Here is a 288,358-nt window from a genome sequence, read left to right as displayed (position 1 = left end):
ATAAACTGGACCCAGCCACATTCAGGATTAAGCCATCCTTCCACTTACCCTAACTGGGGAGGGGGGAGAAATGAAATCAGACATCTGTGTCCACAAGGACCAGCAGCTTACTATGGGGTCACCTGGGGATTGGGGTGGAGGACTAACCAATACAGCTTCTTTCTCTCCTTCACTTCCTCTTCCTTGTGTTTCTTGAACAGGTTTTAAGTGTCCTTGACCACTGTGCAGCCTGGAAATGTGGAGGACTTCTGCTGATGGCCTCTCCCCTGTCCCTGCCAGGTGTGGGACTCCTGCTGATGGCCTCTCTCCTGTCCCTGCCAGGTGTGCCTCCTCAGCACATCCTTCTGGCTGTCCCCTGTCCCCTGACCTCCAGGACACCTGTGCCAGCTTTTTTTTTTTTGAGGGGGTGCATTGTTTATTATTGTCAGTGTTGTTTTACAATTTTCTTTTATTTTCTGGAATGAATGGTGTCAGAAACATCAAAGTCAAAATCTCAACCAGCTACTTGATTTGCTGTTGTAATAATCCTAAATCAAGGATAGAGTTTACTGTAAAGAAATACAATCTCTTTGACTAGAAGTAATTTGATGCTTAAAGGGAAACAATGAGGAAAGATTAGTTTAGCCAACCTCTCTGGAGAAACAGCCAGGGCAACTTCACAGAGACAGTTCCTAAATTTCTGCAAGTTGCAGGATGTGGTTTTTTTCAGATTTGATATGCCACAGAAAACGCAGTGATAGCAGTTGTGTTTCTGCATTTTACTACAGCAGCCCTCTTCTTTGACAACTCCCAAAGACTCCCTGCCCTTGAGGTCCTGACTGCACGCTCTGCACCTGCTTCCTCATACCAACACCCCTGAGCTTCTCTTGAGGTTGCACACGCACTTGCATGTGTGCACACACACACACCCCTCCACTCACTAGTGCCCTTGGGAGGCTCTGGGTAATTTTGCCTTGAATCCAGTGGTAACAATGGGATCTTGTGTCATATCTCATAACTCACAGGTTGTGGACTGTCCCACTTCAGATGCTAGTCACAAGTCCCTAGTTGTTTCACCTGTGCTTCTGACAAACTTATTATAAATTGGGGTTCCCATAGCCTCTTCTTTGGCTTTGATAAATTTGCATGAGTAGCTCATCTCACAGAACTCAGGGAAACACTTATGCTTACTGGTTTATTGTAAAGTATATTATAAAGGTTACAGATGAAGAGTTATACAGGCTGAGCTATGGGGGAAGAGGGGTTATGGGGCTTCCTTGCTGTCTCTGGGTGTACCACCCTGCAAGAGTTTCCAGCTCTGGAAACTCTCTGAACCCTGACCTTTTGGGTTTTTATGGCAACTTCACTGCTTAGGCACAATTGCTAGTGGACTGGGTGGGAAAATGCAGTGATGTTCATCTGTTTAGATTCTCCTTGGCCTCTCTGTGTGGCATTCCTTCCTCCAGGATATGGGACAGGATCCCTCTGGAACAAGGTGGGGGTGTCTTATGACCTACTATTGGACAAAGGTAGGTTATAGAAAATTTTTTTTCAGTACTGGGGTTTGAACTCAAAGCCTACACCTTGAGCCACTCCACCAGTGATGGTTTTTTTTTTTTTTAGAAAGGGTCTCAAGAGCTATTTGCATGGGCTGGCTTTGAACCTCGATCCTCCTGATTTCCGCCTCCTGAGTAGCTAGGATTACAGGAGTGAACCACGTGCGCCTGGCAAGTTATAGAAATTTTTATGGCCAGTTCCAAGACAGAAAGGCAGAGGAAGATTAGAATTTCTATGACTCACTTTGGGGAAGAGAAATTCTAGTTTCTATGTCTTGCCATGAGGAGGGAGCCAAGGCTCATGGCTCATATATATAATTTTATTGCACAGCCTGAATGCCAAGGATCACTAAATGTTTCAGGAAAATATCTGTAGCAGTAAGAATATTTTAAGTTGCAGTAATAAAATAAATATCAAAAACAAAAATAAAATAATCAAAAACAGGCATGTTGTTGCATATGCCTGTAATCCTAGCTACTCAGGAGGCAGAGGTAGAAGAACCATGGTCTGAGGCTGGCCCAGCCAAAGTACGACACCCAATCTGAAAAACTAACTAAAAAGAAAAAGAATTGAAGGCATGGCTCAAGTGGTAGAGTGTAGCAGGAGGCCTTGAGTTCAACACCATATACTGAAAAAAAAAAAGGAAAGTAAAAAAATAAATCAGATGGTTATAGCTGTGTAAGGTTTATTTTTGGGTCCTCTATTCTATGTCATTGGTCCACATATGTGTTTTTGTGCCAGTAGTACTATGTGTTTTTGTCAGCATGACTCTGTAGTATGATTTGAAGTTAGGTATTGTGACCCTCCAGTGTTGATCTTTTTGCTTTTTGTATTAGGCATCTTTTGTGCTTCCATATGAATTTCAGAATTCTTTTTCTATTCCCATGAAGAATGTCATTGGAATTAATCTCTTCGACAAATGGTGTTGGTAAAACTGTATATCCATATGTAGAAGATTATCTTTCACTTTGTACAAAAAAGAATTCAAACTGGATCAATGACCTTAATATAAGACCTGAAACTTTGAAATTCCTGGAAGAAAACACTTGACAATCTAGGTATAGGCATGGACTTTCTCAATAGGACTCCAGCAGCTCAGGAAATAATAGGAAAAATTGACAAGTGTGATTGCATCAAATTAAAAAGCTTCTGCACAGCAAAGGAAATAGCAGAGTGAAGACGCAGCCTACTGAATGAGAGAATCTTTGCCTGGTATTCATCTGACAAAGCATCAATATCCAGAATATATAAAGAGATCAAAAATTAAATACCACCAGCGCAAACAGTTCAATGAATAAATTGGTAGATGAATTGAACAGACAGTTCTCAAAGGAAGAAACACAAATGGCCAGCACACAGAGAGACTTCTAGCACCCTTGGACATAGAGTAAAGGCAAATGAAAGCTACACTGAGAGTCGGGATGGGGCTCAGTGGTAGAGTGCTTGCTTAGTATGTGGGAGGCTCTGGGTTCAATTACAGAAAAGACAAAAAGCAAGAAACAAACAAAAAACTCCGAGATGCAGTCTCTCCCCAGTCAGAATGGCTGTCATCAAGAAGACAACAGATGTTGGTGAGGATGTGGTGATAGAGCAAAGGGACCCTAAGCACTGCTTGTGGGAACATAAGTTAGTGCAGGTGGAAGCCAGAAATTGTAGGAGGTTCCTTAAAAACCTGAAAAATAAAACTACTGTGTGACCCTGCTATACTACTCCTAGGCACACACCCAAAGGAATGCAAGTCAGCATACAAAGAGACACCTGTGCACCCATGCTGACAGCAGCACTGTTAACAATAGCCAACACTGGCCTAGGTTTCTAGGAACCGATGAGTGAATAATGAAAATGTAGTATATATGTGTAATGGAATATTATTCAGTTATAATGAAGAATGAAATTATGTTATTGCAGGAGAATTGATGGACTTGGAGATATTTGTGTCAAGTGAAATAAGCCAAATGCAAATTAGACTTCTCTCAAATGTATAATCTAGACCTAAAAAAAAAAAAGAGACATGAACTGTTTGGTGGGAGATATGAGGGGGAGAAAAGGAAAGGATGGTGGGAGTGAGTATGATAGAAGTACTTTATATTATGTGTGAAAATAGATGGAAACCCATTAAAATTGCAAGTAGGAAAGGAAGAAGGGGGATAAGAAAGAGTAATAGAGGGGTGACTGTGATCAAAGCCCATTAAATGGACGTGTGGAAATACCACAGAGAAGCCCCTCCATACAATTGACACGTACTAATAGATAAAAGAAAAAGAGCTCATGCTAAACTAGTTTAAACAATAAAGAGTTATTAGTTCATATAATGAAACTCCACAGCCCCAGCAGGCTTTAGGGTTAGTTTGATTTAATGTTTTCAAAGTTACAAAACTTTCAAAGTTTCTTCCTGTCTGCTCTGCCTTACAGTGTGTCAGCCTCATCCTGAAGCTGGCTTCCATCATGGCAGTGTTTCTAGATCCAGGGCTGGGCTTCTTACCCCTTGACAGCTCGTGCTTACCTGGAAGACAAGAGTTGGTGGGAAGCCATAAGGCTTAATTACAGGCTGGCATCTTAAGAGGATGGAGAGGGTACGGTCTGCAAAGCTCTAGATAGGTAACTTCAGGGTACAAAGGGCTTTCATCGAGAGGGAAAGGAGGAGCACGGATGGTGGGCACGGGGGTCTTCATTATCCAGGGAGTGTGCCTGCTTTTTAAAAAATGGTTTTCTTTCTTTTTGTCTGCTGGAACATCACAATTCAGCTCAACCTCCTGGGGTTAGTTCCTGTATTTTCTTTAAAAAGACATATTCTTCAAGGTAAACCTCATGATTATATACTTTATGTTAATTGATGCTCAGGATTAAAGAACTAGGAAGAGTGCTGCACATTCTGATGTTATCTGAAGGTCACCGGATGTGCTGGGTTCTGTAGATGTAAAGATTATTTAGCAGTTAGTATCTTAATCATTGCAGTGTAGCTTTTCTTTAGAATTTACAATGCTGGACAAAATGGAAGGGGCATAATCCTTGCAAAATGCAAAAAGAGGATGCGGGGAGGTGGAGTGAAGGCACCTTTGCAAAGGACAACTCCCAAAGGAGCATCCACTGTTAGAGTAGCAAATGGCTTCACGCTTGTGCTCTAGACTTCACATCTGAATCCCGTGCTATCTAGAAAGCGAGTGTTTCAGCATTCCAGGGCTAAGGGTCCAGGGATTACCCAGGTTAGCCTACATATATTACATGACCACTCTTGAATCAATGGCTATGTCCAGAAATTGTGAAATTCCAGAACATTAGAGATAAAGAAAATATTTGAAAAGTCTTATTGGCATAAAAAGTGGTTACAAAAAAAAATAATAAACAGGCGCCAGTAGCTCATGCCTGTAATCCTAGCTACTCAGTGGCAGAGATCAGGAGGATTGAGGTTTGAAGCCAGCCTGGGCAAATAGTTTGGGAGACCCTATCTTGAAAAAACCCATCACATAAAAGGGCTGGCAGAATGACTCAAGTGATAGAGCACCTGCCTAGCAAGTGTGAGGCCTAAGTTTAAACCTCAGTACTGCCAAAAAAAAAAAAGCTTACAATCTAGTGAAAGGGGTAGCTATGGAGGCATCAGATTAGATATTCTCCTTAAGCTCTGCTATAAGTAGAGTCTGTCCCCTGAGTAGGAGATGGGTGGAAGGAGGGAGCCCCTACCTCTGAGCTGCACTCATTGGGAACTTAGCCTCAGGACTGGGGGCTGGAAGCAGAATAGAAATGCTGCAGCAAAGTTAATCAGCCCTGTGATGGGTGTGAAGGGGAGCAGAGAGAGAATAGCCCTGTAGCTTACCTTCAGGAGTCTAAAATGGAGTTTCCATCTCACTGATCTGGGAGAGGAGAGGCAGGGAGAAGATCTTGGCTCAAATACCCTAAACTCTCAGTTTTTTCATTAGTTTTAGATCTTCTTGAATAAATTTTTGTATTTCCTTAGTACCATTTCTAGAGAATTTAAATGATCACTTTAAAAAATAATTTTCACCAATTTCACTGGGGAACAAGTCCACAGAACTCATGCTGACATTTTTCACTTCCTCCCACTTTCTCCAGTCCCTCTTGTGTTTTCTGGCTCCTCCTACATTTTTTATTCCTTGCACACAAAAGCACTCATTTGATTTCTTTCTCTGTATTGTAGAGAACTATGGCCCATTGAAAGCTGGTTGATTTTTATTAGCAAGGTTCAAAGTTTAACAAACTGTGTACTGAACAAGAGGAAAACTGGATAGGAAGAACTGAGTGCTCTTTCACTTCCTCCTCTTCTCAAGTTACTGTAGAAATGTCAGGAAAGGAATCTGAAGGACCTCCCCCAAATCCCCATGAAAAGAGCTAGGAAAGACCTAGAATGAATGAGAGATTTCAACAAATGTTAGAAGGTGGAAAGCAGATGGAGAGACATGACTGGTGACATTGGAGAGAGGAAGATGCAGAGCAGAAAAGGGGAGGATCAGCTTGTCTTTGGGGAGGAGTGGATGTTTCCTTCAGATTCTTAGCTATGGTTGCGAATTCCAGATAAAGATAAAATGAAAAGGAATTAGGAAGTAGAGGTAAACATGTATGTTTAGCTTCATTCAAATTGGTTTACTTCTCTTTCCACTCACAGACTGCCCAGCAGCTGGATGTTTACTTCATAGCCCAAAATTCCCAAAGGGTTCCTCTCTACAATACAAATGAACAAATGGTCTGAAAAACACCTGAGAAAGTGTGGTGCTGCTGCTCCATAATAAAGCTCTCTGTATTAAGGCGTACCTATTTTATGCAGACAATGCTAATTGCTCTCGAACATACATTGTCCTTTTTAAGTGGGAACACAGCTACATGGAAAACACCAAGTGCTGGGGAGTGACTGTGTCAAGAAGACAGAACCCTTAGGCACTACTGGTGAGGACATAAATTGTATAAACACTTAAAAAACCATTTGCCAATATTTATAGGAATGAACATACCCTATAACTCAACAATTTCACTCCTGGCTGTGTGTACAACAAATATATATATATACATATATATATAAAGAGACACATAAGAATGTTCATAGCAGCACTATTCATAAAAAACATCAAACTGCTCAAATGCCAACCAGTGATATTTGTATATTAGTAGATTAGTTGTGAAATATTTGCATAAAAGGATAGCAGTAATAAGAATGCAGTAATTAGACTGAAAGAACTGTAGCAGGGAGGAGAATCAGAAAACAAACAGTAGGTGTAAACCTAACAAAAGATGTGAACGACCTCTACAAGGAAAACTATAAACTTCTGAAGAAAGAGATTGAGGAAGACTATAGAAAGTGGAGAGATCTACCATGCTCATGGATTGGTAGGATCAACATAGTAAAAATGTCTATGCTCCCAAAAGTAATCTACATGTTTAATGCAATTCCCATCAAAATTCCAATGACATTCATTAAAGAGATTGAAAAATCTACTGTTAAATTTATATAGAAACACAAGAGGCCACGAATAGCCGAAGCAATACTCAGTCAAAAGAACAATGCTGGAGGTATCACGATACCTGACTTCAAACTAAATTGCAAAGCAATAACAATAAAAACAGCATGGTACTGGCATAAAAACAGACATGAAGACCAGTGGAACAGAATAGAGGACCCAGATATGAAGCCACACAGCTATAACCAACTTGTCTTTGACAAAGGAGCTAAAAATATATGATGGAGAAATAGCAGCCTCTTCATCAAAAACTGCTGGGAAAACTGGTTGGCAGTCTGCAAAAAACTGAAACTAGATCCATGTATATCACCCTATACCAATATTAACTCAAAATGGATCAAGGATCTTACTATCAGACCACAAACTCTAAAGTTGATACAGGAAAGAGTAGGAAATACTCTGGAGTTAGTAGGCATAGGTAAGAACTTTCTCAACGAAACCCCAGCAGCACAGCAACTAAGAGATAGCATAGATAAATGGGACTTCATAAAACTAAAAAGCTTCTGCTCATCAAAAAAAATGGTCTGTAAACTGAAGAGAACACCCACAGAGTGGGAGAAAATATTTGCCAGCTACACATCAGACAAAGGACTGATAACCAGAATATGTAGGGAACTTAAAAAACTAAATTCTCCCAAAACTAATGCACCAATAAAGAAATGGGCAAGTGAACTAAACAGAACTTTCTCAAAAGAAGAAATTCAAATAGCCAAAAAACACATGAAAAAATGCTCACCATCCCTAGCAATAAAGGAAATGCAAATTAAAACTACACTAAGATTCCACCTCACCCCTGTTAGAATAGCCATCATTAGCAACACCACTAACAACAGGTGTTGGCGAGGATGTGGGGAAAAAGGAACCCTCTTACACTGTTGGTGGGAATGTAAACTAGTACAACCACTCTGGAAAAAAATTTGGAGGCTACTTAAAAAGCTAAACATTGATCTACCATTTGATCCAGCAATACCACTCTTGGGGATATACCCAAAAGAATGTGACACAGGTTACTCCAGAGGCACCTGCACACCCATGTTTATTGCGGCACTATTCACAATAGCCAAATTATGGAAACAGCCAAGATGCCCCACTACTGATGAATGGATCAAGAAAATGTGGTATCTATACACAATGGAATTTTATGCAGCCATGAAGAAGAATGAAATGTTATCATTCACTGGTAAATGGATGTAATTGGAGAACATCATTCTGAGTGAGGTTAGCCTGGTCCAAATGACCAAAAATCATATGTTCTCCCTTATATGCGGACATTAGATCAAGGGCAAACACAACAAGGGGATTGGACTTTGATCACATGATAAAGTGAGTGCACACAAGGGAGATATGAGGATAGGTAAGACACTTAAAAAACTAGATAGCATTTGTTGCCCTCAATGCAGAGAAACTAAAGCAGATACCTTAAAAGCAACTGAGGCCAATAGGAGAAGGGGACCAGGAACTAGAGAAAAGGTTAGATAAAAAAGAATTAACCTAGAACGTAACACACACGCACAGGAAATTAATGTGAGTCAACTCCCTGGATAGCTATCCTTATCTCAACTAGCAAAAACCCTTGTTCCTCCTATTATTGCTTATACTCTCTCTTCAACAAAATTAGAGATAAGGGCAAAATAGTTTCTGCTGGGTATTGAGGGGGTGGGGGGAAGAGGGAGGGTGTTAGGTGGGTGGTAAGGGAGGGGGTGGGGGGAGGGGGGAGAAATGACCCAAGCATTGTATGCACATATGAATAATAAAAAAAAAGATTAAAAAAAAAAAGAAAACAAACAGGCCCGAGTTCTGATAAGGTAGCAGTGGGGAAGGGATAGCATAGTAGAGAGATAAAACCTGAGGAATTCAAAGGTGAAGAAGGTCACATAGCATTAGTGGTAAAGGGGCACTAAAATCACTAGGGTGAAGTAGCTTATAGAGTTGCATGTAACCATATATGGGTTAAACTTTGTTGTGTTTTAAATTTTATTGCTTCTGCAACCTATTTGCAAGGGTATATAAGGTGAGACCCCTTTGTTCTCGGGGCTCAGCCTTTGGACATGAGTGAGTCCTCTGGGTCTGTGCTGGCACAATAAACATTGCTTCTTGCTAAATTGCATCAGTATCTCGAATCTCAGCTAAAAGCCTCCAGCAACAGAACAAGAAGTAAACAGCAATAGGGTGAATTTCACAAAAACAGTGCTAAACGACAGAAACCTAATTCCAAAGAGTACACATGCTATCATTTATGTAAAGCACAAAAACAGGCAAAACTAATCTAGTGGTCTATTCGTCAGATGGTGGTTTCCCTTCAGAGGATGGTGGTGACTGGAAGTTGTTATGAGCGAGACTTCGGTGGTGCTGGTTCTTTTCTTTCTTTTGGGTATTTATTACATGGGTTTTTACTTTGAGAAAGCCATCAAGTTATATACTAGTAATAGTCTACTTTTGTATATGCAAATTATACTTCAAGAAATTAAAAATAAAGGAGAATTTTCCATCTTTAGAGTAAAAGGGTTGATTGGTACCTGTATTAGTCTGCTCTGTTACTATAATGAACTATCTTGGACTGGGTACTTTATAAAGAAAAGAGGTTTATTTAGTTAGCTCACAGTTCCTGGAGGTTTAAGGGCATGATGGCTGATCAGTTCAGCACTTGTGAGGATCTCACAGTAGGTGACTGCAGAATGATGAGGGTGTTTGTGAGAGGAGGAGATCACAGGATCACACAGGAAGCTGGAGAGAGGGGAGGGCCAGTAACCATCTCTCAGTAGGCCTCCTATCTTCCCCAGACTGCCACATTGAGGACCAAGCCTCCAACACATGAGCCTCTGGGAGACACACCATATCCAGACTTTGGTGGTGTCCAATGCAGTTGTTGATGCTGCCAATGACTCTGATCAGAAGATTTTGACCCTAGGCCTCTGGCCAGGAAGGATCCAAGCAGCACACATGGATGTAGTGGGGGAAATAATGGCGTTTTTTACAGGAAAGGGGGAAGAAGATTACAGGTGTGGTCTCTGCCAGGTGGAATGGAGGCTCCATGTATGGGGAAAAAGGGGAAGAATTTTATTTTTAGGTAATTTTTATATCATCCTTAACTTGGAGGTGGGGAGAAAATCTGTATCACTTCCCAACTCCAATGGCCTTTGGGCCAGGGAGAGGATCTGGGCAGACTCCAGCACACACCTATGCTAGTTCTCAGGTACCCTAAGTCCATGTGGTGGGAAATTTCCACTCTAACTTAACAAAGGATTTGCAATTGAAATGGAGCTCCCTGGGCTCAGAGGGAGTGGGTAAGGGAGGGGTGACCGAGGTGCTCCAAATCAGGATGTACAGTTTTTAAAAGTCCTGAACTTTCCCTAAGGTCTAATCTGCCTCAACTTCCCCCTGAGAGACAATATTCCAAAATAATTCATTTTGGGTGTTGCTAAGGGTTATCTTCTTCATAGCTGACTAGGGGCTACAGACCCTACCCAGCTGAAATATTGCCTGTCCTATCCCTGTCCCTTGGGACTTAGTCATCAGACGACATCTGTTGTTTGAATCTTTGTCCAGCCTGATCAAGATTGTTCATGGGAATCTTGCTGGCCCCAGAGATTGACAACTCTGTTGCATCATGATTTGGTTCTAAAGGTTTTCATCCTGGAAGAGATAATCAGATTAACAGGTTTAAAAGGCATGACTTGAACATGAACAGCGCTAGGAGCACTGGAGGGGCCCTGCCACCTGTAATAACCAGGATGTACTATTTTAAGTTGTAAAGCATGTAAACAACACCCATGCCCCATCCTTTTTTTTTTTTTGAAAAAAAGTCGTTTTAGCTGTCAGAGTATCAAATTTTTTGTTTTGAGAAGTGACAACCATCTGAGAGTCTATTGGTTATTAGCTTTTTTATAGATGTTTATACCTGCAGTAATTTCTAACTCAGTTAGGAGGAGGATGAGTTGATTGACCCTCTTTCTCTGGACTGCCACTGTAGTGGGGGCAGTTAAGGCCTGACTGGGACAATATCTGCATTAGGAGTCAGGTGTAGCAAGGGCAGGTGCGAGTTATAGGATAAGCATCAATAAGAGTCTGCAAATAGGGATATTTTGACAGTTTCTTTACCTATTTGTATTCCTTTTATTCCTTCTTCTTGCCTAATTTCTCTGGCTAGGAATTCCAGTACTATGTTGAATAGGAGTGGAGATAGTGGGCATCCTTGTCTAGTTCCTGATTTTAGAGGGAATGGTTTCAGTTTTTCTCCATTAAGTATAATGCTGGCTGTGGGTTTGTCATATACAGCTTTTATAATGTTGAGGTACTTTCCTTCTATTTCTAGTTTTCTTAAAGCTCTTATCACGAAATGGTGTTGGATCTTAAAGGCGTTTTCTGCATCTATTGAGATGATCAAGTGGTTTTTGTCTTTGATTATAGTAATGTGCTGTATTAAATTTATAAATTTGTGTATGTTGAACCATCCCTGCATCCTGGGATGAAACCGACTTGGTCATGGTGAATGACTTTCTGATATGTTGTGGGATTTGGTTTGCCATTATTTTATTGAGGATTTTTGCATCAATGTTCATTAAGGAGATTGGCCTATAGTTCTCCTTTTTGGAGGTGTCCTTGTCTGGTTTTGGGTTGAGTGTAATACTGGCTTCATAAAATGAGTTAGGCAGTGTTCCTTCCCTTTGTATTTAATGGAAAAGTTTAAGGACTGTTGGTATTAGTTCTTCTTTAAACTTCTGATAGAATTCAGTAGAAAATCCATCAGGTCCTGCAACTTTTCTTTTTTGGGAGACTCTTTATTGCTGCTTTAATTTCATTTTGTGTTAAAGATCTATTCAGGTGATTAGATCTATAACCAAGTTTGATCCTCTTGGTTCAATTTTGGATGGTCATAAGTATCTAGAATTTTTCCATTTCTACAAGATTTTCAAAGTTATTAGAATACAGGTTCTCAAAGTAGTTCCTGATGATTTCCTGGATTTCTGTGGTGTTTGTTGTTATCTCTCCTTTTGCATTCCTGATTTTTTTGATATGAGTTTTTTTCTCTTCTCATGTTAGTCAGGTTTGTCAGGGGTCTGTCAATCTTGTTTATTTTTTCAAAGAACCAGTTTTTTGTTTCATTGATTCTTGGTATTTTTTTTTGTTTCTATTTCACTAATTTCGGTCCTGATTTTTATTATTCTCTCCTTCTGCTTGATTTGGGATTTGCTTGTTCTTGTTTTTCTAGGAGTTTGAGATGTAGCATTAGGTCATTGATTTGAGATCTTTCTGTCCTTTTATTATATGCACTCATGGCTATAAATTTTCCTCTCAGGACTGCCTTTGCTGTGTCCCATAGGTTCTGGTAGGTTGTGTTTTCATTTTCATTAACTTCCAGGAACCTTTTAATTTCCTCTTTTATTTCATTAATGACCCATTGATCATTGAGCAATGTGCTGTTCAGCTTCCAATTGTTTGCATGTTTTTTACAGTTGTTTTTGTTGTTGAGTTCTAGTTTTAATGCATTACGGTCAGATAGAATGCATGGGATTATTTCTACTTTCTTATATTTGCTGAGACTTGCTTTGTGCCCTAAGATATGATCAATTTTGGAGAAGGTTCCATGGGCTGCTGAGAAGAATGTATATTGTGTGGAAGTTGGATGAAATATTCTGTAGACATCAGCTAGGTCCATTTGATCTATGGTGTGATTTAGTTCTAGAATTTCTTTATTGATTTTTTGTTTGGATGACCTATCTATTGGTGATGGGGGGCATTAAAGTCTTCCGCTACCACTAATTGGAGTCTATATATGTTTTCAGGTCCTTCAGAGTATGTTTGATGAAATTGTGTGCATTGACATTGAAATTGTGTGCATATAGGTTGATAATTGTTATTTCCTTTTGGTGTATTTCTCCTTTTATTAGTATGTAGTGTTCTTCTTTATCTCATTTGATCCATGTAAGTTTGCAGACTACTTTGTCTGAGATAGGTATTGCTACTCCTGCCTGTTTTGGGGGGCCATTGGCTTGGTAAATTTTCTTCCAGCCTATCACCCTAAGCCAGTGTTTGTTTCTGTCAATGAGATGGATCTCCTGTAAGCAACAGATTGTTGGATCTTCCTTTTTAATCCAGTTTGCCAAATGGTGCCTTTTGATGGGTGAATTAAGTCCATTAACATTAAGTGTCAGTACTGATAGGTATGTGGTGATTCCTGTCATTTAGTTGTCTTAGTTGTTTGAAGGTTTGATTGTGTGTACCTAAGTTGAGGTTACTCTCTACTTTCTTGGTTTTTCTTTTCCTGTGGTTTGGTGCTGCCTGTTTTTTCATGGTTATGCTGGGTTTCACTTTCTGTGTGCAGAATCCCTTGAAGAATCTTTTGTAATGGTGGCTTTGTGGTCACCTATTGTTTTAGTTTCTGCTTATCATGGAAGACTTTTATTGCTCCATCTATTTTGAATGATAATTTTGCTGGGTAGAGTATCCTGGGATTGAAGTTATTTTCATTCAGTGCCCAGAAGATCTCTCCCCAAGCTCTTCTTGCTTTTAATGTTTCTGTTGAGAAGTCTGCTGTGATGTTGATGGGTTTACCTTTGTATGTTATTTGTTTTTTCTCTCTTACAGCCTTCAATATTCTTTCTCTAGTTTCTGAAATTGTTGTTTTAATGTGATATGCTGTGGGGTAGTTCTATTTTGATCTGGTCTGTTTGGTGTTCTGGTGGCCTCTTGCATCTGTAAGGGAATAGCTTTCTCTAGATTTGGGGAATTTTCTGTTATTTTGTTGAATATATTTCACATTCTCTTTGCTTGCACCTCTTCTTCTTTTTCAATGCCCATGAATCTCATATTTGGTCTTTTGGTAGAGTTGGTGAGCTCTTGCATTTTCTTTTCACAGGTCTTGAGTTGTTTAACTAATAGTTCTTTGATTTTTCCTTTAATTACCATTTCATTTTCGAGTTCTGAGATTCTGTCTTCTGTATGTTCTATTCTGCTGGATTGGCCTTCCATTTTGTTTTGCAATTCTCTTTCGTTCTTTTTTTTGAGGTTTTCCCTATCTTGGGTCATTTTCTCTTTAATGTTGTCTATTTTTGTCCTGAGTTCATTTATCTCTTTATTAATCATGTTCTTTGTTTCACTTTGGTGTTTATACAGTGCTTCTATGGTTTCCTTTATTTCTTCTTTTGCTTTTTCAAATTCTCTATTTTTGTTGTCTTGGATTTTCTTGAGTGTCTCCTGTACATTTTGGTTGACCATATCCAGTATCATCTCTATAAAATTCTCATTGATTACTTGGAGGATTTCATCTTTCAGATTATTCTTGTGGGCTTCATTGGGTTCTTTGGCATAGTTTATCTTCATTTTGTTGGAGTCTGGATCTGAGTATCTGTTTTCTTCATTTCCCTCTGGTTCCTGTACTAATTTTTTGCTGTGGGGAAACTGGTTTCCCTGTTTTTTCTGTCTTCCTGTCATTGTCCTTGGTGTTGTTACTGTCCCTGTACTGTGTGCAATTAAGTATTTTCTAGCTTGTAATAATAGCACTGGTGATATTTAGAATGGAAGGGTGAGAGGAGATGGAAAGCAAACAAGTTAAAGGAAAAGGGAAAAACAAATAAGTAGAAAAAACAAAACAAAGAAACAAACAAAAAAGTTTCAAAGCTATCAACAGGGAGAGATAGTGTACTAATCAACTGTAAGCTGAACAGGCATTAGAGAGAAAGAGAGAGGATTGAAAATAAAAAATTAAAAAAAAATGAAAAAAATGCATATATAAAAATTTTTAAAAATCTCCAAGTTCAAATGCAATAAAGTTTCAGTCTTAATAATTTTGGTGTTCATCCCTCAGCCTCCAATCCTAGAGATGGTGCCTCAGAAGTAGTTCTGTGGTTGTCTCATCAAAGGGGAAAAAGACTGGAAAAACTAAAATAAAACAAAACCTCACAAAACAAAACCAAAAACCCCCACAAAGTGTCCCAAGTTCAAATGCAATACAGTTTTGGTAAGTTTTTCAGCATGCAGGTGTAGTTCAGTTGTTGTCTCATCAAAGGTAGGGAGGGAGAAAAAAAAGAGTCTGGAGACAGTTCTGTGAATGGCTATCTGTGGCTGTGGCTTGCCTGCCTGCTGCTGTCAGCCTGCTGTTGCTGAGAGGCTTTATTTATGCAGATCTCGGGAGTGAGCTTAACACTCACCTGGCCCCACAGGCTTTGTTTACTCAGAGTTCTGCAGTGCTGAGCCTCTGCTACAAGCTTTCCACTTTCCAAGCACACTGGGGGAGGTGACATTGCACCCGCTTTCTCAGGCTGGCGTGTTTATTTACAGTTCACGTGGGAAGTGGGTCTTCTCCCCTCTCCGGTAGAGTTTTTCCCTGGGTTGGGGTCAGTCTGTCTAGGGGACTACACTGATCTTGCCCAGGGTTGTCTGTGGGATTTACCGCATGCCTCTTAGCTCACCTTGTGGTCTGCATCTTCCCAAGCCATCTGGGCACTGCCATCTGGCGGTGCAGGAGCCCTCCTGGTTTCTCCATTTAACATGAAGTGGAGATGCTCTGCGCAGGCTGGAGGTGTGAAGTCAAAGTTTTGCCTCTTCTCAGTGGTTTTTCCTGTAAGGTGTATCTCCAGTGTCTCTCCAAGATTTTACTTTAGGAAGCACACTTTCTGCTTCCTCCCTCTAGCTGCCATCTTGGAATCGCCCAGTTTCCACTTGAAGGGCTCTGCTTCCCCAATATATCCGTGTCTGTTGATCCTGAAGCTGAACATGAGTGAGCATGTTCTGAAGGAGGGACTGTCAGGGCTTGGGGAAGCAAGGAAACTGTTACAGGACACAGTTGAATGGGAGGAGGCCCAACACTAAAGGGGTTAATCCTTTGGGCAAAATAGAATATTAACATTCTAATTAGAAAGTCAATCTGGGGGCCAGGTATGTTGGTTCAGGTTTGTAATCCCAGCTATTTGCAAGACAGAAGGATTGAGGTTTGAGGCCAGCCTGGGCAAAAAAAAAGGTTAGCAAGACTCTACCTTAAAAATAAGCCTGGAGTAATGGAACAGGTCTGTAATACCAGGTACTCCAGAGGTGGAGGTAGGAGGAGCACAGTTTGAAGCCAGTCTGGGAAAAGCCAGTGTGAGATTCTATCTAAAATCAAACATAAATAAAAAAGTGAAATGGTTGAGGGTGTGACTCAAGTGAGTACTTGTCTAGCAAGTATGAGACCCTGAGTTCAATCTTTAGTTAGTACTGAAAAAAAAATCTCTGCCTCATTTTTTAACGGGGATTGTGCAGTTTAACAAAAAGATATGTTGGGCATAGCTTCTTGGGAACCTAAGAAACTTTGGAAAGGGCTTAGAAAGGGAGAACTCACATGGTAAATCATCTAACCCCACTACTGAGGGGTCATGGTGTGGAACTGTGAGGGGTGAAGGGTGGAGTATGTAGTTTCAGTGTCTATCAGAAAGGTGGCAGGGTGCCTGTTGACTAGGATTATTATTTTATCCATTGTGTTCCAAGATATCTGAAAGCACACCAGAACAGATTCTTCAGAGGAATCTGAGGCTCTGACACTCTTTTCTTTCTGGATCACCTTTAACCCTTTTCCTTGAAATATTTTTAGGAGACCCAGTCTACCCAAGACTGGGTAGCTGAAGTAAGTCCAAGGCCTTGGAATGATTTCCCTTGAATGGTTCCATTTGGGGAGCCATGAACTTGCATTTAGATTTACCAGCATTGTGGTGCTGTGCAAAATCATGGATCTCAGGGAGAGGGGCATTTTGCTAATTAATATGATGTTTTTGAATAGCTTCTTTCAGTTCAGTATGGAGCCCATTAACAAAGATGGTAACTAAAGTTGATGCCGTCTAATCATTTAGAGTTAAACCTGGGTAATCCTTCCAGGTGTTTTCTAAGTGATGCTTGCAGTTACAGACTAATTCAGCTCTTTGTTGACCAAACTCCTGAATCTTTGATAGGTGAGTCAATTTTGAATGAGAAGGCCATTATAATAGGATAGTCTCTCTATTTCTGTGATAGGCCCTAAGTATATTTTGGTTTAACTGTAGGTTTTCATTAATGTTGGTCTTCACAAAACAGAGAGAGGTATCTCTGAGTTCTACAAGAAAGTGAATCAATTAGTAAAGATCTGGAAGCCATGGAGAAGATGTACCTGAGATGAGCCTAAATTGTGTAGAAAATTCTTGCCTTCCTTATAATTTCACTCTCAGGCATGCTCCTTCAAAAGGCCACAACACAGCTGGATACAGTGATTCTTACCTGTAATCCTAGTGACCCAGGAGGTGGAGACTGGGAAGATTGTGGTTTGAGGCCAGTCTGGGTAAAAAGTTCACAAGATTCCACCTCAACAACAGCAAAAATTGGATGTGGTGGGACACATCTGTAATCCCAGCTATGCAGTAGGCATAAGTAGGAGAATCATGGTCTGATCCATCCTGGGCCAAAAATGTGAGGCCTTACCTGAAAAATAACAAGCTAAAGGACTGGAGGCATGGATCAAGTGATAAAGAGTGCCTGCCTATTCTGTTTGAGGCCCTGAGTTCAAAACACCAGCACTGCCAAAAAATAACAAAAAGGGCCATGACATGATAGCTATTATAATTGATAATCACAAAGTGATCCATTCTTTGCTCAATACTGAGCCCCTTTGCTTCAGTCCAAGCTCTACTTTCTCTTTAAGTCTTGAGTTGTCCTTGTATGTGATGGTGATAGCTGTCATTTGTTGAATGATTATTAAATGTTAAAAGCAACCTAAAAAGGGTGTATGACATACAGATTATTTTTATTTTATAGATGAGGCCATAGAGACTCAGTGATATGTCATGGGTCACACAACAAGTTAAGGGTAGGGACAGTACTGGAATTCAAGCCTAGCTCAAAAGCTTGTCCTTAGCCACTATTCGTCTTCCTCCACTATCTTGTACTCTAAGGTTCTTCCCCTGCAGGGGCCTTAAATTCTTAGGTCCAACTCAGAGTGAACAGTCTAGTAGGAATGTGATTTAATCTTGTTTTGATTTGGAGGGTTTTCCTAATGCCTAAACGTTTTGCAGTGGTGAAGATGGAATGGGAATTCCTGAAGTCACGTGAACAATGCTAATACTAATTTTTTGATTCACATTTTCTAATTTGAGATAATGGATACAGGAAATTGGTAGTTTTTCTTCCTAGAGAGGAAAGTTGCTATGGGCTTAGTACCATGGTGATCTCTTGGCAGCTGTGCCCATGTACTTAAAATATAGAGAAAAAAATATACAGATGGATATACATATAGGTATAGAAAAACTCTCTTCAATTCTGTATCTCTAGATAGATACATAGATATCCACATCTAGATTTGTATCTCTATATATTTTATCCATCTTCTCTATTATTCCATCTCTGAGAGGAGCTAGTAATTTCATACATTATTTAGCATATGAATCAACATCGGAAACCTAGTGGCCAGAACTATGTCATGTGGGGCTTGAGTTTCTTAGCAGCAAGCCTGAAAGACCCATGCATCTCTGCCAAACTCACGTTATTGCCTTGACTTTAGGGCATAAACAAGGAATGAAGTTCCATCCTTAAGCTTTGCCATCTCCTGTTCATAGCCTGGGTTCCCACAATATTGGTGGAAATGTGTTACAATGAAATAGTTCACTGCTATTTTTGATAATCTCTACAGGATGCATGTGAAATAGGATGTGGCAGAACGGTGACTTTCTAGGAGAGAGCTTCCTAATATCAGTTGTTCCTTCCAGATATTGTTTTCAGTTGTAGGATTCTCCATTTTTTTCAATTCACACATCAACTTTACTGTTATAAACCAGGTGCTTCAGGTGATTTGGGTGCCTCCAGAAAGACTAATTTTCTTGATCTCAAGTCATTGACTATAATAAAAAAGAATTTGTAACAACAGTTACAATACTTACAAAGGGGACATTTCTTTTGCTCCATGAATGTGAGAGAGATTCCTTTAAATCCAGGGTGGCCCAGGTGTGGTGGTGCACACCTGTGATTCCAGTTACTTGGGAGGCAGAGGCAGGAGAATCTTGAGTTTAGGACAATACAAGCAAAGTTAGTGAGACCCTATCTCAAAAACAAAATACAAACCAAAGGGTATCAATAAAATGGTAGAGCACTTGCCTAGCAAGTACCAGGCTCTGGATTTAATCCACAGAACTGGAAAAAATCCAGGGGTTCCAAGAAATAATCTTATAAAGACAGATGACATCTATGACAAAAAATAAGTGTTCTGGATAAGTCTGACTTTTTTGTCCACCTGTATGTACTCTGCTCCCCTTCCTTGGGATGGTGATCTTGTGGGTTATGTTAATGGGCTCTCATAACCTCTGGTTTCTTTTTTTTCTGTTATTTATATGTGTATACAATGTTTGGGTCATTTCTCCTCCCTTCCCCCGGCCCATCCCTTAACCCCCCGCACCTCCCATTTACCCCTACCCCAAAACTACCAGGCAGAATCTATTTTGCCCTTATCTCTAATTTTGTTGAAGAGAGAGTATAAGCAATAACAGGAAGGACCAAGGGTTTTTGTTAGTTGAGATAAGGATAGCTATACAGGGAGTTGACTTGCATTGCTTTCCTGTGCATGTGTGTTACCTTCTAAGTTAATTCTTCTTGATCTAATCATTTCTCTAGTTCCTGGTTCCCTTCTCCTATTGCCCTCTGTTACTTTAAAGTATCTGCATTAGTTTCTCTGCATTGAGGGCAACAAATGTTATCTAGTTTTTTGGGAGTCTTATCTATCCTCATACCTCACAAGTGTGCTCTTGCTTTATCATGTGATCAGAGTCCAATTCCCTTGTTGTGTTTGCCCTTGTTCTAATGTCCGCATATGAGGAAGAACATACGATTTTTGGTCTTCTGGGCCAGGCTAACCTACTCAGAATTATGTTCTCCAGTTCCATCCATTTACCTGTGAATGATAACATTTCATTCTTCTTCATGGCTGCATAAAATTCCATAGTGTATAAATACAACGTTTTCTTAATCCATTCATCAGTGGTGGGGCATCTTGGCTGTTTCTATAACTTGGCTATTGTGAATAGTGCTGCAATAAACATGGGTATGCAGGTGCCTCTGAAGTAACCTGTGTCACATTCTTTTGGGTATATCCCCAAGAGTGGTATTGCTGGATCAAATGGTAGATCTATGTTTAGCTTTTTAAGTAGCCTCCAATTTTTTTTCCAGAGTGGTTGTACTAGTTTACATTCCCACCAGAAGTGTAAGAGGGTTCCTTTTTCCCCACATCCTTGCCAACACCTGTTGGTGGTGGTGTTGCTAATGATGGCTATTCTAACAGGGGTGAGGTGGAATCTTAGTGTGGTTTTAATTTGCATTTCCTTTATTGCTAGAGATGGTGAGCTTTTTTCATGTGTTTTTTAGCCACTTGAATTTCTTCTTTTGAGAAAGTTCTGTTTAGTTCACTTGCCCATTTCTTTATTGGTTCATTAATTTTGGGAGAATTTAGTTTTTTGAGTTCCCTATATATTCTGGTTATCAGTCCTTTGTCTGATGTGTAGCTGGCAAATATTTTCTCCCACTCTGTGGGTGTTTTCTTCAGTTTAGAGATCATTTCTTTTGATGAGCAGAAGCTTTTTAGTTTTATGAAGTCCCATTTATCTATGCTATCTCTCAGTTGCTGAGCTGCTGGGTTCCATTGAGAAAGTCTTTGCCTATACCTATTAGTTCCAAAGTATTTCCTACTCTTTCCTGTACCAACTTTAGAGTTTGTGGTCTGATATTAAGATCCTTGATCCATTATGAGTTAGTATTGGTAGAGGGTGATAAACATAGATCTAGTTGCAGTTTTTGTAGAATGCTAACCAGTTTTCCCAGCAGTTTTTGTTGAAGAGGCTGTCTTTTCTCTATTGTATATTTTTAGCGCCTTTGTCAAAGACAAGTTGGTTATACTTGTGTGGCTTCATATCCGGGTTTTCTATTCTGTTCCACTGGCCTTCATGTCTGTTTTTGTGCCAGTACCATGCTGTTTTTATTGCTATTGCTTTGTAATATAGTTTGAAGTAAGTTATTGTGATACCTCCAGCATTGTTCTTTTTACTGAGTATTGCCTCAGCTATTCATGGCTTCTTGTGTTTCCATATAAATTTAACAGTAGATTTTTCAGTCTCTTTGATGAATGTCGTTGGAGCTTGATGGGAATTGCATTGAACATGTAGATTGCTTTTGGGAGTATAGACATTTTAACTATGTTGATTCTACCAATCCATGAGCATGGGAGATCTCTCCACTTTCTATAGTCTTCCTCAATCTCTTTCTTCAAAAGTTTATAGTTTTCCTTGTAGAGGTCGTTCACATCTTTTGTTAGGTTTACACCTACATATTTGATTTTTTTAAGGCTATTGTAAATGGAATTGTTTTCATATATTCTTTCTCAGTTTGTTCATTATTAGTGTATAGAAATGCTAGTGATTTTTCTATGTTGATTTTATATCCTGCTACCTTGCTATAGCTATTGATGGTGTCTAGAAGCTTCTGAGTAGAGTTTTTTGGGTCTTTAAGGTATAGGATCATGTCGTCTGCAAATAGGGACATTTTGACAGTTTCTTTACCTATTTGTATTCCTTTTATTCTTTCTTCTTGCCTGATTGCTCTGGCTAGGAATTCCAGTACTATGTTGAATAGGAGTGGAGATAGTGGGCATCCTTGTCTACTTCCTGATTTTAGAGGGAATGGTTTCAGTTTTTCACCATTAAGTATAATACTAGCTGTAGGTTTGTCATATATAGCTTTTATAATGTTAAGGTACTTTCCTTCTATTCCTAGTTTTCTTAGAGCTCTTATCAAGAAATGGTGTTGGATATTATAAAGGCTTTTTCTGCATCTATTAAGATGATCAAGTGGTTTTTGTCTTTGCTTCTGTTAATGTGGTTTATTACATTTTTCATATGTTGAACCACCCCTGCATTCCTGGGATAAAGCCTACTTGGTTGTGGTGAATGATCTTTTTGATGTGTTGTTGAATTCGGTTTGCCATTATTTTATTGAGGATTTTTGCGTCAATGTTCATTAAGGAGTTTGGCCTATTGTTCTCCCTTTTGGAGGTGTCTTTGTCTGGTTTTTGGATGAGTGTAATACTGGCTTCATAAAATGATTTAGGCAGTTTTGCTTCCCTTTCTATTTCACGGAACAGTGTTAGGAGGGTTGGTATTAGTTCTTCTTTAAAGGTCTGATAGAATTCAGCAGAGAATCCATCCAGTCCTGGACTTTTCTTTTTAGGGAGACGATTGCTGCTTCAATTTCATTTTGTGTTGTAGATCTATTCAGGTGTTTCATGTCCTTTTGGTTCAGTTTTGGATGATCATAAGTATCTAGAAATCTGTCCATTTCTTCATGACTTTCAAATTTATTTGAATATAGGTTCTCAAAGTAGTCTCTGATGATTTCCTGGACTTCCATGGTGTTTGTTGTTATCTCCCCTTTTGCATTCCTGATTTTACTAATTTGGGTTTTTTCTCTCCTCATTTTAGTCAGGTTTGCCAGGGGTCTATCAATCTTGTTTATTTTTTCAAAGAACCAACTTTTTGTTTCATTAACTCTTTGTATGGTTTTTTGGTTTCTATTTCATTGATTTCAGCTCTTATTTTTATTATTTCTCTCCCTCTATTTTTTGGGGGGGATTTATTTGTTCTTGTTTTTGTAGGAGTTTGAGATGTATCATTAGGTCATTGATTTGAGATATGCACTCATGGCTATAAACTTTCCTCTCAGGATTGCCTTTGCTGTGTCCCGTAGGTTCTGGTAGGTTGTGTTTTCATTTTCATTGACTTCCAGGAACCTTTTAATTTCCTCTTTTATTTCATCAGTGACCCATTGTTCATTAAGCAATGAGTTATTCAGTTTCCAGCTTTTTGCATGGTTTTTATCTTTATTTTTGTTGTTGAGTTCTAGTTTTATTGCATTGTGATCAGATAGAATGCATAGTATAATATCTACTTTCTTATATTTGCTGAGGCTTGCTTTGTGCCCTAGGATATGATCTCTATTTTGGAGAAGGTTCTATGAGCTGCTCAGAAGAATGTGTATTGTGTAAAGTTGGATGAAATGATCTGTAGACATCAACTAGGTCCATTTGATCTATGTTATGTTTTAGATCTTGGATTTCTTTATTGATTTTTTGATTGGATGACCTATTTACTGATGATAGTGGGGTGTTAAAGTCTTCCATGACCACTGTGTTGGAGTTAATATATGCTTTTAGGTCCTTCAGGGTATGTTTGATGAAATTGGGTGTGTTGATATTGGGTGCATATAGGTTGATAATTGTTATTTCCTTTTGGAAATAACAATTGCCTGTATTGGGGGCCCATTGGCTTGGTAAATCTTCTTCCAGCCTTTCATCCTAAGCCTATGCTTATTTGTATCAATGAGATGGGTCTCCTATAAGCAGCAAATTGTTGGATCTTCCTTTTTAATCCAGTTTTCAAATGGTGCCTTTTGATGGGGGAATTAAGTCTGTTAACATTAAGTGTTAGTACTGATAGGTATGTGGTGATTCCTGTCATTTAGTTGTCTTAGTTGTTTGAAGGTTTGATTGTGTGTACCTAAGTTGAGGTTACTCTCTACTTTCTTGGTTTTTCTTTTCCTGTGGTTTGGTGCTGCCTGTCTTTTCACGGTTAAGTTGGGTTTCACTTTCTGTGTGCAGAATCCCTTGAAGAATCTTTTGTAGTGTTGGCTTTGTGGTCATATATTGTTTTAGTTTCTGCTTATCATGGAAGACTTTTATTGCTCCATCTATTTTGAATGATAGTTTTGCTGGGTAGAGTACCCTAGGTTGGAAGTTATTTTCATTCAGTGCCTGGAAGACCTCACCCCAAGCTCTTCTTGCTTTTAATGTTTCTGTTGAGAAGTCTGCTGTGATTTTGTATTTTACCTTTGTATACTATTTGTTTTTTCTCTCTTACAGCCTTCAATGTTCTTTCTCTAGTTTCTGTACTTGTTGTTTTAATGATGATATGTCGTGGGGTAGTTCTGTTTTGGGCAGGTCTGTTTGGTGTTCTGGAGGTCTTGTGCACCTGTAAGGGCATAGATTTCTCTAGATTTGGGAAATTTTCTGTTATTATTTTGTTGAATATATTATGCATTCCTTTTGCTTGCACCTCTTCTTTTTCAATGCCCATTATTCTCAGGTTTGGTCTCTTGATGGAGTCAGTAAGTTCTTGCATTTTCTTTTCACAGGTCTTGAGGTGCTTAGTTATAGTTCTTTGGTTTTTCATTTAATTACCATTTCATCTTCGAGTTCTGAGATTCTGTCTTCTGCTTGTTCTATTCTGCTGGATTGGCCTTCCATTTTGTTTTGCATTTCTGTTTCATTCTTTTTTCTGAGGTTTTTATATCCTGAGTCACTTCCTCTTTGATATTGTCTGTTTCATTCTGAGTTCATTTATCTCTTTATTAATCAAGTTCTTTGTTTCACTTTGGTGTTTATACAGTGCTTCTATACTTTCTTTTATTTGTTCTTGTGCTTTCTCAAATTCTCTATTTTTGTTGTCTTGGAATTTCTTGAGTGTCTCCTGTATATTTTGGTTAACAATATCCAGTATCATCTCCATAAAATTCTCATTGATATTGCAGGATTTCTTCTTTCAGAGTGTTCTTGTGGGCTTCATTGGATTCTTTGGCATAGATTATCTTCGTTTTGCTGGAGTCTGAATCTGGGTATCTGTTTTCTTCATTTCCCTTTGGTTCCTGTACTGATTTATTATTGGGAGGATAGTGGTTTCCCTCTTTTTTCCATCTTCCCATCAATGCCCTTGCTATTATTACTGTCCCTGTACTGTGTGTAATTCTGTATTGTCTATCTTGTAATAATAACAATGGTGATTTCTAGAGTGGAAGAGTGAGAAGAGGGAAAGCAAAGAAGGTAAGAAAAAGGGAAAAAGCCCAACACACACACACACACACACACACACACACACAGAGAGAGAGAGAGAGAGAGAGAGAGAGAGAGAGAGAGAAAATAGAGCCAATGAAATAAACAGGAAGAGGTAGTGTACTAATCAATGGTGAACTATACAGGCATTAGAGAGACAGACAGAGGATAGTAAAACAGAAAAAAAAAAGAAGAAAATCCCTAAGTTCAAATGCAATAAGGTTTCAGTCTTAATAATTTTGGCGTTATTCCATCATCCAGTCCTGGTGTTGGTGTCTGGGAAGAAGTTCTGCCATTGTCTCATCAAATGGGGAAAACCAAAACAAACAAACAACAACCCCCCCCAAAACCAAAGCACATCAAAACAAATAAATCCCAAATTTAAATGCAATACAGTTTCAGTTAGTCCTTCAGAATCCAGTCCTGGTTCTGTCATTGTCTCATCAAAGGATGAAAAGAACAAAAAAAAAAAAGAAAGAAAGAAAGAAAGAAAATGTCTGGAGACAGCTTTGTGAGTTTGTGAGTGTCTATCTGGGGCTGCAGCTTACCTGCCACCTACTGTCAGCCTTCTGCTACTGCAGGCTTTATTTAGGTAGATCTCAGGAATGAGCTTTACACTCACCTAGCTCCACAGGCTTTGTTTGTTTAGAGTTCTCCTGGCCACATGCTCCTTTTGTTTTATCCAGTATGCAGCCCTACCCACCTGTTACAGTTGCAGTCTTTTTTTTATTATTTAGAGTTCAAGTGGGGAGGTGTCCCTCCCCCACTCTCCTGTGGAGCGTGCTATGCTTTAGCCAATTTTACAAGCCTTCTCCTCTCCAAGACACTGGTGGGGGAGAGGTGCTGCCACTCCTACTTTCTCCTGCCAGCTTGTTTATTCACAGTCTGAGTGGGGATTGCCCCTCCCCTACTCTCTGCAGCTCAGGGAGCCCCACCCTCTTTGCTAAATGTCTTTTTTTCCCAGCTACTTGCTTATTATTCAGATTGGTTTTTTCCTCTTTTTTCCATGGGTGGGGGTCAGTCTGCCCAGGGGGCTATGCTGGTTTGCCATGTGCCATTTAGCTCACCTGGTGGTTTGCATCTTCCCAAGAAGTCTGGGAGCTGGTATCTGGCAGCATGGGAGCCCTCCTGATTTCTCCATTTAATGTGGAGTGGGGATGCTATGTGTGGGCTGGGGGTGTGGAGGAGTCAGAGTTTTGGCTCTTCTTGGTGGTTTTTCCTGCCAGGTATCTCCAGCATCTCTCCAAGATTTTACTTTAGGAAGCATGCTTTCTGCTTCCTCCCTCTGGTTGCCACCTTGGAATCTTCCCCTCTGGTTTTTTTTATTTGCGGTACTAGGGTTTGAACTCAGGGCTTTGTTCATGCTAGGCAAGCACTCTACCACTTGAGCCATGCCCTGGTCCTTTTTGTTTTACTTATTTTTTAAATTAGGGTCTTACATTTATGCCTGGGATGAGAGGTGCCTGCTACCACAAGTAGCCCAACTGCTACTAGTTGAGATGAGGGGGGTTCCCCAAGGACTTTTTGCCTGGACTGGCCCCTAAGTAGTTAGGATTACAGGTATGACCTCCTCTATGGTTTCTTGTTGGGTTTGCCCAGCAGGGACCCCCAGCATGATATCACAGGGAAGAAAGAGAGTGAGCCAGTGATTATCTTGCCTTCTTCCCTGGAAGGTTGCTTCAGGCTGAGGGATTTGACAAAAGGACAGTGCCCCTGTCAAGGTAGGCTTTTCCAGATAACTTTCTCTAGTTTTTTGTCAGCTCTCCCTTCCTTTGAGCCTAGGAGTGGTGACTGCTGCCAGTCTCAGATTCCTACACTGTCCTTTTGTGGTTCTTTCACACCCTATCCACCTTTTCATAGATAGTGTTTTTGTAAATACACCCTTCTTTAATTATCCTAATTTAAATGTGCTGTTTTCTGTTGAGTTCTTGACTCATGTAAGAAAACTGGCAGAATATAATTCCTAGTGTCATTAGTGGGAAATAAAATAGTGAATTAAAGTTATTATAAAAGAGCTCTTAATTTTTTAGGTCTAGATTCTGCATATGAGGAAAACATGTGATGTTTGTTTTTCTGAGTCTGGTTTTCACTTAACAGGATGATCTTCTGCTTCATCCACTTCCCTGCAAATGACATAATTTCCTGGGTTTTTTTTTCAGTACTGGGGTTTGAACTCAGGGTTTCATGCTTGTAAGACAGATACTTTACTGCTTAAACCATGCCTGCAACCCTTTTGCTCTGGTTATTTTGGAGATTGGATCTCTCTTTTTGCCCAGGCTGGCCAGGAGAACCTCCTACTTTGCACTTTCTGCCATCACTGGGATGACTGGGATGTCCAGCTTTTTCCCATTAAGTTGGGTGTTTCATAATCTTTTTTATAACTGAGATCCCCTCATCTCAGTCTTCCAAGAAGCTGGGATTACAGATGTGAATCACCAGTGCCAGGCTGATTTTGTCCTTTATGTGTGAATAATACTCCATTAGGTATATTTACCACATTTTCTTTATCCATTCATTGGTTAATGGGCACCTAGGCTGATTCCTAAAACAAAACAAAACAAAAAATAGACATGAATGTAAAAGGGGGACTGTTTGGGGATGGGTCCAACAGAAGGGAAGAGGGTAGAGTATGGAAGGTGGTGAATTTGATCAAAGTACATTATCTGCATGTATGAAAATAGAATAATGAAACACATTAAAAACTAAAAAGAGAGAAGGGGCAGAGGATAATAAAAAGTAGCAGAGAGGTGAATATGATCAAAGTACATAATACAAGTGTATGGAAACACCCCAATAAGCCCCATTGTACAATTGAAGAGTTCTAGAATTTGGGAGTACTGAGCATTGTTTGTTTTAGTCTTCCTCCATTATGATGAAGAAGAGGGGCTATTTGACATAGGCCCTCTGAATTTGGGGCATATTTTAATATAGAAATTTGTATTTGTTACTGGTCTGGAGATTTTTGAATAAAAGAATCTCACTAGAGGGTTTTGAATGAAGTACCAGTAAAGAGTGAGAAGAAGGCATGAAGGAATCATAACATCTGCCTTGAGAAAGATGGGGGCTATTTCCAACTTGTCCTACTTCTTTGAAGCCTCTAAAGGGTATAGAAGAGGGAATGAATGGCTCCTATTGCTCCATACTAAGGAACATAGAGGTTAGCAGAAGAGCAGGAACCATTGGGTTATAATTTTTCAAGGCCAAACAATCGGACATCTAACCTAAAAATGATATGGAATACCACAGTGAAGGAATATGGCTCTTGTTCTAGGAGGAATTATTTTGCTAGCAAGGATAGACAATGAAGCTGAACATTGCTCCAAGAAAACCAAGCATTGCCTATAAGAACCATCAACTCTAAACAAGTAGCCCATGATAGGGAGCAGAGATAATTCTGACCAGTAACTTGAGAATAATTTTTTCATTTTCTTGTGTTTTTCTTCATAGAGGACATATGAGAATATGAAAGTCAAAGACAGAAAGAAACATTATGTTGAATTGGCAAAATGGAAAGCTTTTCTCTAAAATCTAGCAGAAGACAAAGATGCCCACTTTTATTTAGCATGGTGCTAGAAGTCCTAGCCAAAGCAATTAGTTAAAAGAAAGGGCATACAAACTGAAAATCAAATCAAACTGTCATTGTTTTCAAATGACATAATCTTATATCAAGAACTCCAACAAAACTCCATCAAAAACTAGTACAACTAATAAATGAATTCAAAAAGTGAAGGATACAAAATCAGCATACAAAAATCAGTACCTTTATGCTAATAGCAATTATCTGAACTAAATATCAAGAAAGCAATCTCATTTACAAAAGCTATGAATAAATTTAATCAAAGAAGTGAAAGATATTTATCATGAAAGTTACAAAGCATTGATGAAAGAAACTCAAGAGGACATAAAAAATTGGAAAGACATTCTGTATTCATGGATTGGAAGACCAAATATTGTTAAAATGCTCATATCACTCAAAGAAACTTACAGACTCAGTGCAACCCTTATCAAAATACCAATGGCATTCTTCACTGAACTAGAAAAAATAATTCTAAATTTTATATGGAACTACAAAACATCCTGAAGAGTCAAAATCATTTTGAGCAAAAAGAACAAAGTAAGAGGCATTATGCCATCTGATTTCAAAACATACTACAAAGCTGTAGTAGTCAAAATAGCATGTTATTGGCATGAAAACAGACACAAGCAGAATAGAGGGCTTAGAAGTAAACCCACACATCTACAGTCAACTGACTTGTGACAAGAACTCTTTTAACTTTAGTAAAGAACAGGCATTGGAGAAAGGACAGTCTTTTCAATAAATGGTGTTGAGAAGATTGAATACTCACAAGTAGAAAAATTAAGGTAGGCCCTTATCTCTCAGTCCCCTATCTTACAAAAATCAAGTCAAAAAGGAAGAAAAACTTAAGCATAAGACTTGAAACTATAAAACTACTAGGAGAAAATACACAGGGAAATGCTTCAGGACATTGGAATGGGCAAGGATTTTTTTTTTTAGCAAGACCCCAAAAAGCACAGAAAGAGACAAATAGGATTACATAAAACTAAAAAGCTTCTGCACCACAAAGGAAATATTCAATAGAATGCAGAGACAACCTAAAGAATGGGAGAAAATATTTGCAATGTGTACATCTGACAAGGGGGTGGTATATAGAATTTATGAGGAATTTAAAAATTCAACAGCAAAAATCAAAACAAAACAACCTCCCCAAAAACCTCCAAACCAAACAAAAATCCAAATAATCCAATTAAAAATGAGCACTAGATCTACATAGACATTTCTCATAAGAAGATGTACAAATGGCTAACAAGTACATGAAAAATGTTAACAATACTAATGTCAGGGAAGTACAAATCAAAACCACCATGAGTATCATCTCATCCCAGTAAAAATGGCTAACATCAAGTAGATTAAAGATACCAAATACTGATAATGCACACTGTTGATGGGAATGTAAATTAGTATAACCATTATGGAAAACAGTATGAAGGTTCTTCAAAAAATTAAAACTAGAATTATATGATCCAGCAATTCTACTACTCAGTATATATTTGATGGAAATGAAATGAGTATGTCTAAGAAACCTCTGTGTTCCCATGTTCATTGCAGTACTATTCAAACAGAAATGGAAACAACCTAGATGTTCATCAGCTGATGACTGGATAAAGAAAACATGGTACCATGTGCCATGTACACTGGGATCTCTAGGTCCAAAAATAGGTTTAGCTTGAGTTGGGTCAGGTGGTGAGAAGTATATTGTAGGACAGGAGGATGGAGGTAAAGAAAAGAGCTTAGAATGGACTTTGAAATGGGAGTTATAAAAATATAATCTTAAATATTGAAGATTATATAATTTTGTTGGGCTCTAGTGGCTCACACCTACAATTCTAGCTATTCAGGAGGCAGATATCAGGAGGATTGAGGTTCAAAGCCAGCCCAGGCAAATAGTTCACAAGACCCTATCTCAAAAATACACAACTCAAAACAGGGCTGGTAGAGTGGCTCAAGTGGTAGAGTGCATGTCTAGCAAGTATGAAGCCCAGAGTTCAAACCCCAATACCGCCAAAAAAAGATTGCATCGTTTTAATAAATACCAATAAACAAGAATGATGGAAAAGCCATGGACTCAGACCAAGAAATCATTAAGCACCACTACTCAGCAGGAAGAAGAGGTTATTAGAAAAGGAGCACAAATGCACATTTATACTTTATCTCTTAAGACTTGTCACAATTTAGTTTTATAATTTCTTTCCACACTATATAAATTGGATGCACTCCTGATAAGATTTTTGGTCTTTTATGTGTATGGCACATACACATAAGTTGATTGCTCTGGAAACACACTTCAACCCAATTTAAGCAACAAAGAGGGATTTATTGGAAGGACAATATTGAGTATTCCACAGATCTCAAGGAAAACTAAGATGGATCCTATGGGACCAGTAAAATTCTCAGGAACTCTGTTTTTCTCCTCTTCTCTCTCAAGACACAATCTTCAGGAAATGGAGAATGGTGTATGGATTGAGGGGATAAACCACAATCTGTGCAATATACCATAGGTGTTTTAAGTGATAATAAATGAAGTCTAGGTTGTGATTGGACTGGGAGGTGATTGAAGTGTGCAAAAACAGGTAGAGTAGGAGAGGAAGGGGATATGAGCCAGTCACCTACCTCTGAAAACTTCTGTATTGAGGACCATGCCTTCAGCACACAAACTTTTGGGGGACAGTAAAGATCCAGACTATAACATATGCATTTCCTCTGTAAAGACCACATGCTCACGGCATGCAAATTTACATAGTGAGGGGCTAATGTCTGACACACTTGGCACTGTGACGTCCACCAGCAGAGCTTATCACGAGCAGTTGTGTAAACTTCCCAAACTGCTTATGTCAGCTATATTTGTTATTGTAATTATGAAATTTATAGGCAGATAATAATGATTGATTATCAGCATAAAATATATGGGTATTATTATTTTGGGGTGGTTCTGGAGTTTCAACTCAGGGCCTTATGATTACACTCTACCACTTGAGCCATGCTTCTAGCTCCTTTTTACATTAGTTTATTTTTCAGATAGGGTGTTTTGCTTTTGTTCTGGGCTGACCTCAGACTGTGATCCTCCTACCTCTACTTTCCCAGTAACTGGGATTACATGTGTGTGCCATTAGGTCTGGCTCTTATTTTTATATAAATCAAATTGAATGTTTTATAACTATTTAAACAGGAATGATGAAAAAATCAGTCAAGTTACTGAGTAGGAGTAGACAAAACAATTGTAAAAAAAAAAGTTTGGGAAAACTGTGAAGATCTAGACAGTGCAGTATTTAGGTTTTTTTCTCTCATAAGAACCTTTAGGTTCTAGTTCCAGTTAAGATAACTGTCAACTCACGTGCATGTGGTTTATACAAGAAAGACCTAGGGGAACTCTTATGTTAAACATACATTCAAAGAAAATACTTTGGCTCTACATAAAAACATTTAAGAATGACTGCACATTTATGATGTCAAGTTTAAAATAAATGTTTAAGGTACATCTGTTCATGTTTAGACTCTCACTTTAGCCAGCCATTTTGGTTGACTATTTTAACATGAGATGGAAGGAGCTCTTCAGTAAAACGCGGTGGATTGAAAAGCTTTTGCTTACAATAATACAGGAGGTCCAGGAAAGAGGTAAGCCAGGACTGAGCAGGAGTGGTGGGGCAGGGAGGATAGACATGGACATCTGGAGACTGAATGAGGAGGGCGCTGTACCTGTCCGGGAGGAGGGTGAGGAGAGCTCAAGCCTGGGAGGTGGGGTGGGGATGAATTAGTTCTGAAGAAAGCACGCCCACCCCGGCACATTATGAGTGCTCAGCCTTGCCGGTACTGACTTCAGGATGGCCAATGGAAACTTCACGACTGGACCTGAAGGGGAATTCCAAACCCCCCTGTTGGAAGTCCCCTACTACAAACACATCTTCAACAAAAGCTCTGTGTCCTTGCCAAGACGGTTTCCTCACTCTCCATTGCAAACACTCCCACACTTTCGTTCTACCTCCACTGTCTGATGCTCTTTAATTCATTTTCCCCACACAAAAATTGTGTGTGAGTGATGCTGTTGTTTAGCGGTTGTCATCTGCAGGTAGGTGCAGTATATGAAATTAGTATTAGGGAGAGTTTGCCAAGTGAGTAAAGGGTGGGGGGAGGGTGTCACATCGTCCTGGCTGCTGGAAGACACCCTGGGAACAGACTGTTCGGAGCTGAACCCCTGCATCTGGGTCGGGGGAGAAACCTGTGGGTGAGCGTGAAGACAGGTGAAGGATTATCTGCCTACGCCAGGAAGCTGGGTAGGGGGAAAGCAAACCACAGGATTTTGGTCTGGGCGTGGTTCCCTGGGGGCTGAGTCTCAGGTCCCTTTAACCGTTGATGGTCTCCCAGGTCCCTCTAGAGGCTCAGGCAAGATGGGCAAGTACGCAGTGCGCGTCGCCACCGGGGACACGCTCCTGGCTAGCACCAGCAACCAGGTGCAGCTGTGGCTGGTGGGCGAGCACAGGGAGGCGGACCTCGGAAAGCTGCAGCCGCTGCTGCCGGGAAAGGTCAGTGCGGACTGCGGCCGCGCGGCGAGGGACGGGGACCTGGTACTCCGCGGGTGCCCCGGGAGCCCTGTGAGCGCTAAGCCTCAGCCGCGAGAAGCCCAGGGAAGCAATGGAGGGGCTCCAAAATCAGTTACCTGAAAGGCAAAAGGAAAGCGAGGGCAGGAGAGACAAGTGACATCTGCTGGGGCGCGCAACCGGTCACCCGCTGCCGCTAGGGCAGGGAGGCTGGAGCCTCGCAGAGCGCGGGCCTCCCCTTCACCGCTACCTACTTAGGTCTCTTGCACCCGGAGGGGCAAGCAGAGCCCAGCTTCTCTGAAGGCTCACTGACCCCGCTGCCCTCGCTGAGGACCCCAGACCTGTCTCTGAGCTGCGTCCTGTCCCGCAGATGACAGAGTTGGAGATCAACGTCCCCTTGCATCTGGGGCGCCTGCTGCTGGTTAAGCTGCGCAAACACAAAGGCCTGTTGGCTTTTGACTGGTTCTGCAAGTGGGTCACTGTGCAGGGTCCCGGGACCCAAGGCGAGGCCCTTTTCCCCTGCTACCAATGGGTGCAGGGCGACGGGATTGTCTGTCTACCAGAGGGCACTGGTGAGAGAGCTAAGGAAGGGGGTGCGGCTGGAGGAAGCAGGGGTCGCAGGGGATGATATGATATAGAAGGGGCAGAGGAGAGAGATGAGGGAGAGGGGGACTGAGAGAGAGGGCAACCGGCGGGGCCCTGGCGAAGAGGTAGGACCCTCGCCCTTGTGTCTGCCTCCAGCCCAGACGGTGAATGATGACCTCCAGAACCTGTTTAAGAAACATTGGGAGCAGGAGCTGGAGGACAGAAGAAAGGCATATCGATAAGTCCAGAGAGCCTTTGATCTTCTGCCTTCCTCTCTTCTCATATCCTCCATGTACACCTCCATCATCCATGACCTCCTCTCTCTGTACTAGGGCTTCTTGACATTGGCATTATTGACATTTGGACAATACAACATTACATTCTACTTAACTCCCGGCTCCATGTTCCTCTAGCTGGGGCTCCTGGAAGGATGGGTTAATCCTGCCTGTAGCAGGGAATACACAGAGGGACCTTCCTAGGAATGAGAAATTCCTGGAGGATAAGAAATTAGATTTCACCCTCTCTCTGGAAATAGGGTGAGTGCTGGACACTTTCTTCTTGGGTTGCAAGGTGGGATCTTTCTTTTTCTTTTGGTGGGAATGAGGTTTGAAATCAGGGCTTTATGCTTGCTAGACAGGCGCTCTATCACTTGAGCCACTCCTCCATCCCCAAAATGGGATCTTTCTTGAACTTCTTGTATGCTGTTCTTTGTACAGGTTGAAGGACTTGGCCATTAAGGGGGCATTGGATTTTGTAAATCATGTACAGAAGCTGGAAGACTTCAAAAAAATATTCCCACGTGGAAAGACTGCCTTGGCTGGACAGTTACCACAACCTATTTACAGATTTCCAACCCAAGGATCTGAAAGAAGAGGGGAGAGAGGCCAGGGGAGGAGTTGCTCAGAGCTCACACTGTGTTGCCAGCTTATGTCCTCAGAGCAAGTCTGTGATTCCTGGAAGGATGAGCCCTCTTTGGATATCAGTTCCTCAATGGAGCAAACCCCATGCTCCTGAGGTGTTCTACGAGCCTTCCAGCCTGGCTGGTGCTGCCTCCAGGAATGGAAGACTTGCAAGCCCAGCTGGAGAAAGAGCTCCAGGTGCTACACTCCCTCTGTTCACTCACTACCCCAGCCATTGCCCCTATCACTTTGCCTTCCTCTCTTCTCATATCCTCCATGTACACCTCCATCATCCATTACCTCCTCCATCTGTACTAGGGTTTCTTGACTTTGGCATTATTGACATTTCAACATTACAACATTACATTGTTGTAGGGGACTGTCCTGTACATTGTAGAGTTCTAGTAGCAGTCCCTGGTTTTTATCTACTTAGTGTTAGTGGCAGCCCCCAGTTGTGACAACCAAAAGTCTCTAGGCATTGCCAAATGTTTCCTGATCTGTACAGTCTCCACCTTGATCTTCCTTCTTTTCTTCTCTTCTACCTTCATTGCTTCCTTCTTCATTAGCTGTATATCAGCCTCAGTCTTAACTTAAGGAAGAGCTCTTGCTTTTGTAAGAAAGACTGAACAAAGCCTTAAAGAGTTAGACTTATTTTTTGGAGGCGGGGATAAAGGAAATATTTTGTTCTACATTTGGCTAAAGCCTATAGGGGGAGGTGGAAAGAGAACACATTGGTTGAGAGTGATGGTACGTGGTAGACAGAAATTTCAACTCAAGGAGCTCAAAGTCTGGTGGAAGACACGGGGCATGAAACCTTGTGATCAGGGCTTTACTTGTGGGGAAAGTGGTTGGTGTTTAAAGTAAAAGACTTGGATGGGTAGAAGAAGGATCCACCTTGGCAAATGAGAGAAAGGCAGGTCCAGAAATGACTCCAACCCCTTTATTTATCCCTGCCCCCCAACCCTACAGGCTGGATCTCAGCTTTGAAGCTGATTTTTCTTTGCTGGATGGGGTCAAGCCTAATATCATCATTTTTAAGCAGCAATTTGTGACAGCCCCTTTGATCATACTGAAGCTTCAGCCTGATGGAAGACTCTTACCCATAGTCATCCAGGTAAGAGGACCCAGATATCTTTCCCCTAGATATTTGCTACCCTTAGGGATTTAGACACACAGGTACTGAGTTCCCATTCTTTTTCTATTTTAGCTCCAGCCACCTCGACATGGATGTCCCCCACCTCTGCTCTTCTTGCCCTCAGATCCTCCCATGGCCTGCCTTTTGGCTAAGACCTGGGTCTGTAGCTCTGATTTCCAGTTGCACCTGTTACAGTCACGTCTGCTAAGAGGGCATCTGATGGTGGAGGTTATTTCTGTGATCACAATGAGGAGTTTGCCCAGCCTGCATCCTATGTACAAGGTATTTCAGCATCTCTGTTAGTCTGCCTCAGGAAGCATTTACCCAGTGTCTAACATTGCAGATTATTAGGTAAGCAGAAATCTTAGTTTATAAGTACACACACACACACACACACACACACACACTGTGCTATGGAAACACCCAAAGCACATACTTGCTATGAGTTGAGTTTTACAAAAGAGTTGAAATTTGGACTGAGGTAGTTGTCAGATGGGTAGTTAGGGATGGGGATATTCCAGTTGGAGAGCTCTGTAGAAGTGAGGATTGAAAGGAGTATGGATTATGTCCAGATACTAGGTATGACTGAAGTATAAGGTGAGAGTGATTGGAGTGTTGGGTAGGAGGAAAGGGAAACGGGAGAAGGTGAGAAAGGAAGCCATGTTCTTGGTGGGAAGAAGAAGCAAGTGCTCTGTTTTGACCATATGGAGTTTCCGGTGCTTATAGACACCCATTTGCAAATGTCAGGAGGGCAAATGGATCTATGAGCCTGGAATTCCTGGAAGAGGTCAATGTTGAAGATACAATTTTTAAAGTTATTGGGAAACAGAAATTTCGGAAACCACTGTATTAGATACTGTTCTCTGGGTTTGCTACTGCAACAGAGCATTGACCTGGGATATAGTTCTAGGCTTCCACAACCTTTATGAATTGCAAGAAGGAAATGGAATGAGAAAGGAGCAAGAGAAGGGACCTGCACTAAGATAGGGGGAAATGAAAAAGTGTGAGTCATAGAAGAAAGTGTTTCAAGAGGCATGGTTACCTGTCTAAATGAAGCTGAGAGGTCAACAACACAGTTACAGAGAAGAGATATTTGGATTTGTAAATGTGGATGTGATTGGTTAATACACAGACATGTGCTAGCTCAGGGAAGTAGAGGCACTGGAAACCTGATTGTTGCGGGCTGAGCAGAACCTGTGAAGTGAGGAAGTAGAGACCACAAAGGTGATTCTTCAGAAAGCTGAAAAGGGAAATGAAAGATTAGGAGCCTGCTGGGTTGGGATGTGGGGTCAAGGGATGGTTTTCTTCTATAGGGTATCCAATAATGAGAGAGAGAGAGAGGGGAGAGAAGAAAGAAGAGAGAGAGAAGAGAGAAAGAGAGAGAGGAGGAGAAGAGAGAAGAAGAGAAGAGAGGGAGAGGGAGGGAGGGAGAGAGAGGAGAGAAGAGAGAAGAGAAAAGAGAGAAGAGAGAGAGAGAGGAGAGAGTCCTGAAGAATGTGGGGAAACTGCTAATTTTGTGATGTGAAACCAGGGGTTCCTAGAATTATGACAAAGAATGTGAAACTTAATAAGTTAATGCCTGAAGCTTTGACCTTAGAAGATCCTGAGAAGATATTTCTCCATCTTTCTTCTCCTAAATCCTAGCCTGACCCAATCCTTCAATGCGAAGTCTCAGTCTCATGGATACCCACTTTTTCCTTCTGCATTTGAGCTCAGGTCCTTGAACTTACTAGACACATCCAACCCTTTTTGCTTTAGTTATTTTTCAACAGGCATTTTTGCCTGGGGATGGCCTCAGATCCTGATTCTTCTACCTATGCCTCCTGAGTAGCTGGGATTACACGTGTGTGTCACCACACCTGGGCATTCCCTTTTTTTCTCTTTCTCCTTCTTTAAAAATAATCATTAGTCTTTTAATTCCCCTCCCCTTACAGATCTTGGGATCTGTCTTCTTTGACTGTGTTTCATTTCTTTCCCTATGACCAGCTTCTGATCCCCCATTTTCACTACACCATGGAGATCAACGTCCTGGTCCAGACTAATCTTGTCTCTGAATGGGGAATTTTTTGATCTGGTATGGAAAAGGATGGGTAAAGAGGGAGGAGGGGTTAATAATGTTGGGTTGTTTCCCTGACACATTCCTCCCCCAACCTCTGCTTCTTCCACCCAAGGCTGTCCCTGATTTGCCTCACACCTCCGGCTCCTAATCTCCCTCCCTTCCTCCCTCCCTCCCACACCTGGCTTGGCTAACACTAGTTTGTCTCAGGTGGTGAGTACAGGTAGTGGAGGCCATGTGGACATTCTCCAGAGAGTCACAGCTTGTTTGACTTATCGTTCCTTCTGCCCTCCTGATGACCTGGCTGATCGCGGGCTTCTGAATGTGAAATCTTCTCTCTATGGCCAGGATGCCCTGAGGCTGTGGGGAATCATCAGTTGGTGAGAATGACACAGGGAGGGAGAGATCATGGTCCTATACTGGTCCGCTAAGACTGAGAACCCTCTTCTGGGGAGCAGATATGTGGAAAGGATGGTCAGACTTTTCTACAAGAGTGATGAAGCAGTGAAGCATGATCTAGAGCTCCAGGCCTGGTGTAGAGAGATCACTGACATTGGACTGCAGGGGGCTCAGGATGGGAGGCAAGCCATGGATCCTCCCCAGTGACCTGCATCAACACCTACCCATCTATCAACAATTCACTTCTCACAGCATCATAACATACCCTTCCTTGAGGACCCTGAGAATTCTCTGGATCTTTCTAGAGCATCGGAAATGCTAACAATCACTCTTGACTTCCCCAGATTCCTTCCTTTCTTATCCTCTCATGCACTAAGAGTTTTCTCTAGAACCAGAACCATGATCTTTCTTAGGTATTTCCCTTACTTATTCCTACCCTTTCCCCATAGCTCCAAGATTCATCCCAAGTGCATCAACATTTGAGTGCACACTGTATGTGAACCATAGAATCTAGAGGCCATGACCACAGAAAGCTCTTTAATGTATCTCCAGATATCTTTCCCTGCCTGCCATCTGCCTCATGCCTTGGTCTCAAATTCCCTCATTCTCATTTCACCCAGGTTCCCCGTCTCTTTAGAGTCCCTGGCTCCACTCTGCTACTTTGTTACCATGTGCATCCTCACATGCACTGGTCAGCATGCTTCTACCCACCTGGGCCAGGTAACCTGTGTGATCATCCCCTAGAGCTTCTGGGATGTAGGGGGGACGTGTCAAATGCCTGGACCATTAGGCTGAGTTTCTAAATGGCTCTACTACCTGCAGCTGGATTGGTACTCCTGGATCCCTAATGGCCCATGCGCCATGAAGAAGCCCCCACCACTTCCAAGAATGTAACAGAGAAGGATATAGTGGACTCCCTGCCTTGTCTCCAGCAGGCCCATATGCAGAAGACTTTCACCAAGTTCCTTGGGAGACACCAGCCTGTCATGGTCAGAAATAGATGCCCGGGGTTTGGGGGAAGAGACAGTTTGGAGGAGAGGCAGTGTTCTTGGCCAAGAGGCCCAAGGAGATGAGCCATTTTGTTCTCCCTTTCAGGTGGCCCTAGGGCAGCATAAGGAGGAATATTTTTCAGGCCCTGGGCCCCAAGCTGTGCTGAAGCAATTCCGGGAGGATCTGGCTGCCATGGACAAGGACATTGAAGTTCGGAATGCAGGCCTGGACCTGCCCTACGAGTACCTCCAACACAGCATGGTGGAAAACAGTGTGACCATCTGAGAGGCTTGCTCCCCTCAGCCCCCCAAATTACTCTCCCTGCATACCTTAGAGTACTCTTGTCATCCTTGGCCACATGCTCTGGTGAAGGGACAGCAAGGCACCCAGAATGTCCATCACACAAACTCTGGGACTACACATGATTGCTGCCATTGCATGCCAGAACCTGGAACTTCTGTAGTTGCCCAACTTAATGCCCATCCAGTCATGGGCTTCTTTAGCATCCATCCCTTGTACCCCTTCTTTTCCTAAAGGATCTGATTTACATATAAATAAAAAGATCTGATTATATAATAAAGTTGATTATATGCGGTGAGGGAAGCTGAGAGAAAAGAGATTACTTTGTTTCTTGCCCTCTTATTCAGATTTCAAAGGATAAAAGAAAGATTTTTTTTCAGAACGAATTTTTTTTCCAGCAGCAAGCACCTCCTTCAAGGGTTACCTTAAACTTCTCTAAGCTAAATGACAGAAGCTCTGGCTGACTGAGCCCAGTGGGGCAGTGGGTTCTGGCTCTTAACAGTGGCTTTTGACTTCTCTGAATCTTCAACCAACACGTCCTTTGGGTCACCTGCATTAATGTGCAACTTCCCAGCCCTTCATCTCTGTCACCACTGCTACTACAGCTACATCTCACTTTTCCTTTCAGCCCTTTCCCAGGATTTTTGATAAACTGCCTTCATTTCTACCCTTATCTTTCATCATTAAAACATATAATCTAGCCTACAGCCCTGGACCCTGAAGATAGATAGACAAATAAGTAACCAGTAGGCAGGCACTGTGTTAGGAGTTTTAAATATATGGTCTCCATTCATCATCACATCCCTATGTGGTTCATATCACTATCCCCACCTAGGAGCTAAGAAGTTCTTAGGTTGGAGAAGATAAGACAGACGTGACTTGTAACCAAAATGTAACAGAGTCAAATTCCAGTTACTAAGAAGTAAAGTTCAGAGGTGTGGTCACAGCAACAAAAAAAAATGGCTGAAAAGGTGGATCCAGGGGGTGAACTTCATGCATATATGGAATTTTCACGTGAAAAGTATTCCTCTTGCACCATTAATGAGTCCTTAAAAAAAGATGGATTCTAAAACTGGTTAGCAGTCTGCAAAAAACTGAAACTAGATCCATGTATATCACCCTATACCAAGATTAACTCAAAATGGATCAAGGATCTTAATATCAGACCACAAACTCTAAAGTTGATACAGGAAAGAGTAGGAAATACTCTGGAGTTAGTAGGTATAGGTAAGAACTTTCTCAACGAAACCCCAGCAGCACAGCAATTAAGAGATAGCATAGATAAATGGGACTTCATAAAACTAAAAAGCTTCTGCTCATCAAAAAAATAGTCTGTAAACTGAAGAGAACACCCACAGAGTGGGAGAAAATATTTGCCAGCTATACATCAGACAAAGGACTGATAACCAGAATATATAGGGAACTTAAAAAACTAAATTCTCCCAAAACTAATGAACCAATAAAGAAATGGGCAAGTGAACTAAACAGAACTTTCTCAAAAGAAGAAATTCAAATGGCCAAAAAACACATGAAAAAATGCTCACCATCTCTAGCAATAAAGGAAATGCAAATTAAAACCACACTAAGATTCCACCTCACCCCTCTTAGAATAGCCATCATTAGCAACACTACCAACAACAGGTGTTGGCGAGGATGCGGGGAAAAAGGAACCCTCATACGCTGTTGGTGGGAATGTAAACTAGTACAACCACTCTGGAAAAAAATTTGGAGGCTACTTAAAAAGCTAAACATTGATCTACCATTTGATCCAGCAATACCACTCTTGGGGATAGACCCAAAAGACTGTGACACAGGTTACTCCAGAGGCACCTGCACACCCATGTTTATTGCGGCACTATTCACAATAGCCAAGTTAAGGAAACAGCCAAGATGCCCCACCATTGACGAATGGATTAAGAAAATGTGGTATCTATACACAATGGAATTTTATGCAGCCATGAAGAAGAACGAAATGTTATCATTCGCTGGTAAGTGGATGGAATTGGAGAACATCATTCTGAGTGAGGTTAGCCTGGCCCAAAAGACCAAAAATTGTATGTTCTCCCTCATATGTGGACATTAGATCAAGGGCAAACACAACAAGAGGATTGGACTTTGACCATATGATAAAAGCGAGAGCACACAAGGGAGGGGTGAAGATAGATAAGACACCTAAAAAATTAGCTAGCATTTGTTGCCCTTAATGCAGAGAAACTAAAGCAGATACATTAAAAGCAACTGAGGCCAATAGGAGAAGGGGACCAGGAACTAGAGAAAAGTTTAGATCAAAAAGAATTAACCTAGAAGGTAGCACACATGCACAGGAAATTAATGTGAGTCAACTCCCTGTATAGCTATCCTTATCTCAACCAGGAACCCTTGTTCCTTCCTATTATTGCTTATACTCTCTCTTCAACAAAATTAGAAATAAGGGCAAAATAGTTTCTGCTGAGTATTGAGGGGGTGGGGGGGAGAGGGAGGGGGCAGAGTGGGTGGTAAAGGAGGGGGTAGGGGCAGGGGGGAGAAATGACCCAAGCCTTGTATGCACATATGAATAATAAAACAATAAAAAAAAATGGATTCTAAAATTTGAAGCCAGAAGGTCTAGGATGGAGTCTGATGGATGGGAAAAGAAGGGGCAGAGTAAAAATAAAACTTTGTTAGAGAACCCTGTAATTCAATTATCACTCACACACACACACACACAATGGGACATATACAGTACAGTAATAAGTTAGGAACAGACATCTGATCTATTCAAATTCACCTGCTGAAGCCTTCAACTTTCTATGACACAGTCCCTGCTCAAAACAAGGAATGACTTTCCATCCATAACTTGGATCTTCTAGGTGGATGAAAAAAGAATTTTGAGATAACCTCAGAGATCATATTCTCAATATTTGAGTTGGTTGCCAAGAGTTTTGTTAGAGGACTTGAGGACTGACTATCAGAGAAGGAACAGATGATGAAGAGTAAAAGATCAAATTGAAATTTCAATCTAGGTACGAATGAATGACTAGAAATACAGAGACTTAGATGGCAAATTACATTGAGATAATGGTGGGAACCTTATGGAAAGAAATCAAACAGGCAATTGAAGAGGCCAAATTGAAGAAAGACAGAAGGACATGTCTGCAGTGTGAATGATATAAGTTGAATTCATAAACAAGGGGGGAAAATAGATGAGAAGCAGCCAAGGTCACCTTTTATACTCACAGAGTATAAAAGGAGAAAGTGAAGCTGGGAAATGAGAATAAACCTAATTTGGGAGGTAAGAAGGGAAGCAGGATGATGTAGAAGCCAAGGGAGCATGGAGAGCGGAGAACAGATATATCAAATAAACTGCGGGTTTGAGTTTGGCACAGCCCCAAACTGCAAAAGGAAGCAAGCATAGTTATGCCCAATAAACTGCAAGCTTGAGTTGGCACAGCCTCAGCTGCAGATGTGGGCAAGATGCAATACAGCTGTTTTTTCCTTAGATGTTTATGTTCAGAGAGAAGATGTCCCAGGTTCCTCCTGTTCCTGAGAATTACAATGTCATGCCCCCTCCCCAGAGAGCTGCCTCTCCACCTCATTTTGCCACTGTATATAATAAGCTCGCTGGAGGTGGTGGGGGCTGGTGTGTCTCCATCCGAGCACCCAGCCTACCTGGCCCCACCTTTATGCATGTTTGATCTTCTGTCTGCTGTCTTTTTCTGCATCTCCCATCGCCCTCAGGTTTATAGGACAAGCTTGTGTGGGATGCGAGAAGGGAGAAACTCAAGGATGTCGGGGCATCCAACTGGGTCTTCTGCCCTCTTCGGGCATCTTTCCATACCCATTTTGTGTCTCTCCTAGCTCTTCCATTTTCTACAAGCACCATCACTCATTTCCCTATCGAATCTTCTCTATATTTCCCCCCTCAAGTCTCCTGAGCAACTCTATTCATCTCTTGGGCATAGTACAGTCATGAAGTGCTCAGTCCCCACTTCAAATTCTTCCACCCTAATCTACCAGAGTGTCTGACACAGCACTCCTACTGAGGTTATCTGCACAGGCACCTGTGCACACCAGAAGCTTACTGCTGCCTCTCAGCTTTGTTTGTGGTCATCCCCACATGAACTGCACACATGTAGATTTCCTGCAAAGTTAACTCTCCTTCCTACTTCTACAACAGGCTCAAATTGCCTTTGAGAATCATTGCCAAATTGCATTGTCTTGCCTGTGATCAGTCTTTTACTCTCTAGTCCATCTATGCTCTTCCATGGTCTTGCAATTACAAAATTTCAGGTGGTGCCATTTGTATATTATATGTGTATGTGTTACCTGGAGTTTTGCACCATAGCATCCATCTATAAAAATAAGAGTGAAAGTGTCCTGAGTTCTGCACCCATTCTGTTAGGTTGGAAACCTCAGTTTCAAGTTGTTTTCATCTTTCTCTCATTTCATTCCACTGCAACCTAACAGTAGATCCTTTTAATTGGTTTCTAAAAAATAAAGAAATCTCTATTCAAAACCTTGAGTTAATCTCCAAATTTCTGCCAGAATACTTAATGGTCTTAGTATGTTCTCTTCTCCAGAGCATATGCATTGATTTTTGTCCTTCTGTTTTTGGATCAGCCAAAAGCAACTTAACACGACCCATCACCTATCAGTTTAAAAAGAAACAGATATTATTTTTAACTAACTGATAACATATCACAGTGGTCAGGCAATGGTGGACTAAGTACTTCGGATCAAATGTTCTTCTAAGTCTAACTTAGTAGTCTTGTTAGTCTCATTTCCTAACTAGATTTATCTTTCTTCATTCAGACAGGAGACTGACTAGGGGTCTAGCAAACATGGATCTCCTTAATCCAAGAAGGGACCAAGATTATTTGATGCTGGACTTTTCCTCTATAAGGCCTGAATTTCCAGCCAACCCTTATTTCTGAGGTGTGGGAGCAGAGAGAGAGGTAGAGAGAAAGAGAGAGAAATGTTGAAATATGTCTTCATCAGCCACAGATTAAAGAATCACTGAAAACCCCAAGCAGGATGAAGGAAACCACACTCTTCTTATTGTAGTGAACTGATGGGAGCAAAAGGTCAAATCTTAAGAGTAGCCACTGGAGAAAAATTCATACATTCAGATGGATACTATTAATACAAATTGTGTGTGTGTGTGTGTGTGTGTGTTTAAAGAAACACTAGATGCCAGAAAATACTGAATAATATCTTTGAAATACTGAAAGAAAATTCATGCCAGTCTGGAATAGTGACATTCATCAAATCAATAAGAAAAACATGCAAGAAAACATTTCAAGATACTGACTATATGTTATGGCCACCAGTCATATTCCAAATGTTAGAAATAAAGTCAGTGGTGGTCCATTTTTAAGGCAAGGCATTTAACCCTAGCTGCTGGCTTGTGTATCAGCTTGTGGATAAGGAGAAGGGGCAACTGATAAGGGTAATCACAATAGAGAGAAGGAATGGGTAAAAACTGTGTACATGCCAGAAAGCACATGTTACAGGGAGGCCTTCCTGCCACAAAGAAGGTGAATACCACCTAAAGCCAGCCTCTAAGATTTGACCAATCACAAGAGAGGCATATTTTAAATAACCCAATAGAACATCTAGTCTGGGGGTAGGGGGAAGTGTACATCCCATACTACTCAGCAATGAGGCACCAGTGGAGGGACTTGCACACTAGATATTATAATACTTACTGTAACTGCTTCTAGTGTATCTGCTCCGCCAGGCACCTGATCTTGCAATATCACCATTAAAGTTTCACTTTCACTATATTCCATGTGTCTCTGAGTCCATTTTTTGAGTTTCACGGGTGAGCATATTTCTCACACAAAGAATCCTGTCTGATAGCACAGAGGAAGAGTTCACAGCTCAGTTAGGAAGTACCATTTATGCCTGCAGTCAGCCATTCATGAGGACCATCAGTCAAATACTGATGGTATTTGTCTTGCATGCTTTCAAAAGCTCTGTGTTCTAATCTAAAATCTATTTAAACAAAAGAAAAGACATTGGAAAATTCCAGGGAGTAAGATTGGAAACTGGGATATAAACTGAGAAAAATCTAAGTCCCAAGTTTCCACCCAAACAGCATTTGTTGTGTATTCCTTGGCAGATAAAGGCAAGAAGTACCCTTGTAAATCCCAACAACAGTGACCCAGTCTTGGAGCAAAGGTCCTATTAGGGGGCTGAGGGTTGGGAGTGGGGGAAGACACTCAGCTCATAGCCAATTATCTACATTGCCCAAGGCACAGGCCAAGATAAAAGAAGCTAACAGGATGAAAATTGGAGGGGTGGGCAGAGCAATGAAGCTTTTTTCTAAGACAGAGAACAAAATACCACAAGACAAAACAAAGACAATAAAAACCTCAATGGTGGGGTCCAGGGTCAAGGATAAAGGTTAGTTGTGATCTCTAGCTTTTGCTACTGGTTCACAGAATTGCTAAATAAAGATTTAAGAGATAAAGATTTAAGAGATTTTTATAAAACAGCATTCTGTATTTCTGTCACTGTATTCCTTGTTTCTACTAAGCACTTCTACTTGATTCTTTATTCTTTCCCTATCTCTGCTAAAATTTCTGTTCAGGCATGTTTTTGCCTTTTCCATTAATATATTTAGCATAGTTATTTTAATTTCCTATCAGACAGTTCCAATATCTGTTATTTGCTTAGTTTTTTCACAGCTCATTATTTTTTCTTGATTATATGTGTGACTTGCAAAATTGTTTCTGGAGTACTGGGATTTGAACTCAGGGCCTTGTGCTTGCTAGGCAGGTGCTCTACCACCTGAGTCATACTCACCTCCAGCCTGTGACTTGCTGTTTTTGATTGGAAACAAGAGATTATGTGTAGGACAGAAGAATTCAAGGTAAACGGTCAATATTTTTTAGAAGTACTGGGGTTTGAATTCAAGTGCTCTACCACTTGAGCCACACCTCTGGCCCCTTTTCCTTTTTAGATTATTTTTCAGTTAGAATCTCACTTTTTTTTTTGGTGGTAGTAGGGCTTGAGCTCAGGGCCTCACACTTGCTAGGCAGGCACTTTATCACTTGAGCCACTCCACCAGTCCAGTATCTCACTTGTGTGGAGCCAGTATAGATGACAGGCATATGCCACCATGCCAGGCTTGTTTTGTTGAGATGGGGGTCTCACTAACCCGTTGGCTGGTCTTGCCTTGAACCACAATCCTTCAGATCTCTGCCTTCCAAGTAGCTGGTATTATAGCCATAAGCCACCACACCTGGCCATAGTTAATAATTGTTATGCCTGGAAATGGGTATAGGTCGTGTGTGTGTGTGTGTGTGTGTGTTGAATCAATCTAGTCAGGAGTTATTTAGATTGTGTTTGTTTATTTATTTTTATTTTGTGACACTGGGAAGTGAACCCAGGATCTTACTCATGCTAGACAAGCACTCTACCATTTGAGGTATGCCTCCAGTCCTTACTTATATTTTGTTTTTGAAATAGGTCTTGCTACCTTTACCCAGACCAGCCTCAAACTTGTAATTCTCCTGCCTGCATTTCCTGAGTAGCTGGGATTTCAGGCCTGTACCACCACACTCAACCTACCATTTATTGAAATACTTCTACATTGTGAGAATAACAGAGAGAAGACATAGGAACATGGTGGGCTAGTGACACCTAGCAGTTGCCAGTTACCCTGTGGAGAGCAGATTATGAGAAGCCTATGAGAACTGGACATCAAGGCTACAGTAAGATGCAGAGCAGCTGCTTTCCTAAAATGTTTATCTGTAGGCTAAGATTGGCACAGCCCCAGCCACAGAAGAGGAAAAATGCAGAACAGCTGCTTTTCCTAAGTTGTTTACTTTCAGAGAAGTAGGAACACAGGTTTCTCTTGTTACAATGTCATGCCTGTCCCTGAGAGCTCCATCTCCTTGTTTACCACTGGGTGTAAAAGACTCGCTGAAGGAGGCTGCAAACCATTTTTGGCTTTTTGGCTTTGGGCTTTTGGCTTTTTGGATGTGGGAGGCTTTGGAAGGGAAAAGGCTGGAGGCTGAAAAGGGGAAAATGAATGGCTGAAGGAGAATTGCTGAAGAGAGAATTGCTGAAGGGAAAAAGACTGCTGAAGGGAAAAGAATTGCTAAAGAGGAATTGCTAAAGAGGAGTTGATAGAAAGTCTGCACCAAGAACTTTATACATAGGCTTTAGAAAAGCTAAGCTAAAGAAAAGCTACAGAGAACATGGGACAGTGCAAGTCTGAGGGCAAAGATTTTAAGAGAGATTAAGCTAAAGAACAGCCAAGAGAAAACATGGGACAGAGTAAGTCTAAGGAAAGAGGTTTTAAAGAACAGTGAAGCAAGGTTTTAAGGAAAGACTTTAGAAGCAAGGTTTTAAAGAACTGTAAAGGAGTAAGGCCTTAAAGAATGAAGATAGAGGGAAAAAGCAGAGTAAAAGGAAGAGAATAATAGAGAAAAGAAGCAATGAGGGTTGTGCGTCTCCACCCAAGTGCCCAATGCACCTGGCCCCAACTTTCTGTCTGTCTATCCTGTGTCCTTTCTGCATCTCCCATCACTACCCAGTTAGGTTCAGTAATAATTAGGGAACAAGAAAAAAAAACTTGCTCCATTGCCCCAGGGAATAGAGGCAGAATAGTTGGAGAGTAGCTACCCTTCAAGGTGGGTGATGGTGGTTAGGCACTGAAGTTTCCATAGCAAACAGACAGACCTTATTTTAAAAATAGAAATTGTGGAGAGTGGAGCAGTGGGAGAGGAACACTGCTTCAGCGGGTGGTGGAGTGCAGAGTGCAGAATGTGCAACTGCAGATGGTGAAGACTGAGATGAAGGAACAGAGATTCAAAGAACACAGTTAATACTGGTCTGAGCAGATCTGAAGAAAAAGCAGACAGGGTCTCGGAACCTGTGTGACACACTGGCACTGGGACATGGTACAGTGGTGGGATGCTCACTCTCATTTTGGGTGGCTCCTACCTGAGGCTGAGGCTGTTGGAGCCAAAGTTCACTGCCCTGCCCTACCTCTGGAAGCTTCCAACATGGATCATTCACTGATCTGAGGGCTACCTGGAGAGCAGGTCCAGCTACAGGGGAAAGACTTTGAGTCAGAACCCAGGAGAGCTCCATGAGGCTGGAAACTGATCTGAGTCACAGTAGGGAGTGGAAATTGCTTCCCATTTGGACCATCAAGTAGGGAAACCAGCTATGAGAGCTACAGGAGGGAATGAGTGGTTGCAAGTGATTAGGTGCAGGAGTTAAGATACAAAAGAAGACCTGGAGGGTGGAGCTGGCCAGACTTTTCCCACAGCACCAGATTGGGTTTCCTGGCCCCATGACTAGACAGTTGAAGGCAGCAGAGACTAGACCAGCTGGGAGAAAGCTTGTGGTCTGCCCCACCAGGTCCTGACAAGCAAGATAGACAAAAGTAATCACAGCCAGCTCTGCCCACAAACCACATTCTCTGGTTGCTAGGCAAACACCACAAAGGAAAAATGTGGAAGCCAAAGATCACAGACTCTGTTCTCACCAGGTGGAAAGAAAGAAGGTTATTCACTGCTTCCCACAAAATTGACCTCCTTAGAGGACTGGAAACCTGTCCTCTTAAAAACTTTTTTTAGATTTATGTAATATTTTATTTACTGATCTCTCTAAAACATGCCAAAATTCTTATGGCTAATGGAACTTTCTGTGCTAAAATGTTCAACATGAAAATGTCTACAAAAATGATTTTAATGTAACAACTTCACTTGTTGAACTAACCTATGAGCATTACATTTGGATTGTAAAATCACATTGCAAATATAGCATCAGTATGAAATAATATCATACTTCTGGCATACTGAAACACAAAAATGCTTGACACCTTAGAAAAAATGTTTAGAATTATTTCCTTTTTTCTCTTTTGTTTTCATGTTACAAAAAAAGCCTTAAGATTTATTTTTTGAAATAGAGAAAATGACACACTCTTGGGGAAATGTGAGGGGTGGCGGAGCAGTCCCTGGGTAAGTGATCATGCTAGCTCCTGTGATTGAGAGGTCTGCATAGGAGCCATATGCACCCTACATAGCACAGGGGACAGCTACTCTCTGTCCAGAGTAGACCAGTTCACAGGCCACGCAAAGCTGCTGTAGGTCCAAGTCATAAAAATCTTTCAGTTCATCGTGAAACAAGTCCCTCTCATCCTCAGAGTCTGTCAGCTAGTCGCCCCCACCTACACCCAAAAGCATAAGCAACATTTTACCCAGCTCAACCGCCTCTTGGTTGTTGTCAAAGGGGTTGCTGTTCTCTTTCCTCATTGAGCTTCATTGGGCCCAGGATTTGCTTGAGGTTCCCTTTTCTGCCTCTGTGGTTCTTCCCTACAGCCATCAGGGTAGCATGCTTGCCAAAACGGTTCCTTCCAAATGGGCAGCTCCCACATCTGTCAGCAAAATGCCTGCATGCCTCTTTGCTCATTACCTCCTAGTTTTTCTAAATGAGTTTCTGCCTCTCTTCTTTCTCCTCCATCCAGTAGTCACTTGGAATGACAAAGTTAGATGTGATCCTGCATCCTGGGCAGGACTTATGATCTTGCTCCATTTGGCTTAGTACTCTTCCACATGTCAATACACTTTGGCACAGTAGGTATGGTTACAGCTGTGTTCACTGGGGTTGGCTTTTTCAAAGGCCACCTTCATGCAGATGCCACACACCATGTCCTTACTGCACTACACAGCAAAAGAGAGTTCCATGTCCTTCTGATGGGCTCAATGCAAGATTTTACATGCTGTAACTTCTGGGCTACATCCATCAGGTATAAGATCAGCAGCCTACACATGTCACACCAGTCTCCATGGAGATACCCATTGTTCTCCTCACAGCAGCATGTTCCCACTGCAGCATAAGGGCAAAGCTCCTTCTTGGTTTTCACTGCCATTGCTCCTCTGATTCTTCCTTGGTCACTGAGCCCAGCTGGTATGCTTCAGTGCAGAAAGAGGCAGCACAGTCCACAGTAGGGTTGCCCAGGAATTAACTCAATGACATTGACCCAGTCTTCTGAACCTGCTCCTACAGTTGGAAAGTTTGGGTTTCTTGACTCAGTTTCACCTATATTCTTTTCAGTGATTTGTCCAACTCTGAAAGAGACACTTGAGGAAGCAGCAAGTGATGGTTTTGCACTTAGATATATAGCAGTCACTTCCTCCTGTTTTATGGCTACAAGTGGTCTTTGTAAATGCAGTACCACCACTGAAAATATTTGCACACTAGACAGACTGTCAGAGAGGTCAGGTGAGTAGTGATAATTTTTTCTTCCTTTCAGATTCCATGCATAAAATACCTACAGGTGACCCATTTAGTTCACCCACTGCCACTACGCTTTGTTGCCACTCCAACCCTCCTGCCCTAGGGGCTAGGGCAGTGACTCTGGGACTAGGGTAAGGAAGGCTACTACTACAGTGGCCTACTTTGGGTCCTGAAACTGCTATTGTGACTGTTCTCCCTGCTTTTTGATGCTGTTTTTGTTGTTGTTGTTGTTGTTGTTTGTTTGTTTTTCTATAGAGACTTTTTACAGTCAGACAGAGTGGTTTAAATACTTACATATAGGAGGAATTCCAAGATGGCAGCTAGAGGTAGGAAGCAGAAAGTGAGCCTCCTATAGTGAAATCTTGGAGAGACGCTGGAGACACACTTTGCAGGCATAATCACTGAGAAAAGGCATAACTTTGAACCCTCCACACCTCCAGCCGGCACAGAGAATCTCCACCTCACGTTAAACGGAGAAACAAGAAGGGCTCCCAGGCTGCCAGTCGCCAGCGCCCAGACGGCTTGGGAAGATGCGGACCAGGTGAGCTTCACAGAACTGCGGTACCCCCACAGACAAGCCTGGGCCAGAGCAGCATAGCCCCCTGGACAGACTGACCTCCACCTGGGGAAAAAAGAGAAACTGAGTAATAGCAATAAGAACAATTAAAACAAGCTGGAAAGAGGGTGGGGGGCCCTGAGCGCTGAAGACTGGGGGGAGGGAATCCTTCCTGGGACTGTAAATAAGCAAGCTGGGCAGGCCGGAGAGCCTCTGGCAGGAGCGGGGCATGAGCCCAGCAACCAGGAGCGGGAAAACTTGTGAGAGTGGCAGAGGGAGAAAAACTCCACAGGAGAGGAGGGAAGACCCACTTCCCACGTGAACTGTAAATAAACATGGCGGCCAGCAGGAGCAGCAGTACTGCCCAGTAAGCAAGAGCAGGAAAGCTTGTGAAAGTGGCAGTGGGAGGAAAACTGCAGAGGAGAGGGGGGAAGACCCACCTCCCACATGAACTGTAAATAAACACACAGGCCTGACAACGCAGGGGCAGTGTCACCTTTCCCAGTGCTTGGAAAGGGGAAAGCCTGTAGCAGAGGCCTCCCGCACAGGAGAACTCTGAGCAAACAAAGCCTGTGGGACCAGGTGAGTGCTAAGTTCACCCCAGAGATCTGCATAAATAACGCCGCCAGCTACAGCAGGCTGACAGCAGCAGGCAGGCAAGCCACAGTTGCAGATACCACTCTCAGAACTGTCTCCAGACTCTTTTTTTTCCTTTTCTCTCTACCTTTGATGAGAGAACAACCGAATTACACCTGCAAGCCGAAAAACTTACTGAAACTGTATTGCATTTGAACTTGGGACACTTGGTGGGGCTTTTGTGTGTGTGTGTGTGTGTGTGTGTGTGTGTGTGTGTGTGTGTAGTTTTGTTCTACTTTATGCATCCCCTTTGATGAGACAACTACAGAACAACATCTGAGGCACCATCTCCAGGACTGGAGACTGAGATGGACACCCAAATTATTAAGACTGAAACTGCATTGCATATAAACTTGGAAGTTTTTTGTTTTTTTTTTTAATTTTCTATTTTCCATTTTATTTTAATTGATTTTTATATATAGATATTTCTTTCATTTACTTATTTTTTATTTTTTTATCTTTGATTTTCAATCCTCTGTCTCTCTAATGTCTGTTCAGCTTATTGTCGATTAGTACACTAACGTTCCCTGTTTATACCTTTGAAACTTTCTTATCTGAAACCTTGTTCTGCTTTCTCCCTCTTGTCTGTATATTTGTTTTCCCCTTTTCTTTAACTTCTTGCTTTCCATCTTGGCTCACCCTTCCATTCTAGATATTACCATTGTTATTATTACAAGCTAGAAAATACTCAATTGCACACAGTACAGGGACAGTAACAACACCAAAGACAATGATGGGAAGACAGAAAAAACAGGGAAACCAGTTTTCCAAGACAACAAAAATAGAGAATTTGAAAAAGCAAAAGAAGAAATAAAGGAAACCATAGAAGCACTGTATAAACACCAAAGTGAAAGAGAGAACACAATGAATAAACGGATAAATGAACTCAGTTTCCTCACAGCAAAAAATTAGTACAGGAACCAGAGGGGAATGAAGAGAACAGAAACTCAGATCCAGACTCCAACAAAATGAAAACTATGCCAAAGGACCCAATGAAGCCCACAAGAACAATTTAAAAGAAGACATACTACAAGTACTCAATGAGAATTTTATAGAGATGATACTGGATAGGGTCAACCAAAATGTACAGGAGACACTCAAGAAATTCCAAGACAACAAAAATAGAGAATTTGAAAAAGCAAAAGAAGAAATAAAGGAAACCATAGAAGCACTGTATAAACACCAAAGTGAAAGAGAGAACACAATGAATAAACGGATAAATGAACTCAGGACAAAAATAGACAACATTAAAGAGGAAAACTGCCAGGATATGGAAAACCTCAGAAAAAAGAACAAAACAGAACTGCAAAACAAACAGAAGGCCAATCCAGCAGAATAGAACAAACAGAAGAAAGAATCTCAGAACTTGAAGATGAAAGGGTAATTAAAGGAAAAACCGAAGAACTATTAATTAAACAACTCAAGACCTGTGAAAAGAAAATGCAAGAACCACTCTTGGGGATATACCCAAAAGAATGTGACACAGGTTACTCCAGAGGCCTTTGCACACCCATGTTCATTGCGGCACTATTCACAATAGCCAAGTTATGGAAACAGCCAAGATGGCCCACCACTGACGAATGGATTAAGAAAGCGTGGTATTTGTACACTATGGAATTTTATGCAGCCATGAAGAAGAATGAAATGTTATCATTCACAGGTAAATGGATGGAACTGGAGAACATAATTCTGAGTAGGTTAGCCTGGCCCAAAAGACCAAAAATCGCATGTTCTTCCTCATATGCAGACATTAGAACAAGGGCAAACACAACAAGGGGATTGGACTCTGATCACATGATAAAGCAAGAGCACACTTGTGAGGAATGAGGATAGGTAAGACACCCAAAAAACTAGATAGCATTTGTTGCCCTCAATGCAGAGAAACTAAAGCAGATACCTTAAAAGCAACTGAGGCCAATAGGAGAAGGGGACCAGGAACTAGAGAAAAGATTAGATCAAGAAGAATTAACTTAGAAGGTAACACACATGCACAGGAAATTAATGCGAGTCAACTCCCTGTATAGCTATCCTTATCTCAACTAGCAAAAACCCTTGTTCCTTCCTATTATTGCTTATACTCTCTCTTCAACAAAATTAGAGATAAGGGCAAAATAGTTTCTGCCTGGTAGCAAGGGGGTAGGAGGAGAGGGAGGGAGTGGGAGGTTAAGGGAGGGGGTTCGGGGAAGGGGGGAGAAATGACCCAAACATTGTATGCACATATGAATAAAAGAAAAAATTTTTTCCAGCCCATGACTTGACTCCCAGATGTAAAAATCCTGAAGCAGAGACAAGAAATATCAAAAACTAAGGCAATGTGTCTCTGCCAAAAGTTAACAATTCCAATAATTAATTCTAATGATAGTGAAGTGAATGAAATTCCAGACCTAGAATTTAAAAGAATGATTATAAAAATGAACAATGAATTCAAAGAGAATGCATGTAAACACCTGGATGAACCAAAAGAAAATAAAAACAACAGAATTAAGTAGGAAAGGCAATGTAGGTATGAAAGAGGGATTCAATAGATGTAGAAAATTTAAAAATAGTAAAATTGAAAAGTTCAATAAGTCAAATTTTAAAAACTCAGTTGAAAGCCTTACCAATATAATGGATCAAGTTGCAGACAGACTCTCAGGGTTTGAAGATAAGATAGGCAAACTAGAACATTCAGACAATAATTAGAAAAAAAGTAGGAACAGAACTTGTAAGACCTCTGGGACACCATTAAATGACCAAACTTATGAATCATGGGAAGAGAAGTGCAAGCTAACAGCATAGAAAACATTCAATAAAAATAATACCAGAAAACTCCCAAATATCAGAAAAGAGATGAATATCCAGGTACAGGAGGCTTTTAGAACCCCAAATGGACATGACAAAAAACTTGCTATGTCATATTATAGTTAAAACTCTAGTGTACAAAACAAAAGACTAACGAAATCTGCAAGAAAGACACACCAAGTCACATAAAAAGACAAACCCACTAGAATAATAGCAGATTTCTCAACAAAAACTCTAAAAGCCAGGAAAGCATATAATGATGTGCTTCTGGCCCTAAAAGTAAGTAACTACCAGCCTGGACTTGTATCCAACAAAGCTATTCTTCAAAATCAAAACAGAAATAAAGACATTCCATAATAAACACAAATAAAGGAATTCATGACCAGTAAACTCGCATTTATGATTACATTTAAAGGAATTCTATACACAGAAGAAGAAGATAAACCCAAAGATGAGAATACAGGAAAGAATAAATCTCACTAAGTGTAGATAAGCAAATAAGGATTAGGAAAGAATCAAACATAACAAAAACAACAAAATAACAGGAATGTAGTACAAACCAATAATAACTCTGAATGTTAATGGTTTGATTCTCCAATTAAGAGACAGACTGATGGACTGGATTAAAAAACATGGTCCAACTTTTGTCTGCCTGCAAGAAAACACTCCTCACCAGCAAAAAGAAACATAGTCTGAAAGTGAAAAGTTGGAAAAAGGTATACCAAGCAAACAGAACCCCCAAATTAGAAGGAGTAACTATACTGACAAAGCAAATTTCAAACCAAAATTAGTCAGAAGAGACAAAGAAGGTCACTTCATATTTGTAAAGGGAACAATCCATCAAGAGGAGATAACAATTTGTGAACACATATACACCATATGTTGATGTACCCAATTTTAGGAAACAAACACTACTGTACATTAAAGCACAGAGAGACCCCAACATAATAATGGTGGGTAATTTTAATATCACATTCTCACCACTAAACAAAGTCAATGAAGAAACAGACTTAAATGACATTATAGATCAAATGGACTTAGCAGACATCTACAGAATATTCCATCCAAGTGATGCAATTTGGCAGCTTCCCAGTAACCCATGAAACACTTTCCAAAATATGTCATATTTTAAGACATAAAGCAAGTTAGATCACAATGGAAGAAAATTAGAAGTCAATGCTGGGTGCCAGTGGCTCACATTTGCAATCCTAGCTATTCAGGAGGCAGAGATCAGGTGGATAGCAGTCAAAGCAAGCCCAGGCAAATAGTTAATGAGACTCTATCTCGAAAAACCCTTCACAGAAATAGGGCTGGTGGAGTACCTCAAGATGAAGACCCTGAGTTTAAGTCCTAGTACCACAAAAAAAAATTAGGAGTCAATAGCTAGAAACTATAAACACATGGAGATTGAATAATGCACATTTGAATGATCACTAATCATTCAATAAAAGAGGAAACTTAAAAAATCTTAGAATCAAGTGAAAATGAAAACAAAACATATCAGAACCTGTGGGATACAATGAAATTATTTCTTCTTAGAAGAGAAGTTTATGGCTATAAATGCCTATGTTAAAAAATTAGAGAGATCTCAAGGAATTGAATGATACACTTCAAAGTATTAGAAAAATAGGAATATTCCAAACCTAAAATTAGTAAATTAAATGAAATAATGAAGATCAGAGTTGAAATTACTGAAATGGAAACTAAGAGAGAACAATAGAAATGATCAATGAAACAAACAGTTGGTTCTTTGAAAGGATAAACAGTATTGACAAACCTTTAGCCAAATTAACCAAAAGAGAGAAGACACAAATTAATAAAATTATATATAGTCTACCAAAATTGAAACAAGATATTAAAAAACTAAACAGATCAATAATAAGCAATGAGATTGAAGCAGTACAAAATGTCTCCACATACGTGCCCACTCCCTTCACTCTAATTCGATACAGTTCTTGAATTCTTAGCCAGAGCAATAAGGCATGAGAAGGAAATTAAAAGAATATAAATAGGAAAGAAAGAAGATAAATTGCCCCTATTTTCAGATAGGATCGTATACTTGAAAGACTCTACAATCTCCAACAGAAAATTCTTAGATCTGATAAACACTTTCAGCAAAGTAACATGGTACAAAATCAAAATATAAAAATGAGAACCTTTTCTATATACCAATAGTGAAACATGCTGAGAAGGAAGTCAGGAAAACAATCTCATTCATAATAGCCTAAAAAATACCTAGGAATAAAGTTAGCTAAGGAGTTGAGAGACTTCTACAATGAAAACTATAAAACTCTGAAGAAAGTGAGGAAGATAGTAGAGGGTGGAAAGGCCTCCCTTGCTCATGGCTCATGGATTAGCAGAATTAGTATTGTGAAAATGACAATATTACTGAAAGAAATATACAGGTTCAATGAAACTCCCAGCAAAATTCCAATGATGACCTTCACAGAAATAGAAAAACCAATCCAAAAATCCATATGGAAGCACAAAAGACCCAAAATAGCCAAAGCAATCCCGAGAGAAAAGAGTAATGTTTCACAATACCTGACTTCAAAATATACTATAGAGCTATAGCAACAAAAACCTCATGGTACTGGCACGAAACAGTCATGTAGACCAATGGAACAAAATGCAGGACTCAGAAATAAGCCCACATAGCTACTGCCATCTGATTCTCAATAAAGGCACCAAAAGCATATGTTGGAGAAAAGAGAGCCTCTCCAACAAATGGTGCTAAGAAAACTGGATATCCAGATGCAGACGACTTAAACTAGAACCTGATCTATCATCCCGTACAAAAATAAATTCAAAATGGATCAAAGACCTCAATGTAAAGCATGAAACTTTGAAAATACTAGAGAAAAGGTTAGGGGAAATGCTCCAAACTTAGGCATAGGCAAGGAATTTTTGAATAGAACTTCAAGAGCTCAGGAAATAGGAGAAAATGACAAATAGGACTGCATTAGATTAAAAAGCTTCTGCACATCAAAGAAAACAATCAGCAGAGTAAAGAGACAGCCTACAAAATGGAAGGAAATCTTTGATAGCTATTCATCTGACAAGGGATTAATATCCAGAATATATAAAGAACTCAAAGAATTAAACACTGAAAGAACAAAAGAATCCAATAATAAATGGGCAAATGAATTCAACAGACATTTTAAAAAGAAGAATGGCAATTGCCAATAAGCACACGAACAACATCATTAGCTATAAAATAAATGCAAATTGAAATGACATTAAGATTCTATCTCATCCTAAGCAAAATGGCAATCATCAAGAAAACAAGCAATAAAAAAATGCTGGTGAGGATGTGGGTAAAAAGGAATCCTCACTCTGTTTGTGGGAATGTAAATTACTACAGCCACTGAAGAAATCAGTATGAAGGTTTCTTAATAAAATAAAAACCAAAAAATGGAAGTGCCACATGATTCTGCTGCACCACTTTTGGGCATATACTTGGAGGAACGCAGGTCAGCATACAATAGAGATATTGGCACACCCATGTTTATAGCAGCACTATTCACAATAGCCAAGTTATGGAATCAACCTATGTACCCAACAAATGATGAATGGATAAATAAAATGTGGTATATACATACACAATGGAGTATTATTCAGTCACAAAGAATGAAATTATGTCATTTGCAGGAAAATGGATGGAATTAGAGATCATCACATTAAGAGAAATAAACCATACTGAGGAAGACAAATACCACATATTTTCTCTCATATGCAGAATCTAGATCTAAATTAAAGGGACATGAATATAAAAGGGGGACTACTTGGGAATTACTCAAGATTAAAAGAGAGAGTGAAGTAGATAGAATATAATTAAAGCACATTGTATACATATATGAAAATATCATAATAAAAACCCACTTTAAAAAAAAGGGGTGATGGAGGTGAGATAAGAAAGAATAAAGAAAGGGAATATGATTAAAGTATATTATATGCATGTTAGAAATGTCAGAATGTAACTCCTCACATTGTGCAATTAATATGCACTAATAACAAAAAAATAGGAAATCAAATTAAAATCATAGCCATGAAAAATGTTTCCAAACAAAGAACACATGAATTCAGATTTTCTCTGAATTCTACCAGATCTTTAAGAAACAACTAGCATTAATGCTTCTCAAACTATTCCATAAACTAGAAAAAAAAAAAGGAAATTTCCAATCTTATTCTATGAAGCCATTATTACCCTGATGCCAATTAAGGGCACAACAAAGAAATAAACTATAGACCAATTTTCCTGATGAACATAGATGCAGTAATTCTCAATAAAATACTTTCAAAGTGAATCCTACAATACATTAAGAAGCTCACACACCATGATCAAGTTGGTTTCATTCCATGCAGGTAAGGTAGATTCGACATATGTAACTCCATTAATTTAATGTAGCATATAACAAAATCAAGGACAAAAATTATATAATCATCTCAATAGACACAGGAAAAGTCTTTGGAGAAAATTCATCATCCCTTCATGATAAAAATCTCCCAAGAAAATATAAACGGAAGGATCATACTTCAGCACAATAAAGGCTATACATGGCACACTTGTACCCAACATTATACTGAATGGAGAAAAGCAGACAGAATTCCCTGTAAAATATGGAATGGGACAATGTGGTCCATTAGTACCATTATTATTCAATATAGAGCTTGAGTTCTTAGAGCAGTAAAGGAAAAGAAAGAAAAGGAGATACAAATAAGAAAAGAAGGAATCATATCATCCTTTTTTGCAGATAGGATCCTATACTTAAATGACCCAAAAGACTACCAGAAGACTCTTAGTTCTGATTAAACACTTCTATCAAAGTAGCAGAACACAATTCAACATACAAAAATCAGGAACTTTTCTATATACTAATGATTATTTACTAAATAAGAATTTAGGAATACAAACCCATTCACAATTGCCTCAAAAAAACAACCCTACACATAAATTTAACCAAAGATGTTAAGATCTCTACAATGAAAGTATAAGCTACTAAAGAAGTGTTTTAAAGAAGACACTGAAAGATGGAAAGACCACCCATGTTCATGGGTTGAAGTAATCAATATTGAAAAAAATGGCCATACTACCAAAAGCAAAATTCAGTGCAATCCCCTTCAAAATTCCAGCGAATTCTTTACAGAACTTGAAAAAATCCTAAAATTCATATGGAAGTACAAAAGATCCCAAAATAGCCAAAACAATTCTTAGCAAAAGAGTAATGCTGGAGGTATTACAGTACTTGATTTAAACTATACTGCAGACCCATAGTAACAAAAACTACATGGTATTGTCACAAAAAGACACATAGACCAATGCAATACAATAGAAGATTAAGCCCATACAGCTACAGCCATCTGATACTTGACAAAAGTGCCAAAAACACACATTAGAAAAAGCAGCATCTTTAATAATTAGTTCTGGGAAAACTGGATATCCACATGTAGAAGACAGAAATTTGTTCCCTGTCTCCCACTCTGAATAAAAACATCAACTCAAAATTATCAAAGACCTAATATAAGACCTGAAATTTTGAATCTACTAGATTCAGCATCAAACATCAAGGTGTAAGCATCAGCTTTCTGAAGAGGATTCCAATATCTCAGAAAATAAAAAAAATGACAAGTGGGATTGCATTAAATTAAATTAAATGGGATTGCATAGCTAAAGAAACCAAAAGAGTGAAGAGAGAGCCTACAGAATGAGAGAAAGTCTTTGCCTGCTATTAATCCAACAGGATATGAATATATAAAGAACTCAAAAATTAAAAACAAAAGAGAAAATAATACTGTCAACAAATTGGCAAATGAACTAAAGAAACTTTGAAGAAGTACAGTTGGTCAATAAATACATATAAAAATGTTCAACATATCTAGCTACCAGAAAGATGCAAATCAAAACTACACTGAGGTTCCATTTTACTTCAGTCAGAATGACCATTATTTAGAAAACAAAATGTCAATGAAGATCAGGGAAAAAGGAATTCTCATTGCTGGTCAGAATATAAGCTAGTCTACTGAAGGTAGAAATCAGTGTGGAGATTTCTCAAAAACTTAAAAATAGATCTTCTATATGATCCAACTATACCACTTCTGGGTACATACCCTAAAGAATCAAAGTCAGTACATAATAAAGACACCTGCACATCCTTGTTTGTAGCTACACTATTCACAGTAGCTAAGTTGTAGAATCATCCTAGGTTTCCAGCAACTAGTAGATGAATAAAGAAAATATAGGATGTATACACAATGGAGTTTTATTCAGCTCTTAAGGAAGAGTGAAATTACATGTTTGCAGGGAAATGGATGAAACTCAAGATCAAATCCAGTATTATACTCTTTCCAAAACTGGACAAGAATGCAACAAAAAAAGAGATTTATATACCATTCTCTCTAATGAACACTGATGCAAAAATTGTCAATAAAATACTTGCAACTGAATTCAACAACACATGAAAAAGATCCTGCACCATGATCAAGTTGGTTTCATCCAGGCGATACAAGGATGATTCAACATACATAGATCAATAAATGTCATACAGTATATAAACAGAATCAAGAACAAAAACCACATGGTCATTCCATAAATAAAGAAAAAACCTTTGACAAGTTCAACATCCTTTTATGATAAAAGCACTGAAGAAACTAGGAATAAAAACAATGTCTTTCAGCATAATAAAGGCTATATACAATAAACTTATATCATACTAAATGGGGTAAAAACTGAAATTGTTTCCCCTAAAGTCAGGAATGAGACAAAGGTGTCCATTCTCCCCACTCTTATTCAATAGAGTACAAGAATCCTAGCCAGAGCAATAAAGCAAGAGAAAGAAAGAAAAGGAATTTGAATAGGGAAGGAACAAGTCAAAATTATCCCTATTTGCAAATGACATGATCCTATACTTAAAAGACTAAAGTTCCACCAAAAAACTCCTAGATCTCATAAACACTTTCAGCAATATAGCATGGTATATAAGCAACATACAAAAATCTATAGCTTTTCCTCATACCAAAAATGAACAGGCTGAGAAACAAATCATGAAAGTAATCCCATTCACAATAGTCTCAAAAAATTTAAAAACCTAGGTATAAACTTCACTGAGGAAGTGAGAGACCTCTAGAATGAAAACTACAAAATTTTGAAGAAAGAAATTGAAGAAGACACCAGAAGATAGAAAGACCTCCCATGTTCATGGATTGGCAGAATCATGAAACTGTCTATACTACCAACACCAGTCTACAGATTCAAGACAATGTCCTTTATAATCCCAAAGTTATTCTTTGCAGAAATAGAAATGTAAATCTAAAAATTCATGTGGAATCATAAAAGATCCTGAATAGCAAAATTAATCCTGAGCAAAAATAGCAATGCTGGAGGAATAACAATACTGTACTTCAAATTATACGACAGAGACGTAGTAACAAAAACAACATGGTACTGGCACAATAACAGAAACTAGGACCAATGAAACAAAATAGAAGATCCAGAAATAAAACCAGACAGCTACAGCCACTTGATCTTTGACAAAGGAGCCAAAAATACACACTGGAGAAAAGATACCCTCTTTAGTAACTGGTGATGGGAAAACTGATTATCTACATGTAAAAAGCTGAAAGTACACCCCTATTTCTCACCCTGTCCAAAAATCAACTCCAAATGGATCAAAGATCTTAATGGAGGATTCTTAATGGAAGACCTGAACTTTGGGACTACTACAGGAAAAAATAAGGAAAACTCTGGACAATATAGGCATAGGTAATTATTCCTGAATTGGACTCCAATTGCCTAGGAAATAAAAGCAAGAAATGACAAATGGGATGGCATCAAATTAAAAAGTTTCTGCACATCAAAGGAAGCAATTATCAGAATGAAGAGACAACCCACAGACTATCTGCTATTCAACATATAAAGAATTATTACCCAGATTATACAAAGAGCTCAAAAGCTAAATAGCAAAAGAACAATTAATCTAATTACTAAGTGGGCAAACAAATTGAATAAACAATTGTAAAAAAAGAAATACAAATGGCTAATAAATACATGAATAAATTTTCAACATCCTTAACCATAAAGGAAATGAAAACTACACTACAAACTACAGTCAGATTGATAATCAAGAAAATGACAAATGTGGCGAGGATGTGGGGAAAAAGGAAACCTCATACACTGTTGGTAAATGTAAAATAGTGTAACCAGTATGGAAATCAGTATGGAGGTTCCTCAAAAATCTAAAACTAGACCTGTCTTATGATCCAGCTTGAGCATGTATATGAAGGAGTGTAGATCAGTATACAAGAGAGAAACCTACACACCGATGCTTATCACAGTACTATATAATATACAACAAACAGTCAAGTTGTGGAACCAGCCTAAGTGCCCAACAATTCTTTACCAATGGATAAAGAAAATGTGGTATGTATACACAATGGAGTATTTTTTGGCCATAAAGAAAAACAAAATTCATCATTTTGAGCAAAACATGTGAGGCTCAAAAAGCCAAACATACATTTTTACATATATGGGGGAATCTAGGTCTAAAGTGACAAAAAAATAATGAAAATGCGACATGAATGTAAAAGGAGGACTACAGGAAGGGCAGTGGAATCAGTGGGATGGAGGAAGGGGAGTAAGAGAGTGTACCTTTATGTTAAGAGCTTGAGGGGGAAGGTAAATGAAGAGGGTAGAGGAGGATGGATATGGTTGGTGTATTTTCAATACTTGTATGAACGTGGAGCACTGAAACCTGTGAAAGTCATTTTAAGAAGAGGAAGTGGGAAGAGAGAGAATAATGGAGGAGATGAGCCAAACCAGGTACATTGCATACATACATGCAAATGTCACAACAAAACCCTCTGCATAACTATGAGATGCTAATAAAACTGTTTTAAAAACACAGATGCCATAGCCACTCCTCTGTAACTTCTGTCGAGTATCTGTGATTCTATTGCAGATTAGAGTGAGATCCAATGGTCTAGTGCTTCAAAGATGTCATTAACCCTATCAAGTGTGAAATTCAAATGCTCAATTATTTGATAAATGTACTTTGAAAAAAAGAGAGGGTACCTGGAGGTGAAAAGATCTGAAGTATATTACATGTATACATATGGAAGTATCATAATGAAACACATCAAGCACTGTTTGAAAAGGTGGGGAGCAAGGAAGAGACTAAGGAAATATAATGGAGGGGATAAACTTATTCAAAGTGCACTGTGTGTAATTCCAAGATGGCGGCTAGAGGTAGGAAGCAGAAAGCGACCCTCCTATAGTGAAATCTTGGAGAGACACTGGAGACACACTTTGCAGTCATAATCACCGAGAAAAGGCATAACTTTGACTCCTCCACATCTCCAGGCGGTGCAGAGAATCTCCACTTCACGTTAAATGGAGAACCGAGGAGGGCCCCCGGGGCCGCCAGTGGCCGGCGCCCATACGGCTTGGGAAGATGCGGACCAGGTGAGCTTTGCGGTACCGCGGTAGCCCCACAGACAAGCCTGGGCCAGAGCAGCATAGCCCCCTGGACAGACTGACCTCCACCCGGGAAAAAAAGAGAAACTGAGTACTAAGCAATAAGAACAGTTAAGACACGCTGGAAAGAGGGTGGGGCGCCCTGAGCGCTGAAGATTGGGGGAAGGGAATCCTTCCCGGGACTGTAAATAAACGAGCCGGGCGGGCCAGAGAGGCTCTGGCGGGAGCGGGGCGCGAGCCCAGCAACCAGGAGCGGGGACGCTTGTGAGAGGAGGGAAGACCCACTTCCCATGTGAACTGTAAACAAACACGCAGGCCTGACAACGCCAGGCAGTGTCACCTTTCCCAGTGCTTGGAAAGGGGAAAGCCTGTAGCAGAGGCCCCCGCACAGGAGAACTCTGAACAAACAAAGCCTGTGGGACCAGGTGAGCGCTAGCTCACCCCAGAGATCTGCATAAATAACGCCGCCAGCTACAGGCTGAGAGCAGCAGGCAGGCAAGCCACAGTTGCAGATACCACTCTCAGAACTGTCTCCAGACGCTTTTTTTTCTTTTTCTCCCTACCTTTGATGAGAGAACAACCGAATTACACCTGCAAGCCGAAAAACTTACTGAAACTGTATTGCATTTGAACTGGGGACACTTGGTGGGGCTTTTTTTTTTTTTCTTCTGTGTGTGTGTGAGTGTAGTTTTGTTCTGCTTTATGCATCCCCTTTGATGAGACAACTACAGAACAACATCTGAGGCACCAACTCCAGGACTGGAGATTGAGACGGACATCCAAATTATTAAGACTGAAATTGCATTGCATATAAACTTGGAAGTTTTTTGGTTTTTTTTTTTTAATTTTCTATTTTCCATTTTATTTTAATTCATTTTTATAAATAGATATTACTTTCATATACTTATTTTTTATTTTTTTTATCTTTGATTTTCAATCCTCTCTCTGTCACTCTATTGTCTGTTCAGCTTACTGTCGATTAGTACACTAACACTCCCTGTTTATACCTTTGAAACTCTCTTGTCTGATACCTTGTTCTGCTTTCTCCCTCTTGTCTGTATATTTGTTTTCCCCTTTTCTTTAACTTCTTGCTTTCCATCTCAGCTCACTCTTCCATTCTAAATATTACCATTGTTATTATTACAAGCTAGAAAATACTTAATTACACACAGTACAGGGACAGTAACAACACCAAGGACAATGACAGGAAGACAGAAAAAACAAGGAAACCAGTTTCCCCACAGCAAAAAATTAGTACAGGAACCAGAGGGGAATGAAGAGAACAGAAACTCAGAGCCAGACTCCAACAAAATGAAGATAAACTATGCCAAAGGACCCAATGAAGCCTACAAGAATAATTTAAAAGAAGACATACTACAAGTACTCAATGAGAATTTTATAGAGATGATACTGGATAGGGTCAACCAAAATGTACAGGAGACACTCAAGAAATTCCAAGACAATAAAAATAGAGAATTTGAAAAAGCAAAAGAAGAAATAAAGGAAACCATAGAAGCACTGTATAAACACCAAAGTGAAAGAGAGAACACAATGAATAAATGGATAAATGAACTCAGGACAAAAATAGACAACAATAAAGAAGAAAACAGCCAGGATATGGAAAACCTCAGAAAAAAGAACGAAACAGAACTGCAAAACAAAACGGAAGGCCAATCCAGCAGAATAGAACAAACAGAAGACAGAATCTCAGAACTTGAAGATGAAATGGTAATTAAAGGAAAAACTGAAGAACTATTAATTAAACAACTCAAGACCTGTGAAAAGAAAATGCAAGAACTCACTGACTCCATCAAAAGACCAAACTTGAGAATCATGGGTATCGAAGAAGGAGAAGAGGTGCAAGCGAAGGGAATGCGTAATATATTCAACAAAATAATAATGGAAAATTTCCCAAATCTAGAGGAAGATATTCCCATACAAATGCAAGAGGCCTCCAGGACACCAAACAGACCAGATCAAAATAGAACTACTCCACGACATATCATCATTAAAACAACAAGTTCAGAAACTAAGGAAAGAATATTGAAGGCTGCAAGAGAGAGAAAACAAGTAACATACAAAGGTAAACCCATCAAAATCACAGCACTCTTCTCAACAGAAACATTAAAAGCAAGAAGAGCGTGGGGTGAGATCTTCCAGGCACTGAATGAAAATAACTTCAACCCCAGGATACTCTACCCAGCAAAGCTATCATTCAAAATAGATGGAGCAATAAAAGTCTTCCATGATAAGCAGAAACTAAAACAATATGTGACCACAAAGCCACCATTACAAAAGATTCTGCAAGGGATCCTGCACACAGAAAGTGACACCCAACTTAACCATGAAAAGGCAGGCAGCACCAAACCACAGGATAAGAAAAAGCAAGACAGTAGAGAGTAACATCAAGTTAGGTACACACAATCAAACCTTCAAACAACTAAGATAACTAAATGGCAGGAATCACCACATACCTATCAGTACTAACACTTAATGTTAATGGACTTAATTCACCCATCAAAAGACACCGTTTGACAAAATGGATTAAAAAAGAAGATCCAACAATTTGTTGCTTACAGGAGACTCATCTCACCAACAGAAATAAGCATATGCTTAGGATGAAAGGCTGGAAGAAGATTTACCAAGCCAATGGCCCCCGAAAATAAGCAGGAGTAGCAATACTTATCACTGACAAAGTAGACTTCAAACCTACATTGATCAAACGAGATAAAGAAGGACATTCCATACTAATAAAAGGGGAAATAGACCAAAAGGAAATAATAATCATCAATCTGTACGCACCCAATGTCAATGCACCCGAATTCATCAAACATACCCTGAAAGACCTAAAAGCATATATAAATGCCAACACAGTGGTTGTGGGACACTTTAACACCCCATTATCATCAATAGATAGGTCATCCAAACAAAAACTCAATAAAGAAATCCAAGATCTAAAATATGCAATAGATCAAGTGGACCTAGTAGATGTCTACAGAACATTTCATCCAACCTCTACACAATATACATTCTTCTCAGCAGCCCATGGAACCTTCTCCAAAATAGATCATATCCTAGGGCACAAAGCAAGTCTCAGCAAATATAAGAAAATAGAAATAATACCATGCATACTATCTGACCACAATGCAGTAAAAGTAGAACTCAACAACAAAAGTAATGACAAAAAACATGCAAACAGCTGGAAACTAAATAACTCATTACTTAATGAAGAATGGATCATCGATGCAATAAAAGAGGAAATTAAAAAGTTCCTAGGAGTCAATGAAAATGAAAACACAACCCTCGGAACCTATGGGACACAGCTAAGGCAGTCTTGAGAGGAAAGTTTATAGCCATGAGTGCATATATTAAAAAGATTGAAAGATCCCAAATCAATGACCTAATGATACATCTCAAACTCCTAGAAAAACAAGAACAAGCAAATCCCAAAACAAATAGAAGGAGAGAAATAATAAAAATAAGAGCTGAAATCAATGAAATAGAAACCAAAAAAACCATACAAAGAATTAATGAAACAAAAAGTTGGTTCTTTGAAAAAATAAACAAGATCGATAGACCCCTGGCAAACCTGACTAAAATGAGGAGAGAAAAAACCCAAATTAGTAGAATCAGGAATGCAAAGGGGAGATAACAACAAACACCATGGAAGTCCAGGAAATCATCAGAGACTACTTTGAGAACCTATATTCAAATAAATTTGAAAATCTAAAAGAAATGGACAGATTTCTAGATACATATGATCATCCAAAACTGAACCAAGAGGAAATTAATCACCTGAATAGACCTATAACACAAAATGAAATTGAAGCAGCAATCAAGAGTCTCCCCAAAAAGAAAAGTCCAGGACCTGATGGATTCTCTGCTGAATTCTATCAGACCTTTAAAGAAGAACTGATACCAACCCTCCTTAAACTGTCCCATGAAATAGAAAGGGAAGGAAAACTGCCAAACACATTTTATGAAGCCAGTATTACACGTATCCCAAAACCAGGCAAAGACACCTCCAAAAAGGAGAACTATAGGCCAATCTCCTTAATGAACATTGATGCAAAAATCCTCAACAAAATAATGGCAAATCGAATTCAGCAACACATCAAAAAGATTATTCACCACAACCAGGTAGGCTTCATCCCAGGGATGCAGGGGTGGTTCAACATATGAAAATCAATAAACGTAATAAACCACATTAACAGAAGCAAAGACAAAAACCACTTGATCATCTCAGTAGATGCAGAAAAAGCCTTTGATAAGATCCAACATCATTTCATGATAAAAGCTCTAAGAAAACTAGGAATAGAAGGAAAGTTCCTCAACATTATAAAAGCTATATATGACAAACCTACAGCCAGCATTATACTTAACGGAGAAAAATTAAAACCATTCCCTCTAAAATCAGGAACCAGACAAGGATGCCCACTATCTCCACTCCTATTCAACATAGTACTGGAATTCCTAGCCAGAGCAATTAGGCAAGAAGAAGGAATAAAAGGAATACAAATAGGTAAAGAAACTGTCAAAATATCCCTATTTGCAGACGACATGATCCTATACCTTAAAGACCCAAAAAACTCTACTCAGAAGCTTCTAGACATCATCAATAGCTACAGCAAGGTAGCAGGATATAAAATCAACATAGAAAAATCATTAGCATTTCTATACACTAACAATGAGCAAACGGAAAAAGAATGTATGAAAACAATTCCATTTACAATAGCCTCAAAAAAAATCAAATACCTAGGTGTAAACCTAACAAAAGATGTGAAAGACCTCTACAAGGAAAACTATACACTTCTGAAGAAAGAGATTGAGGAAGACTATAGAAAGTGGAGAGATCTCCCATGCTCATGGATTGGTAGAATCAACATAGTAAAAATGTCGATACTCCCAAAAGTAATCTACATGTTTAATGCAATTCCCATCAAAATTCCAATGACATTCATTAAAGAGATTGAAAAATCTACTGTGAAATTTATATGGAAACACAAGAGGCCATGAATAGCCAAGGCAATACTCAGTCAAAAGAACAATGCAGGAGGTATCACAATACCTGACTTCAAACTATATTACAAAGCAATAACAATAAAAACAGCATGGTACTGGCACAAAAACAGACATGAAGACCAGTGGAACAGAATAAAGGATCCAGATATGAAGCCACACAACTATGAGCAACTTATCTTTGACAAAGTCACTAAAAATATACGATGGAGAAATAGCAGCCTCTTCATCAAAAACTGCTGGGAAAACTGGTTAGCAGTCTGCAAAAAACTGAAACTAGATCCATGTATATCACCCTATACCAAGATTAACTCAAAATGGATCAAGGATCTTAATATCAGACCCCAAAGTCTTAAGTTGATACAAGAAAGAGTAGGAAATACTCTGGAGTTAGTAGGTATAGGTAAGAACTTTCTCAATGAAACCCCAGCAGCACAGCAACTAAGAGATAGCATAGATAAATGGGACCTCATAAAACTAAAAAGCTTCTGTTCATCAAAAGAAATGGTCTCTAAACTGAAGAGAACACCCACACAGTGGGAGAAAATATTTGCCAATTATACATCAGACAAAGGACTGATAACCAGAATATACAGGGAACTTAAAAAACTAAATTTTCCCAAAACTAATGAACCAATAAAGAAATGGGCAAGTGAACTAAACAGAACTTTCTCAAAAGAAGAAATTCAAATGGCAAAAAAACACATGAAAAAATGCTCACCATCTCTAGCAATAAAGGAAATGCAAATTAAAACCACACTAAGATTCCACCTCACCCCTGTTAGAATAGCCATCATCAGCAACACCACCAACAACAGGTGTTGGCGAGGATGCGGGGAAAAAGGAACCCTCTTACACTGTTGGTGGGGATGTAGACTAGTACAACCACTCTGGAAAAAAATTTGGAGGCTACTTAAAAAGCTGGACATCGATCTACCATTTGATCCAGCAATACCACTCTTGGGGATATACCCAAAAGACTGTTACTCCAGAGGCACCTGCACATCCATGTTTATTGCGGCACTATTCACAATAGCCAAGTTATGGAAACAGCCAAGATGCCCCACCACTGACGAATGGATTAAGAAAATGTGGTATCTATACACAATGGAATTTTATGCAGCCATGAAGAAGAACGAAATGTTATCATTCGCTGGTAAATGGATGGAATTGGAGAACATCATTCTGAGTGAGGTTAGCCTGGCTCAAAAGACCAAAAATCGTATGTTCTCCCTCATATGTGGACATTAGATCAAGGGCAAACACAACAAGGGGATTGGACTATGAGCACATGATAAAAGCGAAAGCACACAAGGGAGGGGTGAGGATAGGTAAGACACCTAAAAAACTAGCTAGCATTTGTTGCCCTTAATGCAGAGAAACTAAAGCAGATACCTTAAAGCAACTGAGGCCAATAGGAAAAGGGGACCAGGAACTAGAGAAAAGGTGAGATCAAAAAGAATTAACCTAGAAGGTAACACCCACGCACAGGAAATCAATGTGAGTCAATGCCCTGTATAGCTATCCTTATCTCAACCAGCAAAACCCCTTGTTCCTTCCTATTATTGCTTATACTCTCTCTACAACAAAATTAGAGATAAGGGCAAAATAGTTTCTGCTGGGTATTGAGGGGAGGAGCGGGAGGGGGTGGAGTGGGTGGTAAGGGAGGGGGTGGGGGCAGGGGGGAGAAATGAACCAAGCCTTGTATGCACATATGAATAATAAAAGAAAAATGAAAAAAAAAAACAAAAAACAAAGTGCACTGTGTGCAGCTATGAAATTTTCACCATGCAACTCCCTTGTGCTATTAATGATAAAATTAAGAAAAAAAATGTTGAAAACTGCTGAGCTCCCAGAAAAAAAAGAAATAATATAGAAAAATTCCATGTGCCCTTTTCCTATTTTCCCCCAATGCTAACGTCTTCCAGAAGTACAGTACACTGTCAAAACCACATTGTTGATACCGACACAGTGAAGACACAAATGTTCATCTTTTGAGGATCATAGGTCCTCATAAACCCTCTAATTGCCACACTATAAAATTTTATTTATAAAGATACATGTGATAGTTGTGTGTTTATGTATAAAACAGGTGCTATATAAGTGATCCAGAGATGTCCCACAACACATTTTTTCCTGTGTTTACATCTTCACAGAAGACCGGGACCCTGATCACAACCTCTCCACACCACGCTACTCTCAAGTTTTGCAACATCTCATTGTTTAAGTAAAACACCTAAAATGTAAATTTTTAGCCATTTGGATTCTGCACACCCCAGAAACTGCATCCAGCATCTGATGGTCATGAACAAGATGAACCTGGGGGCTCTAGAAGACCTTGAGCTGCTGCTGCCTGGAGCTCTCTGTCCCAGAAACTCTCTTGTGCTACTGAATGACATCACCTAGACTCATAAATTCCTCTCTGTCCCCTTCCCCTTTGTGTTCTCTTGCCCTCCTGCTGCTCTGGGGAGTGACGCCCACACCGTTGCCTTGATGGTCTCCTGCTACAGAGGACCATAGCTTTCCACTTCCCACCTCCCCAGCACATCTGTCCAGGTAGTGTCTAAATAAAGCTAGTTGTGTACTCCTGCCACCCTGTGGTCAGAGCTTTCTCTTTATCAGCCCTGAAGTCTCCTAAACTTGCTACACCCTCCAGCTCTCTTCCTGTTCTTCCCCCTCCTTTAACCCCTAGCAACCTCCAATTTGTTCTTTTTTTTTTTTGTCATTTCAAGAATGCTAAATAAGTGGATTTGTAAAATATGTAGCTTTTGGGGATTGTCTTCCAATTCAACATAATGCTCTGGAGATTCACCCAGTTTACCACTGCATCAAGAGTTCTTTCTGGTGCTGATAAACCAGTTTGCCTGGTCATTCACCCACTGACTAACATACAGTTGTTCAAAGTTCTTACCATTGTGAATGAATTTGCTATAAACATCTGTGCATGGGTTTTGGTGTGAAAGTAAAATTTCAATTCTCTAAGATGTATCCAGAAGGAATACTGTGGGTTGTATGTCAATTGATGGTTTAGTTACTTAAGAACTTGACAGACCATTTTCCAGAGTGGATATGGCATTTTATATCCCCACATGCAATATAAGAGTGACCTAGTTTCTCCAGCATTTGGTGGTGTCACTGTTTTTAATTTGATCACCTATTAGTGGTGTGTGGTGTGTTCACTCTGATTTATGTTTCCACTTCTCTAATGGCTAACTATGTAAAACATCATCTCGCGTGCTTCTTTCTGTGTATCCTCTATGTCTATACGTAACTGACACTACAGTCTTATGTATATAGGTCTATGTTAGTCTTGAAATTGGGATTGCTTCCTACCACTTTAATTTTCTTTTCAAAATTGTGGGACTCTTCTTGTTCCTTTGCATTTCTCAGACCTTTTAGAATAATCCTGTCTATATCTACAAAGATCTTGGGATTTTGATTATCAATGGCATTAAATCTGTACTTAAAATTTGAGATTATTAACATGATTACCAAGTTGAGACTTCCAGTCAATGAACACAGTATCTTTTTTGTTTATTTAGATCCTCTTTACAATTTGCTGGGTTTATTGATTGTGTAGTGTTTAGCATACAAGTCCCGTATGTGCTTATTAGATATGCCCCTAAGTATTTCTTTAGCAATTGTAATTTTTAACTTTTGTTTTTAACTAGTGCTTATTAATTGTACAAAGGGGTTACTCCTGATGTTTCCCACATGCATATATTGTACCCTATTTTTTTAACAACTTTCAGTGAGTAGCCTTATATCATCTTCATACACAGACACAATGTATTTTGGCATGATCCTCCCCTCATCATTTTCTTTCCTTTTCCCTCTTCCCCTGGCCACCCCCAGACAGTCTGTCAATGTTTTTGTATATATGTATGTGTATATATGTATATGTATATATTTAGGTCTAGATTCTGCATATTAAAGGGAATATGTGACCTTTGTTTTCCTGAACCTGGATTCCTTTGCTTACATGATGATCTTCCACTTCCAACCTGCAAACAACATAATTTCATTCTTCTTTATGGATGAATAATACTTCATTGTGCATTTTCATTACCCATTCAAGAGCATCTGGGCTAATTCCAAAGCTTAGATGTTGTGAATAGTGCTGCAATAGACATGGGTGTGCAAGTGTCTTTACTGCATGCTGACTTACATTTCTTCAGATATATGCCCAGGAGTCATATGGGAGTTCTATTTTTAGTTTTTCAAAGGAAACTCCATACTGCTTCCCATAGTGGCTGCACTCATTTATATTCCCACAAATAAGTGTTCTTTCCCCCCGCATTCTCATCAGCATTTGTTTTTGTTCTTTACATTCTTTTTCTTTTTCTGTGCTAGGATTTTGTTTTGTGATTGCTACATTACTTTTTTTATTCATTTATTCATATGTGCATACATTGTTTGGGCCATTTCTCCCCCCTTACCCCCCTCACCCCCTCCCACACTAAGAGGAGAGCACATATGGGAGAAATGGGGACAGGCAGGAAACCCAAAACTTGAAAATGCTTGATGTGTGCACTGCAGAGGAGCTAATACAGAAAGGTGACTGGAAAGCAGTGAAGAAGTCAGATAGAGATGAATCAATTCGGGTTGTAATACACTTGTGCATGGAAGCAATACTAGGAATCTCTCTGTATAACTATCCTTATCTTAACTAACAAAAACACTTTGTCTTTCTTATTATTGTTTATGTCTTCTCTTCAACAAAATTGGAGAAAAGGGCAGAACAGGTTCTGCCTGGAAGAGAGGAGGGTAGGGGGATAGGGAGGGGGTCCCAAACATTGCATGCACATATGAATGAATTAATACAAAAATAAAATTGATGAATTAACATAGCAAAAAAAATCCGTTCATAAAAGCCCCAGCCTTCACCTGAGCAGGGAGCCACCGATTTCTGGGCTTGCTGCACTGCTCTAGCTGTAGCCTTTCCTTTCTTTCTAATAAATCCTACTTTGTATACCAGCCTTGTCTCACAAGTCAATCAACTGCCTCCTGAGCAAGTTCTCTGGCCTGTCAAAGACACCTCCAAAAGGAGAACTATAGGCCAATCTCCTTAATGAACATTGATGCAAAAATTCTCAACAAAATAATGGCAAACTGAATTCAACAACACATCAAAAAGATTATTCACGACCAAGTAGGCTTCATCCTAGGAATGCCGGGGTGGTTCAACATACGAAAATCAATAAACATAATAAACCACATTAACAGAAGCAAAGACAAAAGCCACTTGATCATCTCAATAGATGCATAAAAAGCCTTTGATAATATCCAACACCACTTCGTGATAGAAGCTCTAAAAAACCAAGGAATAGAAGGAAAGTACCTCAACATTATAAAAGCTATATATGAAAAACCTACAGCCAGCATTATACTTAACAGAGAAAAACTGAACCCATTCCCTCTAAAATCAGGAACCAGACAAGGATGGCCACTATTTCCACTCCTATTCAACATAGTACTGGAATTCCTAGCCAGAGCAATTAGGCAAGAAGAAGGAATAAAAGGAATACAAATAGGTAAAGAAACTGTCAAAATATCCCTATTTGCAGACAACATGCTCCAATACCTTAAAGACCCAAAAAACTCTACTCAGAAGCTTCTAGACATCATAAATAGCTACAGCAAGGTAGCAGGATATAAAATCAATAGAAAAATCATTAGTATTTCTATACACTAACAATGAGCAAACTGAAAAAGAATGTATGAAAACAATTCCATTTACAATAGCCTCAAAAAAATCAAATACCTAGGTGTAAACCTAACAAAAGATGTGAAAGACCTCTACAAGGAAAACTATACACTTCTGAAGAAAGAGATTGAGGAAGACTATAGAAAGTGGAGAGATCTCCCATGGTCATGGATTGGTAGAATCAACATAGTAAAAATGTCGATACTCCCAAAAGTAATCTACATGTTTAATGCAATTCCGATTAAAATTCCAATGACATTCATTAAAGAGATTGAAAAATCTACTGTTAATTTTATATGGAAGCACAAGAGGCCACGAATAACCAAGACAATACTCAGTAAAAAGAACAATGCAGGAGGTATCACAATACCTGACTTCAAACTATATTACAAAGCAATAACAATAAAAACAGCATGGTACTGGCACAAAAACAGACATGAAGACCAGTGGAACAGAATAGAGGACCCAGATATGAAGCCACACAACTATAACCAACTGTCATTGACAAAGTCACTAAAAATATACGATGGAGAAATAGCAGCCTCTTCAACAAAAATTGCTGGGAAAACTGGTTAGCAGTCTGCAAAAAACTGAAACTAAATCCATGTATATCACCTTATACCAATATTAACTCAAAATGGATCAAGGATCTTAATATCAGACCACAAACTCTAAAGTTGATACAGGAAAGAGTAGGAAATACTCTGGAGTTAGTAGGCATAGGTAAGAACTTTCTCAATGGGACCCCAGCAGCACAGCAGCTAAGAGATAGCATAGATAAATGGGACCTCATAAGACTAAAAAGCTTCTGTTCATCAAAAGAAATGGTCTCTAAACTGAAAAGAACACCCACAGAGTGGGAGAAAATATTTGCCAGCTACACATCAGACAAAGGACTGATAACCAGAATATATAGGGAACTTAAAAACTAAATTCTACCAAAATTAATGAACCAATAAAGAAATGGGCAAGTGAACTAAACAGAACTTTCTCAAAAGAAGAAATTCAAATGGCCAAAAAACACATGAAAAAATGCTTACCATCTCTAGCAATAAAGGAAATGCAAATTAAAACCACACTAAGATTCCACCTCACCCCTGTTAGAATAGCCATCATTAGCAACACCACCATCAACAGGTGTTGGCGAGGATGTGGGGAAAAAGGAACCCTCTTACACTGTTGGTGGGAATGTAAACTAGTACAACCACTCTGGAAAAAATTTGGGAGCTACTTAAAAAGCTAAACATAGATCTACCATTTGATCCAGCAATACCACTCTTGGGGATATACCCAAAAGAATGTGACACAGGTTACTCCCAAGGGAACTGCACACCCATGTTTATTGCGGCACTATTCACAATAGCCAAATTATGGAAAAAGCCAAGATGCCCCACCACTGATGAATGGATTAAGAAAATGTGGTATCTATACACAATGGAATTTTATGCGGCCATGAGAAGAACGAAATGTTATCATTCGCTGGTAAATGGATGGAATTGGAGAACATTATTCTGAGTGACGTTAGCCTGGCCCAAAAGACCAAAAATCATATGTTCTCCCTCATATGTGGACATTAGATCAAGGGCAAACACAACAAGGGGATTGGACTTTGATCACATGATAAAAGTGAGAGTACACAAGGGAGGTATGAAGATAGGTAAGACACCTAAAAAACTAGATAACATTTGTTGCCCTCAACGCAGAGAAACTAAAACAGATACCTTAAAAGCAACTGAGGTCAATAGGAGAAAGGCACCAAGAACTAGAGAAAAGGTTAGATCAAAAAGAATTAACCTAGAAGGTAACACACACACACAGGAAATTAATGTGAGTCAACTCCCTGTATAGCTATCCTTATCTCAACCAGCAAAAACCCTTGTTCCTTCCTATTATTGCTTATACTCTCTCTTCAACAAAATTAGAAATAAGGGCAAAATAGTTTCTGCTGGGTATTGAGGGGGTGGGAGGAGAGGGAGGGGGCGAAGTGGGTGGTAAAGGAGGGGGTGGGGGCTGGGGGGAGAAATGACCCAAGCCTTGTATGCACATATGAATAATAAAACCAATAAAAAATTTTTTTAAAGTTCTCTGGCCTGTAAAGGCAAGGACCCTTGATACGGGCCATGACATTTCACACCAGCACTTTACAAGAACATGAACTATGTCTTTTTGGGACAGTAAACATAGGCGTAGCCTGGAACAAGGTCCAGTGTGAGGATGGGAGGGCAGGGTAGGCACAGGGGAGATAGGAAGGCTGAGGGTGGAGATGAGAAGAATGATGCATGTAAGTTTAGCTAACATGAAATATGTCTTTTGGAAGACAGGTGAAAGGTGTGGACTGGGGAAGGCCAGGGCAGGTGAGATAAGCAGAGGTAATAAGAGATAGTGCACGGTAGGTATGGATGTGGCAGGTGATTAAGCAGAGCTTTCATGGAATAGTGAATAGAGACAGGTAGGGAAATTTGAGTTAAGAGAGACCCCAAACTTGGGCTCTTGAATTAGGACAAATGTGGGGTGAAATCTGGAACAGGATGTGAACAAAAATTGAATGAATGGATTTAGGAGGAAATGGCAACAGTATGATGCAATACAACTAATAATCCAAAAGTCCTTGGATGTTCCAAGGACAGCATGCTTCTGTACAAATTTGTTTGGTCACTCATCTCCCAGCCCACCTGGCAGAAGACAGTGCCTTGGACATCTTCCAGAAGCATCAAGAGAAGGAAATGGAGAAAAGACAGCAGACCTACTGGTGAACACCCACAGTTAGACCTCCCAATTTTTGCCCCATTACTGACTCTACCTCTTCCCTACCTTTTCCCCAACTGTTAGCCGGAGCATCTGGAAGGAAGGTTTACTGCTGAATATAGCTACAAATACTGAGAAAGATTTACCCCAGATATGAGATTCCATAAAGAAAAGAAGCTAGACTATGAGTTGCAGCAAAGATAGTGGCCCATTCAGGTGGGATGTGGTTAGTTGAATGTTTCATCTTATACCATCCTAGGGCTTTAGAGATGGTCTTCAAAATTTTTATACCCTCCTAACATCCTGCACCCATCCAAAAGATTTTGATCACATATTTTGGGGTCTGAAGACTACCCTGGCTGGTTAGTGGTTTCCTTAGGTCTTTATAATTCCTTGACATCTCACTTTTCTATTCCATCCATTGTATTTCAGGGTCCCCCATAACTCCTTACTAGATGAGAAATAATTTGGACTCCTCATCTGAGAAAGGATTGGAGATAAAACCATGGAGGCAGAGTATGGTGTGATCACATGTCTGAATCCCTGGGATAGGGCCTGGATGAAAGGGGCATCCAGGTAAACATCCTTCCTCCCACACCCCACCTTCCACCCTATCCCCACAGAGAAGGTTCACCAGTGCTGGCAGGATGATGAGCTTTTTGGCTACCAGTTACTCAATGGTGCCAACCCCATGCTGTTGAGACGCTCCACCGCTCTGCCCTCCAGGCTGCTGCCGCCCTTGAGGACAGAGGAGCTTTGGGACCTGTTGGAGAAAGAACTCCAGGTACTTCTTCCCATACACTGTTTTCTCTTTTTGGCAGTGAGGCAAGCAGAGGGGTAAGGGGGACCATAGATGAATATAGGAGAAAGAAGGCTTCTCAGGGTACAGTGTCCTTTGCTAGAAAAATCTAAAGCTCATAAGATAGGCAAGGAAAAATTATGAAGCAGTGGCAGCCAACAACTCAGTTAGCAATTAGATGTTTAAAAAAAAGGGAGGAGGAGCTGGCCATTGTGACAGAGAGCTAAGCAAACCTATGATGCCTAGTCCTATGATACCTCTGCCACAAACCAGCTGATGTCCCTAGCAAAGACTCACTTCACTGTGAAGTAAGATGACTTAGACCTGATGCTCTGCATTCTTCCTTCAGCTTGCCTATGTGGACTCTTCTATGGAAGTAGGGTAATGGCAAGGACCTAGATGAAAATATCGTGATATTTTTATCTTCTTGCTCTGGCCCTCTGGAGGTAGACTTTGAATTTTCACTCTAGATACATTCCTGCTTTCCCCAAAGTGGTTCCCTGTTTGAGACTGACTTTATCATCCTGGATGGAATTCCAGCCAATGTAATCTGAGGAGAGAAGCTGTAGCTGACTTCCCCGCCTGTCATGCTGAAGATGGACCCCAATGGGAAGCTGCTACCATGGTTGTCCAGGTAAGAGCTCTAGGAATCTCCTTCCAACACAGGACTCTTCATATCATCCTCTGCTCAGGGACCAAGAGCATTGACCCTTGTCCCCAGTCCCACTGTCCTTGGAACTGTCTCCAACCATGCCCAAAATTGCTTGCAGCTTTGTCATTCCTCACCTGCAAGAACCTGTTTGAGTCATAATGGCCTCTTTTGGTTCTCATCCCGAGGCTACTCCACCTCTTTGTGACTTTTGAATCTGCCAAACACCCCTCTTTCTTAAACATCTTTTCTCCCTTGGCTTTAGTGCTTTCACTCTTAGTGTTCCCAATAGAGTTAGTTGACAGGTACTGTTAATGTCTCATGCTTGCCTTTCTACTTCTGATCCCCCTCATAGTTTGGATCCCAACTACATTTCTCCCACACCAATGCTAGGGCCTCCTTTTGGACTCCTTGTGCCCAGTACCTCCTACATTTTGGACTCCTTGTGCCCAGGGCCTCCTTTTGGACTCCTTGTGCCCAGTACCTCCTCCAACATCATGGTACATACATGGCACTGCAGCTAAAGAGAGCAAAGTGGAAGTGTCTCTATTCCTTCTAGTGGATTATAACCTCTTGGAAGGCAATAGTTTTACTATAATCATTTCTGTCTTCCTCAGAATAGTGAGCATAGTGCTCTGCATGTTCTAAGAGGTCAATGAAGGCTTGGTTCCTCTTTCTTCTAGCTCTATCCTCCCACCTTCAACTCTGCCACCCCAACACTGTTCCTGCCCTCAGATCCTTCACTTGCCTTGCTGCTGGTCAAGGCATGGGTCTGAAACTCACATTTCTAACTGCAGGAGCTCTGATATCATTTGCTGAACACTCATTTGATGGGTAGGTAATTGCTGTTGCTATCATGAGGTACCTCCAAGAACTGCACCCTGTCTTAAGAATGCAGGCTCTACCTTTCATGTATCAGAGCCCAAAAGCTGTGTGAGACATAAAAATACGTAATTTGAAAGCCTAAGGCATCTATCTGGGAACATGTAGAGAAAGCTGCTTTTGCACTCAGCAAGCATGATTTTTAAATGACACCTACACACATGGTGTATGCCAGGTTATGTTCTAAACACTTTCCATTAACACCATTCGCATAAGCATCACCAAAGCACCTGAGATAAGAAATCCTAGGGGAGATTCCAAGATGGCAGCTAGAGAGAGGAAGCAGAAAGCGAGCCTCCTCTAGTGAAATCTTGGAGAGACGCTGGAGACACACCTTGCAGGCAAAACCACCAAGAAGAGGCAAAACTTTGACCCCTCCACACCTCCAGCTAGTGCAGAGCATCTCCACTTCACGTTAAACGGAGAAACCAGGAGGGCCCCCGGGCCCCCGGGCTGCCAGTCACTCATGCCCAGATGGCTTGGGAAGATGAAGACAAGGTGAGCTTAGCAGTACCGCAGTACTCCCACAGACAACCCTGGGCCAGAGCAGCATAGACCCCTGGACAGACCAACCTCCACCCCGGGAAAAAAGAGAAACTGAGTAATAAGCAATAAGAGCAATAAAGACATGCGGGAAAGAGGGTGGGGTGCACTGAGCACCAAAGATTGGGGAAAGGGAATCCTTCCCGGAACTGTAAATAAACAAGCTGGGCAGGCCAGAGAGGCTCTGGTGGGAGCAGTGGCACACACCCAACAACCAAGAGCGGGAAAGCTTGTGAGAGTGGCGGAGGGAGGAAAACTCCACAGGAGGGGGGGGGAAAACACACTTCCCACATGAACTGTAAACAAACACGTTGGCTGGCAGGAGCAGCAGCACCACCCAGTAATCAGGAGCAGGAAAACTTGTAAAAGTGGTGGTGGGAGGAAAACTCCACAGGAGAGGGGGAAGACCCACTTCCCACATGAGCTGTAAAAAACACACAGGCCTGAGAAAGCGGGTGCAGTGTCACCTCCCCCAGTGTGCTTGGAAAGGGGAAAGCTTGTAGCAGCAGCTCAAGCACAGGAGAACTCTGAGTAAACAAAGCCTGCAGGGCCAGGTGAGTGCTAAGCTCACCCCTGAGATTTGCATAAATAACGCCTCCAGCAACACAGGCTGACAGCATCAGGCAGGCAAGCCACAGCTACAGATACCCATTCTCAGAACTGTCTCCAGACTTTTTTTTTCTCTCTCCCTACCTTTCATGAGAAAACAACCGAACTACACCTGCATGCTGAAAAACTTACTGAAAGCATTTGAACTTGGGACACTTTGTGGGTTTTTCTTTGTTCTTTTTTTTTGTGTGCAGTTTTGTTCTACTTTATGCATCACCTTTGATGAGACAATTACAGAACAACATCTGAGGCAACATCTCCAGGATTGGAGACTGAGATGGACACCAAAATTATTAAGACTGAAACTTCATTGCATTTGAACTTGGAGGGTTTATTTACTTATTTATTTATTTATTTTTAGTTTTCTATTTTTCATTTTGTTTTATTTTACTTATATATATTTCTTTCATTTACTTATTTTTTATTTTTATTCTTATCTTTATTCTTTTTATTTTTAATTTTCAATACTCTCTCTGTCTCTCTAAGGCCTGTTCAGCTGTTGATTATACACCAACGCTCCCTGTTTTATGCCTTTGAAGTTTTTTGTTTGATTCCTTGTTTTGTTTTTTCCTACTTGTCTGTTTGTTTTCCCTCTTTCTTTAACTTCATGCTTTCTATCTCCTCTCACCCTTCCATTCTAAATATTACCATTGTTATTATTACAAGCTAGAAAATACTTAATTGCACACAGTACAGGGACAGTAACAACACCAAGGACAATGACGGGAAGACAGAAAAAACAGGGAAACCAGTTTCCCCACAGCAAAAAATTAGTACAGGAACCAGAGGGGAATGAATTAAACAGATACTCAGATCCAGACTCCAACAAAATGAAGATAAACCATGCCAAAGAACCCAATGAAGCCCACAAGAATAATTTAAAAGAAGACATACTACAGGTACTCAATGAGAATTTTATAGAGATGATATTGGACATGGTCAACCAAAATGTACAGGAGACACTCAAGAAATTCCAAGGCAACAAAAATAGAGAATTTGAAAAAGCAAAAGAAGAAATAAAGGAAACCATAGAAGCACTGTATAAACACCAAAGTGAAACAGAGAACACGATTAATAAACAGATAAATGAACTCAGGACAAAAATAGACAACATTAAAGAGGAAACCAGCCAGGATATGGAAAACCTCAGAAAAAAGAATGAAACAGAACGGCAAAAAAAAAAAATGGAAGGCCAATCCAGCAGAATAGAACACACAGAAGACAGAATCTCAGAACTCAAAGATGAAATGGTAATAAAAGGAGAAACCGAAGAACTATTAATTAAACAACTCAAGACCTGTGAAGAAAATGCAAGAACTCACTGACTCCATCAAAAGACCAAACTTGAGAATCATGGGCATCGAAGAAGGAGAAGAGGTGCAAGCGAAGGGAATGCATAATATATTCAACAAAATAGTAACAGAAAATTTCCCAAATCTAGAAAAAATATTCACATACAGATGCAAGAGGCCTCCAGGACACCAAACAGACCAGATCAAAATAGAACTACCCCACGACATATCATCATTAAAGCAACAAGTTCAGAAACCAGGGAAAGAATATTGAAGGCTGTAAGAGAGAAAAAACAAATAACATACAAAAGTAAACCCATCAAAATCACAGCAGACTTCTCAACAGAAACATTAAAAGCAAGAAGAGCATGGGGTGAGATCTTCCGGGCACTGAATGAAAATAACTTCAACCCCAGGATACTCTACCCAGCAAAACTATCATTCAAAATAGATGGAGCAATAAAAGTCTTCCATGATAAGCAGAAACTAAAACAATAGTGACCACAAAGCCACCACTACAAAAGATTCTTCAAGGGATTCTGCACACAGAAAGTGAAACCCAACTTAACCATGAAAGAACAGGCAGCACCAAACCACAGGAAAAGAAAAAGCAAGAAAGTAGAGAGTAACCTCAACTTAGGTACACACAATCAAACCTTCAAACAACTAAGACAACTAAATGACAGGAATCACCACATACCTATCAGTACTAACACTTAATGTTAATGGACTTAATTCACCCATGAAAAGGCACTGTTTGACAAAATGGATTGAAAAGGAAGATCCAACAATTTGTTGCTTACAGGAGACCTGTCTCACTGACAGAAATAAGCATATGCTTAGGATGAAAGGGTGGAAGAAGATTTACCAAGCCAGTGGCCCCTGAAAACAGGCAGGAGTAGCAATACTTACCTCTGACAAAGTATTCTTCAGGCCTACATTGATCAAACTAGATAAAGAAGGACATTCCATACTAATAAAAGGGGAGATAGACCAAAAGGAAATAATAATCATCAATCTGTATGCACCCAATGTCAATGCACCCGAATTCATCAAACATACCCTGAAAGACCTAAAAGCATATATTAATGCCAACACAGTGGTTGTGGGAGACTTTAACACCCCATTATCATCAATAGATCGGTCATCCAAACAAAAAAATCAATAAAGATATCCTATATCTAAAATATACCATAGATCAAATGGACCTACTTGATGTCTACAGAACATTTCATCCAACTTCTACACAATATACATTCTTCTTAGCAGCCCATGGAACCTTCTCCAAAATAGATCATATCCTAGGGCACAAAGCAAGCCTCAGCAAATATAAGAAAATAGAAATTATACAGTGCATACTATCTGATCATAATGCAGTAAAAGTAGAACTCAACAACAAAAGTAAAGACAAAAAACATGCAAACAGCTGGAAACTAAATAACTCATTACTTAATGAAGAATGGATCATCGATGAAATAAAAGAAGAAATTAAAAGTTTCCTGGATGTCAATGAAAATGAAAACACAACCTACCAGAACCTGTGGGACACAGCAAAGGCAGTCCTGAGAGGAAAGTTTATGGCCATGAGTGCATATATTAAAAAGACTGAAAGATCTCAAATAAATGACCTAATGATACATCTCACACTCTTAGAAAAACAAGAACAAGCAAATCCCAAAACAAATAGAAGGAGAGAAATAATAAAAATCGAGCTGAAATCAATGAAATAGAAACAAAAAAAACCATACAAAGAATTAATGAAACAAAAGCTGGTTCTTTGAAAAAATAAACAAGATTGATAGACCCCTGGCAAACCTGACTAAAATGAGGAGAGAAAAAACTCAAATTAGTAAAATCAGGAATGCAAAAGGGGAGATAGCAACAAACACCATGGAATTCCAGGAAATCATCAGAGACTACTTTGAGAACCTATATTCAAATAAATTTGAAAATCTTAAAGAAATGGACAGATTTCTAGACACTTATGATCACCCAAAACTGAACAAAGAGAACATTAAACACCTGAGTAGATCTATAACACAAAATGAAATTGAAGCAGCAATCAAGAGTCTCCCCAAAAAGAAAAGTCCAGGACCTGATGGATTCTCTGCTGAATTCTATCAGACCTTTAAAGAAGAACTGACACCAACCCTCCTTAAACTGTTCCCCGAACTAGAAAGGGAAGAAAACTGCCAAAACCTTTTATGAAGCTAGTATTACACTTATCCCAAAACCAGGCAAAGACACCTCCAAAAAGAACTATAGGCCAATCTCCTTAATGAACATTGATGCAAAAATCTTCAACAAAATAATGGCAAACTGAATTCAACAACACATCAAAAAGATTATTCACGACCAAGTTGGCTTCATCCTAGGAATGCCGGGGTGGTTCAACATACGAATATCAATAAACATAATAAACCACATTAACAGAAGCAAAGACAAAAGCCACTTGATCATCTCAATAGATGCATAAAAAGCCTTTGATAATATCCAACACCATTTCATGATAGAAGCTCTAAAAAACCAAGGAATAGAAGGAAAGTACCTCAACATTATAAAAGCTATATATGACAAACCTACAGCCAGCATTATACTTAACGGAGAAAAACTGAAACCATTCCCTCTAAAATCAGGAACCAGACAAGGATGGCCACTATTTCCACTCCTATTCAACATAGTACTGGAATTCCTAGCCAGAGCAATTAGGCAAGAAGAAGGAATAAAAGGAATACAAATAGGTAAAGAAACTGTCAAAATATCCCTATTTGCAGATGACATGCTCCTATACCTTAAAGACCCAAAAAACTCTACTCAGAAGCTTCTAGACATCATAAATAGCTACAGCAAGGTAGCAGGATATAAAACCAACATAGAAAAAATCATTAGTATTTCTATACACTAATAATGAACAAACTGAAAAAGAATGTATGAAAACAATTCCATTTACAATAGCCTCAAAAAAATCAAATACCTAGGTGTAAACCTAACAAAAGATGTGAAAGACCTCTACAAGGAAAACTATACACTTCTGAAGAAAGAGATTGAGGAAGACTATAGAAAGTGGAGAGATCTCCCATGGTCATGGATTGGTAGAATCAACATAGTAAAAATGTTGATACTCCCAAAAGTAATCTACATGCTTAATGCAATTCACATCAAAATTCCAATGACATTCATTAAAGAGATTGAAAAATCTACCGTTAACTTTATATGGAAACACAAGAGGTCACGAATAGCCAATAATGGTAAAAACAGCATGGTGCTGGCACAAAAACAGACATAAAGACCCGTGGAACAGAATAGAGGACCCAGATATGAAGCCACACAACTATAACCAACTTGTCTTTCACAAAGGAGCTAAAAATATACGATGGCAAAATAGCAGCCTCTTCAACAAAAACTGCTGGGAAAACTGGTTAGCAGTCTGCAAAAAACTGAAACTAGATCCATGTATATCACCCTATACCAAGATTAACTCAAAATGGATCAAGGATCTTAATATCAGACCACAAACTCTAAAGTTGATACAGGAAAGAGTAGGAAATACTCTGGAGTTAGTAGGTATAGGTAAGAACTTTCTCAACGAAACCCCAGCAGCACAGCAACTAAGAGATAGCATAGTTAAATGAGACCTCATAAAACTAAAAATCTTCTGTTCATCAAAAGAAATGGTCTCTAAACTGAAGAGAACACCCACAGAGTGGCAGAAAATATTTGCCAACTATACATCAGACAAAGGACTGATAACCAGAATATATAGGGAACTCAAAAAACTAAATTTTCCCAAAACTAATGAACCAATAAAGAAATGGGCAAGTGAACTAAACAGAACTTTCTCAAAAGAAGAAATTCAAATGGCCAAAAAACACATGAAAAAATGCTCACCATCTCTAGCAATAAAGGAAATGCAAATTAAAACCACACTAAGATTCCACCTCACCCCTCTTAGAATAGCCATCATTAGCAACACCACCAACAGGTGTTGGCGAGGATGTGGGGAAGAAGGAACCCTTTTACACTGTTGGTGGGAATGTAAACTAGTACAACCACTCTGGAAAAAAATTTGGAGGCTACTTAAAAAGCTAGACATTGATCTACCATTTGATCCAGCAATACCACTCTTGGGGATAGACCCAAAAGAATGTGACACAGGTTACTCCAGAGGCACCTGCACACCCATGTTTATTGCAGCACTGTTCACAATAGCCAAGTTATGGAAACAGCCAAGATGCCCCACCACTGATGAATGGATTAAGAAAATGTGGTATCTATACACAATGGAATTTTATGCGGCCATGAAGAAGAACGAAATGTTATCATTCGCTGGTAAATGGATGGAATTGGAGAACATCATTCTGAGTGAGGTTAGCCTGGCCCAAAAGACCAAAAGTCATATGTTCTCCCTCATATGTGGACATTAGATCAAGGGCAAACACAACAATGGGATTGGACTTTGAGCACATGGTAAAAGTGAGAGCACACAAGGGAGGGGTGAGGCTAGGTTAGACACCTTAAAAATTAGCTAGCATTTGTTGCCCTTAACGCAGAGAAACTAAAGCAGATACATTAAAAGCAACTGAGGCCAATAGGAGAAGGGGACCAGGAACTAGAGAAAAGGTTAGATCAAAAAGAATTAACCTAGAAGTTAACACACACGCACAGGAAATTAATGTGAGTCAACTCCCTGTATAGCTATCCTTATCTCAACCAGCAAAAACCCTTGTTCCTTCCTATTATTGCTTATACTCTCTCTTCAACAAAATTAGAGATAAGGGCAAAATAATTTCTGCTTGGTATTGAGGGGGTTGGAGGAGAGGGAGGGGGTGGAGTGGGTTGTAAGGGGGGGGCAGGGGGGAGAAATGAACCAAGCCTTGTATGCACATATGAATAATAAAACAATAAAAAAATGAAATCCTATCACCATCTGCTGTTGATAGGTAAGAGTCACACTTAGTGTTTTTTCCCCTTCAAGAAGTATTAAAGTTCGTGGTAAAGCATGGATTTGAACCCTTGTGACTGTAGTTCCAGAGCTCAGCCTTCATAGAAGTTGAAGATCACAGAGTGAATGATCAGAGAAGCAGGAGACCAGCCTGCCCAGACAGCAGCTAGAACAAAAATGTCAAGAGGAGAGCTGGGTGCCAGGCTCTCTAAGGAAGGACCCAGACACAGCTTCCATTAACCAACCCCTCTAATTTCCTCTACCACAGCTCCTGGTCCCCTATGTCCACTACAACATGGAAATATACACCCAGGCCTAATCCTCACTCATCGCAGATGGAGGAATATTTGATGAGGTAGGGAGGAATAGGAGATGTGACAGTTTTATCCAACCCTGTATGACCTATTGCCACTTTTAGGATCCAAGATCAACTATGTGTGAACATCCTAATCCTTAAATAAAACACGTTCCACTGGGCCTTTTATCTCTGTGTAGAAATCAGAAAGCCCCCACATCTGACCACTTTCTGTAGAATTCCATAGTTCTTCAACCCTGTTTCTCCCCTCCCGTGCTCATCTCTGTTACCACAGGCATTGAACACAAGTGGAGGAGGGCATGTGCAGCTGCTCTGTCCCTCTGTCTTCCTGATGACCTGGATGACCAGGGTCTGCTGGGAATCTCAAGTGCTCTGTATACCCAGGATGCTTTATGGCTCTGGGAGAACATTGCCTGATGGGTGAGAGGGAGCTTACAATTGGGGGTGTGGGAAAGGGATAAGGCAGTGCTCTGGTTTGAGGTCAGCATGGGGTAAAAGCAAAGTGAAAATAAGAAGGACCAGAGAGGAGGAGCAAAAGCTCCATCCAAAGGACAGAAGAAGAAGAGTAGGGAGAGATTGAGTGGGAACTGAAAATGTAGAAACTGGGTTAAAGACTGAGAGCCTGGCTGGGGAAGGGCATGAATGGTAAACCATGGGATCTGGTGGGATTGGGGATTTTATTAAGAAGAGTGTCTAGCAACCACATATGGCATAGGGAATTCCTGGAACCATTAACCCACATCTCATTCCTTTCTACAATAAAGAGCAGTAAAGTACAGGGAATTGCCCTCCCTCCCAAAAAAAAAAAAAAGCAGTCCTTAAAGGATCTGACCTCTGATACAATAGGAGTAGCTGGACAGAGATCACAGGAACCAGAACCAAAGGAAAGAGACTAGAGCCTTCTGATCTCAGAGATTTCAGCTCCCTTCTCTGGGTAGGTACATGGAGGGGATCATCCACATCTTCTGCCAGAGAGATGACATCATGGGGTGGACCCTGAGCTGCAGGCCTGGTGTAAGAGATCACTAAGGTGGGGCTGTACCAGGCTCAGGACAGAGATAATGTTGTCCCAGAGACAGGAGCTCCTGGGAGACTCTGCCAGAGCCCCTTCCCACCCCTGTCCTTCTGGGGACAGAGCCCCAACCCCTCATCACACACTTCCCTCCATGCCTATAACCTGCCATAGCATGGGGCCCAACCGGGGCAGAACCATAGCCAGGAGGGCTCCTGCCCAGTCCCTCTATGGCTCCTGTTCTGTCTTCATGGTTTTCTTTTTTCTACCAGGAGATACGAATAGGAACAACATCCCACCAAAGTCCGTGATGAGCCACCATGGCTTTCCCTACCTTCTCCTGCCTGCTGCTGTTCACCATGCATACAGGGTCCAGGCATGCTGCACACTTGCCAGAGCACAAGGTCATTTCCAGATGTGATCTCAGTATTGACCATGCGTTGTCTCAAACTTGAAATCCATGTCCTGACTTTGATGCTCACATTTCTTTGGCCCAACTGTCCTCCCTAAGATGACACCACCTTTGGTACTCCCACCCCACACTGCAATCTCCTGAGAAGAAAGGAGTTTTCCTGAGCAATTCCCAGGTTCATCTTCTCTCCAGCATGCACTGGCCATACTGAGCTGTTTTGAATCATCTTTAAGCCCCTGACCCTGCAGAGTTAGAGCAATGCCTTGTATCACATTCTTAAGACTCTGCTGAGAGGTATTGCAGCCAGATCCTGGGCATGCACAGATCAATTATTAACATCTACCATGGGTTAAATCTCTTTTAAAGCATGTATTACTTTTACAAAAGGATTTCATTGTGATACTTCCACACATGCATACAAAATACCTCCATCAAAACCAACTCCACTAGCTCTTCCCCTAATCCTCCCCCTCTTAAACAATTTCAACAGACTACATAGTTCTATTTTATACATGGGTATAGAGTTCTCCAGTCACATTCCCCATGACCCCTTTCCTTTCAACCTGCCTGCCTCCTGCTAATATCCTCTCAAACAGGACCTGCTTTACATTTCTGTTGTTAATTTTTAAAGCCTATATTCCCCGCATGGAAGAGAAAATACGATATTCATCTTTCTCTGCCTGGCTTATTTTGCTTAACATCATGAGCTCTGGTTCCATTGAATGGAATCTTACACCTTGAAGGATCTAGGGCTGATTCTTCCCCACCCACCCACATTACCCCATCAGCCCTTCCTGGACCAAAATTTCTACAGAACTTCTCAGTCTGTTTCTCTTTTTATTTTATTTTATTTTATTTATATGTGCATACAATGTTTGGGTCATTTCTCCCCCCTTCCCCCACCCCATCCCTTACCCTCCGCCCCCTCCTTTAACCCCGAACCCCAGTCAGAAACTATTTTGCCCTTATCTCTAATTTTGTTGAAGTGAGAGTATAAGCAATAATAGGAAGGAACAAGGGTTTTTGCTAGTTGAGATAAGGATAGCTATACAGGGAGTTGACTCACATTAATTTCCTCTGCATGTGTGTTACCTTCTAGGTTAATTCTTTTTGATCTCACCTTTTCTCTAGTTCCTGGTCCCCTTTTCCTATTGGCCTCAGTTGCTTTTAAGGTATCTGTTTTAGTTTCTCTGCATTGAGGGCAACAAATGTTATCTAGTTTTTTAGGTGTCTTACCTATCTTCATACCTCCCTTGTGTACTCTCGCTTTTATCATGTGATCAAAGTCCAATCCCCTTGTTGTGTTTGCCGTTGATCTAATGTCTGCATATGAGGGAGAACATATGATTTTTGGTCTTTTGGGCCCTCATTCAGAATGATGTTCTCCAGTTCCATCCACTTACCTGCAAATGATAACAGTTCATTCTTCTTCATGGCTGCATAAAATTCCATTGTGTATAAATACCACATTTTCTTAATCCATTCGTCAGTAGTGGGGCATCTTGGCTTTTTCCATAACTTGGCTATTGTGACCCATTGTTCATTAAGCAATGAGCTATTCAGTTTTCAGCTGTTTGCATGTGTTTTTCTTTACTGTTGTTGTTGAGTTCTAGTTTTATTACATTGTGATCAGATAGAATGCACGGTATAATTTCTATTTTCTTATGTTTGCTGAGGCTTGCTTTGTGCCCTAGGATATGATCTATTTTGGAGAAGGTTCCATGGGCTGCTGAGAAGAATGTATATTGTGTAGAAGTTGGATGAAATGTTCTGTAGACATCAAGTAGGTCCATTTGATCTATGGTATATTTTAGATATAGGATTTCTTTATTGATTTTTTGTTTGGATGACCTATCTATTGATGATAGTGTGGTGTTAAAGTCTCCCACGACCACTGTGTTGAAGTTAATATATGCTTTTAGGTCCTTCAGGGTATGTTTGATGAAATTGGGTGCATATAGGTTGATAATTGTTATTTCCTTTTGGTCTATTTCCCATTTTATTAGTATGGAACATCCTTCTTTATCTCATTTGATCAATGTAGGTTTGAAGTCTATTTTGTCAGAGATAAGTATTGCTACTCCTGCCTGTTTTCAGGGGCCATTGGCTTGGTAAATCTTCTTCCAGCCTTTCATCCTAAGCCTGTGCTTATTTCTGTTGGTGAGATGGGTCTCCTGTAAGCAACAAATTTTTGGATCTTTCTTGTTAATCCAGTTCGTCAAGTGGTGCCTTTTGATGGGGGAATTAAATCCATTAACATAAAGTGTTAGTACTAATAGGTATGTGGTGATTCCTGTCATTTAGTTGTCTTAGTTGTTTGAGGGTTTGATTGTGTGTAGCTAAATCGATGTTACTCTTGCTTTTAATGTTACTGTTGAGAATTCTGCTGTGATCTTGATGGGTTTACCTTTTTATGTTATTTTTTTTTTCTCTCTTACAGCCTTCAATATTCTTTCTCTAGTCTCTGTACTTGTTGTTTTAATGATAATATGCTGTGGGGCAGTTCTATTTTAGTCTGGTCTGTTTGGTGTTCTTGAAGCCTTGTGCACCTCTATGGGCATAAATTTCTCTAGATTTGGGAAATTTTCTGTAATTATTTTGTTGAATTATTATGCATTCCCTTTGCTTGCACCTCTGCTCCTTCTTCAATGCCCATGATTCTCAGGTTTGGTCTTTTGATGGAGTTGGTGAGTTCTTGCATTTTCTTTTCACAAGTCTTGAGTTGTTTAACTAATAATTCTTTGCTTTTTCCTTTAATTACCATTTCATCTTTGAGTTCTGAGATTCTGTCTTCTGCTTATTCTATTCTGCTGGATTGGCCTTCCATTTTGTTTTGCCTTTGTGTTTCATTCTTTTTTCTAAGGTTTTCCATATCATGAGTCTCTTCCTCTTTAATATTGTCTATTTTCATCCTGAGTTCATTTATCTCTTTATTTATCATGTTCTGTGTTTCACTTTGGTGTTTATACAGTGCTTCTCTAGTTTCTTTTATTTGTTCTTGTGCTTTCTCAAATTCTCTATTTTTGTTGTCTAGGAATTTCTTGAGCGTCTCCTGTACATTTTTGTTGACTATATTCAGTATCATCTCTATAAAATTCTCATTGATTACTTGCAGGATTTCTTCTTTTAGATTGTTTTTGTGGGCTTCACTGGGTTCTTTGGCATAGTTTATCTTTGTTTTGTTGGAGTCTGGATTTGAGTATCTGTTTTCTTCATTTCCCTCTGGTTGCACTAATTTACTACTGGAGAAAACTGGTTTCCCTCTTCCCATCATTGCCGTTGCTATTATTACTGCCCCTGTACTGTGTGCAATTAAGTATTTTCTAGCTTGTAATAGTAACAATGTTGGTATCTAGAATGGGATGGTGAGAGGAGAGGGAAAGCAAAGAAGGTAAAGATAAAGGGAAAACAAACAAACAACTAAAAAAATACAAAACTAACAAACAACAGCAACAACAAAAACAATGCCAAAGAAATAAACAGGGAGAGATAGTGTAGTAATCAACAGTAAGCTAAACAGGTGTGAGAGAGACAGAGAGGATAAAAAAAAATCCCCAAGTTCAAATGCAATAGAGTTTCAGGCTTAACAATTTTGGTGTTAGTCTTCAGCCTCCAATCCTGGAGATGGTGTCTCAGAAGTAGTTCTGTCATTGTCTCATCAAAGGGGAAAAAAAAACCAAAACAAAACAAAAAAAGAAAACAAAATATCCCAAGTTCACATGCAATACAGTTTCAGTTAGACCTTCAGCATGCAGTTTTAGTTCAGTCATTGTCTCATCAAAGGAAGAGGAAAAAAAAGAAAGAAAGAAAAAGAGTCTAGAGTCTGGAGACAGGTCTGTGAATAGCTATCTGCAGCTGCGGCTCACCTGCCCGCTGCTGTCAGCCTGCTGTTGCTGGAGGCTTTATTTTTGCAGATCTCAGGGGTGAGCTTAGCACTCACCTAGCCCTGCAGGCTTTGTTTATTTAGAGTTCTCCTGGGTGTGACCACCACTGTTACAAGATTTCCCCTCCCCAAGCACACTGGGAGAGGTGGCATCACACCTGCCTTCTCTGGCTAGCTTGTTTATTTACAGTTCATGTGGGAAGTGCCCCATTCCCCACTCTCCATTGGAGCTTTCCTCATGACAGCCAGTGTTACAAGCTTTCTTGCTCCAAGGTTGCTGGGCAAGGGCCGCCACTCCTGCCTTCTCTGGCTGGATTTTTTATTTACAGTTCCCTTAGGGATTGCCCCTCCCCTACTCTTTGGCACTCAGGACTCCCACCCTCTTTGCTATGTGTCTTTTTTGTTGTTGTTGCTTATTCAGTTTGGTTTTTTTCTCTTTTTTCTCTGGGTGGGGGTCATTCTGTCCAGGGGGCTATGCTGATCTGGCCCAGGGTTGTTTGTGGGAGTACCGCATGTGGCTTAGCTCACCTGGTGATCTGCTTCTCTTGAGCCAGAAGGAGCTGGCATCTGGCAGTGCGGGAGCCCTCCTGGTTTCTCCATTTACCATGGAGTAGAGATGCTATGTGTGGGATGAGGGTGTGGAGGAGTGGGAGTTTTGCCTCTTGGTGGTTTTTCCTGTAAAGTGTTTCTCCAGTGTCTCTCCAAGATTTTACTTTAGGAAGCACAATTTCTAATTCCTCCCTTTAGTCGCCATCTTGGAATCCCCTCAGTCTGTTTCTCAGTCTCTATATGCTCCAAAAGTCTTTATCACTTTCCCTTTGAATGTCTGCTTTATTCTGTGATTTTTAACTACATTTTTAAAGCAGCAAATTAACCACACAGACCTCCTTTCTCTAAATCCTGTCATAACAATGATAGCCACAGTGTACTGAGTGAATTTTTATGGATTATCTTATCTATAGGTAACCATTATCCCCATGCTTAGAGAAAATACTGAGGCTCAAAGAAGTCAAGTGATTGATCTAAGGAGATACATCTGACCAGCAGCAGAGCCAGGACTGGAACCCAGGGCTGATGGCACAGCCTGTCCTCTAAACCACAACACTTCCTGCTTCACAGATGACTGTCAGTGACACTTTCCCCCATCCTTTAATTAAATTACCAACCACCTCTCCTGAGGGTTCATATCCTCTTTTCCTGCCTTATTTCTGCTCTGATCACTAGCATACTATATGTAATTTCACATAATTATTCAATTATCTTACTTCCCCACTAGAACCTAAACTATAAGAAGGCAGAAATTTTTGTCTGTTTTGTGTACCAATGCATCTCCAATGCCCAGACACTGCCTGCTACATAGTACTTCTACACTTTTTGAATAAATCAATTAATATAATTCTAGGGTACAGACATTCCAAGACATCAGCATTTATTTCTCATTCCCTCTAAGGCCATAGCTTCTAAACATCATTCTTTCTTCTGCTAGGTTTTGCTGTCTTGGGATCAATTTTGCTGTTTCCTTACCATGTGCATCTTCACGCACACTGCCCAACATACAGTCATCAACCAGGGCCAAGTATGGCTAACTGAAAGCTTGGGCCCCTGAGGGCAGATGTCCAGACTAGGGAATGTTTGAAAGAGAGCTGGGAGATATTGACCTGAAATCAGAGTTCTGGTGAATTCTACTGATTCTTCCTCCTCTGATTCAACTGGCATGTCTTGTTTCCTAGTAGTCCATGCTCCATGTGAATGCCCCCACCCACCTCCAAGGTGGATGTGACAATGGCCACAATGATGGGGTCACTGCCGATGTTTGGCAGACCAATATTCAAATGGCTACCACGTGGCTCCTGAGTTGGTGGTCACCAGACATGGTGAGAAGGTCTCTCTGGAACTTGGGGGGTACTGACAACTGAAGAAAAGGCATCAGAAGGAGGGGAAGGACTGGGCCCCTATGCTTTGGATCTTGGAGCTAGTGCACCTTTTCTTTCTGCTTCAGGTGCTCCTGGGTCGCAAAGAAACATATTTTTCTGGCCATGAGCCCAGGGTTGTGCTAAGGCTATTGCAAACAGTTCTGGAAGGTGAAATTGTGGCCCTAAATAAGTGGTTAGACTTTCCCTATGATTATCTGAAGCCAAGCTGCATAGAGATAGTTATATCGCTATCTGAGCCCAAATCTGTTCATCCTTCAAAGACCTCAGGCCACCATTATGATCAACAATTTCACCCTGAGGATTTTGCTTTCTTGGTTCTCAGTTGATAGGGTTCTATTTTGTCCTATATCTGCATTCTGAGTACTTCATTCGCCTGAGGTCCTCACCTTTGAGTATGCTATGAGAATGGTCTCTAAACTGGAAAGACATGCTTTAGAGAACTCTTCTGTCTACTCTTTTTTTTTTTCTTATTGTTGAACTTTAAGAGTTTTTTTGCAAGTTTTGGATAATAGTCCTTCATCAGATGTGCAGATATTTTCTCCCAGCCTGTGACTTGTCTTCTGATTCCCTTAACATTGTCTTTTACAGAACAGAAGTTTTAAATTGCAATGAGCTCTGCCTTATCAATTATTTCTTTCATGTTCTGTCTACTCTTGTAACTTTCCCCTGGTCCTGGAAATTTGTCTTCTCCATTTATTATGTAATTCTTGGGACTGATTTTTATATGGTATGATATTGAGGTCTAATTCTATTTTCCATCTGTATACTCAGTTATCCCAGTACTGTTTATTCAAAACCCTATCCTTCCCCTCTAATCTCTAGTGCTGGTATAAATCAAATTGTCATGTATGAAGGAGACTCTGTGAGCTGTCTGTCTATTCTATTCATCAAGGTGTCTTTCCTGTGCCACAGTGACACAATCACTGTGATTTTGTACCTAAAAGCCCAGTCTGTGATAAAACATATATTAAATGTTTTCTTTTGCAGTGCTGGCTTTTCTTGGACATATATGTGTTAGGATTATTTATCACATTCCACAAATGACTTGCTTAGACTTCTGTTTCATCCACATAAAAATTTAATCTTAAGCCATTGTTTGCATTTTCCATATATATCCAACGGGTCATTTAAAATACTGTTTATTCCATTCGAATTTTGTGTTTACTTATTTTACATCTTTGTTTATGAGTAAGATTGGCCACTGAAATGTTGGAGTCCTGAAGAGGGTCAATATTAGGAAGACTTCCCAAACAAAGGTACTAAGTAAAATAGAAATCTTCCTTAATATGACAAAACATGTAGAAGAATAAATTTAAAATATTTTATTAATCAAAACCACTACACTGAATATCAGAACTTTGAGAAAGATCATTTTCACCAGTATTATTCCACATACTTTGAGAGAGGCTAGTTCTCCCAAAAAGGAAGGAAAAATAAATATTTAAGTTTAAGAAAACAATAAGTAACCATTATTTAGGGAGGATAATGGTGTTCCTAGAAAGTTCAAAAAACTCAAAGTTATTAGAACAAAAAAGAAGCAAGATATAAAATAAACATTTTAAAAGAATTTTTTTTCTATTAGAAATATAATCTCAAATTCTATTATTATAAATTAAGGTTAAAAATTATTCTAAGCCTCTTGATGCCATGTTATAAAATAAAAATAAATTTGATAAGAAACAAGTTGTCTACAGAGAAAACTGTAAAATTAGTTTGAGGGATATTAAATAAGGCCTTAATATGTACATAAACCTTCAGTTCCTAGTTAGTATGGCTTAATATTGGGAAATTATTATATAGAGACTTAAATCATACACTCTAGAGAGACTATTTGGCTCAAATCAATTACAGTATGTACCCACCAGAACAGAGCAGTAGAAATTATTCACTTCTTCAGTTCCCAGATCAGGCTACAAAGTACATCTTAGTCTGTATTAGCAAAATGGCCGTACATAAGGTCAACACACAGAAATTAATATTTCCATACACTTATAATTATCTGAAAAGGAAATTATCAAAACAATTCCATTTAGAATAGAATATAAACAATAACAAAACACTACAAAGGCTATAGACAAAAGTAAAAAAAAAGACCTAAATAAATGGAAAGGCATCCGGTGTTCATTGACAGGAAGACTTGATATATTTAAGATGGTGCTTTGGTCTGAATTTGTCCCTGAAACTTATGTGTTGAAGTTTTATGATCAAAGATAGCATTGAGAGATGATTAAGTCATGGAGGGGAGCCCACAAAGATGGGTTAGTTTCCTTATAAAAGGTCTTAAGGAAGTGCACTCATCCCCTTCCATCCCTTCTGCCATGTAAGGATATAGTGCTCATTCCCTCCAGAAGATGAATTCCAGTGTACCATCTTGAAAACAGAGAGCAGCACCAAAATACCCAATCTCAGGGATTTTGTTATAGCAGCACAAATAGATTAAGACAGATGGAAGTATTACCCAAAGTAATAAAGAATTCATTGCTTAATCACTTCTGTATCAAAATCTCCATAGTGTATTTTTCAGAAATAGAAAGCCCATCCTAAAATTCATATAAAATTTCAGGGGCCCTTGAATAGTCCCTACCCCAAAAGTTTGAAAAATAATTTTTATTTCATTATTTTATTTTTAGATAAGATCTCACTACAATATACTAGGCTAATGTCAAATTCACAATTCTCATGTCTCAGACTCCAGAAAGCTGAGAGTAGAGGTGTGTGCCACCAAGAGCAGCTACTTCTTGATTTTAAAACTTTCTGAAAGTTACAGTAATCAAAACAGTGAGGTGCTGGCATGAAGATAAATATAGACCAATGAGATAGAATGGAGATCTCAGAAAGAAATTCTCGCATGCGTGGTCAGTTGATTTTCCGTAAGGGTGTCAGGACTATTCAAAGGCAAGACAATCTTTTCAACAAGAGGTACTGGCTGGAAAAACTGGCTATGCATGTGCAAAAGAATGAAGTTGGATATTTACATTACAATATGTAAAAATCTACTTTAATTGAATCAAAGATCTAAAACGACAATATTTGTAGAAGCAACCTGAGGGAGAACTCTTAATGACCTTCTTTAACATGATACCAGATGCACAGGAAACAAAAGAAAAAATAGACAAATGTGATTCATTCAAATTTAAAACTTTTGTACCTTAAAGGTCACTATCAAAAGAATGAAAGAAGCCTGGTACCGGTGGCTCACATCTGTAATCCTAGGAGGCAGAGATCAGGAGGATGGTGGTTTGAAGCTAGCCTGGGGAAATAGTTCTCAAGATCCTATCTCAAAAAACCTTATCACAAAAAATTGAGCTGGTGAAGTGGCTCAATGTAAAGGCCCTGAGTTCCAGCCCCAGTACCACACACACACACACACACACACACACACACACACACACACACAAAATAGAGTGAAAGAAAACCCATGGAATGAGAGAAAATATTTGCAAATCATATATCTGATAAGGAAGTAATATTCAGAATATATAACGAACTCTGAAAACTCAACAGCAGCAAAAACAAATTAACCCAAATTAAAAATGGGCAAAAGACATAGCCAGACATTTCTGCAAAGGTGAAATACAAATGGTCAATGAGCACATAAAGATATGTTCAACTTCATTAATGATTATGGAAGTGAACATCAAAACCGCAATAATACACTACTTTACAACCATTAGGATGACCATAATTTTCAACTACAAGTAGGAAATTATTAAGTGAAATTGAAACTTTCATACATTGCTGGTGGGAATGTAAAAATAGCTGCTGTATACATAATAGTAATCCCAGGAAGAAGTCACACATTTGTAATCAATTGATTTTCAGCAAAGATGCCAAAAACACACTATGAGGGAAGGTAGCTCTCTTCAATAAATGCTGCTGAGGAAACTGGACATCCACAGGCAGAAGAATGATATTAGATCCTCATCTCAAAAATAATACTAAAAGAGAGAGGTAATGCTGAAACTATAATGAGAAAACATGGGAGGAAAGCAGCATGTCACTGGTCTTGGTGGTAAATTTTTGGTTATGATCCTGAAAACCCAAGCAAGAAACGCAAAAATAAACAAGACATTGTTGTGAGAGACATAAGACAAATCCAGAAAAATGCTGCATGATCTTACTTAGGTGAGGAGTGTAAAAAGTCAAACTCACAGAAACAGAGAGTAAAATGGTAGCTATCAGAGTTTGGAATGGGATACTCGGGTGATAGTCAAAGGACAAAAAACTTCAGCCATACTGGAGAAATAAAGCCAAAAGATTTATACACCACAGTGATTGTAGTCGATAACAATTTTTAATTATACACTCGAAAAATGCAAAGAGGGAAGATTTTAAGCCTTCTCACCGCCTCCTCCCCAAAATAGCTTCACTTAGCCCTTCCATGATGTATACATGTATCAAAATGTATACATCATGTTGTGATATCATGTTGTGATAGCATAAATATGTGCAATTTTTACTTGTCAATTAAAATTTTCAAATTCCCTTTATTATCTCCTAAGTATGTATCTGTTAGTGATAAGTTTTCTTACTTTTATTTGTTAATGCCATATTTATTATGGATTCACTTTATTGAATATTCTCACTGGATATAGAAGTCTAGATTAGCAAGAACTCCATTTTAGCCTTTGTCTTTTGTCTTCCACTGTTTTTGTTGAGAGTTAGCTGTCAATCTTGTTACCCTTCTGAAATTAATGCATTTTTCTTGGATAATGTTTTCTCTTTTCTCTGGTTTTGAATGGTTTGATATAATGAGTGCAGGCGTTGTTTTCTGTGTGTGCCTATATTACATGTCTAAACATTGCTCTAAATGTTTTATTTATATTCTAAATAAATGTTTTATTATATTCATTAGTGATTCATTAGTGATTTTTCCTACAAGCTTTGCATAGTTCCAAGTTTCATTCCAAGTTAACAAACATTCAAACACCTGCCAGGAATGAGCCACAGATTCCAAAGGCCAGCCCACCCAGGAACGCTCCCCTCTCTGTGTGTCCACATTTCTCAACATTGTATCCCTTTTTCCTGCCTAAGCGCTCTCGCGCTCACTCTCTTCCTTGGTCTTTCAGTTTCTAACATCTCTGATTTTACCCAAGTTCCTCAACTTTTAAAGTCCCCCAGCTCTGCCATTTTGTCTCCTATGGATTCTCATAGGCACTGGTCAGTGTGCTTCTGCCCACCTGGGTCAGGCAGTGTGTAATGAAGTCCCCTCAGACACAAAACAGGAGGCAGAATGTGTGAATCAGTAGCCTGCATCCCTGAGTGGTTCTTCTATCAGCAATGGACTATGATTTCTAGAACCCATGGACCACTGACAAGCACCCATCCATCTCCAAGAATATGACAAGAAGGGCGGTAGACTTCTACTCTGTCTCCACCAGGACTGTAGGCTTAGAATGGTTAAGAAAGACATGACATACAGCCAATGTACAAGGTCTAGGATGAGCTGAAAGGCAGAATCAAGGCCAAGATTAAGGACACATAAAAACAGTTCATAAAAGATAAATCTTAAAATGTAGAGGTCAAAGGACTAATTGGTAAATTATTGTTGTTATCTCAAAGTGAGGAGATGAATGCCTGGCCTTAGATAAGGCTGTGGCACAGCAACAAATAGGATAGATAAAGAAATGGAATCTTTTAAAACATTTTATAGAGTAAGTTTCTCTATGCTCCACAGTTTTCAATAAATATTTGGGCAATTTCAATAAGGTTGACATAACAGAGTGAATAAGGTAGAAACAGACATGTGTGGTCTATCAGAATAACCTATGGATGAGTTTTCAGCTCAGTACTTGCCTTCTCAGGTATAATAGAGATTTAGGGACATGTAATAGATAGACTCCTAGAACCTTTGGTATGTGAAAGACTCCCACTTCATAGATTTCCAGAGTTTTGCATTCTGAATTTTGGGTGTGGTGATGCATGACTATAATTCCAGAATTTTGGGTGTGGTGATGCATGACTATAATTCATGTTTGGGGACAGCCTGGGCTATACAAGAGGACTCTGTTTCTAAAAGAAAAAAGAAAGAGAAAGAATAAGAGAAAGAGAATAGTCTGGTCATGATTAGCCTACAGAGAGAGATTTGGAGGGAAATTGTCTGCTTGAGTGTCAATAGGACATATGGAGAAAATTAAGCCAACAATTGGTAATTGAGGTCCAATCTGGACTATCATGATAGAATGTGTAGTGGGAACATGGTACCATCATAATGAGGGATTTGAGACAGATGAATTACATTTATGAAAGAGATGATTAATTTTTTAAAAAACTGGATATCTCCTGGGATCCTTACCCCTCATCTCACCTTCAAATCTCTCTCCCTCCCTCCCTCTTTCCCTGTCTGTTTCCCTCCCTCTCTCCCAGAGCGTGGTCCTACCACTCTCTTTCAGTGCCTAGGCAGCTGTGTGCTCCAGGAACTCAATGTTGCTTCCAAATTCTGGTTACTGGAGATCCCACATGGCCTGCCTAGCCTTGTCATTCACATTAAGTCACCTCTCTCTCCCCCTCCTTCTGTACCAGACTCAAAAGCCCTTCAGGAATCCTGGTCACATTTCCTGAAGCTGACTGACCAATTCTGCTATTTTAGGGCTGTTGCACACTCATTGCATTCTCTGCAGTTGTTTTCCACTGCAGTTGTATCACATGGTGGGAATCTATAAATGGTAAGAGAAATGGTCCAGAGTTCTGATGCCAAGACTCCTCTTTGGGCTGGAAGCCCTAACCTAGAGGTCACCATTTCATCTCTACTTCGCAACAGCTGAATAGTGGGTGCTGTTATTCTATTGCTGGCCCATAAGGGGCTCTCTAGTGAAGCTATGGGCACCATATGAGGAGCCAAATCCTTGAGGTCCTAGAATGTCTCACCTCCAGCCAGGTGGGGTTACATTTTTCTCTTCATGGATTGGCTGAAAGCAAACCAACAATCAAATTAAAAAGAGGACAACTAAAAGTTTTAGTCATCAGGATCTCCAGAACACACCCTCTTTCTATCCTTGCTGCAGAGTTCTTTAATTTTATTATTAGTGTATGTTATTTGTACAAAGGGGTTTTATTGTGGCATTTCCATACACCAAATTCACCCCCACTATTACTCTTTCTTATACTTATCCACCCTCTCTCTTCCTTCCCACTGGTTCATCACCAGTCAAACAATTGCATTCATGATATATGTATCTATATAATATATAGATATAATACATGAGTATCTGTCTATCTATAAAACATACTAGGTCTAGATTCCACATGTGAGAGAAAATGTGATATTTGTCTGAATCTGGCTTATTTAGCTTAACATAATCTCTACTTCCATTTTTCTGCAAATGACACAATTTCATTCTTCTTTATGGTGAATATTACTCCATTGTGTATCTATATCAAATTTCTTTGTCCATTCACCTGTTGACAGGCACCTAGGCTGATTCCATAGCTTGACTGTTGTGAATAGTGATGCAATAAGCATGGGAGTGCAGGTGTCTCTGGTGGATGCTGACTTACATTCCTTAGGATGTATGCCCGTCATATGGCAGGATTATATGGTAATTCTATTTTTAGTTTTTTGAAGAACCTTCATACTGATTTCCATAATGAGTGGACTAATGTACAGTCCTACCAAGTACATAGGGTTCCTTTCCCCAAAAATTCTCACCAGCTTTCATTGCTGTTTGTTTTCTTGATGATAGCTATTCTCACTGGAAGGAGATGGAATCTTAATGTTATTTTGATTTGCATTTCCTTTGTGCATAGAGATGTCACATATTTTTTCTTATTTATTTGCCATTTACTTCTTTTGAGAGCCATCTGTTTCAACTCATTTGTCTGGGTTATTTGTGGGGGTTTTTTAGTTTTTTTCATATATTCTGGTTATTAATCCCTTATCAGATGAATAGTTAGCAAAGATTTTCTACTGTTCTGTATGCTGTGTTTATTCTAGTAATTGTTTCCTTTGATGTGCAGAAGCTTTTTGATTTGATACAATCCTATTTGTCAAGTCTTGCTCTTACTGAGTGATTGGAGTCTTATTCAGAAAGTTGTTGCTAAGTGTTAGCTCTATGTTTTCCTTTAGGAGATTCTAAGTTGCTGGTTTTCCATTAAGGTCTTTGATCCATTTTGAATTGATTTTTGTGCAGGGTGAGAAGTAGAGATCCACTTTCGGTCTTGTACATGTAAACAGTTATCCTAGCACCATTTGTTGAGGAGGCTGTCCTTTCTCTAACATATATTTTTTAAACCTTTGTCAAAAATCAGATGACTGTACTGTGTGGGCTTATTTCTGGATCTTCTAGTCTAATCCATTGGTCTTTGTATCTGCTTTGGCTAGTTGTTTTTGTTAGTATGGCTCTGTAGCATAATTTGAAACAGGTATTATGACATTTCCAGCATTGCTATTTTTGCTTAGGATTTAGGATGTTTTGTATTTTCATTTGAATATTAGGATTGTTTTTGCATTTCCATGAAGAATGTCATTAAATTTCACTGAATCTGTAGATCACTCTCAGTAGCATAGCCATTTTCACAAAATTGATTCTGCCAATCCATGAACATGGGAGGTCTTTCCATCTTCTAGGGTCCTCTTCAATTTCTTTTTTCAGTATTTTATTGTTTTCATTGGAGAAGTCTTTTGCCTTCTTAGTTAAGTTTATTCATAGGTATTTTTGAGGCTATTGTGAGTGGGATTGTTTTCCTGATTTCTTTCTCAGCATGCTTATTTATTTGTTGATATTAAAACTATTGGTTTCTGTATGTTGGTTTTGTATTCTGTGACTTTTTTGAAAGCATTTACCATATCTAAGAGTTTTTTGGTGGACTTGTTATGTTCATTTAAGTATAGGATCATAACATCTGTAAATAGGGATAATTTGACTTCTTCCTTTCCTATTTGTATCCCTTTATTTCTTTCTCTTCCTTATTGTTCTGGCTAAAAAGTCAAGTACTGTATTGAATAAGAGTGGAAAAGTAGATATCCTTGATTTGTTCCTGATTTTAGGGGGAATGATTTTGTTTTTTCTAAAACTATGTTGGCTATAGATAAGTTTGTCAAACATAGCCTTTATCATGTTGAGGTACGTTCCTTCTATTCATGTTTTCATCAGGGATTTTATCATGAATACTGTCAAAGGCTTTTTCTGCATCTATTGAGATGACAATGAGGATTTCTCCTTAGTTCTCTTTATGTGCTCTATTACATTTATTGATTGTGTGTGATGAACTGTCCTTGAATCCCTGGAATGAAATGAACTTGATAATGGTGAATGATCTTTTTAATGTGTTGTTGGATTTGGTTTGCAAATATTTTATTGAGAATTTTTTGTGTTTATGTGCATCAAGGAAATTAGTCTATAACTTTTTTGTTATGTTCGTAGCCAGTTATGGTATTAGGGCAATACTGGCTTTGTAGAAAGCCTAACTATTATGGGATAGTTTGAGGAGCATTGATGTTAGTTCTTCCTTAAATGTCTGGTAGAATTCAGCAGTGAATCCATCCAGTCCTGGACTCTTCTTTGTTGGGAAAATCTTTATTGCATTTTGAATCTCATTGCTAGTTAGTTATAGATAGCTTAAGTGGTGTATATCCTTTTAGTTCAATTTTGTTAAGTCTTATGTGTCTAGAAATTTATCCATTTCTTCTAGATTTTTCACTTTGTTAAAATATAAATTTTAAAAATATTCCCCAATGAGCCTCATAATTTCACTGGTATCTGTTATCTCCTTTTTCATCTCTAATTTTATTAATTTTGGTCTTTTCTTTTTATTAGTGAGTTTGGTTAAGGGTTTTTTTTTATCTTGTTTATGTTTTCAAAGAACCGATCCTGTTTCATTGATTCTTTGTATCATTCATTTAGTCTCCATTTCATTAATCATTATTTCCTTCAATCTACTGCTTTTGGGTTTGGCTTGTTCTTTTTTTTTCTAAGAGCTTGAGATCGCTCTAATTTTTAAATATAGGTACTCACAGCAGTGAATTTTCCTCTCAATATTGTCACTGATGTGTCCCACAGGTTCTGGTAGGTTGTATTTTTTTTCATTTGATTACAGACATTTTTACATTTGATTTCTTCAATGATCATTCAAGGTGCATTGCTCAATCTTCATGTGTTTGAATACTTTCTGTAACTTCTCTTGCTATTGATCTCTAAATTCACATCATTATAGTCTGTTAGGATACAGGAAGTTACTTGGATTTTTTTGTATCTCTTAAGGCTTACTTTATAGTTTAAATGTGATCTATTTTGGAGAAAATTCCATGAACTGCTGAATAGAGGTGTATTCTGCTACTATTGGATGAAATTTTCTATTAAGTCTGTTAGTTCATTTGGCCAATGGTGCTGTTTAATTCTGAGATATTGTTGATTGTTTGTGTGGATGATATATCTATTGGTGAAAGTGGGGTGTTGAGGTCCACCACTATTACTGTATCTAGACCTGTCTCTCCCTTTATGCTCAGGAATGTTTATTTTATGAAATTGGTTGAACTGACATTTGGTGCATATTTGTTTAGAATCACTATATCTTCTTGGTGCAGTTTTGTCTTTAGTGACCTTGTTTATCTCTTCTAATTTTGGCTTGAAGTCTGCTTTTTCAGCTATGAGTATAGCTACTCCTGCTTGCTTTCAACTTCCACTTGCTTGGTATATCACGTTTCATCTTTTCACTTTTAGTCTGTATGTCTTTGCCTGTGAGGTGTGTTTCCTGAAGAAAACAAATAGTTGGTACTGCTTTTTTGATCCAGTCAGTCAATCTGTCTTTTGATTGGAGAGTTAAGATCATTTACACTTAAGGCTATGATTGTTTCCTGTGATTCTGTTGTGTTTTTTCCCCCAGGTTGATTCATGTATTACTTGTTCTTTTCTCTTACCCTTTCTCCTGTATTCATCTATTTCTTGCTTAAAATTTATTCTTTCCTGGACTTGTGTGTTTGTGACTGTCTTTCTTCCTCTTTGGTGTGTAGTATTCCCTTAGGTGTCTTCTGCAATGCTGGCTTAGTGGATATAAACTGCTTTAGCTTCTGCTTATCTTGGAAGGTCTTTACTCCTCCATTGAATTTGAATGATAACTTTGCTGGATATAGTAATCTTGGTTGGCAGTTATTTTCTTACAGAGATTGAAATATATTGTCCCATGTTTTGCTGGATTTTAGGGTTTATTCTGAGAGGTCTGAGTTAATTTTTATGTGTTTACCTTTGTATGTAAGTTGACATTTTATCCCTTGCAGCTTTCAATATCTTTTTTTTTTTTTTTTGCTCTCTAGCCTTGAAATTTTAATTATTATATTGTATGAAGAGGTTCTTTTCTGGTCATGCCTATTTGGAATTCTAAATGCTTCCTCTAAATGGATGTCTATATCTTTCCCAAGATTTGGGGTAATTGTTGCTATAATATCATTGAATAGGTTTCTATGTCTTTAGTTTGTATCTTAGCTCCTTCTTCTACCTCATGGATTATTAGGTTCCAGAGTTCTTGAAGGTTGTGGTCTTGCTTGTTATTTTTTTCCTTTACTGCTGTCTGAGTGCAATATTTCCTTGATCTTATCTTCAATTCCTGATATTCTTTCTTCTGCTGGATTTTGTCTGCTGCTGGTGCTGTGTTTTTTATTTGATTTATTGAGCTTTTCTATTTCCAACATTTCTGTTTATTTTTTTTTCCTTCAGAATTTTGGTGCCTTTGATGAATTTCTCATCTATCTTTCTTTCTTTTCCAGGTCTTAAATTGATTTCCTTACTTAATTTATCTGTTTGCTTAAATACTTTTTGTGGTCATTGATAATTTTTTAAAAGTAAAATTGGCTAGGCACCATGGATCACACTGTGGTCCCAGCTGCACAGGAAGTGAAGATCAGCATTCTGGGCAAGAAGTTGGCAGGACCTCACCTCAACCAATAAGCTTGACATAGTTGCACATGTTTATAATCCAAGCTATGTGTGAGAGGTAAAAAAGAGAATTGCAGCTCAGATCAACCTTGGCAAAAACACAAGATGCTATTCAAAAAATAATTAAGATGTCTACTAAGATGAGAGACAGCCAACCACAGTAAGGAGGTCAACAATTTGAAACTAAACCAGATATTTAAATGCAGTAAAAACCAATCTGAAATGTCAACTATACCCCCCCATAAGGTTGGAAAAGAAAGAAATTAGATTCTTGTAGGGAAAACAAGGAGTTTACAAATTATTAAAGGTATAAATATTTAAAAATTATGTGATGCAAACAAGGGGGGAAGAAAGGAAGCTGCAAGACTTGTTTGAGAAGAGAGCTCCAGGGAAACCTGGCATGCAGAAAGAGTTATGGGGTCAAGGAGCCCATATTGAGAATCAAAGGAAAGTATGGGAAGGAAGTCAGGCTCCTGTAGCAGGATCAGAGTCCCAGAAAGAAGTCCCTGAGATGTGCAGATTATAGACCTAAAACAAATGCAGCAATATTGCTGGACATGGGTCATATACTAAGGGGAGACTGTGCATGGGAGGAATAGAGAAAGGGAAAAAACCAAAAACTTGAATGTGGTTGATATGCTCAATGTATAGGAGCAAATATAGTATCTTAAACTGGCAGAGGCCACTATGGGCAGAGGACTAGGAAGTAGTGAAGAGGTCTGGTAGAGAAGAACCAATTTGGGTTGTAATACACATGTGCATGGAAACACAAGGAATACCCCGGTATAGCTATTTTCATCTCAAACTAGTAAAAACACCATGCTTTTCTTTTTATTTCATATGCTTTTCTTCAACAAAGTTGGAGAACAAGAGGGCTCTGGGCTGCACAGGTTCTGCTTGGAGGCTGGGGTAGGGGAGAGTGGAGATGAGGTGGTCAAAGTGATGTACACACATGTAAGTAAATGTAAAAAACAGTAAAATAAAAAAAATTTTAAAGCCCTGAATTCAGTCCCCAATACCAGAAAAAATTATCCCATTTGTTGGCTTGAAAGCCAGTAATAAAATAGTGCCTTATATTTATAGATAAATAGACATGTAGTGAAATGTAAACAACATGTATGGAAATGATACTTGAATTCATGATGGTACTTACCATTGGGAAGGAAAAAAAGGTACTCGAAAAAAAAAAAAAGAAGTCCCTGAGAACATGTGAAGCTGTGACAGTGAAGCTGAAGTTACATTGGAGACCCCAGGAAGTTAGAGATGCCAGGAACATGGATTTCCTACTGAGGAAAGCCACAAATAGGTAGGAGAGCCACCCCAAGAGAGAAGCCATGTCAGCTGCTTCCAGCAAGCCCATGTAGGCTGCAATCAGCAAGCTCCATAGAGGCAGGGCTGGCTAAGCCCTTTGAGCTCACATCATGTCACTGTGTACCCTGGTACCAGTCATGGAGCAGCAGGATTTAATGCTTGTCCTGATGGGTTTTGGTCTTTGTATCTCCTTATTCCTCTCTTTTGGAATGTGAATTCCATTTATCATGGAAGTATGTAACTCTTCTTTTATTTTTACAAGCACTCATAGCTAATAGTTTGTCCAAGTCTCAGGGGGAGACATTGAATTTGAATTTTTCAACAGTTTTGGAACTATTGAGATTTGGAGGATTCATGGAAATGAAATAAATGACAAAATTAAATTTTGTCATTATAAAATAGACATGAGTCTTTGGGAGTCAGGAGTAGAATGTTATGATATATTGTTCCTCAAAGACCACATGTTAAAGGTTTGTGTGGTGCTATTGAACCTTTATAAGATGGAGTCTAGTGGAAAGAAGTGAGGTCACTTGGGGAATGCCCTTGAAGTAAATATTGGAAGCTGGACACATGCTCTCTGTTTACCTCCCACACCCATGAGGCAAGCAGCTTTTCCACACCAGATGCTCTCCTCCGTGATGTTCTCTCTTGTCACAGGCCCAAAGTGATGGGGCCAAGAGACCATGGTCTGAAGCCTCTAAACCATTAGACAAAATTCTTTAAGTCATCTCTGGTATTTTGTCACAGCAACAGGAAGTTGACTTATACATTCTTGTAGAACCACCCTGGGTGTTCGGTGGTCAATGTCCTTATGCAGAATGAAGAATTCACCAGGCAGAGAAGCCTGAGAGAATGACCTTGTTGCCAAAAAATGACTTTATATTGGTGGCACAGAGTAGGATAAGCTCAGTGAATGCTCAGGATTTTGAGTTACTACCATGTAAAAGAGTTTTGCTGTGCCACATATTAAATACTTCGTAAGGGACTTAGACGCTCATGTTTCTCAGTAGGGAGTTATTAGAGGGTTTCAGGAGGCTACACTTTGTATAATGAAGAGACAACTTGCCATGGGTCCTGAGTACCCAGAAACATTCTTGCTCACTGTGCCACGAATTCAATGTCCAGTGTCCTCTTTACTAAGGATGAGTCTAAGGGCTCTGTTTGCAATGAGAAAGCTCAGAGATGAGGTAAGGTTCTCCGGGACACAAAACAGACTTGCTTTTAATTGTGTGAGCAACTTGAGGAGACACACTTTTTACTCACTCTTTCCTAGTCCTCCCTAATTGCCCCACCCCACTCTTGGGAACGGACATTTTGTCAGAATTCCAGGCCACTCTCGCCTTACACCCACCCCCTCTTAACCCCTTCTCTCCATCCTCACGGCCCCTCCTTGCTGTTATGGGTGCCCTGCTTCCACAAGCCCCTCCTGACCCCTTGCCCTTACCTGCTACGCTGGTGGACCCCATTGTGTGGACCTCCAAAACCCTAAAGTCGCTACACATAATGAGCCAATTGTTATTACTCTCAAGGATCTCTCTGTTTTCCCAAACCAACCTCAATATCACATTTCTCTAATCCACTTACAGGGATTAAAGCCTATCATTTCAGAGCTTCTTGCTAAGGGCCTGCTTCACCCAACCCACTCCCCCTATATCACTCCTATTCTGCCTGTAAAAAAGCCCAATGGGTCTTACTGATTGGTACAGGACTTCCGCTTAATCAATGCGGCAGTGACTCCTATACACCCAGTGGTGCCCAACCCCTACACTCTCCTGTCTCTCATCCCTGGTACCACCACCCATTTCACAGTCCTGGACCTAAAAGATGCTTTCTTCACTATCCCTGTCCACCCATGGTCCCAAAACCTCTTTGCCTTCACCTGGACTGATCCATATTCTCATACTTCCCCACAATTGACCTGGACTGTTTTGCCTCAGGGGTTCCCTGGTCAAGCTCTAGCTAGGGACCTCCTTACCCTCCATCTACAAACTGCTCCAGTATGTAGATGACCTCCTGCTCTGCAGCCCTTCTCTTGAGGATAGCCAACAACACACTGCCCTCCTGCTCAATTTTCTAGGAAAAAAGGGATACTGTGTGTCCCCTAACTAGGCTCAACTGTCTCTCACCCAGGTGACTTACCTGGGCCTATCTATCTCCCCTACTCATAAGGCTATCACCTAGACCATAAGGCCTTGTTAGCCTCTCTCCCTGCCCCCACCACCAAGGCTGAAATTCTCTCCTTCCTCAGCCTGGCTGGCTATCTCAGAGCCTGGGTGCCCAATTTCAGTCTAATGGCCAAGCCTCTATATGAGGCATCCAGGGGTCCCATCCAAGAGCCCCTATACCCCTCTCAGCCTTTGTCAGGTCATTTCAAAACCCTCTTACAAGCCTTGTTACAAGTCCCAGCGCTTCGCCTGCCGGACCTCACTTGCCCCTTTTTCCTTTACGTTTCTGAGAGGCAAGGGTTTGCCCTAGGAGTTCTGGGACACAACATGGGGCCCTCCTTTGCTCCAGTAGCATACCTCTCCAAACAGTTAGACCCCACAACCAGGGGATGGGCCCCATGCCTTAGGGCCCTGGCAGCCACCTCTCTCTTGATCCAGGAAAGCAAAAAGCTTACCTTTGGGTCCCCCCTTACTGTTTGCTCCCCCCATAACCTCTCAGAACTCCTCACATATAAGGGACTTTACTCTATGCCCCTCTCCCATATCCTATCCCTCTAGGTGGCCTTGGTCGAGGATCCCACCTTAACTTTTGTCTCGTGTCCCCCACTTAACCCAGCCATTCTTCTTCCTCTCTCTTCAACACCCCTGGTTCACTCCTGTCCTGAGATCCTTGAGGAACTCCTCTCCTACCCAGACCACATTCAGGAGAGCACCTTTCTCAGGCTGACTCAGGTTCGTTGATAGCAGCTCCTCCATTCACAATAGACAGCAAAGAGCTGGATACACCATCATGTCTGATTCTGCCATCATTGAGGCATGCCCTCTTCCTTTGGGTATTACTTCTTAAAGGGCAGAATTGACTGCCCTGGCCAGAGCTCTAACCCTGGCAAAAAGACAAAGCTGTCAACATTTACCCTGACTCTAAATATGTGTTTCACACTTTATTGTCCCACTCTGCTATCTGGAAAGAAAGGGGATTCCTAACTACAAGAGGAACTCCCATTATCAATGCTGCCTTAGTAGCCCAGGTCTTACAGGCTTCACACTTCCCTTCCCGGGTGGGCATTACTCATTGCAAAGCCCACCAAACTGACTCTTCCATAATTACCAGAGGAAATAACTGAGCAGATACAGAGGCCAAACGAGCAGCCCTCCAAACTGCACCCCAATTGACTATGTACCCCCCTTACCCCAGCTTCCCCCCCTCACCATACTCTCTCTCCCCCCTTCTGAAGTTAAAACTCTTCTCTCCTATTTACATACACTTTTTCATCCTAATCTTCTCCACCAATCCCTTTCCCTATCTCCAGGAGACATACAATACCTTAAACAGATCACCCAATCCTGCTCAATTTGCCAGCACACAAACCCCAACTCCAATATTAGACCCCCTCCTTTTCCTACCCACCAAGCCAGGAGATGGCAGGTGGACTTCACACATTTGCCTCCAGTAAAGAGGATTAAGTACCTCCTGGTATTGGTAGACACATTCATGGGAGGGGTGGAAGCCTTCCCTACAACCAATAAAAAGGCCTCCACAGTAACAATGATTTTGGTCACAGACATCATCCTACGGTTTGGTCTCCCGGCCTCCATCCAGTCATACAACAGGCCTGAGTTGTTTCCTCTATTTCCCAAAAATTGGCACAAGCCTTAAATATTCACTGGAGATTTCACATTCCCTATCACCCCCAATCTTCAGGTAAAGTCGAGCATGCCAATCACACACTAAAAAATACTCTCACCAAACTCTCCCTTGAGCTCCACCTAGACTGGACAAAGCTCCTACCCTTTGTCCTTCTCTGCCTCTGGGACCTTCCAAAAAGACCACTCATGCTCAGCCCCTTCGAGCTTCACTATGACCATCTGCTGGTCCCTAACACGGTTCAATCAGAACCCCCTAACATTTCCCCCACTCTCCTCAATCCTCTCCTCACTTTTCTTCGCTCTCTCCTTTGGTCTCATGCTTGTGATCAGTTACCACAGCCATCTGACACCACCAAAATAACTCCCTCCCTCCAAATGGGAGATCTGGTTTATCTAAAAAGTACAGCTACACCCGGCCACCTACAAGAAAAGTGGAGAGGCCAATTTAATGTCATCCTCAACACCCCTATGGCTGCTAAGCTAGCAGGATTTCCCTCCTGGGTACATGTCCAAAATCTAAAACTGGCAGCCCCACAAAAGACCTACCAATCTCTTCTTACAGGACCAAAAAAATAAAGATCTCCTGCCTCCCCAAGATCCTAGAAGATGGAGCCACACCCACAGAGACTCCCGGGGCATAGGCAGGAGCCCTATGCCTGGAGACCTGGCATCTCACCTACTCACTCTTTATATTCCCCCCTCCCATTCTTTCCTGTCAGTGCCTGCCCACACTTTTACTCTTTCATATATACACTCTACTCTGAGATTTTACTCTTCCCACCTCCCAACACAATCAGCCTCCCTCCTTTCTCATACCTTCTTTACCCCTGCTTCATAGATTAGATAGCGACCTTCACCCCCAAGGTACGCTCTCAGACTTTACTCCAGAAATCTATTCATTTTCCAACATTCTCTTTGCCTTATTGTAAACTGCACCACTTACATGCTTTCACTCCATCCCTTTCTGTGGGTAACTCTTGTCCTCATCCCCTCTCTCCTTAGTATTCCCCCCTGAGTGGAGATGGTCCCAATGCACAGCTCTCTGTTTGGATACCTCGCCCTGTGCACCTTACTCCTTGTGCTCTCTTCTTTCTTGTGACTTGGACCTTTGCAAGCTGGGGCCTTCCCCCCTGCCCATGCAAGCCACTTACAGTGTATACCATCTTGCAAAAGGCATGCTATAGCACAGCCACTTTATGCCAACATCTTAATAAAAAATATTGGATGGATATCAGCAAAAGCAACCATGCTGGCTACCACTGCCACGGGAGGAGGGGGCAACAGGTATGCTGGAATTACTTCTCACAGCTTGGTATATCTGATGGAGGTGGGGTCCAGGATGAGGCCTTCCAGAAGGTCCTCCACACCCAGGTACCTCAAAGACTAAACGACTTATTCTTTCTCACCAGAAAGCCTCTCAAAATTCCTTTGCACACGATGTCCCTTTCTGAAACCCTTCTCCTCCAGGTCATAGACACCACTCATCAACTACTTAACCACACCAATCCTACCCTAGCCTGTGGTTGTTGGATGTGTCAGCAGACTGGCCCTTCTCAGGTCATCACCAGCCCCATAAACATTTCCACACCCTTTACCTTAAACTGTTCCTTCACCAAAAAGCCCACCGCCTCCACTCTTTCCCCAGTTCCCCTCTCCCAGTCAGCCCCTTTGCCTGCGGAGTTCCTCAGGAATAGCTGAGGTAGGCTCTCTGGTGGCTGAAAAATGTCACACCACTAGAACAGTCAACAAAACCAGAAACAATATCTGCTGCCTCCCCATTACCAGGACTCTGTTTCTATGTGGTCAGAGTGTATACCCCTGGTTACAGATGCCTAGAAGGGCATCTGTACTCTGGTATTTTTTGTTCCTGACATGGATATTATTACAGAAGATCAGGACCTCCCCATCCCCCTCACCATGCGCCTTCAATCTAAAAGGGCAATCCAGGCTATTCCCTTGTTAGCTACCCTGGGAGTAAAGGCTGCCATGGGAATGGGGGCTGCAGGAATAGGAACCTCTGTCCACTACTACACAAAACTGTCTAATCAATCAATAAGTGATATTCAAACGGTGGCCAAGTCTATCCTAACCTTACAGAACCAACTAGACTCCCTAGCCTCAGTTGTACTCCAAAACCAATGAGGCCTTGACCTGCTCACTGCAGAGAAGGGTGGTCTCTGCCTATTTTTACAAGAAGAGTGCTGCTTCTATGTTAACCAGTTGGGGGTAGTAAAAAATAAAATTAGACAACTCCAGGAACAATTAGAAAAACGAAGAAGGGAGTTGGAAGACTCTTGGAATCCTCTAGGGAATAACATTTCACAGTGGTTCTCCTGGTTAATGCCTGTCCTAATGCCTATATTTCTTGCTCTCATATTCTTAAGCTTCCTCCTTTGTATCATAAGAACAGTACAAAGATTTCCTTTAGACTGCATGTCTGCTATTGCTAATCAAAAATTTAACCAGTTGTACCTCCAGGGATATTAACCTCTCCAAAACCACCCAGAAACACTACCATGAAGATTCCATCCAAGACGCCACAGGAGCCTGAGGATCCCGCCCCATACAATGCCCCCTGCCATCAGGAAGCAGCTAAGAGACTGATGCTTCGCCCCAATTCCCGATCCTCAGCCCCTACCGTCATCATTATTAAAGAAAAATGGGGGGAATGATAGAACAATAATGCCACCATTTTATAAATTATCCTTAGGCCTCACCTCTTGGAAAATGAAGCCATTCCCAATAACAGCCCTACCCTTTAACAAAATTTCCCATGCTCCAAGACAAGCTCCACCCAAGCTCCACCCCCATCAAGGACCCCTGCACATGCACCAACCTCGTCTATAAAAGTCATGCCTGGCCAGACTTGTTCTCTTCCTATGCCATCTTTCCCAGGTCAGTCAGGCAGCTTGTGCCTGTCATTAAACTCTGCTCTTGGACGTGAGATTTTCTCGTGAGCTTTCTTTGTGAGCGGCATTTTTCCTAACACAAACTCCTCTGAATTCCTGGGGTAGAGCCTGGAGGAGAGGGACACCTAAGAAAATATCCTCCCTCCCATGCCCCACCACCACCCTATCCCCACAGAGAAGGTTCACCAGTGCTGGCAGGACGATGAGTTTTTTGGCTACCAGTTCCTTAACTGTGCCAACCCTATGCTGTTGAGACGCTCCACTGCTCTACCCTCCAGGCTGATGCTGCCCTCAGAGGCAGAGGAGCTTCAGGCCCAGTTGGAGAAAGAACTCCAGATACTTCATTGTTCTCTCCTTGGCAGTGTGACCAAGAATAGGTGTTGAAGTTAAAAGACCAAGTGCAAGTCCAGGGGAAGGAGGTTGCTTTAGCAACTGCCAATTGGTGCAGAGCAGTGTGCTGGAAAAATCTAAAGATAAAATATGCAGGAAAAAAACTGGGAGCTTGGCTAGCCATATGCAGAGAGCAGGTTTTCAGGATATAATGGGAAAAGGGACCCGGGCATCTTGATGTGTCTGATGGTGGTCACGTCTTGGCATGTCTGTGGTGCACAGCAGATTGGACAGGTATGGTTCTCAGTCACCCCTGCACCAGGGGTCTGTTCTGGGAAGCTCCTCCCCCCACACACCAGGTTTCTTTCTTCTCTCTAAATGGGGATAACTTGGCCTAGACGCTCTTGATTCTTCATCTAGGTTCTGCTGCTAAGGTTTGGAAATGATGTAGGATAATTGCAAGAAGCTAGATTGAATGTCTTTCCATTTCTGCCCTGACCCTGATGCTCTGGGGCAGAATTTCAACCATAACCATGGAAACATTCCTCTTTCCCCCAGAATGGTTTCCTGTTTGAGGCTGACTTTATCCTGCTGGATAGAATTCCAGCCAATGAGATCCAAGGAGAGAAGCAGTACCTGGCTGCCTCCCTTGTCATGCTGAAGATGGACCCCAATGGGAAGCTGCTACCCATGCTCATCCAGGTGAGGCGCCTTGAGTATCTCACTCCAAACACTGTTCTCTGTTCACCTTACCTGCTTCCCCTAGACAGAGACCCTGGTTCTTTCTACCTTTTCATCTCCACTCCTGATGTCACTCAATGAGAACTGTTGTCAAATCCAATCACTCTTTCCTAGCTTACAGTTAGGGTACCACTAAGAACCTGTTTGAGAGTCATAAATCCTGAGCCTCCCAATCTCTTTGTGATCTTTAACTTTAGTAACACCTCTTTTTTCTTAAACATCTTCTCTACCTTTGCTTTTTTTTTTAACACAGCATTTTCAGCCAGTGATGTATTCTGTCCTCTCCTCACTCTCACCGTCTCCCATTGCACTCCCTAACTGAGACTCCCTGTCATGTTTCTCCAAAACCACTGTTAGGGACACCATCCTATTCTGCTTCTCCCTCTCCCTGTCTCCGCATTTACATTTGCATGGTGTCCTGACTACTGGGAGGCGGTGCTCTACCAGGTTGCAACTTCCTCAGAGATAATAGTGTCATCTTATTCATTCAGTTTCTACCAGTGTGCTAGCATAGTGTCTTGCAAATAAATACTGAATTCCTCTTTCTTCTAGTTGAATCTGCCCACCTCCAGCTCCCCAACACCAACACTGTTCCTGCCCTTGGATCCTCCACTTGACTGGCTCCTGGCTGAGTCATGGGTCCGAAGTTCAGATTTCCAACTGCATGAACTTCCATATCATTTGCTGAATGCTCACCTGCTGGGGGAGGTCTTAAGGACTGCACCCTGTCTTCAAGGTACAGGCTCTGTGTGGGATTTAAAAGTATGGAATTTGAAAGCCTAAGGCATTTGTTTGGGAACATGAGGAGAAAACTGTCTTGCACGCAACAAGCATGAGTGTAGTATTGTAACAAAGAATCTTCATGTGTTTTGTGAATGAGGAGAGGATAAGAGACCGATAACTATTACAAGAGTTTTCTGATTTTATCTTCTGCTTAAATTCCTTTTATTGGCTTTGGCACAGAACCTCATGCCTGCAACCTCAGATACTTGGGAGGCAGAGACCAGGAAGATAGCAGCTCAAGACCAGACTATGGGAAAGTTGACCCATCTTAACCAACAGTCAGCTAATAGGGAGGCATAGGTAGGAGGATCAAGGTCTGAGGTAGGCCCTGGGCAAATAGTACAAGACCCTATCTGAAAAATAACCTAAAAACAAACAAGTGGAGGCAGGGCTCAAGTGGTGGGGTGCTTGCCTAGCAAGTACAAGACCCTGAGTTCAGACCACACTTCTTCAAAACAAAACAAAACCATTTATTTTAAGATAATTGTAGATTTACATGCAGTTAGAAAAAACACACAGATTCCATATGTGTTATTAAGACAAGTCATTCAGCTTTTAACTCAGCACATATTGTATGGCAACTCTCTGGAATTCTCTGTCTCTTTTTTTCTCTTTTCTTTTTCAAAATGTTACAGTTCTCATTGCCACCACTGCAATGCATTGCTATTATGGAATCATAATCAGTGTCCCAATTTAGCCGCATTGGCTAATTTTGGGCACAAATCAACAGTGTCACTTCTCATTTTGAATGAGGCTTAGCTCCCTGAATACTCAAGGAAGGGGTCAGAGTAGAAAAGGGACATGATTTGTTGAAAAAAAGTGTTGTTCTACCTTATGAGATTTACCATTTAGGTCACCACAGAACAATTTCTGGAATTAGAGTTTCAAATGAGAGAGAAATTCAGAGGCCTGCGCTTCTGCAGCACTTGGAGTGCACAGGATGGGTGTTATAAATCAGTGGATCCAGTCACTTGGAAAAACCTGCACTTGCTATAAAAACATTCAGAAAATCCAGTGGCACTTTGATATAAGGAACACAGTGGAGAAAGATATAGGCATCAGAGCAATGATCAGAAATAGTAAAATAAGAAGAGGTCAGTGTAGAGGCCCGGATGATGCTTCCAGTTTGGCACCCATGGTACTTGAAGTGCTGGTGAGCTGTGCACGTAAGGCCTTGGCAGGCAGAACAACTGAATCATGTGGCTGCTGGGTTCTCCACCCCACAGAACTTGAGCTATGGTCACTTTGGGTGTGCGAACAAGGGCAAAGCAGTTAGAACTGCTGTACATCATGGGAACTTCTATGAGGGGAATTTGTGATCTCTTGCATCACTCTCTTTTGTCTAGTGTAAGTGATTTTGGTTCACTTTCATGCTTTAAAGTCCCAGTTGACTAGTTCAGTCCCCTCCACACATGCACCCTCTCTATACTAACTTCATTCCTTGGAAACAGCTGAGTTGCTATCAGGACATACAGGAGAGTTACCCTGCAAGTGTCATTAAAGGCCACCAGGGCAGCTCTGCATCCAGATTGGCAGCATCTGAATCCTGAATCTTGGCCTTAGTGTTTAAGTAGATGTGGCTTAGATGGGCATAGCAGGATTTCCATGGGTTGGTAAGGCATTAAATGCCACAGCGTGGGTGGGGTCACAGAGTGTGTTTTGTGCTGACCTCAGAATCCATGGTCATTATCCTCCTTATTAGTATTGGGAGCTCTGATATGTGTCCTTTATTCTTTTATTTCTGTGGTCTTGGCATTCTTTTTGAGATGACAGTATCCTACCTTGAACTTTCTGAAGAAAGCAATATGAGTTGCCATGGGTCCTTCCCAGGGTCCAGCATCAAACAGCTCAAATGCCAAAATTGTATGAATCCTGAACACCAACCAGGTTAAAATGAAAACAAAATAATTTAGCATAAAAATAAGCACATCAGGACCAGGTAACCTGAATGAGGGGACAAATAGTGCCCTGTTAACAGTAGGGACAGATTCCATGGCATCTCTAATTTGCCTGAAGGTACTCCACCTCCAAATAGAAACCAGGAGTAAAGTGATGAGCTGCCTGGAGGGGTGGGTTTGATATTGAGCAGAGGCTGTGTAAGGTATGCCGATGTGAAGAGTAAAGAAAGAATAAAATAATATGCAAAGTTAAGGGCAGAATCTTAACAGGATAAATACATTGTGTGGATATAATAAAGGCAGTGGTCTTGGGACGTCTGTGTGTCATGCAATGCTCCAAACACGCTCCAAGCAGCACCACAAATCCTGAGACAAGGGAAACCACCAAGCCCCTGGTAACAATGGGAGATGGACACCAAGAAGGATCATTACCTTGGTCAAGTAGCAAGATGAGTGATGAAAGTGTACTCAAACCCCAGTCAGTGTGGTTCCAGAGCCCAACTCTCAAGAAACTTTGAGAACATATAGGTGAGTGGGCAGAAAAGCAGAATCTAGCCTTCTAGGTTACAGCAGGGACAAAATGTCAAGAGGAGGAAGGCCACCATTCTGGGTGCCAGGCTGTATGTGGAAGGATTCAAGCATGGTCTCCAACCACCCATTCCAACCTTGTGCACTCCAGCTGCTGATTTTCCACATCCACTACAACATGGATATCAACACACAGGGCCGAATCCAATTTGACTCTGACACGGGAATCTTTTCAAAGGTAAAGAGTAAATGGTGCTAGGGCCACAAACCATCCATTTCCTCTTGCCACTTTCAAGATCCCAGATCAACCTGTGTGAGCGTCCAAGAGACCTGTAACTTTATACACATGACTTTAAATCTGAACACACCATCTCTGAATCCCTTTTTACTAAGCTAGGATTCTATCCTTCAAGTCTTGTTAACTCCCTTGTCCTAGGCAGGGAGCACAGGTGGAGAGGGCCACATGGATTTGGTAAAACGGGCAATGGCTCAGCTGACCTACCACTCCCTCTGTCCTCGTGATGATCTGGCTGGCCAGGGCCTGCTGAGAATCCCAAGTGCTCTGTATCCAAGATGCTTTGCGGCTCTGGGAGATCATTGCCAGGTGGGTGGGAGGAAGCTGACAATGGAGAGGAGAGGGGAGAGAGGACAGGGCTCAGGATTGAGGTTAGCATGGGCAACAGCAAAGTGAAAACAAGAAGGTCTAGACAAGAGGAGCATGAGCACCATCCAGGGGGAGAAGAGGAAGAGTGGAGAGTTGGTGGGTGAGGTGTGAAAATGAAGAGACTAGCACAGTCTCACATAGGTGAGGGAAGCTGTGGTTGGGTAAAGCATGGGATCTGGGGGGATCAGAGATTTTATTAAGAAGGAGCCAGCAACCAGGTACAGAATAGGGAATTCTCAGAACTATTGTCTTGCATTCTCTTCCTTTACACTACTGTGTCAGAAGCCTACAAATGGTCCAAAAAGCAATAGGACCAGATCTGCTAGGATCTGACCCAGGTACAGTGAGAGTCAGCAGGGCAGAGGCCACAGAAGAGGAGCAGAAGTTGGAAGCTGGAGCCTTCTACTCTCAGAGAGCTCAGCTCCCTTCTCTGTGCAGGTACATGGAGGGGATCATCCACCTCTTCTATCAGCAGGATGACATCATGAGGGGGCACCCTGAGCTGCAGGTCTGGTGTCAGGAGATGACTAAGGTGGTGCTGTGCCAGGCTCAGGACCGAGGTAAGATCATCCCAGACTGGAGCTCCAGACACTTATTTTTATAGGATTAGTAACTATATGAATATTCTCCTTGTGGAGGGCCTCTCCAAGCATTGCCCATTTTTCCTGCAGGAGTTCATCATTTTCTTACTGATTTTGAACCACTTCTACAAAAACAAGATAAGTGACAAAGAGCTTCTCTTCCCTCTTTATCCTCTGAGCTTTACCATAATAATAGCTACCATATTCGGAGGTTTTATGTGACCATCTCACTAATAAAGCAAATGTCATAAGCATTCTCATTTTCAGAGGAAATGATTGAGGCTCAGAGGCTAAGTTGTTTGCCCACCATGATGCAGACCTGGTCTCCAGGGCCGTTGGTGCAACCTGTGCTCTAGTCTGCAGCACTGCCTGCTTACAACTGCTTGGTTGGCTGTGAGGCTCCCCTGGTCTCTTAACTCAATGATGAAAACCCTTCCCTCACTTTTCCTATCTCCTTTCCCTGCTTTATTTCTATTCTGACCTCTGCTTAACATGTGTTTATAATGTTGTTTTTTCTATTTATTATTTTCCTCTCCCATTCGAATCTAAACTGTAACTCCCCAATGCCTTTATAGTGCATGGTACACAGTAGTTCCGTGGATTTTTAATGAATGGATGAATGCTTGATAATTCTTTTTTTTCTTTTCTTTTCTTTTGCTGGGTGGCACTGAGTTTGAAGTCAGGGCCTCATGCTTGCTGAGCCATGCCTACTAAATAAAAACTCACTAATTCTGGCAGATGGATATCCTAAGACATTAGTCCTCTGGGGATGTACATTCTAAACTTTGTTCTTTCTCCTAGGTTTCCCTGTCTCCTTCCAGTCTCAGGCTCAACTCTTACCACGTGCATCTTCACATGCACTGCCAACATTCAGCCATCAACCATAGTCAGGTATGGATGCTTGAAATGCTGCATCTCTGTGGACCTAGGCTAATGCAGCAAGCAAGTACCTAGACTAAATGATGCTTGAAGCGGAGAACTCAGTTGCAAAGGTCCTGAAGGGCAGGGTTCCTGGCTGACTCTAGACCCCTCTCCCTTAGCTGGACTGGTTTGCATGGGTCCCTAATGCCCCATGCACAATGAGGATGTCCCCACCCACCACCAAGAAAGATGTGATAATGGACACAGTGATGGGTCACTACCTAATACCCAGCAGTCCTGCCTTCAGATGTTTTTTGTGCGACAAGTTGGGCTGGCGTCAGCCAGACATGGTGAGCTCTCTAGGGCTCAGAGGGTATTGAAAACTGAAGAAATGACATTAGGGTGAGTGGCTGGGCTCTTGGTCCCTATGTCTTGAAACGCAGAGCTAATGCATCTTTTGTTTCTGCTTCAGGTGCCCCTGGGCCATCATAAAGAAGAGTATTTCTCAGGCCTGAGCCCAAGGCCATCTTAAGACAATTTCAAACAGACTTGGACAAATTAGAACAGGAAATTATAGCCCTAAATGGAGGACTAGATCTTCCCTATGAATACCTGAAGTCAAGCTGCATAGAGAAGACTATTGCTGTCTAAGTCTAAATGTGTTCTGATTGCTGCTCAGAGACCGTGCAACACGATTATGACCATTTCCATCTTCAGTTTTCTGTCTGAGTTGTCATAGTTCTGTTTTCTTCCCTGAGTTCCCTGCCTGATTGTATCTCTAGTCTAAAGTCCTATCTTCACAAACCTATCTCAAATCCACATTCCTTATACAAATCAACTGTCTACTTAGGTGTCTTTCTTGTGCTCCTAGACAATGTGCCTTCCCCATTTTTTGTATAGTCATTTTGGTGTGAGAAAGAGGTCCGGTTTCATTATCCCATCAGCACAATAAGTTACCACAACACTGTTCATTTAAAAGTCCATCTACTCTTATTGATGTATAACACTGATATAAATTAAATCGCCACGTATGAATGGGCCTATTTCTGAATGTCTATTCTATTTCACTCGAATGTTTGTCATATGTTTTATCACACTGACCTAACTCCTGCAGTTTTGTCATCCAAATAGTCTAGTGTTTAATAAAACATATTCATTTATCCAATTTGACCTTTAGCTCTGTCTTGATTTTTCTTGGCCTTTTGGCCAGTTAATTAGAAGTAACTTGCCAAATTTCATAAATAAAATCTTGTGATTTTGTTAGAATTGCATTAAAGCTCTATAAAGTTTATAGTGTTAAGGCAACTTTCTATTTTTGAGACATGTCCAGCTATCATTTTATAGCTGTTGAATTCCAAAACTGTAATATTGTCTTTGTAAGCTTTGTATTTGAATTCATCAGTATTGTTGGTTTGTAACTATCCTTTCTGGAGTCTACCATTTCTGGTTTATTAAGGTGGCTATAATTGCTCATAGAGAATGAGATAGTTTTCTTCCTATGTTTTGCTATTTTTAAAGAATATCTTATCTTTGTTGGAATCATCTTTTCAATGAGTGCTTTATAAAATCTGCCTACATATTCATGTGTGTTGGTGTTTTGTGGGAATATTTTTAACTACTTATTAAAATTCTTCAGAGTTGTCAGACTCTTCACATTTTTTATTTGTTTTGAGTCAAATTTAGTTAAACTTCTTGTAAGAATTTTTGTACGCTTCAAAGATTTTATCATCACATAGTAATATTTTTTTTGGCAGTACTGGGATTTGAACTCAGTGCTTTGACTTGCTTGGCAGGCATACCACTTGAGCCACACACCCCCAGCCCTTTTTGTGCACAAAACTTCTTGGAGAGTGAGAGATGGAGTAGAGGCCTGCACCTCTAGGAGAAACTGATGTAAATGGAGGGGAAAGGGCTTGGAGATATTAGTCCCAGTGACTTCACGACAGATGGGGACAAGGAGGCCGTGAGGAGGAGAAGGATGAGGAGCTGCCAGCAGAGCACAGACATAGAGCTACTGATGGAGACTAAGGCACAGGTTTCCTGCTGCTTTGCAGAACTCCAGACTGCCACTGCCCAAGGAAATGTGCAGGTCAAAGCCACACAAGCCCTGTGGAAGCAGGGAGGCCGCAGAGGAGCAATATCAGGAACTCTGACAAATGATTTCTTGGGGGCTGGAGTGTAACTCAGTGGTAAAGCATTTGCCTGGCATGTGTGAGGCCCTGGGTTCAATCCCCAGGACTGAAATTATTAAAATTATTTTAATAATTTTATATTTAATTTTAATTTATATTCTAATAATTTAAAAATTATTTATCACATTAGTGTACTTTTTGAAATTATATGCACATTCCCCAATGAAGCCTCTTAGTGAACTGAAATAAAAACTTACTCAATATGAGAACTTATATGTATGTATACTCTATATGCTTATATGCACATATATGTATATATATGAATGCATTACAAATATTATATTAACCAAAGTCATTATTCTAAGTATCAGAAACTGGAAATTGATCACAATAATCATGATTTTTATTTCACATACTTTAGGAGAGCCTGTTAGTGCAATAGGAAAAGAAAAGAAGTACTTAAGTTTAGGAAAATGAATTACAAAAAAATCGTTATTTGAGAGGGTATAATTAGATTCCTAGAGATCAAACAGCTCAACAGAAAATGATCAGAACAAATAAGAAACAGTATATAAAACAAATACCCAGAACAAGACACAAGATAAGTATAAAACAAGCATAGTTTTTCTTATACTAATAATAGGCAGTTTGAAATTGAAATAAAAAATTACTCCATGCTCCTTGGACACACTTTTTGAAATAAATAAATATAAGTAGGAAAAAATGAGCCATCTGTGGTGAAACCTAGCAAATTATTTTGCAGGATACAAAATAAGATTTTAATTGGTGTAAAACTCTTGTTTCATGGATGGCAAACTTACTGTTGGAAGACATTGAGTACACCACAGAAACTGAGGGCACAGGCTCTGAAGTCAGGATAATTTGGTTCAAATCTAGTTACCATGTGTTGCCACCACAACCCAGCATGGGGACTGTATCGACTCCCTTTAGGAGAGATATCCATATACAGAAAAGTGAAACTAAATCTCTCTCATCCTGAACAAAAATCAATTCAAAATGGGCCAAAGGCCTTAATGAAAGACCTGAAGCATTGAAACTTCTAGCAGAAACCTTGGTAAAATACTTCAAGATAATGGCATAGGCAGACTTTCTGAAAAGGACACTAATGCTCAGGAAATAAGAGCAAAAAATGACAAATAGGATTCAATCTGATTTAAGAAGCTTCTGCCTGGCAAAGAAAACAATTACCAAAGTAAAGAGGCAGCCTACAGAATAAGAGAAAACTTTGTCAGTTATTCTTCTCACAAGGGATTCATACCCAGAATATATAAAGAACTCAAAAAATTAAACAAATAAGAACAAATAATCATTAATAAATGAGCAAATGAATTGAGCAATTTTCAAAACAAGAAGGGCAAATGGCCAATAAACACATGAAGAAAAGTTCAACATCCTTAGCATCAAGAAAATTCAAATCAAAATGGCACTGAGATTCCATCTCACCCCAGTAAGAATGGCTATCAAGAAGAAAACAAACAACAAATGCTGGTGTGATTATGGGGAGAAAAGGAACCTCAGACCATTGGTGGGGTGTAAATTAGTGTAGTCACTAAGGAAGTCAGTATGGAGGTTCTAAAAACAGAACTGCCATATGATCCTGCTATACCACTCCTGGTATATAACTGGGTATATAACTGAAAAAAAGCATACAACACAGACACCAGCACACCCATGTTTATTGTGGCACAGATCACAATAGTCAAGTTATAGAATCAGCGAGGTGCCCATCAACAGATGAATGGATAAAGAAAATGTGGTATATATGCATAATGGAGTTTTTAGCTTACTTTTTTTTTTTTGGTGGTGGTACTGGAGTTTAAACTCAGGGCCTCACACTTACTAGGCAGGCACTCTACCACTTGAGCCACTCCTCCAGCTCCACCCTCCATAATGGAGTTTTATTCAGTCATAAAGAAGAATAAAATTATTTCATTTGCAGAAAATGGATAGAAGTGAGATTAGCATGTTAAGCAAAATAAGTCAGACTCAGAAAGACAACTATTGCATGTTTTCTCTCAAATGCAGAATCCAAATATTAAAAACAAAAAGACATGAAAGTAGAAGAGGGGCTATTTGGTGGGGGCAAGTGGGAGAATCGAGGGGAACAAAAGAGTGATGTGGGTAAACATGATCTAAGTATGTAGTATACATGTATGAAAATGTCATATTGACAAACCTACAGCCAGCATTATACTTAACAGAGAAAAACTGAAACCATTCCCTCTAACATCAGGAACCAGACAAGGATGCCCACTATCTCCACTCCTATTCAACATAGTACTGGAATTCCTAGCCAGAGCAACTGGGCAAGAAGAAGGAATAAAAGGAATACAAATAGGTAAAGAAACTGTCAAAATATCCCTATTTGCAGACTGTATGATCCTATACCTTAAAGACCCCAAAAACTCTACTCAGAAGCTTCTAGACATCATCAATAGCTACAGCAAGGTAGCAGGATAAAAATCAACACAGAAAAATCATTAGCATTTCTATACACTAATAATTAGCAAACTGAAAAAGAATACATGAAAAGAATTCCATTTACAATAGCCTCAAAAAAAATCAAATACCTAGGTGTAAACCTAACAAAAGATGTGAAAGACCTCTACAAGGAAAACTATACACTTCTGAAGAAAGAGATTGAGGAAGACTATAGAAAGTGGAGAGATCTCCCATGCTCATGGATTGGTAGAATCAACATAGTAAAAATGTCGATACTCCCCAAAGTAATCTACATGTTTAATGCAATTCCCATCAAAATTCCAATGACATTCATTAAAGAAATCAAAAAATCTACCGTGAAATTTATATGGAAACACAGGAAGCCACGAATAGCCAAGGCAATACTCAGTCAAAAGAACAATGCAGGAGGTATCACAATACCTGACTTCAAACTATATTACAAAGCAATAACAATAAAAACAGCATGGTACTGGCACAAAAACAGACATGAAGACCAGTGGAACAGAATAGAGGACCCAGATATGAAGCCACACAACTATAACCAACTTGTCTTTGACAAAAGAGCTAAAAATATACGATGGAGAAATAGCAGCCTCTTCATCAAAAACTGCTGGGAAAACTGGTTAGCAGTCTGCAAAAAACTGAAACTAGATCCATGTATATCACCCTATACCAATATTAACTCAAAATGGATCAAGGATCTTACTATCAGACCACAAACTCTAAAGTTGATACAGGAAAGAGTAGGAAATACTCTGGAGTTAGTAGGCATAGGTAAGAACTTTCTCAATGGGACCCCAGCAGCACAGCAACTAAGAGATAGCATAGATAAATGAGACCCTATAAAACTAAAAAGCTTCTGTTCATCAAAAGAAATGGTCTCTAAACTGAAGAGAACACCCACAGAGTGGGAGAAAATATTTGCCAACTATACATCAGACAAAAGACTGATAACCAGAATATATAGGGAACTTAAAAAACTAAATTCTTCCCAAACTAATGAACCAATAAAGAAATGGGCAAGTGAACTAAACAGAACTTTCTCAAAAGAAATTCAAATGGCCAAAAAACACATGAAAAAATGCTCACCATCTCTAGCAATAAAGGAAATGCAAATTAAAACCACGCGAAGATTCCACCTCACTCCTGTTAGAATAGCCATCATTAGCAACACCACGAACAACAGGTGTTGGCGAGGATGTGGGGAAAAAGTAACCCTCTTACACTGTTGGTGGGAATGTAGACTAGTACAACCACTCTGGAAAAAAATTTGGAGGCTATTTAAAAAGGTAGACATTGATATACCATTTGATCCAGCAATACCACTCTTGGGGATATACCCAAAAACTGTGACACAGGTTACTCCAGAGGCACCTGCACACCCATGTTTATTGCGGCACTATTCACAATAGCCAAGTTATGGAAACAGCCAAAATGCCCCACCACTGACGAATGGATTAAGAAAATGTGGTATTTATACACAATGGAATTTTATGCAGCCATGAAGAAGAACGAAATGTTATCATTCGCTGGTAAATGGATGGAATTGGAGAACATCATTCTGAGTGAGGTTAGCCTGGCCCAAAAGACCAAAAGTCATATGTTCTCCCTCATATGTGGACATTAGATCAAGGGCAAACACAGCAATGGGATTGGACTTTGAGCACATGATAAAGTGAGAGCATACAAGGGAGGTATGAGGATAGGTAAGACACCTAAAAACTAGCTAGCATTTGTTGCCCTTAACGCAGAGAAACTAAAGCAGATACGTTAAAAGCAACTGAGGCCAATAGGAGAAGGGGACCAGGAACTAGAGAAAAGGTTAGATCAAAAAGAATTAACCTAGAAGGTAACACATACGCACAGGAAATCAATGTGAGTCAATGCCCTGTATAGCTATCCTTATCTCAACCAGCAAAAACCCTTGTTCCTTCCTATTATTGCTTATACTCTCTCTACAACAAAATTAGAAATAAGGGCAAAATAGTTTCTGCTGGGTATTGAGGGGGTGGAGGGGAAAGGGAGGGGGCGGAGTGGGTGGTAAGGGAGGGGGTGGGGGCAGGGGGGAGAAATGACCAAGCCTTGTATGCACATACGAATAATAAAATTTAAAAAAAAAAGAAAATGTCATATTGAAATCCACTACTGTGTACAATTAATATATGCTAATAAAAAAAGAATTTGACATGGGAACCTACCCATCAGAGATAACACCAACTATAAACTAACTTTAGGGCAGCTCTGGACATATGAAAAATCAAACTACTTTTTGCATTTCTGTGATTATCGAGACTGAACTTTTTATATATAAAAATACAGAGAGAAAGCTCAACATAGAACTCACAATTCTAGTGGCATTGAACAGTGCTTAAAAGTAGTTAGCAATGGTTAGCAGTGTTAACTCCTACTCCAGACAGAGCCCCAGGAAGAGATGGGCTCATCTAAACTGTCTCATATAGAACACATTTTATTTATCTACCTATCTGTTGATGGACATCTGGTTTCCACCTTTTGGCTGCTGTGTGTAATGGTGCAATGAACATGGGTGTGCAAATATCTCTTTGAGATTCTATTTTCAATTCTCTTGAATATATACTCAGAAGCAGGATTGCTGGATCATATGGTAATTCTATTTTTTGAGGTTCTCTTTTTCTTTTATACCAGGTTCAAGGAACCTTCAATTAATCTTGGTTAAATTACTTTGAACTTTGTTCAACTATTCAGTCCATCTATGCCTCTGCTAGCACGGTCCTGTTGCACAATTCTAGGGCTGGTCACTGCGATTTCTGCCGCACTTGTACAACATGGTGGCCATCTACAAATGGTAAGAGAAACAGTCAAGAGTTCTGAGGCCAAATCTTCCTCTGTGACTGGAAGCTTCAGTCCCAAGATCACCATTTCATCTTTCCCTCTCCCGTTTCACTGCAGCCAAATAATAAGTCCTGTTATTTCATGGCTGGCCACTAGAGGGCTCTTGTGTGGTCGTTGAAAGCCTCACCTCCAGATCAGGTGGATTTTTTTTTTTTTTTTTTTCTCTTTACAGTTTGGCTGAAAGCAACACATCAATCCCAATTACTTGATTACTTGGGGGGGGGGGAATATAGTTAACACTTTAAATTATCAGACTTCTGTTGCATGGTAATTGTGATTAAAAAACAGAAATAGACAAAAATATGAAAACAAACCTATTGCATATTTAGTCATGGTTTTTCTTATTAACAAAGTTTTGCTACTAGTTTTCAAAAAATAAAACTTGTCGTTTATTGCATTTTATTTTAAATGCTTTATTATGTACATTATAATTTGTTTCATGCCCTGTGTTATTAATTTCTGCTTCCTCCTACTTTTTTATGTTTCAATTATATTTCTTTGTCTAGTTTTGAAAAAAATGAATATTTTGCCCATTAGTTGGGGTGACAGTCAACTTCAAAACGGAGTGCCCCAATGCAGGTAAAGTTACAATATAGCAAGTGTTTTATTGTCCATCCTCCTGCTTAAAGCATGTGATACTATCTCTGCCTAGCTTTATTCCATAGTAAAAGAGAGACAGTTGGCCTCAAACATTTTTCTTGGAGAAAATCAGAGTGCCTCAGAAGACAATTGGGGTTTTTTGTTGTTGTTGTTGTTATTCGTTTGTTTGTTTTTTGCATTTTGCAGACGCTTTTAGTTTTTATGAAGTCCAGTTTATCCATTTTTTCTTTTTGTGGTTCATGCTTTTTTACCAGCCCTAGACACTAAAGACTTTTCTGAATGGTTCATAGTTTTGTATCTTACATATTATGTTGCTTTCTGAGTTAATTTGTATAAAAGGTGTGAGACATTGTGGTTCTTTTTCTTTTTCTAAAACCTAAAACAATACTATTTTGCTGAGATTATCTTTCATCCAATAAGTTGGTTTACTATTGTAAAAAATAGCATGGCATATTTGCGCCGGTCTAAGTCTGAATGCCATTGATCTGTGAGTCGTTCCTTCCTCTACGCACAACCTTGATTACTATGGCTGTATAGTAAATATTGAAATTGGATAGACTGATTCATATAACTTTATATTATTTGCCAGAATCGCTTCAGCTGTCCTAATGCTATTGCCTTTACATATAAATTTGACTTTATTCTTTTGAATGTAAATTTCAGAATATAATCTTATCTGTATTTACAACATTGTTGGGACTTTGAAAAAAATGTATTAAACCTATATATGCATTTGGGAAGAATTGGTATCTTTACTACTTGAGTTTTCCAATCAATGAATATAGTATGTGTCTCCACTTATTTATGCCTTTTATTATTCTGACAGTATTATTACATACTTTATTAGATTTACACTTACATGTTCCTTTTAGAGATTGTAAATGACATTGCATGTTGAATTTTGGCATCAATGTGTTTATGGCAGTAGTGTATATATAATTGGATTATATATCTTTAGTCTGTGTTTTGCTATATTACATTAAATCTGTAAGGTTTATTTTTGTGTGGTTACTTTGGAGTTTTCTATGTAGATAATCATGTCATCTGAAAACAGGAATAGGTTTATTTTTCCTTACCAATATATATGTCTTTTATTTCCTCTTCTTGTCTTCTTTATTTTCTCTTCTTACACTGGCTAGAACTTCCAGAACTATATTGAGTCAGAGCAGTGAGAATAAGATCCTTGCTTTGTTCCCAATGCTTAGGAGAAAACATGTAGTCTTTAAACACTGTATTACTTACTTTTTCATAGCTGTGACAAAAATACTTGAGAGAATAATTCAAAAGGAGGAAGGATTTATTTCAGCTCACAGTTTCATTCCATAGTCCTTGCTCCATTGCTTCTGAGCCTATGATAAGGTAGGATATCATGCAGGTAGCAAGGAGGTTCTTACCACATGGTGAACAGGAAACAGGGAGAGCTAGGAAGGTCCTGGGGACATGGTATAGCTTTCAAAGACACCCCCCCCAGTGACCTACTTCCTCCTAGACCCACCTCCTAAAATTTCCAGAACTTCTGGAAGTAGTGCCACTAGTTGGAAACCAAGCATTCAACACATCAGCCTGTGGGGGACATTTCATATTCAAACCATAACAAATCATTAAGCATAAAAGTTTTCTATAAGTCATTTGTCAATGGTCTTTATAAAGATGAGGAAGGTCCCTTCTATTCCTTTTTTTTTTCTGACAGTTTTTTTAATTAGCCCTTAAAAATCATGAATTTTTAAATTTTTATCAAATGTTTTCCTTCATTGACGTGATTTTTTCTTCTTTAGCCTACCTACTAATATATTGAATTACATTGATTAATTTTTAAATAGTGAACTGACCTTGCAATACAGGGAAAAATCCCACATTATCATGGTGTGTGATTATTTAAATATATTCTGAATTCCACTTGCTATTGTTTGGGAGGGATATGGTTGCTAGGCTTGCTACCAATGCACCAGTGGTTTCAAATTCCTTTAATCCTGTGTTGGGCTTAGATTGGGAGCTGGTTGTCAGAGGACATTTCTCAGTAGTCCTTCTCCACCCTCCTGTGGCTTGCACCTCAGCTCTTTCTGTGCTCCTGCCACTTACACACTTGTAGATTGATGTTGTTACTTGACTTGCTATCTTCTTGTTGAGTAGGAGCAGTTCTGTTGTCTTCATTCCACAGTAATAGGCAAGCCTTGTGTACCTAGGTCTGGAAAATAAATTAAATTAATCTACCTTCATTTCAACAGTATACAAAAATGTTGTTTCTATGTAGCTCCATTCTGTGTTATTACTGTCGTACAAATTATATCTTTGTCATTATGTGCCCACACTGTTTTTCAATTGTTAGTTTATGCAGTTGTTTTTAAAAAATGAAGAGAAAGGTTATACATTTTAAAACATCTTTTTGTCTTTTATGTTTGTCTATGTACTTCCCTTTACTGGTACTTCTTGTTTATTCTTATGAATTTTTGTTGCTGCATAGCACCTTTTTATTATGCTGAAAGATGGATTGCCACATAAGGATGTGTATTTAAAGCACCCTTGAGAATGAACTTATAATTGATGAAACAAATGATGTTATAAGAAATATGGAAAGTAAGAATGATCAAATTCCTAAAGGAATTTCATTATTATTAAACGTCAAAGAAAAGAAGGTAAACAAAAAGAAAATATATCAACAGTAACCCAGAAATAAAATTCTATACACTATGGTTATAAGGAGATCAGTGTCATACTTACTTCTGTACAGAAAGCACTCAAGTTTTGGGACTGTGAATTGGGTTTACATTTGTCAAATTAAGAAGACTGTATTATTTCAATTAAAAATATGTAACAGTGAACAAGCCTCTGCTTTTGGGGAATATACCAACACCAGAAATCTTTACTTTGTGATTAAAAGTTGACTGGTTCAAGGGTAAACAATGGATAATATAATTTTACTGCCCTAAGTACTGGTTTAATTCTGTAATAGGAAATAAGCAGTGCCAGGATTGGAGAGATAGAGAAGCAGATATAAGTTTGTGGAAAAGAACTCCCCTACTCACTGAACACAGGAACATCTCCTACTAGCTCACGTAAAAGATACAAAAGGCAAAAGGAGCACAGACTTGGACAAATATGATCACCAAGAAAAACTGCAGGGATGTAGGAATCAATAAGTCATAAAGATACTTTAGGAGATGTTTCAGTAGAGAAGAGAAGGCAGAAACCAACACTCATGGGCTCAAATAGAAAATGAGTGAAAAGGATATGAATCCAGTGGACATCCGTGACACTTTCTGGGATCATCCACATGCATGCTGTGTGACTTTAGGAAAACGCCTTATCTGTTAAAACTTTAAATTCAAATGCAGGACAATGATGTTATCTCACAGGATTTTGTAAGGATTAAATAAAACGCATTTTATTATCTTGCTACTTTCACCAGAAAACCGAATGTAGCCACTTATTCTTTAGGGGCTGGGCTGGAGTTGGGGGAGATCTAAGAATAGTACACTGAGAAAATAAACCTCTACTTCCTTCTGCTAACAGCTGCTGGCTAAGAGGATATGGCAAAGAATTGATATTCAAGTCACTGCCTTTACTTTGTGCTGCTAAAATAATAGATGGTTCAAAAGAATTGAATTGCCCGTGAAGCAAAAAAAGAATTTTAAGCTTTTATTAACAAGTGAAATAAGATTGGGGAGTTGAGGACATCATGACAGTGATTGGGAATAAATAAATATAAAGAGAATGAGAGGTCTGGAGCAACATAGGCCCTGGGGGATAATGGGTGTCTTGTGTGAGTGTGTAGTTTTGAGAATGATGATAGCAGAGAAAGATTTTTAAAACTCAGTTGAGAGCCTCTCCAGCAGACTAGATCAAACAGAAGACAAAATGTCAAGGCTTGAAGACAAAGTAGATGTAATAGGAAAGTCAGATGAAGATAAAGAAAAAAGAATGAATTAAAAATAGAACTGCCATGTGATCCAACAATACCACTCCTAGGGATATACCCAAAGGAATGAAAGTCAGGTTACAATAAAGGCAAATGCACACCCATGTTTATTGCAGCATTCTTCACAATAGCTAAGCTATGGAAACAGCCAAGATGCCCCACTACTGATTAATGGATTAAGAAAATGTGGTATTTATATACAATGGAATTTTACTCATCCTTAAAGAAGAATGAAATTTTGTCATTTGCAGGTAAATGGATGGAACTTCTTCTGAAGTGAAGTTAGCCAGGTTCAGAAAGCCAAAGGCTGCATGTTTTCTCTCATATGTAGACTATAGACTCAATACAAATACAAGCAATACTATAAAAATTGGGTTACAACAAGGGGAGGTCACATATGAAGGAGGGAGGGTAAAAGAAGTTAAGAAGGTAAATATGGTTGATGTACTTTATATACAAGAATGAATATAGAATTCTTAAACCTGTTGAAATCACCATACAAAGGGGACTAAGGTAAAATGAAGAAAAATAGAGGTGATAAACTAATTCAGCTTATAATACATATATACATGGAAATGTCACAAGAAAATTTCCTATATAGCTATATTAAACAAAAATGTTTATTTATTTTACAAAAACAGAAAACAGGAAGGCAAAACAGGTCCAGTCTGGGGGGTTGTTAAGTATCAGAGGGAGGAGGGAGGATATAAGGAAAGGGTGTAGGAGGGTGAATATGTTGGAAATATTAATTACACATGTATATAAATGAAAAAATGAGACCTGTTGAAACTATTCCAGGAATGGGGGGAGGGAGGATAAAGGAGAATGATGTAGGGTGTGAATTCAACTATGATGTATTTTAAGAATTTTTATAACTATCACTACATATCCCCAGTAAAACAATAATAAAAATAAATTTTACAAAGAAGAAAGAATGAAGAAGTGCGAATGAAATATGCAAAAAACTTTGGGTCTGTATTAAAAGACCAAACCTACAAATCGTGGGAATAGAAGAAAGAGAAGAAGGACAAACTAAAAGCATAAGAAACATATTTAATAAAAAGATCACAGATAATTTCCCAAATCTTGACAAAGAGATGCCCATCCAGGTACAGGAGGACTCTAAATCTCTAAGCAGACAAGAACAGGTAGAACCTCCCCACACGGATTCTAGGTAAAACACTAAGCGTAGAGAACAGGGAGCAGAGTACTGAAAGCTGCAAGGGAGAAGTTCCGAGTCATCTATAAAGGCAGATCCATCAAAACAGCAGATTTCTCAACAGAAACCTTAAAAGCAGGGAGGGCATGGAACAATCTATGAAAGAAAACAACTGCCAATCAACATTACTTTACCCAGCAAAGCTACCATTCATAATTGAAGGACAAATAAAAACCTTCAATGATAAACAAAACTAAATCAACTTATGACTACTAAGCCAGAACTGCAGAAGATACTCAAAAGAACTCTACAAACAAAAGAGGAAGATAAATACAACCATGAAAATTTGGAGAGTGAATAATTCATTTTTGAACAAACAGTGGATCATTGAAGAAATAAGGGAGGGTATCAAAAAAATTCCTAGAAGCAAATAAGAAAGAAAACATAACTTATCAGAACTTTTGGACATGGCAAAGTCAGCACTAAGAGGAAAGTTTGTAGTCATGAGTGCCTATATTTTTTTTGAAAATCAGAGAAATTTCAAATAAATAACTTAATACTGCATCTCAAGCTCTTAGAAAAACAAGAACAAGATGAACCTAAAAGATCAATGAAACAAAAAGTTGTTCTTTGAAAAGATAAACAAGATTGACAAATCTTTAGCCAAACTAACCAAAGAAAGAGGGAAAGGACCCAAATTAAGGGAATTAGAGATGAGAAGAAGACATAACAAATACCAAAGATGTCCAGAAGATCATAAGGGAATACTCTAAAAACGTATACTTAATAGACTGGAAACTCTAGAAGAAATGGATGAAAAATGTAGATATGACCTACCAAAATTGAGCCAAGAGGATATAAACAACCTAAATAGAGCTACAACAAGCAATGAGACTGAAGCAGTAATAGTCTCCCAACAAAGAAAAGCCAGGATTATATGGATTCAATGCTGAATTCTACCAGCCCATTAAAGAAGAATTAACATCAATACTCCCCAAGTTTTTCCATGAAATAAAAAGGGAAGGAATGCTACTACACTCATTTTATGAAGTCATAGTATTGGTATTATCAAATAAGGATACAACAGAAAAGAAAATTATAGACCAATTTCCTTGGTGAACATAGATGCAAAAATTCTCAACAAAATACTCATAAACTGAATTCAACAACACATTAAAAGTATTATACATTATAATCAAATTGACTTCATTCCAGGGATGCTGGATTGTTCAACATATGCAAATCAATCAGTGTAATATACCACACAAACAGAATAAAGGACAAAAATCACATGATTATCTCAATAGATGCAGAAAAAGAACTGACAAAATTCAACATCCCTTCATGATATAAGCTTTGAAAAAAATAAGGAATAGAAGACTATAGCTTGCCATAGTAAAAGCTATATATGATAAATTTATTGCCAACATTGTCCTAGATGGGAAAAATGAAACCATTTCCTCTTAAGTCAGGAATGAGACAAGGGTGCCCACTCTCCCCACTCCTATTCAACATAGTGCTAGAATTCCTAACCAGAGCAATAAGCAATAGGAAGGAATAAAAGGACACAAATAGGAAAGGAAGGAGTTAAATTATTCCTATTTGTAGATGCTATGATCTTATGTTAAAAGGACCCCAACGACTCCACCAAAAACCTCTTATACTTGATAAACACTTTTAGCAAAGTTGCAGGATATATAATCAGCATACAAAAATCAGTAGCTTTTCAATATAACAATCATGAACAGGCTGGGAAAGAAATCAAGAAAATAATCCCATTCACAATAGTCTCAAAAAAAATAAGATACCTAAGAATAAACATAACTAAACAGGTGATAGTCCTCTACAGTCAAAACTATAAAAACTGAAGAAAGAAATTGAGAAAGATATTAGAAAATAAAAAGACCTCTCATGTTCTGGGTTAGCAGAATTAATATTGTGAAAAATAGCTACACTGCCAATAGCAATCTATAGATTCGATGCAATCCCCATCAAAATTCTAATGTCATTCTTCACAGAAATAGAAAAACATTTAAAATAGAAATAGAAAAATCAGTTCCCAAATTCATTTGGAAGCACAAAAGACCCCAAACAGTCAAAGTAATCCTGAGAAAAAGAGAAATGCTGCATGTATCACAATATCTAACTTTAAATTGTACTACAGAGCCATAATAACAAAAATACCATGGTAGTGACATAAAAACAGACGTGCACATCAATAGGACAGAATAGAAGATCAGAAATAAGCTACAGCCATCTGATTTTTGACAAAGGTGCAAACAGCAACATTGGGGAAAAGATAGTCTCTTCAACAAATGGTGTTGGGAAAACATGGAGAAGACTGAAAACTGTAGAAGACCTCTATCTCTCACCCTCTACAAAAATCAGTTCCAACTAGATACAAGATCTTAATGTAATACCAGAAATTTTGAAATTGCTAGAGGAAACAAAGGGGAAACTCTTGAGGATATAGGAAAAAGCAATGTTTTTCTGGATAGAATCCCAATTGTACAGAAAAAAAATAAGAATTGAAAAATAATATTGCATCAAATTATAAAGCTTCAACATAGCAAAGAAAACAATAACCAGAATGAAAAGAAAACCATACAGAATAGGAGAAAATCTTTGCCAGTTATTCATCAGATAAAGGATTAATATCCAGAATATATAAAGAACTCCAAAAAATTAAAAACCAAAAGAACAAACAATCCAACTAATAAATGGGCAAATGAATTAAACAGACAGTTCTCAAAGGAAGGATAAATGGCAGTCTGGTGAAATGGCTCAAGAGGTAAAGTGCCTGCCTAGCAAGCATGAGGCCCTGAGTTCAAACCCCAGTACTGAAGAAAAAAAAAGGAAGTACAATGACTAATAAATACATAAAGAAATGTTCAGCACCCTTAGCTAAAAGGTAATACAAATCAAAACTACACTGAGATTGCATCTCACCCCAGGCAGAATGTTTATCATCAAGAAAACAAACAGCAAATGTTGGGAAGGATGTAGGGGGAAAGAGACTCTCATACACTATTCATGAGAATGTAAATTGGTGTAGCCATTATGGAAACCAATATGAAGGTTCCTCAAAAAACTAAAAATAGTACTACCAAATGATCCTGCTATACCACTCCTGAGCCTAAATATGAAGGAATATAAGTCAGCATACTATAGAGATAACTATACACTATGTTTCTAATAGCACTATTCACAATAGCCAAAGTTATGGAATATATATGGTATATATACACCATATATATGTGATGTATATATGGTAAATATACACAATGGAGTATATATACCATAAAGAATAATGAAATTATGCTATTTGCAAGAAAATGAATGGAACTGAAGATCTCATGTTAAGTGAAAAATGTCAGAGTGGAAAATGCTTTCTCTCATATGTAGACTCTAGATCTAAAAATTTTAAAAAGGGCATGACCATGAAAGGGAGACTGGGAGGGGAGGAGAAGAGGAGGAACAATATACACAAAGCACATGGGATGCACATATGGGAAGATCATGATGAAACCCATTTAAAAGGCTTATAAGAACATTTAAAAAGAGAGGAAAGTGGGAGGGGAGAAAAGAAAGCATTAACTTTAGAACTACCCCACGACATATCATCATTAAAACAACAAGTTCAGAAACTAAGGAAAGAATATTGAAGGCTGTAAGAGAGAAAAAACAAGTAACATACAAAGGTAAACCCATCAAAATCACAGCAGACTTCTCAACAGAAACATTAAAAGCAAGAAGAGCATGGGGTGAGATCTTCCGGGCACTGAATGAAAATAACTTCAACCCCAGGATACTCTACCCAGCGAAACTATCATTCAAAATAGATGGAGCAATAAAAGTCTTCCATGATAAGCAGAAACTAAAACAAAATGTGACCACAAAGCCACCACTACAAAAGATTCTGCAAGGGATTCTGCACACAGAAAGTGAAACCCAACTTAACCATGAAAAGACAGGCAGCACCAAACCACAGGAAAAGAAAAAGCAAGACAGTAGAGACTAACCTCAACTTAGGTACACACAATCAAACCTTCAAACAACTAAGACAACTAAATGACAAGAATCACCACATACCTATCAGTACTGACACTTACTGTTAATGGACTTAATTCACCCATCAAAAGGCACCGTTTGATGAAATGGGTTAAAAAGGAAAATCCAACAATTTGTTGCTTACAGGAGACCCATCTCACTGACAGAAATAAGCATAGACTTAGGATGAAAGTCTGGAAGAAGATTTACCAAGCCAATGGCCTCTGAAAACAGGCAGGAGTAGCAATACTTATCTCTGACAAAGTAGACTTCAAACCTACATTGATCAAACGAGATAAAGAAGGACATTCCATACTAATAAAAGGGGAAATAGACCAAAAGGAAATAATAATTAAAACCTGTATGCACCCAATGTCAATGCACCCAATTTCATCAAACATACCCTGAAAGACCTAAAAGCATATATAAACGCCAACACAGTGGTTGTGGGAGACTTTAACACCCCATTATCATCAATAGATAGGTCATCCAAACAAAAATCAATAAAGAAATCCAATATCTAAAATATGCAATAGATCAAATGGACCTAGTTGATGTCTACAGAACATTTCATCCAACTTCTACACAATATACATTCTTCTCAGCAGCCCATGGAACCTTCTCCAAAATAGATCATATCCTAGGGCACAAAGCAAGCCTCAGCAAATATAAGAAAATAGAAATTATACCGTGCATACTATCTGATCACAAGGCAGTAAAAGTAGAACTCAACAACAAAAGTAATGACAAAAAACATGCAAACAGCTGGAAACTAAATAACTCATTACTTAATGAAGAATGGATCATCGATGAAATAAAAGAGGAAATTAAAAAGTTCCTGGAAGTCAATGAAAATGAAAACACAATCTACCAGAACCTATGGGACACAGCAAAGGCAGTCCTGAGAGGAAAGTTTATAGCCATGAGTGCATATATTAAAAAGACTGAAAGATCCCAAATCAATGACCTAATGATACATCTCAAACTCCTAGAAAAACAAGAACAAGCAAATCCCAAAACAAATAGAAGGAGAGAAATAATAAAAATAAGAGCTGAAATCAACGAAATAGAAACCAAAAAAACCACACAAAGAATTAATGAAACAAAAAGTTGGTTCTTTGAAAAAATAAACAAGATCGATAGACCCCTGGCAAACCTGACTAAAATGAGGAGAGAAAAACTCAAATTAGTAAAATCAGGAATGCAAAAGGGGAGATAACAACAAACTCCATGGAAGGCCAGGAAATCATCAGAGACTACTTTGAGAACTTATATTCAAAGAAATTTGAAAATCTTAAAGAAATGGACAGATTTCTAGATACATATGATCATCCAAAACTGAACCAAGAGGAAATTAATCACCTGAATAGACCTATAACACAAAATGAAATTGAAGCAGCAATCAAGAGTCTCCCCAAAAAGAAAAGTCCAGGACCTGATGGATTCTCTGCTGAATTCTATCAGACCTTTAAAGAAGAACTGATACCAACCCTCCTTAAACTGTTCCACGAAATAGAAAGGGAAGGAAAACTGCCTAACACATTTTATGAAGCCAGTATTACACTTATCCCAACACCAGGCAAAGACACCTCCAAAAAGGAGAACTATAGGCCAATCTCCTTAATGAACATTGACACAAAAATCCTCAACAAAATAATGGCAAATCGAATTCAAAAACACATCAAAAAGATTATTCACCACGACCAAGTAGGCTTCATCCCAGGGATGCAGGGGTGGTTCAACATACAAAAATCAATAAATGTAATAAACCACATTAACAGAAGCAAAGACAAAAACCACTTGATCATCTCAATAGATGCAGAAAAAGCCTTTGATAAGATCCAACACCATTTCATGATAAAAGCTCTAAGAAAACTAGGAATAGAAGGAGAGTACCTCAACATTATAAAAGCTATATATGACAAACCTACAGCCAGCATTATACTTAACGGAGAAAAACTGAAATCATTCCCTCTAAAATCAGGAACCAGACAAGGATGCCCACTATCTCCACTCCTATTCAACATAGTACTGGAATTCCTAGCCAGAGCAACTGGGCAAGAAGAAGGAATAAAAGGAATACAAATAGGTAAAGAATCTGTCAAAATATCTCTATTTGCAGATGACATGATCCTATTCCTTAAAGACCCAAAAAACTCTACTCAGAAGCTTCTAGACATCATCAATAGCTATAGCAAGGTAGCAGGATATAAAATCAACATAGAAAAATCATTAGCATTTCTATACACTAACAATGAGCAAACGGAAAAAGAATGTATGAAAACAATTCCATTTACAATAGCCTCAAAAAAAATCAAATACCTAGGTAAACCTAACAAAAGATGTGAAAGACCTCTACAAGGAAAACTATACACTTCTGAAGAAAGAGATTGAGGAAGACTATAGAAAGTGGAGAGATCTCCCATGCTCATGGATTGGTAGAATCAACATAGTAAAAATGTTGATACTCCCAAAAGTAATCTACATGTTTAATGCAATTCCCATCAAAATTCCAATGACATTCATTAAAGAGATTGAAAAATCTACCGTGAAATTTATATGGAAACACAGGAAGCCACGAATAGCCAAGACAATACTCAGTAAAAAGAACAATGCTGGAGGTATCACGATACCTGACTTCAAACTATATTACAAAGCAATAACAATAAAAACAGCATGGTACTGGCACAAAAACAGACATGAAGACCAGTGGAACAGAATAGAGGATCCAGATATGAAGCCACACAACTATAACCAACTTGTCTTTGACAAAAGAGCTAAAAATATACGATGGAGAAATAGCAGCCTCTTCAACAAAAACTGCTGGGAAAACTGGTTAGCAGTCTGCAAAAAACTGAAACTAGATCCATGTATATCACCCTATACCAATATTCACTCAAAATGGATCAAGGATCTTAATATCAGACCACAAACTCTAAAGTTGATACAGGAAAGAGTAGGAAATACTCTGGAGTTAGTAAGTATAGGTAAGAACTTTCTCAACGAAACCCCAACAGCATAGCAACTAAGAGATAGCATAGACAAATGGGACCTCATAAAGCTAAAAAGCTTCTGTTCATCAAAAGAAATGGTCTCTAAACTGAAGAGAACACCCAGAGTGGGAGAAAATATTTGCCAGCTATACATCAGACAAAGGACTGATAACCAGAATATATAGGGAACTTTTAAAAAACTAAATTCTCCCAAAACTAATAAACCAATAAAGAAATGGGCAAGTGAACTAAACAGAACTTTCTCAAAAGAAGAAATTCAAATGGCCAAAAAACACATGAAAAAATGCTCACCATCTCTAGCAATAAAGGAAATGAAAATTAAAACCACACTAAGATTCCACCTCACCCCTGTTAGAATAGCCATCATTAGCAACACCACCATCAACAGGTGTTGGCGAGGATGTGGGGAAAAAGGAACCCTCTTACACTGTTGGTGGGAATGTAAACTAGTACAACCACTCAAGAAAAAAATTTGGAGGCTACTTAAAAAGCTAGACATTGATCTACCATTTGATCCAGCAATACCACTCTTGGGGATAGACCCAAAAGACTGTGACACAGGTTACTCCAGAGGCACCTGCACACCCATGTTTATTGCGGCACTGTTCACAATAGCCAAGTTATGGAAGCAGCCAAGATGCCCCACCACTGATGAATGGATTAAGAAAATGTGGTATCTATACACAATGGAATTTTATGCAGCCATGAAGAAGAACAAAATGTTATCATTTGCTGGTAAACGGATGGAATTGGAGAACATCATTCTAAGTGAGGTTAGCCTGGCCCAAAAGACCAAAAATCATATGTTCTCCCTCATATGTGGACATTAGATCAAGAGCAAACACAACAGTGGGATTGGACTTTGAGCACATGATAAAAGCGAGAGCACACAAGAGAGGGGTGAGGATAGGTAAGACACCAAAAAAATTAGCTAGCAGTTGTTGCCCTCAATGCAGAGAAACTAAAGCAGATACCTTAAAAGCAACTGAGGCCCATAGGAGAAGGGGACCAGGAACTAGAGAAAAGGTTAGATCAAAAAGAATTAACCTAGAAGGTAACACACACGCACAGGAAATTAATGTGAGTCAACTCCCTGTATAGCCATCCTTATCTCAACCAGCAAAAACCCTTGTTCCGTCCTATTATTGCTTTTACTCTCTCTACAACAAAATTAGAAATAAGGACAAAATAGTTTCTGCTGGGTATTGAGGGGGTGGAGAGGAGAGGGAGGGGGCGGAGTGGGTGGTAAGGAGGGGGTGGGGGCAGGGGGGAGAAATGACCCAAGCCTTGTATGCACATATGAATAATAAAAGAAAAAAAAAAAGAAAGCATTAACTTGTGGGGGCAAATATAACTAAAGTACATTGAAACCCATCATTTTGAATATTAATATATAGTAATAAAATAATTTTAAGAAGAAAGGAATAAAAAGAAGAGAAATAATGTTAAGAGGTGAGCTCTTTGAGAGGTGATTAAGCCCTGGGGACTCTATCCTCATGAGTGGATTAATGGTGCTATTGTGGGAGTGGGTATCTCATAAGAGACAGTTCATCCTTCTTTTGACCTTTTGTCCCCTGTCTTCTGCCATGGTATGATGCAGCATGGAGGTCCTCAGTAGATGCTGGCATCTTGATCTTGGAGAGGGGAGAGGAGGGGTTGGGAGGGGAGGGAATATATTTACATTGAAAAAGAAGAACAAAAATTATCTTTATTCATGGATCAATCATCAACATAGACAATCCTAATAAGTCTAAAAAGAAAATAGTTCCAAGAATTAATAAGTGAATTCAGCAAGATTACAGGATATAAAACAATCCATTTAATTTCTAAACATATCATTAATAAATATAGAAATTAAAATAAAAATAATTTCAATTACAGTATGGTCCAAACATGAATTATTTACAAGTAATTTTTTTGTGGTACTGGGGTTTGAACTTAGGGCCTCAGCCTTGCTAGGCAGGTGCTCTACCACTGGAGCCAGACACTATCCCATAGTTACAAATAATTTAACAAGCAAGCAGAAAGACTGGTGATAGTACAGAAAGAAAATTTGATCACCAAAATAGAATAGAAATCCTATACAAAAGCCCACATATGGTGTGCTAGCAAGACCATGTCTGAGTTTGTAATGTCTAAAAGCCCGTGAATTTGGAAAAATGAATACAGGTTACAAAAGAATGGATTTTAAAGTTGTTTGTTTTTAATGATTATCACACAGTAGAAACTGACTTATCTTGCCTACTTAAAGATAACATTTTCTAAATAAGCAAATTTCACAAGTAGGTTTTGAGTTAAGAAAAAACAAAACATGTATGTACAGAAATTCAATATATGCTGAGGTAGTATGTTATACTGGGGAAAAAATAAAGGGATGATTACCTCACACCATAATTAAGCACTAACTCTAATTAGATTAAGCACATAATGTCTAAGACAAAATTTTAAAACTCTCTACAAAAAAAGTAGACAAGTATTTGTGTAACTGATGTTCTGTGGTATGCATGGTAACACATGCTGAGCATGGAGGATCAGGAGTTTGTTGCTAGTATGGGCTACATAGCGACACCATGTCTCAAAAAAAAAGAAAGAAAGGAATAGGGCTGGGAAGGTAGCTCACTGGCAGGGCATGTGCTTAGCATGCATGAGGCCTATGTTCAATTCCCACCAGCAAAAGAAACAAAAGCCAGGCATGGTTGTATATGCCTGCGATTCCAGCACTTGGGAGGCTGAGGCAGCAGGAGAATCTTGAGTTTGAGGTGAGCTTGAACTACACACTGAGTCCCCATTTCAAAAAAAATGGATAAAAAACAACTTGATAAACTGTTTTCTTCATAGAACACTAACACAAATTATGTAATAAGTGATCTGTTTATAGAAGGTAGGAGTTAACAATACATGAGAATGGACAATAATTAGAAACAAATAAAGTATTGGGTGAAACCACCAGAGATTCAGGCTATTTTGAAGCTGTGTGTGTGTGTGTGTGTGTGTGTGTGTGTGTGTGTGTGTGTGTAGAGGTGATGAGTAGCTGTAGTCTGGGGGCTCAATGAGAAGAGAGATTGGATGAAAGACTTGGAACCTGGCTGGGGGTGTAGCTCAGTGGTAGAAGGCTTGCCTAGCAGATGCAAAGCCCTGGGTTTGCTCTCCAGCACTATAAAAATATAAAACTAAATTAATAAAATAGACTCAAAATCTGAGCTTTCCTCTCCCCTATATTGGTGGGCAAATGTTCATTTCTACTTTACCCCCAAAAAATCTGAAACAAAAGTGAAAATCCCCGAAGTGTTTATAGCAGTGCCACACAAAAGTTTCCTGGTAGGTGAGGTGATGAAGACAGGTATAGGCTGACCGGCTTTCTGAGGACATTCACTCACCTTTCCCACATTCTTAAAACACCAAGGCCGTTGGAAAAAAAACTCTAGGGTAGTTGTGGCCTCCCAATGTTGTTTCTTTCTGTTTAAATGTGAAACTTTATGGGTTCTGCCTCGTAGTATGAACTAAAATGATTCTGAGATTTTCTGGCTTCATCCTTCCTCAATATTTATGAGGACTAGAATAGATTTGTCTCTGGTTGTGGCCTTTTAATATTAATTTCCAGACAGAGCAAGTAATACATGAAGCCAAAATAATTAAATACTTGAGGAATATGACTACTGTAAAAGAAAGACAACAAACTAGACAAACAACACTTTCTACCTAAAGAACAATTATTAGAACAAATCAACTGAAAATTTAGAATTAGCATAATAAATATACCATGGGCATAAAGGAAGAAATTAGCATATGAAAAAGAAATAAAAATAAGAAAGAACTAAGGACAGCATTATTAGTTGACACGAAGCTTGTAATAGAAGTACTAAGTGGTAGGATAGATTCGACTGCAGAGTTGGAGGTTTGGAATGAGGAACTCTCTCGGAAGGCAGCAGGAAAGGATAAAGACTCACATTCAAAGGGCTTATCTAGTGACAACCAGGAGCCATGTGGAATCACCCATGCCCAAATATATACTGAGGTGATTAAAGAATATTAACCACAAAGAACATTATAAAAGCTTCCAGAATAAGAACAGATCAGTTATTAAGAAATTATACTTTTACACTTCAATGAACCACAGCATATGTAAGATGTATTGCAGTAGTAATTTAAATGAGGTTATTTTAAAATAGTTTGATTTACCTAACAGTTGCAAAGATAATACAAAGTTCTACACACCTATTCTTGTTTTCCCCTATTATTAACATCTTATATCAGTGTGTATTTGTAACAGCAAAGCCAGTTTACGTAATTATTTTGTAAAATCCATACTTTATTCACCCTTTTTTTTTTGGCAGAAATGGGATTTAAACTCAGGGCCTCACACTTGCTAGGCAGTAGGCAGGCACTCTTGCAGCTTGAGCCACTCCACCAGCCCTACTTAGTTTTTATGTAATGTACTTTTCTTTTCCAAGATCCCTCAGGATGCAACATTACATTTAGGTCTCAAGTCATCTAGGGTTGTCTTAACTGTGACAGTTTGTTAGCCTTTTCTGGTTTTTGATGGCATTTAAGGAGTACTTGTCAAGTATTTTGTAGAATTGTCCTTATTTTGTGATTTATCTAATATTCCTGTGATGATTACAAGTATTGGGAAGTTCACATAGGCAGGAACCTATGTTCTCATTACATCATATCAAGGGTCCACCTGATAAACAAGACCTATCACTCATGATGCTAAATTCCACCACCTGTGGGATTCATTTTTATCAGGATTTCCTACTATAAAGTTCCCACGCATGTTTCCCAAAGAAAAGAGTCATTATTTGTAGCCCACCCTTTAGGAATAAGATTATGATCCAGGTCTTTGAGGGCAGGGTACATGCATAAACCATCTGGAATCCTTCTGCATTGGGATTTACTGATTCTTTTCATTTCCTTAGGCACCACTGGGAAAGCTCTACTGTTGCCAGGCCTCTGGCAATGGCAGCCCTAACAGTGTTGGGGACAGACAGCACGTGCCCTCAGGCCCAGTGTAACATGGATGCAGAGGTAGCCGGACATGGAAGGCAGTGGCAAATGGAAGGAGACAGGTCCTAGGTCCCAGGGTTCTTGGTTTCTCAGGTCTTACAGGAAGCAATGCCCTGACCCCTGTAGTGCAGGGCAATGCAGGGGCTGAGGGACCTGGGGTGGGCTGTGGGGACAGGGATCACAGCTGTGCTGCTGAATGTAGTTGAGATCCTGAGGCTGCAGCCCTTTGTGGTAGTGTGGTAGAATGTTGTGAGGCCCAAAGGAAGGCAGTATACAGAAGCATCTGTCCCCTAGGCCAGCATGAATTCTGACAGTGGCCCCATTCTCATGATGGCACTGAGATGCAGCAGCCTGGGCTTTGAGGGTTGGCAGGGGCAAGGATAGGCAGGATGTGAGTGCCTTTTATTAAGCAAAACTACCAAGTAGAGTCAAGGTAGCTCCCATAACTGGCTTTGTGACAACTGTGGAAGTCTCCTGTAGCCAGGATTGCTAGGGCAGGTTGATGCGACTCCCCCCTTCCATCCCATTCCCTCAATGGGGCTTCTTGTAGCTGGGGAGGAAAGGGTGGCTGCTAGCATGCTTGGTTCCTCTCTCCATGCCGCCCTCCCAGGTCTCCTTGTCTTGCAGAGTTCCTATCTCTCCTCTGCTGAGTCCTTGTGTTCTCCCTCAGCCAGGAAACTTGAAATGTAGCTGTTCACTTATTGCTTGGTTCTTCCTTGTGGGGAAGGAGGCCAGCACTGAGCACCTCTATTCAACCATCTTGGAACCAAAATTTGACCATTTAAACAATTCAGAAGTTTATACTTTGATGATTTTCAATGTACTTGAAACTGTTGGCCCCCGTTATGAAGGAGAGACCCTTACGGTAAGGTCTTTTCCCCGATCAGGCTTGTGAGGCTAATTAACAATATGGAAGTTGAGCCCAATAGCACAGGTTTATTCAATGGCCACAGAATGGAGAAGTGGGAAGCCACTTCGCAAATCAACTTCTCAAAGTTTGGGGTTGGATTGTCTTTGACAAAGGAACTAAAAATATATGATGGAGAAATAGCAGCCTCTTCAACAAAAACTGCTGGGAAAACTGGTTAGCAGTCTGCAAAAAACTGAAACTAGATCCATGTTTATCACCCTATACCAATATTAACTCAAAATGGATCAAGGATCTTAATATCAGACCACAAACTCTAAAGTTGATACAGGAAAGAGTAGGAAATACTCTGGAGTTAGTAGGCATAGGTAAGAACTTTCTAAATGGGACCCCAGCAGCACAGCAACTAAGAGATAGCATAGATAAATGAGACCTTATAAAACTAAAAAGCTTCTGTTCATCAAAAGAAATGGTCTCTAAACTGAAGAGAACACCCACAGAGTGGGAGAAAATATTTGCCAGCTACACATCAGGCAAAGGACTGATATCTAGAATATATAGGGAACTTAAAAAACTAAATTCTCCCAAAACTAATGAACCAATAAATAAATGGGCAAGTGAACTAAACAGAACTTTCTCAAAAGAAGAAATTCAAATGGCCAAAAAACACATGAAAAAATGCTCACCATCTCTAGCAATAAAGGAAATGCAAATTAAAACCACACTAAGATTCCACCTCACCCCTGTTAGAATAGCCATCATTAGCAATACCACCAACAACAGGTGTTGGCGAGGATGCAGGGAAAAAGGAACCCTCTTACACTGTTGGTGGGAATGTAGACTAGTACAACCACTCTGGAAACAAATTTGGAGGCTACTTAAAAAGCTGGACATCGATCTACCATTTGATCCAGCAATACCACTCTTGGGGATATACCCAAAAGACTGTTACTCCAGAGGCACCTGCACACCCATGTTTATTGCGGCACTATTCACAATAGCCAAGTTATGGAAACAGCCAAGATGCCCCAGCACTGACTAATGGATTAAGAAAATGTGGTATCTATACACAATGGAATTCTATGCAGCCATGAAGAAGAACGAAATGTTATCATTCGCTGGTAAATGGATGGAATTGGAGAACATCATTCTGAGTGAGGTTAGCCTGGCTCAAAATACCAAAAATCGTATGTTCTCCCTCATATGCATTCATTAGATCAAGGGCAAACACAACAAGGGGATTGGACTATGAGCACATGATAAAAGTGACAGCACACAAGGGAGGTGTCAGGATACAAAGACACCTAAAAAATTAGCTAGCATTTGTTGCCCTTAATGCAGAGAAACTAAAGCAGATACCTTAAAAGCAACTGAGGCCAATAGGAGAAGGGGACCAGGAACTAGAGAAAAGGTTAGATCAAAAAGAATTAACCTAGAAGGTAACACCCACGCACAGGAAATCAATGTGAGTCAATGCCCTGTATAGCTATCCTTATCTCAACTAGCAAAAACCCTTGTTCCTTCGTATTATTGCTTATACTCTCTCTTCAACAAAATTAGAAATAAGGGCAAAATAGTTTCTGCTGGGTATTGAGGGGGTGGAGGGGAGAGGGAGGGGGCGGAGTGGGTGGTAAGGGAGGGGGTGGGGCATGGGGGAGAAATGACCCAAGCCTTGTATGCACATATGAATAATAAAAGAAAAAAAAATAAAAATAAAACTGGCATTGAATAAAAAAAAAGTTTGGGGTTGGAACAAAGAGATAATATAAAAGATGTAAGAGGAAATGATAGGCTAATAAAGAAGGGGAAAATTCATGTCTTTTCCTGGAGTTAGAGGAGATTTGCTAGAACTCAGGCAACACCTCTTTTGCTCTTTTTATGGTCTGGTTCTTCCTGTCACATTGCTGGTAGGTGTGTCACTTAGCATGGAAATTAGAGTATAGTGAAGTCAGAGGTTGTCTGGTGTCACTCTAGCAGCCATCTTACATTCACATAGTTTTGGCTAAATCACCTGAAATTTCTGGCCTTCAAGCATCTTATCTCAAGGATAAACAAGTTTAGGGTGGGGTAGAAATTCAGCTACGTCACATAGGCAGTACACTAGGTAACAAGTCACAGTGTGTGCAACTGTCACCACTATTTAATTCCAGACCCTTTCTTAATCCCCAAAAGAACCTTTACACCCGTTAAGCAGTCATTCCCGTTCCTTCCTCCCATTAAGTCACAGAGAGAGACACCAGGAGCTCACGTGTACAGAAGGATGATAGAGCTTGCTTTGGTGGTATAGTGGTGAGCATAGCTGCCTTCCAGAAGGATGATAGATGACAAGGCAGCAAAGGGGCGGTCATCTGCAAGCCAAAGAGAGAGACCTAATAAGAAACTTAATTTTCACCCTATGGAACTGTGAGAAAATTAATTTCTGGTATTTAAGTCATCCAGAATATGGGGAGTTTTTTAATGGCAGTCCTAGCAAACTAATGCAGTAATACTCTGATTCCATCACTACTATTTCACTTACTAGATAGATCCCTTCTGAGAAGTTACATTTTATATTAAAACTGTTGGCTTGGTAATTGGCCAGGACACTGACTTGGACTTGATTTAAATTTGTTCATACCTTAATTAATGGCTGACTCAGAAAGAGTAAGGTGTGAAAGATGTGCAAAAATTTGATTATACAGATTGAGAAAGTCACTGTAGTTTGTTTCATGATGAAATTTATTTTTTGCACATAAAGGGTTTATTTTGAACGTTTTAAGGAAGGATGGAGTTACATCATAATTATTAAAATTACAGAATTAACAGATTTATACTGTATATACTTCTAAATGCAGAGAACAGGAAATTGTCTACACATTGTATAAAATAAAATTAAAAACAAAAATAAATTTAAGCTAACAAGATGAGATCATTTACCTCATGAAGACCTCTGACCTATACACATTGCTTCAAACTTCACTAAAGATAGAAAATACAGAGAGTGCAACATTTCCAAGGAGTCACAGACATCTCCACCATAATTATTTTCTTATAATTGTTCCCATTTAGTCTTTGGAGGACTTTTTTTTTTAAGCTAATCAACTTACGAGTGTTTTTCAGGCACTACAATTCATGACATTGAGAACTGTCTTCTAATGGGTCTACAGTGTCCAGAGATTCAAACCCAATGAACTTCAGGGTTTAGCACATAAAACAATAAAAGTGAAATCTGGCTTGCAAGCAACTGTGATTTTTTAACAAGAATTCACAGTCCCTCCAAATGCTGCATGACATATGCAACAGGAAAATCACCTTCTGTTGGCACTGTATTTACCTCACCAGTGTATTTTTATCATGATTGAAACCAGAGTTTTGGACCAAACATCCAAATTCCTGAGATTCCATATGCCAGGCCCAGCCACCCGCCCCTAAATGCCAAATAAAGAGACCTGGTGAAGGCAGAGAAAGGTGGCTTATTACACAGTTTGGGACATGCCATGGAAAGAGGCAGAGTAAGCACTCAGTTCATCTTCAGCCATCTTCAGGGTACAGACATGAACTACAGGTTTAAGTAGACAAAAGAACCGGGGTCAGGGGACACGAGTATGCATAAACAGTTCAGTCACAGGTGTGTTCTGGTTGACAATTATCTCAGTCCAGGGGTTCCCAGAGGGGTTCTGGAGAAGCTCTTATCGGTGTCATCACTTGATGGGAGCCATCTGGTTCCCATGAGATGATTACTCCTGCTGCAGGGTGCAGCCTCATCATTATAGGTAATTGTCCTTGTTTAGAGGGGTGGTCTGTCCTGCACGTTCCACTGTTCCTTAGGGGAAGTTTCAGTCCATTGTCATAAAGGTGTTATCAGTCCTGTCCTTCCTGGAACCCAAGAAGATTGCAAAGAAAATGGCTTAGAGCAAAGATGGATACAAAATGGAGGTAGGGATACCAAGCTTCTCCTGTTTTTAGTTAATTCGTGTGCCCAAGTAAGGAGTCAGTGCTTTTAGCAAAAGCAGTTTGAGTGCCTCTTAAATGATGAAACTTTGTTGTTATGGTTTGGATCTGAAATGTCCCCATCACCCACATGCTACCATCTTGGTTGCCAGATTCTGGAGCTATTGAGAAGTGGTGTAATCTTTAGGAGATGGAACCCACTAAAAGGAATAAGGTGACTGAGGGTGCGTCCTTGAAAGGAATATTGGGCCCCTGGTCCCTACTGTCTCTCTCTTTGCTTCCAGGCTGTCATTGAGGTGAACAACTTTGCTCCAATTCCATGGTGTTTTTTTTTTTTTTTCAGAAGTACTGATGTTTGAACTCAGAGCTTCATGCTTAGTAGGCAGGCACTCTTACTACTTGAGGCACACCCCCAGCTCTTTTTGCTTTTTTCAGATAGGTTCTGCACAGACCTGGCTTGGACACACTTCCCATTTACCTATGGTCTCCTGGATAGCTGGAATTACAGGCATGAGCCATCATGCCTGGCCATCATATGGCCCTTGCTAAGATTTTCTGCCTCACCTCAGGCCCAAAGCAATGGGACCAATGACCATGGACTGAACAAATACCTTGGTTAAGAGCACACAGGCACTGTCTTCTTTAAGCCTTATACTCCCCCAATAAGCTGTGTTTAGTAAAAAGAAAAAACAGTTTTTTCTCTCTGACCTTTCTTGCTTGCCCAAATAATTAGTGTGCTCTGGGAACTAAGCAAGAATATTGTAAAGAAAGACACTTATCCTGGGAAAATGACTCCTCTGGCCACAAAAGGTGTTTACAAAAATTGGACTCTTGTCTTGAAGGGAAGGAGTATCTGGCAGGGACTGTCCTCCAACTGATAAAATAATGTAACTGTGAAAATTACTAAATATACCAGGCATCAAAACAAAGGGGAGCACTTATGCTAAGGTGAATTTGAGGCAACCCCAACACTTTTCACCATAAATAACCCTAATGTTAAAGCACCCTGTTATCAGATGTGCCCACACCCATGTCTGGGCTGTGTGCTGTCTTTCCATCTTTGCTTTCCTTTACTACTAAATTTTCTTAGTCACTACCTCAATGTCTCCTAAAATTCTTCTTTCTGACATCATTGTAAACTTGGTACCCAAGGCCCAGATAGAGGCCTGCTCCTTTTGGGAGACCTCCTCCCTGGAGCAACACATAATCTTGCTAGATGATCAGTTCTCAAGGTTCTCACGCAGAGTAAAGAATCCACCAGGCAAAGGAACCTAGAAAATGGACTTACTGCCTTTCGTGCCTTTACATTAGTGGAATGGGGAAGGAAATGCTCGGAATTTGCCTTGTTACCATGGAAAGGAAGTTTGGTGTACCACATACAAATACTTCTCTGGTCTACTTGTTTCTTTACCACTAAACTCAGAGCAGGCTTGGACATGTGGTACCTACCACACCTTGTCAAGGAACTTAGACATTAATTTATGTCAACAGGAAGCTATTGGAGGGTTTTAAGTGGCTAAGATTCTACTTTGTACTGGGAGAAGCAATCTGTCATGGGCTCTGAGTGCCCAGAAACATTCATGCCAAGAACACAGTGTTCTGTGTCCTCTACTTAGGGTGAGTCTAATGGTTGTGTTTGCAGTGAGAAACACCTCAATGGGTGAGGTAAGGGTCTTCTAGACACAGAGAAGACTTCTGCTTACTATAATAGTGTGAGAGCCTCAAACTCAGTTGTCCATCCCTGTAATGGAACTCATCTAGGCCCATGGGATGTGGAGCAGGAGGAACCAGTGTGAATATAAAGTATGGTCATTACTTTTCCTGTGAATAATAAAGTCCTTGTGGTCTGAACCAGGAGTCTTGTGTCTTTTGCCAGCTGGCAAATGTGAGCAAGCTAACTTGTTCACTTGTAAGCAGGGTGAAATCCCAGACCCTTCCTTTACCCTATTTTTCACACTTTTCACCACCAGATTGACGAAAAGTGTTAACTGCTTGTACTGGTGCCAATGTAAGGAGAAGAGCATTCTAATACCATGTTATAGCTTTTTGGAAAGAAATTATATAATATTCACGTAAAGTATATGCATACCATTCTACCCAGAAATCTCATTTGAGGAAATTATATTTCTGTGATATAATATAAAAGCTCTGTATATAGTATGCATGTATATATATATAGAGAGAGAGAGAGAGAGAAAGAGATATTTATATACATTAAAATCCTCACAGTAGTTGTAGCTATGGATAACACCATAAAGGCCCCAAAGATGTGGCCCTGTGTAGTGGCTCACATCTGTAATCCTGGCTACTCAGAGATGGAGATTGAAAAGATTGCAGTTCCAGGCTGGTGGGCAAAAAGAGAGACACTATCTGAAAAATATCCTAAAGTAAAAAGGACTGGAGGTGTGGCTCCAGTCTAGAAGAGCAACTGCCTAGCAAGCACAAGGCCCTGAGTTCAAACCCCATACCTCCAAATAAGTAAGAATCCTAAGAAATAATGAAAATATATCTCTACTTATATTTGAATAGTCCCATCATGGAGTTATCTCACATTGTGTTTCATTAATTGCATCAGTATTATAAAAAGTAAGTTCCAACAACAACAAAAAATTATGTGGCTTTGTTTTTGTGGAAGAAATCACCAAAACCACCATAAGTAATTCTATAAACAGGAAGAAGTGGGAATAAGGAGGCACACCAGACTACTGAAATTGATGGCTTCCCTTGAGGGTGGGTGTTTGGGTAGAAAGCAAAAGGAAAAAACAAAACCCTAAATCACCAAAGGGATAGAGTAAAGGCTCTAATATTCCCCTGAAGTCTTGATTGTCCCAATCACCCTTCCTCAGCAGACCTGGTAGATGGGAGGAGTGGGTACCATTAACAGAAGCAGAGGCAATGATGTAGAGAGAGGCCTTGGCACCCAGGATCCCTTCAGGAAATGCTCACCTGTGCTACTTGGTATCAAAACAGAGGGGGGCGAAGATGAGAGACCAGGACAGAAATTCCTGACGGATTCTCCCAGTCCCCACCCTGTCCTCTCTGAACCCATGCTTGGCCCCTCACCTTGCTCAAAGCTCCACTTCTCTGCACTGCGCTGAGAGGAACAGCCCTTTCCCCACCACCACACTTGGGACAATTGCTGGATCCGGCTTGGCTGGGTGCAGACCAGGAGTGCCCCAAACCTATAGTGGGCAGACACCCAGATTCCTGCTTAATAAGCTGGGAACTGGTGCAGCAGGCAACCTGACAAGAGGGTCACAACGCATTTCCTAAGATTCATCAACCACATGCCAGGGTGGCCACGGGGGCCTGGCTCTTCTCTGGGTCACACGACGCTTGAGGCTGTGGCTGGTTGGGGTGCACAGGGAGGCGGAGCTGGCGTTGCAGCTGCGGCTGGCGCCGGGCGAGGTCAACTGGCTGGAGTGGGGACCCAGACCACCTGCCCCATAGGATGATGGTGGGAGGGTGGGAGAGGAGCAGTGACTGACAGGTAGGGGAATGAGTGATGGCACAACCGTGACATTTGGGACTTCCATGGAGTAAAGAATCTGCTGGGGTGAGGTCAGGGACAGGATTGGGAATAGGAAACCGGGCTGGGCTCAGCCCCTTTCTTTGTTCACCAGACCCTGGTCCTGGAAGCCTCCAACTCCTCCAAATCGCTCCACAACCATGAAGAACATGTGACAGGTAGTTAGACGTGAAGCTCCTCCCAGGACAGCAGCTCAGACAACGGCTGGATGTGAGCGAGTATGCTGCTCCATCGTCATTCAGGTCACCCAGGCAGCGCACTGCCGACCCTCGCCCTTAGTCTAAAACAGGGTGTCTGAGACACACGGACAGGTTGTACGGGGGAGAGAGCTAGGTGATGCAGCCACGGTAAACTGAGGCTCCACACACAAAGGGGCAACGCTGCCCTCAAAACGGCCTCTCCAAGTCCCTGCTGCTCAGTCTGGCGGGTCTGGCCCCCATAGGTGGAGGAGTTTGACCTTGACGTTCCCCAGGACTTGGGACCTCTACAGTTCGTGAAGTTGCGCAAACAGCACTCACTGGTGGACGACGCGTGGTTCTGCGACTGCATCACGGTGCGGGGCCCCGGAGCCTGCGCCCAGGCGGCCTTCCCCTGCTACCGCTGGGTGCAAGGCCAGGGCGTCCTGAGCCTGCCCGAGGGCACCGGTGAGCTGAGCGGGCAGCGGGGAAGTGCGGGGTGGAAAGGCGCTGAGGAAGGGATGGGGGAGGGGGCTACAGAAAGGATGGGCACGTGATGGTGAAGGGCAGGGATCCAGGATGCAAGACAGGGGAAATGAAAACTGTAACAGTCCAGAAGTAAAAGAGAATGAGATTGGAGTGAATGGAGACAGCAAAGAGAGACTTCTTGCTTTAATTTGTGATTAGTAAGAGAGACAACTGAGGGCAAGGGGACGTGAGAATGGAAACGATGTGCACATAAATAAGGTGAGAATAGGAACAGGACAGGCTAACAAATATAAACTATGTGGCGATGAAGGTAGAGCAGGGAATTATTTGTCCTCTAGGGCAAGTGAGATGGTAGAGTTGAGGGTGGTGGACACAGAATTTCCTATTTTAGGAAGCAATGAGGGAGGCATTAGTGAAGGTCTCAGGATGAAAGTGTGCCTAACATGAAATATATCACTTGGAAGACAGGTGAGGTGTGTACAGAAGACAGAACAGGTGAGATTAACAGAAGTAATACGTGATAAGGTGGGACAGGTGTGGACATGGCAGGTGATTAAGAAGAGAATTCATAGGTAATGAGGAAAAGGAGGGAAATTTGAGTGAAGGGTTAAAAAAGGGTGGAAAGCATGTACTTTTATCTCAGGACAATTATGAGAGCTAAGATTGGTGAAATCAAGAAAGGGAGGGGGCCTAAGATGGAGTAATGACCAAGGACTTAGAAAAAGGAATGAGTGTGGTGCAATACATTAAGAATGGGAGGTTGGCAAGAGGATATTAATCATCTAAACAGATCTATAACATGCACTAAAATTGAAGCAGCAATCAAGAGTCTCCCCAAAAGAAAAGTCCAGGACCTGGTGGATTCTCTGCTGAATTCTACCAGACCTTTAAAGAAGAACTAAACCAACTCTCCTTAAACTTTTCCATGAAATACAAAGGGAAGGAAAACTGCCTAACACATTTTATGAAGCCAGTATTATACTCATCCCAAAACCATACAAGGACACATCCAAAAAAGAGAACTACAGGCCAATCTCCCTAATAAATATTGATGCAAAAATCCTCAATAAAATAATGGCAAACCGAACCCAACAACACATCAGAAAGATCATTCACCATGACCAAGTTGGCTTCATCCCACGGATGCAGGGATGGTTCAACATACACAGATCATTAAACGGAATACAGAATGTTAACAGAAGCAAAGACAAAAACCACTTGATCATCTCAATAGATGAAGAAAAAGCCTTCGATAAAATTCAACACCATTTCATAAGAAAAGCCCTGATGAAACTAGGAATAGAAAGAATGTACCTCAACATAATAAAGGTTATATTTGACAAACCTATAACCACCATCATACTTAGCGGGGAAAAACTGAAACCATTTCCCCTAAAGTCAGGAACAAGACAACAGTGCCCACTTTCCCCACTCCTATTCAACATAGTCTTGGAATTCCTAGCCAGAGCAATAAGGTAGGAAGAAGAAATAAAAGGATTACAAATAGGTAAAGAAGAAGTCAAACTGTCCCTATTCACAGGTAACATGATCTTATAGCTAAAAGATCCAAGATACTCCTAGACACCATTAACAGCTTCAGCAAAGTAGCAGAATACAAAATTAACTTACAAAAATCAGTAGCCTTTCTGTACACCAACAACAAACAGATTGAGAAAGAATATAGGAAAACAATTCCATTTATAATAGCCTCAAAAAAATCAAATACCTAGGAATAACCTTAACAAAGGATATAAATGACTTCTACAAACCATTGAAGAAAAAAAATCAAAGAAGATTACAGAGTCAGAAGAAGATTCAGAAGATTACAGAGTCAGAAGAAGATTCAGAAGATGCTCATTAACTGGCAGAATCAACATAGTAAAAATGGCTATATTACCAAAAGCAACCTACATGCTCAACGTAATTCCCACAAAAATCCCAATGACATTCATCACAAAGATTGAAAAATCAACCCTAAATTCCATTTGGAAACACGAAAGACCACAAATAGCCAAGGCAATACTAAGCAAAAAGAGCAACGCTGGAGGTATCACAAAATCCGACCTCAAACTATACTACACAGCCATAGCAATAAAAACAACATGGTACTGGCACAAAAACAGATATGAAGACCAGTGGAACAGAATAAAGGACCCAGGTATGAATTCATGCAGCTATGCCCACCTAATTTTTGACAAATGTGCCAAAAACATATGATGAAGAAAAGACAGCCTCTTCAACAAATGTTGCTGAATATCTGCCTGCAGAAAACTGAAACTACATCCATGTTTGTCACCCTGTATAAGTATGAACTCAAAGTGGATAAAGGACCTTAATATCAGATGTGAAACCTTGAAACTAGTACAGGAAAAAGCAGGGAATGCACTGAAAACAATAGACATAGGCAAGGACTTCCTCAGTAGAACTCAAGTGGCTCAGCAACTAAGAGAAAGGATTGACAAATGGGACTACATGAAATTAAAAAGCTTCTGCACAACAAAAGAAATGGTCTCTCAGTTGAAGAGGCCACCCACAGAATGGGAGAAAATCTTTGCTAGCTGTACATCAGACATGGGACTGATAACCAGAACAGGGAGCTCAAAAAACTAAACTCCCCCTAAATCAATGACCCAATAAAGAAATGGGCAACTCAACTGAACAGAACTTTTTTTCCTTTTATTTATATGTGCATACAATGTTTGGGGCATTTCTCCCCTCTTCACCCCACCCCCTGCCTTACCTCCCCTCCTCTCTTCTCCCCTCCCCACCCTTTTGCTACCAAGCAGAAAGTATTTTGCCCTTATCTCTAATTTTGTTGAAGAGAGTATAAGCAATAATAGGAATGAGCAAGGGTTTTTGCTAGTTGAGATAAGGATAGCTATACAGGGAGTTGACTCGCATTGCTTTCCTGTGCATGTGTTTCTTCTAAATTAATTCTTCTCGAACTAAGCTTTTCTCTAGTTCCTGGTCCCCTTCTCCTATTGGCCTCTGTCACTTTAAAGTATCTGCATTAGTTTCTCTACATTGAGGGCAACAAATGCTATCTAGTTTTTTGGGTGTCTTATCTATCCTCATATCTCCCTTGTGTGTTCTCACTTTATCATGTGATCAAAGTCCAATCCCCTTGTTGTGATTGCCCTTGATCTAATGTCCGCATATGAGGGAGAACATATGGTTTTTGGTCTTTTGGGCTAGGCTAACCTCACTCAGAATGATGTTCTCCAGTTCCATACATTTACCTGCGAATGATAACATTTCACTCTTCTTCATGGCTGCATAAAATTCCATTGTGTATAAATACCACATTTTCTTAATCCATTCATCAGTAGTGGGGCATCTTGGCTGTTTCCATAACTTGGCTATTGTGAATAGTGTTGCAATAAACGGGTGTGCAGGTGCCTCTGGAGTAACCTTTGTCACAGTCTTTTGGGTATATCCCCAAGAGTGGTATTGCTGGATCATATGGTAGATCAATGTTTAGATTTTTAAGTAGCCTCCAAATTTTTTTCCAGAGTGGTTGTACCTGTTTACATTCCCACCAACAGTGTAAGAGGGTTCCTTTTTCCCCCGCATCCTCGCCAACACCTGTTGTTAGTGGTGTTGCTAATGATGGCTATTCTAACAGGGGTGAAGTGGAATCTTAGTGTGGTTTTAATTTGCATTTCCTTTATTGCTAGGGATAGTGAGCATTTTTTCATGTGTTTTTTGGCCATTTGAATTTCTTCTTTTGAGAAAGTTTTGTTTAGTTCACTTGCCCATTTCTTTATTGGTTCATTAATTTTGGGAGAATTTAGTTTTTTGATATTCTGGTTATCAGTCCTTTGCCTGATGTGTAGCTGGCAAATATTTTCTCCCACTCTGTGGGTGGTCTCTTTGGTTTAGAAAAATTTCTTTTGTTGAGCAGAAGCTTTTTAGTTTTATGAAGTCCCATTTATCTATTCCATCTCTTAGTTGCTGAGCTGCTGGGGTTCCACTGAGAAACTTCTTGCCTATACCTATTAATTCCAAGGTATTTCCTACTCTTTCCTGTACCAACTTTAGAGTTTGGGGTCTGATATTAAGATTCTTGATCCATTTTGAGTTAATATTGGTATAGGGTGATATACATGGATCTAGTTTCAGTTTTTTGCAGACTACTAACCAGTTTTCCCAGCAGTTTTTGATGAAGAGGCTGCTATTTCTCCATTGTATATTTTTAGTTCCTTTGTCAAAGACAACTTGATTATAGTTGTGTGGCTTCATATCCGGGTCCTCTATTCTGTTCCACTGGTCTTTGTGTCTGTTTTTGTGCCAGTACCATGCTGTTTTTATGGTTATTGCTTTGTAATATAGTTTGAAGTCGAGTATTTTGATATCTCCAGTGTTGTTCTTTTTACTGAGTATTGCCTTGGCTATTCATGGCCTCTTGTGTTTCCTTATAAAATTAATGGTAGATTTTTCAATCACTTTGATTAATGTCATTGGAATTTTGATGGAAGTTGCATTAAACATGTAGACTACTTTCAGGAGTATAAACATTTTTACTATGTTGATTCTACCAATCCATGAGCATGGGAGATCTCTCCACTTTCTATAGTCTTCCTCAATCTCTTTCTTCAGAAGTTTATAGTTTTCCTTGTAGAGGCGTTCACATCCTTTGTTAAATTTACACCTAGGTATTTGATTTTTTTGAGGCCATTGTAAATGGAATTGTTTTCATATATTCTTTTTCAGTTTGTTCATTATTAGTGTATAGAAATACTAATGGTTTTTCTATGTTGATTTTATATCCTGCTACCTTGCTGTAGCTATTGATGATGTCCAGAAACTTCTGAGTAGAGGTTTTTTGGGTCTTTAAGGTATAGGATCATGTCATCTGCAAATAAGGATATTTTGACAGTTTCTTTACCTATTTGTATTCCTTTTATTCCTTCTTCTTGCCTAATTGCTCTGGCTAGGAATTCCAGTACTATGTTGAATAGGAGTGGAGATAGTGGGCATCCTTGTCTCATTCCTGATTTTAGAGGGAATGGTTTGTTTTTCACCATTAAGCATAGTGCTGGCTGTTGGTTTGTCATATATAGCTTTTATAATGTTGAGGTACTTTCCTTCTATTCCTAGTTTTCTTAGGGCTTTTATCATGAAATGGTGTTGGATCTTATCAAAGGCTTTTTCTGCATCTATTGAGATGATCAAGTGGTTTTTGTCTTTGTTTCTGTTAATGTGGTTTATTACATTTATTGATTTTTGTATGTTGGGCTATCACTGCATTCCTGGGATGAAGCCTACTTGGTCATGGTGAATGATCTTTTTGATGTGTTGTTGAATTCGGTTTGCTATTATTTTATTGAGGATTTTTACATCAATGTTCATTAAGGAGATTGGCCTGTAGTTCTCCTTTTTGGAGATGTCTTTGCCTCGTTTTGGGATAAGTATAACACTGGCTTCATGAAATGTGTTAGACAGTTTTCCTTTCCTTTCTATTTCATGGAATGGTTTAAGTTGGAATTAGTTCTTCTTTAAAGGTCTGATAGAATTCAGCAGAGAATCCATCAGGTCCTGGAGTTTTCTTTTTAGGGAGACTCTTAATTGCTGCTTTGATTCCATTTTGTGTTATAGATCTATTCAGGTGTTTAATGTCCTCTTGGTTCAGTTTTGGATGATCATAAGTATCGAAATATGTCCATTTCTTCAAGATTTTCAATTTTATTTGAATATAGATTCTCAAAGTAGTCTCTGATGATTTCCTGGACTTCCATGGTGTTTTTTGTTATCTCTCCTTTTGCATTCCTGATTTTACTGATTTGGGTTTTTTTCTTTCCTCATTTTAGTCAGGTTTGCCAGTGGTCTATTGATCTTGTTTGTTTTTTCAAACAACTTTTTGTTTCATTAATTCTTTGTATGGTTTTTTGGTTTCTATTTCATTGATTTCAGCTCTTATTTTTATTATACCTCTCCTTCTATTTGTTTTGGGATTTGCTTGTTCTTGTTTTTCTAGGAGTTTGAGATGTATCATTAGGTCATTGATTTGAGATCTTTCAGTCTTTTTAATATATGCACTCATGGCTATAAACTTTCCTCTCAGGACTGCCTTTGCTGTGTCCCATAGGTTCTGGTAGGTTGTGTTTTCATTTTCATTGAGTTCCAGGAACCTTTTAATTTCCTCTTTTATTTCATCAATGACCCATTGTTCATTAAGCAATGAGTTATTCAGTTTCTAGCTTTTTGCATGTTTTTTGTCTTTATCTTTGCTATTGAGTTCTAGTTTTATTGCATTGTGATCAGATAGAATGCATGGTATAATTTCTATTGTTTGCTGAGGCTTGCTTTGTGCCCTAGGATATGATCTATTTTGGAGAAGGTTCCATGGGCTGCTGAGAGGAAGGTATATTGTGCAGAAGTTGGATGAAATATTCTGTAGCTTGTTTATTCACAGTTCGAGTGGGGCTTACCCCTCCCCCACTCTCTGGAGCTCAGGGTCCCCGCCTTCTTTGCTGAATGTCTTTTTTCTTTTAGCTACTTGTTTATTGTTCAGATTGTTTTTTCCTCTTTTTTCCCTGGGTGGGGGTCATTCTGTCCAGGGGGCTATGCTAGTTTACCATGTGCCACTTAGCTCACCTGTTGGTCTGTGTCTTCCCAAGCAGTCTGGGAGCTGGCATCTGGCAGTGCGGGAGCTCTCCTGGTTTCTCTGTTTAATGTGGAGTGGGGATGCTATGTGTGGGCTAGGGGTGTGGAGGATCCGAGTTTTGCCTTTTCTTGGTGGTTTTTCCTGCCAGGTGTATCTCCAGCATCTCTCCAAGATTTTACTTTAGGAAGCACGCTTTCTGCTTGCTCCCTCTAGTTGCCATCTTGGAATCTCCTGAACAGAATTTTTCCAAGGAAGAAATCCAAATGGCTAAAAAACACATTAAAAAATGCTCACCATCCCTGGCCATAAAGGAAATGCAAATCAAAACCACACTAAAATTCTACCTTATTCCTGTTACAACCACCAAGAACACTACCACCAACAAATGTTGGTAAGGATACAGGGAAAAAGAAACCCTCACACACTGCTGGTGGGAATGTAAGGTAGTACAATCACTATGGAAAACAGTATGGAGGCTTCTTAAAAAACTAGAAGTAGGTCTGCCATATGATCCAGCAATACCACTCCTAGGGATATACCTGAAGGAATGTGAGTCAGGTTATTACAAAGGCACCTGCACACCCATGTTTATTGCAGCACTATTCACAATAGCTAAGCTATGGAAACAGCCAAGATGCCCCACAACTGACGAATGGATTAAGAAAATGTGATATTTATACACAATGGAATTTTATGCAGCCACAAAGAAGAATGAAATTTTGTCACTCAAGTAAATGGATGGAATTGGAGAACATCGTCTTCAGTGAGGTTTGTCAGGCTCAGAAGGCCAAAAGCCACATGTTCTGCCTCATATGTGGATTGTAGACCTACAACAAATGCAGCAATATTATAGGACACTGGTCACACTAAGTGGAGGCTGTGCAAGGGAGGGATAGGGCAAGGGAAGGAAACCCAAAACGAATGAGGTTGATGTGCTCACTGTAACGAAATGAATATAAGAATTTTAAACTGATGGGGCCACCATGGGAAGTGGACTAGGGAGGAGTGAAGAGGACTGGAAGAGGCAAATCAATTGGAGCTTAAATATATATATGCATGGGAACAACACAAGGAAACTCCCTGTGTAGTAGCTATCTTTATCTCAAACTAGCAAAATGTCATGTTTCTAGTTTTAGCTTTTATGGGTTTTTTTTGTTTGTTTTGGTTTGATTTTTGCTTGTTTTGTTTGCGGTACTGAAGCTTGAACTCAGGGTCTTCACCTTAAGCCACTCCACCAGCCCTATTTTTGTGAAAGGTTTTCAAGATAAGGCTTTGCGGAACTATTTGCCCAGGCTGGCTTTGAACCACGATTCTTCTGATCTCTGCCTCCTGAATAGCTAGGATTACAGGCATGAGCCACCGGCGCCCAGCTTTTATGTTTTTTCTTCTACAAAAAGAGAGAACAGGAGGGTGGAACAGATTCTGCCTGGGGAGGGGCTGGCAACAGTGGGAGGGGTGAGGTGGTGGGAAAAGGGGTAGGAGGATGAAGAATATGGTACAAACAAATACACATGTATGTAAATGCAAAAATGATACCTGTTGAAACTGTTCCAGGTATCAGGGGAAAGAGAGATGGAGGAGAGAAGTGGAGGGGGGAATTCAAGTATGATATAGTTGATACATTGTAAAAACCTTTGTAAATGTTATGATGTACCCACATGCAACACAACAACAAAAAAGTAACAATAGAAAAAAGAATGGGAGGTTGGAACAAGCCAAGGAGTACCATGAAACTGGATAAAGCAAAATGGTATCTTGTAATGTCTCCCCACTCCACCTGGCAGGAGACAATGCCTTGGATGTCTTCCAGAAGCATCCAGAGAAGAAACTGAAGGAAAAACAACAGATCTACTGGTGACCACCACCCACAGGCCTCCCAATTGTCCCACCGTTTTCCTGTCCCTACCCCCATCATGGACTCCAACACCCTTCCTGATACTTTCTCCTCAACTTCCAGCTGGTCCACCTGGAAGGAAGGATTACCCTCGCCAATAGCTGCAGACTTAAGGACGACCTACCTGTAAGTGTGAGACTCCATGAGGAGAAGAGGCAGAACTTTGAATGGACAGTAAAAACAGGGTATGGAAATGGTGAAAGTTGTTGGTGGATCCCAAACAGATGGGGTTTAGTAAGTTGATGGTTTCACCCTTAATACTTGTCCTGGGGCTCTGGAGATTGCCTTCAAACGTGTTTACACTTCCATGAACTCCTGGAACTACTGAGTAGATTTTAATAGGATCTTCTGGGGCAAGAAGGTAACCTAGCTAGTCAGTGACTCCCCCAGGTCTTCAAAATCCCTAGATGGCCATTTCTTTTTATGAATTTTGAAGTGCTATTCTTTTTTAGCATATATTTGTTGTACAGATATATGTACATATATCTGTACAACATATTATGTACTTTGATCAAATTCTGCCCCCAGTACTGTTTCTTATTCTTCTCCCCTGCTTTTAAACAATTTTAATGGGTATCATTATTCTATTTCATACTTGGGATTGAGTACTTCAATCATATTCACAACCCCCCTTCACCCTCTCCTTTTTCCTTTCCTCACCTCCCCCACTTCTGCTGGTTCCCAAGCAATCTCTGTTATTCTTTCTTTCTTTTCAGTCTAGATTCCACCTACAAGAGAGAACTTGTGATTTTTGTCTTTTTCAGTCTGGCTTATTCCACTTAACATGATGATCTCCAGCTCTATCCATTTTCCTGCAAATACATTCTTCTCTATGGCTGAATAATACTCAATTGTGTGTGTACTACATTTTTAATATATTAATTGCTTGAGGGGCACCTAGGCTGATTCTACAGTTCAGCTATAAACACAGGTGTGCAGCTGTCTCTATTTTATGCTTACGTTACTTCATATATATATATATATCTCTAAGAATGGTATAGCAGGATCATATGATAGTTCTATTTTTAGTTTTTTGGGGAACCTCCACACAGATTTCCATAGTGGCTGTTGCACTAACTTATATTCCGACCAATAGTGTATGAGGGCCCCTACCCCCTATATCCTGTTGTTGTGTTGATGAATGCCAATCTGACTGGGGTGAGATGGAATCTCAGCGTAGTTTTGATTCCTTTATTGCTAAGAGTGTTGAACATTTCTTCATGATTTATTAACCATTTGTACTTCTTCCTTTGAACTGTCTGCTCAATTTATTTATCCATTTATTAATTGTTCTTTTAATTTTAACATTTGAAGCTCTTCATATATTCTGGATGCTAATCCTTTATTTAATGAATAGCTGGCAAAGATTTTCTCTCATTCTGTAGGTTGTCTCTTGGTTCTGGTAATTGTGTCCTTTGCTGTGCATAGTTTTAATTTAATGCAATTCTATTTGTCAATTCTTGCTCTTATTTCCTGAGCTATTGCAATTGGAGTCCTATCCAGAAAGGTGGCACCTGTGCCTTTACCTTCAAGAGTTCTTTTTATGTTTTCCTGCAGTCATTATAAAGTTTCAGGTCTTACTTTAAGATCTTTGATCCATTTTGAATTGATTTTTTGTACAAGGTGAGAGATAGGGATCTAGTTTCAGTGTCCTACATGTGGATAGCAAGTTTTCCAAAAAACCATTTGTTGAAGAGGCTGTCTTCTATCCATCATATTTTTGGAACCTTTGTCAAAAATTAGATGCCTGTAGCTGTGTGGATTTATTTCTGGATCTTTTATTCCTTTAGTCAACATTTCTATTTTTGTGCCAATATCACACCATTTTTGTTACTATGGCTCTGTAATATAATTTGAAGTCAGCATTGCTCTTTTCCCCCAGCACTGATTTGGCTATTTCAGGCCTTTTGTGCTTCCCTATGAATTTTAGGATTGACTTTTCTATTTCTATAATGACATTGGCACTTTTACAGGGATGGCATTGAATCTGCAGATGGTATTCACAATGTTCTGCTGCTCCAATGAACATGGAACATCTTTCCATCTGCTAGCGTCTTCTTTAATTTCTTTTTCTACTGTTTTACAGTTTCTCGGTGGCCATTTCTGATGGCCTATCCAATGCACTTTATGTGTGACAAAATAAGAGTTCCTTGCCAAATAAGAACATGCTGAGACTGGTGGTCTCACAGAGGCCTCAAGAATGAAAGGAAAGGGGCTGAGTACAGGATAGTCATATCCCTGAATCCCTGGGTAGAGCCTGGATGAGAGGAGCACCCAGGTAAATAAATATCCTCCCTCCCATGTTTCACCCCACCCTATCCCCACAGAGAAGTTTCACCAGTGCTGGCTACCAGCTACTCAACGGTGCCAGCCCCATGCTGTTGAGACACTCCACCATTCTGCCCTCCAGGCTGGTGCTGACCTAAGGGACAGAGGAGCTTAGGGCCCAGTTGGAGAAAGAACTCCAGGTACTGCCTCCTACATGTTGTTGTTCTCTCTTTGGCAGGGTGACTGGCAGAAGTGATGAAGGGGAAGATTCATATGGAGGAAGGGAGGCTCCCTTTGGTACAGAGTCCCCTGCTAGAAAAATCTAGAGATCTAGCCTGCGGACTTGGCTCTAGTGGTAAAGTGCCTGCTTGGCAATCATGAGACCCCTAGTTCAAGCCCATACCACCAAAAACATATGGTATGCAGGGGGAAGCTAACCAGGTCAGTGGCAGCCAACATGGCAGTAGACCATTAGGAAAAGGACTTGGACATCTTGAAAAGAGGAGAGCTAATCTGTGATGTACAATGGATTGACAAGGCTAGTCCTATAACTCCCACAAACAAACTGCAGTGTCCTAGCAAAGAGCCCCCTCACTGGATCTTTTTCCTCTTTGTGAAGTGAGATGACTTAGACCTGATACTCTGCTGCATTCTTCCTTCAGCTCTGCTACTTAGATTCTGCTACAGTAGTGGGGTAATGGCAAGAACCTAGATGGAATGCCTTTACATTTTTTTTCTTTGCTCTCTCCTTCTTACAGGTAGATGTTGAATTCTGACCATGGATACATGCCTCCTTTCCCCAGATTCATTCCCTGTTTGAGACCGACTTTATCATTCTGCATGGAATTCCAGTCAATGTAATCGGAGGAGAGAAGCAATATCTGGATGTCTGCCTTGTCATGCTGAAGATGGACCCCATGGTTGACCAGGTATCTCCTTCCAACACAGGGAATCTCCTTCCAACATAGGACTCTGTTCACATCATCCTCTGATCAGGGACAGAGACCCTTGACCCTTGTCCCCATCCCCACTGCTCTCACTTAGAACTGTCTCCAACCACGCCCAAAATTGCTTGCAGCCTTGTTATTCCTCACCTGCAAGAACCTGTCTGAGTTATAATGGCCTCTTTTGGCTCTCATCCTGAGGCCACTCCACCTCTTTGTGACTTTTGAATCTGCCGAATACCCCTCTTTCTTAAATATTTGTTCCCACAAAGTTAGTTGACAGGTAGCTTAATGTCTCATTCTTGCCTTTCTCCTTCCTGTTCCCCCTTGATAGTTCAGATCCCACTACATTTCTCCCACACCAATGCTAGGGCCTCCTTTTGGATTCCCTGTGCCCAGTACCTCCTACATTGAATCTAACATCATGGTACACACGTGGCACCGCAGCTAAAGAGAGCAGAGTGGAAGTGTCTCTATTCCTTCTAGTGGATTATAACCTCTTGGAAGGCAATAGTTTTACTATAGTCACTTCTGTCTTCCTCAGAATAGTGAGCATAGTGTCCTGCATGTGGTGAGAGGTCAATGAAGGCTTGGTTCCTCTTTCTTCTTGCTCCAGCCTCCTACCTTCAGCTTTCTCACCCCAACACTGTTCCTGCCCTCAGATCGTCCACTTGCCTGGCTCCTGGCCAAAGCCTGGATCCAAAATTCAGATTTCCAACTACACAAACTCCAAAATCATTTGCTGAGCACTCATCTGATGGGTGAAGTCATTGCTGTGGCCACCATGAGGTGCCTCCCAGGACTATACCCTGTCTTCAAGGTATAGGCTCTACCTTCCATTGTCCTATCTCATACCTCAGAGAGAGGAACAGCCCAGAAGTTGTAGGGGATTTAAAAGAGCCTAAGTGTTCAATATAAAACATGAAACAATGATGCATTACACTCAACAAACATCCACATGGTACTGCCACAAAGAACCTGTATAGCAATTTGTGAATGAAAAAGAGACAGATAACCATGTAAAGACCTTGAATCCTCTGATTTTATTTTCAATGTTTAAAGTACTTTATTGTTGAGATACTTATAGATGCATATACAGTTTTTTTAAAAGTAATACAGAGAGATCCCATCTGTCCTTGAAGTCAAGTATTTAGCATTTATTCAGCACAAATTCTAAAGCAGTCTCTGTAATTTCCTAGCAGAGGGTCTAAGAGTAAAATAGAAACATAGTCTATTAAACAAGAACATTGCTTTGGAAATAGATTTACCATTTAGATGGAAAGACAAGTAGTATACAGAGAAACTCCTACAAATCAGTTTCTAGAATTGAGAGGAGATAGCAGAGAGGAACAGAGGGGGAGAGATAAAGAGAGGGAGGGAGGGAGTTCTGATGGAGAACTGAGGAGTCTTTAAACAGAAAACAGAAGAGCAGCCCAACAGATTCCTTAACCTGCATGTGACAGAGGTGGGTAGAGAGTTTGTATAAGTATGGTGGTGACAGAATGGAAGGGAAAATGCTAAGACATTGAATGGGGGGAAATGGTAGCTCCAGCATGCCTGGAGGCAAGACTGGAGAGAGGTCTAAACTGCCGCAACTTCCAGGAGCCCATGGATTTGGTGCTGTTGTACTGGCGATTTTATAAACAGCAAGTCCAGCAAAGTAAGACTTGTGCTTGCTTTAAAAATGTTTTGAAGGGCTGGTGGAATGGCTCAAGCGGTATTGCACCTGCCTAGCAAGTGTGAAACCCTGAGTTCAAATCCCAGTACTGCCAAAAAGTTTTGAAAATATAACATTTTAGATGTAGCAGAATGGGACAAAAATGATTTAAACTTAGGAGTCAGAGAAGTTTTCAGAAGCAGGAAGTCATGAGAAGAAGCCAGGTTGGGGGTCAAAGATGAGGTGTTTGGTTTTAGGTATAGAGAATTTGAAGTGTTGGTAAGATAGATGAGTAGTTGGCAGGCAGCACATCTGAGTTATGTTTCTGCTGGAGCGCCACCTGGGACCTGTCCACAAGTAGTGGTGACTGCTTTCAGTCCTGGAGTATCATAGACAAGATAGAATTTATGAAATTTCTGATTTTTTAAAACCTCATGGTGGCTCTGCATTGCATTCTTCTGTGAGCTTGATGGTTAAGTCCACTTGATGGACTTATATCTCAAAATCCCTTTACAAAGTTCTCCCCCACCCCCAGCTGTTTCCCATCACCATAACAACTCATCCCATGGAAGACAGCTGGGTTTTTTTTATCAGGACACAGAGGAGGACTGTGGCTGCCAATGTCACTAAGCTTCCCTGTACAGAGTCTCCATACTGCAAGGGTCAAATTTGGGCTTCAGGGTCCTCCCCTCTAAGTGGAGATAACAGGATCTACCTCCTGAGGCTATTGAGGGATTAAGTGAAGTAGCAGAATAATGGGATCCAGGATATGTGCTACAAATACATGGATTCTTACTGCTATTATTACTTATTAACCTGAAGATTAACATTAGGAATAGTTTATCCTCTGAAATCTCTCCTCATGTGGTTTCAGTCTTTCTAAGACATCAGTATCTTTTCATGAACTTTCTGAAGTTTCAGCCAATGAGCTGCTTTGTATCTCAGCACTGAGGTATCATTTGGGTCCTTCCCTCTGCCTAGCATTAGGAACTCATGCAAATACCAAACCTGCATAAATTCCACATATCAATAAGACTAAATGATGACAAAATAGTCTAAAAAAGGAAGAAAGTACATATGAAGACCAGGTGGCCTTTTCTAATAGCCAAGGAGAGGGGAGCCAGGTAGTGTCTAATTGGGGTGAGAACAGCACTCATGATAGCCCTCCCCTTCATAAAGCAGGTTGATATATGTGTCACCTCTAATTCTAACTGATGGTGTCCTACCTTTCCCCAGCTCCCAATCCTGAGATTTAAAAAAAAACAAAAACAAAAACAGGACAACTAGAAATTGGAGGTGCAGCCTTGAGTAGACAGGCTAGCTGAAGGGATGTTTATAATCAAGGAAGTACTTAAAAATATCAAAAGTCTAGGGCAGGGGGACATGGCTCAGGTAATAAATGGCCTGCCTAACAAGCACAAGGCCCTGAGTTCAAATTCCAGTACCACAAAAAAATTGGGCTAGTAGCATGACTAATAGAGTGCCTGCCTGGCAGGTACAGGCCCTTAGTTCAAACTACAGTACTGGAGGAAAGAGGAGGAGGAGGAGGAGGAGGAGGAGGAGGAAGAGGAAGAAGAGGAGGAGAAGAAAAGCATATGTTCTTTTTAAAAAGTCAAAAGTTATTTTTAAAGTATCCCTACATATCTGGTGTGTACCAGGTAATGTTCTAAACACTCTCCAAGCACTACTTACATAAGCAGCACCAAAACATCTAAAAAATCCTATCATTGTCTGCTGTTGATAGGTGAGATTCATACCTATTGTCTTAGGGAAGTATCAGAGTTGATGGTAAAGCATGGACTTGAACCCTAATCACCGTGGCTCCAGAACTCAATTCTCCCAGAAGTGACAAAAGAATCAGATCAGCCTGCCAAGGTAGTAACTGGGACAAAGGCATCAAGAAGAAAGCAGGATACCATGCTGGGCTGAGGCCAGGCTCTCCATTAATCACCCCTTCCAATCTCCTCCACTCCAGCTCCTGGTCCCCCATGTCAGCTACAACATGGAAATCAACACCCAAGCCTGATCCTCACTCATCTCAGATGGAGGAATATTTGATGAGGGAATTGGAGATGAAACAGATTTGTCCAACTCTCTGTGACCTACTGCCACTTTCAGGATCCAAGATCAACTATGTTGGAATGTCCTAACCCCTAAGTGGAACTCCTGAATCTATTCCTTTTATCCTCTCTAAAAGTCAAAGAGCTCCATATCTGACACTTTGTGTAAAATACCAAAGTTCTCTGGCCCTATTTCTTCCCTCAAGTTCTCATCTTTTTTATCCCAGGCAGTGAGCACAGGTGGAGGGGGCTATGTGTACCTGCTCTGCCGGGCAGTGATTCAGCTGACCTACCATTCCCTCTGACCTCCTGATGACCTGGCTGACAGGGGCCTGCTGAGAATCCCAAGTGCTCTGTATGCCCAGTATGCTTTGCAGCTTTGGAAGATCATTGCTCATTGCTCAGTTGGTGAAAGGGGGCTTAGAATTGGGGGTAGAGGAGATGGAGAGCAGGGTGGTGACGTGGATCAGCATGAGACTAAAACAATGAGGTTCGGATAGGAGCAGCAGAAAGCTCCATTCAGAGGATAGATGAGCAAAAGTGAGGAGATGAGCGAGGGTAGTCTGAAAAGAAGAGACTGAGATAAGGGCAGGAGCCTGGGCTAAGAAGGCTGGGAGTGGTAAACCAAGGAATCTGGTGAGATTAAGGATTTTGTTAAGAAGAGTGTCTAGCAGCAGCCATGTACAATAGGGGAAACTCCTGGAATTGCTAGCATCTCATTCCTTTCTACACAAACATATACAAAATCTTGAGAGTGTCCCAGAAAATAAGTCTTGAAGAATGTGGCCCCAGATAAATAGAAGCAGCTGGACATAAACCCAGAAAAGAGGAGCAGAGGTAGGAGGCTGGAGCCTTCTACTCTCAGAGAACTCAATTCCCTTCTCTGGGCAGGTACATGGAGGGGAGCGTGCACCTCTTCTATCTCAGGGAGGACCCTGAGCTGCAGGCCTGGCGTTGGGAGATCACTGAGGTGGTGCTGTGCCAGGCTCAGGACTGAGGTTTGATCATCCCAGCATCAGGAGCTCCTGGGAGAGTCTGCCAGAGCCCCTTCCCAGCTCTGCTCCTCTGGGGACTGGACCCAGCCACTCCTCATACCCCTCCCTCCATGCATGAAAGCATCCAAATCTTACTCACACTTTCTAACACTCAGGACCATTCTAGATGCCCATAGATTTCCTTCTTGGGAAAGCATAGCCTTGAGAGCTCCTGCCCAGTCCCTCTGTGGCTCCTGTTCTGTCTTCATGGTTTTCTTTTTTCCTACCTGGAGATACGAATAGGAACAACCTCTCACCAAAGCCCGTGATGAGCCACCATGGCTTTCCCTCCCTCCTCCTACCTGCTGCTGTCCACAATGCACACAGGGTCCAGGCATACTGCACACTTGCAGAAATGACCTTGTGCATTTCTAGATGTGACCTCCATGCTGAACATGCTATGTCTCAAACCTGAACTCTGCATCCTGACCTGTGATCCTCACATTTATTTGGCCAAACTGTCCTCCTCAGTAGGATGCCACCACCTTTAGTACTCCCACCCCACACTAATCTCCTGAGAAGAAAGGGCCTTTCCTGAGCTCCTCCCAGGCTCATGTTCTTCTCCCTAGCAATATGGGCCATCTTGAGCTGTTTGGAATTGTCCTTGAGCCCCTGAACCTGCACACTTAGAGCAACACCTTGAGTCCCATTCGTTCCCTTTGTGGGACAACTGTTTAAGAATTTGCTCACAGGTGTTTCAGCCAGACCCTGGGCATCCACAGATTGATAGTCAATGACCCCATCATGGATGGAATCTTACTTTAAAGGATCTGGGGCTGTTTCTTCCCCACCCACACATATCACCCCATCAACCCTTCCAGGACCAAAATTCCTGCAGTACTTCTCAGTCTGTCCCTCAGGCTCCACGTGCTCCAAAAGACTCTAGACATGAACATCATCGATCATAGGGTCCATGATATTCACTTCTACCAATCACGGGCCACTTCTAAATGGTTGCACTAATATCACTCCTTCCAGCACAGTATGAATTATTGTTGTTCCATGTGTTCTATGCATGAGAATGACACTTCTGTCATTTTTACTTTTGTCATTTTGGTTGCATTGTGAGCTTAAATTGCATTGTCCAGTGATTAGCTGAGCTGAGTGCCTTATCTTTGGTTTAACATTCAGATATCCTCCTTTGGCAAGTGTCTGCTAAAGCCTTTACCATTTTCCCTTTGGATGTCTGCTTTATCCTGTGATTTTAACTACTTTAAAAAACAGGGTATTTGATCACACAGCCTATTAGACCTCCTCATCCTCCAAATCCTATCATAACAACAACCACAGTGTACCGAGTGGCTTTACATGGACCATCTTGTTTATAAGTAACAATTATCCCCATTTTCAGAGAAAATATTGAGGCTCAAAGAAGCCAAGCAATAGATCCAAGGAGATGTATCTGACCAGCAGGACTGAAGCCCAGGGCTGATTGCACAGCCTGTCCTGTGAACCACTATACTCCCCACTTCACAGATGACTGTCAGTGACACTTTCCCCCATCCTTTAATTAAATTACCAACCACCTCTCCTGAGGGTTCATATCCCCTTCTCCTGCCTTCTATAACTTAGTGTAATTTTACTGAATTATTCAATTATCTTGCTTCCCTACTAGAACCTCAACTATAAGATGTACCAACACATCTCCAATGCCCAGACACTGCTTGCTACATAGTACTTCTACACTTTTTGAATAAGTCAATTAATATAATTCTAGGGTACAGACATTCCAAGACATCAGCATTTATTTTCTCATTCCCTCTAAGGCTGTAGCTTCTAAACATCTTTCTTTTTTCTGCTAGGTTTCGCTGTCTTGGGATCGATTCTGCTCTTTCCTTACCATGTGCATCTTCACGCACACTGCCCAACACGCAGTCATCAACCAGGGCCAAGTATGGATAACTGAAACCTTGGGCCCCTGAGGGCAGGTGTCTAGACTAGGGATGCTTGAAAGAGAGCTGGGAGATACTGACCTGAAATCAGAGTTCTGGTGAATTCTACCGACTCTTCCTCTAGTTCAACTGGTATGTCTTGTTTCCTAATAGCCCATGCTCCATATGAATGCCCCCACCCATCTCCAAGGATGTGACAATGGCCACAGTGATGGGGTGACTGCCAATGTTTGGCAGACCAGTATTCAAATGGTTACCACGTGGCTCCTAAGTGGCCACCAGACATGGTGAGAAGGGATCTCTGGAACTTGGGTACTGACAACTGAAGACATCAGAAGGAGGGGATGAACTTGGGTCCCTATGCCTTGGATCTTGCAGCTAGTGCACCTTTGCTTCAGGTGCCCTTGGGCTATCACAAAGCAGCGTATTTCTCAGGCCCTTAGCCCAAGGCTTTGCTAAGGCATTTGCAAGCAGATCTGGAAAACCTGGAAGGGGGATTTCTGGCCCAAAATAAATGGCCAGACTTTCCCTATGATTATCTGAAGCCGAGCTGCATAGAGAACAGTGTCACTTTCTGAGCCTAAATCTGCTTGTCCTTCAAAGACCTCAGGCCACCCTTATGATCAGCAATTTCACTCTGAGGGTTTTGCTTTCTTGGTCCTCAGTTGATATGGTTCTATTTTGTCCTCTATCTGCATTCTGAGTACTTCATTCACCTGAGGCACTGTCCTCACCTTCGAGTATGTTATGAGAACGGTCTCTCAACTGGAAAGACATGCTTTAGAGAACTCTTCTGTCTATTCTTGTAACTTTCCCCTGGTCCTGGAAATTTGTCTTCTCCATTTATTATGTAACTCTTGGGACTGATTTTTATATGGTATGATATTGAGGTCTAATTCTATTTTCTATCTGTATACTCAATTATCCCAGTACTGTTTATCCAAAACCCCATCCTTCCCCTCTAATCTCCAGTGCTGGTATAAGCCAAATTGCCATGCATGAAGGAGACTCTGTGAGCTGTCTGTCTGTTCCATTCATCAAAACATCTTTCCTATGCCACATTGACACAATCGCTGTGACTTTGCACCTAAGAGTCCAGTCTGTGATAAGACATTTATACAAATTTTTTTGTTTTGTTAAATTGTCTCTATGATTTAAGCCAAGTTTTCATTTTGATAATAAATCAAACTGAGTCATTTTATGCATTGTGGATTCCATTTGCTTGTTACGTTTACATATTTTATATCTGTGTTAATGAATAGATTGAACAGTGGAGGGTTGGAGGCCTTGCAGAGGGTCAGTATCAGGGAATTTAAATAGGAAAGACCATAATACATTGCTCTGTCACTAGAGACTGAAATGCATCCCAAACAAAGATGCTAAGTAAGAGCTTCCTTAATGATTCTGAATTGAAAATGTTATATTAATCAAACCATTATGCCTAAAATAAGATAATCATTTTTGCCTTTTTTTTTTTTGAGACTCTCTACATATCTTAGGCTGGTTTTGAACTTGAGTGCTGGGATTACAGGCACTCAAGTGCACCACCACACCTAGCCATTTACACACTATCATTACATATACTTTGGGAGAGGCTAGGTAGTCCAAAAATAAAGGAAAATAAATATTTAAGTTCATGGAAACAACAAAATAATCATTACTTGAGAGACATTTCAAGAGACTCAAAAGAACAGCCTCTCCCTGTGGCAGAAAGAAACTGATGCACTTTCCAAAGTCAATTTTTACAAATCCTGACACACTGAGGTGAAGACATTTTTGTTTGAAACAAGATATGTAAGAAGTTAAAAATTAGCAAATCATTTCCTTTGTTTATTCAACGAATATTTATTGAACTCCCTTTAGGCCAGGCCCTATTCTGGGTCTGGAGATACAATGAAACAAACACCCTGACCACATGAACTTATAAACAAAAAGTGTAATACAAAAAAAAAGGACTATTAGAACAAAGAAGAGACAAGATATAAAATAAATTTTTTTTTCTGCACAGGCTCACGTAATAGAAGGGTTTTTTATTTTTAAAAAAGAATTCATACAGCCATTGATTACAGAGCCATTTCTCAGTGCCTTTTTTGTCCACTTAAATCAGAGTACACCATGATGAGAATTAATAATGCCAAAACAAGATCACTGGTCATTATCTAGGGTACGAATGCACACTGAGTTGTTTGACACTTTATTGAACGCAAAGCAAGAGTCAGCATCTTTACCTTCCTTGCACACAGCTGGAGCAGGAGCCTGGAGAGGGGAAGGCAGCACGGTTTTCCTTGGCCAGAAAACTGCACTGTGTCCCGGTGGTGGGGAGATTAACCCATGTTCTGTCGGTTGCCATAGCCCCTAGGATGGGTGTCCTTCCAGTCGTCCCAGTCCCGCACTCGGTGCAATGTGTCCTCTTCGTTGTCTTCTTCCTCCTCCTCCTTTTGCTCTGGCTCCTCGTGTGGAGGGGCTGCTCTTGTGAACTCGGCTGGGGTTGCCGTGGCCAGTCTCTGATCTGGCAGGGCTCCGCTCTTCCTGTGCTGCTCATACCAGTCACTCACTGTCATGGTGGCCAGACTTGGATAACCAGCTCCAAATACAGTGGCTTGGGCCTTGTTCCGAGTGAGTACGAAGGGCTTCATGGTGGCCCTGTCCTGGAGCGGCGAGCGAGAGGTGGAGGCCTCTCGGGAGGCGTCTCTGGAGCGCAGGATCTTCACCTCCTGGTCAATGCTCTCCACCTCCTCCAGGCTGATGCAGATCCACCTGCGCAAGTGCAGCAAGTGATACTCGCGGACACGCTCATCCTCCGCCTGCCCGCTCTCCATGGCCGCCCTCATCGCGGCCAGCTGGTGCTCCAGCTCCTTCTGCTGCCTGTACCTCGCCACCTTGGCCTGTCGGTGTGATGCCATGGCCACCAGGTTCGGGGAGGCGGTGGTGGGCTGCTGTTCGGCTGGGGCCAGCTTGGCCTCGGGCAGCTGAAACTCTGCCACGTGGTAGTGCTGGCACTGGGTCAGGTAGTTTATGAAGTGCTCCCGAGCGCGCTGCAGATGGTCCAGGCGCTTGCTGGTATGGACCAGTTTCATGGTGAGGGCTCCCTGGAGCGCGGGCACCATCAGGTACTTGAGATCGGCGGACGTGATCTCCTCCAGGTCTTCATTGCGGCTGAACAGATCCAGCTGCAACAGCATCTCTGCAGCCTTCTCCAGGAGGTCTAGTCCCCTGAACACCTTGTCCTGGATGACCCGCGAGCCAGCGGGCTCGCTGGCCACTTCCACTTCGTCCAGCAGCTGCCTGCTGGTTTCGAACAGCTCTGGAAGCCGCGGCCGCAGCACCTGCTCTTCGGTTGCCATCTTGGGCAGGGAGGAATCCGGAAACCTCAAAATAAATATTTTTAAGACAGTTAATTCTTTTTCTAGTAATAGACAATTCGAATTAAAACTTTAAAGAGTTCCTTACTTCTTATTGTCACATTATGAAGTAAAACCAAATTTGAGCCAAACATAGTTTTATACACCTGTAATCACAGTACTCAGGAGGCAGAAGCAGGAATATGGTGAGTTCCAGGCCAGGCTGCAGCTAAACAGCAAGGTTCTGTCTAAATTAAATCATACATACACACATACATACAAAAACAAACAATTTGGTAAGAAAGAAACAAGTCATCTACAGAAAAAAACTAAGATTATTTCAAAAGCTATTAAACAAGATCTTAGGAAATGTTTAAACCTTAATTTCCTTAATAGGTAGAGTCATTGGGAAATTACCATATAGAGACTTTAATCATGGGCTCTAGAGCCAGACTATTTGGCTCAAATCCAATTATAGTATGTGCCCACCAAAAAAGAGAAGGGGGGGGATGTATTCACTTCCCCTAGCTCCCAGGTCAGGCTGCGAACTGACTGTGTCTTAGCAAAGTGGCAGTATGACAAGTCAACACTCAAAAATCAGTTGTATTTCTATATACTACTAACAACCTGCAAAGTAAATTATAAGAATAATTCCATTTGGAATAAAGAAAGCAAGTAGAATAAATTTATCCAAAGATATGACTTTGTAGTTGTACAAAACTACAAAACATTACTAAAAGAAATAAAAGAAGAACTAAATAAATGGAAAAGTATTCTATGCTCATTGATTTGAAGACTTGATATTTTAAAATGGTACCGTGGTCTACATGTGTCCCTCAAAATTCATGTGTTGAAATTTAATGGCCAATCATGTTATTAAGAGATGATTAAGTCATGAAGGAGAGCCTTCATTTTAGGATTCGGTTCCTTATAAAATGTCTCTAGGGACCACACTTACCCTACCCCCAATCCCTTCTGATGTGTGATGACACAGCATGCATCCCTTCCAGAGGATGCATCAACAAGGCATCACCTTGGAAGCAGAGAGCAGCCCTCATTGGATACTAAAACGGCCAGTGCTTGATCTTGGAGTTTCCCAGTCTCCAGAACTGTAAGACAATCGATTTCTTTTCTTCATAAATTAGCCAGTCTTGGATATTTTATTACAACAGCACAAATACGTAAAGACAGTTGTTAGCACTACCCAAGATAATAGTAAATTTAATGCAATTCCATATCAAAATCCCCAATGGTATCAATGGTATTTTCTCCAGAAATACTCATCTTAATATTCATATAAAACTTCAAAGGACCCTTAATAACCCTCCAAAATGTCTTGAAAAGGAATAAAAGAGTGGGTGACTAACAATTATTAATTTTAAAAATTTCTGCAAAGTTACAGCAACCAAAACAGTGTGGTATTGGCATGAAGAGTTAGATAGATAGATAGACAGATAGATAGATAGATAGATAGAGATATAGACATATTATATATAGATATAGACCAATGGAACAGAACAAAGAGCCCAGAAGCAAATACTCTCATACATGGTCCATTCATTTTTCAATAAGGATGTCAAGACCATTCAATAAAGAAAGGACAGTCTTTTAAAACAATAAATGGTACAAGTTAGGAAAGCTGAATATCCATGTACAAAAAAAAAAATGAAGACATCCTTCAATAACAGATTCAAAAACAACTTCAAATGGATCAAAGATCTAAGTTTATCTAAACTACAAAATTCTTAGTAGAAACCAGAGGGGGCAGTCTTAATGATTTGAGATTTGGGAATGGCTTCTTAAATGACACCCAATGTGTAGGAAACAAAAGAAAAATAGATAAATTGAACTCATTCAAAAGTATAAACTTTTGTGTATCAAAGGACACTATCAAGAGAGTGAAAGAATACCTGTAAAATGAAAGTATTTGCAAGTCATATATATGACTTGCAAAATTTCAGTCATAATGGAGGAATAAATTCAGGAGATTTATTTCACATCATGGTGACTATAGTTACCAATAATTTATTGTATACTTAAGAATTGCTAAGAGGATAGATTGGTAGATTTTAAGTGCTCTAACCCTCACACACACCAAATAAGGACATTAGGTGATGTATATGGTAAAAAGCTTGACTTAGTTAGCCATTCTACAATGTGTATATGCATCACAGCTTCATGCTGTATACAACAAATATATGGGTTTTACTGCTAAATTAAAAGGATTTTAATTCCTTTATTGTTCCTTACAGTACATGTGATAAGTTGCCTTATTTTTGTTTGTTAATGCTATGTTATGGATTCAATTTGTTGAATACTCTCAATGGGTATAGAAGTCTAGATAAGCGAAGAACTCCCTTTTAGCCCTTGTTTTTTGTCTTCAATTCTTTCTGTTGAAAGCTGTCAATCTTGTTGCTCTTCTAAAATTAATGCATTTTTCCCTGGATTCTTTTAATATTTTCTCTTTTCTCTGGTTTTGAATGGTTTGACTATAATGAGTGCAGGTGTGGTTTTCTGTGCATGCCTATACTACATGTTTCTTATATTGTTCTAAATGTTTTATTTATATTCATTAGTAATTTCATCCATCCTTTCCTACAGGCTCTGCATAGTTCCAAGTTTCATTCCAAGTTAACAAACATTCAAACACCTGCTAGGAATAAGCCACAGATTCCAAAGGCCAGCCCACCCAGGAACACTCCCCTCTCTGTGTGTCCACATTTCTCAACATTGTATCCCTTTTTCCTGCCTAAGCGCTCTCGTGCTCACACTCTCTCTCACTCTCGCTCGCTCTCTCTCTCTCTCTCCCCCTAGTCTTTCAGCTTCTAAAGTCTCCAATTTTACCCAAGTTCCCCAACTTTTAAAGTCCCCTGGCTCTGCCATTTCGTCTCCTATGTATCCTCATAGAGAATAGTCAGTGTGCTTCTGTCCACCTGGGCCAGGCAGTGTGTAATGAAGGCCCCTCAGACATAGAATAGGAGGGTAGAATGTGTGAATCGGCAGCCTACATCCCTGAGTGGTTCTTCTATCTGAGATGGACTAGGACTCGTGAAACCCACAGACCACAAAAAGGCCCCATCCATCTCCAAGAATATGACAAGAAGGACAGTAGACTTCTACTCTGTCTCCACCAGGACTGTAGGCTTAGAATGGTTAAGAAAGACATGACATACAGCCAATGTTCAAGGTCTAAGATGAGCTGAAAGGCAGAATCAAAGCCAGGACTAAGGACACATAAAAACAGACCATAAAAACATAAATCTTAAAATGTAGAGGTCAAAGAACTAATCAGGAAATTATCACTGTCACTTCAATGAGAGGAGATGAATGCCTAGCTTTGGATAGGGCTGTGGCACAGCAACAAACAGGATGGATGAAAGAACTGAAATTTTTTAAACATCTTACAAATTCAATCTAAGCCCCACAGCTTCTGCAGATATTTAATCAATTTCAATAAGGTTGACATAAAAGAATAAATACGGTAGAAATAAACATGTGTGGTCCCTCAAAATAACCTATGGATGCCACCCACCTCTGTGCTCCTATCTCTGTTTCACCAAGTAGGAGGTGGGGTTTCAGCTCAGGCCTTGCCTTCTCAGGCGAACAACAGACTCAGAGCTTAGAATCTTTGGTGTATAATAGACTCTGACTTCATAGACTCTCAGAATCTTTGCATGGATCACTTAGAAGCTTTTCTGGAGAGACTTTGGGAATAAAGACCTACAGGATATGAGGACTGACCATCAGAAGGAAAGGAGAGTAAGGAAAATTGGAAGATTTGTCCAAGATTTAGTATCTGAGCATGATTGGACTGGAGGGACTTGGAGGGAAATTGAGTAACATGGGACATATGGGAAGAAATTAAGCAGACAACTGGCAATGTGGATATCAAGACTGTATGGGAGAAAGGACTCTCAGCATTCTTTTACCATGAGAGAGCTGAGCAGATGAATAAAGCTTCTCTCTCTCTCTCTCTCTTCTTCTGTCCCTCCCAGGGTCTGGTCCTTCCACTCTCTTTCACTGAGGTTATCTGTCCAGACAGCTGTGGACACCAGGAGCTCAATGCTGCTTCCAAATTCTGGTTACTGGAGATCCCACGTGGCCTGCCTAGCCCTGTCACTCACATCAAGTCACCTCAAGTCACCTCTCTCCCTCCCCTCCTTCTGTAACAGATTTAAAAGCCGTTCAGGAATCCTGGGTACATTTTCTGGAGCTGACTGACCAGTTCTCCTGTCTCAGGACATCTGTGCCCCACAGGACTGTTCTGCTGCATACCTCCAGAATGTGGCACAGAATGACATTGTGAATTCTTTCTACCACAGTTGTATCACATGGTGGGAATCTATAAATGGTAAGAGAAATGATCAAGGGTTCCCATGCTAAGACTCCTCTTTGGGCTGGAAGCCCTAACCTAACCATTTCATCTCTGAGCAGTAGATGCTGTTATTCCATTGCTGGCCCACAGAGGGCTCTCTAGTGAAGCCATGGGCACTAAACTGAGGCGCCAATATTTGTGGTCCTAGAATGTCTCACCTCCAGCCAGGAGGGTTACATTTTTCTCTTCATGGCTTGGCTGAAAGCAAAGCAACAATCCAATTAGAAAGAGTCAGTCAATTAGACAGTGAATACTTTTAATCACCAGGGTTTCCAGAGCACTCCCTCTTTTCTATTCCTGCTGCATAGTTCTTAAGGTTTTTTTTTTAATATATAAACAATTTTGGATCTTTTATTCCTTCTTAATATGGTTCAGTTTTACTCTCTTAAAGACTGCTTGAGGTTTATTTTTCAGTTGTGGAGAAATAAACTTTAGGTATCTTTTTCCATTTTTTTATTTCCTACATTATGAATTTGTTCCTTGCTTCCTATTTTTTTAATGTTTAAGTTATATAACTTTTTCTAGATTTAAAAATTGAATATTTAAGCCATCAATTGAGAGAGCATTCAGCTTCAACTAAGAGTAACTCTAAAAGACAACTGGCTTATTTTTTTTAGGCAACATGTCTAGAACTGGGTTATCCAAAGCTAGTACCATCCCTCTTCCATTTTCCAGATCTTTTTGCCCTTTGTGGTTTTCATCCTCATAATTACAAAATGCCATCTAAACCTCCAGTTATCATGTCCATACTCCAGACAACTAGAAAGAGTAAAGCAGTGACTCACAGCTGTAATCCTACTTACTCAGGAGGCAGAGATCTGGAGGATCATGGTTCAAGGCCAGACCAGGCAGAGTTAGTGAGTTCCCATCTCAACCAAGAACCTGGGTGTGGTGATTCATGTCTATAATCCCACCACTGGGAGGGACAGGTAGGAGGATTATAATCTAAGGCCATCCCAGAGCAAAAACATGAGATCCTGTTAGAAAATGAATAAAGCAAAAAAGGGCTGGGGCACGGCACAAGTGGTAGAGCGCCTGCCTAGCGAGCACAAGGCCCTGAGCTTAAACCCCAGTACTGCCCAAGGAAAAAAGGAGTAAAGCGGAATAGGGTTTGTTTCTAATTCCTTTTTTGACATTTGACAACTATTTTCTGATCACTTTTTTCTCAATAACTCTTATTACTATATGCTTACACAGAAAATCACATAAATCCTAATTGCACAGGTCATGAGTTATCATAGGTGAACATACCCATGTAACCTGTATTTGTTCAAGAACTAGAAAGCAAGCTGGACCTGGTGGTGCACACACATAATCCCAGCACTCAAGACCGAGACAAAAGGATCATGAGTTTGAGATCAATCTGGGGTATGTACCCTGTCTCAAAAACAAACAACAATAAAAAACCTGGGGAGTCTGGAACATCAACAAGAGGGCAGAATAGAACCTTCCAGCACTTGCTCATTCCCACACACATCAATTTTATCAACTATGTGTGCACAAAAATACCTTCATAAGGAAAGCAGGCAGGGATTGCAGCCCAGACATAAGACACGGGGAAGGTAGGAAGGGAGCTTCTCATTACCACCTAGCCCCTCCTCCTACCCCAGGAAGCGTGGAGATGCCCTCCTCATGGGGGAGGAAAGGGAAGTAAGCACTGAATTCTAACCCAGCCACCCCAGCTAAAACCCAGCACTGCATAGGTTGCCATTGCTCCAGACTCCAGGCCAGTACCCACAGAGTGAGACCCATCCTAGCACGAGGCCAGATCCCACAGCCTCAGGCTGGAGGCCTGCCCGCAGACTTGGGCTCCATCATGTCCCACCCACCAGGTGACCCCAGCAGCTCCACTACTAGGCCAACCCTCACAGACACAGGCTACAGGCCTGTCTATGTAGCCTCAGGTTAACCCATCTGGTCCTAGGCTCCAGGTCCACCCCACATTTCAGACCTGCCAAGCTTTTAGTGCACCCCAGTACAAAGTCAACCCCTCTAGCCGTAGGTACCAGGCTGGCATGGCTCCAGGCTGTCCCCGAGGCCTCAAGTTCCCAGCAGACCCAGGGTGCAGGCCCATCCCAATAGAACCCAGTACTAAGCAAGCCCCTATAAACTCAGGTTGCAAGGCTGCTTGTATGAACTCAGGACTTAGGCCAGTCTTTGTAGACCTGGCCTCCAACCCAGCTCCTGAGCACTCAGAATGTGGTGGCCCCAGAGTCCAGGGCCACTCCAGTAGACACCATTGCCAGGCCAATCTCCATGCACAAGGCTCCAAGGTCATCCAAGATAGCCCCCATGGACCCAGGACCCACACCACCCTGTAGACTCAAGCCCCAAGCCCACCTCCATGGACTCTATCACCAGGACCATCCCAGTGGATCCAGGCACCAGGCTCCAGTCCCAACCCCCTGAAAACCCAATCCTAGCCATCTGCTGATGCAGGCACTAGGCTAGCCTATCTGAGGTCTCCAGCAGCAAGTTTTGTGTAGACCGTGTCAGATGGCTGGGTTGTGAAAGGCTTTGCACTCAAAGACTAAAACAAGTCCCTGGTCCTGAAATGTGCAGACACCAATGCACAGTCACAAGGGTCATGTGGGATCTTTTAAGGTTCCATATGAACTTTAGGATTGCTTTTTCTATTTCTGTGGAAAATGTCATTGGAATTTTGGTGAGGATTGCTTTGAATCTATAGGTTACTTTGGGAAGTATTGACAATATTGATTCTTTGAACCATGAACACAGGATATCTTTCCATTTATTTGTATCTTTTCAATGCATTTCATCAACTTTTTTGTTGTTGTTGTTGTTTTTTAATTTTGTTTTTTTTTTTGTGCACCGGTCCTGGAGGTACTGCAATACCAGGTCGATGCGTGGAGTGGACGGAGCAAGCCCCTATTCCATCTCCCTGTTCCAAAAATCCATTTAATATATTGTCCTCGGATGGAGGACGTATCAGATATTAAACTGATAAGAACAGATACTACACTTGATCTTAGCCAAAAGGCCGAGAAGCAATGACATCAACATTTTATAGTTTTCTATAGATAGACCTTTACCCTCCTTGCTTAAATTTATTCCTAAGTACTTCGTTTTGTAAATGGGAGTATGCTCTTGATTTCTTTTTTGGATAGTGTGTTGTTAAGGCATAGAAATGTTAATGATTTTTTGTATGTTGATTTTATATTCTGAAACTTTACTAAATTCATTTATTACTTCTACCAATTCTTGGTATTGTTTATGGTTTTCTATAAATAAGATCATGTTGTAAGTAAACAGACAATTTATATTCTTCCTTTCGTTTGGAGGTCAGCTTCCAGAACTATGTTGAATTGAAGTAGGAAGAGTAGGCAAACTTGTCTTGTTTCTGACCTTAGAGAAAAAGCTTTCAATGTCTCACCATTATGATATTAGTTATGAGTTGCTGTACATGGCTGTGTGTGTATGTCGGGGGGCGGGGGGTTTGCTGAAGACTGAACCAAGGGCCTGATGCATGCTAGATAAGCACTCTACCAGTTACATCCGCAGCTCTGCACATGGCCTTTCTGTTGAGGTAATTTTAGATCTACAGGCATGACCAAATCAATCATACTTCACAGGCTTACTATTTACTTTCTACTGTATTATCAGAAAACACATTCTGTAGGCTTCTCTTACCTTTCGTTATACTAAACTGGAGATGTGCCTCAAGTGGTAGAGAACCTCTTTGCAAGCTCAAAGCCCTGAGTTCAAACCCCAGTCCCAACAAAAAAATAAACAAACTGATAAGTAGAACCAAGTGATAATATTCATTAACCTGTCAGCTAATTGCTTCAGCAGCCTTTGATGATCACAGTCGAAGTTGTTTCATTGAGTTACAAAATGACTTTTCTAATGTTATCATTCCTGGAATCATTAGCTAGAACTTTTCTATAAATTTTTTTTTCCAATAATTATGCCATTCTGAAATATGATTCAGTCATAAAAGACCTGATTCTTTTCCTTTAAAAAAAATTCAGGGGGCTGATGGTATAGATTAGGTGGTAGTAGAGGCCCTGAGTTCAAACCCCACTACCAAAAAAATTCAAAAATATTAACTGGTGTTCTAGCATCCTTCAAAGGTGATGGTGAGATTGTCAAAAATTGTTTTGCCCTAATAGATTTTATATATTTAACATGTTTGAACCCATCATAGTCATTATTTTGATGCTGAAAAAATTTGCCTGTGTTTGGCCAGAGAGAGCCCCTTCAGGGTATTTCTTATGTCCTTCCTCATGAGCCAACGGACCATCACAGCTTTCTTGCTCTCTGGAACAATTAACTGACCTAGGATATTTGCATATATTTTCCTGATCAATGTCTGGAGTCAGTCACTCCTCTATGATGCCCTAAATCCATTTAGTAGAAATTTATTTAGACACTGCCATATGAGTACTAAACCATATTGTCACTAAACCATCATTGCTTTTAGATATTTCAGGGACAAAGCTAGGACACATATATTTTTATCAACACAAAGTAAGTCATGAATAATACCCATATGTCCAGTACAAGTTTAAGAGTCCAGTTTTACTTAATCTCTTGCTATTTGCTGTAATATTTTGTCTTAGGCTGAAAATCTCAGTGCCTGAGCACATCAGTATCATTACTTTGTTTCTTTAGCCTATAACATACATATCAAAATACAAATACTAAAGATCACTGACAATTATCATATCAAATGTTGCTTGAGATTTCTTTGTACAGCAAGGCTCAATGGCTCACCTCTGTAATCCTAGCTACGGGGGAGGCAGAGATTGGGAGAGTTGTGGTTTAAGGCCAGCCCAGGCAAAACGTTTGCAAGACCCTGTCTCACCACAAAAGGTGGCGTGGTGGCACACAACCATTATTCCAGCCATGTGGAAAACACAAGTAGGACGACTGCCGTCCACGCCTGCCCCTGCATAAACTTGAGACCTTACCAAAACAAAAAAAGACTGGGATGTGGCTCAGGTGGTAGAGCACCTGCCTGACAAGTGCAAGATCCTAGTTCAAACCCCAGTACTGAGAGCATTTTTTTTCTCAAAATATGTCACAATGGGGATATTCATTGAAAATACTGGGTTTTAAGCCTCCTAAAGTAACTTTTCTCTATGTGGTGATAGCACTAACTTTATGCTGTCAGACTGATTGCTTCATCTTATTTTCTGCTTTTAGAGATTACTTTGTTATTCGTTTAGATTTTACTTTGCCTTTTAATTGTGTAGATCATTTACAAGGTTTCGAAATCACAACTATAAAACAAGTGCAATCAGAGAGCCTTAACTTTATTTCTGTACCCTCTGTACTCTTCCTGTGCTTCCTCCAAAAGCCCAGTACTCTGTTAAATACTTTGTTTGTTCCTTCATTGTTTCTTCTTTAAAATATAAGCAAATGAGACTATAACCCCTTTCATATAAAAGTTAGCATCTTTATACACTATTATGTACCTTAATCTTTTCCTTAATGTACTGTGCAGATTTCTCCTTCATGCAATATACAGGTGTTACGCTTGTTTACAGCTGTCTAGTACTCCATTGTGTGGATGTAACTGCATTCATAACCTTAGTGAGCCAGCTCTTTATTGAAGAATGGATTACTTCCAGTCCTTTATATTCACACAGCTTTGTGTCTATATCACTTCTCATTTTATCTGTGTACTTTGGGAATAGATTCCTGCTTCAAAAGGTAAATGCAGATGCAATTTTGCTACATATCAAGAGGTTCCCATTGTGCACTCACACTGACAATATATGAGAGTTTCCCCCAAGCCTTACCAGCAGAAAGTGGAGCTTTTGGTTCTTTGCAAATCTGAGAAGTGAGAATAGCTATTGGTGTGATTCTAGCCTGTATTTCTCTTATTGTGAGCAAGGTTGAAAATCTTTTCCTGTATCTAACAGTTGGTTTAATTTCTTTTTCTGTGAACGGTTTTTATCTTTCACTTATTTTTTCTATTGGGGTATTTACCTTTTTTCCTTTCACACTTTAAAGCTCACTATATAGTAAAGAAATAGCTCTTTCTGGGAAAAGTTACTAATGACTGCCAGTTTGCCATTTGTCATTTTCCCCCATCATTTGTGAAGTTTTGCCACAGAAAAGATCGTTTTGTATTTACATAGTCACTCTGATACAGTTGTCTTCTTTTTCTTGTGGCCACTGAATTTTGAGTTATGGTTAGAATTCCACTACCAGATTCCAAAAGACTTCACCCATCTTTTCTCTTACAAACACTTCTGTGAGGGTTTGGGGAGTTATTTGCTGTTTTGTTTTGTTTTTACATTTAGGTACATGATCCATTTAGATTGTTTTTCTACTTCATGTTTTGAAGAATGGTTACAATTTTATCTTTTACCACATGGCTAACCATCTGTTTCAACATAGGTCTTTTCCCCAGTGAAGGTAGATGACATCTTTTGTATATACTACTGGCCACAGGCTTTTACATCTCTTTCCAGATTCCTGTAGTGTTCCGCTGCTCTATTTACTCGTTTATCTACCCTACAGTTCTCACCAGGGTTTAGAACATATTTAATTCTTGATGGGGCTATGGCCACACTGTTATTTTTCAGAGATTTCCTGGATACTCTTGTTTTTATAATCTTTTTCAGTCTGGGAAAAAATAAGCAAACATTTATTGGGACTACATAACATTTTTAAATGTTGAGAAACATATTTTATATTTTTTGTGCTTCTGGCTTCTCATTCCTTTGTTCTGAAATCATTTTCTACAATGAAGTGGTTCTTTCACCAAGGGTTTCAAGTGGTTAAGTTATGTATATATTCTACTTAAATTAAATTATAATAATCATTTTGATAATTTAATTTAACTTAATAATGTATGTAATAAATATTATATACTTGTATAAATTAAATTTTATACATACATTCATTTCTCCTTTCAGAAACTATAAACAACAACAAAGGGAATTAAAGGGCTAATTTTCATGGGGCATAATGGCACATGCCTGTAATCCTAGCAGTTGGGAAGCTGAGGCACATGGATCTCAAGTTTGAGACCTATGATTGACAGAACTTAGACAGCCCCAGTTTGGAAGGTGAGAAAACAGCACTGAAAGGTATGGATTGGGCCCATTGGGCTATGGTCAGCAAAGGAACCAAGTCCCTTTGAACTTGCTCAGGCATGGAGCAACTGAGAAGGCATGGCTATGCAAACGCACCATATTTGAAGCAAACAAACAACCCACCATCCTGAAGCAGGGAAGGCAGCCCATAAGCTGTTCAAGACGGGAAAGCTATTCTTGTTCTTCTGTAACACCATACCCACAGGAAAGTTCTGCAAATAACTGATAGGGAAATCTAACACATTCAGGGCATTTTTAAGTAGCAACTAACACAGCATTCATATAGAGATAAACTTTTAAATGTGAGAAAAAGCACAAAGCATGTCTACAGAAAGCAGTCATCAGAAGTATGTTTTCATGAGTTAGATAGAAATACATATCCAAAGTTTCAGTGTGAATTTTTAAAAATATATTTAACAAAGTAGAGATGAAGGGGGTGAATCTAATTAAGGTATAAGCACATTTGTAAATGTCACAATGTATCCCCCTGTACAACTATAATTAATATGTTAATAAAAATAAATAAAAAAACAAAACAAAACAAAGCAATTTCCACTGTGATGGAACACTACAAAGTAAAAAATATAACAATGCAACAATGAGATGACCAGGCAATAGAGGGAATTAAAATGAGAACTGGTGGAATTCAGGAAAAAAAATATCAAAACAACACAGAAATGACAAAACTAAAAGAAGTATAATAGAGAACAGGCATTTCAGAAAGCACAGTGAGGCAGAGGATAAAAATGAGACAAACATAATGAAACAAATGAAGAAAGCCATTAAAAGATTCAGCAGTAGGGAAGGTGGGTGTGGTACATGCCTGTAATCCCAGCTAATGTGGAGGCAGAGACAAGAGAATCAGTATAAGTGTTACAAGGCAAAGTTAAGACCCTATCTCAGAAATAAAATACAAAAACAAAGGGGATGGGGGTGTGGCTCAAGAGGTAGAATGCTTGAGGTCCTGGAGTCAATCCCCAGAAGATTCAGAGGTATAGAATACAGAGAAAATCTTGTCAGCACACACATAATTGAAGTCCATGGAAAGTAAATCACAGAACAACCTACGGAAAAACAGCATTAAAATGAAATTCAAGCAATGTTCCTTTAAAAAAGATGCTTTACTTGGGCTGGAGGCATGGCTCAAGTGGTAGAGCACCTGCCTAGCGAGTACCAGGCCCTGAGTCAAACCCCAGTACTGAAAGAAAGGAAAGAAAGAAAGAAAAAAAGATGCTTAACTCTATTAACTCTATGTTTTGAAACTCCATGTCCATAGGAAATAGATTGAACATGGTAAGCGCCAAGACACATCCCAATAAAGTTATTGTGCTTTAAAGATAAATACAGAATTCTCTGAGCAGCTAAACTGAAAGACCAAATCACTTATACTTCTCAACATCAATGGCCGTGTCAGAACACATGCAAGAAAAGGAAGAGTAAGCCAAGGATTTCATATATAGCCATATAGCACTTGTAGTACATGGGTTATTGACAGTTTTGAACACATTAAGAATTGAGGAGAGCCAGGTGCAGTGGTCCATGCCTATAATCCCAGCTACTTGGGCGGTGGACATGAGGATTATGGTTCAACTGAGGACAGTGGGCAAAAAGTCAGTGAGATCCTATCTCAACTGATAAAAAGCTGACATGAAGTCCAGGGTCTGTCATCTAGCTACTCTGGAGGTGGCAAACAGGAGGATTTTGGTTTGGAGATACCAAGCATAAAAGTGAGACTCTATTTAAAACATAACCAAAGCAAAAAGGGCTGGGAACTTGACTCCAGTTGTAGAGCACCTGTCTAGCAAGTACCAGGCCCTGAGTTCAAACTCCAGCACTGTCACACACACAAAAAAAAAATCCCTTAAGGAATCCTGTTCTCATTAGCTCTTCTTATGGAAACTACCAGAGGACAAATTCCAGCCAACCAAGAAAAACTTTAGCAAATGACTGGGTGTAAGCATTTAATACATGTTTTCTACAAAAGTACAATGAAAACAGTGTGGTAGGCTAGAGGACAAATACTCTGTTTTGATAATGTAGAAATTGTATGACCAACAAAATCAGAAAACAGGGAGGAGAACAGGAAAACTGAATAAGCCTCAGATAATAAAAGTGCAAGCATATTTAACAGGAAAAAAGATAAGCTAATACTGGTTAAAACTGAGTGACGGAGAAAATATAAGAGGAACATAATACAAAATCCCTCATCCTTATGTAAATAGTAACTATTGTTTGAATTAGTGAAGATGTAATTATACTATTAACTACAAGTATAAAAACACAACTTTCCTGAATACATTTAAAACTACAATATAAAGCAAAGCAAGCAGTCCATACCCAAGACATTTAAATGTTTGCGTATAAGCAGATAAAGAAACATCTAGACATATGGACTCAAGTTACCTATTTTATATATGTAGGTATGTATGTAAACTAAAACATATGACAGAACCAGGGATGTAAGTCAACTTATCTTGCCAATTACTAGAAAATATGCTTATATTAGCTCTGAAAAAAATAATTTTTGCACTGTATAAGAGACATAATTAAAAGTAATAAGGTAAAAAATAAGTAGTATTCATGGATTAGAGTTTGAGGCATCAGTATAAGCTCTCATTTAGTTTTATAGCTAAAGACAATATACAAATATAGACACACACACACACTCAACTCACCATCAGTGGAGAGGAGCTAGAAGTAATGACACCAGTGGCAACAAGCAAAGTTAGTGCCCACACCTTGGATTTTAATACTACTTTCCAGCAAAAAGAACTAGCAGTCCTTGGGGAGGAGACTGATTCTAGGACTGGGGCAAAAATGATGCAAGATGGGCCTAGAACACGCCGTAAGGCAGAAAGCAAGGAAATGCCCATGTACGCATGCATACACACACAGCCAGAATAATACGTGTGTGCTTATAGGATACAGAACCTACTTAAAGTGATCCCAATGACCAAGGCTGGAACAATTTGAGCAAAAAATCAAGTAAAGTAGTATTGGATTAGAACTCAAACTATAAAATAAAATCCATTGAAGGAGACAGGACTTGGCTGGACTTTGAGCTGGGAAGAAAAGTTCTTGAAAAATTTTTAAAAATGGAATCAAAAATTCAAATTGAATTTGTGGCTTGAGGAAAGACCAAGGAGTCAACATGTGAAGGTGTTTTAAGAGAACAGTGATTTTTTTTTAAGACTAAAAACCAAACAGAACAATGTTTAAGTTGTTTAGGTTAGAGTGGAAAGGAGGGGGTGTGGGAAAGTCAGTTTGGTGCTAGACTGGGAGACCTGACTGCCAGGCTGAGAATTAGGACACAGGCAGGTAAGGAATTCTATGCTAAGAAGGAAGAGAATATGCAAGATGCAAACAGTATTTTAATAAGGTTGGTGTGGCCACTGTGAGGAGATGCATTAGAGCAGGACAGATTCATGGTAGGATGTTTATTGTGACGTAGGTAGTGAAAACAGAGAGTGAAAAGATGGGATAGAGGAGAAAGATAAGAGGAACCAATTATACCTGAATGTTAGTGGAAGAGAAAAGTGAAGGATGAAGTCAATCCTTTGGGCACATGACTCTGAAGACATGTAAACTTTGGAGACATAAACATTGAAAAGCTTGGAGAAGCAATCTTTTAAGACAATTGTGTCTTAGAAGTAGCTATAGACTGGACTAGGGCATGGCTCAAGTGACAGAGTGCTTGTCTAGCAAGAAGAAGACTCTGGGTTCAATTCCCAGTAGTACAAATAAATAAATAGTAGTTTTAGACAAGTCAGTATGAGTAGTGGTGGGTGTGACATAAAGGAAAAAATGTCCAGAAAGTAATAGGAAACACAAACTTGGATTTTCAAAAGAAATCAGGTATTTAAAAAGAGACCAGAAGTCACCTACATAGAAGAGGAGATCTTCAAGAGCAAAGAGACAGAGGGAAGGGCCAGAATCCAAGGACAGAGCCTGAAGATACACCTCCTCTTAGGAGTGAAGAAGAGGAAGAAGAGCCAGTCTGGGTGTTAGAAAGTGAACCAGCACAGAGACAAAGAAGCCAATAGCAAAAAGAGGTTTGAATCTTAAGCTGGTAATTGCTGCCTGCTGAAATGTAAATGTGTATTATATGTTTTGAGTACACAGGAAATGTGAGGCCATACATCAAGTTTCTAGGAGTGGTAAAAAAGAGCTGAAGACACACCCTTCAATAGTGATGAATTTTTATAGTTAATAGGCAATATTTTTATAATTACCACCCTCCCCTATGACAGCCAAAGACAAGTGGTGATGAACCACTTTTTTCTTCCACTTCCTTATATCTTTCCCTCCAGTCACCCCTCTTGGCTTCTTCTCTGCCAGTGTCCACATTCTGCCTGCAGCACACCCCTATCTTCCTACTCCAGCCTTCTCTAATTTCCTCAAAGTGTTAGTCAGCCACTCTTTGTTGGAGGGGAGGGTAATTGTCCCAGAGGCCAACAGTAAAAAAGAGCTGTGCAAGGTGTGTGGTGCACACCTGTAATCCCAGCTATTGGGAAGACAGACACAGAAGGATTGTGATTTGAAGCTGGCCTGGGCAAAAGTTAGCAGGAAGCCCTACCTGAAAAACTAAAAGCAAAAGACTAGAGGTATGGCTCAAGTGTTAGAGTACTTGCCTAGCAAGTTTGAGTCCCTGAGTTCAATCCCTAGTTGACAGCAGTTCTTACCCTGCTCCTTCCCACTTCATTGTTTCCATCATTAATGATATCTACTTCAGGAAGACCTGGAGCTTTACTCTCTGCATCTTCAGACTTAGTAGGCAAAATGATAACCAATGTACACTGACACCTGACTTCTCTGTGGTGCAAGATGGTTTACAAGGCACTCTCACATGGCTCTCCTGGGAGGTACACATGACAGCTATGTTCCCTGTGGAACCAAGATACTAGGCTCAAGTGGGCTGCAGACTACAAAGACCTGAAACAGCAAGTAGAACTCAGAATGTATGATTCCAAGTTCATAGGTTTTTATACAAGGTCTCATGCCTGTATATAATGTGACTCCCTTAATATTTAATGTGAAGGCATATAACTCATACGTTACATTAGATATAGCATATTATTTAGGATTGTCATTGTCTTCTTTGGCTATGTCCCTTCATCTTCTTACTCAACTTGTAAACAAAGATTAAATGACATTATCAGGACATCTCATTTGGCCCAAAGCCTTATTTTTATTATAACTTTAGGTCCCCTTCAACTTCTCTTTATTTACATACACACACACTCCTGCCATATGCAGTGACCAGATCCTATTCCTTGTACCTGTTGCAGTTGCCTCTTAAATTCACTCCTTTTGTTCTCACTACCAAGCCCTCCTTCTCCTTTCTTTAAAGGGCTATCATATTTCTGAGAGCAAGATGATTAATTTACTTAGATTCCTGTAATAGAATAAAATCATAAAGAAAATAGCACATAAAATACTGAAAATTTGGTAACCACCTTGGGACTTGCTCTTCTACCACTTTGAAAAAACAAGGCAAGATATAATACAGACACTTGAAAACAAATGTTTATCTCAGCACTGTTCACAAAAGCTAACCTATGGAAACAACTCAGATGCTCAGATGCCCTACAACTGATGAATGGATCAAGAAAATGTGGTATATAATACACAATGGAATTTTACTCAGCAGTAAGGAAAAATGACACCCCATGTGGCTTGAAGATAAATTAATGCAATTGGAGGACATGATGTTAAGTGAAGTAAGCCAGGGTCAGAAAGACAAAGGCTACATGTTTTCTCTTATATGTAGAAGACAGAGCCAAAAGATAAACATACACACAAAAACAAACATGATCATATAAAAATGTATATGCAGAACATGTTTGTAACAGTGGAACTACTCTATGGAACTTGGGGGAAGCGGGAAAGGAAAAGAGGATGATAGTCAAAAATATTGAAATACATTACATCTGTGCAAGCAGAGGATATAGTGATACGTATTGAAAGCTATTGAATAATGGCAGTGGGAGGAAAGAGGGGGTAGGGAGAGTAATGGAAGGGGTTGAACTGACCAAAGTAAAGTATACTCACAGTGGGGATACACTGAGAAACCCTTTTGAACATTGACTTAGGAATTAATAACAAAAGACAGGACTGTGAAATAGGTACGGGGGGGTACTTGTGGGAAGGGGGAAGGTAATGGAGAAGATGAAGGTGAGGGAATAAAGTTGATGGAGTTTGTATACATATATAAAATAGAACAATGAAACCTCTTGTGATTGCTTTAAGTGCAGTGGGGAGGGGGGGATTGGGGGGGAGATGGTGGAGGGGCCTAACCAAAGTACAATGTAAGGCTATTTGGAATTATCACAATGAATTCCAAATATACAACAAATATAGCCTAATTTTAAAAAAGAAGAGATTAAACCTACAGAAATGATTATACTAAAGACAGCACAGCATTGCAGGATTCTTTACCCTCTACAATCTCAATGTGTTTTTTTGTATCAAGGTATACTCCTCAATTCACGACTAGCATCATTTTCTATAAACCCTCTTTTATTTAATCACTGTATTTTCTTTTCTCTATATATTCTATTCTCATTTCTCCTCCTTTGTAGTTAACAAAGGCTGAGTAAAGATGACTTTGACAACTCTCTCATCAAAAATATGGGCTGTGCTTCCTCTTACCCTGAGTCTGAGTTGGCCTGTGACCAACTATATAATTCCAGCTGTGATGGAAGTAATGGTGTGTGTATCGTGTAACAGAAGTGGCAACCCTGCTCTACTCCAACAATTGGACCGCCTTTCTGGAGAAATCACGTACACAGGTCCCACAGAAACAACAGAGACAGAAGGTCCCAGCTGAGTCACGCCTTCTGACAAAGTACCAAAGTGCCAGACATGTGAATGCAGAGGCCTCAGACACAGCAGACCAACTCAGCTTCTACTGTGTTACATTACAGGGCATCTGCCAACAAAGAAGCAAATATCACCTGCTCAAGTCATGCTCGAATTCAAGAGAATTTAAAAAATCATTAAAAAATAAATGATTGTTGTTTTAGTCGCTAAGTTTTGGAGTAGTTAACAAAAGTTAAAAGAAACAACTATTCTGTTGTGTTTAGTTTATACATTTTTTTTAAAAATGTGTTCTTACAAAATGTTTGTTTTTGTGTTGGTACACTGACTTATTTAAATGTACTTATAAATACATATCTCATTCTGTTTTCAAATAAACACAATGTTTCTAAGACCAATCCAAAAAAAAAACAACTGAAAATTTGGTAACTACTATGGGACTTTCTCTCCTGCCACTTTTTTAAAAAATAAAATTGAGGAAATAGGCGAATCAAGTGTTTTCAAACACTAGAAAACAAATAGTGCTCGGCTAAGAAGGGAAACAAATGAGGGGACCCTCTAATTGCCAGATATTCTGCCTCCAGGTAACTTCTAGCCTGCTGCACAAGGAGGAGAACCTCAAACAGCTTCAGTGAATTGAGGAAACGTTCAGAGTTAGGGAGGCTGAGGCAGAAGTTGGGAGTAGAATACCAGAGAGGAAGATACCACACAAAGAGCTCCAGAAATCTGCAAGGGATTTCTTTGTAGAATACCAATCTGACAAGGGATGACATTTGATGAAGCTAGGCAAATAAGTGCCAGAAAGAGAACAATTACTTTAGAGTTCTATGTCAAAAAAAATTGCTTTAGTTCAGTAAGGACTGAAAAGTCTTCAAGCATGCACAAGACAGAGAGGAGAAACCTCATTAAATACAGTGGGCATTCAGTAAAGACCCAGGAGGATCACCCTTAGTAGTGGGGCACAACTAACCCTGGACACAAGCTAGTCTTGATCTATTCTTTAACTGCTTAAAAATAAGCCCCTAAATCATCAAGGAGATCTACAAGTCAATTAACTAACGGAACAAACCTCAACAGTCTTTAAAGGGATATAACAATTTCAAGCAGTCAACAACGTAAGATTCACAGTATCTGGCATCAAATCAGACATTTCTAGCTATGCAAAGAAGCAGGAAAGTATGACTTTTTCATTAGAAAATGAAGTCAACAGAAACAGACCAAATATGACAAAGATGACGGAACTGTCAGACTACTATTATAAAACAGCTACTACAAATATGAATCTGTTCAAAGATTTAAAGTAAAACATGAAGGTACCAAGGAGAGAAATGAAAGACAAAATGTCATGTATGGCCTCATTTGATGTGATGAGGACATGCAGCCTCTGTGGCATTCTTTCCGAAAACTATAACCCCCACTCCAATCATTAGAAAAATGTCAGACAAACCCAATTTAAAAGCCATTCCTCAAAACTCCCCAGAGTTATCAAGGTCACGAAAAATAAGGAACAACTAAGAAACTATCACAGAGATGAAGGAGATATGATGACCAACTGCAATATGGTTTCCTAGACTGGATCCTGAAATAACAAATATGGACATTAATGGAAAAAACAGCAAAATTCAAATAAATTCTGGAGTTTAGTTAATAGTAATGTACCAAGTGGTTTTCCCACTCTTTCTGTTTTGACAATGAACCTCAGAAATGTGAGATGGTAAAGTTAGGGGAAACAAAATGCTTCGTAAGCATGAAGCCCTGAGTTCAAATCCAAGTCCCACCAAAAAATAAAATAAACGTCATTCAAAGTTCTATTAGCCTAAGATAAATTGCTTTGTGTACTCTTATATATTTGTACAACCAAGGAGGAGTGCTCCAGTGCTTGCTCCTCTTTGTGAAGGGAGTTTCTCCTCATGGCCGCTGCTGCTAATGCTGCCTTATTTTGCATCATGTGAGTGACTCCATTCCACAAGTCATGTGATTTAGAGAGAAGATGAACACCCTACCTTTATTAGCCAGGATTTAGTCAGGAAAACAGACACCACCCTAGGTTTTCAAACCAAACGAAGAGGACATTTAACAAGTAAAGTGGTGACACAGGAAATGAAAAAGCTGAGAAGTCAAACACAGAATGATGAGGCAACTGAGAGGTTAGCAAACGTCAGAGGCAACTGCTACCATAAGGCTGGAAGGTCGGCAGAAGGTGGTTTCATTGGAGCACAGTTGTGGCCAACTATCAAAAGGAATCAGAACCAGGAAGGGGGTGTTTCCCAAAGGGAGCTGGAACCACAGAGGGAGAGAACTGTTGTGGGATGGAGGGAACTAGAGAAACAGAGGGAAGCAGCCACAGTCAAGGACATTACAGGAAGTAGAAAGATCAGGAGAATTGACCTAGACTTTTTCTCCTACACTCCAATCATCAACCATTTTCTCTCCCTGGCCACTTAACCAGAAACCTTTGGGCAAAGAACCCTGGGAAATGATGGAAGACGGGGTGTGGAGATGGGAGTGAGCACAAATATGCAATTGGCCAGCAGTTGTCAAGAGTGCCATTCAACTGACTAGCCACACAAAATCCTCTATCTAGTATTCTTGCCAAAAGCATTAAAGTATAATCTAATGAGGAAACAGCCAGGCAAATCAAAATTGAAAGAAATGTACAAAATAACTGGCCTAAACACTCTAGTTTATTTATTTGTGATAAAAATACAAAAAAAAAAAAAAGACCAGAGAACTTATCTAAAGTTCATTAGGGCTGGTGGAGTGGCTCAAGTAGTAAAAGCGCCTGCCTAGCAAGCATGAGGCCCTAAGTTCAAACCCCTGTGCTGCCAAAAAAAAAAAAGTTCATTAGGGAGACACGACAACTAATTTTAACGTGTGATCACAGATTGGACACTGGATCAAAAAGAGAATCATACATAAAGGACATTTTGGGGTAACTGAAAATATAAGTAATAATTAGTACACTGAATTATAGTTGTACATAGAGATTAAATTTCTCGGTGAAATTTGGTTGTGGTTATGTAAGATAGTGCCTTTGTTCTCAGGAGACATATGTTAAAGTATTTCAAGGTACAATATCACCATCTTTCCAACGAGCTCCACACAAATATGCATGACAAGAGAAAATGTGATCAAGCAAAAGTGACAAATTTTAAAATTGGTGAATCTAAGTGTAGGGTCTGTAGGTATTAGTTATACTATTTGTGCAACTACCCTAAAGTCCTAACACTTTTCAAAATAAAAACTGGAAGAAAAAAAGTAGCCTGGCCTCTGAGCTTTTATTACTCGTATGAGATGAAAAGACAAACTGAACCAACAAATTCTCAGCACTTTGAACTTAAAAACCCAAAAAGAATATGCTAGCTAGCAATAAAATCTGGAGATAACAGAAAAGCATGAGTGGAGACATGCTAAAAATTAGATGCAAACCCAAACCATGAGGACAGAAAAAAAGAGCCAGCCAACTACTTGTAAAAGTAGCCACCAAGAATGACTCTCATCTCTGTAAGCACCTGCCACTTCTCCCATCAGAGGTGAAGTGTATTTCTTCTCCCTATGTTCTGAAATGGCCCTGAGAGTTTTTTGGACCAATAGAATGCAGTGGAATTGACCCAGTGCTATTTTTTGGCCATTTAGAGGCTTCACACCTTCTGCTTTTCTTCACTGGGGGCTCTGAGCAACGTTAAAAAGAAAACCCACTGCTCTGCTGGACAGATTGGGTTGACTGATGTCCCTAGCTGTTCTCCCCACAGCAGCCAAATCCAGATCCTCTCACCCAAGTCAGGCCAGCCCAGCCACCACCTCATGGAGCAGACAGCTGTTCCTGCCAGACCCTTCCCAAATTACAGCCTCATGTGCCAATAAATAAATGATGGTTGTTATTTAAAGCCAATGAATTTAGAAGAGATTTGTTATATAGGCAATAGCAAACACAGCAGACAGACACACAGAGATGCCTATAAGGAGAGTGGAACTGCCTGACTTTTATCATTTCCAGTTCATTTCATGTGTTGGCTCAAAACAATCCCTACCCCTTTCTTGAATTAAGTTGAGTAAATCTGTATTCCTTGCAACAAGAAGAGCCAGAAATGAAAGCCTCTTCCTATTCTTTCTCTTTGTAGGCATTGTTATGTTCCAAATATTCTAGATAAACATCTCTTATTTCTGCTTGTCTCCCATCCATTTCCCCTTTTATTGAGTATCAGCACCTGACTTTAAAATGGTATATTGTGAAATACTTCACACAAATAGAAAGGCAAATAAAATCATTGACTCCATTTAAGTATGATACTAGGGTACTACACTAGGGTACCATCCCAGGTGCAAACATAAAACATGAACAAGCCTTTGGGAGTGTTTACTTCACCCCAGTTATAGTCTCTGTACCCCTTAGTGATAAACACTTAATAGCCTTGTGTTCATACCATTTTCACTTTAAAGTGTACTACTTCTAGAGGCATCACTAAGCAGTGTGTACCTGGTTTTGAGAAAGTGAGACACCAATCTAGGAGAGGAAGGAAAGCATGATGCTTCCACTGGCAGAGGGAGGCTCAGTGGGGCAAATAAGCTGAACAGTCTCTGGGTGGCTGTGTGGCTTCAGCTTCCTGAGCATTTACAAGGGACTTTTATGGGGAAGCGATGAGTAAGACGATGAGTAACACTGGGAAACATCAGGCTCAGCAGTTGAGACGTGTGGTGGCAGCACAGCATGGGACGGGTTTCAGATGTCTATCAGAGGGACAAGGCTGCTCTGTATTTTCTGTTCACCATGACTTTCCCTCTACCTCCCAGGAGAGGTCACTTCTAGAAGATATGCACAGCACATCAGGGCATGGGTGGACTGGCAGGAACTCATCAGCATGTGGCCAAAAGAAGATTAGTACAGAGAAAAGCCTGCACCACAATTAAGGTGTTCTGTCCTTGTTTTAAGTTAATTTGATGAACTGCGTGCAGTAGTATACACCTGTAATCCCAGCACTCAGGAGGCTGGGGCAGAAGAATCATGAATTTGAAGCGAGCTTGGGCTACATAGTGAGACCCTGTCTCAACCACAGCAAGAAGTTACCATTTTCCCCTACTAGGGGAAATGGTGACAGAAGCCATCCCTGTGCCACTCTCTGCAGTCCTAGAGATCTGCTGCCTCAATCTAAATTTCCTTCTCACTTAGTGTATAACTGTCGTACTAGACTCTCCATACCCTCACCCTAAGGATTCCTTCACTGCTGTCCTATGTCTGATGTCTACTTGATGTTTCCCAGGCCCTCCTTTCTTGGTTGGTTCTCATTCAAAAACCACAGTCTCTATAGAAAGCCTCCTGAGAAAGGATGCAGGGAGGTGCCCCTTGCATAAATAAATGTGTTTATTTTGTGCTCACATGTCATTAATAATTTAGCTTCGTGAAGAATTCTTGGTCAGGAATCAATTTCCCTCAGAATTTTATGACTTCTATTGTTGTTTAAGTACACAAAGCCAAATCTGATTCCTATTCTGCTTCTCCCTCTCCTTATCCCTCTCTCCCAGCCCCTTGAAGGACCCTTTCAATCTGGAAACTCATGTCCTTCAGTTCTGGTAAGTTTTCCTGTGTTGCTCTTTGATGACTGCCTCTCTGACATGTTCTCTGTTTTCTTCTTGAACACCTGTTATTCAGATATTGAACCTTCGAGGCTTATTTTCTAATTTTACTTGTCTCTCCTATTTTCCTTTTCTTTGTACAATTTCTTGGGAGATTCCTCAAGTTTGTCTTCCAACTCATACTTTTCAGGTCTATTATACTGCTTTAATTTTAAGGCCTTTCTAAAAGTTCTCCTGATACTATGATTTTATTCTGTCCTTAAAACATAGGTGCAATATATTCTCTTACCTTTCTGAGTATATTAACAGTTTTTTAAAGTTTATATATCCCTGTGCATTCTATGCAGAGTTTTGTTGGGGTTTTTTTGTTGTTGTTGTTTTTGGTGGGACTAGGATTTGAACTTGGGGCTTCCCACTTGCAAAGCAGGCGCTCTACAGCTTGAGCCACACCTCCAGTCCATTTTGCTCTGATTATTTTAGAGATGGGGTCTCGTGAACTATTTTCCCAGGCTGTCCTTAAACTGTGACCCTCCCAATCTTAGCTTCCCAAGTAACTAGTAACAAGAGTGAGCTACTGGCACCCAGATTTGTACAGGTTTTCTGTTTGTTTTGCGTTGCCTTTGCTTTTGTTTGGGGCTCTATCTTTAATGTCTGAAACAGCATCTCTAATCTTTGAAGAACTGGTGCCTCCCATATTCTCAGTCCATAGACCTGAACTCATGATTTGCTGATTCTTTTGTCTTTATAGCATACTTAATTAAACTGCCTGGGCTTCAGTTTCTTCACCCACAAAGTCAGGATGATGGTAGCACCTATTTCATTAGGGTTGCCCAGGATTACATATTTAATCATGGAACTCAGGCTCAAACCCACAATCTGATATAGTCAGCTCAATACATTTCAGCTAGTATCATTATTACATAGTTCAGGTGGGACTCACACCACTTCACTAAAGAGAGGAGTGTATGACCTAGGCCTAGCAAATGAAATTCAGCACTAAAATGTTTGCTGGAATAATTTGGAAGGAAGTACTCTTGTTCTGTAAGGTTACTCAGTTGGCAAAACATAATCCCAAAGCTGCTGGTAATCCTCTTTCACACTTGTAGAGTATGCCAAAGTAAAAAAATAAACCTGAACCAAGGCCTGGGGATATGGCCCAGAGGTATAGTGCTTGCCTATCATATGTAGGGGTCTAGGTTTGATTCCCTGCACCAAAATAAATAAATAAATAAATAAAAACTGAACCAAGAGCTGGAAAGAGATGACTGATGATAATGGACCTGGCCGTGTCTGAAGGCATCATGTCCCTGGACTTTCCAACACCATGTGTCAATATATTTCTTTTTTTTCTCTTAAGCCATTTCAGTTGACTTTTTTCATTACTTGTAGCAAAAAAAAAAATCCTTTGTAATACCAAAAAATTGAGAACATACTATTTTGAAATCTATGTATTTCACTTAATATATAACATTATCATACTTTCATGTTAAGATTGTTCAACATTATTTTATGATTGAAATTTATTTTATGAAGTCCCTATTAGTACAAAGATAAATTATTAATTACAATATATAAACAACACTGGAAAGAATGTACTAAATTTTTGTGCAATCATCATTGTTCCCTGAAAATAAATTCCTAGAAGTAGAACTACTGGGGTAAAAGATGTACGGGATACTGACATAGAAAACCTGACCCTTGAAAGCTGGTACCAACTTACTCTCATATCATTAATATGTGAGAACACCTATTTTCTTCATCCAGTGATAACATCTTTCCTAAAATCTTTGCCAAGTTAATCATATAATCTTTTCCCAGAAACAGCATTTTTTTGTTTGATGGTACTGGGGTTTGAAGTCAGGGCTTTTCACTTGCTAGGCAGTTGCTGTACCACTTGAGCCACTCCACCAGCCCTTTTTGTGTTGGGTATTTTTGAGACAGAGTCTAGTGAACTATTTGCCAGGAGCTTCAAATCACACTCCTCCTGATCTCCGCCACCCAAGTAGCAAGGCGCCCAGCCTACTCTATATTTCTTTATTAAGTGAATTGCCAACTTTCCATGGATTTAATATTGTGAAGGATTTAGTTTGTTAATATGTTATTTAGGGAACCTGTATTTATACTCTGAAATTGATTGGTACTCTATATGCTCAGGTTTCCCAGGTTTTATTTTCTAGTTCTTTAAAATATAGACATTCCCAGATGGACAACATGGATTTGAGTATGAGTTCCACAATTAGATGTGTAATCTTAGGCAACTTAATCTTTCTACCCATCTGGAAGCCCCATCTGCTAGAGCTGGATTCACGTGGAGGCCTCTTTCACGCCCATGTCTGGCAACTGATGCTGGGTGGCTTTGCCAGAACTATCTACCAGAGCACTTATACATGCCTCTTCCTGTGACCTGGGCCAAGACTTCTCACCTTGCAGCTCAGGGCTTCTGTAAAAACAGTTGCTTGGTTAACAGCAGAAGCTGCAGTACCTATTCTTAGTGTCAGAATTCACTCATTTCCACTATAGTCTAGTGGGAACTACAAGTCTGCCCAAGTTCAGAATAAGGGGAAGACATAAACCCCACCTTTTAACAGACAGAGCATCAAAGAATTTGCAGATATCTTTTAAACCCACCCAAGGGCACAATCTTAAAAACCTTTGAGCTGGCAGCATAGCTCAAGTGCAAGGCCCTGAGTTCAATCCCAGTAAAGCAAAAAAAAAAACAAACAAAAAGACCCTAAGATCTGATGCAAGGAACAAGAACATTAAGAAACACAAAAGGAGTAAAGTTGAAAACATCAGGCTTCTCCCCAACTGTACTTCCCAGCAACACTGGTCTCCAAATAAGGGAACTCAGCTGCTGCTTTTGTCTTTGCCATAATAAAGGAAGAAAGGAGGAAAGAATGGGAAAATCTCCTAGCACCCCTCCTCCCCAACCTTCTCCTATTGCCTTCTCAGCCCCAGAGAGCCCCACAATCAATCCCAACCCCAGTTTCTTCCTTTCCCTAATCTGGTCCTAAATTTCAAGACAAAAAGGGACAGATATCAATCAAGAAGATTTTCTCCCTCATAGTCTCCCCTTTTGTTATCAAAGTGAATCAGAACTACAAGATAATTCAAAACATATCTGCATATCTCAAACTTGTCACAAACAGCAAAACTTAAATAAAAGTTGACATATGGCATGTAATAGTGTTCAGGGGTCTGATCCTTAAAGCAGAGGTCTGGGCTGGAGGTAAATATTGGTTCCTTAATCACTTCCCCCACGCAAAGCTGCAATCCAACCTGAACTTCTACAACGGCCGCATAACTCCACCGGTCTCCAGTCTCTATCAATGCAGCAGCTATGGTGAATTTTCTAAAGTGTCTACTCCAACAACTTCAAGAGAAAAACTCCCAGCAAGGCATACGTTGCTGGTGTTTCCTAGGTCATATCAGACTGTGGATAATGGAGGGCCTGTTCATAACCAGCCTGTCACTGGTATAAATAGGCAGGTCCAGTAGGACACAACCATAAAATTGCTTAATTTTAATTCTCCACTATCCTCAAATCGGCTATGCCTCTGGGTTATGTAGCTTTCTTTTAAATTTTATTGCAATATAATACACAGAAAAGTGTCCATGTCATCTCTACACAGCTCAATGAATTTTCACAAACTGAATACAACTGCATAATTAACATAAAGATTCTAAAGCTTTTCAAGTCACTTTAGCTGCTAGAACAATGATAATTTCAGGTATTGAAAGAGCTCATTCAATCTATTATCAAATTTACATTTCTCATACAATTCAAAGTTTATTCCTGGGTTTATTCAAGCCCAGACCAGGCTTGACTGAGGCTCAGAATCCTGCAAAGGAGAAAATGGAGGAAGTGATCTGTGTCTTTTAATGTTTTTCTTCACTTTCCCTCTGCTTCCATTCCTCCATTTGTTATATTTCTGTCTCCTCCAGAATCAGTAAGGAAGGAAGGATGACAAGTGAAGGGACAAGGATCAAGTGTCACTGTGTACCTCCCAGTCTCCAGAGGTAATAGCTGAAGCTGCATGAGTCTCACACCAGGCTTTCATCAAACAGGGCAGCAGCAGAGGGCAGGCTTATATCTGCAGCAAAAATCCAAAGAGAAGTGGACCATCTTTCCAGAAAGCACGCCAACCCTATACAAAGGTTATCTCCACACCACTTGGCTATGCTGGGCCTTCAATGCCTCAAAAAAAAAAAAAGATTGCGTATTCTCTAATTAATCCCTTCTACTATGTAATCTTGAAAAAATTATTCAAAGACACTTGTTTAAGCATGGTAAGGAAGACTATTCAGGACCACGTCAATAGGTGCAGACCACTGCAATAGGGTCTTACAGTGGGGGAGATTGGGCTCAATTCTGATGACAGCATGGGAAATAGGAATTTAGAGCCAAGGAGCAGTATGGGGGCAGTCAAAAAAAATTACTAAAAGGAAACACCAAGGTTTGGGGGGATTCTGACTAAATCGACCTAACAGGATTCTTGATTAAGACAGGCTAGGGTGGCCAGACATCACATGGGACATGGTGGAGGATGAGGAACTTGAGTAGATATCAAGAATGGAGGGTTCTTCTAAACTAACTTACCAAGGTTCTTGGCTGAAATTGGATTTTACAAGAAAGTGCCACAGGTGAGCCTGGCAGAAGATTTGGAAACCTAAGTTTTGCCAACCAAAGGATCTTTGTCAGTACAAATTGGAATAGAAGAATTACAACTAATATTAGTGCAAAAAAAAAATGACAGAAGTAGAAGAACATCTTTTTTTTTTTGCAGTACTGGGGTTTGAACTCAGGTCCTGCCCCTGGCTAAACAGGTGCTCTACACTTGAGCCACTCCACCAACCCCATACCATCATTTTTAATCCCTAAGAAATAACAGATGTAGGTAGTAACCATAAACAGCTGCTAAAATCACTGGTGAATTAAGCTGATAACACCTGAATCCAATGATAAATCTTAGCATCACTAAAAGTGGTTCAACCAGACATGTTCTTTCTGACATGATGTAACAGCAAAATCATGGAAGCTGTGAGCATTCTTGTGACAGGAAGAGAGGGAAGAAGGGAGGGAGAAAGGAAGGAAGGAAGGAAGGAAGGAATCTGAATCTAATCAAATGTCTGGATCTCTCTACCTGTTTACAGAAAATGAGGACAGAGAGAAGCATGCTAAACCAGATGTAAAAATGCTATCAAGCCAGGCGTGGTGGCTCACACCTGTAACCCTAGCTACTGAGGCTGAGATTGGGAAGATTGAGGTTCAAGGCAGCTGAAGCAAAAAGTTCACAAAACTCCATATCAATGAATAAAAGCTGGGTGTGGTGGTGTGCACCTGTCATTCCAGCTGTGGAAGTGCAAATAGGAAGATTGTGATTAGGCCAGCCTGGATGTATGCAGTGAGACCCTATTAAAAAAAAACCTAAAGCAAAAGGGCTTGAGCCTGGCTCATGTGGATCAGTGCCTAAGTGCAACACCCTGAATTCAAACTCCAGTACTACCCCCAAAAAAAGTGTTATTAGCCAAATCCAGATTGTAGGAAATTCTGCATGACAAATGACCCAATAGCCCAAGAAATAAAAGAGCAGGAAAGGTATGACAGAAAGGGATAGCACCAGTGAATTGGGGAGGAAACTATTCTGTGTCCTTATTGTGGTTGTACTAGTCAATTTTCCATTACCATAACAAAATAGCTGAGGCCTGATACTTATAAAGAAAAGAAGAATACTTGGACTATAGCTCTGTTCTAAGGCCTAGTGGTAGCATCTGATGATGGCCACCTTGCTGGCCCGAGACAGCCCAGGGCATCACATGGTGAAAGACAGGAAGTATGCATACATGTTCTAGTCTCTCTCCCTCTTCTCGTAAAGCCACCAGGATTCAATCACAAATGTTTTACCTTGATGACTTTATCTAATAACAATTACCTCCCAAATGCCCCACCGCCACACCGTAGTCATATTAAGTTTCTGTGCTCTCTATAATGTCACAATGGGGATTAAATTCCCACATGAGTCTTGAGAAGGAACAAACAATGTTAAATTACAGCAGAGGCAATGCTTACATGGATTTATACATGTGCTAAAATTCATAGAGCTATGCACCAAAAAGTCAGTTTCACTGCAGCGTGAAACTTAAGTGGCATGAAAGGGTCTAAAAGGGAAGATAGAGATGATTAAGCTATTAAGAGAGATAAGGAACAGGGCCACCAAATATATGTGGCCCTTGTCTGAATCTGGGGTGAATTTGAGCAAAGTACATTTTATGCATCTATGGAAATACCACAATGAGACCCCTTTGTACAATTAATGTATGCTAATTCTAAAAACAAAGTAACAAACTTTGTAACAGACATTTTTAGACACTGGGAAAAATATGTTTGTGTAATGACTATTAAATAATGTAGCATTTTATTGTATGATAAATGATATGGTGGGTAGATATTTTAAAGTCCCTCAGTTAGAAATATATACACTAAAATATTTAGGTGAAATGATATTATGTCTGGGATTTACTCTAAATACTCCAGAAAAACAGTATGCTAAATAAATATATAGTGTGTAACAAAATAAGAGGGATTTTGTATCATTGTTTACTGATGTGTCCTTTTTATCCTTTTCTTTTCTTTTTTTTTTTTTTGGCAGTACTGGAGTTTGAACTCAGGGCCTTATATTTGTCAGGCAGGTGCTCTACCACTTGAGCCACTCTGCTAGCCCTGTTTTAGGTTGAGTATTTTCAAGATAGGGTCTCATGAACTATTTGCCTGGAGCTGGCTTCAAACCATGATCCTCCTGATTGCTGCCTACTGAGTAGCTGGGATTACAGGCATGAGCCACAGTGTCTGGCTTGATGTGCCCTTGGTATCTACAATATTTGAGGCTATGGCACACATAATGAATACTTAGTATCTATCAACTGAATGAATGAATGAATGAATGCCCATTTGATACTATGTTATTCTTGTTACTGCCTTTCTACAAATTGCCACCTCACACTTTTCCTGATCCTTCAATCTCTTAGTTCTACTATTGCTCCTACCTTCTCTGTTGTGTAGTTCTGTACTACTCATTGATGAATCCATGTCTACTCAGATAAAAGGGAAAAAGACTCATTTTCTCTTCCCAAAGTTCAATGAGCAGAGGAAACACACACTTTCCATTTTTGAGGCTCACTATACATATGAGCCCATGATTAGCTTGGTCCGCAACTACCTTCCCAGTTACACTCTAATGTATTAAGGCTGTTTCCCTTTTGTATCCACCACCTAGGATCCTCCTTTCTTCTTATATATCAAGCAATTTCTGATCATTCCTCAAAGGTTAGCCTAGAAGTGACATTTCCAAGAAGAAAAATAGGATGCTCTAGCTCTTATCACCACCACCACCCTCTGCCCAGTATCATCAATTAAGGTAATTACCTATAGATGAGAGTCTAGCCGAGCTTCCAGCTTCCTCATGGAGCAAAAACATCCAAAAGAATGCACGAAGGGGGAATTCAATTTACCTTCACCACACTCCCCAAGACACCATAGCTGAGAGCTGAGAGAGGGAGCTCAACCTGCAATTTCTCCCATAAGGCGAAGTGAAAGCAAATGGGACATATGGCTTCCCCAGCATTGAGGAACACTTCCCAGGAGGTCTACTTCTGCCTCTCCCTGCCAACCACACTGAGGCTACTGGCATGGAAAATAATTTAGGGACAAGTAGGCACAGGGAGAAGGGGTGAAAGGCAGAATGCAGGAGGCCCCAAAAGGGGATAATTAGCCAGGAAGACACTTCTTCCCAGGAAACATCTGTTTGCACCAGAGAGATATCTCTGCCTTTGGGCAATTAAGAAAAAAAAAGGCTATAAAACCCAATTTCCAACCTGACCCACAGGACCACGGGTTTCTGGGTCCCGATGCATGCTCCCATGCAGCCTTTTCCTTCTCTTCTCTACAAATAAAATCTTTCTGACCTCTGCTGCTGGAGTTTGCCTTTGTTTCTATCTCAGAGTGAACCAGGAGCCCCAACACCCGAAAATTCCTGCTTATCATCTTGGCAACCACAAAGGGACACTTCTTCTTCACCTGAGGTTGGTACAGGTTGTATCATACTGGAGGGGACTGCCTAGGAAGTGGCTGTGATCATCTGGCACTCTGATGGGGTCTGTCCTCTAGGAGCATCCCACCCCCCCCACCACAGCTTAGCTTTGGTGGATCTCTCAGGCCTGCTCGCGCTCTCTCTCTCTCTCTCTCTCTCTCTCTCTCTCTCTCTCTCTCAGGAAAGTTTGTCTCTCAGGAAACTGGGAGAACAGCTCCAAGCCCTCTACAGCTGTTAAAGCAGGCAACCTGAGAAATCGGAGGCCGCCCAGGGGCTTATACCAGACTGCCAATGCTACGTGGGCAGCTGAAACCTCAGTGCACCAAGGCGTTTTTTTTCCTTTCAACTCTTAGTTCCCTCTCTCCTTAAACTCTCTCCCTTTCAGATCTGACCCACTAAGGAGGAGGTCCGAAAATAGCCAGTGGAAAGGAAAGTTTCTCTTCAAGCTATAAGGGTGTTCTGGCCAGGGCGACCCCCAGTGAGACCCGAAGGCTGAAGATGCAACTTCCTGACCCGCCCTGAGGCTCCAAAGGTGGCTAAGTATCAGACCCGTCCTGCCATGTCTGCGGCAAACAGTCCCTCACAGTTCCTGTGGCCCAAGAGTGGAGGTCATCCCTTGCTTCCAGTGCTCCAGTACTGCCTCTTACGGGATCAACCTGGACAGCAGTGATGATTAATAATCCTTCATCCATTGAGCCTGGGAACTCTCTTTCCCCCAATCCTCAGCTTCTGCTTCTTCTTTCCCAAGTAGAGCAGGGTAAGTGGACTCCCCCTCTGTCCTAGACAGCAGTGGGCTTCCTTCTTCAGCCAAGTCTGGGAGAGATCCTTACATTCCCCCATTCAAAACCTAATCCTTAAACTATGTTCTCAAGAGTTTCTGTGTTTCTTCTACAGCCCCCATTTCAGCTGAATACACCAAAAAGTGCTACTCTCTAACTTGGGCTTAACTGTTTTGTTAGACATCTGGTTGATCTGGTTAAGCAGGTTCCCATAGTCTGCCCTCAAGGGAGAAAAGAGTTAAGGAGATGAAGACCTCAATGGTCCTCTCCACTTTTTCTTCTCATTTTTTGTCCCTTACCACATCAAAAAAAAAAAAAAAAAAACAACAATGCCTTCAGATGCTCCCTCACTTTTCATAGAAATATATATGTCTCAAAGGATATACAGGGGGACAAAAAGTCTACCTCATCAAGAGTCCCCATCCATGCCTCCACAGGGATCCTCCCTCTGGCCATGCGGTCCTCTTGGTTACTTTAGAGCCCCTCACTGATAGAGTTGGTTTTACATTACAAGCCTTCAGCTGGGTAGAGGAAAACCAGGCACCTGGGTCACAAGGCAAATAGGCAAAGCAAGACAAACAGGGAAAAAATTGATCAGGGTCACTCTGGCCGGGTGGCTGCAGCCACCTAAATATTTTCCCTATGACCTTAGCCACAGGTGGCAGTGGCAGGAGAGCAAGGGAGAGAGGGATGAACTCTCCCATGTACAGGATCTCTTCACCTGGGAAGGTAAAAGGAGAAAACCCCTGTTGATCAATTTTCCCTTGATTCCCTTTTTAGATGGGGAATCAAGCTTCCTGGATCCCAGAAGGATCCCTCCTTGCCTGCTTACCAAAACATTGGAAAGACCTTGATCCAGAAAGTCTTCAACAAAAGTAACTCAAGTTTCACTGCACCCAGACCTGGCCACGATATCCTCTGGGAGATGGAGGAAAATGGCTAGAAGGAGTGAGCATTAATTATAATATCATTCTTCAATTAGATATATTCTGTAAAAAGGAGGGAAAGTGGACTAAAGTCCCATATATTCAACTTTTCTTCTTACTAAGATACCACCCAGAATGGCTGAGCAAATGCAGGCTAGATACCCAGACTATGGTGACCATTTACAAAAAGCCCCCAAACTCCCTTGAGGAACCAGAACCCGAAAAACCATCTAATGCCCAAGGGCCCCCAACAATGTCAAAGGGGACCTCCCCCATGACAGAAATCAAATCTCCAGGGGCGCCACAGGGGATATATCCCACCCTGAGGAGACTGGTTGATGCCCCATCAGCTCCGCCTCTACCCCCTTACCCAGCTACCTTGCACCGCCTGACATTGTCCCACAGGACTCTACCCCCTCCAGTTAATTCCTGGAAGGGATACAGCTCATGTTCCTTTTAGATGAAGTGAACTTAAAAAAATAAAAAAAGATTTATGAAATTACACAGCAAACCCAGATTAGTACATCCAGGCATTCAGAGAAGTCAACCAAAACACTGAACTGAGCTAAAACGATGTAATGATATTGTTATCTCAGACTCTCACTTCCCTGGAGAAACAGTACAAGATCAGGTAGCCAGGCAGCCACAGCTGGGGATGATTATCACTTAGATAAATGTGGCCCTACAGGCCTATCTCAAACCGGGCCCTTAGAGGAGGAGGGGGAGGGGAGAAAGATAGAGACACTGGATACCTAAAAGGAAATCCCAATTTCCAATTCCCACAGGAGATCAGGCAGTGCCTAGATATGCTCCTAAGTGGGACCCTGAGAATGACAAAAATGAATGGATCCATAACCACTTCATCCCCTGCATTCTTGAAGTCTAAGGAGAGCCAAGATAAAACCCCTTAATTACTCCCAAGTCATGGCTGTACAGCAAGGACCCTTAGAAATCCCAGTAGCTTTCCTACAGAGATTTAAGGATGCTTTATGAAAGCATACCAACGTTGTACCAGAGTCACAGGAAGAGGAAATTGTCCTAAAAGATAAATTTCCAACACAGTCAGCACAGATATCTGTAAAAAGGCTTCAAACTGGTGGCTGAAGGGAGCAGAGATCTGGACCAATTGGTCTGTGTTGCCACGATAATAGGGACTTAAAAAAGAAAAAGAAAAAAAGGTCCTGGAGAGGGAAAAGAGAAAGGATAAGCGGCAGGAGGCTCTGATTGCAGTGCTCAGAGAGGTTCCCCTGGGGCAGAGTCCAGACCCAAGAACATCTTTTCAATGTGGACAGGCAGGCCATTTCAGGAGGGAGTGTCCCCTGAGGAAGCCACCTAAGGGGCCCTGCCCCATTTGCTGGGGAAATCATTGGAAGACACACTGTCCTCGGTTCCCAAAGGAACCAAGACCAGAGCTTCCCACCCAATGACAGGTCCTGGGGCCTCCTATCCAGGCTCCTGTGACCACCATAAAAGCAGAGGAGCCCCAGGCAATACTTACTATTGAGAAGCACAAGGTCAGCCTCCTTATCGATACTGGACCCAGCATCTCAGCTATTCCTTTCTCACCTGGACCCAGGGTCTCCAAAAAAAAAAAATTACTGTTCAGCACATATCAGGCCAGCCCCTACAGTGTTCTTTGACTCAGCCTCTAGCCTGCTCCTGGGGAGATTTCCACTTCTGTCACTCCTTTTTAATTGTCCCAGAAACCCCAACTCCTATGATAGGGCAAGATATCCTATCTAAATTGGGGGTACAGATCCTTTTAACCCCAGGGAAGTACTTTTGCTTGCCCATGATAGAGGAACAAGTAGACCCCACAGTGTGGATGGAAGAACATACAGTGGAATGGGCACAAATGGTGGTCCCAGTCCTAATTCATCTCAAGAACCCCTCTTGGTTTCCCCGTAAAAACAATATTCTTTAAGACCAGAAGTTAAGGAGGGGCTAATTCCCATAATCAAAGACTTAAAGAGACAGGGACTGCTAATAGAATGCTCCAGCCCATATAATACTCCTATTCTCTGTGTCAGAAAGGGACCTAACAAATGGAGGCTAGTCCAAGATCTCTGCCTGATCAATAAAGCAATAGTGTCTCTCCACACTGTAGTTCTAAATCCCTATATGCTTTTAGTCCAAATACCCCCAGGTACTGCTTACTACTCTTTTCTGGACTAAAAGGATGCCTTCTTTTGCATTCCCTTACACCCTAAAAGTCAACCTATCTTTGTCTTTGAGGACCCCACAAGAAAGTCTGGACAGGTCACTTGGACTGTCCTCTCCCAGGGATTCAGAGACAGCCCCCATCTCTTTGGGTTGGCTCTAACCCAAGACTTGGTAGAGTGGCAATATCCACAAACTACTCTGTTACAATATGTAGATGACCTCCTCCTCCATGGACCGACTGAGCCTGTCATTTCACAAGCCTTCCTAGCAGACAGAGGTTATAAAATCTGTAATGAAAAAGCCCAATTGCATCAGTCTAGGTTTACATATTTAGGTCTTGTCCTGGAGAAAGAAATGAGGACTCTAGGAGAAGAGAGAGATCTGTCTGATCCTGATGTTTACTCTACCTAAGACTCTAAAACAATTGAGGACTTTTTTTTGGTGGTGGGGAGGTGGTGACAGGATACTATAGAATTTGGATCCCAGGATATGCAGACCTAGCCAGGCCTTTATATCAGATCCTTAAGGAAGCACAGAAGGATCCCCAGCATTGTGATGACAAGTCAAAAAATACATTCCACCAATTAAAAAGAAGTCGTTATGACAGCTCCAGCCCCAAGTCTCCCCGTACAGGACAAGTTTCAATTATATGTCTATGAAAAGGAGGGACTGGCCCTAGGAGTGGTGACTCAGCTCCAGGCCATCACTCCCCAGCCAGTGGGCTACTTAAGTAGAGAGTTAGATCAGGTAGCCAAGGGATGGTGAGGATGTCTTTGAGCAGTTGCTACAGTTAGTCTTCTAGTGCCTGAAGCTCAAAAACTTGTCCCAAACCAGACCCTCACAGTTTACACCCCACATGACCTAGGGGAAATTTTAAACTCAAAAGGGAGGTTACTCTAATAATTTTAGGGATAACAGCATTGATTGCAGCCCTACGTGGAATAAGCTATGGGGTGATTGCCAATCATGTAATTGCAAAATACCTAACCAAAGTAGTGGAGGGTACCTCAGACCAGGTAGGCCTTGCCATTAAGGACATACAAAGGTCTTTGACATCCTTTGCCTCTGTGGTCATGAACCACTGCCTGGCCCTAAGTTTTCTTTTGGCTAAACAAGGAGGGGTATGTGACATCACCAATACTTCCTGTTGCACATAAATAAACACTTCAGGCATTGTAGAGGAACGTGCAGACTACATTCTTCAACAGGCTAAGTGGGTCTGGAAACAGTCCCTTGAAACTCAAATATCCACACGGGTATGGGACCAAATAAGATCCTGGCTCCTCCCCAGGACTTAGTTCCTACTCTTTCTGGGCCCCATGGTTGCCAGTATTCTCCACTTGTGTTTGGGCCTTGCATTTTAAATTTACTTGTCAAGTTTGTTTCCTCCCACCTAGAATCCATCAAATTATAGATGCCCCTGATGGAGATGAAAATAACCTACAATCACAGTCCCCCCATAACCTCTCTCGTGGTCAGCCCTGATGCTGTGGGCCCCTTCATTGCCCCCTGTCAGCAGCAATCAGTCACTGAATAGACATCATCATCCCTATTCCTAACAGCAGTTAAGGCGATCATTGAGAGGGGGGACTTGAAGGGTGGACTGCAGGAGGTCCCAAAAGGGGATAATGAGCCAGGGAGACACTTCTCCTTCCCAGGAAACATCTGTTTGCATCAGAGAGACAGCTTTGCCCTCAGGCAATTAAAAAAAAAAACACTATAAAACCCAATTTCCAACCTGACCCATGGGACCACCAGTTTCCAGGTCCTGCTGCATGCCCCCATGCAGCCTTTCTCTTCTCTTCTCTACAGATAAAATCTTTCCGACCACTGCTGCTCGAGTCCACCTTTGCTTTCTATCTCAGAGTGAACCAAGAACTCCAACACCCGAAAATTCCTGCATATCATCTACATATCGGGGCAGAGTACACAGTATCCAGCATGTGGTTCTTAGCAGCCAACCACAGGTATGCTAACCATCTTGTGGACCTCACTAAGAGGCCTGCCCACAAACCCCACCATAAAACTTGCCTGAGGATGCCCCAAGAAGTCTGTGCACTCCCCCAGCAACCTGCATGCCCTTTTCCATGGATGGGGTTCCCATGCATGGCCCACATAGCTCAACAGACAGCACATGAATCTCAACAGCATAAGTGGATTTTTTTTTCTTGATTGTCTTTGTTTTTGTTTTTCTCACTCTGTAGCCCAAACTGGCCTTGAATTCGCAATCCTCCTGCTTCTACCTCCTAAATACTAGGATTAAGGCATGTACCACCACACCTGGCTCATAAGTGAATCTTAAAAGCTGGCTCCACTGTCAGTTTGAAAGTACACAACCTTGAAACTTCAAAGCACTTCCCTAGGCTCTCAACACCATCCATAACTGGGTGAGATCATGAAAAGATACACAATTCTAAGGTCTCCATCCTAAGCAGGAACAGGAACAGTGCAGACACACCATAGTGTGTGATCTGAAAGCTCCTCAAACCAATCTCTAGCTGTGTTGACGGATGAAAGTTTTTCTCTTCTGCAGTCAGTCAGTAATGACTGAAGTGACTACTTCGTAAGATGTGAAGAGGCCCATTTCTGTTTCTCCCCACGCAGGAAACTAGAGTCAGCATGGATAAACCATCTGGAGACAAATACGAGAGGGAGAAGGAGCTAGAGTGCAGGATTCAGGCTTCAAGAACTATGAATAATAAGGCAATAGGACACAACAAAAGGAACAAAATATCCAGTTGTTGAGCCTAAGAATTCAAAATGATTGTCATGAAGAAGCTCTGTGAGCCCTAAGAACAGAGACAACTACATGAAATCAGGAAAACAATACATAAACAGGAAAAGTTCAACCAAGAAACAGACACCAAGCCAGGCATAATGGTACACACCTATAATCCCAGCTACTCAGAAAGCTAAAGCATGAGGATTGTGAATTTGAAGTCAGTCTGGAAACCCATAAAAAGACCCAATGAGAGAGAGGGGAGGGGAAGAAAGAGGAGGGGAACATGAACATGAATGAGTAAAAGAACCAAACAAATTCTAGAGCTGAAGAATGTAATATCTGAATTGAAAAAAAGAGCAATAAAAAGAAAAGAATGAAAAAAGAGTGAGGAAAGCCTACAGGACTTACAGGACAAAATCAAGTGAACAAATGTATGCATTATGGAAGTTCCAAAAGGAGCAGAGAATGAGAAAGAAGAAAAAGCCATTTTGTATTCATGGTCAAAGATCTCTTTAATGTACTAAACTTGGTTTCTTGATATTTTATTGAGGATTTTTGCATCTATGTTTACCAAGGATATTGGTCTATAATTTTCTTTTCTGTAGTGTCTGGTTCTGGGATTGGGATAAATGCTAGTCTTATAAAATAAGTATGTTAAAGTGTTGCCTCCACTTTAATTTTTCAGGGGCATTTGAGAAAGATTGCCATTGATTGTTATTTAAATGTTTGGTAGAATTCACCAGTGAAGAAACTGAATACACACAGTAAAACAATGAAAATAGGTATTTACTTTATATCATACACAAAATATCAACTCAAAATAGATTAAAGTATGGCAGTTCCTCAAAAAATTAAAAATAGGACTACCATATGACCCAGCAATCCCACTGTTTGGTATAATCAAAGGAAATAAAATTGGAATGTTAAAGAGATACCTGTATTTCTATGCTAACTTCAGCATTACTCATAGTAGCCAAAATATGGAAACAACCTAAATTTCCATTAATGGACTAAAGGGAAGAGGAAAGAAGATCATAGTTAAAGAATACAGTTTCAACTATGCAAGCTAAGTTCTGAGATCTACTATACAGAGGAATAACCATAACTAATTACACTGTATTACATATTTAGAATTGCTAAGAGAGTAGATCTTATGTTAAATATTCTTATTTTTTAAAATCACACAACAGTAATCATAGTCAAATAATAAAGAAGCAGAAGGAGAGAAAGGGGGATAAAGTAGAATGATGGAGGGGGTGAATTCAACTATGATATATTGTAAGAACTTTTGTAAATGCCACCAATACAACAATAATATGACAATAAAAAGAGGCAGAAGGAAACTTTGGGGGGTGATGAATGTATTTATGGCCTTGATCATGAATGTTTCACAGGTATATATTTATTTGCAGACTCAGCAAGATGTATACATTAAATATGGACACCTTCTTATATGGCAACCATACTTCAATAAAATGGTTTTTTTTTTAATGCCGCCCAATAAAATACTAACAGTGGTTGTGCGATATAGCTGATTATAAAGTTATATTTAAAAATCAGAGTAGTCAGGAGACTACTCTTTAAAATGGTTTTTAAAGATTTTTTTAAAAGAGTCATTCCAAATACTGGCTCCCTATTAAAAATTTCCCTGACTCTTCCAACCTCTGAGCTCCTAGGCCTCAATTAGAATTCTCACACATTTCACCTTTCTTGCCACTACAGCAGTGCTTCTCCCAGTAGACACTGGGTCATAAAAAATAAAATCATCATATATAACCATATACTAATCTAGTGTTTATTTTTCTAATAGTGTTATTATCTAATCACTTCATATATATTGATCTTTATTTTTTTGTATGTGATACTGGGGTTTGAACTAAGAGCCTCATGCTTGCTAAGCAGGTATTTTGCCACTTGAGCCATGCTTCCTGTCTTTAATCTTCCCCCAAACATAAAGTATAAGATACTATTTTTAATTTATAAATAAAGAAGCCAAGGCACAAAGGAGATGAAGTAACTTTCCTAAGGTGGCATATCTAGTAACAGTAGAGACAGAACTGCACACACCAGTGGTCTGATCTTTGTTCTAAACAAGTAGTTTATGCTGCTTCTCCACACAGGAGTGCTGCTATGTAGTTACAACCTCCGACCAATTTTATTTTAAGGTTTCCTAAGTTAATTTTTCTAGCGAATACATCTTAAGTTGTATGAAATGATGACATGTCAACAAAGATCCAAGACATGTACTATATGGCTGAATTTTAAGAGGAAAAAGAATGAATAAAGGAAAGAAGTGACAGATGGAAGGCTAAAGGAGGAAGGAAGGAAGGAAAGAAGGAAGGGAGTGAGTGAATGAGTGAGTGAGGATGGGTCTTAAATTCACACACAAAAAAATGACCAAAACTCAGAAGGCAGAGATCAGGAGGATTGTAGTTCAAAGCCAGAGGAGTGGCTCAAGCAATAAGTTCGCCTAGCAAGTATGAGGCCCTGAGTTCAAACCCCAATGCCACCAAAAAAAAAAAAAAAGACCAAAACCGAAAAAGTTAACGAAAGCACTAAGAAACAGTAAAGAACACTTAATTACTGAAAAAGTATATGAATATGAAAAGGTATACCATATTAATGGATTGGAAGACTCAGTATAATAAGATATCAACTCTCCCTAAACAGATCTATAGACAAACACAATACCAATCAAAATCCCAGGCAACTATTTTATAGAAATGGACAAGCAGAATGCCACATTTTAAAGAAAAAAGCAGGCCTCCTGGTGCTTACCATAGGTTGTCTTCTTACACTGACTATATAGGAAGGGGAGGCAAAGTAAAACTACCCCATATGCACCTCAGGCCATGCCCTGTGCCTGGTCTGCATTGTGAATGGGAAACACAGAATGAAAGAAAAAATAAGAGGAACAAAAAAGCAAAGGATCTAGAATATCCAAAACAATCTAGAAAAATAAGTATACTATCTGACTTTCTAGACTTAACTAGAACTAGTTAACTATAAAACTAGCTCTCTCCATTGTTATATATTAATATATACTACTATATGAGCCCATAATACATGTCACCAGGGTAATACTGGCATAATAATGAACATAATGGCCAATGTAACAGTCCAGGGTAGACCCACACAATGATGATTTCAATGAAGATGCCACAAGAATATAGAACAATATTGTCAGAAAAGGTGTTAGAATAAATGGAGATCCATATGCAAAAGAAAAGATCTCAACCCTTACCTTATACCATTCAAAAATACTTTAAAATAAAAGACAAACCTCAATACCTAAAAATAATTCAAAACAAATAGTAAACCTCAATACCTGAGCTGAATCTACAAAACTTTTAGGAAAAAATGTTTGTGACTTGTGCTTAGGCAAGGTTTTCTTAGAACACAAAAATATGAATTACAAATGAAAAAAACTGATAAAGTAGACTTAGTCAAAATTATAAGCCTGGGCTCTTCAAAAGACACTAAGACTATGAAAATACAAGACATGGACTGGGAGAAAATATTTGCAAACCATATATCTAATAAAAGAATTATATTCAAAATATATACAGAACTTTTATAACTCCATAACAAGATGACAAACAACCCAATAAAAAAAAACTAGGCCAAATATTTTAACAGACTCTTCACCAAAGAATATATATAAATGGTGACTACGTACATGAAAAGATGTTTAAAAATCATCAGTCAGCAGATAAATGCAAATTAAAGCCAGAATGACTAAAACTTAAAAGACAGAATCAAAATCAAATGTTGTTGAGGATGTAGAATAACCGGAATATTGCTGGTGGAAAAATAAATGGTACAACTACTACAGACAACAGTTTTATGGTTTCTCATAAAGTCAAACTCACAATTGCTACACAACTCAGAAATTCCACTCCTTGGTGTTATCCATTAGACATGAAAACATATGTCCACATGAAGACCTGAAAATATATATTAATAATAACATTAAATCATGTTCAAAGCAGCATCATTTCATAAAGCCAAAAACTGGAAACAATCCAAATGTTCATTACAGGTAATGGAAAAACAGATTTTGGTTATTTCTACACAACAGAATAATACTCAACTATAAAAAGGAATGGATGAACTGAGGCGAAATCAGGGCACTTCTTCCTAAATTTCCCATTACAAGTTTAAAAACAGTAACATTATATATGAAACAAACATAAGACTCTAAAAAGTAGAAGAAGACAGATCAGATTGGTATCAGGAATGAAATAGCAGTGAGTTCCCTAGATTTTTGTTTTGTTTTGCTTTGTTTTTCAACCTTATTTGTCTGGATCTGGACACCAGAGGTGCTTCTGTGAACAACAGTGGGCATAAACGAAATTCCCAAAAAGTCTTCTCTCTGTGGCCAAAGGACCAGGAAAGAGGCAACCTAGCAAGACAGAAAACATTCAGCCAATAATCACCCCATCACTATCAAACACCATGGAACAAACCACAGCCCCACTGTCACCCCATCAGCAAATGCTGAGCCTAGACTTCTCTCCTCACCTGGCTGTAACCAGGCACACAGATTATTCTCCTGCCAGAGTGGCACCAGACAAGATTGAGTAGAGATCCAGGACTTTCAACCTTATGTAGTGATGAGGCACCCTCTTCCAAAATGTCACAGAAGACATGTGAGGGACTTAGACATCCATTCCCACTGAGCAGGAACAAGGTGCTGCTCACCCCACCTCACTGTCAGAAGAGGTCTGGTAAGAAAAATGGAAGTTTCATTACCACACACTGCAGTGTCAATGGAGGCCAGAAAGTGGCGCACAGCAAGGTGCTCTTCTGCCTCCCAGACTGCTGATCTTCAGAGAGGTTGAATAGGGAGCCACAATTTCTACCTGCACCTGGCAGTAATGAGTCCATACCTTCTCCACCAACGTGATGTCAAAGAAGACCTGCCAAAGCAGAAGATTTAAGCAAGATCCAGAATTGCCTAATATAATGTCCAAATGCCCAGGATATAATAAAAAATCACTTATCATACCAAGGAAAATCTCAAATTGAGAAGATTATCAGTAGACATCAGCACCAAGATGACACAGATGTTGAAATTAACTGATAAGGATTTTAAAAACAGGCATCATCATAAAAATATTTCAATGACTAATTACAAACACATTTGAAACAAATGAAAACCAGGTCTCTAAACTGAAGAGAACACCCACAGAGTGGGAGAAAATATTTGCCAACTATACATCAGACAAAGGACTGATAACCAGAATATATAGGGAACTCAAAAAACTAAATTCTCCCAAAACTAATGAACCAATAAAGAAATGGGCAAGTGAACTAAACAGAACTTTCTCAAAAGAAGAAATTCAAATGGCCAAAAAACACATGAAAAAATGCTCACCATCTCTAGCAATAAAGGAAATGCAAATTAAAACCACGCTAAGATTCCACCTCACCCCTGTTAGAATAGCCATCATCAGCAACACCACCAACAACAGGTGTTGGCGAGGATGCGGGGAAAAAGGAACCCTCTTACACTGTTGGTGGGAGTGTAAACTAGTACAACCACTCTGGAAAAAAATTTGGAGGCTACTTAAAAAGCTAGACATCGATCTACCATTTGATCCAGCAATACCACTCTTGGGGATATACCCAAAAGACTGTGACACAGGTTACTCCAGAGGCACCTGCACACCCATGTTTATTGCAGCACTATTCACAATAGCCAAGTTATGGAAACAGCCAAGATGCCCCACCACTGACGAATGGATTAAGAAAATGTGGTATCTATACACAATGGAATTTTATGCAGCCATGAAGAAGAACAAAATGTTATCATTCGCTGGTAAATGGATGGAATTGGAGAACATAATTCTGAGTGAGGTTAGCCTGGCCCAAAAGACCAAAAATCGTATGTTCTCCCTCATATGTGGACATTAGATCAAGGGCAAACACAACAAGGGGATTGGACTATGAGCACATGATAAAAGCGAGAGCACACAAGGGAGGGGTGAGGATATGTAAGACACCTAAAAAGTTAGCTAGCATTTGTTGCCCTTAACGCAGCAAAACTAAAGCAGATACCTTAAAAGCAACTGAGGCCAATAGGAAAAGGGGAACAGAAACTAGAGAAAAGGTTAGATCAAAAAGAATTAACCTAGAAGGTAACACCCACGCACAGGAAATCAATGTGAGTCAATGCCCTGTATAGCTATCCTTATCTCAACCAGCAAAAACCCTTGTTCCTTCCTATTATTGCTTATACTCTCTCTACAACAAAATTAGAAATAAGGGCAAAATAGTTTCTGCTGGGTATTGAGGGGGTGGGGGGGCGAGGAAGGGGGCAGAGTGGGTGGTAAGGGAGGGGGTGGGGGCAGGGGGGAGAAATGACCCAAGCCTTGTATGCACATATGAATAATAAAAGAAAAATGAAAAAAAAAAAAAAAAAAAAAAAGAAAATTTGTTTAGGTATCTCTTATTTAATCTCAACATTATACTTACCTGATAATCTCTTTTGTTATTGTGCTGAAACATTCATAACAATAAACTTACTCTCTTAAGTATTCAAAAAAAAAATTAAAACCAGGAAATCTCAGTAAGGAAATAAAAGATAAAAAAGAACCATACAGAAATTTTAGAACTGAAACATACAATAACCAAGATAAAAGGCTCAATAGATAAGCTCAAAGCAGAATAGAGGAGATAAAAGAATCAGTGAACTGGAAGACAGAACAGAAATTACCCAGTTTGAACAACAGAGAGAATATAGACTAAAAAAAATATGAACAGATGGACACCAGTGGCTCACGCTTGTAATCCTAGCTACTTGGAGGCTCAGATCAAGAGGATCACAGTTCAATTACAGGCGTGAGCCAACGGCTCCTGGCTAACATATCACTTCTTGATGTTAGGTGGGGATCAGAACTGCTCACAGATTAATGCTTCAGAGTAGATCTCAGGAAGAAAGATTTAGAAAACCCCACCCAAAATATACCCTAAAAACAGCATTGGTTAACTATTGCTACTGACAAAAACATTTCCAGATACTATAATCTACAAAAAAGATAAATATTACTGTACATTAACACAATTAGCTGGTCAGTGGAAAGGTGGCCTCTGTACAGTGATAAGAAGACTTGGAATTTTATCTGCGAACAAATACAAATTGGATAGAAAATGCTAAGGCAAGGTGGCCTCCCCTAGAAGAATCAATGGATAGAACTGTCTTGCCATCCCTCCTGTCCTGAGTGAGCACCAGGACAAAACTCAACAGTAATAAATTGTCTAGAGAGGAAAAAAGAGATGATTGCTACTTCCACCTACATAAGAAATAAAAAATAAATATCAAGTAGTGAGTCAAAGCAAAGGTACAAGGTCTATTACTGGTGAAATCATCTTCCAGTGCCCAAATGGAATGCCCTTTAAGCTGGCTGACTCACCCAAAGCTCTAGAAATATGAAAAAAATCTAGTTCCTATCCTGAGGGAAAAAGGACCCAACAATTCAGTGGAAACTGCTGCCTAGAAAAAAAAAACAAAAAAAACACAACCAGGTGTAGGGATAGCAAGAAATTCACTCCACTTGCACAGATCCTGGACTGTCAGGTAGAACACCACTCACAGGTTAGCATACTCTCTTATAGCCACAATTCTTAGACCCAGTACACAGGTGCCCAGATGCTCTAGCCTACAGACTATACCTCTGCCTTACCCCTTTTGTTATTCAGGACCCTTATTCACACATAAATGAGAGTCAATTCAAAGTGGCTTTTTAAAAAGAGAAGGCATGCACTGGTTCCTGTAACATAAAAAAGGTTAGGGTTAGTATAACCACAGACATGGCTAGATCAAGGGTTCAAACAGTATCTTGAGATATTCCTTGCTCGCTCTCTCTCTCTCTCTCTCTCTCTCTCTCTCCCCGCCCCCACTCCCCAATGACCCAACTTTACTTTTTTCTGTATTTTTGTATCGGCTTTATTTTCTGATAATCTTTCTCGGCGGAGGGGGGGTGTGGAGGTTGTACCGGAATAAACAGGCTACAATCATGGCAGCCACAGTGGAAACAAAGATTTGATTCAATTTCCATGCAAGTTCCAGAAAAGGCCTCTTTGGCTCTGATTAGCCTATCGTAGCCATGTGTCCACTTCTGAATCAAGTATTCAGAAGGGTATTCAAGAGGGTGAAATATTCTCATTAACAGTGTTCAATGGGTTGCTTAGCAGTAGATGAGCAAAATCACCAGGCAGCCCAAGAGTCACTAGCAATATCATTTGAGGGTAAAAGCAACAAGAGTCAAAAAGAACAGGAATCTCTGGCTGACTGAGCAGCTTTTCAGATTTTGTTCTCTCCAAGATAATAATAAATACTGACCTATTAAACTTAATAAGCCTCCCTGAGAAGTGTGAAGTTGTTATGGGTTAATATTCATAAAAAGCACTTAGAAGAATGTCAGACCCAAAATAAGTACCCTAGAATTTAGGTAGCACCATAGAAGAAGGATCCAAGATATGGGAAAAGGACATATCATAATAAGGCAGAATGGAGGCACAGAATAGCTGAAATACTAAAAGGAGTATAGTCTGATTTTGTAACAAACTGGTGAAGCAGGTTATATTGGTTAAGCTACTTTTTGCTTTTTGATTCATAACTTGAGAATTACAAGACTGTTTTAAACTATATTTTCAGTCACTAATTCAGGAGATAAGATATAGAACAAATATCTAATACTGGTTACAAGATGGTGGCCTGGTATACACTGGAGTCTATTCTTCTACACCAAATTCTAACCATAGAAGCAAAGAAGTCTTATAAACAAATTAATAACTATGCTCCAAAACCAGAAATGCTTGGTGAAACATAAAGAACTTGCTATAAGACAAAAATCATACTAGATTAGATTGAAATGAAAAGTGTAGCCTAGAACGTGGATGGGAATGTACAGAAGCAAGATCATGCCCTGAGGGAAGGACCTGGAGCTCTCCACAGGGAATATAAGCACTCACACCTTGCACAACTTCTTCATGCACAACAAGCCACCCACTCCCAAATTTCAGTGAAAACAAAACAAGTGCAACCCTGACAGTAGCAGCATCTCTACCCAATTGGACTGTGAAAGCCAAGACCACGGTCTAGTTAAAATAGCATCAGTGATGAAGAGACACACACACACACACACACACACACACACACACACTCACAAACAGTTGAGAACATTCTCTCACCATAAGAGAGACACAAACTCAAAACACAGGAGAAACTTATACCCAATGAAAGAGAACTAAAAAGGCATCAATCAAAATTAACACTTTAAAATAAATTTAATTAAGAGCTTCAAAAAGATAGGGTGGGTAGTATGATCATGAAATATGAACTGGAAGTTACTAAATGAAGCAATTAGAGACCCTGTAAATAAAAAATGACAACTGTTGAAATTACAACTCAGTGACAGGATGGATAAAGCTAAGGAGGCAATCTGTGAGATGGAAGACTTGACCACAGAATTTTCTGAAAATGCAAAACCCTGAAATAGGGGTTTGAAAAGTGAAGAAGGAAATCCTGAGGAATATGGAGAATAGATTCAAATGTTCTAATATATACCTAAAAGTTCTACAAGTGGAAACTACAAAAAATAGTGGAGAGGAACTATTTTAAGAAATAAAGCCCTTGTAGTTAACTATGAAGGATCGAATCGAATCTCCCCTTTTTTGCTCTCCTCCCTTCCCAATTAAAATGCCAGTCGACTGACTTAAAAGGAAGGCATAAACCCATTAGTACCAATAGAACTGGGCTGGTGGAGTGGCTCAAGTGGTAGAGTACCTGCTCTGCAATTGTGAAGCCTTTAATTCAAATCCTCCCACCAAAATAATAATAGTAACAATTTAAAAATTAGAAAGCACACTGAAAGTTGTGTCCCCATTCTATTTCTTCCAAAATACTAATGGCCTCTATATCCCAAACAGGAAAATGGAAGGTTTGGTCTCTGGAGAAACCAAGTATCCTAATAAAAAAAAATATGACTTTCAGATGCTGACCACAGAGGTCCCATGCATAATGATCAGATCTCTACCTATAACTTTGAAAACCCTTACCAATCAATGGTCACAATTATCTTTTATAGTGGCTCACTCTTTAAATATCAAGAAAAAGCCAAAGATCACCAGACACTGAAAAATGAAAGAAAAGAAAGAGACTCAAAGGAACTATGAACAGTGCAGTGCATAGGAGATTTTTAAACTATCATTATAATATTCAGAAATATTAGAGAAGATTTAGCATCCTTGAAACAAGAGCAGGCTATTTTCTGAAATTAACAAAAAGAGAAAGAATATTCCATAGCAGAAAGAAATGAATTCAAAAGAAAAAGTGGACCTCTCTAAGGAAGTAGTAGGAAAAACAGAGAAAGATGGAAATTAGAGGAAACAATGATAATTTAGGAACTATTAATCAGGTATGTAAATTGCTGTATTTTGAGGTTTCTTTTTAAAGAGCTTACCTTTTCTTACTTTCACTAATAAAAAGTTCTTCAAAATTCTAAGAGTTTATTTCCTGTCCACAATTCTATTCTTAGACAAAATTACTAATCAAATGTGAGCTGAATAAAGACATATTCTAGCATGGAAAATTTCCCAAAAAGTGTACCTTTTAAGCATTCCTTTTCAGAAAACTACTGGAGTAGTTTTGTTGCTTATGGTCAGTTCCAGGTGCAATGGGTAACCAGGAACAAATGTGTACAGATGTTTAAGTACTACCTCACAACCAGATTTTCTATATAGGCACTAATAACTCGCCACATTTTGTATAGGCTCTTGATTTTTTTTTTTTTTTTTGCAATATTAGGGTTTGAACTCAAGACCTCCAGCTGGCTTGGCAAGCACTCTACCACTTGAGCCACACCTCCAGCCTCTTGGGTCCATGAACCTTGACATGCATTTTTAAACAAATTGTTTATGTAGATAGGGACCCCACCAAAAATACTTTCATGAGACTCCACACACACTAGAGTATGTCAAAGTAATAGACTTTTACAACAATGATTACCTAGGAATTTAAGAATTAATTTATTTTTCTTTTGGAGTACTGAGAATTGAACTCAGGGCTTCATTCCTTTTTTTTTTTTTCAGTACTGAGGTTTGAACTCAGGGCCTTCACCTTGAGCCACTCCACCACCACCATTTTTGCAGTGGGTTTTTTTCAAGATAGGGTCTCAAAAACTATTTGCCTGAGTTGGCTTCAAAACGAGATCCTCCTGATCTCTGCCTCCTTGAGTAGCTAGGATTACAGGCCACTGGTGCCTGACAGGGCCTCATTCCTGATGTGCTCTAACACTTGAGCCACTCTCCAAGTCCTAATGAAAAGATTATTTAAAAAGCTTTGGGTGTGGATTCATTATAGTGACAATGACAGAAAGCAACATTGAAGGGCCAAGGGCAGAATGAATGAGACTATAAATCAAGCCCATGACAGTGTCTAAGATATTCCACCTACTTCTAGTGTGACTTCAAGAACATCCCTTCCCCTCCCTGAGTTTTAGTGCATTTATCTATATAACTGGGATAATAAATTCTACTTCTCAGAGTTTTATAGGATTAAGTTAGACACATTAATTTTCTTATTCCTATCAAACACACACTTGATTGGAGCAGATTATCCTCTGGGGATGGGGATGGCAGTGTATAATTTTAGGAGTCAACCTCTCTGCCTTCTTCAATTTATAGACAATGTTGGAGAAAACAGTAATGTCTGCATTTGATCTAGGCAAATCATTTGTTTATGTTGCTAATACAGTAAGTAGTTGGCTCATTATTTACAAAATACTTTGAGTTATTTTGGTTTTGGAAAGCTGGGGGGGCAGAACAGAGGTTGGAAAGGAGATGAGATGGTAAGCTGTTTAACATAATAAAATGAAGAGAACATTATGGGTAGGGGCATAGCTCAGTGGTAGAGCATGAGTTTGGCATGCTTGAGGCCCTGCACTGCATAAACGTTCCATCTCCAGCACCACAAAAAAAGAAAAATACTATTGACCTTCCTCAATTGCGTTGTATCTGTGGAGAAGGCACAGGAATAAACAGAACAAAGATAAAGTAAAATATTTCCACAAGACACCTGTGGGGTGGGTAATGGAGGTGCCGTGGATCAAGTCAGCCATAGGAAATTTCTGGTGGCAGGAAGGGTTGCAAAATGTGTTAAGAATACATTGTCTTATAACTAATCCTGTTTTTACTTAAATTTTTCATACTTTGTTTACAATGGATATTTTGCATTAACTTTGACATTTAAAATATTATTTATCTTGATTACTGAGTTACCACATCTCAGTCCCTGTCCTTGCAGACTTTCAATAAAAGTCTGTTACATAGCACAGCTCAGAGTAAATGACAGCTGTCAAATATGGCTCAGAACCAGGGAACAAAGACTCCATCAGCAGTAGGCAAGACATGAAAATTCTCAAAAAACATAGGATTCCAAGGTAAATATGAGAACAAAGAGAGAGATAATAGAGCTGGAATTGCTATGGATGTTGTCAGCAGTCCTAGAGAATGGTAGGGTTTTATTTTCCCTGTGTCTGCTGGTGGATCTCACAGCCCACTTATCTTTTAACCTAGCTTCTCCAAGACAAAATGAGAAGACTAAGATACCCTGGACCTGATTGGGTCCCTGAGATATAAAGACTAACAGAGGGGGCTGGAAGAAGGGGCCAGATGAACCTCCCAATCTCTTTATAGAACGGTTGAGTAGAGTTACCTCTAGAACAAGTTAACAGAAGTGGTTTAGAGATTACATTAGGCTAGAAGTGTGTCCAGACAGGCTGTCTTGACACTATGGTTGCATAAAAGACAAATTGATAACAAGTAAGATTGGAGTCCAGTATTCACACCTTCTCTACCACTGCTGACTAGAGAGATAAGAACTAGGAAGAGGCTCTTGTCAGCCTCTGCCAGGCAGGGCCTCAGAATCCATTCCACCCCTTGATGCTCTGATAAGCCCACTAAAGAAAACCACTCCTGAATAAATTCATGGTCACCAACTTCCTCTAGGTCTCAACCACAACTAGTATTTCTGCAACATTGCTGAAAAGCACTGACTCCTTACTGCCTTCCATCAGAAAACTCTAACATCCCTCACCCTCACCAGAAGGTAGCCAGGGGAACAAGAAATGGAAGGCAAAAGCCTGGCAAGGTATCTGTAATCCTAGCTACTGAGGAGACAGAGATCAGGAGATCAAGGTTCAAAGCTAGCCCAGGCAAATAGTTTACAAGACTCCATCTCAAAAATACCTACTACAAAAAAGTACTGGTAGAGTGGCTCAAGTGGTACAGCGCCTACATAGTAAGTGAGAGGCCCTGAGTTCAAACTCCAGCCCCACCAAAAAAAAAAAAAAAAAAGAAATGGAAAGCAAAAATTGACAGGAAAACATAACAGGAAAAACACTTAAATTAACATTCTGACAGTCACCTACCGAGCCATCACCTACTGGACCATTGTGTTCCTTACCTCCAGAAGAAATCTTTTGTTAGCAAAAAAGACTCAACCTCAGCACTAGCTGACATGGACACCAATGGGAGATAAACAGTTCTGAGTGTCTGGAAGTTCTGAGTGCTTAAGACTCTCCCTTAAAAACCTATCCTTCTCCTTGGGATGGGGTCTGCAGTTTTGGGGACATTAAATCTGCTATCTACCTTAATTTGCTAGCAAATTAATAAACCTTCATTTCCTTTTCTCCAAAACCCTGTTCTCATTATTCTAGTCAGCATGGAGCCCAAGGAAACAAAGTTTCCATAACATTCCTATCACAATCCCACTCCTATCAGCTTTACTGCCCTTCTTTCCATCCTTCCCTACTTCCTTCCTTCCTTCCAACAGGGTCCTGCTAGACTGTCCAGGCTGAGTCTATACCCCTGTGCCTAAGTATCCAGGACAACAGGTGCATACCACCATGCCCAGCTGCTCTCTTATTATCTTCAGAGTATTCAAGTTCTCTCCAATCTCTTACATCTCTGAATGCCCCTCAGCTTCCTTGACCCTCAAAAGTCAGCTCCTTGCCAACCTCCTCACACAAGTCAGCAGATGTTATAATTTTCTAGTTTGTCTGCTGCCACTCTCAGTTGTTCCCTTTTGTTTCCTATTGTAACAGGTACTTAAACTGCTTTTGCTGTAAAAGCACTAACTCCTTACTTGGGCCCATAAATTAACTAAAAGCAGGAGAAAAGCCTGGCACCCCTACCTCCATTTTTGTGTCTGCATTCTTTGCTCTGAGCTACAGAGAGTGTAGTCACTTTGCAATCACATTGGAATCCAGGAAGCACAGCACTAATGATAGATTGTTCACAAGGAGGGAGAAAAAGTAGGCCCCCATAGAAAGGAACAGCAGAGCCTCTGCCAGGCAACAACGACTTGCTTAACCTGACCAGACTGCTCCCCTCAAGCATAGCAAGGATAACAGCTTCTCCAGAACTCTTCCCAAAACAAAGACTGACATATGATCCACCGGAACACACCTGAGACCTGGATTCTAATCATTTTGCAAACCTCCCTCCTCCTGCCCAAATTATCTATTTAAACCTAAAGCTCACGTCTGTACCCGGATGATGGCTGAAGATGGGCTGAGTACATACTTTACCTCTTTCCACAATGGGCACAAGCTGCATAATAAACCTTTCCCTGCCCTTCACCATGTCTCTTTATTTGGCATATAGGGGTTAAGTGGCAGGACCTGATATGTGGAATCCCAGGAGTTTGGGCCTGGGGCCTAAAACTGGCTTCAGCTTTGGGAAGCCCAGCCAGAAGAAAAATCTCTCCCCTGCTGTTAAGGAGATAGTTCTCTACTTTTTTTTTTTTTTTCTTTTTTTTTTTTCCATTATTGCCTCCCTTATGGAGCCTTTGAGACATTTTTTTCTAATTGTTCCCTGCCCCTACCTCATAAAATTGTAATATCTTTATATATCTGTTTATGTACCATGGCCCTTTGGAGGGCCACAAACCACTGTAATAGCTAAGATATTGCTGCCCCACCCGCTTTGAGAATACATCACCAAGGCAGATCCTGCATGTTTTCAGGATTTTCTGCCTTCCCACAGGGTCCTCCCCTAGTCACTTATACCCTCTCCTCCAGCATCTCAACCTGCCTCCTTTCAATGACCCTTCTGGTTGCCCCCTCCAGCTCTGACTCTCTCTGTTCCCATCATGGCCTTATTTCTTGAAAGGCATGGTGCACTCTGCCTTCTGCCTCCGTCTCTCTATTGAACTGTCCTCTCTGATACCATGAACAAACTCTGTGTAGCCTCAAACACAGACTCTTTCGCCCAACAATCCCGCTTAAAAAAAAAAGTTAGAAATATAAAATATAAAAGAAAAAGAAAAGTTAGCACCACTTTCCAGGGAGAAAGAAAGCTGGATGCTGTGTCTCACCACAACTGTGATGATTTTCCCCCAGCCTCTATTGAGGTATGACTGACAAATAAAAATTGAGTATTCTAGGGTATATGTGGTATGTTTTGATATATACATCAATTGGGAAGTGATTGCCACAATTGAACTAATAAACATCTCCATCATCTCACCTAGTTACCTTTTTTGTTTTTTCTGGTGAGAATGCTTGAGTTCTCCTATCTTAGCCAAATTTCAAACATACATTATTAACTACAGTTAAATATACATTATTAACTATTAGGCACTCTAATACATTGGAGAGCTATGTATTATAACTGAAGATTTGTATCCTTTGACTAGTATTTCTCCTTTTCTTCCAAACCCCAGCCCTTAGTAACCACCATTTCATTATTATGAGTTCAACTTTTCTTTAGATTCCACATACAGGTGGGACCCTGCACCTGTGCTGTGACTGGCTCATCCTACTAGGCATCAAGTCCTCAAGTTACACTGTGTTGTCAAAAATGGCAGGAGGCAGGATTTCCTCCTTCTTTTTTTTTTTCCTTTTGTGTGGTACTAGGGTTTGAACTCAGGGCCTAGACTTTGAGCCACTCCACCAGTCCTTTTTTGTGAAGGGTTTTTTGAGATAGGGTCTTGAAAACTATTTGACCAGGATGGCTTCAAACTGTAAGAAAAATGATCTTTTCTATCAAAGTATTTGTTACCCTCTTAGATTACTTAAAAATTCCTCAAGTCACCATCTTAGGTGACTTGTATGTTTAAAGGGTCCTTGCTTCTTCTTCCAGATTCCTGTACAACTCCACTACCAGCCAAACTGCATGCCCTTACATATCTCCCAAGCGTTTTGGCCAATCAGGAAAGACTGTGAACCTTTGACCTGGACAAATCCCAGGTGAGGGGCAGGTACAACTGCGTCAGGGATATAAGGAGGAGCCAGAAGGTGAGTAGATGGCTGACGGATTCCAGGATCCTAAAGAATGAGGCTATCTTGCTAGAAAAGGATGACCTGACTCTAACTACTGATGAGGCCACTTTCTTGGCAGGAAGGCAGGAGGAAGGAGCCCCTGAACATAAATGTTTAGATATTATTGAGTATCAAACCAAAGTAAGTCCAGATCTTGGGGAAACTCCTTTCCAGACTGTGTTCCATTTCTTTGAGGATGGATCCTCTCGAGTAATCCAGGGAAAAAGGCATAATGGATGTTCTATAGTAAACAGGAAGGCCATGACTATAATAGAATCATAACAATTGGTCAGCACAGACTTGTGAATTGTTTGCCCTAAATCAGATCTTAAAACACTTAAAGGACAAAGAAGGGACCATATACACTGACTCAAAATATGCATTTGGGGTGGTCCACATCTTTGGAAAAACCTGGATGGAACGGGTCTTAATCAATAGCAAGGGCCAAGACTTGGTACATGGAGAATTAATTCAACAAATATTAGAGAGCCTAAAACTACCGGAAGAAATAGCCATAGTCCACGTGCCAGGTCACTAAAAGGGAGTAAACTTTGAGACTCGGGGAAATTCTTTTGCAGATGAGACAGCAAAACATGCTGCTCTCACCTCTGAGACCCCGGTCTTTTGTTTCATTCCTCACCTCCCTGCTCCTCATGTCACCCCTATCTTTACCCCCTCTTAGGAGGAACAACTAAAAATCTTGGGGCAGTCAGGACTGAACAGGGAAAATGGGCTCTTCCCAATGGGAGGGAAATGATCTCAAAGCCCCTAATGAGAGAACTCCTTACCTATCTCCATCAGGTGAACCACTGGGGACCTCAAGCCACGTGTGATGCAGTTTTGCGAGCCTATGGGTTTACAGGGATTTCTACACTAGCCAAACAAGTATCAGAAAGAGGTCTTACTTGTTGAAAGATTAACAAGAAAGCTCTGAGACAGAGACCAGCTGGGGAAGAAACCCCAGGTTGAGACCCTTCCAAAGCATTCAGGTAGATTACACTGAGATGCCCAAAACAGGTCATCTTAAATACCTCTTGGTTATTGTAGACCATCTCACTCACTGTGAGATGCCCCTCTCCCAGGAGCCACTGCTACAAATGCAATTAGGGTATTAGTAGACAACATAATCCCAAGGTTTGGGGTTATAGAAAATATAGGCTCAGACAATGGGAGTCATTTCACTGACAACCCTTAAGGGACTTATGAAGGCTCTAGAGATCAAATGGGAATATCACACTCCCTAGCATCCACCTTCCTCAGGGAGAGTTGGAAGAATGAATCAGACTTTTAAAAACCAACTCACTAGATTAGTTTTAGAGACTAGATTACCTTGGACTAAATGTCTTCCCATGGGGGGACATTGGCCTCTCCCCCATGAAATGCTTTATGGGCTTCCTTACCTTAGCTCTGTTACTGATGTACATTCCTTTGAAACCAAAGACCATTTCCTCAAAAATAATATACTTGGATTCTTCTCTACCTTACTTTGTCTTAGGAAAAAAGGATTGTTAGCACAGGCTCCTCCACTTGACTTTCCTGTTCACCCACACCAGCCTGGTGATTATGTGCTAATCAAGACCTGGAAAGAAAATAAGCTTGAGCCAACTTGGGAAGGACCCTTTCTGGTCCTGCTGACCACGGAGACAGCTGTCCAGACCACGGAGCAGGGATGGACTCATCACACACGGGTAAAGAAGGCACCCTCACCTGACCAGAAGGAACAATGGGCTATGCTCTCACATCCAGGCAACACCAAAGTGACTTTAAAAAGACTAGTTAAAATATTCTTTCCCTTTCATTTGGGAAATGGTATGCTTATTATTAATGTAACTCAGAGTACTTTTCCCTTAATTGTTGAATTCAATGCATGCCAGATCCTTCCTTGTGGAGGCCTTATGTCCCAACTCCAGCTCCAAGGATATTCCTTTTTTATGTGCCCCATCCCAGGACCCACAGGGAAGTTGGTATCTGCCCAGAGTGGATGGATGTGGGGTGAAACACTGGGTATAAAGGACACACTTCTCCCTTTTATGACAATCCTAAGGGCTGGACCACACTCCTGGTCACTGGAAAGACTCCAATTTCTACCATCCAGAACAATCGACAGTCTTTTAACAGACTACAGTCAAAATTACAGCTGTTTCAGACACACCTCTCTCCTACTTGTAAAGATAAACAATGAAACTCACTTAGATTAGACATAGAAAGACCTTCAAGTATGACACAAGAACCATCTATATTTCATAGATACAGATTGGGGCAGATGTCTCAGGGACAGACCTGTTAGGTGCCTTTAAGCTCCATCTAGCTCCCAACCCCTCCTAGGTGACACCCAGTTCTACCTTCACTCCAATGTTACCGCCACAGTTGTATAACAATCGAACTCAGGTAACTGTAGTAGAAGTCAAGGACCTAAAACAAACTGTGGCTATTGAAATTGGGTACAGGGATACAAATGCTTGGATGGAATGAATAAATTGCTGTCTGCACAATTAAATAAGAGTGAGTGCTACGTTTGTACTACTGGGAGACCATAGTCTCAGGAGGTCTTGTTTTCATTAGGATGGTCCTTAGATCCAGATGGAATGTATTGCATGTTGGCTCTATTTCAGGATGCCAAGGATCGGGGCAATGAATCCTGCCGGACGCTATCACTACTGGTCCCAGAGGTCAGAGGTCCTTCAGGTCAGCCCCCAAGGACTATTAGACCACCCACCCTAGACGTTAATTATACCCTATGTCTCATGAGATGGGGGGATGATTGACAAATGTGGGAAACCTGATGGGATGCAGTGAAAGCTGGTCCTTCAACAGCTTCACAAACCAGTCCACACTCTTGGTGGGCAGAACCAATGTCTGGCAGTACTGCAGGGGACTTTTATTTGAGACTCTCCCAGGTAACTGAGCAGGCACCTGTGCTTTAGAGAAGTTGGCAATTCCTTTCACCCTAGCATTTAGATCCTCAGCCCATGCCACAACAACTAGGAAAAGGAGAGACATAGACACAGACACTGCAGCCAACCTCAGAGGCTCCCTTAATCCCCGTGCTTACATTGATGCCATTGGGGTTCCTAGAGGGTGCCAAACAAATTTAAAGCCAGAAATCAAATTGCAACAGGATTGGAATCAGTACTTTTCTGGTGGTCCACTATAAATAAAAATGTCAATTGGATTAATTATATTTATTATAACCAACAAAGGTTTGTTAACAATACCAGGAATGCTATCAAAGGAATAACAGAGCAATTGGGACCAACTAGCCAGATGGCTTGGGACAACAAGCTAGATTTAGACGTGATGTTGCCCAAAAAGGGAGGAGTTTGAATAATGATTGGAGTTTTGTGTTGCATGTACATATCAAATAATACAGCCCTCACTGGAACTATTACTGAGGCCCTACAGGGATTAACTTCCCTATCTAACGAGCTAGCTGAAAACTCAGGTATAAATGATCCCTTCACTGACTTAATGGAAATTGGGTTGGGAGATGAAACAGCTGGATGACCTTAATCTTAACCTCCTTGATCATAGTGGCTGGAGTTTTAATTTTAGTAGGATGCTGCATAATTCCTTGTGTCCAAGGACTAATACAGTGGTTAATTGAGACAGCCCTCACAATCACCCCCACCCTGCCAAAATAACTTGTTTCTATTAAAAATGCAGGAACATGACAGCCAACAACTCCTAAATGAGTTTGAAGAAAAGAATTTAATTAAAAGAGGGGGAAATTGTAAGAAAAATTATCTTTTCTATCAAAGTATTTGTTACCCTCCTAGATTACTTAAAAATTCCTCAAGTCACCATCTTAGGTAACTTGCATGTTTAAAGGGTCCTTGCTTCTTCTTCCAGATTCCTGTGCAGTACCATTGCCCACCAAACTGCATGCCCTTACATATCCCCCAAGACTTTTAGCCAAGCAGGAAAGACTGTGAACCTTTGACCTGGACAAGTCCCAGGTGAGAGGCAGGTACAACTGCATCAGGGATATAAGGAGGAGCCACTATAAGCCATTTTGTGCCTGCATGCTTGCTTAGCAGGAGTGAGCACATGCATGCACCCAGAGAAAATTGCCTCTGTCCTAGTGGCACACGGGAGCACAAGGCTCTGCCCCGTGATGTACAGTCCCTTTCCACAATGTTGGAGAAAAAGCCGGGCCTTGTGTCTGCGCCTGAATATTCCTACAACTTCTCAGAGTCCTATGGACAATGACTGGGGAGATAAACCATGCAGGAAACACTAGTATGTGTTCTGAGAAATTGTTGAGAAAAAAGAAGAGAAAATTGCCTTGTCAAGATTTTCTGTCTCTTGTGTGTCTGTTTTCGGCACCGAAGGGTTATCAATTCCAACAGAACCACAATCCTCCTGATCTCTGCCTCCTAAGTAGCTAGGATTGCAGGCATGAGCCACTGGAACCCAGAGATTTCCTTCTTTTTAAAGTTTGAACAGTATTCCATTGTGAATGTACCATATTTGCTTTATCTATTCATCTGTTGGTGGACACTTTGGTTATTTCCATATCTTGGCTATTGTGACTAACTTTTCAATGAACATGGGAGCACCTGAAGATTTTACATGAACATGAATTCAAGGGATCTTTATAGACCAGGTACTTCATGGAACAAATGTAAGCCTCCCCTAACCAAAGAAAAAGGGGACTTGTTTCAACCAACTGTGTGCAAACCAGTATTATGATTTGGATCTTAAATGTCCCTCCAAGGCCTGCATGTTAAAGGCATGGCTGCCAGACTGTGGCTGTTGGGAAGCATGAAGCTTTAGGAAGTAGGACCTAGTGTAGGGAAGTTAGGTCACTGGGTGTGTGACCTTGTAGGGGATACTGGAACACTGGCCCCTTCCTCTCTCCCTCTTTTTCACTTCCCAGCTGCCATAAAGTGAAACGCTTTGCTCCACCACATGCTCCCTGCCATGATTTTCAGCCACAGGCCCAAAGCAATGAGGCCGACCTCTCTACCCCCAATTCCCAACCCTAACACTCCCTAGGTAAGCAGAGGTGATGGAGGAAGAGGAAGCCATTTAATCAAACTCATCTAAGAGCGACTGAGACCCTGATTCTTTTTGACATTGTGCTATAGTAAGTCCTCTTGAAAAGACAGAGAAGGTCTCAATAGAGGTTCAATAGCAACACCCAGGATCCCAAAAGAGACCAGGCTCAACTCCAAGCCTAAAAGTTCAGGAGACCAAGCCTGGACATACTCCTGGGACAATCCCCTAGCACCACAGTCTTTCTTGGGGACCTTGCCCAAATCTATGTGAATGGATGTTGGAAACCCAAGTCTGTGTCACCGTTGTGACCTATGCAAACACAGAAAATGACTTGACCAATGAGACTGCACAGGACAAAGTTTCTCCAGCTCTACACTACAGGATGACAGAAGCAAATGATAGCACCTGGAGAGGGAAGTTCTGGGCTTCCTGCAAATAGGAACAGGTAGATCCCAAATTACTAACTGTAAAAATAGATGATACAATGTCCACCTTGAAGTCATATCCTATGATTACATGGTTTATAGTGCCATGCTTATGTATAAGCACCTCAAGAAATAAATATGAATTTATATAACCTCATGCCATACATGGGCTCCAAATAGCAAACACAGTTTGCTACAGTTTGAGCCATACTGGAACAGGAGGAAAAAAAGGATGCAACTGTTCTTGTGTTCAAAAACAATTTAGCAAGCCTTTTTAGCTATAAAATGCATGTGCTTAAAAAGGAAAGAAATTTAAAAGAAAAGAAATGGGGGGAGGGAGGTCTTGAGAGGTAAGAGCTCTAGTGGAAAGTGGAGCCTACAGAGAGATATGCAGAAGAAGCAGTGTGTGGTGAGGAACCAACCTGGGGGAAGCTGACATTCAATTGTAAATAATGATAACAGCTAATTCATAGAGGGCTACATGCCAGGCATTGTTCTAAGTGTTTAAACATATTATAATTCATTTAGCTTATGCTTGAATTATTTTCTCAATTATTCATTCCCTTTCTCTGCATGTGACCTCATAGAACAGTAGAGTTAGCAGAAGGGATGGCGGAGTGGCTCAAGTGGTAAAAGTGCCTGGCTTGCAGGCAAGAAGTCCTGAGTTCAAACCCCAGTGCCAATAAAAAAATAAAACTAAATAAATAAATGTAGAGTTAGCAGAAAAAAAAGTCACAAAACACCAGAGAGCCAAGCTGAACTATGGACTGACTTAGGAAACAGGTGTAAAAGAAATTTTTCTAGGATGCAAAAGTGATCCATGAAAATGTGTGTGGAAAGGCCAGATCCTGCTAGTAAGAACAATGGGGATTTTACAAAATAGGGTGACCCTAGAAAACTAGAAGAACAGGGGGCTGTCAAATGGCAACCAAGCACAGAGCATTGTAGGCAGGAGTAGGCTTAGGAGATAGGGAATGGTATCCAAAAAGGACCAGGCACTGCTGGAAGGTGTGGAGACTGGCAGGTGGGTCTAGAAGTCCTTCTGACTACCAACAACCAACAGAAGTCAATTCTGAGATTGCAGATGTACCTGGCCTAGCCCAACCCACCAAACACATCCACTATGAGGCAAATGCTTACAATGACTTGGATCACAAAGATCTAGCTATATAGGGATCTATGCAATCTCTGATAGATTCCTAGATGGGTGACAGCCTGAGTCCTGAGCCATTCTCCCACTGTTTACAAAGTCCCTAACCAGCACTGATCTAACTGGCTTTCCTATTCCAGAACCCATGAATGATCAGGAGACGGCCTGGGAATAAAAATTAACCTGAAACCTACTGAAGGAGAAGGGGCTGTCCTCACCTAGAAAAGACAAAGTTCCTGGGAAATGCACATATTTGTTGGGTCCCTAAGTAATTCTATACTGTACTCTAGCACCCAGACTGGTATTCCTGGGTACCAAACATTTCCTGCACCTACTATGGAGGTTGGGCAAAATGGCATTTTCGGTGCCCTGCCACGGGCCCCCTCTCAAGATATCTGGCCATAATATTTAGTGTGCTTGGGATTGTAATGCCTGGATGTTTAGATGGGGTGGAAGAGTGGAGCTGGGAACTCAGGCAGGAGGTCAGTGAGTGGGGCAGCAAGTCTTAAGCTGTGCTTTTCCTTGCTGTAGGTAGCAGAGCTCAAAGGCAGTAGAGATTAGTGGCTGGAGGATTTACTGGGCCACACTCAGTCTTGTAGCAGGGCATCTGCCAAAGCCCAGCACAGACTCAGAAGCTTTCTCCCAGATCCAGTCCAGAAATGCAAAGACTTTTCCCTCCATTTCAAAAACGGGCTCACCCTCTTTTCCTCATAATTTTCCCCAAAAACCTGGAGACTGTGGGAAGTGCCCTATCCTAGTTTTCTCCAACCCCAAGGCAGCTGCCCTGGAGGTCCAGAGTCCCCGCCACAGTCATGCTCTAGGCCTCATCCTGACCAGGGCCCCCTTATTTTCCGGTGCTTAACACTTAGCCAACTGAAGGCACAGCCCTTCCCCACAGCCTGCTCTACAGCAAGGCTCACCAGTTCGGGCTAGTTTGGGGCGGGAACTTGGGAGTGCCTAGAAGTTATGAGGGCGGGGACACAAACCCATCTTTTAAAGACCTGGAACTGGCCCTAAGGCAACCTCGGATCAGGGCGGTCCAGGGAATAGAACCGGACCCAATTTCCCTGTCTGAGCGGCCGGAGGGCATCATGGGACGCTACCGCATCAGCGTGGCGACGGGGGCCTGGCTCTTCTCTGGGTCGCACAACCGCGTGCGGCTGTGGCTGGTTGGGGCGCACGGGGAGGCGGAGCTGGAGCTGCAGCTGCGGCTAGCGCGGGGCGAGGTTTGTGGGCAAGAGTTGGAGGTGGGCAAGAGGCAGCAGGCTGAGAGCCCTTGACAGCGCAACCAGACCACGCGAGCTGGGAGTTCTCTGGCATTGAGACACTCGGAGTGAGATCAGGGATAAGGCTGGGAGCCATAGGCTTGGGCTGGGCATCTCCCTGCCCCCAACCCTGATCCTGGCAGCCTCCAACTGTTCCAAATGGCTCCAGAGCCAGGATAAATATACAACCAGTGGTCAGACCATGAAGCTCCTCCCAGCACAGGTGCGATGGGAGCTCAGTGAATGGGATCCTGTGGCCGATGATGACGCTCCAAGTCACAGCAGGCTACGCCGTGTTCCCTCTTCTTCCACAGGAATGGGGGTATCGATACCCACACGGGGCAGGTTGTGAGGGAGAGGGAGCCAGGTGATGCAGCCACAGTAAACTGAGGCTCCACACACAAAGGGACAACGCTGCCCTCAAAACGGCCTCTCCAAGTCCCTGCTGCTCAGTCTGGCGGGTCTGGCCCCCATAGGTGGAGGAGTTTGACCTTGACGTTCCCCAGGACTTGGGACCTCTACAGTTCGTGAAGTTGCGCAAACAGCACTCACTGGTGGACGACGCGTGGTTCTGCGACTGCATCACGGTGCGGGGCCCCGGAGCCTGCGCCCAGGCGGCCTTCCCCTGCTACCGCTGGGTGCAAGGCCAGGGCGTCCTGAGCCTGCCCGAGGGCACCGGTGAGCTGAGCGGGCAGCGGGGAAGTGCGGGGTGGAAAGGCGCTGAGGAAGGGATGGGGGAGGGGGCTACAGAAAGGATGGGCACGTGATGGTGAAGGGCAGGGATCCAGGATGCAAGACAGGAAACAGGAAGTTAAGAATTCCCAAGATGTTGCCCAGAAAAAGTGATTCTGCAAGTGAGGCTGCGGAGGTGGGGAAGAGTGATCTGGAGACCCTGTCTTCGTAGAAGCTGAGAGCAGAGAGTGGGCGATGCAGCGATGAAGGAAACAGAGAAGCAAAGTAGAAAGGAGCTGTGTGTGACTCAGAACAAGTTAGGGCAGGGATGGGGGGGAGGGGGGGGCAGCCATAGAATAGGAGATGGCAGACAACCTATGAGCAAGAGACAGCTCCAGAAACAAATGACATGATGTTGACTAGCTGGTTTGGTTGAAATAACATAGAAGACAACTGTGAAAGACAAGGAGCACTTGGCAGGAGATGGAAATGAATAGGGTGGCAAATATTGAAAGTTTTATTTACCATGGGGAAAAAATTCATGAGAGGTGAACACAAAGACAAATGAGGGCTGGGGTGGATGGAAACATGAAATATGTAACTTTGAGATAGAAAAGTTTAAGTATACATAAGAACAGGGCCAAGTCAATAAATACAGACTAATGGTAAGTCCAAGAAAATAAAGTCAAGTAATGAAAGCAAACATAGAATCTTTGGAGAGCAGGTAAAGGTGTGGCAAGTGAGATTAAGACATGTGAAATTAGCCAAAGCAGTATGTAGCAGCAGACAGGTGTGGGCCCATGGATGACTAAGATCTTACCACCATAATTAAGGTCATTTTTCCAACCCTGGATATTGATGAAATGGGGTCAAGTTGGGGAAGATGAGTTAAGGAACCAGAAAAGATGACCAAGCTGGTGGCTTGGCTCAAGTGGTAGAGCACCTGCCTAGCATGAAGCCCTGAGTTCAAACCCCAGTATCACCAAAAAAGAAAAGAAAAAGAAAAAAAAGGCCAGGGGGTGTGGGGCGGGGGGAGGTAAAGGTGGCAAACATGAAATGTGGGTCTCCAGGCAAGAAATATGGGGTGAAATAAGTGAAATTGGGAGTGCAGAATGCAACAAAGGAATAAATCTGTCAGGATCATCAAGTAAGGCAAAGCCAGAGCAACCAAGCAAGACTGAAAACATGGAATCTAGTGAGACTTGTAGTGACAAAAAGGGGGCCGGGGAGAAGCAAAAGAGAGCACAAGGCCAAAGGGGTATAGCTAATCTTAATGTCTCCCCAGCCCGTCTAGCAGGAGACAATGCCTTGGATGTCTTCCAGAAACATCGAGAGAAGGAACTGAAAGAAAGACAACAGATGTACTGGTGACTACCTACCCACAGGCCTCTGACTTGTCCCACCCTTCCCCTGCTCCTACCCCTAACACTGACCTCAACAACCTGCATTAAGCTTTGTCCCTAACTTTTAGCTGGGCCACCTGGAAGCAAGGTTTACCCCAAACAATAGCTGCAGACTGTAAGGAGGATCTACCTCCAAATATGAGATTTCATGAGGAGAAGAGACTGGACTTTGAATGGACACTGAAGGCAGGGTGAGAAAAAGGCTGGAGTGTGGAATCAGGGCTGGGAGATCTAAGAATGATGGTAAATGGCGAGGGCCTGCGGGGTTGAATGATGGGTTCATGCCTCAATACCTGTCCTAGGGCTCTGGAGATGGTCCTCAAACGTGTTTGCACCCTCCTGAGCTCCTGGAACTGCCTAGAAGACTTTGATCAGATCTTCTGGGGCCAGAAGACTGCCCTGGCTGGTCAGTGGCTCCCCCAGGTCTCCATAACCCCTTGATGGTCCCTTTTGATGACCCACTATTACACTTCAGGGTTCCCATAACTCCTTGCCAAATTAAGACATATTATTCCTGGTGATCTCAGAGAGGACTCAAGAATAAAAAGAAAGGGCCTGGGTACAGAATACCCTGAATCCCTGAGATAGAGCTGGAGAAGAGATATCCATGCTTTGCTAGATATTCTCCTCCCTCCCATGCCCCACCTTCCACCCTATCCCCACAGAGAAGGTTCACCAGTGCTGGCAGGATGATGAGCTTTTTGGCTACCAGTTACTCAATGGTGCCAACCCCATGCTGTTGAGACGCTCCACCGCTCTGCCCTCCAGGCTGGTGCTGCCCTCAGGGACAGAGGAGCTGCAGACCCAATTGGAGAAGGAACTCCAGGTACTCCCCCACACCCTTCCCATTACCTGGCATTGTTCTTTCCTTTTGTAGTATTATGAGAACAGGTAAGATGAGAAACCAAGTATAAGTCAGAAGAAAGAGGGCTTCTCCCTGGTGCAGACTCTAGCTGCACCAGGGCAACACAAATGGGAAAAGTATTTCAGGTAAAATCTATAAGGAACTCCCAGTATGAATGGGGAAATAGAATGGATCTGCAGAGCACTGATGGGGTCTACAGATACTCAGAGGAACAATGACATTCCTCGCTACCATCAGTGTTATGGACTCCAGTGTTCATGGCAAGGGTAAAGGCAAAGCCTGTGCCATCAGGTGGGGGGATTCAGGGAGATTTTCTAGAAATTTTTAGACACTAGGTTTGAGAGAGATGAACTGTCCACTAGGAAGATGAACCTAACCAGGATGTATGTACGGACACAAGCATGTGTACACCATATTCAGTAGAAAAGGTATTTACAGGAAGCTCTGTGGAATATTCTGCAGAATGGAAGAGGGATTGCTAAGCTGATGGAAGCCAAAAGCAGAGACCAAACCACTAAGGGATGACAGGGCAGGGGCCTGACCACCTGGACATGGAGTCAGTTAATAATGCCTGTCATGCAAACTGAATTGAGCAGGTCTGGTTCTGAACCCCACATCTTCTATCTATATCCCTGCACAAGACATCTACCCTCACTAGGCTGTTCCTTCACTTTACAATGAGAAGAATTGAACCAGGTACTCTCGTTCTGCCAGCTGGACTCTAAAACTGAGCTGGACTGAATGTCCTCGACTGTTTTGCCCTTTGCCCTGGTCTACTTCTAGGAGTAGATTTTGAACTCTAAAAACGGTACATGCCTTCTTTCCCCAGAATGGTTCCCTGTTTGAGGCTGACTTTATCCTGCTAGATGGAATTTCAGCCAATGTGATCCAAGGAGAAAAGCAGTACCTGGCTGCCCCCCTTGTCATGCTGAAGATGGACCCCAATGGGAAGCTGCTACCCATGGTCATCCAGGTGAGGCGCCCTGGGTATCTTACTCTAAACATTCTATTCTGTTCATTTAAACCTCAGCCTCTTGGCTCTTGACTCTCAAACCCCATCTTCATTGAAAACTATCCTAATTTCACTGCTTGCTTGCAGCTGGTCTCCACTGACTCATCCAAATGCAAGTGCTTGTTAAAGAGAAATAACATAGCCAGGTGTAGTGGTACACTCCTATAGTTCCAGAACTCAGGAGTCTGAGGCAGGAGAATCATGAGTTATGTAACCAAGTACGTAGTGAGACCTTGTCTCAAAAAGAAAAAAAGAAAGAAAAGTCATAATGGCTTCTTGGGAGTTCTCATCCTGCAACCAGTAGTTCTCAAACATAAATGTGCTTCCAAATCACCTCCAGTGCACAGGTTACTGGGCTGAGGGTGTAGCTCAGTGGTAGAGCACTTGCCTACCATGCACAAGGCCCTGGGTTCAGTCTCCAATACTACCCAAAACAAAACAAAAAGAAAAAAAAGAATACCCACAGGGTGCTGTGTTCAACTGCCAGACTTTCTGATTCTGTGTATCTGGAGTGGAAACTGAGAATGTGTATTTCTTAGAAGTTCCAAAATAGTGCTAATGCTACTTGTTCAGGACCACACTTTGAGAATCTCTGTGTCCTCTGCCTCTGAACATCCATTGTCTCTTGAATATTTTCAGTCTCACTATTCCTACAAAGTATTGATGAGTACTGCCAATAATCTAGCTTCTGCTTCCTGTTCTACAACTGGGCTGTGAGCCTTGTCACATTTCTCCCACACTGCTAGAATCTTCTTACTGCACTCTCTGCTTTCAGTCTCTCCTGCATCCAGCCTGACATCACTACAACTAGTGAGAGGCAGAGTGATGGGGTTCTCATTTTTCCTACTAGAGTGTAATCCCCTCTATAATAGTCTTGCTTTGTCATCTCTTATTTCTCCAGGAATGCTGACAAATACATGCTCAATTTCTGTTTCTCCCAGATTCAACCTCCCAATCCCAGCTACCCAACCCCAACACTGTTCCTGCCCTCAGATCCTCCACTTGCCTGGCTCCTGGCCAAGATCTGGGTCCGAAGTTCAGATTTTCAACTGCAGGAGCTCCAGTATCATTTGCTGAACACTCATCTAGTGGCTGAGGTCATCGCTGTCGCCACCATGAGGTGCCTCCCAGGACTGCACCCTATTTTCAAGGTACAGGCTCTACTCTCAGTCCCATCTCCCTCAGACCCAAATGAACCTAATCTCAGAGGATATTACAAGCAAAACATCTATATAGCAACTTGTGATTGAAAAGGGGAAGAACAGAAGAAGACTGTATAAATATCCTGAGCCTTTTATTTTAATCGAGTTGAGTATTTAACATTTCTTGAGGACATCTGACAGTTTAGCAACAGACTTAAAGTATAGCTGGAATGTTGTTAGTAAAACAAAAGTCTTATTCCTACCTTAGGAGATTTAGTATTTAGCAAGAAAGACAAGTGGATACCGTGAGAACCAACAAACAAACAACATATGAAACTAGTTTGACTAGTTTAGAGTCAGCCTCTAAACAGTATAGTACTGATAGAGAATGTTTCACCCCAACCAAGGAGTCAGCTAAGTAGGAACAGATAAGAAGGCAAAGAGAGCAGCTCAGCAGGCTCCTTAGGCCTGTGAAACAGTGAGGGGGATAAAGATGTGCATTAGTGTGGCAGTGACAGGAATAAAAGGAAAAAATCCAATTATGTGGTGAAGAGAAGAAACAGAAGCTATAGCATGGCTGGGTGCAAGATGGGAGAGAGAAAAGTTGGAGTTCCAAGCAAGCTTCTGTGACACCTAGAAGGGTGAGTGTGTTGTAATTTTACGAACAGTGAGTTCAGTATTTCTTGCTAGGCAGAAAGCAGCAAAATAAGACTGTGCTTTCTTTAAAAATGTTTTCAAAATCTTGATGACACTTTACATATGGCAAATAACAGCAGAAAAGGGCACAAAAATGATACAAGCTTATGAACCAGAGCAATTTTCAGAAATAGTACAGTTAGAAGCAGCTAGTTTGGAGGCAAAAATAAGGTGTTTGGTTTTAGCTACATGGAGTTTGAAGTGTTGGCAAGGTATGCAAGTGCGTAATTCATAAGGAGAACAACTGAACTGTTGGAGCTGGAGGCCTCCATCCCAATCCCCAAGTTTGAGCAACGTAGCTGTGACTTCCTCAGAGTTACCTCTTTGGTAACACAGTCTTATTAATTAGATCTTGGATTTTATTTATCTCACCACCTGCTGAATCTGAATAGGTGAAGCCTCTATTCACACTGATGATTCCCCTTTCAAACTCAGCCATGCCCTGTCTCCACTCGCCATACCAACTTCATCCCATGGCAAACAGCTGAGTTGTTATGGAGAGCTAAGCATACAAACGTCCTAAGGGTAACCTGTGCAAGCTCTGGATTTTGACTGCCAGGGTATGAATAATGAACCTGGGCCTTGAGACTGACTAAACATCTACATCTTTAAATGAGGCTGTCAGGATGTCTACCATCAGGTATTAAAGGATAAAATGACCTAACAAGAGCGTGACACACACTAAATGTTACAAAAATTAGTTCTTGCAATTGTTATTATTGTTAGGAGTTGTCTATCTTCAGGCATCTTCTCAAGTGCACTTTGGGTTTTCTATGACATTCAGCATCTTTCAGGAACTTTCTGAAAAGTTTCAGATCAATGTGAGCTGCTTTGATATCTTAACACCAAAGGGATCACTTGTTTCTTTTCTGCTTCTGGCTTCAACAATTCAGATAAATACCAAAACAGGACAAAACCTGCATATTCACTGGGTGGAAAGGAAGACTAAAAAGAAACATGTGAGAATAAGGTAGCCTTTTTTTAATAGCCAAGGAAAAGCAAGAGAGGAGACATAACAGTGTCTAACTACAGAGTGAAGGCAGAATTGATGACAGCCCCTATGCTGCTTTAGCAGGTAGCTTGACATAGCTCCTCTAATTCTGACTAAAAGTACCCTCTCAAGTCACCTCCCAAAGAAACCCAACAATAAAACAATATGGGCACAGCTTTGATAGGGATAGAATGGCTAACTTAAGCTATCAGGATATGAATGACCAAAGAAATAGAAAAGAAAATCAAAATAGGCTGACTTTTGAGAGACACCAATACCCAAGGTAGAAATAATAAACAGAAAGATTACAGCTACTACTGGAGACCTTTTGTGTATACTTAACACATCACTGATAATCACGGACATCACTACAGTTCCCTGAGGTAAGAAATTCTAGTACTGCCCCCTGTTGACTGATGAGGAGATTGCAGGTTAGAGGGTTATTAACTTGGCCAAGTATTCAAGAGGGTTGAAATCCCTGTAGGCTGGCTCCAGAGCCTGACTTGCAAGGAAGTTGGAGATCATGAGAGTGAGTGATAATAGAGGCAGATCAACCTGTCATAGTAGCAACAGGAACAAAAGCTTCAAGAGTCAGGCACGGTGGTTCACACTTATGATCCTAGCTATTTGGGAGGCTGAGATTGGGCGGATGGCACTTCAAGCAAAAAGTACTCAAGACCCTATCTCCAAAATAACCAGAGCAAAATGGACTGGAGGTGTGGCTCAGGTGGCAGAGCACCTGCTTTGCAAGCATAAAGCCCTAAATTCAAACTACAAGTCCCACCAAAAGAAAAAAAAAAAAAAAGCATCAAGAGCAGGCCACCATGCTGGGTACCAGACCCTACAAGGAAGGACCCAAGCATGGTCTCCATAAGCCACCCCCTCCAATCTCCACCCCAGCTCCTGGTCCCCCATATCCGCTACACTATGGAAATCAACACCCGGAGCCGAACTCAACTCATCTCAGATGGAGGAATCTTTGATCAGGTAAGGAGGGAAATGGGATATGAAGTTACAATTGCCTTGTCATCTAGCTCTCCATAATTTTATGGCACCTTCAGGATCTCAGACCAACCTCTGTGAATGTCCTGATTCTTAACCTATGAGCACTGTCCCTTATCTATGCATGACTTTAATCTGAAAACCCCATCTCTGAACCTCTTATTCCCTCCTTCAATCCCTCAACACCTGTCAACTATCTTATTCCAGGCAGTGAGCACAGGTGGAGGGGGCCACATACAGCTGCTCCGTCGGGCAGTGGCTCAGATGACATACTGCTCCCTCTGTCCTCTGGATGATCTGGCTGACCGGGGTCTTCTGGGAATCCCAAGTGCTCTGTATGCCCAGGATGCTTTGCGGCTCTGGAAGATCATTGCCCGGTAGGTGAGAGAGAACTGACAAATGGAGGGGAATAGACAGAGAAGGTAGGACTCTGGCTTGAGATCAGAATGTGGCAAAAGCAAAGTGCCCCATACAGGGAAGAGATGAGGAGGAGTGAGGAGACTGGCTGAGAACTAAAAATGAAAAAACTAGGATGGGGCAAGATACACAGATGAGGAGACCTGTGGGTGGGGAGACCGAAGGACGTGAAAGGATCAGAGTTTTGTTCGGAATAGCTAGCAAGCTAAGTGAATTCTGGAACTGCTGACTTACGTCTCTTCCCTTTACACTAGTAAGCCAAAAACCTGGGGAGGGCAGGTGTGTAGCTCAGTGGTGGAGTGCTTGCCCAGCATGTGCAAGGCTTTGTGTTTGATCTTCAATACTGAAAAAAAAATTACAGAGGAAGTCCCAAAAGGCAAGTCATGTTAGGATCTGATCCAGGTAGAAATCAACTGGGAAGAGGCCACAGAAGAGGAGCAGAGGTTGAAGGCTGAAGCCCTCTACTCTGAGAGTTCAACTCCCTTCTCTGGGCAGGTATGTGGAGGGGATCGTACATCTCTTCTACCAGAGGGATGACGTCGTGAGAGGGGACCCTGAGCTGCAGACCTGGTGTCGGGAGATCACTGAGGTGGGGCTGTGCCAGGCTCAGGACCGAGGTAAGATCATCCCAGAGACAGAAGCTCCTAGGAGACTCTGCTGGAGCCCCTTCCTAGCTCTGCCCCTCTGGGAACTGAACCCAACCCCTCATCACACTCCTCCCTCCCTCCATGCATGAAAGCATCCAAATCCTACTTACACTTTCTAACACTCAGAACCATTCCAGATACTCCTCAGAGACCCTGATCTTCCACTCCAACTCCTGACCCCACTCCTGTAATGCCCATAACCTGCCATGGCATGGGAACCAACCAGGCCAGAACCATGAGGGCTTCTGCCCAGTCCCTCTGTGGCTCCTGTTCTGTCTTCATGGTTTTCTTTTTCCTACCTGGAGATATGAATAGGAACAACATCCTACCAAAGCCCGTGATGAGCCACCACAGCTTTCCCTCCCTTCCTCCTCCTGCCTGCTGCTATCCACCATGCACACAGGGTCCAGGCATGCTGCACTCTTGCCAGAAATGACCCTGTGCATTTCTAGATGTGACCTCAGTACTGAACATGCTTTGACTCAAACCTGAACTCAGTATCCTGACCTTCAGGGCTCAGGGTTCTTTGGCCAGTCTGGTCCTCTCTTCCTACCTCCTGCACCTTGCCTTCCAGGATCTAGCCACTACCTTCAGTTAACCTCCAACCCCTACATTTTAATCTCCAGGAAAGAAATAGCCTTTCCTAAGCTTCCCCTAGGTTCATCCTCCCCTCTCTAATACAGAATCCAGCCTAGACTGCTTTGAACCATCCTTCAGCCCCCGCGCCTCATACTTTAGATCAACACCTTGAATCCCATCCCCTGCTTCTGTGGGACAACTACACACTTTTACTAGGGATCCATCCTGACCAGGCCTGATGCAGCAAACACCTGTGCCCTGGAGGGAGCCTTCTCCTGGAGGGAAGAGTGGGGTGTTGCACTACCCCACTCTTCCAGGACCAAACTCTCTCTAGTACTTATCAGTTCTGACCCTTAGGCTCCTCTCCCTGGCTACCTTCTCCCCAGATTGGAAATTTAGAAAAAATACTCATAGTGTATTAGTCAGTTTGAGCTGCTATAACAAAGTACCACAGATGTGTGGCTCATAATCAACAGCAATTTATTTCTCACAGTTCTGGAGGCTGAGAAGTCCAAGATCACGTGCCATCAGGTCAGGTTCTGGTGAGGGCCCTCTTCCAGACTGCAAACAGCTGACGTCTCCTTATAGCCTCACATGGCAGAAAGAGAACTCCCTGGCCTCTTCTCTAAGGGGGCTACTGTCCTTAAGAGTTCCACTCTCATGACCTCATTACCTCCCAAAGGCTACACGTCCAAACACCAATACACTGGATATTAGATTTCAACGTGTGAATTTGGAGCAGATGTAGGGGGAGACATGCAAGCATTGAGTCCATAACATACACATTAGCTTCAACCTCCTCTCATTTTTTTCCTTTCCTCTTTTTCTCCCTCAGTTCTCATAGCACACTTTTGCCTAGTTTTTGATAGACTGTTTAGAGAAACTTTTTAGAGAAAATCAAAAGGGGCAAGGGATTAGGAGTCAGGAACTGTCTCAAGATCAGCCTCTGCTTTTTTCCAACTGGGTGATCCTGACAAACAGTTTAATCTCTCTGGTCTTTGATTTCCTTATCGATAAAATGAGAGTAAAATTATATGTGTTCCACTTAACTGATAGGATTATTAGCCTCCAAGCCCCACTGTAAAGTGGGAAGGACTTGAGATAATCCTTTCAGGAAGCCCCTCTTACCTGTGACACTGGAAATCCAGGACTTGTCTTATAACTCATTTAATTATAATTTCCTGTCTGGGAATAGTGGAAGCATCCCTAAATTCTTAACTACTTTTTTGATGCTGGGAATATTTGACCACTCAGACCTTTCCAGCCCCTATGCCTTCCATACCAGCAACAAAAACTATTATTTGTTAAACTTCTTATTACACAGCAGGTAATACTAATACATTAACTCCTTTATAAGGAAGGAATCATCCACATTTTACAGATGAAAAACTGCAGTGAGATAAAGTAATTGGCTCAAAGTAACCAAGCTGTACATTATCAGACCAGGATTGAAACCCACAGTGATGTAAAGATATCTAAATAAATAAACAATCACCCATAAATTCTAAAGCACAGACCTATCAAGGCATATGCCCTTATTTCTTTCCTCTTATGCTGTAGCCTCTAAATCCTGTTCCTTTCCTGGCCAGGTTTTCCTATCTGTTTCCAGTCCCAGGCTCAACTCTGCCATTTCCTTACCATGTGTATCTTCACATGCACTGCCCAGCATGCAGCCATCAACCAGGGCCAGGTACGGACAGCTGAAAGCCCAGGTCCCAGAAGGCAAGTGTCTGGACCTTGGGAGACCCAAGGGAGAGATGGGGATTCAAACCCTAAGTGCCAAGATCCTAGGGTAGCACATTTCCCCTCAGCTCGACTGGTATGCCTGGGTCCCTAATGCCCCATGCACAATGAGGATGCCTCCACCCACCACCAAGGAGGATGTGACAATGGCCACAGTGATGGGGTCACTACCTGATATCCAGAAGTCCTGTCTTCAAATGACCATCACATGGCATCTGGGTCGCCGCCAGCCAGACATGGTGAGAGGGGACCCTAGCAAGAGGGAAATGACAATTGGAAAGGAAATAACCAAGAGAGGGGCTGGGCCCTAGGTGTTTCTGTCTTCAGACAAGAAACTGACTGATCCTTTATTCTTTATTTTGTGTCAGGTGCCTCTGGGGCATCACAAAGAAAAATATTTCTCAAGCCCCAAGGCCACAGCTGTGCTAAGCCAATTCCGAACAGATCTGGAAAACTTGGAAAATGAGATTACAGCTCGGAATGAACAACTTGAACTACCCTATGAATACCTGAAGCCCAGCTGCATAGAGAACAGTATCACTATCTGAGCCCTGAGGTGCCCTCACCTGGAAGATTTCACATAATGTTCAGGACTGACATTTCCATCTTGATCTTATACTTTCCTAAGTCTTTGCTACTTAGGCTCTAATTCCTCCCCCCAACTAAACCCTCTATGTCAGTATCCTACTAGCCCAGAGGGCACTAAATTTTATTTTACATAAGAGCCAAATAGCATTTTAAGTTTTGTAGGCTACACTGTCTCTCCCACAATTTCTCAGCTCACCCATGTTAGCATGAAAGCATCCACAGACATTATGTAAATAGGTAGACTATGTCATTAGGTAAATGAGTGTGACTATGTTCCAATAAAACTTAATCAGCCAGGTGCCAGTGGCTCATGCCTGTAATCCTAGCTACTCAGAAGGCAGAGATCAGAAAGACTGTGGTTGAAAAGCAGCCTGGGCAAACAGTTTGAGACCCTATTTTGAAAAAAACAAACAAACCATCACTAAAAAGGACTGGTGGAGTGGGTCAAGGTGTAGGCCCTGAGTTCGAACCCCAGTACCTCCACCCAAAAGAACTTTTATCAATGCTGAGAGATGACCTTCACATATCACACAATATTCTTCTTTTGGCTTATTCAACCATTTTATGGAGTGGTTTGTTTGTTTTTTGGTTTTGGTTTTTTTGGTGGTATTGGGGTTTAAATTCAGGGCCTCGTGATCATGAGGCAGGCACTCTACCACTTGAGCCACACCTCCAGCCCTCAACCATTTTTTTTTTTAATGTGCTTTGCTTGAGACTGGATTTGGCCCTTATCCTACACTAGCCTGAGGCTCTAACCCCACTTCCAAAACATGCAAGGGGAAGAGGGGGTGGGGTTTCCTGGAGAAGTCCATTACCTCAGCTATTATCCTTTCTCAGGAACTAGACTTCATGCTTGATGGCTAACTTGAAAATTCCTGACTCTGCTCCTTGATGTTATCCCTCCACCCCATTCTTCCTATTCAGGTATGTTTCTCTAAAGTCCCTGAATAAGAATGGTGTTCCTAGCCCATACAAAAACCTTTGTACCAAAATTGCTTCCTTTGGGCTGGTGGAGAGGCTTAAGTAGTAGAGTGCCTGCCCAGCAAGCATGAGGCTCTCAGTTCAAACCGCAGTCCCACAAAAAAAAAAAAAAAATGCTTCCTTCCCCAGGCAGGCTCCAAACAAAAGAAATATGAAACTCGTGTTTCAAGACCACTTTCTAGCCTGGTGTGGTGGCATGCACCTGTAATACCAGCATTCTGAGGATGAGGCAGGAGGATCGAAAATTCAAAGCCAGCCTGAGCTACATTGCCAGACCCTGTCTCAAAAAAAATCAAAGCCACTTAACTAGCCTCTTTAATACTCAATGATCATTATATGTTTCCCAGGTTCCAAGCTCTTTTTTTTTTTGTGGTACTGGAATTTGAACTCAGAGCCTTTCACTTGCTAGGCAGGTGCTCTACCACTTGAGTTACTCTGCCAGCCTCCCAAGTTCTCTTTCACAGCTCCTCTAAAAAAATAATATGCACAAAATAAATGGGAAAGTATCACAAAGTTATTCTAGCCTATGACAGAGTGTCTTTGCTCTGGGGTCTCAGCATCAAAATGATCTCTCTTAATTATGCAGTGGTCATTGTCCTTTCTAGGATGGGTACAGCTCAGTGGAAACTGTGTTCTTCACATGGAGCCCTAAATTCAAACCCCAACCTCCAAAAGAAAAACTGTTCTCCAAGCATCCCTACTTTTTTTAATAATTATTACAAATGTCTCTCACTAGTAAAGTCCACAAACTTTTGTCTGGAGACGATAATCTGTTCATATTTTTAAATTTTCTATCCTGTCTTACTCAATGGACACTACAGTTTCCTTAATTAACAGGGAAGTAGTGACATTTTTGCGTACTTACTCCTTTCTCTAGTACATTTAGTAGGACTGCTCGCATTCACTGCGTGCTCACTGAGTCTGTTTTCCTTGGTCTTTTCCTAACCCCGTATTTTTCCTGGATTCGACATCCAGAACTACACAGCATTTCAAGTGAGGTTATTTAAGAGAAGCATCTCCATTGCCAAGAACGCTCAGAAATTTTACAGCGTTGCAGCCACAGAGCAAGCATGCCGGGCCCCGAGCGAGGGCTCCAATCTCCTTTTACCGGGTCATAGTATCCTCAAAGGGAGTGGTGAACAGAGAAGCGACAGACGCAAGCGCTCTCCCAGTAAATTCTCACTTACCATTTCCCCACCACAGGAATCTGAAGGAAAAATCACATGATTCCAAGCCTCTCATCCTAACAGATGAGAGACCATCACCCAAGTTACCAAAAGCCGACCACAGTTAAACTTTTTTCAAGGCCTGGTTACTGCTAGTTACTCGTCATGTGATTTTCCAAACGCAGTCACGTGACATGGCAGCTCCTTCCATTCCATGGTGGGGGGGGTTGGGGTCCTTTCCTCACTATTGAATTACTCAGGACTAGCTGCATAGGTCAAGGGCTTCAGGGGGAGCTGTCTCAGTTTCACACACCGCCCTCTCCCGCGAAATCCTCGGAGTGTCCGGAGGCTCCTCCGCCTGCCACCCCCTGGTAGGATGGTTGGGTCCGAAGGCCACGCCTCCAGTACCTCCCTATTGGGCGCTAGTGCCCAAATCCAGTTCCCTGGCTCTCGAGCGTCCAGGGCTTCCTCTTACAGCCTTCACCTTCCCGCTCTGCTCTCCCTCGGGCGGTCCCCGACTCCTTTCTTCATGGCGTCGCTCCTGTGCTGTGGGCCCAAACTGGCCGCCTGCGGCATCGTCCTCAGCGCCTGGGGAGTGATCATGTTGGTGAGGGGTCTGCCGCGCGAGAAATCTGAAAGGGCCCGAGGGATAGCAGGGTCAGGGGGCTGAAAGACCAGGAACCCCAGGCCTTAGGAAGTACCCCCTAAGCAGGAGGGCCAAGGAGCTGGTTGGGGCGGCCGCTGGGAAGCGAAAGAGAACAGAATGAAAAATGGGGAACTGGAGCGAAGGTGCTGGGGCTGGAGCTGGATAGGAGACAGAGCTGATAAATCTGCGGACCCCTCAAGGTAAGAGAAATAGGAGCTGGGTCCTGAGAGGTGCTTGAGTTGAATGGAGACTGCAGGCAGAGCGAGTACTTGTTCCCAAGAGGGGCAGTCTCATGACTACCTGCCAGCACTTCGAGAAACAGTGTGAAGTCCCTGTTCTCCTTCACCTCTTCCGCCTCGTCCCATGGTAATGACGCCTTTCGGAGGATAGTCTAGGTTCCAGGCAAAGATGTTGCTCACGATTCCCGCCCTTGCCTCAGCCACTTGTCTCAATGTTCTCACCCCTGTTCTAGGTGGCCAAGTCTGAATCCAGCTACAACCACCCAGCTCCTAGCTCATTCTGGTTAATCCATCCTAGGCGCAGGTGTTGGGGCAACATTGGAAATGAGAGGAGTTTGGGGAGTCATCAGGTCAGGTGCCTGAGCTGGACAACCTACCTATTTACCTTTTTCAGATAATGCTCGGAATATTCTTCAATGTCCATTCCGCTGTGTTAATTGAGGACGTTCCCTTCACGGAGAAAGATTTTGAGTAAGTGATCAAGTGGGGAAGGCAGGGCTGGGAAGTGGGAGGTGGCAAGGGCCCCTGGTCAAAATTATGAGCTAGAAATTGCTGGAGGCTGGATTATTTGGAGCCCTAAGGTTAGGGAACTGAGAGAAAAGAAATACAGTCTTTAGAAAGTAGATGAAGTAGGGTGGCTGGGGACTTGACTCAAATGGTAGAGTGTGAGGCCCTGAGTTCAAATCTCAGCACCGAAAAAAAAAAAAAGAGGTTGGAGGTGTAGCTGAGTGGTAAAAGGTGTGTTTATATATATGAGGCCCTTGATTCAATCCCCAGCACAAAAAAGGAAAAAAGAAATAGAATGGAATGTAGTTAGACAGTCTTAAACTCAGGCTTCAACCACCATCCTAAACCCTCCAGTTTAGGTGTAGCTTCTTTTTCCTCTCTGTGCCCTAGTCCATCTCTGCAAAATGGGTACTATAATAGAACTCATCCCGTACGTTTGTCAAGAAAACTTTAAGATAAACCAGGCATGGTAGAGCATGCCTGTAATCCCAACACTTGGGAGGCAGAGGCGGGAGAATCACAAATTCGAGGCCAGCCTTGGCTACACAACAAGACCCTGTCTCAAAAATTTTTAAAAAGGCACCAGTGGCTCATGGCTGTAATCCTTGCTACTCAGAAGGCAGAGACCAGGAGGATAGTGGTAGGAAGCCAGACTAAGGCAAATAGTTCGCGAGACCCTATGTCAAAAAAAAAAAAAAATTACAAAAAGGGGCTGGTGGAGTGGCTCAAGCAGTAAGGGCCTAGCAAGTTCAAACCCCACTGCCATCAATAAAAAATAAAAGTAAGATAATACAAGTAAAAGTGCTTAGGATAGTGCCTAGCATATAGTAAATGCCCTGTAGATGCTTTATTTATTTGTTTGTGGTACTGGGGAATCAAACCCAGAGCCTCATCCATGCTAGGCAAACACTCAGTCACTGAGCTACATCCCCAGCTTGTGGATGTTCTTAATGTTTGACACTTCCCCTGCCTAATCCATTCCCAGGAACGGACCTCAGAACATATACAACCTCTATGAGCAAGTCAGCTACAACTGCTTCATCGCCGCGGGCCTTTACCTCCTCCTGGGAGGCTTCTCTTTCTGTCAAGTTCGGCTCAATAAGCGCAAGGAATACATGGTGCGCTAGTGTACTGGTTGCCTTTACCCTCTCCAGCCCCCTCCGCTATTTAAAGTCTCCCTGACCCGCATCTGGGCTGCCCCACCCATTCTGGCGTCCTCTGCTGGATTTCCACGGCGAGAGACTGAATCCCTGGTTCTCCAGTCTTTACCGTCCGGCCCAAGTCCAGGGAGCTCGGGCTGCCGCTCCCTGTCTCCCCAGCCCCCCTGGCCATGTCCCGATCCACAATAAAGAGAACCAGCTCTCTTAAGCCTTCTTTTTGTGCTTTAGTGAGGAGGGCGGGCCTGGGCGAGGGCTGAAAGTCGGCCTCTAAAAAGGTAGTCCTGACCCCGCGACGGAAGTGGAGTGAAGCCGGCCGGAAATGAGTCCGCGTCTTTTTCCCGAGGGCCGCGGCGCCCAAAGCTACAGTGGCTGATGGGGCGGGGAGCGGCCGGCTTGGGGCCAATCAGCTGCGGGGAGGGCGGGACTTCCTGCGCGGGGGCCGGAGTGGCTCGGTAGCCAAGCTCGCCGTGGTCTCACCTCGCGTGGTGGTGGCGGCGGCGGAGTGTCTCCGTTAGGAGGTGCGCGGGGCCATGACGTCAGCGTCCACAAAGGTTCGACCTCCCTTGCGGACAGCGCTCCCTGGTGGCCACGGGAGGGTGGGCCCCCTGCCTGGCTCGGGACTGTTCCGCGCCGGGCGGGGGGCGGGCGGGTCCGAGCGTGGGGTGGGGCTAGGGGCTCCCAGCGGGACGGCTCGGCGCGTCGTCTGCCCCCTGTAATGCTGCCCCGCCCTCAGGTCGGAGAGATCTTCTCCGCGGCGGGCGCCGCCTTCACGAAGCTCGGGGAGCTGACCATGCAGCTACATCCCGTGGCCGACTCTTCCCCCGCGGGGTACGTGAGCCCGGGCTGGGACGTGGACGCCGAGAGAGGACGTTTGGACTCAGCCACAGACACGGATCCTCTCTAGGGCAGGGACATATGTTAGTTCCTCTTTGTGCCTGGCACAGCGCAGAGTAGGTGTTAATAAATGATTGTGGATGAGTGAATGAATGCCAGGGGAAGATGCAGACAGGTCCACAGCCCGGACTCGTTTCACAGTTGTCCCCTGCTGCAAACCGACAGATCACAGACCATCATCTCTATTCCCAACCCCAAATCGTATGGAGGGTTGTTTATAAGGCCTCTACTTGTTGAATTGTTTTCAGTGGGCTATTGACAAGTAGCTGTTGAACGTTGACGAGGAAAGGTGTTCTAAAGTGGCGGTGGATATCATTTCATGTGGTTGAGGGAACTCAGAGCTTGTTTTTTTTTTTAAACCGGGACCCCTTTATGGATCCCAGGAAAACAATCCAGAGATTGGGGGGGAGGCTGCTTGGCTGTGGGCTGGCTCCACAGCCTTCTCCTCCTATTTTTGCTATCCCCCCTCTCCCGACAGTGCCAAGTGGACGGAAACGGAGATAGAGATGCTGAGGGCTGCTGTGAAGCGATTTGGGGACGATCTTAATCACATCAGCTGTGTCATCAAGGAACGGACAGTGTGAGGGAGGGTGGCTGGAAGAGAAAGGGGGGTGGGCAACTTTCTTCCTCATCTATTCATTGTTCAGAAATCCCTTCCAATTAAGTATCTTTCTTACATTGTTGCTAGTTTTGCTAGCATTCCCTTGAAGACTGAAATATGAGAATCATCACAGTTGGTCAGAAGTTCAAAAAGTGCCACGATCATCAGGACCTTCTAAGAATTTGATTTTAGGATGCCTAAGATAATTATTATATTTGGGGAGTTACTTATGTAGATCTTTTAAGACTGTAGTGTTTCCATAGATAGTGTGATTCTGAAGTAGATCGGGATCTACTAAATCTCAATCCACTTGTAAATCACTAAGCCTTACCTCGTGGCCCTACACCTCCATACATCTCACCCAGAAGAGGATTAGGGGATAGCCCTTTCCAGCTACTAAGTTCAGGGACTCCACTCTTCACATCCCATCCACCATAAGTGAGGGCAAAGCCTGAAGAAAATGAGAACCAGTGGGTTGGCGATCTGACCTGGATTCTCATGAAGGGACTCCCAGGATTCCTGTAGAGTGACCCATTACCCCCTGCCATCACCTCTTCCCTCAGCCTCTCTGATGACTCCTTTCCTAACCTGCTGTCTCTTCTCTTCAGAGCTCAGATAAAGGCCACTGTGAAACGAAAGGTATATGAAGACTCTGGCATCCCTCTTCCAGCTGAATCACCCAAGAAAGGACCCAAGAAGGTGGCATCTGGTGTTCTGTCACCTCCTCCAGCCGCCCCTCCACCCAGCAGTTCTAGTGTCCCTGAGGCCGGGGGTCCCCCACTAAAGAAACAGAAAACTGGTGAGGGCTGTGGAGTTGCTGCCTGGCATAGGGGTTAAAGATCCTCTCTGAGGGTCAGTGAGAGGTTTAGGCCTGGGTAAAGAAGAATGGATCCATCCTCCTCTCCCCATGGTAGTTCCCACAGGGGGTGGGCAAGGTGGAGCACAAAGCTTTAAAGCTAGAGGGAGGGCTTGAGTCGGGGGACCTAGAACCTAGCCTATACCCCCTCCCAGATGTGACACTCAGTGCTTTGAATGACTCCGACGCCAACAGTGACTTGGTGGATATTGAAGGGCTAGGAGAAACACCTCCAGCCAAGAAACTCAACTTCGACCAGGGTAGGAGTCCTCTTCCTCCCACACCAGCTGGGGTGGGGGAGGAATTTTGCACCTAGCTGGCAGGGGAGGGTCCCAGCAGGAGCCCCTCCCTTGTGCAGGGGCCTGGGAAAGGAAGGTGCTCCCGGTACAGGGGATTGGATCAATAAGTAGCAGGGTGTTTGGGAAGGTGGGAGTTGTCTTGGAAACGTACTTGGGGCTCTCTCCATCTTGGTCCATTTTACTTCCTGTTCCAGACAGCCTGACCCTAGAGTCTGGCCTTCTCACAATCTCTGTTGATGCTCCTCTACTCTCCTGCTGAGCCTCCTACTTCTGACCGTCTTGATTGTTCACTCTGGACCTGTGGATCGCCTGGGACTTGAGCAAGACCTACATGAGAGGGTCAGAAGGCTGCTGGGGTGGTTCACCTGGCTGTTCCTAATAACCATCTGTCCCCACCCCCTGACCTCCACGGAATGAACATTTTTATACAGAAAACAATAAAGATTTCACTTGAAGTATAGTGCTGTCAGCTGCTGTTCCCTTAGCACTCAGGGGTTAGGCCCCTCCTCCGAAGTTCTCACTACCCTGCCTGGAGCAGCACAGCCTATATTGGCAGACTTGCTCCCAGTGCCAATATTTCTGTGCTGCTAGAGTCAGGGGAGTTGGGTGTGAGCAACAAAGACTTGCTTTCTGGAGCTAGAACTTACTCCCAGATGGCTGGCAGGCAGTGCTCCTGAGTCTGCCCTGGGGGCTTTAAAGGGGTTCTTTCCAGTGTTTTCATGACCTCTTTCCCCACCTTGCAAGAAACTTATCACAAGGCCCCAGATGTTTTTTGTGTCGCTTCTCCAGGGTGGCCTCCCAGGGCCAGGCCTCGCTGTTTCCCCCACTCTCGCTCTAACACCACAGTGTGGTTTGGACGTGGCCACAGTGCCGTACAAACCACAGTGTGCTGCTGGGGCGGGAGCAGGACTAGGGTGGGTTGAGAGGAAGAGAGCACAAGACTGCTGTGAAGACCCCCACTACCAAAAGCAGGGAGATACAGAAAAGTATAAAAAGCAAATATGGTACTCCAAAAGGCTGGGGAAAACCAGAGGCGGGAGTTGAACGGGCAACTGGGAGCCTAGGGACCTAGGGGATAGGCTTAGTGTCACAACATTGGAACCATCTTCCCTCTGTAGGAGCTCAGCTCAAGGGATCCTTAGGGTGGGCACAGAGGCATAGGAAATAGGGAATGACTTTGGGAGACCAAGAAACTGTCTTCTGACTGGGCAAGGGCCAGGACTCAAGGCTTCCTGTATCTGTTCTTCCCCTCCCTGGGTCAGAACCCAAGAGAAATGCTAGAAGAGACACAGGGCCAAGGACGGCAGGATTGGGAGTTGGCAGTCCAGAGAGGTGGTGGGGCCGGAACATGGTTGGGAGAGGGGGGCCGGAAGTCGCCCTGGGCCTGTCACAAGATGGAGACCAAAGGCAGGAAATGGAGGCCAGGGGGAAAGGGGTGCAGCAAGGCCCAGGAAGAGGGCCATCTGGACCTGGGCCCCAGGTATTCAACCCCCAGAGCTGTTTCCACTCCCCATGGTCCCCCCAAGACCCATGCCCCACCCCCACAGCAACACTCAGCCCATTCACCAGGCCCAGGCAGGCAGGCCCACCCCTGAGAGCCACGTTTAAGCAGAGACAAACATGCCTCTCCCCACCCCGCATCCTAGGCCTTCCCTTAGCCTTTTCCTACTGACCAGGACTTGAGTTTTAGAAAAGCACCTCCCAGAAAGCAAAATCCAAGGGCCAAAATTCCTTCTGCAATCAAAATAATACCCTGTAAAACTCAAATGTTATCCGCCCATGTCCCATCTCACCTTTTACTGCCCCCACTTCCGACACACCCCCCAAAACTCTTAGCAATCAAAAAGATCTAAGATGGTGTATGTAAGCAGTCATTTAGGCCCCCTGAGGACACCAGACTGCCTCCCCAAGACTCCTATCTGTCCCACATCAAACTTGCCAAGGCCTCCTATTCAATGCGCCCTCCAGAACCCCCAAAATAATAGCTGCCCACAGCTCCCACTCCAGCACAGCCCATGTGTGGGTAAAAGAGAAATCAAACACTACCCTAACAGCTGGGGGCTGGGGATGTTGAGGGGCTCACTGGTGTCAGGCTTTGGTTTTCACCTGGTGGCTGCAGTTTAGGGGTATGAGAGAAAGCTTCTCTAGTCATCCCCCCAATTCCAAGACTGACAAAGCCCAACCCCACCCCAGCACGCACCTCCAAGCCTCCCCCCCAACCGCCACGTCTCTCCTGAAAACAGGGGACACTTTCCTCCCCACTTACCTCAGCTACTCTCCCCTGAGATCCTGGTCCCCTATTTTGAAAGGAGCAAAATTTGGGGTGCATCCCTCACATTTGGGGTGCAGGAGAAAGGAGCCGCCCCAGTCGCATCGCTGGCCTCCTTCCTCTCGGCTGCCTCAGGGACTGGGGAGTGCCCTGGAGAAGGGGGACCCCCACAAGAGAGCTCTGGAAGGGGCTTCTCCACTCCCAGTCAGAATTGGGGACACCCCCCCAAAACCCGTCCCAGCCCATCCGTCTCCAACTCGGCGGGAGAGGCAGCTACAATGCCCCAGTCAGATTCCCCCAACACTACATTCCTCACCCCATCTAGAGGGGTCCAGGGGCCCCCAAAAAATCCCAAAAAAATCTAGGATGTTGGGAAGACGGTCCTGGACTAGCTCCCCAAATTTGGGGTCCTTAGATACCCCCGTTTTTTCAGGAAAATTCCGTCTTTCGCCTGCCTCCCGCCAGCCCTGCTCTGTCCCGATGCCAATTTTGGAAGTCACTCCCTCCTTCCTCCTCCCCGTCTCTCCAGGCCCCCCCCCCCCCCCCGCTCGGGGACTAGGGTCCAGGACACCTGGCTTCCAGACCGGGGGTAGGGGGGGTACTCGTCAAGGGGCAGGGGGCCAGGAGGTCAAGCTCATTGCCCCTGTCTTAAGGAAGCAGGAAAGCCCGATCCTCGCCTCCCCTCCCCCCTGGCTGGTCTCCGTGGTGGTTTAGGGAAGCCTGGAGGATTGGAATCTGCCATTGCTGTTGCACAGGCAGTTTTTTTTCCTTGGGTTGGGGGGGTGGGCGGTGGGAGGGAGAGAGGGGAGGAGAGCCGAAGAAAGCAGGGACCCAGGCGGGAAGATCTGGCCTGTCTTATCCTCTTACCCCTGCTGCCGTTGGGCACCCCTCCCCCTCAGCTCACCCACACTCCCAGTCCTGTCTGCTTTCTGTTTGGGACTCATATCCTAGACAATCAGGGTACAGGAATCACCTCCTTGTACCCCATCACCACCCTCCTTACCACAGTTCCCACAGTACTGCCATGGTCAGGGGTTTACACTTACCACAAGACACCCCTTTTTCCTCTATCTGACCCCAAACTGAGGGGTTTTTTTCCCTTAAGAAATTAAGGTTCAGTCTAAAACCACCCTTTCTCTCTCGGATCTATCCAGGCCACATACTAAGTCCTTGTAGAGATATCATGCCTTTTCCAGATTTCTCCCTTGAAATCCTGGGCTTATTTGGGGGTTCACTAAAGAAAGAAATTTTGAGAATCTAGATGACATCCGGAACCAGAAACATGAACCTCCAAATCAATCTTACTTTATGATCCATCTCCCAGCTTTACCAAATGTGCCCAAAGAATAACAAATAAGGACACTCCAGAACTCAAGTATTTTACTTTGGGGGCCCTCACCTTGTTTCTTCCCCAGAGGTTTCATGGCTATCCTTGCATAAACAGGAATAACCTCTCATCAAAATAAGTTTCCACAAGATTCAAATATTAACCTTTGCCCCCCACCCCGAGATCCCCAACCACAAAAAGCTTCAGATTTGTTCCCATTTTCCTATTATGCTCCACCTTAAAGTATTTTTTTAAAGCTCCAGATTGAATTTTATGCCCCCAACAATCTCAACGTTGAAACTTCTATGGCACCCCAAAACAGACTGCACCCCAAAATCAGCATGTGTTTTCTAGCTCTCCTGATAGTCCAAAGTGACAGAGATCAACACAATATCCAAACTGTGGATGTCAGAACCCCCAGAAACAACGTAGCTTCACAGTCAGCTCCCATGCCTCAAACTTACCATAGACTCCCAAGGCCCTATTGACCATAACAATATAGAACTGACCAGCTATCCAGATACCAAAGGGAGTCCCTAGTCTAGTTCTCACTTCCAAAATGGGCAAAGACCAAAGTAACTCTCAGGCCAAAACCTACCCACTCACCTCACCATCCTGAATCCTTAGTTCCCACTTTCTCAACTGTTACTTTGTATACTCAGATAAACACAACATCAGAAAGGCAGGGAGCCAGGCCTACATGTACAGCTCAGTCAGTCACTTGTTTATGCTCCTGAACCCAGATCCAAAGAGTTCTGCTTTGCTTCTGGGCTCAGTTCTGGCCCCTCTTCTCTTGCCCCTCCCCCCCAAAAAATATATATAAGGGTGTGACCCATGCCTATCTCCCAGATCAGAGACTTCAAATTACTGTGTTAGCCCCCTCCTACTCTGCCTCTTTCCTGTTCTTCCTCTTTCATATTAATGTCCGCTAAAAATTCACCTCCAAAGACGTATGAATAATAGTGTCTACCTTTTTTTTTTTTAATGTAGCCTCGGATGACCTTGAACCAAAATCCTCCTGCCTCAGCCTCCCAAGCGCTGGGATTACACACCAACGCCACCATGCCTGGCTGGCTAATAGTGTCTATCTTAATTAGAAAAGAAAACTTCGTGCTCCCAGATTCACGCCCCACTCCTTGTCCCACCCACTCCCCACCCAATGTCCGCTTATCTCCCATCTCAGTAGGAACTGCAGTCAGAGGGGAAAAGCCCGCAATCCCGTAACTCTACTTTCCTCTGCTTAGTAACCCCCTAATAGAGGTGCAAAGCAGAGAAGGCAAAGGTTTTAGCCGCCCATCCTGCGCCTGGGTCTGAGCACACCCGCAGTGGGGTGGAGACCACTAGCCAAGCGAGACTAGTGCTTGTCCGCCCTCTCGTGGAAGGAACCAGACACTGCCAAGCTTTGCCTACTTGCCGCGCTGGACCCCGGCGTCCCGCCAGCCTCAAAGCGTAGCCGACAGGCGTGTGCTCTAGGCCCTAGTGAGCCGGGACTGGGGGAGAGCAAGCGGACTTTGGGCGGGAGTCCATCCCTCTGGTCGCTAACAGGACTCAGAAAAGAGTCGGGAGCAAGAGGCCGGACACCTAGGTTCTAGCCTCCCTCAGTCCCCACCCGGGACTTTCCCCACCTCCTCGAGGGGAAGCAGCTGGCAGAGCCGTCCGGTCGCAGGACAATGGAAGGAAACAAACTAGAAATCATATCCTCCCTCTCCCTACCCCGCCCGATCAGAGGTCCCCCCACCCACCCACCCACCCACCTTTAGGCACTGCTAGAAGAATCTTTCATTCACACCACACCCTCTTACTACCCCCACTAGTGCCTCGCCAAAACCTGGTGCATCGTTGGTCTCCCACTTATCTCCCTTAAGGAAGAGTTTTGCTATATTCATTGTCTCCTTCAACAGGCTGCTGGCACCCCCTTCTAAGAGCCAACACACCAATTTCCGTTGTCCCAGTCCTCCGACGACAGAGGGCCCCCATATTTCCAATCTCGACACCACTCACATCCCCTCCCCAATTCCAATATCCTCATCCTCAGTTCCACTTTTAATTAACCAAAGCCCCCTACTTTACGACCACCTTGCGTTTCTGAGGTCCCGCCTTTGAGACGGAGATCCCGCCCAGGGCTCGCCATCTGGAGAGCGAGGGAGGAAGGAAGGATACAGACCCAGGCGTTCCCCCCACCTCCACCCCCGCCCCCGCCATCCCGGCAGGATAAAGGAGCAAGAGAGGAGAGAGACCCCGCCCCCTTTGAGAAGAACAGCCGCAGCCCCTGCAGGACGGGGGTAAGAGCAAGACATTGAGGGAGCCAGACACCTGGGTCCCCAAAGACGGTTGAGACTTGTTGATGGTAATAAGATTTGAGTTCCAGAGATTGCGCTAAACTAGGCTTTGGGGACTAAATAAGAGTAGCAGAATTCTGCGGTTCGGGGAAGGGAGCTTTGGGATTTGGAGGGGTGTGGCCCACAGGTCATGTGTGGTCACTACAGGCAGGGCACCTGAGACCCTGGCACGGAGCGAAACGGAGGCAAGGAAGGTAGGTGGTGGAGGGCACTGGGGGTTGAACGAAAGGCGCTGCACGCGGGACTCCACACGCTCACCATCGACGCAGCTGTGTGGGAACCTCCAATTTGCTCCAAGCGCTGTGGGTTGTAACAGAGAGAAGACAGCGACCATATGGTTAAGGACAGAATGGACACGATGAATTAAATGGGACTGCGTGTGCGGGGCAGGAATCTGGAGGCCCTGGCTCTAGCAGCACCTCAGGGAGGAAAAGGCAAGAAGAGAAGGCACGGTGGCCTTAGAATTGCCTGAATCCCTGAGCCCTTTCCTTGTCACCCGCAGGCTTGAGTCGCTATGGGTTCTACTGAGGCTCCAGAGGCAGCACTGGGCTATGTCCGCGAGTTCACTCGCCACTCGTCCGACGTGCTGGGCAATCTGAACGAGCTGCGCCTGCGTGGGATCCTCACTGACGTCACGCTGCTGGTTGGCGGGCAACCCCTGCGAGCACACAAGGCAGTTCTTATCGCCTGCAGGTTCGAGGAGTGGGGCTCATGGGGACCAAGTGGGAAAGGAGCTGAGCCATAGGCCATTGAGAGGGAATCCAAAGCCAATCCTTCCAGAAGTATGAGCGGAGACCCCGAATTGGGGGAGGGGTGATCGCGGTGAAGTAGGACTCTCTAAAGCAGTCCCTAACAAATCATAACCTATCTGCCCTCTCTCCAGTGGCTTCTTCTATTCAATTTTCCGGGGTCGAGCTGGAGTGGGGGTAGACGTGCTTTCTCTGCCCGGGGGGCCCGAAGCCAGAGGCTTTGCTCCTCTTCTGGATTTCATGTATACTTCGCGGCTTCGCCTCTCTCCTGCCACTGCACCAGCTGTCCTTGCGGCTGCCACCTACTTGCAGATGGAACATGTAGTACAAGCATGCCACCGCTTCATCCAGGCCAGGTGAGGGAACCCTGGCTCTGTGTCCTCCATGGGTGAGGTGGCACCCCCGGTGTCAAAGGCAATAAAAAAGATTACAAAATAGCACTAATGGCCGTCACAATTTTTCTAGCTACCAACCTGTAGGTATCTCCCTACGGGCCCTGGAAGCAGAACCTCCTACACCTCCAACAGCCCCTCCACCAGGCAGTCCCAGGCGCTCTGAAGGTCACCCAGACCCACCTACTGAGTCTCGAAGCTGCAGTCAAGGCCCCCCAAGTCCAGCCAGCCCAGATCCCAAAGCCTGCAATTGGAAAAAGTACAAGTTCATCGTGCTAAACTCTCAAGTCTCCCAAGCAGGGAGCCTGGTGGGGGATAGGAGTTCTGGTCAACCTTGCTCCCAAGCCAGGCTTCCCAGTGGAGATGAAGCCTGCAGCAGCAGCGAGGAAGGACCCACTCCTGGTTCCCAGAGCAGGTACAGAATCCACAACTCCAAGAATTTGTAGAGGCTGGCCTCAGCTTAGGAGGCGGAGCCATTGAGTCTGTGTGGTCAGGAGGCAGATAGATGCTGTGGGTATCAGAGAGACTAGCCCTCCTTAGTTGGGTGGGACTTTGACAATTAAGTAGATGTGGATCATTGGTCAATGCTAACTCACCTCCAGAGTTCAACTCCAAGTTCTCCAGGAAAGAACCCCCACCACACACACACAATCTCTCTTAACCTTTTGTCTGGACCTTGCCATTTGCCTAGGCGCTCTCCAACCACTACCACTGGACAGTTCAAATGTGGAGTTACATCCAATGTGCCCTATCTACTCACACCCCCAGCTCAAGAGACCACTGGATCACGCTTTGAGCGGGCTCATCCACAACCAGGTAAGAGCTCTTCTTTTCTGGCTTTTCTCCTGTAGCTGCAACCAGGCCAGCCTGGGCCAAAAGGCCTCATGAAGGGCTTATTCCAGTGGACCCTAAGCTTTACTGTAAATCAGAATCACCTGGGAAGCTTTAAAAACTCCATTGCCGAAGTCACACTCCAAAGATCAGAATGTCTGAAAGTAGGGACCAGGCATCAGTATTTTCTAAAGCTCTGCAGATGCTTCCAGTGAGCAGCATAGTTTGGGCCTACCCCCATAGGGGACTGAGTGGTATATCAGGGCTTGGCAAAGCTTCTCTGACAGGTTGTCATCCAGAATAGTGCAGGAAAGAAGGGAGAAACAGAAACCTCCACCAACAAGCAGGGACTTCCACCTACTTTCACCACTATTGAAAAAAAAAAAAATAGGAGTGTACTTTGGAGCTAGTCAGATGTGGAGTCAGATCTTACTAACCATATGGCCTTTGAGCAAATCAAATGAGTTTCCAGAGGCTTCATAGTAAATTGGGGAAAAGAAAGCCTACCACTCTGTAGTTGAGGGGTCGCCGGCACCTATGGTTGTCATTTGCTCACTTTCCTTCCCAGGAAGTGAATTTTTCAGCTGCCAGAACTGTGAAGCTGTGGCTGGGTGCTCATCGGGGCTGGACCCTTTGGCTCCCAGGGATGAGGATAAGCCCTATAAGTGTCAGCTCTGCCGGTCAGCCTTCCGCTACAAGGGCAATCTGGCCAGTCACCGCACGGTGCACACAGGTAGGAGAGGAGAGGACCTTGGCCTTCGTGCCCACCGCGACCCTAGGGCAAAAACCCTGACCTCTCTTCCTCCCTACTTGCAGGGGAAAAGCCCTACCACTGCTCCATCTGTGGAGCACGTTTTAACCGACCAGCTAATCTGAAAACGCACAGTCGCATCCATTCCGGAGAGAAGCCCTATAAGTGTGAGACGTGCGGCTCGCGCTTTGTTCAGGTAGAAAGCCAGTCTCCGAGAGATTCAAAGCCAGGAGATTGGGGCGGGCTAGTCCGGAAGGTTGGGTCCCTCCGGAAGGAGTGGTCTAAAGGCGCCTCTCCTCCCCAGGTGGCGCATTTGCGCGCGCACGTGTTGATTCACACCGGAGAGAAGCCCTATCCGTGTCCCACCTGCGGAACCCGCTTCCGACACCTACAGACCCTCAAGAGCCATGTTCGCATCCACACGGGAGAGAAGCCTTACCACGTGGGTAACCACAGTGGCCTGACTTTACATTCCATTTACCTGGGGGTGGGGCTCTGACCCGGACCGGCCTTGCTACCCCGAGATCACTTGGGAATGGGCGTGGCATGAGGTGTCCAAGAGGCTACGAGGCTTGGGCCAGTGATAGGGATGGGTAGTTAGTTATACTCAAGGACTGGGCGCGGTTTTCTCGAAGAGAGTCTAACACATGGGGAAACTTTTGCTAAATAAGGCAGGGCCTGGCTCCTGGGCGCCCCCTGAGAATTTGAGGGCCAAAGGGCTAATTTTCGGTGGAAAGCTCCACAGCTTCCCCTTGCTCAACACTTAAAAAGGTGGTTATAGGGCCGGCGGAGTGACAAGTGGTAGAGCGCCTGCCTAGTAAGCTTGAGGCCGATTGCAAACCCCGGAACTGAAAAGAAAAAAAAGGTGGTTGGGGAAGAGAAGGGACCTGACCCTGCTGTCCTCCCGCAGTGCAACCCCTGCGGCCTGCATTTCCGGCACAAGAGTCAACTGAGGCTGCACCTGCGCCAGAAACACGGAGCTGCTACCAACACCAACGTGCACTACCACATCCAGGGGGGTCCCTAGCTGTTCACCTCACCAGACCCTATTGCCCCCAGGGGTCCGGGACAGCTGCAGGTTCAGGCCTGGCTCCCCTGTGAGTCTTGGTATGAGGGTGTGCAGGGCCAGTCTGGTATAAGAAACTGCTACCACCTTAATTTCTTGCTGGGGAGAGCAGGGGTGGCAGATCCCAGGCAGATCTGCCTCTGTTTTGCTGGTCAAAACCTCTTCCCAACAATCTAAATTGTCTAGCTAGGGCCTGGAAGAAGGGAGAGCCTGGAGGCTTTTCTTTCCTTAAGGGAACACCCCTCCACCTGTAGCCCCTAGTTCATCTGGTCTATCTGTAAATATAATTTATTGAGGCCTATGGATGGCACCAGGGCCTTCATTCTATTGCATGTACCACTTCCCTCTTCCACAAGTGTGATCAAAAGTGAGCTAAACACAGAAAGTGAGGTCACAGCTCTGCTGGCAGAGACTATTAGCACTTGGCTCTCTCTTTTGGCTTGAGTGTTTTATATTGTTGTCAGAACTTTTATTTTTAGAATTGTTCTTTCTCCTGTTTGCCTGTAGGTTTGTTAAAAATGGAGAAAGGGGTTCTCTGTGTCCTGTACCTCCAATTCTAGGTTTGGAATCTTTTATTCTTGGGCAAGCCCTGAGAACATGTGGATTGGGTCAGGAACCCTCTCTGGTATTTTGAATGTTGCAGGTTCTCTAGCAGGCTAGAACTTTCCCCTGTTCTTTAAGGATGATAGGAACTGTTATGTGACCCCAATATGGAGATAATAAATGCCTCTTGAAGAGTGGGAGTGTGGGGACTTGATTCTGTATTGATCTGAGTGGAAGCTAGTAGTCTTCCATGCACGATGATCCAGAACCTAAACTGTTCCATTACTCTGACCACTGGGCTTGCTGCACTGTAGCCATCTATCATAGTCAAACCCATTCAAGGGTTTGAATCGAGCCCATAATCCTCCCATAGGGGCCTGTTAGCATTGGGTTGATACCTCCATGGGGGAGAAATCCTTATCAGACATAAGGTAATTGTTTTATGATTCTACCCAGTCTCTAAGAATATTATGACCTAGAAAAAATTATGAAATTCTTTACTTTGACTAAAGAGTCATGACTCATCTTTTACTGCACAGATCTGTGTTTGAATATTCCTTGGGGTTTTCTTCACCTGAGATGAGCCCCTCTTTTAATGGGTTTTTGGACATCTTCTGGCAAGGGTTCAGATTCCAGGAACTTCTTTGTCTCTGAATCACTTGGTAATTTTCTTACCTTAGAATAGCTGGGTCTGTGATCCAGTCTTCCCATCCCAAAGCAGTGAATGCACTAGAACCTCCCACAAGAAGAAAAAGGGGCTCAGTTCCATTCTAGGTTTGTTGTAGTTGGGGTTATGATTGGGATTATTGTTGGGATTACAGATTTAAGAGATTGAAAAGACTAGTTGATTGATGGGCCACAGGCCCCTTCTAGTTGACCAAGTTGCCAGGTAAGATTAAGAGTTTGGTTGAGGTCTGCAGTTTCTGGTGTAACCAAGGAGGTAAAAAGTTAGGAATGGGGTTGTCTCTGGCCAAGATGGAGTATCTGGAATGTTAGCTGATTCTCTGGAGCCTTGAATTATAGTCCTAATCCTTGTTGCCCTGGAACCTATTTGATTATAGGACATGGGTGGAGGGTAAGAAGCACTTTTGAATTTGTGGGGTAGGACTTCCTCAAATAAGTACTAGTAGCTATCACTTGGGGACTTATAAGCAATCGATTTTTCTCCCTCTTTCCATCTTTTTCCCCATCACAGAATTGAAGAAGGGAGGAAAAGCAGAGATCTGAGAAGGAATCATGATTTCTGTTAGAGACTAGATGGGCAGGTAGAAAGTTCAGGGTGGGGGTGGGGTAAAATGTAAGATTATGTCCTTGGAATAAAGAAACCTCTCTGTGCCACCTGCTGTGTCTTAAGTGTTCTCTCTCTTATTTTCTTTAGCTTTCTTTTTTTTTTTTTTTTTTTTGCAGTACCGGGGTTTGAACTCAGGGCCTCATACTTGCTAAGTAAGCACTCTACCACTTGAGCCACTTCACCAGCTCTTACTGGGTTCTCTTACTGGGGGAGGAGGGTGGATCTGGCAGATTGGAAAGAGGCTTCCCCCTCCTAAATAACAACTTTGACTCTGCTCATTTCACTGTTCAACCCACCAGACATCTTAAATGATCCTTGTTCTCCCCTCCCTGCCCCTGCCTTCCGGCTCATTGTGTAGGAACCAGTGACTTCATGAAGTTTTCTCCGGAGCCACCTGCATCCTGCTGGTCTGAAGTCACTTCCTGGCCTGGTTGTAGAGGCAGCAAGGAGAAACTAGGAAGCCAATAGTAATAGTTGGGGATCTTCATGCTTGGGACATCCCACCACCACCATCAAGGAAATGAATAAGATTTGAATCTTACGCATTAGGACAACAGGGGCTGGAAGTGGCAGTGAGAAGGCCCCCTGTAGTTAAGTACCAGCATGCCAACTCTACCCTTCTCCTGGCAGTGGTATCTTGGAATCCATCTAGTGTCCAGTACAGGTGGTGCCTTTTCCTCCTTTTCTCCTGGCCTGTGTGTCTCTTCCTTGCACAGGTTTGTTGTGACCCTTTGTAGAGGTAATTTATTCTGATGTTACCTCTTTTGGGACCTTGAGTTCCTTATCTCTGATAAACATCAGTTAATATGATCTCTACAGTACCTTCCAACTTTATAGGTTGCGGTTGTGTTTCTTAATCTTTTTTATTTTTTTGGTGGTACTGGGGCTTGAACTCAGGGCCTACATCTTGAGCCACTCCTCCAGCCCTTTTTTGTGATGGGTTTTTTTGAGTTAGGGTCTTTCGAACTATTTGCTATGGCTGGCTTGGAACTTTGATCCTCCTGATCTCTGCTTCCTGAGTAGCTAGGATTACAGGCATGAGCAACTCGTACCCGGCATGTTTCTTTTTTTCATTATTTTAACAGGCATGTTTTTTAATCTTAAAAACCTATGATGTGGATTGGATTTTTTTAAAACAGCAAAAAACAAAAACTAAACTAAAATCTTCCTTCACCTCCCACTATAGCTTATCCCAGCTAATATTACTTATCTTGTGTTACATTAGGCCCTAAAGCATTTTAGTGCATGGATTTTCTATTTTAACCCTGCACAGCCATCCTAAAAAGTAGGTACTAGTATACCTAGTTTACAGATTGGGAAACTGAGGGGTTCAATATCTTGGCCAAGTATAAATGATAAAGTCAAGTGTTAATCAGTGTTAGATATATGATCTCAAGGACTTCCACATCTTTGGCATATTCCCCACTAGTCAATGCTTTGACTGCACTTAGCAAAAAAAAAAAAAAAAAAAAAAAAAATATATATATATATATATATATATATATATATGTGTGTAATTTTGGTATGGATACTTTTATTTTCCATATAGGAAACAAGGCACTTCAATGTTTTTGTTGTTGTTTGGTCTTGTTTTGTTTTGTTTTTGTGGTGCTGGGGATTGAACCCAGGTCCTTCCACTGGCAGCATTTGACCATTGAGCTACATCCCCAGCACTTTTTTGAGAGAGGGTCAGGGTCTCACTATGTAGTTCAGGCTGACCCTGAACTTTCCATCCTCCTGACTGCTTCTCCAGTGTTGGGATTACAGACATGTACCACTACTCCTGGCTCAATTATACTTTTTTAAAACTACATTGCCTCCTGCTCCATGCCTCTCTTCTTGTTTGCCTCATTCCCCACTGGTCCAGGTATGAACTCTTGAGCCCAAGGTTTCAAGGTTAGGGTTCTGGGCAGCTTGAATTGTAAGCCATTAGGGTCTGGGTAAGCGACAGTCTGGGTAGGACTGGAGAGTGCTTGCTAGGGACCTGGGTATTGGCTGTGTGGGAGGTACCAGTTGTTCAGTGGACAGGATCACAGCTAGTCTCTTTAGTGTATTCCATCATGAGATCAAAAACTGTGGTTAGGAAATAGCTGTTACTAGAGGGCAGAGGAAGAGGTAGGCATTGGTGGAGCCCTGTGTGAGTTTACACCCGCCCTTCCTCTCCCCAGTTATTTTTGGTCCCAGTGACTTGCAGATTTCCTGTTAGTGGGAACAGAGATGACAGGAACAAGTTCTCACCACAGAAATGAATGCAAGGAGTCCAACAATTCACCCCTTTCCCTTCACCTGTGAACCTCTCAATAATCCAGGTGTCGCTGGGCGCGGGTGGCTCAGGCCTGTAATCTTAGCTACTCAGGAGACAGAGATCAAGAGGATCCCAGTTAGAAGCCAGCCCAGGCAAATAGTTCCTGAGACCCGATCTCGAAAAAACCCATAGCAAAAAAAGGGATGGCGGAGTGGCTCAAGTGGTAGAGTGCCTGCTTAGCAACTGTGAGACCCTGAGTTCAAACCTCAGTATCACACACACGCACAGGTCCAGAAGTCTGGATTTAGGAGACTGCATTAGCCATCACAGGTGCTTCGCCAGGTTATTTGTTTGAGTTTTATGTCATAACCTCCTCGTCCCCACCTGACCTGGCAATTCCTGGATTTTCTCATTAGCAAGTGAGTGCTTGTCTCTCCAGAACCAGTTTACCTACCGCCAGCTCTCACAAATGGGTCTTGATGCTGAAACGTGGACGACCTGGCACCCAAGGTGAACATGGAATAGTACCACCGGCCCTCCATCACAGCCCCCTCAGCCGCAAGTTCCTTAGTCACATGGGGCCTCCCTAAGCCCCTCCTTACGCATGCGTCCCACTTACTGCCGGTCCAGAACAATGCACTAAATCCTGCCCAGCCTCCTGGATCCGCCCCCTGCTCGAGTCCCCTGTCCTCCTCCACGGGCTCAGAACTGGATGCGGGCCCACTTAGCCAGGTGCAGACATCCCCAAAGAGAAGACCACACCTAGACTGGCGTGCGTCAGGGGTGTGGCCCAAACCCAGTTACGTTTCTGGCTGCTAAAGAAATATTGCGGCCCCGCGGCGAATGATCTGGTTCAGGTCTGGACTCTTCAGCAGACGGCCAGCAGGACCACGCCTCCGCGCGCTTGCAGCGGTGACCGGTGTTGGTCTGTCCCCACTCCTTGGCCGCCCCCCGTGGAGAAAGGCGCAGGCGCCTTTCAGTACCTTCCTTTCCACCAGCCTTCCCTTCTCCGCTTGGCACCCAGCCGCCAGGTAGGGAGGGTGGGCATCGCCGAGCACTCACAGCCCAGCTCCCGCAGGTGCTCTTAGTGGCGGCAGCCTTGTCCCTCCCCAGATGGCGCGCAGGGCCGAGCCTCCTGACGGGGGCTGGGGATGGATGGTGGTGCTCTCAGCGTTCTTCCAGTCGGCGCTAGTGTTCGGGGTGCTCCGCTCCTTTGGCGTCTTCTTCGTAGAGTTTGTCGCAGCGTTTGAGGAGCAGGCGGCGCGCGTCTCCTGGATCGCCTCCATAGGAATCGCGGTGCAGCAATTTGGAAGTGAGTGCTGGTTCCTGCGTCCGGTGTCCTGCGACCCTCAGAAGAGAGGGGGGATGCGGGGACAGGAAAGGGGAAGGGCGGGAGTCGAGAGGATGCTGAGGGAGGCTGCCTAAGACCGTATCTTAGAACTCTTTCCACTTCCCCAGGCCCAATAGGCAGTGCCCTGAGCACGAAGTTCGGGCCCAGGCCAGTGGTGATGATTGGGGGCGTCTTGGCTGCACTGGGAATGCTGCTCGCCTCATTTGCTACCTCCTTAACCCACCTATACCTAAGTATCGGACTGCTCTCAGGTGAGGCCCTGGGCAAGGACAGGAGAGTCACATGATCTTTGATCTCTGGATTTTCACTTCTTCCTGCTTCTTCCAAAAGGCTTAGTTAGGGAGAAGCTGGGGAAAAGGTTGGCTAGCACCTATGCCCTGAAGGGGGTTAATTCTTAAGAGGAATGCCTGAATTGATAAGTATGTTGGGAAAGAATACAGAATATACAAGTCCAAGCTAGTGGGATTGGAAGGAAGAATTTCTTTAAAATGATGCTAGGCACTGTGACTGTGAAAGAGATGTCATTAGCCTATATATAACGAAAGGATTTTGAAGATTATGCAGTTTGGCAAAGGAAGGTTACACAGCCAGAAGTGGTAGAGCTGGGATCTAACTCCAAAGTTCTCTGCTAGTTACTTTACAAACCTCTGTAATCCTCCCCAGCCCCACAAAGTATATTAACCCCATTTTGCAGATGAGCAGATTGAGGCTGAGCATATAACATACAAGGTCATACACCTAGGAAGTGTCAAAGCTAGGACACCCAGGACTGAGATTCAAAAACAAGGGCTAGTCTGTTGCTGGGCAGTGTTGGGATTACTGGGTTCCCTGAGCTCTCCAAAAGCCCCCAACCCCCATTTCTTCCTTTTTGACAGGCTCTGGCTGGGCCTTGACCTTCACTCCAACCCTGGCCTGCCTGTCCCGTTACTTCTCTCGCCGAAGATCCCTGGCCATGGGACTGGCACTGACAGGAGTGGGCCTCTCCTCTTTTGCATTTGCCCCTCTCTTCCAGTGGCTCCTCAGCCACTATGCCTGGCGGGGAGCCCTAATGCTGGTGTCTGCCCTCTCCTTCCACCTGGTGGCCTGTGGTGCTCTCCTCCGCCCACTTTCCCTGGCAGAGGACACTGCTGTGGGTGGTCCTGTGTCCCAACTCACCTCCCTCATCCATAATGGCCCCTTCCTCCGTTACACTATTGCCCTCACTCTGATCAACACTGGTTACTTCATTCCCTATGTCCATCTGGTGGCCCATCTCCTGGACCTAGGTTGGGACCCACTGCCTGCTGCCTTCCTACTCTCAGTGGCTGCTATTGCTGACCTCGTGGGGCGCGTGGCCTCTGGGTGGCTGGGAGATGCAGTCCCAGGGCCTGTGGCACGACTTCTGATGCTCTGGACCACCCTGACTGGGGTATCACTAGCCCTGTTCCCTGTGGCTCAGGCTCCCACAACCCTGGTGGTTCTGGCTGTGGCCTATGGCTTTACCTCAGGTGCCTTGACCCCAGTGGCCTTCTCCGTGCTGCCTGAACTGGTGGGGACTGGAAGGATGTACTGTGGCCTGGGACTGGTGCAGATGGTAGAGAGCATCGGGGGGCTGCTGGGGGCTCCTCTGTCAGGTAAGGGGAATGGGGTTTCCAGGTGGGCCAGGGCTGCCATGTTGTACAGTTGGGGAAAGGAACTATTCCCATTATAGCATATATGGTACATAGCTTGCACAGTCAATCATAGCAGCCCTGAAATGGGTCCATGGGGCAAAGAACTTGGGGCTGGGAAGGTCTTCGTGGAAAGACAAAGAGGAGCTAAATGGAACCCTTTCCTGCCTGGGTTTTCACAGGACCAGGCAGGACCTATCCTAACATAGCATTCCAGTGTCTTCTTTTCCTTTGGCCCACTAGGCCTCCAGCCCAGTGTCTGGGCCATCTGGTTAAAGTTCTCCAAGCTCAAGATGCCAAAACTTCTGACCTTTAACACTTTCCTCTTAACTATTAACAACATGAAGGAGGGCCACAGAGGCCTGAAAGAAATGTGTACTTGACTTAATCTGGCTCACCAAATTCCCACATGCTGGTTTGGAGATCCTTTCTGAAGTCAGGAAAATATGTGAAAGTACCTTTTGAGGCCCTTTGGGAAACTTGAGTTCTAATTTCATGCAGCCTTACCGTGGGAGTTCCAAACCCTCCAAGATGATGGGTCTTCTCTATACCCAAACATGGGTCTAAGCTATCAGCCCCAATGTACTGATCACCCATGTGTATTCTTTTTCTCACTTGGACCTAGGCTACCTCCGAGATGTGACAGGCAGCTACACAGCTTCTTTTGTGGTGGCTGGAGTTTTCCTTCTTGCAGGGAGTGGAGTTCTCATCACCCTGCCCCGCTTCTTCTGCTTCTCAGCTCCTACCTCCAGACCCCAGGACCTTGTAATAGAGGCACTAGATACCAAAGTCCCCCTGCCCAAGCAGGAGGGGCTGGAAGAGAACTGAACTCTACCAAGAGGCAGTCAGGCCTCCAAAGCCAGAACTTGACAGCTTCAGGTCTTTTGTCCCATGGAGATATCCACAGAACCACAGTGCCTTAAGATTCTTGATCTATCTCCTCCAGAGCAGACCTGGGGCTCCTGAAATGTGTGTGCCAACCCTTTGTACCTTGTGCTCCTTTGCTCTCCCAACATTTTCTGAGGGATCTCGGAGATCCTGCTCCACTGAGCTGTGAATCAACTATGAAAACCAAAGACCAAGAGTGTTCTTATGTCTTACATGTGAGAAATATGGATGTCCCTTGGAGATAAAACCAAACAAGGAAACTGGACAATTATTAACTTCAAAAACAGCAGGGACCCATAAGCTTTGGTGGCTGATGGAGTCCTGGTGGGGCAGGGCAGGAGAGGTGCCCATGAGCCCTGGTGAGCAGTATTCCTCCCTCCTTCCTCACTATCCCTGTGATTGAGAAAAAAAGATTAAGAAAAGGGTATGTGTGTGGGGGAAGGTAGGTTGGAAGTAGGAGATAGAGCTGATAGAGCTGATATCTGGCCTAGGATTTTTTTTAAATCCTCCTCCTGCCTTCTCCTGAAAGCTGTCATTACAGGGGTGCGCCATCATACCTTGCAGGATTCTTTTATTTCAGGCCAACAGAGGGAGATTGAAATTAGAGTCTGTAGGATTTAGATCCTCAAGTAAAGGAAATGAAGATGTAGTAAATGGAGCATCCTCCCCATCACCCAATGAACTGAGCTGGGCTGACAGACAATTTCTCAAAATCTCCGTTATGTCAATGACTTAGGCAAAAAAAAAAAAAAAAATGAACTGGCTAGATGGACAGATACCCTTCCCCACCACCAGGATTACTGAGGACTTGTTCTTTTCAGCCTGCCTTTTGAGATTTTTTTTTTTTTTTTTTCTGTACTGGGTGTGAACTCAGGGCCTTGAGTCACTCCACTAGCCGTTTTTTGTTAGGTTTGTTTTTCGAGATAGAGTCTTGTGAGCTATTTGTTTTTTGAGATAGACTCTCCTGAACTATTTGCCAAGGCTGGCTTCAAATTTCTATCCTCCTCATCTCTGTCTCCTGAGTAGTTAGGATTACAGGTGTGAGCCACCAGCGCCTGATTTGAGATATCTTAAATAGAGATTTTCAGGTTGGCTTTCAGGAAAATCAGATAAAAATTCTTTATTAGGGGAGAGGCTCAAACATGAAAATGATCAACAAGTGGTATCCCTAGTGGAGTCAAGGCCTCCTGGGGAGAGCAGCACAACCTGGGGAACTGGGAGCAGCTCCCCCCTCTCAGGGGGAGGGGTAGATGGACGTGAGGCTGGACGGCAGGAGGGGAGAGCTCTGGGAAGCCCCATGTAGATGAAGCTGCCAAAGAGGATGAAAGAGCCGCACACCAGGAAAGAGGCACTGAAATTTCCTGTCTCATCCCTTAGGAAGCCTGAGGGGAGGGGTAAACGAATTTAAAGGCCTGGCACCCTAGAGGCATACGATGATTGTGAGTGAATCTGCTGAATCGGCCCTTACCTGACAGGGGAGGGCCCAGAAGTCCCCCGAGGCTCATCAGCATCATCACCAGCCCAGTGGCCTGCACCACACCTCCAATGCCCACCAGCCCCGGAAGCACACCGAAAACCAAAGGGGCGTAACTCCCGGCGCTCAGTCCGTAGGCACCAGCCACTGCCAACAGGGGGCCCCCCCAGCCCTCCTCGCTCTCCACCGCGGGCACTAGTCCCACTGCCAGCAGCCCCAGCCCTGTCAGAGCCCCGAACACGGCCAGCAGCCGCGGAAGGGGAACCCAGCCCTGGTCTGCCAGCCACCCACTGACCAGTCGGGCGCACGCATCCCCCACCGCAGCGACAGCCACCACCAGCGCTGCCCCGTACCCCCCCAGACCCCGGTCTAAAGCGTGAGGGGCCAAGTGCACGTAGGGAACGAAGTACCCGCCCCCAATCAGGGCTGTTCCGAGAGCAAAGATTGAAAAGGCCCGGCGCTTGAAGAGACCCAGGCCAAGGGCAGCTAGGGGGCTGCGGGGTGGGGCCGGGGGGTCACCAATAAGGGCTAGGGGTCGCAGCAGGGCGCCACAGGGGGTGAGATGGAGGGTGACAGCGCCAAGGAGGAGCAGGGCGCCCCGCCAGCCGAAAGTATCAAGGAGGAGCTGCAAGGCGGGCGCCAGGACTAGAGAGGAGGCCCCGTTACCGGTGAGTGCCAGCCCCACCGCCAAGACCCGACGGCGGGAGAAGTAACGGGAGAGGGTACCGAGGGCAGGGGCGAACACCAGGGCCCAGCCGGAGCCTGCGAATGGATAGAGCAGGGTGAGGGCGGGAACCGGGGAGGCCTGGCCCAGCATTCCCAGCCCTGCTTCCCTAGCCCCAAACAAGCTCCCATCCCCATCATCACCCCTGAAGGGCCTGGGCATCCCATTCCCCTCACCAGCGAGGAGGCCCAGGCCGAGGTAGAGGTGCAGCAGGCTTTGGGCGAAAGCCGAGAAGAAGAAGCCGAGCGAGGTAAGAACGCCCCCGATCATCACCACGGGGCGCGCCCCCCAGCGTGTGCTCAGAGCGCTGCCCACTGGGCCTAGAAGGGGGCAGAGTCAACGGAAGACTTGCCACTGGACCCCCAAAATTTTCTCCAACACTTCTCATTGGCTCTTTGCCTGGCCTAAAACTCCTCCTCTGTTCTACTAACTCCTCCCCTTGACCTCAAGCCCTACTCTCTGCTAGAACTTATTTCTAGAACCAGTTCACTCTCAGGCTTCTGGCAATTAAGTGGGTCTCCCATCACTACATTCATGGTGTCTCCACCCAGTTCCCACCTCCCACCTCGGGCCCCCCCCTCACTGGCTGCCTGCTGCACGGCCAAGGCCAGGGCGCTGACCCACGCAGTGTCCTGGGCGCTTCGTTCAAAGTGCTCCGCGAAGTCAGGAAGGGCAAGGCCCAGACAACGTAAGAGCCCGTAGGAAAGCCCGTTCACGGCGAAGGTTGAGGCCGCCACCACCCAGCCCCAGCCCCCGTCCGGGGGTCCGGCCGGCTTGGGGGTCATCGCCGTCTGCGTAAGTGGGGGAACACCTGTGAATGAAATCTCCACGCCTGAGCGTCCGCTAGGAAGCTGGCATCCTCGAGATCCAGCCTCAGGCTGCTCGCCCAGGGTGGGCACGTCGCCCCGAGCTTGGGCGCGGGAAGCAGGCCCAGGGAGAGAAGTCCTGGGTGCGCGCGAGCTACTGGGACGGGGTGAGGAGGGCAGCCTGATCCCCTAGGCCGGGGGATCCCCCTCCCACACCATTTTCCCCTTACCCGACCTCTCCGGGCGTTGGGGGGAAGGGAAGGGCGAGGAAGGGTTCGCCGGGTTTTCTCCCGGCTTCCCCGGCGGACAGGGCCCCGGAGAAGAGCAAGTGCAGAGATGGAGCCCAACTTGAACGGGCTTCTCCGTAAACAGAGATCACCACAGGGGCCTGAGCCACCTGGGACGCGAGTGGGGGGGTACCGAGGGCGGGGGGAAGCCGAGACAGTCAGCCAATCCGCCAAGCCGCGGGTGAGGCCAGACGCCTAGTCCCACGGGGATTGAATTATCCACACACAACCCCCAGCCCCTGATAGGGAGCGACTAGAAATGAATGCCGAGCGGCCGCGCCCAGCCCCGCCCAACACTGCGGGGCTCACGCCCACGCACCTGCCACCAGCTGCGCACAGAGGGAGATATAAGGATTGCAACCTCTACCAAACCCAGGGACCAGTGCCCACGCATGGAAACAGGGGTGGTTTCCAAAGCCTAAGGGAATGAATGAATAGTTCCGTTCTGAAGATCCTGTAAATATAAAATCATTGGCCTCCAGTGGGTGCCCACCAGCTCCATGCTCATTAATAGGCTGTCCTCAAGGAGGGGAGGGAAGAGGACTCTCTAATATTCGGACCTGTGATGTGCTGGACACTTTACGCCTATTACCCTTTCATCCTTGCAATAGCCATACAGAGAAGGTGGGACATTCCCATTTTACAGATAGAGCAACTGAAGCTCAGAGAGATTAGTTGATTCTCCCCAAGACACTCAGCTGAAAAATGTTGGGAACATTGGAATTTAGGTCTGTTCTGACTATGCAGGGAGAACAGACCTAGGAGTAAAATGGAATCTACTGCCCTTGATGACCATGACCTGGAGACAGATTGATGCAATTGCCCTACTGCCCTAGAAAGGGCAGAACCTTTGCAGAGCCAGAGAGCTTATGACTCTAAAACAGGGGTGACTGGGAATAGAAGAGGTCTTTTTCATCAGAATCTTTAAAGACTTAGGCCAGAATTTTAAAAGAAAAGGAAGAAGGACTGGAGGTATGGCTCAAGTGGCAGAGTACCAGCTTTGCAAGTGTGAAGCCCTGAGTTCAAACACCAGTTCCACCAAAGAAAAGAAAAAAGAAAAGGAAGAAATCAGAAACTTGAAACCAGGTGTTGATTTCTTGAAAAACTATGATAAACATTCTTTTTATACTGGTTAGCATTGCTTTACATCAGTTCTATGAATCAAGAGATGTGTTTTTTGGTTTAATTATTAAACAATACCATGGAAATTTCAGCAATTTAAAAGTTGGAGCTAGCATCATCTCACAGCCACAGGATGGCAGTGTTTGCTTATTGTTGAGAAAATATCTGCTTGTGAGGAAGACAGCTTAAGTTGTGATCCTGTAAACTTGGTTTTTTTTTTTCTGGGGGGGAGGCAAATAACAGCAAAACCTTCATGCCTCTCCATTGCCTATAGGGAAGGAAATCAAATTTCCCCACTTTGTGTATAAGGCCTTTCACAATAATCAAAGGTGAATCTAAGCTATCTTTCCATTCCATCTCACTCCCCTCCCACTAGCCATTAACTTCTCACCTACTCCAGGGACATGCCTAGTTTCTTCTCATTTCTGGATTTTGGTTTATATCATTTTCCCTGCTGAAATGTCCTGATGGGATTCCGGAGTCTGAAGGTTTAAGGTCCTGCCACATACACCTCAGGAAAGTGGCCCCACCGGTTTCCCCAGTCTGGAGTGCTCTTTGTAAAAGCCACCAGAGCAGTGGAGCCAGCAGCTTCTTAAGTCACCCCAGGCAGGGAGCATGCTTTCTGAGGACTCTGCTATAAGTCGAACAAGGTCAACTGAAAGGAATCGCTCTCCCTGGTGAAGTAGAAATGCAGTCATAAAGGAACTGGGCCTTTTGGGCCTGGGACTTGTACCAAGTCATGCTAAGCACTTCTGCAGATGCAAAATCCAGAAGTACATCCCAAAGCCTGGGACTAGGGTGACTGGTTGTAAAAGGGCACATTCTTAGTCAGATTCTTAGCCAGAATTGCCACCTGTTACTCATGGAGGCTATATAACATAGAGGTTGGAAGAATAGACTCCCAAGCTAGACTTCCTATGCTTGACTACCAGCTCTCCCACTTAGCTCTATGATTGCAAGCAAGTTACTCAGTCTGTCAAGTTACTTAACAGAGAGGTTGCCTCTGTTTCCTCATTTCTAAAATGGGTGTAAGAATGCCAGCTACCTAATCAGGTTGGTATGAGTCACCATGTATGCATGTGTAAGTAAAGGACTTGGAGCAGCACCTGAATATGATACTGGTTAGCCCCCTGGCTGCCATTGTTGTAACTCAGGGAACCTGGCTAGACCTTCGCAGCACACCGCTACCCTTTCCCCACCTGGCTGCTCTGCCAATGCCTCAAAGCCAAGGAACATTGGTCTGGTGAGTTCAAGGCCAAAGAGCCACATTGTTCTGGTGAGTTCTTAGAACCACATGAGTTATAATGTGAATATCTATAAAGAGATTAAATGGAAACTTTTTTCTTTGTGGTGGGTGTTTGTTTCCCCCCCCCCCCAGTGTTTCCCAAAGTTTATAAGAAAATGCTGGTCTCCTTATCTCTAAAAACAAAAAAGAAAGGACTCAAAGTAAGTTTTATTCATTCTCTTATACAAAATATTTATAGATATCTGTCATGCCCACTACTGTGCTTAGGACTAGCGATACAAGTGTGAATAAGATACAGTCTCTCCCTTGGCCCACAATCAAATAAGAGAAACAGTCACATAGAAAAGAAATCTCAGCACAAAGGAGAGACACATACGTGCACCATAGTGTGGTGCATGATTCACTTGGTTTGGGCCTGCTGAGGGCTTCACAGAAGATAAGCCCATAAGCTGGGTCTTGAAGGATGAGTAGGAGTTTACCAGATGGATGTGTGGGCACGGGCATTCCAGGCAAAGGGAGCAACTTGCAGAAAATTGCAAAAACTAGCTTGGCACACTATCTGTTGTCTTGGTAGCTGTAAATAGCTGCTGTGTAGAGAAAGTGTGTAGAAAAATGGTGTAGGATGAAGCTGTTGGGGCAGAGAATCCTGTCCGAAAGGCCTTGAAGATGTTTTTCCAGAGATACTTCCCAAAATTTCCACCAAGGGAGCATTCACTAGTATTGGAAACTGGATAGAGAGGAGGAGATGCCACAGCTGAGGAATAGGGAGAATCTGTATGGCAGGCCTTTTGCATGTGGGGAATTTCTTTGAAATATCTTGTTTTATGTTGAAGAGTCACATGGAATTCTTTTTTTTTTTTTTTTTTTGTGGTGCTGCTGAGGTTTGAATTCAGGGTCTCACGCTTTGTAGACAGGTGCTCTACCACTTGAACCACTCCACCAGCCCTAATATGGAATTTTGCATTCTACTTTCTAACCTTTTTTCTTTATCCTTTAAATTTTTAAATTTTCTTGTGGTACTGGTGTTTGAACTCAGGGCCTCATGCTTGCTAGGCACCCTACCACTTGAGACACTCTGCCAGCCCTATAACAATCTGTGATGCATGCTTTCATAAGAAAATAATGCTTTAAGTAACTAGATAAATTGTTCACTGTTTTCTCCTCAAGTCTTCATAAGTCCAGGAAGATGTACCTATTGATTCTAAGGTTTTGTTTTCCCTGGCACATTGCCATTAGGGATGACGGAAGCCACTGATGGGGAAGTCCCCCTGACCACACTGGTGCCTAATCTGCTTGTTAATTTACATCAGAACACTTCCAGCTTGCAGTGAAATTGTCTGTTTTTGTCTTTGGCATTTCATCCCCTGCACTGTTCCTACAGTGTAAGGCTCTGGAGATAGGACATCGTATTATTAATCTCTGGATATGTCACACCCGAAGATGCTAATTCTGAATGGTGAGTCTCTGAGTGAGAGGAACACTGGCCAAAAGAATCATTGATGAGTGTACTTGGTGCCTGATGCTCCACAGCATATGACAACATCACAAGAAAGCGTCACTAATGGACCAAATTAGTAATGCCTGCCCAGATAGAAAAAGCCCAGCAGTAGATGTTGAGGCAGATATGGTCTTTAGGGAGAACATAAGAGAAGGTCAAGGACTGTATATGCATAATTTGTGTTGAAGACACAAGATCTGGGAGTGTGTCTATGTCTGTGAACACTGAAATGTCTCTAGCTTTCTCACAGGAGAAAGCCTATGACCTCCCGGGGGGGAGGAGGCTCTTAGGGCCTCTGGGGCCTGAAACCTCAGGGGAACCCTGTGCTGAGTCCAGCTATTCCTGGGCACACCTACCAGGGGGCTCTCTCTGAAGAAGTTGGCTGGGGATGGAAAGGTTAGGCAAGGATGGATGGTGTTATCCACAGGAAACATTGCTCTTTGAGGAACTCAAAAAGATGAAGCTTTCCAGTATCTGCTCTGCTGATGTTGGCCTTAGAAGACCTAACAATTTCCCAGATTCCTCTCTTTCCCACAGCTCTCCCAGTGACCAGGCCACAAGAAGTCAGCACAGATCTCAAAGCCTAGACCGAGGGTCTGGGAAAGTGCAAGAAGCACATTACCTGGGAAGGGGATGAGGACACCAAAAGCCCATGTTTGTGGTTAAGGGTCAGGGGAGTACATTTCTAAGATAATGAAGCAGAAAAGCAGTGAGGCCCATTGTGTGCAGGAACAAGTCTGCTGGGCTGACCACACCAATTGGCTAGATGGAGAACACAGTTGATGGGGAACTGGTGGTAAAGTTGGGTTTGGCATAGGTAAGACAGCTGAGGCTGAAACTAGGTTGGAGCCAAAGCCTAAAATGGATGGGACTCCTCCCCCACATGACTCCTCTCTCACTCCCTCTACCAAATCTGTCTCCACTGCCTCTTCCTATCCAGTCCATATCCCTCTATCATCACCTCTACCTACCCAGCCTCATTACATGCTGAGGGGCTGCCTGGAGGACAGTCCTATCTCAACCCCAGGTCTCTGTGCTCTTCCTGCTTTGATCCGACCTGGATCTCATGACAGCCCAGTCTTTACAACAACTCTACTTACCTTTTATATTCTGGCTCTGGAACTTTCAACAACATCCATGTCAAAGTTTTTAGTTGGAAGCCATATACATCAATTCTGACTTATTTAGAGAAAGAAATTATTTATTACAGGATATTGGGTAGCTCTCAAGATTACCAAGACAGGTACAGCACTAGGTTTGGCAGAAGCACAGACTGCCACAGTGAATTGCTAAAGCCACTGCTTAGGACACTAGGTGTCACTGCTGCAGCCTTCTGCAGCCCCTGGGCCCAGAGACCACTGCGACTGCCCAGAAATGTTCTCTGCTTCTTTGTACCACTTGCTCCCAAATTCAAGTCCAGAGCACTGATTCTGACCACTTCCCCTTAGCCCTGCTCTCTCATCCTTGCTGGAAGGGGCACAAGGAAAGGCAGCACCTGTTGTTTTCAGTGTCTGCGGGCAGATGGATTCTGCCTCCCATCAAAAGTAATAAGGTGGATTCATTCATGGTGGTATGCACCTGTAGTCCTAGCTATCCTAGAGGCCAAGGGCAGGAGGGAGAGTTGAGTCCAGGAATTTGGGACCAGTCTGGGCAACATAGTAAGACTCTATTCTTCTTTTCCTTTCTTTTTTAATGTATATTAATTAATTAATATAATTAATTAATAATTAATAATATTATTGTACAATTAATAGTTATTAATTGTACAAAGGTGTTTCATTGTAATATTTTCATACATGTATGTAATGTACACTGATCAAATCCATTGCCTCTGTTACTCTTTCTTTTCCCCTCTCCCCCTTTTAAACAACTTTTAACAGGTTTCATTATTCTATCTTCATGCATGCATATAAAGTACTTCAATCATATTCATCTTCTCATAACCCTTTTCTTTTGCCCTCTCCCCACTGGTTCCCACCCCAAACATTCCCCATTTTACATTCCAATACCCTATCTCTTAAAAATAAATGAATAAATCAGAAGTGGTGGTACTCAGGAGGCAGAGGCAAGAGTATTGTGATTTCCATACCAGGCTAGGCTACATAAAGAGACTCTGTGTCAAAAAAAATTAAATTAACGAAATAAGGGCTGGGTGTGGTGATACACATCTGTAATCCTAGTACTCAGGTGGCTAAGGCAGAAGGATTTTGCGTTAAAGGCTAACCTGAACTTCATAGCGAGACTCTGTCTCAAAAATAAATATCAAGATGAGGGAATTTCTCAAATAAAGGAAAACGTTCGATGCAAGACCCTCAAAAATGTCCTAAAACTGTTTTAGTCTGAGGAAAACAATTGTTCCAATGGGAATGGAGTTAAAATTGTGGCAGCAGTATGCATGCATCCCACCAGAGCAACTGGGACCTGGTGAATTCTCAAGTCCCAACTGCAAGAGTTCCCAGGCTCCTAGAAAAGGGAGGTTAATACTTCCAAGGATTGTTGGTGAGACTTCAGTGAAATAGACTTGGAAAGGATTCATCCCAAATCCAGGTACACAGTAGGTATTGTGTAGGTTCCCTTCCACTGCATTTCATCCCATTTTCTGGTCAAAGGTCATCACCTCCTTCATTTTTACCCAGTCCTACCTCTACTCCAGGTGTCTACTTGATCTGAGAATGGGGCATTCTGACCAAAAGGGGCAATGGGGTGATGTCTGTTATTTTCCCTCTGCTGTTCCCAGCCTTTAAGTTACTTGTGAACTTTCTGGGCTTTCTTATCTAAGTAATGTCTTAAACCTGACTTACTCTACTTGACTTCTTAGAGGACCTTAGAGGCTATGATAACCCCTAGTGGCTGCAGTGGCCCTGTCAGGCTACAGTCTCTACTGCTCAGCTGAGTCATGTCATCCAGGACCAGAAGCCAAGGTGGGAGGAGACAGGAAGTCAGATAACAGGTTTTTCTGCAGCTGTAGAGTATAAATTAGACACACTGGAGGAGCTAACAAACGAGCTGGGGGTGTAGCCCAGAGGTAGAGTGCTTGCCTAGCATGCTCGAGCCACAGCGTAATAAAAAATAATAACGATACATATGCAAGTTTTTTGGGCCAAAGAAGTACAAGGTGTCTGTTTTCTTTATCAAGGCAGAAATGCCTGGATAAAGTTGGGTAGGGACTGACCAAGCCCTGAGAAAGTCCCAAAGCCACAGAAGAGTCCATGAACTGGAGGCTGGCGGCTGCTGTGATACACACAAGCCTCTTCTTGCCCTTGCACAGGGTGGATCTTTTCCCTTCAGTGCACTCACTTCTGAACAGATCCTCTTGTCTGCCAGGAATCTCCTTTGCCCTTGTACAACTCAATGTCATTTCCTCTGTAAAGCCTTCTCTTGCCTCTGCTCTGTTTTCAAAGCCCTGTAACTCCTGGCAGCATATCTTCCTAAGGGTTCCTTCTCTCTATCCCATTCAGGTAAATAGCTTTATGGAACTGTGTTTCCAGCTCTTTCCTTGATTCATAACTAGGAATGGTACTGACCCTGGTTTCAAACACTTTTATGAGTATGTGATGTCAGTGTCTCACCTGGAGGGAAGTTATACCTGTATAGGTCTACAGAGGTGAAGCAAAGCTTGGGCAGCCCCTCAGCTGGGTGCCTAGGAGCAGCATCCTGATGTATGGGTAGTGAGCTTACCCTTCCTTGGACCAGGAATCTGGTAGGGAGGAAGTTGGTGGCAGAGACTCAAGAGCAGATGTTTCAAGCCTGTGACCAGTGAGTGCTGAGAGCCCTGAGTAGCACAGGGGGCTAAGATGGAAGCCTGAGTTTCACAGTACAGAAAACCTCACTGTTCTTTTTTTAATTAATTAATTTTTATTAGCATATATTAACTATACAAGGTAAGGGGTTTCATTATGACATTTCCATACATGCATGCAGTGTGATTCGATTATATTCACCCTTCCGTTACCCTTTCCTATCCTCCTCCCCTCCCCCTTTGCCCCTTCAACATCCCCAACAATCTCCCCTTTACTTTCATGTTCTGTCTGTCCCAGGTTCCATATATGTGATACCTGTCTCTGTGAGACTGACTTATTTCACTTAACATGATAATCTCCAGTTCCATTCATTTTCCTGCAAACTGGAAATTTTTATTCTTTTTTTTTAATCTTCTTTTTTACTTTGAAGAGAGGGGCCTCATTATTTTGCCCAAGCTGGCCTTGAGCTCCTGGGTTCAAGTGATCCTCTCACCTCAGCCTCCCTAGTAGCTGGGGCCTGCAGGTTTGCACCACCATGCCTGGCTTCCTGGCTGTTCTCAGGTGGCTTGTGGTTTCTGAGTTTTATTTCCTTGTTGACTGCAGGAAGAGCTGACTTATCCCCTGAGCATGCATGCCTTAGAGCTAATGCTTTCCAAGTGCTTACATAAATGCTTGAGACATGAAAAAATTTACGGACTCCAAGATACAAAAAGAAAAATGAAATTCTAAAATAATGAATGTTTAAATATATGTCTACAAAACATAATACTAGTCAACTTCTTGGTTAGATTTCATGTTCCTAAATTTTCATTACATACAAAACAATTTATAGAATGATTTTTCTCACTGCCTAGGATTGCCTAAATATTCACCATGATTCTGAGAAATCAGAAACCGTAGATTCAGTGAGCTCTCTGTAGACAAATATTTTTTAAATAATAAACATCCTTTCAAAAATCATTGTAGCGAAAGTGTTATACTTCATGTGGAATCTGAGTGTATCTTAATATACTCA

General features: G+C 41.8%; 8 protein-coding genes, 4 non-coding genes and 3 pseudogenes across 22 annotated transcripts; 10 read left to right on the top strand and 5 right to left on the bottom strand.

Moving 5' to 3' along the window:
• Window positions 1-32,554: 32,554 nt before the first annotated feature.
• On the top strand, window positions 32,555-39,621 carry LOC109679529 (polyunsaturated fatty acid (12S)/(13S)-lipoxygenase, epidermal-type-like). Its single transcript, XM_074044767.1, is given in 16 exon segments — window positions 32,555-32,949; window positions 33,335-33,536; window positions 33,706-33,786; window positions 33,962-34,085; window positions 34,266-34,373; window positions 34,487-34,759; window positions 35,418-35,562; window positions 35,656-35,865; window positions 37,570-37,647; window positions 37,649-37,657; window positions 37,850-38,019; window positions 38,098-38,220; window positions 38,659-38,758; window positions 38,861-38,915; window positions 38,918-39,027; window positions 39,134-39,621. Coding segments are annotated over 16 exon segments (2,103 nt in total). The 5' UTR covers window positions 32,555-32,814; the 3' UTR covers window positions 39,314-39,621.
• Window positions 39,622-49,347: 9,726 nt separating this feature from the next.
• On the bottom strand, window positions 49,348-55,231 carry LOC109679530 (E3 ubiquitin-protein ligase makorin-1 pseudogene; annotated as a pseudogene).
• Window positions 55,232-77,254: 22,023 nt separating this feature from the next.
• On the top strand, window positions 77,255-121,691 carry LOC109675894 (polyunsaturated fatty acid lipoxygenase ALOX12-like; annotated as a pseudogene).
• On the bottom strand, window positions 117,133-117,264 carry LOC141414456 (small nucleolar RNA SNORA1). Its single transcript, XR_012439484.1, has one exon. It is a non-coding gene; the product is annotated as a small nucleolar RNA SNORA1 (small nucleolar RNA).
• A 24,534-nt stretch (window positions 121,692-146,225) lies between the features above and the next one.
• On the top strand, window positions 146,226-171,692 carry LOC109682896 (polyunsaturated fatty acid lipoxygenase ALOX12-like; annotated as a pseudogene).
• A 3,939-nt stretch (window positions 171,693-175,631) lies between these two features.
• On the bottom strand, window positions 175,632-253,884 carry LOC109682902 (immunoglobulin-binding protein 1-like). 6 transcript variants are annotated; one of them, XM_020158473.2, is made up of 4 exons: window positions 253,575-253,884; window positions 250,990-251,070; window positions 250,714-250,811; window positions 175,632-176,990 (listed from the first exon to the last, which is right to left on the bottom strand). In XM_020158473.2, the coding sequence occupies exon 4, from the start codon at window positions 176,963-176,965 to the stop codon at window positions 175,946-175,948; it is 1,020 nt and encodes a 339-aa protein (XP_020014062.1). In that variant the 5' UTR covers window positions 176,966-176,990; window positions 250,714-250,811; window positions 250,990-251,070; window positions 253,575-253,884; the 3' UTR covers window positions 175,632-175,945. The 6 variants fall into 6 exon arrangements, with proteins under 6 accessions (XP_020014062.1, XP_073903145.1, XP_073903144.1 ...); XM_074047044.1 differs by lacking the exon at window positions 250,714-250,811 and adding an exon at window positions 220,233-220,399; XM_074047043.1 differs by lacking the exon at window positions 250,714-250,811 and adding an exon at window positions 212,091-212,171.
• LOC141414182 (U2 spliceosomal RNA) lies at window positions 184,160-184,350 on the bottom strand. Its single transcript, XR_012439261.1, has one exon. It is a non-coding gene; the product is annotated as a U2 spliceosomal RNA (small nuclear RNA).
• LOC141414489 (small nucleolar RNA SNORA51) lies at window positions 218,239-218,369 on the top strand. The gene has a single exon (XR_012439516.1). It is a non-coding gene; the product is annotated as a small nucleolar RNA SNORA51 (small nucleolar RNA).
• On the top strand, window positions 235,839-236,047 carry LOC141414375 (small nucleolar RNA SNORA73 family). The gene has a single exon (XR_012439419.1). It is a non-coding gene; the product is annotated as a small nucleolar RNA SNORA73 family (small nucleolar RNA).
• Window positions 239,365-252,909, top strand: Alox12 (arachidonate 12-lipoxygenase, 12S type). Its single transcript, XM_020158474.2, has 14 exons — window positions 239,365-239,610; window positions 240,126-240,327; window positions 241,607-241,688; window positions 241,793-241,915; window positions 242,027-242,130; window positions 242,390-242,550; window positions 243,419-243,562; window positions 244,543-244,752; window positions 247,331-247,417; window positions 247,640-247,809; window positions 248,345-248,466; window positions 250,665-250,765; window positions 250,887-251,057; window positions 251,187-252,909. The coding sequence occupies exons 1-14, from the start codon at window positions 239,476-239,478 to the stop codon at window positions 251,364-251,366; spliced, it is 1,992 nt and encodes a 663-aa protein (XP_020014063.1). The 5' UTR covers window positions 239,365-239,475; the 3' UTR covers window positions 251,367-252,909.
• Window positions 253,885-253,970: 86 nt separating the features above from the next.
• Window positions 253,971-256,313, top strand: Rnasek (ribonuclease K). Its single transcript, XM_020158482.2, has 3 exons — window positions 253,971-254,160; window positions 254,833-254,909; window positions 255,931-256,313. The coding sequence occupies exons 1-3, from the start codon at window positions 254,083-254,085 to the stop codon at window positions 256,070-256,072; spliced, it is 297 nt and encodes a 98-aa protein (XP_020014071.1). The 5' UTR covers window positions 253,971-254,082; the 3' UTR covers window positions 256,073-256,313.
• A 194-nt stretch (window positions 256,314-256,507) lies between these two features.
• Window positions 256,508-259,213, top strand: Bacc1 (BPTF associated chromatin complex component 1). 4 transcript variants are annotated; one of them, XM_020158479.2, is made up of 6 exons: window positions 256,508-256,656; window positions 256,839-256,933; window positions 257,478-257,579; window positions 258,209-258,399; window positions 258,612-258,716; window positions 258,954-259,213. In XM_020158479.2, exons 1-6 carry the CDS (start codon window positions 256,636-256,638, stop codon window positions 258,956-258,958), a joined length of 519 nt encoding a protein of 172 aa, XP_020014068.1. In that variant the 5' UTR covers window positions 256,508-256,635; the 3' UTR covers window positions 258,959-259,213. The 4 variants fall into 4 exon arrangements, with proteins under 4 accessions (XP_020014068.1, XP_020014066.1, XP_020014069.1 ...); XM_020158477.2 differs by having other exon boundaries at window positions 258,950-259,213; XM_020158480.2 differs by lacking the exon at window positions 257,478-257,579 and having other exon boundaries at window positions 258,950-259,213.
• Window positions 259,214-264,546: 5,333 nt separating this feature from the next.
• Window positions 264,547-270,720, top strand: Bcl6b (BCL6B transcription repressor). Of its 2 annotated transcripts, none has more exons than XM_020158467.2 (9): window positions 264,547-264,633; window positions 265,193-265,383; window positions 265,574-265,795; window positions 265,905-266,246; window positions 266,523-266,647; window positions 267,231-267,395; window positions 267,479-267,609; window positions 267,718-267,855; window positions 268,324-270,720. In XM_020158467.2, exons 2-9 carry the CDS (start codon window positions 265,205-265,207, stop codon window positions 268,438-268,440), a joined length of 1,419 nt encoding a protein of 472 aa, XP_020014056.1. In that variant the 5' UTR covers window positions 264,547-264,633; window positions 265,193-265,204; the 3' UTR covers window positions 268,441-270,720. The 2 variants fall into 2 exon arrangements, with proteins under 2 accessions (XP_020014056.1, XP_020014057.1); XM_020158468.2 differs by having other exon boundaries at window positions 264,591-264,698; window positions 268,324-270,718.
• A 2,413-nt stretch (window positions 270,721-273,133) lies between these two features.
• On the top strand, window positions 273,134-277,226 carry Slc16a13 (solute carrier family 16 member 13). 2 transcript variants are annotated; one of them, XM_074047041.1, is made up of 5 exons: window positions 273,134-273,589; window positions 273,656-273,870; window positions 274,017-274,160; window positions 274,785-275,522; window positions 276,184-277,226. In XM_074047041.1, exons 1-5 carry the CDS (start codon window positions 273,402-273,404, stop codon window positions 276,384-276,386), a joined length of 1,488 nt encoding a protein of 495 aa, XP_073903142.1. In that variant the 5' UTR covers window positions 273,134-273,401; the 3' UTR covers window positions 276,387-277,226. The 2 variants fall into 2 exon arrangements, with proteins under 2 accessions (XP_073903142.1, XP_020014058.1); XM_020158469.2 differs by having other exon boundaries at window positions 273,455-273,589; window positions 273,672-273,870.
• A 325-nt stretch (window positions 277,227-277,551) lies between these two features.
• Window positions 277,552-279,429, bottom strand: Slc16a11 (solute carrier family 16 member 11). Its single transcript, XM_074047042.1, has 4 exons — window positions 279,228-279,429; window positions 278,821-278,964; window positions 277,915-278,682; window positions 277,552-277,828 (listed from the first exon to the last, which is right to left on the bottom strand). Exons 1-4 carry the CDS (start codon window positions 279,427-279,429, stop codon window positions 277,599-277,601), a joined length of 1,344 nt encoding a protein of 447 aa, XP_073903143.1. The 3' UTR covers window positions 277,552-277,598.
• Window positions 279,430-288,358: the final 8,929 nt, after the last annotated feature.

The sequence above is a fragment of the Castor canadensis genome, chromosome 11, assembly GCF_047511655.1.
Source record: "Castor canadensis chromosome 11, mCasCan1.hap1v2, whole genome shotgun sequence".
Lineage (NCBI taxonomy): Eukaryota > Metazoa > Chordata > Mammalia > Rodentia > Castoridae > Castor > Castor canadensis.
The sequence above is the reverse complement of the archived record's forward strand: the minus strand, read 5'-3'. Positions and strand labels throughout refer to the sequence as shown.

Bases quoted from the DNA above. Each gene is read 5' to 3' on its own strand.
- Slc16a11 (XM_074047042.1), bottom strand. From the start codon at position 279,429: ATGACCCCCAAGCCGGCCGGACCCCCGGACGGGGGCTGGGGCTGGGTG. The intron at 278,683-278,820 runs GTGAGGGGAATG...ATCCATTCGCAG, and splicing joins CGGCCTGGGCCTCCTCGCTG to GCTCCGGCTGGGCCCTGGTG. The intron at 277,829-277,914 runs GTAAGGGCCGAT...CCCTCCCCTCAG, and splicing joins TCTGGGCCCTCCCCTGTCAG to GCTTCCTAAGGGATGAGACA.
- Slc16a13 (XM_074047041.1), top strand. From the start codon at position 273,402: ATGATCTGGTTCAGGTCTGGACTCTTCAGCAGACGGCCAGCAGGACCA. The intron at 273,871-274,016 runs GTGAGTGCTGGT...CCACTTCCCCAG, and splicing joins CGCGGTGCAGCAATTTGGAA to GCCCAATAGGCAGTGCCCTG. The intron at 275,523-276,183 runs GTAAGGGGAATG...ACTTGGACCTAG, and splicing joins GCTGGGGGCTCCTCTGTCAG to GCTACCTCCGAGATGTGACA.
- Alox12 (XM_020158474.2), top strand. From the start codon at position 239,476: ATGGGACGCTACCGCATCAGCGTGGCGACGGGGGCCTGGCTCTTCTCT. The intron at 240,328-241,606 runs GTGAGCTGAGCG...ATGTCTCCCCAG, and splicing joins GAGCCTGCCCGAGGGCACCG to CCCGTCTAGCAGGAGACAAT. The intron at 243,563-244,542 runs GTGAGGCGCCCT...TGTTTCTCCCAG, and splicing joins TGCTACCCATGGTCATCCAG to ATTCAACCTCCCAATCCCAG.
- LOC109682902 (XM_020158472.2), bottom strand. From the start codon at position 251,033: ATGCCATGTGATGGTCATTTGAAGACAGGACTTCTGGATATCAG. The intron at 176,991-250,989 runs GTAGTGACCCCA...ATTTATTTTGAG, and splicing joins ACAGGACTTCTGGATATCAG to GTTTCCGGATTCCTCCCTGC.
- Bcl6b (XM_020158467.2), top strand. From the start codon at position 265,205: ATGGGTTCTACTGAGGCTCCAGAGGCAGCACTGGGCTATGTCCGCGAG. The intron at 266,247-266,522 runs GTACAGAATCCA...CCATTTGCCTAG, and splicing joins ACTCCTGGTTCCCAGAGCAG to GCGCTCTCCAACCACTACCA. The intron at 266,648-267,230 runs GTAAGAGCTCTT...TTTCCTTCCCAG, and splicing joins GCGGGCTCATCCACAACCAG to GAAGTGAATTTTTCAGCTGC.
- Rnasek (XM_020158482.2), top strand. From the start codon at position 254,083: ATGGCGTCGCTCCTGTGCTGTGGGCCCAAACTGGCCGCCTGCGGCATC. The intron at 254,161-254,832 runs GTGAGGGGTCTG...TACCTTTTTCAG, and splicing joins CCTGGGGAGTGATCATGTTG to ATAATGCTCGGAATATTCTT. The intron at 254,910-255,930 runs GTAAGTGATCAA...ATCCATTCCCAG, and splicing joins TTCACGGAGAAAGATTTTGA to GAACGGACCTCAGAACATAT.
- Bacc1 (XM_020158477.2), top strand. From the start codon at position 256,636: ATGACGTCAGCGTCCACAAAG. The intron at 256,657-256,838 runs GTTCGACCTCCC...CCCCGCCCTCAG, and splicing joins TGACGTCAGCGTCCACAAAG to GTCGGAGAGATCTTCTCCGC. The intron at 258,717-258,949 runs GTAGGAGTCCTC...TTCCTGTTCCAG, and splicing joins GAAACTCAACTTCGACCAGG to ACAGCCTGACCCTAGAGTCT.